This window comes from Cygnus olor, chromosome 2 (genome assembly GCF_009769625.2).
Source record: "Cygnus olor isolate bCygOlo1 chromosome 2, bCygOlo1.pri.v2, whole genome shotgun sequence".
NCBI classification, from domain to species: Eukaryota; Metazoa; Chordata; class Aves; order Anseriformes; family Anatidae; genus Cygnus; species Cygnus olor.
The window spans coordinates 125,147,209-125,408,741 of NC_049170.1; the positions used below are offsets into that span (position 1 = coordinate 125,147,209).

At 37.0% G+C, this 261,533-nt stretch overlaps 1 protein-coding gene across 5 annotated transcripts; it reads left to right on the top strand.

The window, feature by feature from the left end:
- Positions 1-25,771: 25,771 nt before the first annotated feature.
- Positions 25,772-197,683, top strand: C2H8orf34 (chromosome 2 C8orf34 homolog). 5 transcript variants are annotated; one of them, XM_040545856.1, is made up of 14 exons: positions 25,772-28,045; positions 64,962-65,109; positions 65,947-66,078; positions 73,521-73,649; positions 87,196-87,224; positions 93,769-93,938; positions 98,217-98,383; positions 141,911-142,046; positions 160,511-160,590; positions 165,723-165,796; positions 177,054-177,174; positions 180,125-180,627; positions 185,528-185,621; positions 193,569-197,683. In XM_040545856.1, the coding sequence occupies exons 1-14, from the start codon at positions 27,977-27,979 to the stop codon at positions 193,610-193,612; spliced, it is 1,896 nt and encodes a 631-aa protein (XP_040401790.1). In that variant the 5' UTR covers positions 25,772-27,976; the 3' UTR covers positions 193,613-197,683. The 5 variants fall into 5 exon arrangements, with proteins under 5 accessions (XP_040401790.1, XP_040401789.1, XP_040401791.1 ...); XM_040545855.1 differs by having other exon boundaries at positions 196,381-197,680; XM_040545857.1 differs by having other exon boundaries at positions 196,668-197,678.
- Positions 197,684-261,533: the final 63,850 nt, after the last annotated feature.

A 261,533-nucleotide genomic window follows, 5' to 3' on the forward strand; every position in this document is an offset into this window, starting at 1 on the left:
CAGTGCTCCTCATTTCCGTGGTCTTCACCTGCCACCATGCCTACATCAGAAATAAAATCCAACCATGAATTTTGTTCTTGATCAGTGCACAGAATGAGAATAACTGAGACAGATACCAGTTATGCCAGGGTAGCACTTGGGTATCCAGTAATTTTTCAGATTTCGTGTGAGAGTATAATTATCATGAGGTGAAAGGCTTTGAAAGTATCTGCAAAGGGACTTGCTACACTTCCATGTCAGAGGTCTGATGAGGCACAGTGTGAGTCCAGAATTCAAACAAAGATAATGCATCTTTGCATCACTTCAAAATATTTTTCAGCTAATCTTTGAAAGTTATTTCCTTTTAAATGTTACTCATAAACTCACTTTTACTATGTATTTAATTGTTATTGGAGTGGGAGTATTCTTGTGTCCCATTATGTCATGCACAAACAGGATAGATTATGCATGCACTTTGCTTATACTAATGAGGTGGAATTGCTAACAATTAGTTCATTCTTGCTTGTAGAAATCTTAATTCTCTAAAACTGCTTTCTCAGATACTATTTTTTTTTTTTTTTTTTTTTTTTTTTTTTTTTTTTTCCCCACACACATTTCTATATATAATTCCTTGGAGTATCCTTGAAACCTGCACTATGGGTAGCCTTAGCTCTAGTCTCGTCTTCTGCTGTTTCTGCCAGGACTTTCTGGAGGGACCCCACACCGGATTCAATATTTCACCTTGTCTGACAGGCCCTGGGCTCTAGTCAGAGCCTGTCATCACCCTGGCCCTGCCCAGGCTGGCTGTCACGCTGTGGTCACCCCCAGCTCCTGGCTCCTCCTTCCCTGGGGAGCAGCTCTGCTCTTGCTGCTCTCCGAGAAGAACATCCACTGCTTGTACAGGCTCTGCCACAGTTGGCATGCTGCTGCAGATTTATGGATTAGAGTGCTGCTGGGGGCCCATTCCAAAAGAATGCCCATTTCCAGTCACAAGACTGGTGGGAGGCCTCTTCCACTGATTTTAGTATTGGGCCTAAGAGTAGTAGCATCCAAAAATGATCTACAGCACAAATTTGGTGAAAAGATTTGAAAATGCCTCTCTAGAACCCGACAAAAGAAAAGATCAGTTGCTGAGAAGGAATGCAAGATCGATAAGTGCAGTGTCAATGATGTCAACACAGGAATGAAATCTGAATGTTCAACTTCAGTTTTTCCCAAGTATTTGGCACAGTTGATATGTTTTTAAACAACTACATCCTTTATAGAAAACTCAATGTGAATTCTTACGATTGTGACGTACAGCCAGAAATTTTTATAGAAAGATCTACATTAGCTAGTCACGTTTTGTTCCTGTTGTTTAGATTTCTTTATCGGAGAAGGAGGGGTTTTCCTTTTGTAATGTTTTTTCTTAACATCTGGGATAAATAATTGGTGTCTTTCCTTGTGAAGCATAACAGCCTCTAAAAGTAGGAGGAAATTGTGCTGTATATATTCTGGGAGCATAATCAAATATAAGGAACATGAATAGGTTTTGATTCTGCTTTCATTTAAATGAATAACCAAATTTTCATCGACTACAAAGAATGAATCCGTAATACTTGGACTATTATGCCAGAACCTGACTAGCTTGAATGCTTGTCAACATGTTTAGCTCACCTAATTAATGAAACTATTCATGTCTCAATACAGAAAGCTTGACTGGAAATGAGAAGCAGACCACATGTAATCAATGTTTTTTTGTCATCAACCAGCCTTATAGTAGGTCTGATTAAACCAATACAAATGAACATCAGTATTGTATTAACTAAAGTCATTGCATCATCACAAAAGTTAATGACAGTATCACCCAGATTGAGAGAGAACTTATGTCTGATTTTGATCAGTGCTGCTTCCTTGTACCGTAGTACTTTTCAGGATACACTGAGGGATAGTTGAATTCAATTTCAAGACTGATGCTTGAATGGATGTTTAGCACTATACTAGATGCTGTTCTGAAATAGGGGAATACATAAAGGTTTTATATGTTAAGAAATAAGGTAGGTGTTTGGAATTTTGACAGCACACCCTGGAAAACTGGTAGCTTGGGAAACACAGGGAAATAAGCATAATCGTGCCAATTTTAAAGTACATTTGTAGGCCCAACGCAGACAGAACAGACAGTAGGCTTTCATTTCTGGACTAGTTCCCATGACTGAGAAAAAGCATTAATATTTGAAACTGTAGTATGGGACTAAACGACATTGTCTGGTTGCTCATCACACAACAGTCATGACAAGAAAGAGACTCTCTTGTAGTCTTAACAATTATCTTTAAAGAACCACAAATTCCATATCTAATCATAGCTCCTATTTTCATTTTTAACATGGGAAATAACCAGTGTCTCTACTGTCAGCAACAAAACAATGTGTTGAACAGGAGTCTAAGACTTTTTCCTATTTTTTTTCCCTTTCATTTACTAAACTCATTTGTTCATGCCAGGTGAGGTGCCCATCAGAGGAACAGTGGAAGTCATGATTCCAGTCACATTGATGTTTTGGGCACCTTGTGCTTTCAGAATCTCTCTTGAAGTTACAGTTCACCTGGAGCTTCCTTTACATGCACTTGGCCTCCTGGTGACCAGTCACGCAGAGGACCCTTAAGATGCTGGAGTGACCAACATGCTTTTTGTGAAAATCCTGGTAAAAAATGCACACTGTTCCTGTTGGAATTTAGCTATGATCTAAATGATCATAGAAAGAAAAAACAAAAGTCAAAAAAAAGTCAGTTGTGGAAGTAGAATATCAGATTGCTGATAGTTATATATCTAATTGCTAGAAAAATAGAAACAGACCTTCTGTACCAGTTAAAGTGGAGCAACTGCTTATATCATATTTTAGGATGGTAATAATAAAGTTTATAAAGACAAAAAAAAAAAGAAAAAAAAGTGGAAATTCCTAGTTTGTCCCTAGATAGCCTTAATATTTAAATTTGCTTTAGGACATATTAGATCAAAAGAATGAGGATTTATCCCTGATTATAATCAGAATTTCAGTAAAGTTCAGAACAGTACAAAAAAATCTACAAAGAGAAAACTTGATCTAAGGAGGGGAACTCGTTCTACTGGTCTTCCACTCTCCAAGTCCTATTTCCCTATTTCCAAACACCAATAATCCCTGTGAATGTAACTCACAGCAGTCTCAGTAGGGAGGCCAGAGAATAAAACAGCATGGAAAATGGACTCTTCTCATGTTCAAAGGAAATAAAATCACAGGTGCCAAAGGCTTTTCAAATGCGCCGAGCCACAACCATTTTCTGTTTCATGCAGTATTGGTCTGATGTGTTTCACTGAGCAGGTCTGTTGGTGCAGTGCAGAAATTCAAGTTGTGCCAGATTGTTTCAAAGTTGTGATACACAGAAGCAGGTCTGCTCTGAATGAGGTGGGATGAAATGGAAGAAATGTGATTTCTCCATTTGTTAAACTTGCTGTTTGGATCGCATCCAGGACTATTCCAATATGCTGCACTGGGAAATAAGACTTTTTGTCAGTCTGAGTCTAAATGGTCAGTCTGCTGAAAAATATTCTGCTATCTGCATCCTGAAGTGATAGTGTGTAGTGTTTCAGCAACTGGATAGTAGCAGGAAGATGTGGGAGGACAGACCAGAGATGATACCAAGGCTCCTCTGGCTTGTACCCCTGTCAGCCCAGTGCATCGTGTGTAGCTTCAGCAGGAGGGATAGGGAACTGCTCCTCTTCTAGAGCACAGCCAGGCCACTGGGATGGCCTTGAGATAACCACATCCAACTGTTTACAGGCAGAGGAGAATCCAATGTTTAGTCTGAACTAAAAATTTTGGATTGCCAGGCCAAAAACTCTAAGAAGAGTTGATATCTCTTCAACATATGGCCCAGTCTTGTGTGTGTTAGATGTTATAAATCTGTTCACCTGAGACCAGGCATGCTTTGTTTGCAGATTCTGGAGGGACGTACTTGAGAGTTAGGCACCAAGCTATTTCCCTATCTCCTCTAGGCATACCACAGCACAGCTACAGTCACTTAAGGGGGGGTTTAGCCAGAAGGGAGGCATCTGGAGGGCTTAGGCAGACTCATGAGCCATTTTGTGTAACGTCTTTGGGCTTTACCATTGATGTACCTCTGATCTTCTCAATGATTTACCTCATTGATGTTACCTCTGATCTTCTTCCCCGAAGATGATCAGAGGGCTGGAGCACCTCTCCTATGAAGAAAGGCTAAGAGAGTTGGGGCTGTTCAGCCTGGAGAAGAGAAGGCTTTGGGGTGACCTCATTGCAGCTTTTCAATACTTAAAGGGGGCTTAAAAAACAGATGGAGAGCAACTTTTTGCTTGGGCAGATAGTGATAGGACAAGGGGGAATGGTTTTAAAGTAAAAGAGGGGAGATTTAGATTAGAGGTTATGAGGAAATTCTTCACTCAGAGGGTGGTGAGGCACTGGAACAGGTTGCCCAGAGAAGTTGTAGATCCCCCATCCCTGGAGGTGTTCAAGGCCAGGTTGGATGGGGCCCTGGGCATCCTGATCTAGTGGGTGGCATCCCTGCCCATGGCGCGGGGGAGGTGGAACTAGGTGATCTTTAATGTCTTTTCCAACCCAAGCCATTCTACGATTCTATGATTCTATGTCCTGGTATAGGTACTGAGTTCATCATTATCTAAGATAGTGAAATCGCAAACTCAGTCATATATTTCAAAAGTGACACAAGGTTGTTGGGTTTTCAGAATCCGTATATTTAACAGGGGTTAAGATCTGGATCAACAGAATTATCCCAGCTTTGGAGTTAAATTCTGATGTGCAACCTGGCTTCTGTTCGTTTAGTCACTGTTGGCAACAAATGCTAAATGTCTAGGTATATTGATCACTTCTGAAAATAGAACTAATGCTCCCATTCCCTTAGCCAGCTCTGTTAATTTTACAATGATTACCCAACTTCTTCTGACATAGCACGTCTGAAATCCTTTTTATGGGACACTTGTAAAAACAGATCTTTGTAAATCAATGTCACTGAAGGGTGAGAGACATTTGGATACCTAATCATGAAGACAACCACTTCTTAAGCTTTCTAAAGCCCAGTCCAAATTATTCCCATGACAGTTAGGCATCAAAATGCTTTAGTAAATCCCCCAAGTCTATCTGCACCATTTGTAATGAGGTAGCTTTAAAAGGCTCATCTAGCCACAGGTAAATATAAGATGAAGATAATTTTCACAGTGTGATAAACTTTCTTTAGAACCAAAATGAATTCTTATTAAAAAATCCAGATCTTCCTTTATGATTTTCCAGTCATACTCACATGAAGCTCCAGTATTTAATATTATCAAAGCAAGAGCCTTTTACTTGCAGTTCAATTCACTATTTGTCTAATTTCTCTTGAGTCACTGCTGTAGAGAGACCTTTCCCTGTAACTGCCAGTTCCAGTGCATGGCAAGTTATATTTAAATCCTTGCTGGCAAAATGATCAGTTATTCAGAAATCCTGGCTTTTATTCAGAGCTTCCTCTTCTCTAACCTTCTTTCCAAATGTCCTTACATATAAAAATGGCTCAGCTAAACACCTAATGACAGGCTCTCTGTCTGGCTCCCACCAACAGCTAACCTCACGACTCGTGTTTGTCCCACCAAGGACTCCCAGGTACCTCAGCTATCCAAAGATATATATGTATTTTGATGTGCATAATCTGGAAGGTCAGGACTTGAGTGTTGAAAGATAGGACTAATCTCCAACAAGTATTCCCTAAAGAAACCCTAATAACCTTAGGCACCATAATAACCTTAAAGTATCGCTATACAGTCATCATATTTGTGCTGTTGTTCAGTCCTTTAGATATTGCATTGTTCTAAGATCCATATGGAAATGTTATATATAGCTTGTCTGCTCTGCTGCAGGACTGTAACTAAGTAAGGAAAGAAGGATGTTTTGTGACCACGGTGAGGAATTAAGAACTCCACAAACGTGCACTTACTAAAGGTATTGAATAGAATCTTTTTTGTTTTTCTGTAAAATGTGAACAATACTATACCTTCATCCTTTAAGGTCCTTCTTTTTCTATTCTCTCTTTCTCAATATAAAAGGATGCAACTGCTGCTTACAAGTATCTGTATTATCCAAGTTTTTGATCCTCTTAATACCATCCAACCTCTATAGTCATGGTATTTGCGCCTGTAAAATTCCACAGTCAACTGTCTGCTTTTTTTGGCATCTCCAAAACTGAGCAAGTAGTTTTCTTAGAACGTCAGATCAGAGCTCACACAACCTTGGGAGTGAGGTGGTATAGCCAGCCAATGGTAGGTGGTCGACTACTTGTGTTTATTATGTGACTAGTAGTAAAGCACTACATAGAGTTAAGTGGAAGTGGAAGAGGAAGATCCATGTCTGGAATTTCTGGAGAGTGGATGCCTTTTCAGAAGCACCATCTGAGTGAGTTGGGTGCATTGAGTGATTCAGTTCTTCCAACAGAGGCTTCCGTGAACAGATGAACCCTAATTATTTCACCACATTGCTATAAATTATTCCTATAATAAGGGCTTACATAGACAAGACAAGCCCAGTCAGGCCCTTGTCAATACTGTTCAGGCTAACTATTAGGATGGTATTTATTCTAAACCTATCAAAAGAGAAGCTATGCAATTTGCTGAGTCTATAATTCTGCTGGTGATAATTAGCTCTGCTTTGCCCTAACCATTAAACAAATGGGTCATTTGCAACAAAATGTGTTCAGTGATATTTCTGTATTCTGTCTACATAGTGAGCAAGACAAGTGAAGTTTTACATCAGTGTATTCATTATTTAGCATGTCCTCATACTCTGGGCATACAAAACATTTTTTTTTTTTTCCAAGTGCCGCCAAATTGCCTAAATTAGTGAGAGAGGAGAGAGCAGCTAAGAAAACTGGGGAGATAAGTAAGCTGATGAGTAAGCTCTTTAGATAGAGGCAATACTTAAAACCAAGTAACATTAATGATAAAACCTCTTTTTCGCCTCAGGTGGCTTTGAAGGAGCCTTCATTTGAATGGGAAGATGCAGATGAAGCTCTCATACTTTTACAGATGAAACTAAAAGGATGATCAGAATGGTAATATAAAATTTTTCAAACTTGAGATCTCAGAGCAGGTGGTGGCTTGATGATGGAAAGGAACATAGAACATTGTATATTCAGGAAAAACAGACTCTAATACATGACATACATTACTGTTACATGGATGAAAAACAGTTATGGAAAAATTGGAACAACTGATTCCCTTTTCATATATCCATAGATTTGAAAATGTTTTGGATTGCATTCAGGGTGATTTTTTTTCCCTTTTCTTCATGAAATTTCCGCATGTAACTTCGATATAACTTTGTTGTCTTACTATGACTTGGGCTGAGTAAGCTGTATAAATTGAAATTTGTAATTCTCCAAAGAAGGATATTGAGGATTTGGCCATTTATATTGCTCAGAGGCTGTATTAAACTTACATAATTTCTGTAGTGTTGTCAATGCTGAAGGGGTTTCTGGGAACAGGCTTACCCATACAATCATAAAAGAAGAAAATGTGTGTGGGAATTATCTACCATTTTCTGTTGTTGGAGAATATTTTGTAGAGTTCTTGAGGATGATCAATATGCAGAAGCATCTTCCAGGCTCAGATGGCCAAGCTGATGGGGTGGTTGGCATTTAGATTTGACTGAACCTTAAAGTGCATAATAGCTTTAATTTGTTTAGAAAAAAAAAAGTCTCTATGATCTGTACATGTAACAAAATATTCTTTCTACTTTTTAGATATTTAGAGAGCTTTGGATACTGCTGCTTGTGTGTATGAAAGTTGTGAAATGGGTTTTTTAGAAAAAAAAAACTCATTAATGCATTAGTTACCTCTTAGTTATGTGCAGATTCTTTTTATTTTATTATTATTATTATTATTATTATTATTATTATTATTTAAATACGGAGACTCTAAATTTGATCTTCTTAGGACTGTTCATTTTCATTCCTTCTGAAATTTCCTTGATGTAGTTGTCTGGTATCCAAAAATTTGTTAAAATTAATTTTAAACAATTCTTCAGAATTTGCAATGAGAAAAGTGTGGTAGAAGAACGTGCACAAGGAAACAATATATCTGTAAAACTTAAACAAAAAAACAACCCAAACACTTAAGTAGAAAATTCTGCAGAGCACTGCTCTGCAACAATTAAAACATCAGTGTGTTATCAACACTCTTTTCATCCTAATCCAAAACATTGCACCCTACCAGCTACTAGGAGGAAAATTAACTCTATCCTAGCTGAAACCAGGACAGGTTTGACTGCAATAAGTAGAAGTAAACTGAGCACCATAGAAATGTGAAGAACAGGGAGCTACTACATACTGAACAAAACTTTAATTCCAGAAAGAGGGGGATTCTGCCTTACTGCAACATTTTCTTTTATCTTTTTCCTACTGGAATTTATGCAACACCAAATAGGTTTGTCTCCTGTGGAAAATATATATATATATATTTTTTCTGTGATAAAGAATACATTAAGAATCTCCTTATTAGAGAAGGACTTGACTACTGAAAGACTTGATTTGGTAAGTAGCTGGGACTGAAATCACTAAAATTGCATGTAGGGCTGTTGGTGATCATTTGGAGTGAATTCCTATATTTTCAATGAAGCATTTAAAGTTGCAGAGGTCACCCCTCTTAGGGAACTAAGAAAAAAAATTAAGATGCTTTATCATTTTCGCGGGCTGTTTTCAAAATTGTCAGACATTCTGGTTCCTACAAATTTTAGTCTCTGAAGGATGTTTCAGAGCTCAGTGCAACACAGAGAACTCAGGGGGCTAGAGCACATGGTGCATGAGGTGAAGGATCTGAGTTTACTTGGCCAGGAGTAAAGGAGGTTGCGTTAACAAAAAAAGAGTTCTCAGAAATGCAGAGCTGAATCACAAGATGTGATGATCATAAGTTAAAATAAGGGAAATGCAGCATGACCAGCATTGAGGGAAAGAACATTCTTTTTACCTCAGCCTTAAGCACTGGGACAATTTGCCCAGAGAGGCTGTGAAATCCACTCTAGTCCTTAAAGATTTTCAGTGATCATCAGGAGATCACCCTGAACAATCTGATCTACCTTTGAAGTTAGCATGGCTTTCAGGTCCCCTTTGACCTAAATTACTCTGATTGATGAATCAATCAGCTACCAGCTGAATGTCTCAACCACCAGCATGCTGACCCCAGGCTGGCTGCCAGCTGATCAGCACAAATAAGGGCTGTGGGCTCCATAGGCTTCCTGAAGGTGTTGGGAGCCACATCCTTGGATACAGTTGCCTGTCTCTGGACAGGCTGCCTGGTCATGCCAGGAGTACGGAGCCATGTGTCCTCACGAAATGGCATTGACCTTCTGGACAAAAACTTCCTCTTTATGAGGGAGCCTGGCTAGAACAGTCTAAGTCCAGTGGTCAGAGACTTGAGCTATTTGTTGAAATATTTTCTCTGTGCACTGCCAATTTCAGTCACCAGGTTTTGCACTGAATTGACTATATACTATCTATTGACTACTGGTGCTTCATGTTTTGTTCTGGAGGATAAGGAAAGCCAGATGCACTTCAACTGGTGTAGAATGCTATTGAGCAGGAGAAGCAAGAGGAGCAACAGCAGGTAGCAATTACTGCTGAACTCAAGCAGAAGTGGATACCTCTGGCTGTGTCTAGTGCATGATATTACAAAAGAGACCTCTGTGCAGGCACGAATAGATGCAAGGTAAGTGCAATCCTGCCATGCTACAGCTGCTCTGCAGTGCAGTGTGCTCAAGAAAACACTAGTCTAGAGCTTGACCTTGAATTAATAATGGCCAATAGTTCTTATGGCAACATCTTCTCTCTTTTAAGGATCTCAGAGATAATGGAGGCACTTATTTACTGTTCTTTACATTCGAAGAACATGATTACATACCACTTTCCTGATTATAACTGTTCATTTCAAATGTCTGGTGTATCAACAATTTCACTAGACTGTCGTCGGGTGAAAGGCAAAGAAATACAAATGCTTCATCACTTCTAGATAAAACTCTTCTAAGAAGCAAAATGGTAGAAGGGTGAACGCCATCTTGAAATTAATAACACATTTTCAGCCATTCTTAAATAAACCCGGACACCTGCATGAGAGTTGAAATTTCATTTCCTGTAGTTAAATGAGCTAGAAAAGCATCAGAAAGAGCAAAAGTAGGAGGAACGAGAAGTCCTAGACTGCTAACTACAGTCAATGCCAGCAAACAGTTACCTTATGGCAGTTACTGAAAGTAAACCATGAATACCACATGATTTTTTGACTAAGTCAGAACATCTATACTATAATTAAAAATAAATAAATAAATCCAAGAACATAAAGAAAAAGTTGTGACTTGATCTTTTATGTTTTAGGGCCTAGATGTGAGACGGAGAACAGAGTCCTAAAATAGAGCTTTAAAAAAGATAACGTATATAAATATAAAAAGGAGAAATATTTGAATATTTGGTTCTCTTTGCTGCCAATAAAAACAGTGAATGGGATCCCTCAAAGGAATTATAATGCAGAGATGGAAATCTGGCTGAAATATAGCCTCCCCATGAGGACTGGAAGACCCTGCTTCCTCCCTTTTTGGAATGGTCTTGGTTACCTATTGAAAAATTAATAACAGAATGCAGAGATAGTGATGATAAAGGATACATGCTTTCATCCTTGCAGTGTAGCAAGTGGTGACAGCACAATGATTCAATGCGATTCAGAGAGCCAAGAATCATTAGAGAAAGAAAAAGCAAAGAGTGGATTTGTGCTTTCCTACAATGAAACAGCATTTTTTTTTCTATTAGCCGTCTGGATTTTCTATAGAAAACTGGAACTTTTGGGGGAAATGTTGGTTTACTCTAAATACATTTTTATGTTAAATCTTTTTCACAGCTTTTTTTTTTTTTTTTTTTTTTCCCCTCAACTAGACCTGAGTTTCATATATATTGAAAGCTGCTGCAGAGAATATTTTTTTCCCCTTCATGTCTTTCATGTGAGAGATCTCAAATAGCAGGGAAAAAACAAGTGAAAATTAGGAAATGCTTTCTGTCATAATGTGAAGAGCTGGAATAGGAGAGGTGTGCAGTCTCTCACACTGAAGGTCTTTAGGAATATATTTGACAAATCTATGTCACAAGTGATATAGACGTAGTTGATTTTGCCTTTTGACTACAGGATAGCATAAAAGACTTCTTGAAATCCTTCCCGTCCCTATTTTTTCAGTGTTTCAATGACATTCTAGTATGAACCTGAGCTTGCCCTGACCCACAGGCTGATAATGAAACACAGCCAATATTCATTTTACATCACTTGTGGTTTTGCACATCTGCTGGCACCAAAAGAAAGTAGTTCTTTCTTTAGTTTGAATGTTCAAAGTCACATTTTGGAACTGATAGTATCTGGTCAATTAGAAGAAACATAAAACTACTTCAAAAGCAACCATTACCATAAAATTTATATTTTAGATTTGAGCTAAGTTGCTTTGTGATAATGTAAAGTTATGCAAAACAGAAATTAAGCATGAAGAAGCCCACTTTCAGCTGGTACAAATCAAAATTATTGAGATCACTGCTGTTTGCTCCAAAGGGTTATCTACTCATAAGCACTTAACTCTACATTTGGGTGTGCATTAGAGAAGTAAAAATTGTTGGCTGCCATGGATTTGGGGAAGATTCTTATTATCCCACCTACTTACCAGGACTTCGAATAAATTGGGTAGTATGAAATGTATAAATCTAAAATGTAGATTAAAACAGAAATATGGGAGGTCTACCTGTGGGAAAAAAAAATGGAATCAGGACCAAAAGGAACTGGAAAGGGTATTGGTATCCTGCACTCTATAGCAAGCATTAATGATTGTTACATCCGAGCCTAGCCTCTGGAATATCCACAGCTTCCAACAGTACTTTGTTGTTATTTTTTCAAGGCGCATATAACCAGGCATATAATCTTGTACTTCCTTTTTTATTTTCCTCCATTGCTTGAGCATTAATGTATATGTCTATGTGTATATACTACGTGTGTGCATGTATGTACATGTATACATCTGTTCTTTTTGCTTTTAGTTGCCCTTGCTTTCCAAATCATCTTCCTCTGTGAACTGATTTCATGTTTCCTGAGCAGCAGACCACTCAGGTCCTGTTGACTCTTGGCTCATGAAATTATTAAGTGAATAATAAAAAAGTAAAGTGAAGCAGATGTATAAGTACTTTCAGGAATATGGTCTCATCTGTCTCTAGCCACCTAAATTTAAATGTCTGACTATTGTTTCTAACTGATCTTATAGTTTCTATGACTTCTACTATAGCAAGGCTAACCTAATTGCCTATATGCTCCTACTGTTCCCGTATTAGATACCGGGAATACTTACACAGTACATTTTCAGTCTTTGCAGATTGTCAATGAATTGCAGTAAGCAATTTCTACCTGTGTGCCTTAATGATTTGTCCCTCTTTGTCTAGGAGTTTATAGCCATGCTGAATTCTTAAGTAAATCTCTATCTGACCAATAAAATTTGTTCCCATCTTAATCACAATTTGTAAATACTGACTTTTCCCTCTCATCTACGTGTATTTAGGATTTTATTATGTTCTGTGATTCTTGTTTTTATTTTTCTAAGCATTACTTGCCCTGAGGATGCAGCATTCATTTGGCTTAGCTATGTAGCAAACCCACCAAAACAAAATCTAACTGCCATTAAAAACATTAGTTCGGTTAAAACTTATCATATGTGTGCATTTATATTTTTTAATGCTTTGCTTGCATCGAGAACGCTTATCTAATAAGATTTTAAATAATTTTAGATTAACCTATATACACATTAAAAGAAAAGCATAAATGCTCATTGAAGTTAGGGAATATAAGTAGGTTTTTTTTTTTTTTTTTCATAATACAATGATTTTTGTGTTACCTGCTGAAATAATTTCACAAATGAGACAATGAATCAATTTAGTAGTTATTGTGCTAGTAGATTAGATTTCACTTGATTGAAAATCTTTTTTTTTTTTTTTAATTTGTCTTATGATTCACCTTCCCAGTTCTGAGGATTTCTGAATAATATTCTGTTCATCCAAGTTCATATTCTAGTCCTTGTTTTGCTTACAAGTTTATATCATATTCTCTGACATTATCCTGAAATTCCTAATAGCAATCACATTTTTTTTAGCCATTCCTCAACAACATTTACACAATCTGTAGAGCTGTACATCTTATAGATAGGCTGCAATTCCATTAAAAAATGTACTTGTTCCTTGTTGTGATATTATATTCATTCAATATATCAGTTATTATTTTGGACTGCTGCAGCTAGGGAGCAGATTTCACATTTGAGGACCTGTTTGCTACAGAAATAATAGACTTTTCTTCAGAAAACAAACACCCCTCCAAACAAACAAAGAAATAAACTCTATTTGTAAGGCCAGTTTTAGCTGGTGGAAGAAAAAAATCCTAAGTGAAAGAAAGGCAGCAAAAAGGTCCAGAGATTACAGCAGTTCAGAAAACTTCAGTGGAATAGAAAATTTAAGTCGTTACAGAAATGGATAGGAGAACTGAGGATTCTGGGGGAAAAGTGGCCTCCCTATTCTTTTCTTTCCTTGCTTTTTAGGTTCTGGAACTGACTTTCATGTGTACAGAGCAGACTTGAGGGGTTATTTCTCAGCATTTGAGCCTCACAGCCAGTGCTTCAGGCATGTGGTTAAAAGGGAGATCTTACTAAATCTTCGGAACAAATTCTGCTACCCTTACTCGTTTCAGATAGCGTCTTTCTCAACAGCTATTTTCAATCTCTGTGGGACTGGAAATACTTTTGGAAATACTGGACTTTTATTACATTTGTTATAGACAGTGATATAACTTGGAAAAAAAAAAAAACAAAACAACTTCCGAGGAAGGAAAATTTGGTCAGGAACTGGAATCCACTTTTTATCTCGCAAGTAATTTCTGCAACTATCTAGTGTCCTCTAGCTCATCTGGTGTTAAATCATACCAGATGAACCGTCAAGTTGCAAATCACTAATTTAACCTACAATAGCTCCTCTTTTTATTTTGGAATAGCAGCCAAACCTGGTGCAGCCTGACCTGAACTAGTTTGAATGAGCTGATGAGATTACAGAACAATGATTACTACTGTTCATTTCTGCCATCATTAAAAAAAAAAAAAAGCGAACAGAATGATCATATTATACAAAGGAGAGCCATAAGGACTTGCTAATTACATGCATTAATTAAATATTAAAATATGCATAATTATCTAACAAGGTAAAGGCTGTAAAATAAGGTACTCATTTGGAGTAGGAAAGTTTGATGAATTGTTGGTATAGCTGTTCACTGTGAAGATGGAAGTTCATACTAACTGCCAGCTGGAGAGAGAGAAGAGGAAAAACAAGGCAGAGAGTAGGTTTTTATCCAGTGATAATTACACCTGTGAAAGGCAAGCACTTTCCTCCATGCTGCTTAGTTTCTTCCACACTTTGTCTACCCATAAATGTCTTTATGGGTAGACAAAAAAGGTTATTGCCTTTTAATAAAGGTGTATTGCCTGAAAAGTCTTGGACTTTTAGGCTTTCTCTAACTGAAGCTTTAAAGTTTTTTGGTTTTGCTTTGTTTTGTTTTGCACATTTCTATTGCAAGTATTTGCTATATTAACTTATGTGATGGGCTAAAACTTTGAGGTATGTATAATGATTACATACCTCTTTGTAATGTACAAAGTTCTAACATTCTACCTTTTTTTTTCTTTTTCTTTCTTTTTCTTTTTATTTTTTTTTTTGTATAAGGAGCAACGAGTATATCAGAGATCTTTACTACCACCCAGTGCATCATAGCTTCATTGGAAGATTTCTAAAATGCTAGAAATTCTGAACTGGAATAGAGAATGCCTTCTCAACTGCTGGTAGAAATTTTTATGGAGAAGCTCTTCTTTTACCTCATAACTGAAAGATTAAAGGACTAGATGCCTGGCAGTCTTATGGCCTAGTCTAATGCAAAATAGGAAAGACGGCTTGGATTGGAAGGGACCTTAAAGATCACGCGGTTTCAACCCCCCTGCCATAGGCAGGGATGCCAACCACTCAGTTGGGTAGCCCAACACTTCCAGGAGCTGAGCATCCACAGCTTCTCTGGGCAACCTCTTTCTGTGCCTCACCATCCTCTGAGTGAAGAACTTCCTCCTAACATCTATTCTAAATCTCCCCTCTTTTACTTTAAAACCATTCCCCCTTGTCCTATCACTATCTGTTGATAGAGCAAAAAGTTGCTCTCCATCTTTTTTATAAGCCCCCTTTAAGTACTGAAAAGCTGCAATGAGATCTCCCTAGGCTGAACATGCCTGGCTCTCTCAGCCTTTCTTCGTAAGAGAGGTGCTCCAGCCCTCTGAGCAATTTTGAACAACTCTGACCCTCCTCTGGTCCTCCTGTAACACATCCACATTCTCCTTTGTGCTGGAGGCCCCAGACCTGGATGCAGTACTCCAAATGGGGCCACACAAGGACAGAGTAGATGGGGACAACCTCCCCAAACCCTAGTTGCAATTCACTTCTTAAAAGCACACTAACTCTTCTTGCAGCATGCGTTTTGTACAGACCTTATGTCTGATTTTACCACAATCACTCATCTCCTAATGTTCCGTCAGCTCATATCTTTTTTGCTCTGCTTGGCATGCTCCTTGGACTATATCCAGAATGGTCGCTTATCTTATTGTTCAGTAGGCCATGTGAGAAAACACATCTGATGTTACTCCACAGCCCATCACTACCACTGTATTCCACATAAATTTTCTTAGTCAAATTAAAATTTTTATTTCATTTACTCCACAAATCTAATTGAAATTCCGTAGGACTGGTGAACTAATCCAGGTGACTTTAATGTCCACGCAAATATACAGGCATAATTTTTCTTACTTTTGTGGATCAGTGCTAGTAGTATTCTGTTAATTCATGGTGGCAAATCTTGTTTTCTGCAATAGTTGAGGTCTAAAGAAACAACCTTATTTGTTTTTCCCCAAGCTCCACATGAACTAGGAGGTCTTTATGTGCCCGTTAGTAAGTTCATCCTCCAGTCCGGGCTGGACACTGATGGCTGTGTTTATCTTCAGTCTCGTTACTTGCATTCTGTGTGTGTGTGTAGGGGTGGGCTTATCAGAAGCCTGTTGAAAGAAAGGGTGTGTAGTGGGTCTGAAGTATTTCCCTTATTCCATTCTGTTGTGGTGTGTCATTTTGAAATGATGCTCTGATTCCTTCATCCCATCCCTGCGCCCTGAACTTTGTTGGCAATATTGTTTTCCCTGATGCTCTGTGGGGATCTTTACTCCATCACCACCCTTGCTTCCACTTTATCCTTTACCTTAGAGTTTGAGGGCAGAATTTCATATGCAGAACATAATGTCTTAATCCAGTAATTTTGATGTATATAAGCTTCTCTTTCAACAGCCTTGTAATTATATTATATTCTCATAAAATAAGCTACAATTATAGTCAATTTCCTGATTTAGCTACTGCTCAGACCAATTGCATTACATTTGTCTTTAAACATATTGTATACATTTGCATCTCTGATACGTTGTTTTTCAAACTTCTTAAATGTGTACTGAAACTAAATTACACTGTTCTGTACTTGTAAGAAAAATGTTTTCCTGCAGTATTTCCATTTCCTTCCTTTGTCCATGCAATGCTTTCTATGAACATCTAAAACTACTTAAAAAAAACACTTCAAGATACATTAAAAATATTTTAAAAATAATTCTCGGGTGGCGGTTTCTTTCCTGCTCTTCTGAGGTAACCTCCTCATGGGATGTAAGAGTGATTTTGATCTCCTTCAGAAACAAGAACCAGATAATTTTGAAATATTTTGGGTGTCTTAATTCAGTGAATGAAAATTTGAAGAGGATGTCCATATGCTTGCCAGTTTTGGACTGGAATGTAATGGTTTAAGGTGATGATTATAGTGGATTGGGGATTTGGATTTGAAACATCTCTTTAGCCATATGATGAGAAATGCTACCAGACTCAAAGGTTAGATTCTTATTGCTAACCTACTTTTAAAGTAAGAAGAAAACATAGAGCTCACTTTGTCACAAAAAGACATAATTTGTTAACTTCTTAAGTTAGACTGGTGTATATCCTAGTTGAATTTCTGTTGAAATGCAATGCAGTAGAAAACAGCTCGTCAGTTTGGACCACCCAGACATAACTCTATAAAGAAAATATATTTGTACATAGTATCATTGCTGTAGGGCATAATGACACAAACAGGTGGCAATTTGTAAACTAAAATGAAGTGAAAATTTTGTTATGATGCTAGCACACAAATGATTTGAAGAAATATTCCAAATAATAACATTTCCGTAAATGAGGCAGTGTATCAACTTTTCACCACTGCAGACTATGGATGAGATAAGAAAGGGCACCAACACTGCATAAGAGCAGTGACTGAGACAGAAAAAAATTTGTCAAGAATGGTGGGGGAAAGGAAGCTTGAAGAATGTTGAAAACCAGCGCAACTTCACACTCAGCGCTGATGTGAATGGAATTTGACGATGAAGAGAGAACTGCAGTGAAGTCTTTCTTTCTACAGAGCTGGTGTTGGACAACAACAATTTTTTCTCCTTCCTAAGGCACTTGAGTAGAAAGACTAAAATGGTGATTTCTTGAAGCAAGATCTTACCAATGGTGGAGACAGAAGACAAAATGCTGAGGTACCATTTTTTAATGTGATTCAAAGTTGTACTGAACTTGGTTACATTCTTTATAATTGAACTGAAATATCAGGTTTGCAGCCTTTAGCAAAAGTATCCTTACTTCATGTTTCAGCAAACACAGATGAGGGGTCCAAAACACACCCTAAAATAACAAAAACTGAGATTCCTATCCTTAGAACCCATGTTAGCACCTGACATGAGAGTAGTACGTGTAGATTGATGGATAAACAAAACAACTTCAGTGGGAGGAATGCTTCAGTTATGCTGAGGAAGGGGGTAGAAAGAGAAATGTGGCATTTCAGGGCCTTTTCAGTGCAAAGTAGGACAAGAGAGATGTTATTTGTTGTCAATGAACATCTGGATTGTTCTGTATGACGTACATAGAGAGAACAAAACCCAGTATCTTTGTTCTCTTTTTTTTCCCCCACTCATATTGGATTTGCAGAGCATCTTTACTAACAAACAGTGAAGGAGATAATGTACTTATCTACTTTGATAGATAATGTGCTCATCTATTTTGAATACCTTTTTTATTTTTTAAGGAATCATAAATGATAAATAAGAAGTGGAATAAGGGGAAAAGAAATGGGAAAAGCCCTTGAGGGAAAGGGGTATTGGGTTCCTGAATGGGCTTATGGATTAATTATTTGGGAGAATGTTCACAACTGACTTGATTCCCAATAATTCAAAGTGATTCTCGAAACCTTTCAAAATGTTTTAAAAAACAGTATATTTTATCTAAAGCTCAATAACAGCAACCTGTGTATATGCTCACAGTCTGTTGGAGATAACAGACAATGCTGTTATCTTTCTTGTATTTTCTCCATTTTGAACAGACTTTTCATTCAAGCATCTTTTCTCAAGTGCAGCATGTTGCTACTTAAGAAAAAGGCTGCACCAACAAATCTGGCAGTCAATTTATATCTGTTCTTTGAAATGTAACTTTTCAAAATTCTTTTGAAAGCTTTGGGCTTTCTGTTCTGTTTACCCTTTATAAGTAAATGGTATGTGAACCCGATACTGATCCCACTAAAGTTAAAGGCATAGGCTCGGTCTTACAGGTATGATTCAATAACTCTTGGAATTTTCTTGTCTCTTCTTAGGCATAAGTAGACAAATGTGTTGTTTACTTTGGTATTTTGACAAAGCTGACAGCACAGACTTGTATAGGGAGCTTGATAGTTATCATTTTCTAATGAACCCTCACACCTGGTCTATGATCCTTTCCAGATCCTCCAGAGAACTAATCTGTTGTACACTGCATGACCCTAGCATTTTGCTCACTCCTACTGTTCTTGTTAGTTTTGTAGATACTTGCATAATTTTCTCCTTTAATAGTTTTCCAGCCCCTTATTTCCTTATGCTTTTCTCGATGTTCTGTTTTTTTTGTTGTTGTTTGCTTCCATGCCATAATTCAGATGTCATCAAAAAGTCCTCATGTAAATGCACAATTGTGAGTATCCCCATTTCTTTTTTAAAACTCTCTCTCTCCTACAGCATTAGCCAAACAAGCCTTAAAAGCCAGACAAATGTAAAAAAAAAAAAATCTTATGCTTATCTTTGATAATGTATTAAAGTCTATAAATTACAGCTTTTAAGCCATGTATTAATGCTTACCTAACAATTAGAAAATAGTTCTGGTTGCAAAGAAAGCCACTATGCTGAATTTCTATACTGCATTATCCAAAATACTCTATAATTTTATATGCGTCATTTGGCACAGACAGTTCCCACAGAACAAACCATTCACGACTCAGTCCACAAATCCAACTGGAATAGAACAACTGGGGCCCGATTCATGCAAACACTCTACTAACAAGATTTAAAGGTCAGCCAACAATTACTAAAATATTAAAATCTCGACTCCTAGAACACTTGAAAATACAATTAATTTTTAACTGAAGTGTTGTTCATAAGCACTGAATTATTGTTTCTATAATATGCATGGCCTATATTTGCATGCTTTATTCTTTTGAGGGAAAGTGAGTACCCATCCATATATTATATTTTTAAACTTAGTTTGGAATTTACATTTCCTGATAAGACAATGACTGTACCTAATATATTTCTGTAAAATAGATAATACATTCCTCTATTTGTATGAAAAAAAGTTTCCAGCAAAATAACCAGCCACTTCTTTTCATAAAAAAGCTCAGGCACATAGGTAACCTAGTCTCCAAATAAGCCTTTCAATTTTGCTACAGAAGATAATCCTTTATTTCAAAATTGTTTAGGACAATGAAGCTTATGAAATGTAAATTGCTTTATCAAGTGCTGGAAAATTAATCCTACATTTTAAAATGTTATTAGGGATGTTATGTTGCTAATCACAAGCCAAGCTTTTCCCTCTGTTTTGGGATGGGAGACAAATTCAATTACCTTTTTGCTAATTGTCTGATGTATGTTCTTATTGTAATGCATATTCTTTTAAATGCTCAAAGTTCATAACTGTCAGGGGAGACAGCTGTATGGCTAAGATTTGGTGTATCAAGTGGAAAATGCAACTCATTAGCAAGGCAGTAGTGTATGAAGACCTGCACTCATGTTGCTTTAGGAAAATCAGTTAAAACTTTGTAAAATTAGACAGTTGCAGAATAGCAGAAATCTCAGTTTCTCCTTCCAATTAAGCAAATCAGCCATGATGATGTCACCTTGTGTCCAGCATTTTCCATGAGAAACAAACCCAAGGGGATGGATCCTCAGCCAAGAATTTTCCCCCTTTAGAAAGAATCAGCTGCGTGTGTGACGGCTGCAACACTGCCAAGGGCAAGCATTCAATGGCACATTCAGTCCAAGGTCCTTGTCCTCCTCTTCAAGGACTGTAATGGGCATTGGCATTAATATTTCAAGGACTTCCTCTAATTTCACATCCCTACAAGCATTAGCAGTAATCACCTAAGGATGAGATATTATTACAGAATGGTTGCTAAGCTTCCTACTACAGGAAATTAAGATGGAATCATTGCTAGCCTCCCTCTCACTAAAAAGCAAGTAATATCTCTTTGGATTTTTGCAGGAAGATAGCAATCTTTAGGTTAGTAAATTTTCAAGTTTTAAGCTCCTGTCCCTGGGTATTGTCTTCAAATCCAGCTCCATTAAGCCTAGAAAAGAAGATACAGCAGTGTTGCCAAATCATATATTCTTTCCCATTACTCCTTTTATGTGTAGTGCCTTTTTTTTTCTGCCCCTAGTTCCTGCAGTCAAGTGGCTACAACAGAATCTTTGCTTTCACTGCAGAAAAAAATGAGTTCCTAGAGATCACAGCTTTGTGTCAGGGAGTGGGAAACAGAACGAGGGGTGGCCCAAAGCCCTTGAAACTGTGAAATATAAAGGTTTAAAGTTTATTATAAGGTCTCCCTTCATGATTGTGGCTTAGTCTTTTTTTTTTTTTTTTTTTTTTTTTTTTTTTTTTTTAATTTTGGAAACTGGTATTACTGGTATGCTCACTGAGCATAATCCTGTTCGTTCTTAGCTATGTTCTGGTAACAAAAAGTAATACAGAAAACAATTGCCTGTGCTCTTTAGGGATTCCTGATGAATGAGGAGAATCCTTGACTAGCATAAACTTGTGTGGTAAAGAGCAGAGAAGTCCAAGTTGTGTACACAAAAGCTAATTCAAGCACTTGAAAACTAGTTGTCCTAAGCTTCCTCTGTCTAAATTAGCTTCTGCACTGGTACACCCTTTAACAGCTTTACTTATGAGCCTCACCTCCTTTCAACAGCTTGCTGGAGTGCTGTACCTCTGACAGGATGCTAAGGCTTAACAGCACTCCTTGCTGTGACCGTTCTCTGCCATTGCCCCTCTTCCCTACTACCTCCCCCGCCAACTACCATTGAAAAGGTCATCATCTGGCAAAGCACTTGAAGTGTGTCTATCTTTAAGCAAGACAACCTGATTTACATGCTTCAAGCTAAAAAAAATATGGTGAAATGCTTGTGGTTCAGAGCAAACACGATGTTACCACCGCAAGTAATTAAGATAGCTAGCAGTACAAGCATTTCTAATAATTACGCAGTGAGTATACAAATATACTCCAGGTTTATGGACCCTTAAGTAAGCCCTGCTGAGTACAACATGCATACACGAATGGAAGCTGACACGAAGCAGTGTGCTGCCGCAGGTACAGCACATGTTCGTGGACACGTCTGAGCGCCTGCCTGCACAGCAGTGAGCGGTGTAACCCACAGCAGCAGAGTGTGACTCTTTATTCCCCTCTAGTGGCTGGTTTCCACAATATGAGAGTTACCAGTCACCGGCCGAAGAAATAGATCAGACATTGGGGACAGCAGTACATGCCAAAAGATCTCGCTTCAGTCCTCGCTGTCATCCATCCACGCCACCGGAATGACAACAGTGCAGAGAGATGCTCCTGTGGCCTGCCTGATAGAGCCATGGAGCAGAAGGGAAAGGAACATAGTTTTAAGAACTGTATTTTACACTCTTAGTCACTAACATTTAATTAAATTATTCTTTGTATCCCTCTGGAAGGGAGAGGAATGTAACTGTCAGCTGGTGTTATAAATCTTTTAGTTAATTATTTGAGTCCCTGACTGTTAGTGTTGCTGAATACGGATCTGGCCTATCCATTTTGATGATGAGAGCTCTGCTTAGCAGGCTGCCTTGCAGTTGTAAACTGGCTTCCTTACAGTGCCTGCCCGTAGTCTTCTGCACTTAAACTGTGAGATCTTGGAGCAAATCTGTCCTTGGAACACATTTAACATTTTGGCATCCCTGCCCATGGCAGGGGGGGTGTAACAAGATGATCTCTAAGGTCCCTTCCAACCCAAACCATTCTATGCTTCACGTACACAATCGGGTCCTGCTCTATGATTTGTGTTCTTATATGCAGGGCTACTATTCCTTTTACTAATGTGTTATGATTATGTGTAGCCAACCAGAAGGAAAACAATTATAAATATGCTAAAAATGGATACAAGTGGCAATCATGACTTGAAACGATAGTGATTTCTATTAATGGTTGTATTAGTAATAGGATATTAACTGTGTTTTTTTTTTTTTTTGAAGTTTAGATGCATTTGTCTCTAAATAGAATGAGAGAAGAGTGTTCCTAAACAAGCTATTGGAAGCAGGAAGGTGAACATGAAGAATGAAAAGAAATTACACAATACATCTGCGACTAAGAGGAATCAAAGAGATAGTCACTCATCCTCCTAAAGCACAGTGTGGGCTTACGAATCCAGGATTTTCTAGTGGTTTGTTCTTATTGAGAGCTTGAGAATAATGCAAGCAAGTTCCCAAGGGTTCCAGTCCTGCAGGGAGTAGGAATGTTTTATTGCAGAGGCTGAGTGTTTGTTGCCAAGATCACAACATGTAATGGACAAAATATCCAACACTTAGAGAGGTTTAATGCTCTGGGAGAGTGATGAAGCAAAGGAAACCTTGTTTTTACAATGAGCCTGAGCCCAGCCCAGATTTTGAAGTTGTATGGCTCTTATCTTGCAGTGAATATAAAAACATTGGACGGACATTCAAGGTTGTATAAACTCAAGCTGATATGGATAGGGATAGCTCAGTAGGGATATTATCCTTTACTGAACAGGTATAAACAAATGCACCAAACAAGATTAGGTATACAAAATCATTAGCATGACCCTCCCAGTGACGTTATTCCCAGTTCTGTCTGCTAACTTGATGTGGGATAAAAGGCAAATTGGATATTTCAGTACAACAAACTAAGATGCTTCAATTTCTTTTGACAACATACTATCTAAGCAGATCCATTTTTAGGGGAATAACTAAATAAAAAGCTAGATGGCAGCTTTCTAGGTCAGGAACTGCTAGACCTCCATTATTTTAAACAGCTTGAAGCACTGCAATATTCAGCCAGTGTGCGTGTATGCTGTTTTAAATTTTTTTACAACAAGGGTAGGTAAAGTTCCAAGGCTGTGCTTTAGCAATAAAAAATAATGACTCGTGTATAAGGTGCGGGAACTGAGGGATTTTTATTTTCCTGAAGGTAATTTCAGCTTCATATTTTAAATACAAACATACTGTAAGAGCTATATTTAGTCAGCTGTTGACTAATGGCTCTCTTTCCCCTTCATGAAGTAGATAATGACTTTGCACAGAGTATCAAACTCAATAGAAGCAGAACACAGAAATTGAAGAACTCTTTGTTACAAAGTTATTACATTCAAAGAAAACTTTGACATATTGAAAGCTTTATCAAGAAAATATGACCAGGTTTTTGACGAGCACTGTATCTTTTAATGTGCCTGCTAGTTGTTTTCTTTTTTACCAATTGTTTTTGAAAGCTTTGTTAAGGAATTTCCAGTGACAATTTTGATAGTTGAAGCATAAAAAACACAGGGAACTACAAAGCCATGTAAAGGTCTGTAATAAATTCATATATTGCTACTATAACTTTCTCTTAGATATTAATGTATCTTGCACTTCAGATGCCATCTCAAAAAATATTCTTCCTACAGGGCACGCAGATCAAATTTTAGCCAGCAGAAAGAAAATTGTTGACTTGGCAATGGGTATTTGTGACCCACAGAGTACCTTTAGAGACAGCCAAGTCATCAGTTTCCTTTTGTTTTAAGCAGTGGCAGCTCTGACTCTCCTGAAAAACAACTTTATTTTAGGTAAAGCCTGGGCATTTTAACTGCAATTGGTACCGCAAGTGCACATAACTTTGAAAATTCATTGTTCAGTGTTTGAACTGCAGAAATCTTATTCCTGAAAAATGGATGACATGACTGGAATTACATAGAATACTATGGAATTACTTAATGGAACCCTCCTCAAACTAAACATATCAAAACAAAAAGAACCTACCAAAATATCAATGTTACTGCACTTTTCTTCCTTTAGTGAGCAAGGAGAATGATGAGAAAACAACCAAAATACAATAGTTAATATGTCTGGATCTCAGATATTATAGGTGCAGCCAAAGGATAAAAACTGAAGAGAGTCATCACAAGCATCTTAAAATTACACACATACCCGTTTTTTATATCTTATATTTTTAACTTTGTGTGGTGCATATGATTTGAAATTGAGACTTCTTTCACTTTTTGATGCCTGTGTGCAAATTTCTGCAGTCATTTTTGTTCCTACAGTTCAGTCCAGTTTTACACAGATGTGCATACTGTATACTGTTCTTTATACCCAAATACATTCCTATGAATAAATGTTGTTTGGCTTTAACAAATATCTACAAAATGAAACAAGGATCATAGGATAGCACAATACAGAGACTATATTCCACAACTGGGCTGTGAAGTAACTGAGTGTTCAGTTGCTCATGCAAAAAAGATTGCTGAGAGCTGATTGGGACATTATAAATTTATATTAATTTTAATCCAGGAGGTTTTTGTTTTTTAAAAAATCTGATGCTTCAATATTAAAATGAAAGTTCATATTTAGAAGACCTGTGTTAATATCTATTTTAAAATAAACTGAGAAGACAAAAGGGACATACCCTGACTCTTGTGTTTATTTGTGAATCATGGGTATTTATTGATAGCTGTCTTAGTGTGACATATCTTAAATCTACCAACAGTTTTAGTGCTCTCTTTGAAAAAGAGTAAAAAACGCTAACAGTGAAGCTTCTTTTCCTACTCTGTCATGTCACTGAGCCTGTGCTCTCTGCAGGAGATACCTGCACTCCCATACTTCAGCACTCAGAACTTTCCGTTAGGGAGCTGCAGGAGACCTTCCGCAAGAGAACAGTTACACGAAGTTCTTGGTAAGGAACTGCCTAACTGAAGTGCCTAATCCATATCAAAGGATAACATCTCAGTTAAGTGTTATGGGAAAATGTGGATTTATGGGGGTGTGTTTGCTTGGAAAGCTAATTCTGTATTTTGCTTTAGAAGATTTCCCACCACAGCAGGATTGTTAGGGTGTCTCCCAAGCCACATAGTCTAGATTATATGTTCAGGGGATGGTTTAGAGAGGAAAAATGTCTAGGGAAATAAAATTACAAAAAAATTACAAACAGTATCAGAAAGATCCACCATCTTTGGAGATGGTCAAAAGCCTTCTGGACGCAGGTATAAGCAATTAGCTCTGGATGGCCCTACTTGAGCACAGGGTGTGGACCAGAAAACCTCCAGAGGTCCCTTTCAGCCTCAGCCATTCTGTGATTCTATGAAAAAGAAACAAAACACTGAAATGAACAACAAGAAAAAAAAACTGAAGTTTTAACACTGAGATCTTGGGTTCTATCTAATTGCACAACATGCAACTGTAGACAGTTAAGCTGTCTTTAAAATCTCCTTTAGTAAGTCCTCTTTCCTACTTGTATTGCAGATAGTCTTGTTTCTTTATTTCTCTTATTGGCCTCTGTAGAGTTTGCAGGTCCTGGTGCGGTCAGGTCTCAGCAGGTCCAGAAGCACTGCTGCTTTGAAAAGTCAGGCTGTGTAGGGCTGTGGAAACATATGTTCTCATTTTTGGATCGTGGGAGGGAGGCATCATTTTGCAAAGTGGGAGACTTTTATCTATTGGAGCAGTCTGGGTTATGGAGAGACTTGTGAAATTTTACAAACATCCTCATCTGATGGGAATCATTAGAGCCATTATAGAGAACCTGCATCACTGGCAATTACCCTTATGATTGTATGATCCTCATTAGACTGATTAAACTCGCTTAGCACCAGCCAAGGTAGCTGTACTTCAGTGGAGACAATATACTAAAACTTTGAGCTGATATGAATTTTAGAAGACTTGCTAACAACAGATTAGAAATCCAAATACAAAAAGGGCAATTCTTCCTAGTGCCAAGGAAGACAAAAACTCTGCCTCACTGGGATGAATAGTGAAGCTGAGCATGTTCCAGCAAAGCCGTTAAAGGATTCTACAAGCTTTTGCTTATGTTACAGGGTATGCAGCAAACTGTCTATATAACAGGCTTACATCTGACCTCCTTCTAGGTAGAGGCACAAGTTTTAGGTCAGTTAAGAGGTCTTTGAAGTCAAACAACAGTCAGTGTAGGAGCAGAACTCATGATCTTTTGACTCCTGACAAAATTCATCCTTCTTTAACGGTTTCTGAATCAGGAGAAGCTTGTGCTCTTGTGTTCGCAGAGCACAGCTTGACTGGCAGCGGGCAGCCTGATACAGCAGATGTGCCGAATGCTCCCAATACCTCCAATACCTGGGCATTCTTCAAAGCTGCTTTGAGCTTTTAAAAAATTCTCATGAAAATGTAAACTATGCCTTTTTTTTTTTTTTTAAATGAAAAACAGGTGAATGCTGGTACAGCAGAAACAGTTACTGCAGGATGTGCCAAATCCTGAGAAGAATATTTATGTTTGTTCTTCTCTGAAGAGAAATAATAACACAAACAGCTGTTCAAGACCCTGCTTGTGGAAAAGGTGGGGGAACTAATTACTTCCAGTGGAGAAAGAATAAATCCTGATGTAGCCATTAACTCACTACTCTGTGAAGCCAGCTAGAAATTTCTCATTTACTCCACCAGCCCTTGGCTACTGGAGAGAACTCGACACGACCCGTGACCAGCAAGCATCTACCGAGGTACCTGAACTATTTTATTAAGATGCTCGCAGCCGCAAACTGGGAATTTCATCAGGATCACGAGAAAGGTAGCGTTTTATGGTTGAAACACAATAAAAAACGCAGGAAAAGCGCTGGCTGTCCCTCTGCAAGCCCACAGTCCGCTCTGAGGTAGCCCAAGTTTGAGCGCAGCGTTCAAGCCCCTCAGGGCTGAACTTTGAGCCAGGGGAGCGTGTAGGGAATGGCTGGGCTGGGCAGGGCATGGCTGGGTAGGGCAGGGCAGCCCCCGCCTCCCGCCTCCCGCCCCCCTTTTGTCGCCGGAGCCCGGCCGTTAACGGGCGCCCAACGGCCGCGGCGCTGCCCGGAGCCCCCGGCCGCTGGCTGAGGGAGCGGCGCTGTGGCGAGGGCGGCAGCTCCAGCCGCGGCTGTGCCCGTAACCAAGGCGCTGCCAGGCGGGCACACGCACACACACCACACGCCACACGCACACACACCACACGCACAGTTCGGGGGCCGCCTTTGCAGCTCGTCCCCTCCCTGCACCATGCTCCGCTCCAGGCAGCGCCTGCCCGCGGCTCCCTGAGGGGGGCTGAGCCCGCCGCCCGCCGCCGCCGCCTCCAGCCCAGCGGAGCGGGCGGCTGGCGCCCGGCTGCTTCCTCCCTGCTCCCGGTTAGCGGAGTTAGCCCCGGCCCCGGGACTTCGGGCAGCCCTTGGGCGGCGGGGGGAGAGAGCCGGGAGCAGCCGGAGGGACCGCAGCAGCCACCGCCGCCGGGGGAGAGGAGCTCCAGCTCCCGCCTCCGGAGCTCTTGATGGCGTCTCACCAGCAGACCAGGATCCAAGCCTACCTGGAGAAGAACAAGATCGGGCCCCTCTTCGAGGTGAGGCGGGCTCCCCGCGGCCCCCTGCCCTGCCCTGCCCTGCTCCGCGCCGTGCCCCCGCGCCCCTCCGCCGCGCCCCGCAGCCAGGCTCCCCGCCGTGTGCCGGCGGGGCCGGAGGGCAGGTGCCGCTCCCAGCCCAGCCCGGGGACGCGGCCGGGAGGGAGACAGCCGGAGGGCTGCTGGCCGGGGAGCCCGCCCTCGGGACTCGGCTGTCCTACAAAAAACTCTGTGGCCGGCGGCTCTCCGGGTGGTTTTATCCGCAGGCGTACGCTTGGGAACCTTCCCTCTGCTCCAGGTTTTGCGTGGTGTTACGGAGAGGCACCCGCTTGGATTTGGAGATGCACAGATGTGCATATTTTACTATTTCTGTGCATGAGCTGTGAATACTTGGAATTTAAAAGGGTACTAGAGCAGTCACGCCTATTACCATTTCATCGTCCTGTTTCTCATACGATTTTTAATCTAAATGCACATACATTATTCTACTCTGGCAGTGTTATCCCGAGACACGAGTCTCCCTTTCTTGCTATTGAACTTGCTCTCAGTCAAGCTCACTACATATGAGATCTCTTTTATTCTGCTTTATAGGTACTGAGAGTATAGTGTGGTGGCTATCTGGTCATCAGTACAAGCTTTGGGTAGCCTTTGTCAGCCTGAATAACAGAGGGTGAATTATTTTTTTTAACCGTTTGCTGATGGTCAGTTTTTATATTTTGCATGGACTGAGGCTGGTACGACACAATACGTTGCTTCAGTGTCAGAAGTGTTGGATGTTTTCATTTTGCAATGAATAAAATCCTATTTGATCAAACTCTAACTGGGTACTACGGAACAGTTGGTGCTTTTTCTAGCCTGAGAATTCACAGAAACTGAAACATTTGTGCAGTTTAATTTCTGAACAAAAGCCTGTTCCAGTCAAGGCAGTTGCTAGGTCTGTGTAGGTAACTGACTCCTGCTTCTTTTGGTGGGAGTTGAATGCCTCGCGGTTGTTGAGGAGTTCGGCCTTGACAGCTGTCACTTTCTTCTAAATTTTCATTAGCTACCACATCGTTTTACACATTAAAATTCAGACGACTTGACATCACTTTTTTTTATGTTTCAACCTAGTTTCTCAGTAGTGTATGATGCTAATTTCTATTGTGGTAATAGTACGATGCTTTAGCTATCAACGGCAGAGAAAAAAATGAAGAAGTTGTGTTTGTTATAGCATTTCATACATTGCAAAATACTTCACTCGTCGCTATGATATAGGGATTTCATTGTGGCTGAAAGAGTCTATGGAAAGCTGTTCACATCCCTTAAATCTTGCAGACCGTCCACAGGTTGTTAGTGTGCTCCTGGACACCAGGAAGCGATTTTGTGTGTGTGCAAAATCAACTTAGACCCGAATACAGGAGTGGATACAAGGCTGTAGCATTCATGTAGCTGTCGAAAGTTACTGTAGTCCATAATACTAGGAAGAAAAGGATCATAATTCTCATCTCTCCGACTTCCTTATTATCCATTTAAGATCTACTTGTCTTATTTCATTTTGGTGATGTGCTTTTTATTATCAATGGTTTTTTGAAGATCTACAACCTGTGCTTGATCTTGTCTTCTGCTTACTAAGGGCTATGTGTTTTTGAAGTTGACAGGAATTGATCAAAACTACACATAGGGTCAAGCTTATGCTCTATATTAGTATTTCTATTATATATGCATTGCGGTGTAGTAAGAATACCATGTGCTCACAGTCAGCACATCAGTTTTTCATGTCTGTAAAAGTTCTGATATGTTGAGAGACCTGTGTTAATCTTTCATTCAGAAGCAGCCGGCATTTTCTTACACCACTTGTGTTTTTGATGCTAATTAATCACCAGTTGTCATAGATGACAGCCATCTTTTTTTTTTTTTTTTCAGTGAGTACTAATTTTCTAATACCAAGTCAGAACAGAGTAGACATGGATTCAATTTTCTGCTGTGTTATTTGCTGAGCAGGTTGTGACTGTAATTGCTCAATATATGCTTCAAGCCAATGTTTTAGGGACTGCATACAATAACATTGTGAAATTGAGGGCAATCACAGGAAAGAAGAAAGTGCAGAGAGAACATGGAGGCTTTTGAGGCGAAGGCAGGGATGGCGGTGCGCAACCAGATCATATTGCATACCTGCAGAAATGAAGATGCAGGGATCAGGAGGACTTAACACTACAGATCTTAAGACAATTCTGCGGGCACAGTGAGCTGATGGCTGGAGTACTCGGTGGCTTTCTGATGACGAGGTGTAATTCCCCTGTATTATAGTCAAGGGTGGTGCGTGCAATTAGTTGCCCATCGGTCATTCTGTTCCAGTTGCTCGTGCTTCTTCTCATAGTGTATCTTCTCTCCTTTCTGGCCTGCCTTCTCTTGACATCGTTAGGTCTTTGTACTTCATTAACCAGCAGTACCTATCTAAGAACATCTGTTCTTTTGGACTTCATCTTTTTTCACCTTCAGCTCATGCTGTATATGCAGATGAGTACACTTTTATTTCTCCACCGAATTTTTTAATGATTTGACACTTGAATTATCTTGCTGTGAAGGTGTTCAAGAGAAGTACTGGCATGTGAGGTGCAAGAAGACTATAGGCCCTCCTTTTGTTTAAAAAAAAAGTTGTTTCTATCTCTATAAAGAAAGGTGGGAGTAACCTTCTGGAGAAAGAATTAATGAGCAGAGGCTGACTCAGCAGGCATCAGTCTCCTGCTGACTACCAGAACCTGTTAACAGATAGTAGGAAGTCCTATCCAGTCAGCTATGAATGGTAACACACACGTTCACTTGACTCCAAGCATTTTTACTAGTTAAATTCTTATTTATGGCTTAAAGGTGGGAAGGAATGTGGGTGGGAACTAGTGTGTACATCTGAGACTGTGTCAATTTTAGGACTTAAGACAGATTGCAAAATAACTTAGATACTTCAGCCCCATCTCCCTATGTTGAATGTAGGTCCCGAAATATTTTTTGTCAGAATTGCTACTTAGCTGCCATTTCATTTTACAGGTGCTGAAAGTTTTTTGCAGGTAAAATTCCATGTGAACCTATAGGTCAACTTCTAGATGACCCAGGCCATGCAGGTGTTATTAGTACCGACAGTAAGCTTTTATGCTAACCCTCTAAATTCTGTCAGATTCTGTCAGGTTTCAGGAACTGACTTATCTATCCTGTTGTGTGTGTATTTTTTTCTTTTTGTTGTTCTTTTTTTCCACTTTGAAAGTTTAGACATCTCCTGTAAGAGTTTATTGGCATCTGGGAACACTGTGGTCAGACACCTAGTTTAGATTTGAGGAATGCCCTTTAGAAACACCTCTCTTCTGTGATTTTTGTGGCAACGCTTAGCATAGCACTACCTGGTTTTATTTATTTATTTTCCATTTGAGTCTTGGAATGTAAAAAGAATTCTAAATCTGAATTGTTTCTGTGATGAAGCTTCACTGTTGTTTTTTTCCATCTTTCTAAAATGTGAACAGGAGGTATGTGCCTAAAATTGGCTGGGACAGAGTATTCAGAATCTGCACCCACTCATTTCTGCCTGAGTGAAGTATTGACCCACTTTGCATTTCAAGCATCCAATCCAACAAATTCTTTTCTTGTGCTAATAATCTCAATGAATAATTGTAATGCCTATGAGTATCTATACATTTAGACTTCTGTGCAACTGCATCTCTTCGGCATTCAGTTGTGTTCTCATTTGGGCAACCTGACAGTTAGTTTCTACGAATTTGAAAGCTGGATCAGCACTCTTAAGAACAGCTTGCAATAAATCTTCAAGAGCTCCGAGATAAATTTAGTGTTTGGGAGTTTTCTTATTTATAGAACTGCAGCTAAAAAGAATCAGTCAGGTACATTGTTGTTATGCAAACCAGGAAACTGTAATTTGAGTTATAAAACGCCAAAATAACTTCTCGAAGTAAACATACCTAAGGATTTTTCTCAAAGTAATGTGGGCTTAGAACTATAATTTTTATTCTGAACAACATAAAGATTGTATTCACATGATCACACTTACCTTGTTTTCTTTTAGCAGACAAAATTCCTGAATCAAATACAATAGGAAACTTTTTTTTCCCTAAATGGGTTGTTACTATTAATGTATATTGTCCACCAACTTCTATTACTTAATTTAAATAAAGTAGCTATGTTTCTAGCTTAAACTTAAGCCTTAACATACCCTAGTGCACCTGTTTGGTGAATTACACTACTTATAGTGCACCTTGTGACTGAATTAGTCAAAGTTGGGAGTGAATTTTGGAGTATAGGCCATCTTCTGCAGCAACGTTTGCCTTCAGTTCTTAAATGTACAAATGTAGGGACAGTCAACTTCGGTGTCTCAGTTACTGGTTTAAGATTCCTCACAGTACCAAATTATTTTTTAAGGTATAGTATCTGTGATGTGATTGATAGGGATGCTTTCACACAGTTGTTTTCTTTTGAGCTTGCTCAAATTTCTTTTGTTCTATGTTGATGTTACGCTTAATTGGTTAGATTCTGTCCCTAGCATGGAAGAGTCTGTGTTCTGGATGATGTGAATTTATCCAGAGAAGCATTCAGTTTGAGGAATTTAGATGAAGCTTTTGAAAGACCAAGTTTTTCAGTACCTAGACATGATGAGCATAATTTGAAGTACTACCTGGTTATCTAGTGGCATTGTTTCAGCCCAGCAGTCCCCCCGTCTTTCAGAGGAGCCACTATAAGCTGTTTTTCAAAGGACGTGTGGAAGCTAGCAGTGGTCTGGAAATGCCTCAGTGTTACCCACGTTGGGGCTGGGGGATCGTAGGTAAATTTTAATTACTTTTTTTTTTGTTGTCTGCTGCAGTAGGACTTCGTGGTAGCCTTGATGTGCACTGAAGTAAAAGAAAGGGGAATGAAAGTCAAATGGAAAAAATGATGCAGAGATGTCCTTTGTTTTTCAGAGCGTTCACTATGCCTTCAACTAGTTGTCTTGGTAAAGTTGTCTTTAAGGGAAAACAAGTCAAAAACCATAATGCAAATGATAAACAGACCCTTTTCCATTAACAAACAGTTCCATGACCAATAACTTTGGTTTTTTCTTGAATTTTGTGACCATTAAGCTGCAACAGATGTCAGAAATCTTCCTGTGGATGAGACATGCATAATTCTTCTCTCCTGTGGAACAGGGTTTAAGAAAAGAGGTCCTCCCTGCATGAGATGATACGTTTTGGTCCTTCTACTTGACTAGCTAATCTCATAACATTTGAAAGAACTTGCATTTTTGTGATGTCTGTTCCTTTGAGAATTACTGAAATTAGTCAAAGGTTTAAAAATATTGGAAATAGATAGTGAAAGAGGTCATAGGTACAGGTGTGGTCACAAACATACACAATAATCACATAAACCTTGTTTCCAAAAACATTACTTTACCAAAAGGAAAATAGGAGCTTTCTTATTTGCTTTTAAAAATTCTTTTGGACACAAGATACACGAAGAAATCATTATTAAATGATTTAATCTGATTTAAATCATTAAGTCAGAGTTAAATTCTTTGTCTAACAGTAATAATCAAATGTGAAGACTTGTATCTAAAATATGAAATTACAAAAAGAAGGATGCATAATAGTTTCATTTTATGTTAACTTTTAATGTTTTTAAACCCGTAACATGACAATTACTTTGTTTCTTTAGATGGGGTGTAGAAGGCATAACTATCTTGCCATAAAAAATAAAAAAATAGCTGGGAAACTGAGGAATAGTTCTCAATTGAGTTGCTCAACATCAAGTACCAGTGGAGCCTGACAGCTCAGTGCTAAGGTCTAGCGCTAGTAGATGTTCCTGTTTAAAATAAAATGAGTCTAATATCTGCGCTCTAGGACATACGAGGGAACAATGATGGGTTTGGATTTTTGTCTGGCAATCTCTATAGTAATGAGTCAGCCTGGATCAAAGTAAGCCTATTATAACTGCTCTTTTTTCTTTGCTTTTTATTACATTATGAAGTCTCTTCCAAGTTTTGGATGATATTTAGTGCATGGTGTTAATTAAACCTGAAGTAAGCTCTTCAACTGTTTTGATTCTTTTGATTAATCCAATCTTTTGGTACAAAGGACAAATGTAAATGTCAAATATTAAATAAAAAACTTTAATGGCCTTAACTCAGACTTTAATTTCTTTCTAATGTACTCTTTGTAGTTACTGACTTATACTTTTCCAAGTGTGCTAGATGCTATCCATACCAGCGAGTGAGCTCTGTCAGCCTTCTGGCTGCTTTGGAGCTTCTGAGGGGGAGTACAATTCTAAAAGGGTTGGGCAGCCAGTACCTGAGACTGAACTCCTACTACATGTGATGTGCCTCTTCACTTTACGGAGCAAATGGGTTTCTTAGTTAACTTCTTTATTATGATGTTGACTAAACAGACACACCTAGAAGGATGCCTGCTGTTAGTGCTTGCTTCTTTAAAAAAAAAAAAAAAAAGTGTTACTTGGTAAACTGGAGCATTAAAATAATTGAGTTAGGAACATAATATTCAAGAGCATTTTAACATTATGTTCTATTACAGCTTGGCTCTAATTTTGAAGGTCTAATCAGCACTCTGTCTTTTTTCAATGTCTTTTCTTCCCACTCTGTCCTTCTCATTTTCTGTCTTGTTTATATCCACATCCTTTCACTGAATGTCCAGTCCTCCAGCAGCCAAATGTTTGTTTTTATTTTTTTGTTCCATCATTATCTCCTCTCTTTGCTATTCTTCTGCAGTTTTGTCTTGTTATTATGTTCTAACATACTCTCCCGTTACCTGCATTTCCATTCTGAAATTCTCCCTGTACACCCTCAGTTTCCTTTTACCTTTTGGTTTTGCAGACACAAAAAAGGAATAATTAAAAAAAATGATAGAGACTGATAATTTGTTATTGTGATTTGTTTTGTGATTTGTTTTAAATTGTTTTTTTGAAAAGTATATGTTCATTTGTATGAGTAAGAGATGTACTTTATCTCTGGATAAAGGGATGCGACTTCATATGTTCACCAACTTATGGAACAAAGACTACACAAACCCCTTATTGTCTGTAATATTCAGATAACCTCATTTTTATCTACTGTTATTTTCTGTTCTCATCCTTGTACAGATGCACACTTTTCGTATTCTCCTAGCTGTGAAATGTGAGAGAGAGATGTCTTCTCTGCTAAGAGATGATGCTTTTCTACCTGAAACCACGAGAAATAGTTAAAACCTAGCTGGAAGCAAAATCAGTTTGAAATAGAACTGTGGTAGGAAAATGTTTTTCTGTCTTGATGAAGGCATTGTACTGCTTGAGTAATCAGTGAAGGTTGTGAAAAGCAGCTCTCATTTGACAGGAGGAACAAAAATTTAATTCTGGGATGTAGGTAAGTATGTGTTTCAGGTGATTGTGCTCTTTATGTCTTTACCAACGTCACACAAGCGTCCATATCTACTCTCAGTATAGAGGGTAATACCCTTTTAAGAAGCTTGCAACGGACATGTTTTTGATGGCCTTAACTTTTGTGTCAGGTACCCTATGCCATGCTGTGTTAATTTCTCTTCTGGCTACTCCTTTTCACTGAATAGCTATTTTTAGTTCCATCCGTAAGTGTTCAGGGAGAGTCCTTAGGCTGAAGTTACGATGTCCCTCTTGTTTTGTTCTTCTGTTATTTTGGGCACTTCTCTTTCCTTATTCACATACAATTCAAGTATCATTTATAAATTAAACATACAGTTTCCAGTGAAACACCTCAGTTTTAAAGGTAACTCCAAATAGCAATGTGAGAAAATGTGCTACACTTATAGGAAATGCCCATACAAAATGAAGAACATGTGAACTTGCTTTTCCTTAAGTAGAAGACTTTTATATCAGTCACCTCTTGCAAAATTTCTGTCCATACAGAGTGTGGAAATTGCTACGTTCTTGTGTACTTACACGAAGGATTCTTTCTCTCTCTGCTTTTTGCCAGCTCTCTGCAAAATTCAATGAGTAAAATCACTCTATTCACACACCAGATTTCTCTATAGTAGCTGGAACAATAAGCTTATCAAGCTCTTTTGTTGGCTTCTGGAGGAGCTGGTTTCTGGGACAAGAATCATAAGAGTTTAGGTCTTTTCAGCTGTGAGTCTTTTTAATTAAATCTTTCCTCCCATTCGTACTTGTTTTACTCTTGTAGTTTCACACTCAGAGCCACAGGTTCAGAGGCTGATCTAATTGCCAGCTGCTGCAGGTCCTGTGTCTTCAGCCCTGGTTGCCCAGTCCTGCTGCTCTCACCAGTATGAGCACTGGTGGTTTTCTGATACTACAGCTGTCCTGTTTGGGAAGTTGAAATGGAAGAAAAGGAAGTCTGCAAAGTGAAAAGGGTTCTGTTGGTTTAGCTTGGTGGCTCAGCCTGTGGGCTGTTGAGGAGTGCACTGATGGCTCAGGAGAGAAAATGTGCGTGGCCAGAGAGTGAGGGCAAAGAGGAGCGCAGCTGCCTTCCTCTGCAGCAGCAAGCTGTGATGAGCGTAAGTGATCTCTGTATCACTCCCTGAGTTTAAGTAACTGCTCAGTCCTGTGTACCACAAGCTTATGTGCTTAAGTTAGCTTCATATTGCTGTTGACTTTTAAAGGTGCAGTTCCTCATAGGTGAGGAGAATGTCACGGATCCCAGCCTAGTCCCGTCTGTGAAGGAGCAGCAGAGGGAATTGAATAATTAAGGAAGACGGCCTAATGAACGAGGAGGAAATGGACCATGTGAATAACGCTGAATGTGAAATGGAAGGGGATGGGATACAAAGATTAATGCTGCATTGCCAACACATTATTTTTCTTTTCTATTTGTTTCTAATAATATTGTTCTCTACAGTTATGTGGAATCTGTGCTTTTTTATTTTTTCCTTGTAAGAAAGGTACTGGTGCTTGTGGTTGCTGAGAGGCAAATAGAAGAACATATAACTTCTCATCTAAAGAAATGTGCATGTTTTGCAGTGTCTGACTCAGACTTTTAGTACTTGATCATAGCAATACTGCTTGGGTATAGATTTGCCGGGGAGTTAAAGGTGTCTTTAGCACTTATATTATCATGGGCTGCTGTACCACAAACTCCTTCATCAAGATTGCATTGCAGTACAATTTGGTGAGCATTGCATCTCTGACATTTGTATGAGTAGAAGAGTAAAGTGGTGATTGTGGAAGATTCTCTGGTCAGATATCTATCTCAAAGAAATTTGGAATGATCCTTTAAGATCCTTCCTAAGTGCAGAAAAAAAAAAAAATAAAGATTCTTTTCCTTACTGTTCTAATCAGAACAGAAGTGGAGATGCCCAGGAATACACAAGCTGAGGACAAGGACACAGTTTGCAGATGCAGAAATCCCTCTGGGTCTGCCATCATGAAGCATCATCCATAACTGCTCTGAGGATGAACTCTGTTCAGGACTAACCTTGTAGAGAATGCAGGCTGCAACTTACTGAGTGTCTTGTTAAGACATGTACTTCTGCATGATCTAGAGCCCCCAGAAAAAAAAAAAATTAGATTGCAGAGCTCCTCCTAAGTGTGCCTTAGTTCAGAATAATGCCTGTAGATAATAATGCCTGTAGTCTAAGATGTGTAAATATGTTGAAGCTATTGGGAGACGAAGGCGTAATGTAGACTTACCAATATGGAAAAAAGGAGAGATACACAAGGAGAAGACTAAATTACTGGAGCATCAGATTAAACCTAGATTGCTTATCCTGTGAGGCAAGAATACCTGAAAGAAAAAGATAGCAGGGATGAAAAAGGAACAAAGGTAAATAAGAAACTCAAGATATTTTCCTCTGTGTTTTCCTATGGTAATAGAGGAAAGATTAGAAGAATGAAGTTGTCAAAAATGAAGATCCACTTAACATTTGCTTAAACACCGAAGAACTCAAGAGTCAGGAGAGGAAATAAAAGCACCCAGTAGGTAGGGTATTGAAATGGTGTTCCATTATCTGGCTTCTGTTCCTGCTTGTGCAACTGTTGTCCTGCTGCATTGCTCACATGTATTATTCTGTGCTTGTGTTTCCCCTTCCTTTATCTGTCTTGTTTATCTGCACGAAGACTGCAGACTCCTTTGGTTCTTACAGGTCTCATTTGGTTTAGGAGCTCTCAGCAGGGCTTGGGCTCATATGGCCCTTTGGCTTCCTGCTCTTTCTTTGTACTGCCTCAGTGCCTGACAGTGCTATTAGTCCCATTAATTGGTTCCATGTGTTGTTGTTTGTTTTTTTTTTTTAATTGGACTTTTTTTCCTCCCTTCTCCCTTTCTCAGTGTGGCCCTTCAGAGTATTGAGAAGTCTCAAGGCTGCAGCACAGGCCATGTGAGCACACCCTGTTCCCACAGGGAGCTCTGCTGTAGCCACCGAGGCCCTGATTTACAAGAGTAAGGCCTTCACTCGTAACCAGGCAGAGCTAGTCTAACATTAAATTAGCAGCAATCAAATCATCAGGAAGCTTTAATTGGACAATCACTGTCAGGGGTGGGAAGTTACTTGCTGTGTCAGAAACAAACAAAAACATACATGAGTGATTTGCATGCATTGTTTTCTAAATAAAAAGCATTGGAGAATGAGATTAATAATGCTTTGGCTGTTATTAAAAATAGCTCTGCAACCCAAAAACTTAGCACGTCTTCTAAAATTACCCAGATCTCAGCTTCTAGAGATGAAGTGATTCTTACTTGCCTAAACCATTGCAGTTTTGACGATAGAAGTATCTGATGAGAAATGATGGACTAACTGCAGTTAAAGGTACAACTCAGTTATGTTCCCTTAAAAATTACCTTTTACTACCAGCTGAAAGTTCTCAGTCATAGTACAGTAATACTTACTTAAATATGCAGTAATAACATCTTGATTCTCTAGCTTTCTTGTAAAACATAGTCCTCTAGTCTTTTGTTTGAAAACCTAACCCAGAGGACAGCTCGTGGATGCACAGTGTAGGTTAGTGTCCTGTGTAGGTTAGCGAGGACACGCTGAGTAGATTGCCTGTGACAGTTTACAGGAAGGAGATATTTGAGGCGCAAATGACAATTTTTTGAAATACACTAGTTTTGTTTATATGCTGCAGTTACCTTGTTTGAACCAGATGGTTATTTTAATAAATTGATCCATATAATTTAATTATTAGAGCTCATGATTTCTGATGACTTCTTTTAATACTGTTATTTTTCCTTTTTACTTCCATCTTTTTCTTGTGAAAATATTTAGTCATTAACTTACATTTTTATTACACAGAGCCCTATATTCATAATTTTTCTTTTTTTCATGCTTATGCTTTGCATAATGTAAAAATGGCTTTATTTTTGTGTTCATATATGTAACATAGGTTAAATAACTGACTGAAAAGTACATCCTGATTATGTAAGCTGATATTTATTTAGCTGTCCCCATTATCTCAGGACTACTTTGTTTGTGGGCACGATATGTTAAGTGTCAGCTTTAAGCCTCTGCAGCCAATGCACTTGTTCTCCCAGAGGCCAAACAGAAGTATCTAACATCCCCTTATTTCAGGGACTCTTTTCAGTTCAGTATTGACGTAGTTTTCAGCTGCTCTTGAAAGCTAGTGTGAGGAAGATTTTTTACATTACGTACTTTGGTGAAGAGTCCATAAAGACTTGAGCATTCAAGCAACTTTTTGATGGAACAAATCAGGAGTAATCCATGAGACAAATCTTGAAGGTACAATGATATACGTATTTCAGCTTTTTTTTCCCAGTAGCATTGCATATGAATCTGGACTTGAATAATCTAATTTTCAGCCATAAGATCTGGTGTTACACTGAGAAGTACAAAAGAAAAAGATCCAATAATACGATTAACAGTAGTTGGGTCACTCATACTTTGGCTCATGTCTTCATATATGTTTCCATATGTGTCCTTAGAATGCAAGGTATGCTATGTTAAATTCCTTCCTAATGTTATGATGATGGGCAGATGTGGGTGAATCATAGAATATCCCGAGTTGGAAGGGACCCACAAGGATCATCGAGTCCAACTCCTGGCTCCACACAGGTCTACCCAAAAATTCAGACCATATGACTAAGTGCACAGTCCTAACACTTCTTAAACTCCGACAGGCTTGGTGCCATGATTACATCCCTGGGGAGTCTGTTCCGGTGCGTGACAACCCTCTGAGTGAAGAACTTCTTCCTAATATCCAACCTGAACCTCCCCTGTCGCAGCTTGACACCATTCCCGTGGGTCCTATCACTGGTTACTAAAGAGAAGAGATCGGTGCCTGCCCCTCTACTCCCCTTGTGAGGAAGCTGTAGACTGCGATGAGGTCCCCCCTCAGTCTTGTCTTTTCCAGGCTGAACAGGCCAAGTGACCTCAGGCACTCCTCACACGTCTCCCCCTCTAGGCCCTTCAACATCTTTGTAGCCCTTCTCTGGACACTCTCCAATAGTTTCACATCCTTTTTGTACTGTGGCATCCAGAACTGCACTCAGCACTCGAGGTGAGGCCACACCAGTGCAAAGCAGAGCGGGACAATCCCTTCCCCTGACCAGCTAGCAATGCCGTGCTTGATGCATCCCAGGATACGGTTGGCCCTCCTGGCTGCCAGGGCACACTGCTGGCTCATATTCAACTTGCTGTCAACCAAAACCCCCAGATCCCTCTCTGTGGGGCTGCTCTCCAGCGTCTCGTCGCCCAGTCTGTACGTATAGCCAGGGTTGCCCCTTCCCAGGGGCAGGACACAGCACTTGATCTGATAGCGTAAAATTTACAGCCATCGTTTTTGGAAGACAGCAACCTGCAAGTTAAAGCAGACTAGAAATCTGTTATTCTTTTGTTGTTGTTGAAAAGCACAGATCCTTTAAACCTTTAAGTTTAATAAATTGAAATGTTTTGCTAAAGCCGCCTGCAGTGTTTTTGTGATGAGTTGACTTTGAACTATACTTACTTGGCTGACCTGCTTGATGTTTTGGTTGTCTCTGTAAGCTCCTACAAGCTATCTCTGTGGCTTGACTGTAGAGAACAAACCGATAAATCATTTGTGGAAAACATAGGCCATCAAGATCAATGACACTTATTCTGTCCTCCCTCTTCATTGTTCTCTTTTGCATTGACCGGTAGTGGTTGCAAGCTCAAGACCATCCATGTAAAATTAAATCACTGCACAGGAATGCAAACGAAGTAGTAGTGCATTTTCAGAAGTAGTGTTAAAAATGTTTAATACTTCTGGTTATAAAAGTGGGTATTGCTGTCGGCTAAAGCTAGCTATTCTAAATTGCTTTAGAATTGAGTAAGTCCATGATAATAGTGTTACACCTGCATTACTACATTTTCCTGGAGATGAACTACTAAATTAGATGAACTATTAAAATAAATTTAAAAAAAAAAAAAAAGGCTATTCCTGGAACTTTCAGAAGAGTATTTGGCCAAAGTGTGGACTGGGAATAGATGGGCATTTAGTCACCACCAACAAATTCCTTTAACTTTGTTTATGTCATGTTACCATTTGTGTTCAACTGTAATTAAGTCCTAGGTATTTTGAGGCTTTTTCTGATTAAAAAAAAACAAACAAAACAAACAACAAAAAAGGAAGCATTTGAATTTAAGACATTATTAATGATAGGTATTTTCCTGTAAAAGTGCTTGAATGTTTTTTCCATAACTACTTTTACAGTGTTTTTGTTTAATATTTGAGCATATAAAAATTGCCATATTATTACAGAAAATGGGATCTGATAATAATAACGGGCCATTATAATAGTCAAAATGTCCTTTTAGCATCTTTTTGCTATATTTTTATTGGAACACTCAGTTTGTTTCTTTTAGTGTTCTGGAACATCAAAATAATTGTGTGACCCAGGCTCATTTAAAGTGTTTCCAAATTTCAGTAGTACTTCATTATAGTGCTTAAATCCAAATCTGGTAATAGTAACAGGCCTGTTGATTGATGCAACATTGAAGAACGTAGACTTTGTTTAGATGCCTGGTAAAATTCATCAGTTTCTTACAGAGAGCTCTGCAAGTTTTAGACAATCCATAATTCTTTTCTCAGTTGAATTCAGAATTGTTTATTGATGTATATCAATAGTATTTATATATATATATATATATATATATTTGTGGGAAAAAGGAACACTATATGTGCTTCCTACCAGATGGTTGATTTTTGCATTTAAGCCAGTATTTGAGCGTTATTTTTATATTTTATACAAAAGCTGTTCAAATAGTGATATTCAAGTTGAAAGGGAAGCTGTGTGAGTTTCATGGAATGTGTTTTATGAGTATGAGATTACTGTGATTTATATAAAATGAACCACAAGTTTCTGCAAGCAATTATAAACCTTTCAAGTATGGTGTTTTGTGTTTTTTTGTTTGTTTGTTGTTGGTTGCTTTTTTTTTTTTTTTTAAGCGTAGTCTTTTAACATAGGAAATGAGATTTGCGAAAGAAAAACAAACAAGACATTTATCTAAATAAGAAATGAAGAGGACAGAACCCAGTTATGTGCCACTACAGTTCAGGGACAGGTACAGCCCCTGCATTTAGCAGAGCCTGCATCAGCCCTGCAGCTGTGTAGGTGAATGTTTGGAAATGTGCAGTTGGCATTGGACCATCTCCTCCGTTAAATGTGTGCCTGGCTGTAATCCACTGTATCCAACATCTATTGTATATCGTCAACACAGTTAGATATTTTCCTGTGCAGAGTACAGGAAACACACTGTTCTTTCACTTCAGTTAATCAGTTCTCTTTTGCTGAAGAGAGTGGTTGTTTTCTGGGGCCATGTTCTCTGGGCACGATTGTAGGGCATCCAGCCTGAGAGGAGGAAGTGTCTGAGGCATGTCCTCCAGTGCCTCTTGCTATGCAGAAGCTGTGTGGGGATCTGTTCTTCTCATGTATGGTGCTTCAGAGGAAGAGACTTTGTAATACAAGGACTCTGGAAGGCATGGGAGTATGGTAAGACGCTTGTCTCTTCTGATAGTGATCAGATCTCTCTCTGATTTGTAACACCACCTCTGTAAATGCAATTGTGTGCTGGTTAGAGGTATTTTCTGGCACTGTGATTCCAGTAGCAAAACCTGGGTGGGGAAAAAAAAACAAAACAAAAAACAACAACAGCAACAACAACAACAAAAAAACAGTTAACAGTTTTATTACTGGTTACAAGGTGATGTAACAATGTCTTTGCATAGGGAATTGTTTGGGTGTAGAAATAACTTGATTAACGCACTGTCCTGATAAAAGAGCTCAAAAATGAATCTTTGACATCCTTCAGGATTAGAATAAAATACAGTATTTTTTAAATAAAGCTAAACGTTCTGTGGATAACAGGATTATTCTTAATATAACTGCTGAGTTATGTCTGCCAGTTTCTGTGTTTCTATGCCTTTAAGGAATTCAGTGGTATTTTTTTGCTGGGTATATTTCAAGATGTGCAAAAGGAAGGTAATAGGCTATCCTTCCTATATGTAGTTTAATCCATATCAGCTGAAAAATTCCATTATCTTTATATTGTATTTTCATCTGCTGGTTGCAACAAGGGAAAGGTGCTGTACAGTGCTAGAAATAGTCCAGACACGTTGCAAATGAGAACTCCTGGTAGATGAGGTAAGCAAATAAATGTGTAGAGGGGATCTGAGAAGAATGGTTGGAGCATGTTTTTTCAGAAGGTACTTCTTTGCAAGCATAGATTTTATTTCGCGTTGTAGATATTACTGAGCAGGCAGTTAGACAGCTCACTGTTTGTCTTCAGTAGGCTCCATATTCTCCAGGGTTTAATCCTCAGACATGCCAGGTGTATTTTTATTCAAACCTTTGACGCTAAAGGGTCCTGCTTCTCAGGGGAGACCCAGGCAGCAGTGTGAGGATTGTTCCATGAGCTTGGGCCACTTGCGCAGACAGAGGCAATGCCTGTACCTTCTCAGGGCTCAGGCAGAACAATGAATCTGGTAGTTCTAGCAGCAAACAGCTTGGGAACCCCAGAAGGTGGCTGGAGACATGGGGCCCATAGTAGCTCTGTGATAACCTTTCCTTCTCCTGGTTCTGCACTTCTCACATCTGATTCTTCATTGTTCATGTTGTACTTGAAACCGTAATACTTCTAGCCTGAACTGCTTAGGTCAAAATTGACACCTATGTCTTTTTTTCCTGTGTGTGCCTGATACTCAGTTTGTTTTTTAGTTTGACTATTGTGGGTTATTCGTTCTCAGAGGTTTCTCTGCTTTGAGCAGCAGAAGTGTCTATTTTAATTTAACTTGAAATGAAGAGATTATCTGTGAAGGCAAAGCATGTTAGAAATCTGTCTGAATTTTGAAAATAATATTAAGAAAAATAAATAAAAAAAATCATTAAGGCAGTTTCTCTGTCTTCTTCCTCACAAATGGGGGAAGTTATACAAGTAATTTTGACTTAACTGATGGATGTTCAAAATGCACATGGAAGCAATCACAGGCAGATTTTACTTCCAAGTGGACTAGAATCACTGATGTGTCTTTCCAGTTGGGCCTGAAGTCAAATATAGGTACACCAATATCATAACAGTTGCCAGTATCATATGCTAGCATGTAATAGATGTTAGTACATGAAATGGTAGAAGACACTCTAGAGTATAGGTTTTTTTTTTTTTTGTTTTTAAAAGGTAAATATTGATTTTTTTAGTTATCATAGTTATTTAGGTACTTATTGTTGTATTATAAATTCATGTATTTATTATCAAACTTTATTATTGTATCGGTGTGCTGATGGCTTCTGCATGGCAAAAGATTACTGTATTCTTGCATTTAATGAAACCAAATCTTTTCATTCTGATTTCATTGTGGGTTTTGCAATTTTTTTCACCGGAAAGTACAAATGTGTATTTAATTAAACAAAAACTTCAACTACACCAAACTGAATACATTTTAAATTACTACTAATGTAAAAGTGTTGCTTAGAAATTGTAGTAGCAAAGAAGGAGATTTTTATATTTGCGATGAGCACAGAGTATGGGCTGTGTAGAACCAAACCGAACAAGGTTGTGTGTTCCCAAAGGCATTTGTGAGCTATCCGGTATCCGCTTGCAAATAGTCTTCAGTGGCTTTGCTGATTACTCTGGTAAGATATTGTGTATCTTGTTTTACCTGAAGAAGGCAAATCAGGGTAGCCTTTCCTGTAGCAGGGAAAAAGGATACAAGTAGCTTTAAAACAATCAAGTAAATGTTTATATGTGAAATATCCTTTTGTATTTTAACATGCTGTATTAAAACTATTCTGATCACTACTCCTTAGTTTTATTTAAGGAGTTCTAGCCACACTTGCAGTATATAAATTCTACAGATATAAAAGAACCCTTTGTATTTTGCTGTGGTGAAAATGAATATCCCGATTTTTCTATGGCAACAAATTCTGACCTTTCTAGTTCAGAAATCTCTGTTGTATTGGTGCATAATAAACATTTAGTTCTATTTTAAAAGCTGATTACAAAATTGGTATGAAGTCTTATGAGACCAAGTCAGCCTCTCACAGGTAAATAATAGGAAATTAAGATGCATATCTGCATAGATATTAATCTTTTCAAAATGCATGAATAAAACTTGTGATTAGACTATTAGCAACAATTATTTAGCTGCTTTACTAGAGAAAAATCTGTAAATGAAATAATTTAAATTCTAAGCATCTGTTAACTTCATTACTTGAGTAAATATAGGGTTAACTTTGACAGCTAAACTCAGGATAATTAAATCTGTGTTAGAACTTCCCTACTTAGTCCTCTGGTAAGTCCTGTCCTCAATTTTGTATGACTGTAATTGCTGGATATTATTTGAACTTCCCTATGAATAGTTTAATTTATTTTTTTTTTTGGTCAAGATTAAAAAAAATCATTTTTTGTAATCATTTTAATACATAGAACAAATACAGAATATTTAATAACTTTGGCTACATAACTGGAAAGTAAAATTTATTTAAACATCATCTCATGTTTATCTTTCTATACAGCTTGAGTAAATGTGATGATGTTGTAACGCAATGTTCCTCGTATCCTTTTTCCATGGGAGAAGTAATATTGATTTGCCTTTTACAGATAAAGCAAGATATACTGTCTCTTGTTCCAAAAGCTATCAGAACAGTGTCTGCTAATGGACACCTGACAGCTGTGAATATTTATTTTTCTGCCATCATGGGCTCATCTGTCTGCTGCTTCATGATGTCCATTATCCAATGGTTTATATATTATGTGTTACTTGCATGGGCTGGTGAAAGTGTGGAAGACATTCAGGTGGCAGTTTGCAGAGGCAAACTTCATATTCTGGAATGATCAGGCCAAGGCTTCATTGAAAATATGGCTTTAATGTCTGAATGAGATTTTGTGTGTGTGACACTAACTTTGGCTTTACAGCATGTCTAAGGGATTAATGCTGGGCACACAGTAGGCATGGTCAGAGAACACCAACTCTATAAGACCTCTGAGGAGGTACGAATCTCCACAACTGTTTACATCTAAGGATTCTATTATATGGACAGAAGATCCCATAGTGGCCTTACAAAACCAATATTCTAAATCCTTTTTGAGTCATTACTCTTTAAGTGTGAGACTTTAAACATGTTAAATGTGTTTCATATGTCTTTAAAAATGATGAACTTTTATACTTGAAAGGTCTCTAACTTTGAGAAGCTCAAGCTAATCTATATGAATCCAATCCTATTCAGAAACCTGAAATCCAATGTCACTATCACCTCTCTCTTCCTGCAGCTGGGGCTGCTTGCCACAATTTTGTATGCAGCCAAGATACAAATTTTGTTCATAATAATCTAAAGCTCTTAGGTACTTTCATCCTGTAACTTCATGCAGTCTAACACTGTCTATTCCCAGCTGTTATTTTTATTATACTTCAGAGCATTCTGTCCCAGGTATCCTGTTGTATTTGTGTATGAAAGCACCATCCAAAGCCTTAACTGGGAAAGCAAAGAACCTGTTTACCCAGGGTTTGTGTTTTTATGTTGATTTTTAATTTTTATTATTACTATTTTTTATTTAATTTTAGAGCACTCCATCTTTTCTAGAAGATCAGAAACTGTCTTTCTTAAAAAAAAAAAAAAAAAAGCACAGATCAAAGCTTACTTCTTAAATTTAAGGTATGGTTAGAAGAAATAACAACAGAATCCTTCTGTTGTTCACTTGCTCAGAGACTGTGATATCCTGTGCTCAGTGTCCTGTTCAGCCTGCAGGGATTAGACATACCTCCCACCTCCTTGCAGAGCAATGTCAGCAAGCTGTAGTATGGTTATTTAGGCAGCTGCCTTAAAAAAGCAACCTTGCATTCTGGTCACTTCCCCATGATTGGCTTTGTTTGATTCTGAAGTGTTTGGATAAAAAAAGTGCATTCCTAAAGTGTATCAGATTACAGAGGTTCACTTACAGTTTCTGTACCTGGGGTACTGTCAGGTCAAACAGATGGTATGAATATTACGGAGACTGTCAAGAAGTGATTTTAGTTTGGGGTAACTAAATTTCCCTGAACTCTCAGTTAAGATACTGAAATCTTTTATTGGCCCATGGTGTCCCCAGTGCAGTCATGCATAAGCCTGCAAGCCTTAAAATTATTGTTTGAAATCTGGTAATAAAAACTTTAATTTTAAATGATTGAACTGAAAATTAAAAAGATTCACTCACTCTCTTTTGTAATAAGCCATGCTCAAAAAAAAAATCTATTAGATTAAAATCATCCATTTGATTGTGCTTATACTTCAGAATTAAATTTATTGTAAGGACCCTGATTAAATAAAGTAGGTATGTCAGTGGGTAGAAACATTATTTCTAATTCTAAATTTATGGCCAGTGTATGATTCTGGTATCTTAGTTTAATGAGTAATTTCAGAACAGTTCATGTAGTAAAGCCACTTCCTAAATACTGCTATGCAAGTGATTTGATTTCAAGTTCAGTCCAAACCATGAGTTGGGTCACAGCCTCAAAATGGTCCAAAAGGTCTGAAATTGTATGCTGAAATTTGTACTTGGGCATTTTAATAATACTAGGATTTCTTTTTTTTAGTCTTGCAAAATCACAGAACCCCAGAATGGCTGAAGTTGGAAGAGGCTTCTGGAGGCCATCTGGTCCAACCCCTCTGCTCATGCAGGACTACCCAAAACAGGTTGCCCAGGACCATGTCTGGGTGGCTTTTGAAGATCTCCAAGGAGGGAGACTCCACAATGTCTCTGGGCAATCTGGGCTGGTGCTTGGTCACTTGCACAGTAAGGAAGTGCTTCTTGATGTTTAGATGGAACCTCTTGCTTTCCAGATTGTAGCCATTGCCTCTTGTGCTGTCACTGGGCACCACTGAAAAGAGTCTGACTCTGTCTTCTTTACATTTCCCCTTCATGTATTTATAGACATTGATGAGATCATCTCTGAGCCTCCTTTTCTTCAGGCTGAACAGTCCCAGCTTCCTTAGCCTCTCACAGGGGATGTGCTCCAGTTTCTTGATCATTTTGATAGCCCTCTGCTGGCCCCTCTCCAGTAGCTCCACGTCTCTCTTGTATTTGGGGCCCAGAACTGGACACACCACTCCAGATGCTATCTCACCGGTGCTGAGTAGAGGGGAAGGATCACCTTTCGTGACCTGCTGGCAATACTTTGCCTGATGCAGCCAAGAATACTGTTAGCTTTCTTAGCAGCAAGGGTGCGTTACTGACTCACGTTCCTCTTGGTGTCTTCCGGGACTTTTTCTACAGAGCTGCTTTCCAGCTGGGCGGCCCCCAGCATGTGCTAGTGCCTGGAGTTGTTCCTTCCAAGCTGCAGGACTCTGCACTTCTCCTTGTTGAACTTCATGAGGTTCTTGTCAGCCCACCTCTGCAGCCTGTTGAGGTCCCTCTGGATGGCTGTGCAGCCCCCCTCGTGAGTTAGCTGCTCCCCCCAGTTTTTTTGTCATCTGCAAATTTACTGAGGGTGCACTCTGCGCCATTGTCCAGATAATTAATGAAGGTGTTAAACAAGACTGGACCCAGTATTGGCCCCTGGGGTACTCCACTTGTTACTGGCGTCTAAGTAGGCTTTGCACCACTGAAAACTTGCCCTCTGGGCCCAGCTATTCAGCCAGTTTTCAGTCTACCTCACTATCTTCTCATCCAGTCCATACTTCAACAGCTTCTCTGAGGATCTTATGGGTTTCAGTGCCAAAGACCTTAATGAAGTCCAGGAAGACAATATCCACTACTCCCCTCCTCATCCATCAGGCTGATGATTTCATTGTAGAATATTATCAGGTTGGTCAAGCATGACTTCCCTTTGGTGCATCCATGCTGACTGCTTCTGATGGTTTTCTTCTCCTTCATGTGCCTGGAAATGTTTTCCAGGATTAGCTACTCCATCACCTTCCAAGGGATTGAGGTGAGGCTGACTGGTCTGTAGTTCCCTGGATCCTTCTCCTTGCCCTTCTTGAGGATAGGAATGACATTTGCTTTCCTCGTGTCTTCAGGCACTTCTGCCAGTTGTTTTTTTTTTTGGTTTATTTGTTTTTTTCATCTCCTTCATTCATGTGTGACATCAGGCTTAGAAATCTTCCTCATGCCTGCTGGTAAATTATTTGGATAAACAAACATTTGATGGCTGCTTGTGTGTCTGCTATGCTAAGACAAATGGGTAGGCAAAGCTGGATGGCCAAGTTGAGTGCAGGATCTGGGATTCTGTTATGTGTGCCCAGAGCTCACCCCATAATTTTGAGTGTGCTTTCCTTCTCTTTTTCTGGATGGGTGACTGCAAAACAGTTTCCAGGGGGAAATTCCTCTAGTGGTATGCGACATTAATGTACTTGCAGTAATTTCCTCAGGAAACTGTTGTTTGGAAAAGAGTGGAAGAGCTCTGCTCACTATTGCTGGTGTTCTGCTTTGGGTGCTATGGTTTTGCATACGGTTAGTAGCTTTTAAAAAATGCAAATGTTTTTTTAAAAAAGGTAGGAGAATGATTTTAAGCAAAATTTCTAACGTTAACAGATGACTTGTAAATGTCATAAGTGTCCTGTTGTCACTTTTTCTTCACTCCAGTACTGCTATCTACAGAGGACATTGTCTGAGTAAAGTATCAGGCCTTTCTAATGTGACTAGTCATCACGTTTTTGTTTTTTTTTTTTACACAGCTAGCAAAATTTTGACAAGCTTTTAATGTGATGAAATATGAAGTGGAAAAAATTTAGCTTATTCATTTTGAATGTCAATATTTCATATATATGAAGAGCCATTTTGTTATGTGCAAATGTTTTTAACTTGACCTGTTTACATGGAAAATTCATGGACTATGCACATTTGTAACTCGAAGATACATCACAACCTGTAATATCAAATTTGTGTTAAAGTAATTTTACAGCAAATAAGTCTTCTACAAACAGAAGGAATTATGCTTTTATGTTTTAGGTGGAATTTGGATTTTGTATTATGAATACATTAATGAATATATGAATTACTATTTATCTCAATTGTCCAGTCATTACAATTCTAATGAATGCATTCACTTGAATAAATGCAAAACACTGGAATATCTATTTCACTTTTTTTCCACATATACCCATAATGATGATAATAAAAGAGTATATTCAGTATTTCCAGCTCTGCATGTTTTGCCCCGGTATGTATGTATTTTTTTCTGCATTAGAACAAGAAATCCTATTCCTCTAACAAATTTGTTATTGTGTTTAAGCCCTGTATTTGTTATCTATTTCAGATTGCTTTGAGATATTTCACTGATCGTTTTCTGAGTTAGCCTGACACTTTCTTTCTTAGGAAAATTACACACTGTGAAACTAAGCAATGCTGAAACTCTTGGTGTTAGAAAAGAGTCTTTACATAGGCTATGAATTTATTTCGGATGTGGCTGAGCTTTTCAGAAGTTGACTTTTCTCTTCCTTTTGCTTCTGTTGTTAACAGCATTTTCACTGTTGACCTAAATGAGAATTTGACTGGACCTCTAAAACAATGACTTGATCACAAGTATATTCAGTTTGTGTTGCCACTAAGCACTTAGTGATTTTCTACAAAACCATAATCTTATTATTCAGTTGTATATGCTGTATGTGTACAATAGACAAAAGTGTAGAAAGTAGCAGACAGCCATATGAAACGGGGGAGACTGGAGCACAGCAACAGTCTATCAAGCTTATAGCTCTTAGAAGTTCTGTCCAAATGGATTGGACATTACCTTCTGTGAGGCTGTGCTGCCTTTGAGGGAACAAACCCAGCACTCAACTTGCAGGTAATAGTGGAGTAAAGAAAGTAGGGGTACCTGGGTTGTTGCTTCTGCCCTATAGGTAGGCTTGTTCTTTGCTGGTTGTAACACAGCTTCAGGCTACGGATGGAATGGGTGTGTTCCTTGCAAGGAATTTTAGGTAGTACTTTCACTAGCTTTTAGACAAAACATCATGTTGCCCAACTTTGGATTTAGGTGCTTCTTCTGCTATAAAATTTAAGAGTAACTATGTTGAAAACTGGGACTTTAAGTAGTGTGAAATTGGGACTCTTAATTCCTAGACCAAGTTTATTACTGTCATATTTCTGATATTGTGCATAGGTATTATGAGACACTTACTGGAAAAAATACAAAATCTTGTCCTACATAGTAATTTTCTTTAAGCACTGATGTATTGATCAGTTTAGTTCCCCTAAATTGTGAAAATAAGAACCAGAAAAAAAAAAAAAAAAAAACAAACCACAACCCACAATACGAGAACTGATAAATGGCAACATGTATGTCTGATAAGTTTTTCTTCTTTTAATTTATCAGCAGCATATCTAATGTGTGATCTAATTTTGAAACATATACTTACATTTTTAAACTTTACTGGGATAAGTGATACAGCTTAAAACAAAAATCAAAACATCAAAAACATAAAAGCACGTGACGGGGTGGTTGGTTGCTGCATACATTATGAAAATATGTATCGTCCAAGTTATCCAGAAATAACTGTTAGCAATCTGCAAAATGTTTGTATAGATAAATTCTAAAAAAGACCTAAAGGTTTTTTTGGATAGGCTTCTGGAAGGAAAGAAATGCTTAATTTTTTTTCAGTCACACAACAGTGATCTGATTATCAAGGCATTTTAAGCAGACACATGGCTTTATAATTATTTACTTCTGATGCATCAAAACTACCTAAGCTTAAGTCCTTTTCTGAGTCATTTATTTATTTATTTTCTCCAATACAACCTTTTCCTTCTAATCTCCAACTATAAGCCCTTAATAACCATTACCGTAGTGGTACTATACTGGGTCTGGCTGGGATGGAGTCGATTTTCTTCACAGCAGTCCATATGGTGCTGTGTTTTAGATTTGTGACTAAAACTGTATCAGTAACACCCCACCAATGTTTTAGCTGTTGCTGAACAGTGCTTGCACAGTGTCAAGGTCTTCTCTGTTTCTTGCTCTGCCCCCTCAGTGAGCAAGCTGGGATGGGCAAGAGACTGAGAAATGACGCTGCCAGAACAACTGACCTGAGCTGACCAAGCAGATATTCTATATTGTGTAATGTCATGCTCAGCAGTAAAAAACGGGGGATTATTTTGTTTCAAACTAGTCATTGCTTGGGCATTGCCTGAGCATCAGTCTACTTGTGGGAGGTGGTGAGTGATTGCCTTTGCAGGTGCTCACCCAGGGAGGGGATGAGCCCAGCCATTTTCATAATATCTCAGTGGGATCAAAATACCTATTTGGGTTGTTTAGTCTGGAGAAGAGGAGTCTCAGGAGAGACCTTATTGCTCTCTACCACTACCCAAAAGGAAGTTGTGGGGAGCTGGGGGTCAACCTCACAGATAACCAGTCATAGGACTAGAGGGAACGGCCTCAAGTTGTGCCAGGGGAGGCTCAGGTTGGAAATTAGGAGAAATTTCTTCTCAGAAAGAGTAGTCAGGCATTGGAACTGGTTGCCCAGGAAGGTGGTGGAGTCCCCGTCCCTGGGGGTGTTTAAGGAAAGGTTGGACGTGGTACTTAGGGACATGGTGTAGTGGGTGGTATTGTTGGTAGGGGGACAGTTGGACCATCTGATCTTGAAGGTCTTTCCCAACCTTAATGATTCTATGATTCACTTATTATGTATTTATGTTTGTTTGATTTCTTTCTTCATTTACTAAGTTTTCTCCATCTTGACCCACAATTTTTTCCTGCTTTTGCTCTTCCTGTTCTCTCCCCCATTCTGCAGGGGGCAGGAGTGAGTGACCAGCTGATGGGTGCTTAGCAGCCATGAAAATACCTACCTTTAATTCCCAGTATAACCCTCCCTCAAAAAAAAAAAAAGTATATTCCAGGTATGTAGAAACTGTCAGTGAAACTTGAACTGGAAATATGATGCGATTTTTTTAACAGTTACAGTAATGAATCATTGAACACTGAGGAACGAATGGCTTCACCTTAGACCTCGAAAATGAAAAAAGATTATTTCAGCTGATCAGAAAAAGATCAGCTATAACTTGTTGAGCTAGGCTTTAGGAAAGACAGGAATGCACAGTCAGTGTTGTTTTAGGGCTGTAATTTAAGGAAATCAGTTTAGGTTGTAATACTCTTTCTTAGCCCTTGTCCTTTTGATTTACATCCTACAGACCTTTCAGAAGACCAGTAGTTTTCATTTTCTCTTGGTTGAACTGTGAAGTGCTTTGTCTTCAGGATAGAATTACACTTGAGGGAAACCTTAGTGTTTCTACTTCAATATGAACTACCCTTGCTTGATAAATCCTTGCTGAGTCCAGATAATGATATAGGAAGAATGGTTCCACAACTGTGAGATAGTTATGCAGAGATAGAGGACTGCTGAAAGAACTGGTAGCTATCACAGAAAATTGTTGTGATTTGAAAAGCAAGGGAGGAAAAGCGATACTGCTGACCTGCTTGGCATATGTGAGAGATAGCATGTCTTTACCTTTTGTTCTACTGCCATGAAGTAGTTAATGTTTTAGAGTAACTTAGTACTGATGACCTCCCTTTTGACAGCATTCTTGTCTGAAACGATTGAAAGGAAGAAAGGAAAACTTTCATCAATAAAACCAAAGAGCAAAGGTGTTTGAAGCTATGTTGTGAATTCAAAGTGATATAATGAATTAGGGACAAAGATATTTGAAATATCGAGAATAAGATGTGAGGAAGAAGCACTCAAAGGGAAAAATACAACAAGAGATTCAGGTAAATATTAGAAAAGAATAATTCAATTGGAAGGGGCCTTCAAAGCTAATGTAGTCCAACTGCCTGACCTCTTCAGGGTTAAGCAAAAGTTAAATCATTTTATTGAGGGCATTGTCCAAATGTCTCTTGAACACTGACAGGCATGAGGCATCAACCACCTCTCTAGGAAGCCTGTTCCAGTGTCTGACCATCCTTGTGGTAAAGAAATCTTTCATAAAGTCGAGTCTGAACCTCTCCTGATACAGCTTTGTGCTGTTCCTGTGTGTTCTGTCATCAGTTACCAAGGAGAATATGCCGGCACCTCCCTCTCCGCTTCCTCTCAGGAAGGTGCAGATAGCAGTGAGGTCGCCTCTCAGTCTCCTTTTCTCTAGACCAGACAACCCAAGTATCCTCAGCTTCTCCTCACAGGACATGCCTTCCAGCCCTTTTACCAGCTTTGTTTCTCTCCTCTGGATTCTTTCAAGTACCTGCATGAAATATTCAACGTGAGACTGAAGCAACGCTAAATATAACAGGAGAATCACTGCTCTTGACAATCTGTCTGTGCTGTGTTTAATGCACCCCAAAATGGAGTTTGCCCTCCTGGCTTCCAGGGCATGTTGCTGGCTTGTGTTGAGCCTGCTGTTGACCAGCACCCCCAGGTCGCTTTCTGCTGAGCTGCTCTCCAGCTACTCATCTCCCAGTCTTTAACTGTGTCCAGCATTGCTCCATCACAGGTGCAGAACCTGGAATTTTCCCTTGCTGAACTTCATGCTGTTGCTGATTGCCCAGTACTCCAGTATATTTACATCCCTTTGCAAGGCCTCTCATCGTCCCAGGGAGTCAACAGCACCTCCCAGTTTAGTATCATCAGCAAACTTGCTGAGGATGCACTTCAGTCCAGCATCCAGATCATTGATAAAAATGTTGAAAGGGACTGACCCTAGAATTGAGCCCTGGGGAACACCGTTGGTGACTGTCCGCCAGCCAGATGTGTCTGCATTTACTACAACATTTTGAGCTCTAACATCAAGCCAGTTCATCACTCAGTGCAGTGTAAACCTGTTAATCTCACAGTTGGACAATTTGTCCAGCAGGATGCCGTGAAGGACAGTATCAAAGGTCTTGCTGAAATCCACAAGGATTATGTCCACTGTGTTCCCTTTATCCACCAAGTGGGTGACCTTATGACAGAAGACGATCAAATTATGAAGGCAGGATGAGCCCACGTTGGCTATGTCTGCTGATAGCTTTGCTCTTTAAGTGCCTTTCAGTAGCACCCAGGACAATATTCTTCATAACTTTTCCAGGGACTGAGGTTAGACTAATAGGTCTGTAAGTTCCTGGGTCTTCTCTCATGCCCTTCTTGTAGGTGGGTATAATGTTGGCTAGCTTCCAGTCAGCAGGGACCTTCCCAGACTCCAGTGGTTTTCGGTAAACTGTTGAGAGGTGTCTATCTATGACATCCAGTAATTCCTTCAGCAGTCTGGAGTGAATACGCTTTGACCCCATGGACTTGTTGAATGTTGAGCTATACAGCTGTTCCCTTACAATTCCAGTGACCACAGATGGAAAGTCACTGCTCCCCTGGTTATGATCCTCAGACTCTGAAGTCCAGGAAGCCCAAAAACTGTCATTACTAATAAGTACTGAGGCAAAAAAAAAAAGGCATTAAATGCCTATGCCTTACTTCCTTCTTACTTGTTTGGTGACCATCTGCTCCAAGTATTAGCCCAGGTTTTCTTGTTAACCTGCCATTGCTGTTGATCTACTTGAAGAAGTCTTTTTTGTTGTTGTTGTTGTCCGACACCACAGCAGCCAGTGTCAACTCAAATTGGGCTTTGAATTTTCTTGTTTTCTCCCTGCATATGCAAACTGCAGCTCTGTATGCTCCCTGTCAAGTGAGACTTTGCTTCCAGAGCTCATATATTTTCTTCTGCCCTAGTTCTAGGCAGATTTCCCTGTTCAGCTTGGCCAGTCTTTTGCCTTCCTTTCTTGACATGCAGCACAGTGGGATTTCCTGCTCCCGAGCTTTTAAAAGGTGGATTTTGAAAAGTGGCTAGCTCTCATGGATCCATAAATCCTTTAGAGCTGGTCCGCAGGGGACACTGCTAACTAGCTCGCTGAGAAGCTTTAAGTTTGCTCACCTAAAGTCCAGGGTGGCAACCCTGCTGACCTTTTGTCTCCTTACACCAAAAATTTTGAACTCAGCTAATTCATGGTCACTGTGGTCAAGGCAGCCACCTACCGTTACCTCTCCCACAAGCCATTCCCTGTTCTCAAACAACAGATCCAGGAGGGCTCGTTCCTAGATGCCTCACTCAGTGCTTGTAATGGGAAGTTGCCTTAAGAATTTTCCAGCCTTACTTGCTGTGGCAGTATGGTATTCACAGTTTATGTCTGGGAAGTTGAAGTCTTCCAGAAGAACGAGTGTGACTAATCCTGATATTTCCCTTACTTGCCTATGGAATAGCTCATCTATGCCACTGTCCTGGTTGGGCGGTTGATAGTAGACACTCAATACAACGTCTACTTTGCAATCGATCCCCTTAATCCTCACCCAGAGGCTCTTTACTGCATCACCCTAATGGCAATGGCTGTACAGTCTAATCGCTCCCTTATGTACAGCACAACAGCTCCACCTCACCTGCCCTCCACTCCAGTTGTGGGTCTCGTCTCACCAGGTCTCGCTAATACCAATGATGTCGTAGCTCTGGGAAAGGATCAAAGCTTCCAGTTCATCCCATTTGTTCCTCATACTGTGTGCATCGGTATGCAAGCATTTCCGGTGCACTCCTGAACCCACAGTGCTCCCGGGAGTGGCATAGTTGCCCTTATCCTTTCCACCCGCAGGCAATGCTGCATCATCACTTGGCATATCCTCGGTGTTCTAAATGTTCCCTTCCAAATTTGCTCTTAGTTTAAAGCCGTCTCAATCAGTCTCACCAGGTTACGGACCAAGAAATATTCCCCCAGTGGATACAGGTGGGTCCTGTCAGGCCCCAGCAAATCTTCTGTCTCAAAGATTCTTCCATGATGAGAAAACCCAAAGTTCTGGTGGAGGCACCTGTCTTGAAGCCAGGCATTGATGACCTGGACTCACCTGTTTCTTTCCTGGTCTCTCCCCATTATTGGGGGTATTGAGGAAAACACTATCTGTGCTCCTGAGTCCTTTAGTTGTCTCCCCAGGGCCCCAAAATTTCTTTTGATAGGTCTCAGGCTTCCTGTAGCTATGTCATTGGCACTCATTTGAAAGAGGAGTGGATTATATTCTGAAGGCTGTATTATGCTCAGAAGCTTCCTGATCTGAGCCCCAGGGAGACAGCAAACTTCTCTGTGAAGAGGATCTGGCCTGCAGATGTAAGCCTCTGTTCCCTTGAGGAAGGAGTTACCACCTCTGACTACAACCCGCTGCTGTTTGTTCATGGCACTGGTCTTGATGCTACACTTGCTATGAGGCCTCTGTTGATCTGACCTTGGAGGGTGAACTTGCACAGATACTTCTTCCCTCTTTTCACATCCCTCACCTGCCCCACCCAGACCCTCATGCCTCCTTGGTAGTGGAAGCTGAGCAGGCAGACGGGGCTCCTCCTCCAGCTCCATGCAGTAGCTTGCTTCCACTCCTCAGTGTCCCTCAAGTTGCTGCCTTTATTCTGATGCTGATCAGATGCCAAGCCTGTTTCAGTGGTGGCTGTGCCAGGTTGGCATGTGCTTACCTGAGAAGGCTGCATTGACCTTTTCAGACTCCCAGATGCTCCTCAGTCTCCCCAGCTCTTCCTGATGTGTGGCCACCAGGCAGAGCAGTTCATCTACCTGGGCACGCCTCACACACGTGCTTGCTCTTGTCCTCCATCCCAGGGAGCAGCACCAGACACATCCCACAGCCTGAGAGCTGGGTGGTCGCGTGGACTGCCTGCAGCTCCGTCTGCGTGGCTGGACTCGTCCTACTTGGTGCCAGAGCAACAGAAGTGGAGAGCATGGCTTTCTGTCTAGCGCTCACCATGTCTGCACCTCTGTCAGTGCTGCAGCCCACACCTGCTGGAAAGCTGAGCACCCTTCCATGAGAACTGCGCCAACCGCCCTCCCCCTGGTCATGGCCCTGGGTGCTGGCACTCCCTGGGAGCAAGTGTCACGCGACCTCCTGCCCTTTGAACTGGCCGTGTGTTTTGATGGCTCTGCTGAACTCTTGCCCAGACCTCTCATGATACTGGTCACCTGCTGGCTGGTGCCTACACACCCACAGCACCGGGTCTCAGAAACACCATCAGCCTCCCCCTGGGAACTGACAGAATTATAGGGGTTGGAAGGGACCTCTGGACATCATCAAGTCCAACACCCCTGCTAAAAGCAGATTCCCTCTAGTAGGTTGAGCAGGAAAGTATCCAGACGGGTTTTGAATATCTCCAGAGGAGATTACACAACTCTCTGGACAGCCTGTTCCAGTGCTCTGTCATCCCCACTGTAAAGAAGTTCTTATGCATGTTTGTGTGGACCTTCCCGTGTTCCAGTTTTTGGTCATTGCCCCTTGTCTGATCGCTGCACACCGCTGAAAAGAGGCTGGCCCAGTCCATTCTCCAGCACTTTAGATATTTATAAGCATTGATCAGATCACCTCTCAGTCTTCTCCAGGCTGAACAGACCTGGGTCTCTCAACCTTCCCTCGTACCAGAGGTGGTCCAGGCCCTTAATCACCTTTGTGGCCTTCCTTGGATTCTCTCTAGAAGATCCCTATCTTTTTGAACTGGGAGTTCTGAACTGGACATAGTACTCCAGATGTGGCCTCACCAGGGCAGAGTAGAACAGGAATGCACCCCAGGATGCCATTTGGCCTTCTTGGCCACAAGGGCACACTGCTGGCTCTTCGCCAACCTGTTGTCCACCAGGACCCTTAGGTCCTCTGCGGAGCTCCTCTCTTCTCAACATTTGGCGACCGCTGCTGCTGTTACTACACATGCTATAACCTGCATGGTGGAGTTTGATAAACTATTATGAGATTACTCAGTGGAACTTTGAATTTGTCCACCAGACCTCATACATGCAAAAGGTTTTTGTTTCTGGATGATTAAGTAAGATCAGTGATGCATATTTTATCAACTGCTATGTGCATGAGTTGGATTTATGTTAGACAGGGCTAGTTCATCCAACTGAGGGAATTGATTATGTGGTTTGCAGAGTTTGTAGTGGATGGAATATGTTGCGTCCATTCTGTTCTCCAGAGACTCCCTAAATGTGTGGTTAGTAACATAGCACCAGGAACTGATCTTTTGTTATGGAACTGGTAAAGATAATTAATAGATGAACATTTAAGGAGGACTTTTACTTATTCAGTGATGTGTTGGTTTTTTTTTTTGGAATCTGTCATTGTACAAACCAAAAGTTTAACAATTTTGTATATTGGGACCTGATTTGAGCTATGAAAAAATCATCTTGAGACTTAGAATAATAGTATTCTAAGTCTGAAAATGTTACCATACTATGGGTTTCCTTAACAGTACCACCTGCAGGGGAATTTTGTTTGCATCAGTACTCTGAGGACTGTGATATCAGCTTTGCACTTTCTCTTTAGTTGTATTTCCAAACTAATTTCTGTGTGGAGTGTGTGCCATGATATGTAATGCCAATTCTGAATTCATCTGCACAGCTAGGGCTGAAATGGGTGGTGTTGAGGCTTTGAGTAAAGAAAGAGGTGTTTTTGTTGGTTGGAATTTTGTAGTCAATTCCAGGTAAATGTCTGAATATTTTTTGCAAACAGGCTGAATAGTACTACTAATCCTGGAGGGCTTTCCTCTCAACTGTTCTTCTGTCTCTATTAGTTTGAAACAAATATGGTGCAGGGACACGAACCATATTTATACAGGGATTTGCTTTGTGTTGAATAATTTATTTCATAGAGAGGTGATAATTTCATGAGTGCTTAAAATATGTTGAAGTCCATTTTGAATATATTCCATAAGTTTTTGTTTGTTTGGTTGGTTGGTTTTGTTTTTAATTCTGAATTGCTCAAGCAGGTTTAAGGTCTGGCTATTTTCTGAAAGAAGGAAGCTGGTATTTTTTCTTCATTTCCATAGAACATAATCTTTTGTGGTAGAAGCAGTGATGTTTAAATTTTGCAATTCTTAAATGAGAATGGAAAGGTAATTTTACCCCTTTGTTGTTTTTTAAAAATTTATTGGGTTATTACTGTACAAATCAGAAAGGGGTTCTAGAGAACAAATGTGTCAATCACTAGAACTGTCTATTAAAATTACCTTCCTTACACAGATTTTCACTTAGTTTTATATCTTCTTTGTTCACTTACAGCCTGCCATGAAGTGATTACCGAGGCTAAGTTTATATGTCTGCAGGTCTTCTAAGTGTCTAAGCTCCATTGTGGTCAATGGATAAATACTCAGTACAGTCAGTAGAACCTGGAGAGCAATTCTTCTTATCCTAATCAGGTATACGCTGGCTAGTCAACTGAGCAGCTTTCTAGGTTCCCTTGACTTCATTGACTAACATCTGTGTGAAGGCTACTGTATTTAATTGTTTTAATTTTGAACTGAATCTCACCCAAACCTTGAAGATCAAGCTAAGTCACCTAGTCTGTTTATTTGATCAGGAGAGGGACAGACGTCTTTCAAGGGCAATTCACTCTGAGTACTTTAAACATCCGATTTAAACCATGAAGTAAGAACACAGTACAGCCAAAATCTGTGCATGCTATACTGTAGGCTGTAAATGTCTATATAGTTAAAAGCAAAACCTGTGATTGTTGTGTAGTTACTGTTATCAATTACAGTGTAAGATAGAATGTCTCTTAATTAACTTAATAACCTGGTAGGTACATTTAGACATAGCTAATTAGAGCCTTCTTGTAATTGGGCCTATGATTAATAGGCTGTGAAGACTGTTTCGTTTGTATTAAATGCATGGACAGTCCAAGGGAAATTAAAATTTGAGCCTGCAGTGAATAACTAATAGAGGACCTCAGGACAGCACACTAGTGAACAATTATTCTCTTTATAAAGAATTAATATATTAAGTCACTACCTTGGACCCTCACCCCCCCCCAAGATCTTTTGCAGCCTTTTTTAATATGTGCCTGAATCTCTGTCTTGGAAATGTCCATAACTTTTAAAAACAGTCTAGCATATATAGTTTAGTAAAATTAGTGAATGCAAAAGTATATGAATGTAACATTACAGAAGAAAGTATACATAACTAATTTTATTTTTGTACAGTACAAGTTAACATTCTTGTAAAAATTGACTGCCAGTGTTTCTTCTATGGCCTTTCTGCCCATTGTTTTCATTCTGGTCAGGGCAGAACCTGATTTGGGGCAGTACAGTGGGGAAGCAGCAGAAATTAATGTCTTCTCCCTAGTGCTGTAGTGTGTAGTAATCTTGCAGTTCCCTTTCACTTCTTTTTTTTTTTTTTCTTTTTTTTTTCTGCAGCATCTCATGAGTACACGGGGGTTTAATATCTACTGACCTTTGAACAGTCTTCTTCACCTGTTATGCAGCTGGAAGGGAGATAGATGCTGAGGAGAGTCCCACTGATAGAGACGAGAAAAGGACATAGATTGAAATGAAGATGTAGCAGTGGAAAGAAGATAGGAGGAAAGAGATCATGTGTGATGGACAGTTCATCTGGCATCAGGGAGACCCAATCTGCCATTACTTTGTATTCATTGTCATAAGATATACTGTATACAGAAAAACATGTTCTAAAGGTAGACTTTTTTTTTTTTTTAATTAGGTGAAATTGGGAAAAAGTAAAAAATGTGGAAATTTGGGCTAGAAAGGCAAAAAATGTAGTTAATATTTTTAGACATGTAAAAACATCTTGTGTTGCTTTTTTTATGCATAGTTGAAACTTATCTGTTGAATTTTTCATAAGAAATGGATCCCAGCTTTAATTATCTTGTGCCATTTTTATTCTGCTGTTAATGCAGAGGCGGCTTCATTGAGAATGTTGGTCTGTTTTCTTTTTTTGTGTGTGTGTGAGAACTTATCTACTTAGCACATTGTGAGTCATATCAGACTGCTGCTAACCAGAAAGGAATTTTTTTTTTGTAACTTGTTGTACACTTTAGTTTTTCTATTTAATAACTTCACTTTTGTCATCTTTTTTGAAGTATTTTAAACTTGTAAGAGTATATTTAGAGTACCATGGAGTACATTTATCCTGCTGTCTATTAAGATGTCATCTAAGCAACAGATGAGAGCATCAAATGAACTTCAGATAATTTGAATGGAAGTTTAAGACAGTTTCTCTTTTAATAGGGAATGGTGGTAAAATGAGAATTCCCCTAATGTAGGCATTCCTAAACTATAATATACACTTCATTGGAGGTGAAATGAGGTTTTTACTTAAAATGTGAGCTGAGTGCTAAGTACAGTTATTGCCTGTGTGAAATTTTTCCTCCCTGCCGTGTCTTAGCCAAGCAACCAAACACAGGCAAATAACGTATTTCCTTGTAATTGCCTGCTTGCTAGGGATGACAAGAGTATTATCTTTCCACTTGTCAGAAGCTTGGAGAGCATAGGTTGAGGCCTGAGTGAATGGAGCTAGGTCCTTTGATGCCACATAAATAAGTGGTGGTTTTTTGAACTGTATACCGTTTTCATTTTATGAAGATTCTTTATAAAGAAGGAACATAATTTCTTTTTTTTCTCCATCTCCATAGTAAGACCATTTCTTACTATGACAAGTAAGTCAATAATAATAACAATCAAGTAATACTGGTTGTATATTGACATGTAGGCATCTCCATGTTATCTGTTTTAGAGCTACATTAATTTTGTAGTGTATTATTAACGTTACCACCCATGCATCTCTTAAAAAATTAATAGTATCAATGCATGTTTCTCAGTTCTTATCTTGTTTTTATTAATCTAAGACAGAAAAATTATGTTTTCAGACCGTGATTCAAAGAAATGATTTAAATTACAAGTCAGCTGTTACAGAATGACACTTTTCCTTTTGTAATAGAATCCTCTGCAGTGGAATTCCTGCTGCTATGGTGGCCCATTACAAGCACAAGATTACATCTTTCCACTTGTCGCTAATTTTGCATTTTGGCAGAGAAAAAAAAAAGGTTTGCTGTTAAGCGTTGCTAAGCAACCAAAAGATGAATTACTCCAACTTCTGGATTTTTCTTGTATGATATATATATCAGAGGGTTTCTCCTACCTTGGTGAGAGATAGTCTACATGAAGTTACACCTTTTTAGGTTCCCTGTAGATAGTTGTCAAAAATCAAATCATAGATGATCCTCATTTAATGTTTTTAAGATGAGATATTTTCTCCTTTTTGTTTTCTGAAATCTGATTTCTCTTTCTGAAATGGAAAGCTTGCCTCTGTTTCATTTTTCACTTATACCTAATTCTTTATACCACTACTTGAATAAAAAGAATAGAAAGTCTTGGTGTATAACTTAGTGCATCTTACAAGTACTGCATGCTGTTACTCTTCTTTTACTGTTTTTTAGAATAGAATAGAATAATTCAGTTGGAAGGGACCTGCAACAATCATCAAGTCCACCTGCCTGATCACTTCAGGGCTAACCAAAAGTTAAAGCATATTTTTGAGGTATTATCCAAATACCTCTTGAACACTGACAGACATTTTTGTTATGCTCACTCTTAACTGACTTCTTCCAACACAACTAACTGATGGTAATACAAAGTAATTACTAATATTTGAAAGATTGTTCATTAAGTGACAGTGCATGGAAATGATCAAGAGAGAAACTTAAGTCTATGGAAGTTCTGGTAAGATTTGTGCTTGCAGATAGGTTAGAGAATCATAAGCTCCTTTTAAGGGACCCTCAAAGATCATCTGTCCATGGGCAGGGACATCTTTTACTGGATCAGGTTGCTCATAGTCCCATCCAACCTCACTTTGAACTCTTCAAATGATGGGGTGTCCATAACTTCTCTGGACAAGCTGTTCCAGTATAGTAATGCTCTTAATAACTTGATTGTTTTGCTCTTAATAACTTGAGTGTTGTGTTTTTTTTTTTGTCTTTATTTTGTTGTACATTGCTGTAATTTATTGATTTCAGTGGAGCTTTTTTTTTTTTTTTTTTTTTCCCCTCCTATGGAAGTATGGGTATTTCAGGGTCACCTCCCACATTAGTCATTGATTTCCACTCAGAACACATGCTGAGCACAGAGCTGCATCTTCCTTTTAAATTCCTAATCTGTGTTTCATGTGTAGGGAGCCAGGAAGAATTTGAGCAACAAATAGAGACTGTTTCTCTTTATGCAACCCTGTGAGGCCAGCAGTAAGGAAGTATCAGCACATAGGGTGGCAATGGTTTCCTGCCTATGTTGGTTTTGTATCCATGTGTGCACCAATGTAATAAAGTATTTGATTGTGCCTATACAGTAAAGTTTTTGGAGGAGTTCTTTTAAAAGATAGCTGTCTCAGTTTGATCAGACCTTGAAGTTCACAGGTATGAATGTATATTCACTATTTCACGTCTGGGTGAAATAAAAAATGGATTAACCCTCCTGATATACCAACTTCCATGCAGAAGAAACTTGGCTATGTGGGTCAGAGAAGAGCTACTTACTGCTCTGAAAAGGTTCTTGTTCTGAATGGTTGATTGAACAGGTTGTTCTGGGTAAATTCTGGCAAGTAGCAGTGGTCAAGTTATTTCAATTAAATTTTTGTCTAAATTATACAAGGTAAATGTATGTACAAGCTAATATAATTTCAGATGTGATCACTTCATTGGGCAAAGCTAGCATTAGTTTGGGGAGATGAATGTTACCAGCTGTTTTCTTAAAACCTGCAAACAGGCTTTTCCTTTATTAATGGTCCTCTACTTTGGTAAGTATAAGGTTAGGTGCAATATTCCATTAATTTTTCATTTTGTCTAAATTTTCTAAAGGAGTTGATGACAAAGCTGATAACGGAGACACCTGACCAGCCAATCCCATTTCTAATTGATCATCTTCAGTCCAAACAAGGGAACCGCAGTCAGCTTCAGAGAACGTTATCTGGCTCTGCTGCCCTTTGGGCAGAGAGTGAAACATCAGGTATGTTCTGTATGCTGGAAAGGGATAGTCTCCACTATAGTTTTCCCACACTTTTCCTGGATTATTTCTTGGATGTACATGTTCATACAGAGCAGGTGTTACTCTGTGGTTTTGGGCATGTACAATAAATCCTGTTTGTCCAGTAGATATTGAATTAATTTGATGTGCTGAGCTGATAGTCATGAGTATACTTATAATGAATATGGGTGTGAAAGTTAGCTTCTATTGAGCTTTGCTCTTTTTTTTCCTTTTTTTTTTCTATTACCCACATTTTCAACAAGCTATCATTGCAGCACTTAAGATGCAATCACTATGTTGTGAACTCCACTGTGAATAATTTATGATTGCAGATCTTCAGAAGCATTAAAAAAAATGTGAAATAATATTCACTATGATTCTAAAGTAGAAATTTTAACTTTGATATTCTGGTACAAGCTCTTCTTAGAAGTTTGGGTTTGTATCTAAAAATTGACCAATGATCTGTTTCAGACTGTAATAGATCTCCAACAGTTGTTTATAGTCAATTGCTTGACAAATTAACTTTTTATTTATATACAATTTAAAGTTTTAAGCATAGGCAGTCAAATGTTACAGAACAAATAGAGGTTAAAGACTTCCTCCTAACAAAAAATAAGATGTGTTTTTAAGTGAAAAACATCAATGAATTTCTTAATTTTGGTGTTTAGGAAAATGAAGAAATATATGAAATTTATCGTGCAAAACAGCTGACTTCAATTTGCATTGATAAGACTAGAATTTTCTGGATTAATTGTTTATGAAGTATTTGAAAAATGACCCTAAGAATATTATAATTGCTCGATATTATTCTTTTAACAGAAAATAAAGGAACAAGGAGAGATTTCAGAAGTTATGATAAACCCTGGCAGGTAAATGCAAAGAAGCCTAAAAAGTCAAAGAGTGACCTTGCCGTGTCCAACATCTCTCCACCGTCACCAGAGTCCAAGTCATGTAAGCTTCACTACATTATTAATTTATGCATATTTCTAAACCCATAGTCTGTTTTTCTTTTTTTTCTGTTGAATTAGGCTTAAAATGTGAAGCGAACTGTGAGCAGTTGAAATGACTAGATACACACATTAGAAGAGTTTGAGCCTTGCTTTAATTTCATTTGCATTATGAATTTTTAATAATACCCTATGTTGTCATCTATAGATGGAATAGAACTCTAGATAGATAGATACAGAAGACAGAAAAATATCTGGGTGTCATGCAGAAGTTTGTTCAGATACCAGTTTTGATCTGTTGTGTTAATTTGCACTGCCATTTTGTATATGTAAAATATGTTCTGTTGATACTGATCCTAATAACAGCTTTTTTCAGTGGGTCAGGCAATGCAAAACCATGAATTACAAACAGATACCATTCAAGATAGGGGGACAGTGTCAGCAGAACAGGTATACTGCCCTGAGAGTTGCTAAATGTATGCTGAAAGAAAAGGCAGTTGAGAAATAGAATGACTGAAGGCAATATTGTCAATTACTTGTAAAATAAAAGCAGTAAAAGTAGAGGCAACAAGCCTTAATGAAATACAGTGGTTTCTGTATACTGGCTATTAAAGAAATGTAGTTTTTTAAGCTTGAGGATTTTTACACAAAATAAAATATATATTTTGTACATGTATGCATGCATATGTATACAGTGTTTGTATACAAACATGTAAGTATACAATATTTTTTATCCAAAATAAATTTAAGTTATATTTTATTGTTTAGTGTTCTAGCTTTTTGAAGTTTTTATTTGTAATAGCCACATCTTTTAAATAACTTTGAGTGTAATAAGGTGGACCAGGTGAGAACAGTACATTGCAATAGAAAGCTTTCTGTGTTTCTTATAAAAAACAAGATGGGGAAGTCCAGACTTCAGTGGAATCAATGGAAAATCTCAGCAGGTCAAAATCAGGTGTAAACAGGAATATTCATAGAAGTGGACAGTCACTCATAATCTATGGTGTTTTCTGGGTAACAGCGATTTACAGAAACAATGGCCAAGAGTGGTGTGAGTTACTCCTGTGATCATACTTTATGTTCTTCTCTTCCTTCCCAGTGCTTGTGCTTCAGACTCAGTGGTGTGAGTCAAGTAACTTCCAAGCCATTTCCCAAAGTCCAGTTGGAAGCCTATCACTAGTGGCATGCTTAGGGGACCAGTACTGAGACCAATACTATTTAATAGTCTTTATTAATACCCTGGACAATGAGATAGCATGTTCTCTTAGAACACTTGCAGATGAGACCAAATCATGGGAATCAGTTGGTATTCTGGGTGGCAGGGCTACTATTCAGAAAAGACCTCAGCAGGTTGAGAAGTAGGCTGAGAGGAGCATCATGATGTTTAATATAGGCAAATGCAAAATCGTGCATCTTGGATGGAAAAGCCTTGTGCAATAGTATAAACTGAGGTCTGAATGGCTAAAAATAGCTTTGCAGAAAAGGACCTTGGGTGCTGGTAAACAAGAACTTAAATACGAAACATCTGTGGCTGTGTGCTCTTGCAGCACTGAAGGTAAGCTGCATATTGGGCTGCATTAGCAAATGTAGCCGGCAGTGTTTGTTGCTTTTGAGATGGCATCTGGAGTATGTCACACTAGGCACTGGAGCAAGTCCAGCAGAGGTGCACCATGATGATGAGGGATCTAGAGCACATGAAGTACAAGGAAAAGCTGAAGGAAGTTGGTTTGTCCGTTCTGAAGAATGCTAAGGAGAAATGTCATTGTCATCTCCAACTATTACATAGGAGGGTGTACAGAAGACATACCAAATTCTTCTTGAAGGTGTGCAGTGAAAGAGGCAACAAAAATGACATGGTCTGATTTTCGGTTTGTCCTGTGCAGAGTGAGGAGCTGGCTCGATAATCTTTGTGGGTCCCTTCTAACTCAGGATATTCTATGATTTTAGAAATCCTTTCCAGCCTAACTATCCTCTGATTCCATGCTTTCCTGTTTATACCCTTTCCCTTTTTTAATCCATAGCACTGTTGTAAACCTTGTGTACTTGTGTTATTGTCACAAAATGTTCACCCTTGCAAATATCTCTATTCAACATTTTGAAAATACATTAAGTATATAATCAATTTTCTTGTGTATTTAAACTATATTTTTTTAAATTGCGATCACAGCAATGTGCCTTTTTGTCATATCTTGCTTCTCTTATTTTCTGCCAACAACCAAATTAATACTGACCTTTTTTGCTGGGTTTACACCATAATCAGTGGCCCTTTCAGCCACTCAGATCAGTGGAAAGTAATCATGTTCAGCAGCAATTCATTACTCTGTCCAGACTTTCACAACATATTCTATCTGGTTTGTGCCTTCAGCTTGTACCTCAAAACATTTTTGGGACTCAATGTAAGTTGTTCCCAAAACCTCTTCAAAGAGGTAGTAAGGACTCTACCTAAGACATGGAATATTTGGGGCCTGCTGAGATCTAAAGATTTATTCCCAGATTTGTGTAAAATAAACAAACAAACAAAAAAAAGAACAAACCTCTCCCAGCGTTTCCTACAAGCACATACCCGACAACCTAAAAAGCCCCCCAAAGCTGCCAAAACAAAACCAAAATTTAATGGAACCCATCAGTTGTAAGAGGTTCTGTTGCAGAACTTTGTCTAAGGACTGTCTTGTTCAAATGATCCTGAACTTGTAAGTTTATTCAGGGTTAAGAAGAACTGTCAGTTCATAGGAATCTTTGAAAACACCAGGAGAATTGATTTATTTAATTAGTAAATATTTTTACCTTCAGCAAGGCTGTTGTTGATTGCAGTGTGCATGTTATTCCTGCACAGATCTCTCTTTCTTATGCATTCATCTTTTTTAGTGCAAAGATTCCTCCAGTTTCTCCTGACTGTTATCTCAGTTGCACCTGAAACAAACAAACAGGAAAGCCTGGTGTCTTAGGGGTCTAAGTATCTGTTTGTAAAACCATGTTTAAGCTTCTACTGTTGTATGGCAAGGGAAGAGTCCTGAAGCTAGGGCGCAAAGTGTGTGTGTGTTTAATTAAATGTTTGGATGATGACATTCTGTATTTGAAGAATAATAAATTTTAAACTTTTAAGTAATTTGTGAAACAGACTTGCTTCCCAGCAAGCTACTCTTAGGTAAATTAGGTTGATTTCTTTACCACTTTCATATTAAATCAGATCACAGATCATTCTTTCACTCTGCTTCAGTTCACCATTCTCTTTCCAGGTTTCCATATCCCATTTACAGCATTGTATGTTTCTAATTGCCTGTGGTCTGTCTAGTACCGTAGTCTATCATTCACTTAGCCTTTTAGTATCCAGCTACTGTGTAAACCAGTTTTATCTGAATGCTCTTACAAGATTTAAATGCCTGGGTAATTTTATGATCAGTAACAACACTTACATTTTTGTTCTTTGGGATGTAAGTTGGCCATACAATGTATTAGTGAAATGTAGCACGTAGTCTAAGGACTTTTCTCCTGCAATGAGCAGGTATGTGCATGAGTAAGTGGCCTCTTGCCGTATCATAGGAATGACTTTTCCATGAACCTACTGCTGGAGGATTTAATGAGTAATTGGTCTGATTCTGTCTGCAAATTATGTTTTGAAAAGACAGGTATATGCAGATGAAAACAATACTGATCTTGTACTATTATCCAATAGAAAATAACGGTCAGGTGATTTATGACAGAATTCATAGCAAATCTGACATGATTTTGAGGAATGAGTGAGTATAGAAAAAAGGAAGAAGGTTGGAAATTAATGAACGGATTTTACTAAATGTGAAGAGAGATGCAGATGAAAATGGTATATGATGGACTTCATACAAAAGAAGGTCATGTATTGAGCGTGTCCAGAGAAGGACTGTGAACCTTCTGAATGACCTGGAACACAAGTCTTATGAGGAGTGGCTGAGGGAACTGGGGCTGTTTAGTCTGGAGAAGAGAAGGCTCGGGGAGACCTTATTGCTTTCTACAGCTACCTGAAAGGAAGTTGTGGGGAGATGGGGATCAGACTCTTCACAGATAGCTAGCAATAGGACAAGAGGGAATGGCCTCAAGTGGTACCACGGGAGGTTCAGGTTGGAAGTTAGGAGACATTTCTTCTCAGAAAGAGCAGTCAGGCATTGGAACGGTTGCCCAGGGAGGTGGTGGCATCACTGTCCCGGGGGGGGGATGTTTAAGGAAAGGTTGGACGTGGTGCTTGGGGACATGGTTTAGTGGGTGATATTGGTGGTTGGGGGACAGTTGGACCATCTGATCTTGGAGGTCTTTTCCAACCTTAATGATTCTATGATTTCAAAAGATATCAAGGAAGGGTCGTATAGTGTTTATACAGTTCTGCATGCTTCACATAAAGCCATTTACTTTAAATGACCAGAATTTAGTATCCATTCATTACTTGGATGACTAGGTAAGTAAAAAGAACTATGTCTTCTAGAAGTAATAAAAGTTTCAGTCAGATCTAATTCTGCATTTCTTCCCCCTCAGTTTTGGCTCAACAGAATAAGTTGTTGAAACAGAAGTGTTCCATGACAGCATATCTGTTCTGATACATTTTCACCGAAATACAAAATGGTTCATTGAAACAGACTGTACTGACCAACACACAGAGCAAATTTCTACTAGGCTTTTGAATGCTTTCCCACCATCCATCCCATCCCACCATCCCAGTGAGATGCAGGACAGTCCAACCTTCTGGTGTTTGTGGAACATTTCACTGTAAGTAGGGATCAGACCATCATCTCTTGGGCAAGTTTCCCTACTTTCCAAGGATAAAGTAATGAAACTCTCATGTTCCTGATGCAGGTTGGTTCGTATATCAAACAACTGCTAATCCTGGAAGCTCCACAGCTGTTGAGTGTAACTGAAGTTTGATTCATTCAGCATCTGTCATGGGTCCCATGACAAATTTTAGTCTGAAATTATATGATTTCTCAAGAAATCTATCCTTTGGTATTTTGAAAAATGTCATTTTTTTCAAATTGACATATCATATTCTAACTTGTTGAAATTTTCTGCAGCTTGGAAGCTCTAAACTTTGGCTATATTCGTACATGATTTTACTGTATGAAATTATTTTCTGCTTTTATTTTGGTGGTGCTGTGAAGTTTCTGTACTATGGTGAGTTCAGTAAAGTGTTGTACACAGAAAGAAAATTCTGTCAAACTGGTAGTAAGTAGGTTAGAGTGAGTGATGGTATAGAATATATTGTTTGTACAATGAAGGGAGAAGGTGAGATTGCTGAAAAAGTAGGCAGTAAAAGCATGTGATCTCAGTATGAAACTAAAGTGAGTAAAACTAGAATAAATATAGAATTTCTTTGCTAGTTTACTAAATATTTGTAATTAGAGTTAGAAGTTCGAAAAGTTTAGAAAAATACTAAAAGGAACGTTTTGTTTTCTGTAAATAAGAGAAAGGATGAGAAATACTGAAATTTTTCTGTTTAGTTGAAGTTACTTAGGAATGGAGGGAATTTTTGGTCACACAGAAATTTACATAACTTCTAATGAACGTTGTGCTTCCTAAAACAAGGAATCATAAGGTAAATGATTGGCTTTTAAAAGTAATAACAAAGATTCTAAAGCTGTCCATCTGAGTAGAGGCCAATCACCACCCTAATACGTTCAGGTCTCTTTCTATTCACTAGAAACTACCATCATTTGTTATTGCCAGTCCTCAGAAGGAAATACATGGCATCTTTTTTGAAGACAAAGCAGAACCAGGCTTACATTTTCACTCCAACTTCCCTTCTCCTTTCTGAGACTTCCTGTGTCTCTTTCATCCTACTCTTTTCAGTGTATGTCCTTTTTAAAACCTTCTTTGTCTTCTGTTTTTGAGAATGTCTGTAATTGCAGTCTAATATATTCACATTCCTAATACTTACTCAGGTTCCTGAGTAGGTGTTACAGAATAAACCCTGGGTTATCAGACTCTATATAGATGTCCAGTTTATAGATAATTTGGTGTATGTCTACAGTAAAGGGAATCACATTTTCCTACCCTACCCTACCCTACCCTATCCTTTGTGACAGAAGGACTTAAACATAATATTGTCCTTTTCCTTATCTGGCTATTGAATGAACTTCAACTTTCCGTTTTGGAGTTGATCCAAAGTGGAACAGATTCTGTATTTGCACATAGGGCAGTCAGGAATAAGGCAGATTTCTATAGCAGCACTTATTTAACGTATTTTGCAATAGCTACCAGAACTTGAAGTCTGAGAGTAATTTCCCCATGTCATCATAAAAGTACTTTGAAATTACAAATGATCATAAGATTCCACTTGTTGTTGTTGTTGCAGTCTTACAGGAGTCTGCAAGTTTCTTCTTAGTGTTTCATGAAAATGAAGTTTGTAAGCATAGATTAGTTGACAGCTGTCAAAATTGAAAATAAAAATTTCAAAGAAGATATTGGACATATCTTTGTAGGTTTTGTTTTTGAAGTTATTTTTAAATGAGTAGTGATCAACCACTGATAAATGCAGCTGTTTTTTTCTGTTGGGAATGTGGACAAAACATCATCATCTTCATGGCAGCATGTGCATTTCTCAGTGTGGTAATGCTGTGTTTAAAGACAACTCAACAATTTCATTTGGTTGAGAAGGCAGTAGTTCCAGACATAGCATTATTTTTGTTTTAATTTCTAAAAATTGTTAAAATACTCACATTGGTCAGTGCAACTCCGAGTACTGTGAGTCCGAAACACCTCATGGAAATCCTTCTCTTTTTCTCAGCTATTGTAGGTGAGGTTAGCTCAGCAGTTGAGAAACTTATTTTAAAATTGAGTCAAAGGTTTTGGTAATAGGTAACATGTAGAAGACTGAGCTCAGGACTGCACTTCCCAAAGACTGTGTTTATTTACTCTGTCAGAATAAAGACTATACAGCTTGAGTAATAGCGCTATGTTTTGTTTCACGGTTTTTATGGACTGTGCTAGCCACACTTTATGATTTTATTTATTTTTTAATTTTTTTATTTTCATGTTGGTTAGAAAGCTTTTTGTAAAATGTTTTTTCTTTTTGAAAAAATGACTAGCAAAGCCAAAAATACTGTTTATTTTTGTCATTTTTCCTTATTGACCCCTAAGACACATATTTTTATTTTGATGTAGTTGAAGCACCTTCATATACTACCTTCTTATCTCATTTTTATGTTTCTGCATTACTTTTATTATTTTTAATTGTTAGCATTAATTATTCCTGTTTGCTGATTAATTCAACCATAATAATCATCCTGAGTATGCATTTGTTCATGTTTTCATTTTTATTTCACATTGACCAAAGAAAATATTTCCAGCTGTTAAAATAGGATAATTAAGCAATTTCCACTCAAGATTCTTGAGCTTGTAAACACATTGTGCAGCTTTTTTTTTTTTCTGCTGTAGGAGTATGAACTACCAAATCTAAACTTCATGTATATATCTGTGTATATTTAGTGCCAAGGTCAATAGAGCATCCTAAATGGGATTGGAGGACAAAACCGGAGAACCATGATTTTGATGAGCTAAATCATATTCTTCAAGAGAGCAAAAAACTTGGAAAAGCCCTTGAGAATCTGTCTCGCAGTAAGTTGATTGATTTTAGTTTTTTTAATGTAACCGTGCAGCCTGAATTGTAATCTGGAAGTATATATCAAGAAGGTAGTCTTCCATTCAATTAAGAGTAAGTTCATTGACATCTGCAGTTAGATTCTGGTTGAGGAGGTTCACAGAATGTCTGAGGCAATTTAGCAGCTCGTGTGCTGACTGAAACTACTTCCCCTGCACCTCCTTTTTTCTTGCATTGGTTTTCTGCCAGCTTAGTGAGATGAATTAGCTCATAAAGAAATCAAGCACAAGAACCTGGTGTAAGGAAAATGGCGGGAACGTGCAGCAGTGAGACTGCTCCTTTGGGTGTTAACAATTAGGTAGGTTTAAACATTTGTCAAACCTTAACCTCATTGATGGAGATCAGACCTGCTACTGAAAAGCAATTAGGTATTTTATATCCTTGATCCCAGTTAATTCCTTACAGTTTTCAAAAGCAATTCAGATAATTTAAAGCATGTTAAATAAATACTCTGAAATTTGGTGACCAATTATAAAAAATAATCTCAAGGTTTATCCCTTAAGAGACATAGTGAAACAGGAGCAGTATTTAAAAATAGCATTCTCACGTAAGGAATAGCTCTGAGGTATGTTGTTAGTCTGAAGTACGTTGATGAGAGCAAACACTACTAACAACTATCAAAGTGTGAAAAGTACTCAGCCATGGAACATGAAAACTGAGTATGATGTGGTCTGTGAGCCAGGATATGGGAGACATTTGAATGACAAATATTTAATTTCTCCTCTCATTAAATTTTATCCCCGGCACTTCTTGATTCAATGAAGAAATTTCAGATGGTGATATCAGAAACAAAGCTGAATGAAGAATGGAAGATCTGTTTTGTTAAGTATTTTGAGATTTGATGTTTTTCTGAGTCGGGTCAAAAACCCCAAACTAGTTCGCCCAAATTCCCCCTCTCCCAAATGTTTTAGGTTGATCACATGAATTATGCTCTGAGAAATTTTTGTATTACTTATAGTAGTATAGTACAGGTCTCTTTTCAAATACATTTCTCATAAACTGGTCTATCTGCCTTTTCTCCTCTAAGGAGCTGAAACAACTCCTGACTGGATCTCTGGTTTGCAGCCCCAGCATTGCCTGACAGTATTACTGTGACATGTGTGAGTCTGTCATTTTCAAGCCTTTCTCCTTGTAACCAGGCTTAACACAGATTCAGAAGCAACTTTTTTTTTTCTTTTTTCTTTTTTTTTTTTCAGTTTCAGAGAGAGTTATTTATTCTCTGTCCGGAAATACAAAGCAGTCAGAGGTGAGAGTTCAGTAATAAAGGCCTAAAATCCACCCTTCAGTCCTACGTCTTTTCTGTCCTTGTGAATATTGTGTAGGTTCCACTGAGCTCCCACATTCTTATACTTAAAATACAGTTTGCAGCATTCTGTGCCTCTTTTTGCCAAAGAGTTTTCTAATTGGAGTGCAAAACCACTGCAGCTCTTCTGAGTCCTATGCTTGGACTGAACATGAATATACCTGGTCAATGTAGTTGGAGTCAGGTTTTTGTAGATTTATGTCACAAATGATACATTCTTTGCTATTTCTTGCTAATACTTGATGTTTTCTGGTGATTTGTCAAGATAATACAGAATTTTACTCCTATCCTCCAGAGTCTTTTAATTCACTTGCAACGTGATGTAACGTTCACTTTCATGAATGTGCTTTCTATTTCTTCATCCAGATCATTAATGGAAATATTGTCAGACCTCTTCATGATTCCATTTCAGATCTGACAACCAGCCCTTGAAAGCTACTCAGTAAGTGCATTTTTCCCACCAGATGTTTATCTACCTAGCAGTGATTTCACCTAGAATATATTTCTCTAATTTGACTATCACCTAGGACAGTAGACAAAGTCTTATAATAGCTTAAGTATTTTACATCTACTTCTTCCTCTTATCCACTAAGCAAGTTTCCAAGTTGAGAAAGCAATTAGACTGATATGATATGATTTGTTCTTGGTAACTTCGCGTCAGCTGGTTCTTATCACCTTTCCTATCCATTAGATATTTATAAACAATTTATTTAACAATTTTGTCAAATATTTTTGCTGCTGTCAGATTTAAGCTGGCTGGTTAGTAATTCCCCGTGTCTTCCCCTTTTCTTTTCTAAAGAAGGATGGGGTATTTGCCCTTTTCTGTCCTCCATTCATGGTAGACAGTTGCTAATGTTTCCAAGGTTTCTTCAACTAGTTTGTTAGGTGCTTTAGAGTGAATTTCACAAGATTCTGCCAACTTGAGTGTATCTAAATGATCAGAATATCTTTCAGCTTTCTCTCGTCTGGCTTGTAATTTTCCCATCTTAAAATCACTAGCATTAAGCATCTGGCCACAATTAATCTTTTTTCTTTTTTTCTTTTTTTTCTTTTATTTTTTTCTTTTTTTTTCTTCTCTCTCTCTTTTTTTTTTTTTTTTTTTTGGTAAAAACTGAAGCAGTGAAGCTATTGAACATTGAGATTTCCTTGTATCATCCATTGTTTGTATCCCTTCTCTATGATGTAGTAGTTCTGTATTTTACTTTATCCTCCTCTCCTAATGTGTTTATAGTATCTTTTCTTGTGACTTTATTTTTGTTCTTTGATAGTTGTTACTCATTTTCACTTTAGCCTTTTTGGTTGTATCATTTAAACATTTGTGTCAGATTAATTCTAAACTGTATGTCCCTGTTTCCAGTCTTTGTACTCCTTTTCAGATAATTTCAGGAAATAAATCTGTTCTCTGCTGTGATTTCTTCCATATTAGGATGATATAAAATAAAAATAAAATAAAAATTAAAACTGCAATATATGAAAAGTTTGGAAAAAAGAAGAGGTATAATTTTGAAAATAAAGCTAGTCTTATTATTCCAGAGGGAATAGAGTTTGCACATAGCAAATATTGTGGAGGGATTCAACAAAGGGACATGTCCAGGGCTTTGAAAGTCAGACATGAGAAATTCATTCTGTGCTAGATCCAATGATTCCTTATGGTGAATTTTACAAAAACCACGACAAGGTCCCACAGCTATCTTCAAGCCTGTGTTCCTGCTTGCTTTTGGCATATAAGTCATTGCTTTTGATTCTACAGGCATGTCAAGTCTGTAAGTCCAGTGCTACATTTGATACTAATCACGTTTCCAAGCAGCATGTGACAGGCAGTGGGCTCAGCAAATGGATCCCAACATACTATCCATGGCTCTTTACAACACATTTCATTTTTCAGTATTTTAACAGGGAAGAATGCCATATAAAGTTGGCCATTTAAAATTAAATGATATTTCCATTAAGTCCTGGAATTCATTTCCATTTTTAAAGATAAAGATATGCTTTGGATCTTGTACTGAGTTTCTAGGACTCCAGAGACTGCATTGCCTGCTATGCAGATGACACAGCCTTTGTTAATTAAACTCTAGTTTCTATTGCTTCATCTACTGCTAGATCTCAGCTTTGAAAGAAACCCATGCACCTCACACAAAATTAAAACTGTCTGAAAGCTTTGGAGGGTGAGACTCAGACAGTTGGATGTCTCATCTCTCCTATGTTCAGTATGTTTGTATTTGGAATCATACTATGTTTGTATTTGGAATCATCTTCCCAAGTACCATCAAGACAATATGTAAGCAATTCTGTACTCCGGTAGATCCAAGAAAACAACAGAGACTTCACACTCAATGCTAAAGATATCTTGAGTATTGAGAGACCTGAGAAGAATATTGCCATAATAACGGTCTAAGTGTATTGGAGCTTGGTGACTCAAGTATACCATTTTCTAGAGGTCAACCCGTGTCAAGAACATGGGTTTCATTTGCTTGTCCAATCACCTGTGTGTCATTGAAGTGTATTTTGAACTATCAAGTCAATTATTTTGGAGACACTTTGGTTTATGAAACGACAGGAATATGCTGCATTTTCCTTATGCATGTTTCATTTTCTTTGATTGAGAGGCCACTCTTCTTTATTGCCATACTTCTTCCTTTGCTGATCCTAAATAAGAAGTGTCATATGCTCTTCTATTTCCAACTCTGGCCTGTTTTCTTTTTAAAAAGAGTTAAAATCTCCTGCATAGCTGAGGTTCTTTCTCATAAATAGACCTGTCTTAATCCCCAGTCTAAGGTTGGAAAGATGCATAACGAGATGGAAAACAGTGAATTATGAATGTTATGAGTGGGGGGAAATAAGGACCAAATCAGCAAGAGTTTCCTTCAAAGTAGGCATGAAGTCTGACTGCTTTGTGAGCACCTTTGCATCTTTTATGTGAACAACGAAGGACTTGAGTGCATATTGGACGTTTCCATTTACACATGGTAACAGCATTTCATGACATTTAATGTATTCTACTGTGAGATGGGTATATTTTCATAATTACACATAGACTTTTAACAGAGTTAACCAATGGTTTGTTAGTAAAGTTTGGATTCTTGTTGAATCCAGGTGTATACCACAAATTAGGAGGGAAGAAACAAACTTATGCTTTGAATTCAATGGGTGTTCTAAGGTCAGAAGAAGGGTAGTAAGTTAACATTAACCAAAGCTATTTGGGAATCCATCCAACTCAGTCTGAGGGAACCCCAGAAATAATGGTATCTAGCTATAGCCAACACAAAAAAAGTGTTCTGTATTTCTTAGTTTGGAAGGGGAGTAATCAACAATGAATCAGTACACTAGAAAGCCCCCAACAATCTAGTAGGAAGTACTGTTGCAAGAGGACCATAAAGAATTGTAGAATCACTGAATGGTTGAGGTTGGAAGGGACCTCTGGAGGTCATCTGGTCCAACCCCCTGCTCAAGCAGGCCTGCCTAGAGCTAGTTTAGCAGGACCACGTCTAGATGCCTTTTGAATATCTCCAAGAATGAAAGAGCTCTGAATCCCTCCAGAGTATCTCAAACTGTTACTTCTTATAATGTTAGAGGATCAGCTGCTGTTTATATATAGCCTAAGAAAGACAAGTGTGATCTTATGGGGAGGAAGATAAGCAACAAGAGTAAAACTCTCATAATAACAGTACAACTAGTTCAAAAAAATGATCAGAATATGTTAGCAAGCTACTAAAATATGTTCTGTTTATGGATGAACCTGTGAGTACGTGGGATGTAAGAAGATGGATATACACCATGAACTATTTCAATGTGTTTAGCAGTCTCTGAAACACATTAGGATGGGTTTTCACTAGTAAGATTCTACACTATAGGAAGTTATTAATGATTTACAGACTGCTTATGGAAGATGTACTTTAATGGAATGCAACTAACATTTATCAGAGACCTCTAAAATTTCCCATTGAAACTAGATATTTCTGATGATGATACAACTATGAATGCAGCTTGCATGACATCTTACTAGACTTTTATCAGTCACATCTTACAGGTGGCATTGTTTTAAGACTTAATACCTTATTTATTTATTTATTTATTTTTAAGTCATGCATAGCTGTTGGTCTGAAATACACTTTAGTCTATAAAATGACTTACCCAGTCAGTTGAGAATCTAGCCATAAATATGTTCTCTTAATTGAACCACAAAGCTAGTCATCAGTATTCTGTAGAGGCTTTTTTCTTTCTTCTGTTCAGGCTGAACTTTAAAATCATGTTATCCTTGTGTGAGATCAATATTTGTGATTTATTTTGAGATCGACATTTTTAGATAAGCTCAATCAAACCTTTAAGGAAGATAATTTTATCTCAGTACTGCAGCTGTTATCCAATACTTCTTTTGCTTATAAAATCTGTTTGCTTTTAGTGTGATGTATGAGTAATAATACAAAATAATGATATTTTCTGAGATTGAAACGGGAAGAAAGTGAACATAATTATTGCTATTCAATTATAAAGTAGGGCTTATATGGCATGGAGATCACCATGACTTCAGTCATAAGTATCTTTTTTCCTACAGATGTTAAATTTTTAATTACCTTTGTTGAGGTATTTGCCATTCTGATCCAATGTGCTCTAAGCTTCAGGAATAGAGTCTCTTTCTGAGTTACAGTGCCTTTTCTGAAACAGTATTTGGCTTGGTAAAAAATTCCCTAATGCTATTGTGGAACTGGGACTTGTGTGACTGCCATTGCAGATGCGTTACTTTCTAATCCTTAGATAAAGGTGGTTGGCATTCATGGGGTAGTAGGAAGGTGGGCTATATTCTTGGCTACTGGCTGTTTTGGGCTACTCACATTAACTAACCTACTGCACTATACACCTTTCTCTGATTATTCTCTTCTGATGTGACCTCGGTTTAGAAAAGTGTCTGGGACATAATATTTGATACTTTATTTGTATTTTTTTTTCCTGATTCATTACTCTTTAAACCTAATCCTGAAATTTGTATTCTCCATTAGAGCCATTCAGAAATTTGGATATAACAATGCTGCATGCCTGAAGCACAAATTCTTTTTCTGGGGATTTAATTATTATTATTATATTTTAAGTTGCCATTGGAAAGAGAGTTTAAATCCATCTTTCCTAGATGATGACTGTACTAATGTATAGTGTGCTGCTTTGCTAGTATTTGGTGCCTTGTAGATGACACTGTTCTCCTTTTTCATGTATGGCTAGATGTTGAATGGCATATTGTCCTAACTCAATATGGATACACCTACAGAAATTTTATGCATAGTTGCTTAACAATATAGTGATATACGACATCTCTGGCAATAAAAAATCACTGAATTATTACTGGAGGAAATAGGGCTCATTTTGAAAGCTGTAAAAAGACTCAGTGTATGTAAATAATATAAGAATGTCAATTATGTCAGTCAATGGCAAATCTATATCTATTACATTGTTCCTACGTAGAAGTGTCTGAGCTGGTTTGGTTCCTGTGTACGTTTTCCAAATCAGGGGGAAATGTTTTGTTTGCTGCAACCAGAGCAACCATTTTCTGTCCTTTGTAATCCAAGGATGCTGTGAAACAGGAAATCTAAATTTACCTTGTGTTCACTACTTGATGCAAACAGGCACAGGAGCTAATAATTAGTAATTTGCTATCCTGCCAACAGCAGTATGGCAACTGTCTGGTGCATGAAGTTTTGCTGTGGGAAACAGAAGTACAGCTGAGATGACCTGACCCACCAGCAAGGGAACATATGCTTCTCCTGATTTGCTGTAAATGGGAGTCAACTGCTGGCCAGTTGATATACGATGATACGTATTCCTGTGTTTATGCTCAAAGCTGCAGTATTAACAATGGTAGAATAATAATGGAGTTTGTTACAGAACCTGTAATGCACTAGGAGTTTGGCAGTCCAGCCATCCACAAGTTCCCTGACCTAGACCAATCATAAGAACAAGTTTTCTAAAGTTAGTCAGGATTGCCTTAGGAGGTCTTAGTTCCAAACTCTGTATGTCAAAACCAGAATGCTTTGTTTGCTATGTAGGAAAACTGGCTGTTGGGAGCTCTGTGGCCATCTTCTGGATGTTTAGGAAAATGCATAAGCTATTTGTAACTCCCATTGGGCAGAATGATGGTATTCTAACATAAGTTAAAGTAGTAACATTTTATTTTCTTTTGACTAGGAATGCATTGTGCATTTGGAAAATATGCGTCTTTAAAAAAATCTCAGCTTATTTTTATTGTGTTATTTCTTCCTGTAGTTATTTAAGGAGCACAAATAGAAGTAAAAATGGTAGATGTCTCTGAAGTTTCACAAGCTTTTTTCTCATTGGAATACCTATTCTATAGTTTCAGGTATGTATAGAATATGAAGATATTGCAAGATTTTGAAATAGTATAAAGCTTCTCAGGAATAATGCAGCAGGCAGGTAATTTAAGACTTGCCATTTCAAAAAGACCTGAACTCATACAGTACCTGCTGTTTTGAAAATGAATTTTATGTTATTGAACTTTGAGCATCAAAGTCTGAAAATGACTTTCCAAAGAGGAATAATACCACAGAGTGGAGAGACATTATGTACTTCATTAGTTTTATTTGTTACACGGGAGCAGCAGCAAATGAAACTGTTCTGCTAAGAACTGCATATGAAAGAGCTAGGCATTTTTAAGGTTCATAGAATTATTAACAATGTGTTTTATGTTTTCTTTTGTTTTCTTTTGTTTTTGAAAGAAAGTTAATTCCTGATGAGCTAGAAATTAAGCAGGATGTCTCAGGCAGAAGGTCTTTATTGTGGAAGATACTCTTTATAAACTGAAAAAAAAAATATATTTTATTTCATTATTACATGGTGCAGATACGTTTTGGGAGGTGGCGTTTTCATCAAAGAAGGTGCTTTAATGGTCACTTTCATTTCTCCATTCTTACTGTTCTGCTGTTTCAAAATTGCCATATGGGTGGAAGATTGGGAACAGAAATCTAAGATATTTGTGAAAGAACAAATAAGAGTTTTGTACATGTATGGTCAATTTAATAAACCATGTTTGTTTTTATTGCTGTTTTTTGGTTTTATTAGTTTTTTGTTTGTTTGTTTTTTAAAGGCATGATAATCAACCAGTCTAATATTTTAGGTACAAAAAACAAACAAACAAAAAAAACATGTAAGTTGCAAGGTTAATATAATGCGACATGCTTTTGGGGAATCTGCTTAATGCAGGCGTGATAATACTAATTAAAGTATAAGTATAAAGTTGCATTATTATATTACATTGGCTTGCAGATGTGTTTCCTTTAATCCTATTGTGCCAGAACTTTCTTGCAATCAGAAGGTACCTTGTTCTTCAAATTCTTTTCAAAAACTGTGCTATTGACAAGATGAAAGTGTTTCAATTGAGACTGGCTGTGCCAGCATGAACAGCCCCACTCCAGATTTGCTACTGATTGGAGATGGCAGTAGTTGTGGCTGTGGAGCATTTCTGAAGGACTGTGAAAGCATGTTCAGACCAATTACTTTGTTGTTCCAGCACCCTCATAGCACAGAGAGTCATTACATTCAAAAGTAGAAACAAGTGCCGTGAATCTGTCTGTGTAATTCACTGGACAGCCAAGTGGGCTATGTCCTTGTGAAGCCTGATCAAAATTCAACACCCTTAATTAATTACCAAAGGGAGGATTTTTACAGACATAAAATTGGCAGACAGATAGCTAACTAATTCCCACTGTGAACCTAAGCTGATGGTGGCAAGCAAAGCTCTCACCCCTTTAATCAGAGTACTGCACTTTTTCTTTGCAAAAAGTAAGAATGGTGGGACTATTGTGTAGTTGTCAATCATAGTATGATATAAAACTATAGCAAACATTGTCTGTGAGAAACAGCTGCTCTGAGAGAAAGGGTAAAGTACGCTCCTTTATTTCTGAAGGATTTGCCTTTGACATCAGAAGACTTTCTCCAACAAAGGGAGAAGAACTTTTTCAACAGTCCCCTTCTTATCCACTGCTCAGTTAGTGGCTTGAGGCAGAGCAATGATGAAGCAGCCCTAAAACTTCCATTCTCTACATTCAGCATCACGTAGAGTCAGGCTTTAAATGCTTTAAACTGAAGGAAGTCAGAAACAATTGTTCCTAATAACTTATATTCTAACAAAGCTATTGGATTCAAGTTTGAACAAACTGGGTATGCCAGTTTCTCTGGTATTAGAGTTTTTTGTTGATTTGGATTAAGTTGTGATGAGAAATGGCCCCTTCTCATGGAATACACTGACCCTTTGTCTCTAGCATTCTGTGATATTTACAATAACATTTTCCTATTTAGAATATATAAAAAGCATTTTTCCTCTTTTCTATTGCATGAAAGCCACATAGAAACAATGGAAATAACTGTACAAGGTACAGAGAGCATAACCAATTATATGTTGTCAGATATACAAAATAAAGTGGAAAGAGTTTTGTTTGAAAAATTCTGATCTCAAGATATTAGTAATTATGGGAATCAGAGAGAGCAACCATTGTTACCATTATTTTGTAGGAATTAATGTTTTTTGAAGTTGTCACTGTACTGCTTGAAAATAGTGTAACTGACAGTAACCTATATGACTACCAAAAAGTCACAGAGTCATAGAATCACAGAATCATCTCTAGAGTGTGCTAAGAGTTAAGAGAATAATAGAAATCCTAAATACTCTTGTATGGTAATTATGAATATCAATTTCTCTAGTTGCTTTCTCAAGGATTCTGGATTAAACTGTTTCCCTTTTTAATGTTGTGGTAGTATATACAATGAGATTAATTCTGTGTTTAATCCTCAGGTTATATTCTTTTTTTACAGTCATTCCAGGTTTTTACTTGAAGAACCACAGTGTGAAAACTGGAGCCTGTATTATTCCACATGCACCCAAAAAATCACCTCACTCTTACGATTTTCTGTCTGCTGCACACAGGAGGAGTGCATCTCCTCAATTTCAGCAATGACATTTTGTTAGTTTGGCAACTACAAAAGAAAATTTATAAGAGTGGGCATACACTAATGCAGTAAAATCTTGGGGAAAAAAAAAAGAGCAGCAATTTTAAACCCACCTTTTATGGCTTAATTTATCTTGTTCTCTGCTAATTGAGTTGTTTTACCAGTAATTAATATAGTTTTGTTAATATTAATGGGGCTTAAACCATAACATAAAGATCTTTATGACTGGCAGTATGGTAAATCCTACCTCCAGAAAAAGCCCCATGCCAAGATTACTGCAACAAGCTCTTTATGAAATTTCTTCCTTAGAATCTTTTTTCTTTTCTCTTGATTCCACATCAAAGAGAGAGAGAAAAAGGGTTTTCAGGTTTGGTTCTGTGATTGCAAAGATAAGTTTTCTAAACTTTTAAGATCTTATTTTCGTAAGATGTCCTTGGATACTGCTTTACATCTACACATTTATCTGAGAAATATATTTAGTTTTGCTATCAAGCTACTGCTTGCAATTTAGAAGAGAGGAAACTTGAGGCATTCTGGTAAGTTGAATTACTGAGCTTACTCTCCTCTAAATTCAGAGTAAATTCTGGGGAAATGGTGGGACTTTTGCAGAAAAGCAGTGTAATAAAAGCACTCCTTGAAACTCTGGATGTTTCCCACTTTATGGGTTTACATGTAGCAGTCAGAGAAGCTAATAGATCTTTTTGGGTGGGGCATATAGTTGTGCATGCAGTTTTTCCAATTTGTCATTCAGTACTTCCAGTATTGATCTTTGATTAGCAAGATAGGCAGTTGAATAGTGAAAGCATTTGTCATTTTTTTGGAATGGAGTCTTGCAAATGACATGGTTACCTTTTGTAGTTTCCTTTGCCATACATGAAAATAAATATACGTAATCAGTCAGTCAGCACAGGGAAAAATTGCTCCTGTTTATTCATAGTTTAAATTCTAGCAGCCGTTCTGTTCTGTAATGAACCTGCTTCTTTTCTGGGTTTACTCCCAGGTTTCAAAGACCAATTCACAGAGCATCCTCTGTGAAAGCACATGAAAAGGGCACCAACCTCTAATTTGAGGAAATAAACTCAAATCAAAACAAAATGAACTGTCTTAAAATGACAGGAACTTATTGAGAAGTTTGTATGTTTGGAGAAAGCATTGTGGTTGTAAAATGAATTGACCATGGTTGGGCAAAATAAGCCAAATATGATGGAGAGCTTGTTGATGGAAATCAAGTTTTCAGGGCTGATATTAAGAGAATTTTGAATTACATTTTTTTGCTACCTCCAAGAAAATATTTATCTGCTCTCTAGTAAGTGCCCATACAGCTTTGGGGATTGAAGAAAATAGATTTCATAACTGTTGTGGTTTAGTCCGGCTGGCAGTCAAACACCACACAGCCGTTCGCTCACCCTCCCCCCTCCCTCTCCGGGATGGGGGAGAGAAACGGGAAAGTGAAGCCTGTGAGTTGAGATAAAGACAGTTTATTAAGACAGGGAAAAGAATAACAACAATAATAATAATAATAATAGTATTAATAGTAATAATGTGTACGAAATAAGTGATGCACAATGCAATTGCTCACCACCCGTTGACCGATGCCCAGCCTATCCCCGAGCAGCCGGCCACCCCTCCACCCCGGCTAGCCACCCCTATATATTGTTCAGCATGACGTCAGATGGTATGGAATACCCCTTTGGCCAGTTTGGGTCAGCTGTCCTGGGTCTGTCCCCTCCCAGCTTCTGCTGCATCCCTAGCCTGCTCGCTAGCAGGACAGAGAGAGGCTGAAAAGTCCTTGGCTTGGTGTAAGCACTGCTCTACAACAATTAAAACATCAGCATGTTATCAGCGCTCTTCTCATCCTAATCCAAAACATAGCACCCTGCCAGCTACTAGGAGGAAAATTAACTCTGTCCTAACTGAAACCAGGACAATAACACATTAAAGTTCTCTTGAATGATTCAGGTTGGTGCAACCTGCTGATTATACTGTATGGACATTAGTGTAGTGTCTAGCCTAAATAAAAAACTTGAGTTCTTAAAACATACAAATAGCTGTGAGGGATGGAATGGTTAGACAAAATGAATCTTGTCAGTGTAATCTACTTTATCACTGCTGAATGATTGAAAGTATTCTTCCGAACTAAGAATTAGTAACATAGAGTTAATGATGTAATACAGTAAAAAAAATCATATAGTTAAGGTATACCAAATAGTGAGAAATAAAAAAATGTTATGGAAATAAGCTTTTACTGTTGCAATCTTTAGTGTGATTTTAGGAAGAATAACTCTGTTCAGCTGAAACCACATATTTTGCAATATCATCAGTTGCATTCCTTAAAAGATGTCTTGATTACTCAATATGAATTAGAAAACTTTTAAGTACATATTCTTTTTATGCATGGGTACTTCCATTCTTTATTTTGACCACCTGGAGATGCTTTTCTTTGGTTTTTGAATGGAAGTTCTATGCTGGTAATCTTTCTTATCAAACCTCATGGGAACCTGGGAAATGCTTTGCTTTCAATAAATCAGAATTTTCAATATGATAGTATTAAATGTGTGATTAGTTGATCTCACCATGTGATGTGACTGAGACATGTAGATATGTCATAAATTCTGAGACCAGCTATGCATATCTAATGTGCTACAGGACAGCCATAGTTAAAAGAGTTTTGTGACATGATGAAAGCAAACACAGGAAAGACTCAGGCAGAAGGGCATGAGTCATGAAGGCAATACATAAGTTGTTGTTTAGAGGATTTAGAAAAACTGTTTTGCATTGGATTGTGAAATTTTATGAGATTTTACTCTCTTTAAGTTCCTTTGGTTTTCATAGAAACACTTTTATGTTGAACCATGGAAAAAGAGAGAAGGGTCATGCCCCTTTGCCCCTGTAATTGTATCATACTACTATGCATTCTGGTCAGGCTGAGATTTGCATAATGTGTCCATATTTAAATACTAAATTGATGTTTTAATTTTAGAAAGCAGGTAGAAGTATACTTAAGCTTTACTAGCACCTCTACTGTATCCATTTCCATAGTTTTTTGATAATTCATTTTGGTAACATTGCAGCTGAAGAAAGTTAAGAGCATATTGTTTCTAGGCAATTTCACTAATGCAGCAAAATATGATACATTGTGTGATAGAGAACAACATGGAAACTTCAGAGTAAACTTCTTTATTTACTGCAGTGAAATACATTTCTAGAAAGGATGTTTCTAATTTTTTACTTTTTTTAATTATTTTTTTTTTCAGGCATTGCTATTTCTGATGAACTTGATAAGGTAAGATTTACTGTATGCCTGATGAACAGGCAGCTGATTGTGATAATTTTAGGCAATGAGAACTACATATGCCTGTCCTGGTACACACTCTTCAGTTCTTTTGGGTTCAGAGGAAGTTTGGGTATGGAAAGCTATATGGGTAAGTACTGCATATGTTGATGCATTAAGAGCTTGTTCCAGGATGGGCTGTCAGTTATGGGAAGAAAAATCTCACTGAGATTTAAGGGACTCTTAATGAGGCCATGAAAATGCTTTTGATCTTAATGCCATCTTTGCTTAATATGTTGTGTTACTTTAATGGTGTTCTTTTGGAAATGTTAAGTTTTGAATATCTTTAATTCACGAAGTCATATCATTGGGTGGCTTTCTCATTGTCAGATATGATTTGAGAAAATATTTAGGAACATTTTCTGATCTGATCAGGAATTCACAGGCCATAAAGAGCAGTCTTCAATTTCTTGCTGAATGCTCCATACAATAATCTCTTCTGTTTTGACTATTTTGATATGCTACATAGTGTACCTGAATTTTAATTTTAACTGTAATGAACTGTACGCTGAAAGAGTAATCCAACTAATTTATCAATGTTCCAAAGGAAACAGAACACATTTTCCTTTCCTATTCTCACCACTGGACAGCAGTACATGTACAGTGCCGAGAATAATAGGTTGTGTTCTTGGTGTCAGAAACTATTACTGTCAGGGAGATAAGATCAAAAAGCATATAAGGCACAGGAATATTTCCTGATATAAGATACAATTTTTAAAATGTCTTCTCCTTCTCTTGGTAAGATGAAAGTACAATCCTATTTGACACAAATGCATATGAAATACCTCCACTGGATTTTGCAGGAAGGGCCAGTGAGACAACATTGATCACTGTTACCATGCAATCATGTGCATGTGAAGCTGCCATTTCAAAGCCATGGATTTTTATTTTTTTTTATCATTTTGGCCTTAATCTTACTCTATCTCATTGCTCATATTAAAAATATAAATGGAATCTAAGTCATCCTTCCTACCATTACCTAAACTGTGCTCAGAAGTGATGAAAAAAACATCTAGCAAAGCCTTTCTGTTACAACACTTTTATTTAAGAGTACTAACAAAGAAATCATATTAATTTAGCTTTGTTGAAAGAAATATGAAAAGCTGCTTTGAGAGAGTGGGGGATGGGGGAGGACATCTTAGACTAGAGCCTGCTATCACATACTTCTCCACTTATAAAGAGAAATTTCTGTTGGATTTGTTTTTTTCCAAGATGATAGATTATTTCTCAAAAAGGCGTGGAGGTTGAGGTGGGGAACATCATTCGTAAATTTCTTCAGGATGTACTCTGAGTGAAGAGTTAATTTTCCTTTCATCACCATATAATTTATTGTTTACAATTTAAAATTGGAAATATTTTTTGTATAAAATTTGATATAATGTTACATGCAGCGAACAGCATACACTGCCAGACCTTTACAACAACTTTACAATATTGCATCTGCTTTAACATCTGTTTCTGATGAGGACAGGTAATGTGAATGCTCTTGAAATCAAAAATTACTTGGAAAATAAAAAAATTTAAATACAAAACTCTTAACACACTTCCTGTGTACAGCCCTGCTCAACTGGCTTATAGGATAGATTTACTGAAAATACATACTTTCTGTCTCCATGGGCTTAAGTGAACTCTTGTTTTGTCCCTTAAGGATTTTTAATGGACATAAAGGCTACACCTGTATGAAGAAGTTAAGCACTGCAAGGACCATTCTGTGAAAGGAAGCAGCCCAGGTTCATGTTGTTAAGCCTTCTGTCCTACAACAGGGCAGCTACATGCAGCATGCCCCCTAGAAATGATCCCTTGCACATATTAATTCCCAAAAGTTTCGTGTGACCTGTTTGTAAGAGTGTTATTTGGCTTGGGCCAGAAACAACCAAGGACTGCCTGATAATGGTTTCACAGTATATACAATTTAGTTTGATCTCAACTGAGCATGTTCCCATGCAATGTTTATATTTTGGGTATAAATGTAGCCAAGTTCATTGTAATTCCCTTCCCAGGAATACATGCTGATACTACAGCTTCCTTATCTGGGCTGCAGCAGCAAGGAATCATTTTTAAAACCACATTCATATCTGGATTTTGGATTAATCATATAACCCTTCAGGTGCATGTGGTAGGTCCCAAACTTGGTATTGGATTCTTTTATACTGTTGGCATTAGTTAGATATCATGAGAGGCATAAAATTAAACATCATAATAAATTATTCTATATGCTTTTCCTTGCTTTATTTTTCTGAGAGTTGGGAGCATCCTTGCCAATTGGGACAGAGCCCATAATCCTGTTCTTTAATCTGTGGTTTAGATTATGAACCAAGATAAAACAGAGAAAGCTAGTATATATTTGTCTTTGTTAACATTTAAGCATATATTTTTTTAAAAAAATAATTTCATTCTGGCTGCAGTAAACTTTAGCCACTTTTGTCAGGTGAGTACTTGATCAATATCTCTGGATGATGTAACTCCTCCTCCAAATAATCCAGTTAATTTGTTTGTTGCTTAGTTACCCAAGCATTTGAAGTTGGAAAACTAGTTTGCTCTGAATTGCAATCACTGTTCTGGAAGGGCATTTCATTTAAATAGACTCTTATCAAATACCTGCTATTATTACCTTTGTGCCAGTACTCAGGGTTTTAGACTAAGATAAAGGTAGAGAAAACATGGGCAGATTTAGTCAGTCTTTCAGTTGCATTGGAAGCTTTCAGTTTGACAGAATCTAATAAAATTTCAGAATTTTATTGGCATAATTGCACAAAAAATCCCTAAGACTACTGCATTTAAACCAGATTTATGTATAGATTTCCTCCTTCATTTCATTTATTTCAGATTTGCAGTTTGGTTTCATTTCTCTTGATGATTCAGCCTACTTCTCAATCTAGGCTGGGGAAGCTGTATAAAATCAGCAACTGACACTGCAAGTACAGTGTGTAAGGAATGAAAATGAGAAGGGATGTCTTGTGACTCACAGATTTTAAGGCTGAAGTGCAGAGTTAATATGATACAAATTTCTGAATCAACTCACCTTCTTTACCGCTGAACAGAAACAACGCATGAAAGGGTGCATTTTTTAAAGATCCTCATAAATGTCAAGAATTTTCTGTAAACAGATAAAGAATTTGAGCTAGAATTTTACCCTTTCTGTGAAATTCTAATTTGGTTAAAAAAATTCTGGAGAAAGGCATTGAGTTCACTGTGAGTTTCAGGGTTTTCCCTAAGTCTGTGAGGACTCTAGAAGACCCTACTTGTCTGTACATCACATAGTAAATTATAGTATGTGTTGCATTGTAACATGTCTGCATTGTAAGGTACATTGAGGTAAAACATAGCCAGGATGCTACGGTGCATATTTCATGCTGTGTGTTTCAAATTTTTATATTTCAGCAATATTTCTGAGACAGACCATAGAAAATAAGGGCTCACACCCTTTACTTCTTGCCAATCAGAGACTGACTGAAATAATGACATTATAAAACTATTTAAAAAGGTATAGGGGAAGGTTTATTCATCTTCTGGCTTTTAATTCTCTAAAAACTTTGCAAATCTTTTCCAAGAGTTATTCATTTTATTTATTTATTTATTTATTTATTTTCTGTGCTGCATCTAGGGTATGCTTTCTTCTTATGAGTAGTATTACTACAAATAGTACAGCTTATATTTAACAACTACTCTACATCATCATCAAAAAAAAAAAAGTCTGCTCATGCCAAAGTTTTCCTCACTGTGGAGGTTTTCTCAAAATCCATATTAGCAATTAGGAATACAGAGCTTTTAAAGTTATGCTTAAGCAAACGGGTACACAGATATTGATATGCTCCCTCACAGGGGCTGCATATCGCAACCATGTCTCAAGTCAATGTGAGATGAGACTTAGCTGTCCTCCAGTGTTCCCCTTATCCTCGTTTCCACATAAAGTAAGCTTGTGGCTGTCAAGTTGGTAGCCACTGATAGGGATGCTAGGTGGACAGAACCATAAAACAATGGTGCACACTAAGGTCACTATCGATCTCTTTATTTATGGGGGAATAAAAATTGGAAATCAGTTAAGATTCTAAGGTTTATATTAAAAAAGATAAAAATAAAAACTTGACTGGGAACAGAAAGCTTCATCTAAATTGATTAAAGCTTTTGAAATAAGGTGCCAAACAAATGCCTTATATAGCTCTCAACAGAGCTGTCTCTGATTCCTCATTTTCTGTTTTCACTGTGGTTGCTTATGTAGTTGAAAGGAAGAAAATAAATTAGGTCATTGAAACTGTGGTGCACTAATTAACAAGATTCAAAAATGGAAGTAAGGTAATAAAGTGAGGCAAAGCATGACTATGTAATGTAAATTACATTTCTGTTAAGCAGAGTATGAAACTACTACTTTAATCCATGAAATGTCTAGAGAAGAAATCAGGATAACAAGGACAGACACCGCATTCACGGTTTACTTATTCACATGCTGGTGGTGCAGTGTACAGTGTCTGCAAAAAGTTGCAGTACCGAAAAAAGGCAAATTTTTAGCTGCTCTTCCTTTTTTGCTTAGGTAACTGACAGCTTTTAACAAGATTGACACTGCCAGTTGTTGCAAAGTTAAACTAGCACAGACCCTTTTTTTTTTTTTTTTTTTTTCTTTATTCATTATTAGAAATTATCCAAGGGAGAAAGGGAAGAGAGAAAATGGCTAGGGTAACAGAAAGAAACTTCAGAAGGGGCCAAATACTTCTTACTTACAGAAACTATTGTAGACACCTTGTGTAATGAAGGCATTGTGTGCAGTGAAGTAATTTGTCCTAGCTCATAGGCATATGATGATAGTCACACCTGTTACAGGTTATACCTGTCAATTGACCCGAGGCCACCATCTACATTAGCCGGCTATGACACAGCACCAGACAGATACATAAAATATATATTTATAAGAACATTAAAAAAAAAAAAAAAAGACATCAGTGTTTAGATATCTGAAAACCTCTGAAGTCATGGTGTTTTTCTCAGATTTCTGTATTGGCTGTGTTTAACTTTCAGTGGTCGTACCTTGCAGAAAATAGGCATAGTGTGAAAAGTAAATTCAATTGATGGAAAACTCTGGACAGATTAGTATAGAGAGTGGAATGTGTACTCCACACACACAATGCAAATTGCAGAAAGCAAAATAACAAGAGTGAGTGAGTCAAATCCAGGGGTTATTTTGTATTTGGTTCTGTCAGATGGAAGCTCTTGGAATTTGGCTGAGCAAAATTACAACATCTAGCCGGAGTGGGATAGGTATATTTGTATGAAAGCAGTTTGCACATTTTTTTTTTTTTTTACTTTCTTTAATTTCAGTAAAGACCTCTACTTCAAACTGGGCTTTTAACATATCTGTATCAATTAGTAGGAGACTTTAAAATGGTTTGTTTTTAGGAAGATAGGAAAATATGGTTGCTAAGCTAACTAATCACTGTGCTATCATTTTTCTAGATGCTTCTTGTTTGGAAAGTGTTGGTTTATGGTAGGAATATTTACTGAGATACTGATCTAAGTAACACACCAAAGGATTTGTTTTCCTATTTCTTTCTGTCTTTAGAAGATAGGAATAGATTATATTTCTCCTAATTAGGAACACTGTATTTGAAATGTCTTTGCTATACTAGAAGAGTTTATTAAAGCAAAATTAATATTTCTGCTCCATTGTTTCATTATGTCTATTTTTTTGTATCTATGCTCTATGCTTTTTTTTTGTTTGTTTGATTGCACTGTTGTACTTGACCCTTTCTCAACAACCTTTCTCAAAACACTGAAAAAAGAAATACCACTTCAAAACAGTTTTCACATACAATCTTTAGGGACAATTTTTTTTCCTTATTCTATATTCCTAATATAAATTCGAAGCAAATCACCACTATTGTTTTGAATATTTCAGTTGCATTTTGCTTGCGTCTAGTAATCCTCTTCAGCTATCTTCTTCCAGTAAGTGGTTAAAAATATGAGTACTAGTTTCAGAAATGCGTTTTATTAAAATGTTAATACCATTTTCAGAATTGAAGGATACATTATGTAAATCCCAGCAGGGTTATTTTTAAAATGCCAAATGCAGATGTATTTATCAGATTTGCATTTATACATCATGCAAATAAGAGAGATGCTATTAATCTACAACAGTCTTTTGGTTGGGATGTTCATTATGCAAGTGACCTCATCTGTTGCTTAGCATAACTAACACCATATGGGTTCTAAGAGTTGTGCATTTATTAAAAATATGTAATTTTTCAATATGAATTGATAAATACCGTATTTCTCCAGTTGGTATTGAAAAGCAAGGAGAGGTTTGAGGCACCAGGGTGGGCAAATTTTTCTTGGAATTTTTTTAACAGAAATCTTTTCATTAGTCTATGATTCTTTCTGGATGTTACTTTGTTACTTTTTTTTTTTTTTAATGAATAGTATTATTTTCTGTCTTCTTTTCCTCTTTACATGTCCAGTTGAAAACAAGTAGTACAGTGCTTTTTTATTATTATTTTTTTCTCTTCAGGACACAACAGGTTTTAATACCCCCCTTCTCAGACCTCGTGTGATTGGAGAATGGATTGGTCGTGAAGAGAATGATGCAGATCCACTAGCTGCTGAGATGCTGCAGCCACCAATACCAAGAAGTAAAAATGAGCAGTGGGACAGTGAGGATAGCAGCAGTCCTGGTGGAAGGTGGGAAATTTGTTCTGCCTAGAAATTTTATACTTTTTTCGTTTCTGAAGGAGAGCTTTTTTTTTTCCTTTTTCTTTTTTATTTGTTTATGAGAGCAGAATGCAGGACTTCTAAAGTCCCATGCTGTAGTGTGGCAGCATGCACAATAAATGGGAGACACTGTTATGTGACTAGTTTCTTTGGTGCTTTTGCATATGATTAATTTTATATGGATTAGCAATCCCATGGTTTTATTCAAAAGCTAAGTGCATGTTGACAAGGTTGGGACCCATTGTGTAATAATGTGATACATAGCTTCATTAAAGGTCCTTCAAACCCTTTTGTCTTTCAATGATTGGTAATAGATGTTAGTTAACCTTTGTGGCAGTTTAGTGATAAATCTGATTTTCTCTTTTTAAAGGAAAGCTACGCAAGGGAAACAATAGCTGTGTTGTTTCTAACAGGACTTCCAAAATTCATCTTCATTTCTTAAACTTCTTTCTTGAAGAGAAAATTGTATTCTCTGCAGTAAATACCTTCCAACGATTCAGTGTGCTTGACTGAGGTTGGGGGAGTGTGTTTTTTTGTTAATGTGCTTTAGCTACATAGAGGAGTTCATAATTTTTCCATGTTGTCCATTCTACATGATTTAAAGATACCTCTTTCTCACAGAAAGTTAAGTGTTTGCAGCCATTCCTCTGTCAATTACCTAAACACCTGCTGTTCTCCCTCAACCCTGTAGCTTTTCTCTTTGGTTATAACTAGTACACTGACTGCAGCAGACACGTTTTTCTTCCTCTTTTAAGGATGCAGAAACTCTCAGATTTCCCTTTGAAAAGGTGTAAAGTATGCCTTCACTATGTCCTCCGTTGTGTCCTCTGCACTGGAATTCTCTTCCCTGTCACATGGAAACTAGTCTGTCATTCGCTGGACTCTTAGAAGCTGTATTTATTAACTTTCCAAGAGTGTTGGGAGTGTTTGTTATCCACGAACACATCTTACTTCTTTTAATTAGTTTTCTTTGTTTGTTTGTTTGTTTTTTTGGGGGGGTGGGGGGGGAAGCTGCGAATACTACAATTTCAAAGTAGCAGCAGCATGTACTAATGATCCCTTACCCAGACTTCGGACTGGAACCAACAGAACTCAAAGACTGAGTCCTTCTACTGCAGTTCCTGGGAAAGTAATGGAGTCAGCAGCTACCATTGCAGCTTCATTGTGAGGGCCTGGGTTTCTATTTATCCTTATTCAGCATTCCAGTAAGGACATTGAGTAAAGATTTGTTCCAAGTTGCAGAGGATTTTGAGGATATTGTATCCCTTCTCTTAATAGGAAGAAGCAGAAATAGGCTGATCTCTAGATGGGAGCAAAGAGATTTAGTTCTGATAACAAAGATCATTTAGTACAGAGTATTTTTCTCCGTAGAAGGTGGTACAAGCTGTGAGAAACATTATAGATAATGATATAATGAAGAAAAATACTAATGGCTTTGAAAGTAGTATTTGAGAAGTCTTGTTGAGTATCATGAAAAAAAATCATATTGCCAGAAGTATGGAATAAGGAGAGTATGGGGTACTTGATGTAAGAAAAGAATCATGGGACACTGATATCTTTTTAGGTGTTTTAGGTGCAATGAGTGCTGAAGAGCTGTTGAAAAATATGTATCATTAAGTGGGAATACTGGTTTTCAGTGGAATTAATAACTACTAAATTACATGCTGCAGATGAATTTAAATTTGGATGACTGATTTTATGTCTGGGATAATTCTTTGCTTCATTAGCATTTCATCAGGTTTTGTAAAGCATTTAAATAAAGCATGTTTGCAGTCTTGCAAACTAACATAAAATTGCAGTACTTCAAGATAGTGATAATAATGAAATTGATGCTACCTATATGTGGAAGTTCAAAAGACCCATATTGATCAAGGTTAATCTGAATGTTCACTAATAATAGGAAATTTCTTCAAGGTCTGATTCAGTTATTGAGATTTAAAGTACTACTAGCAGACTTTGGAATTGGGTATACACCAATGCATGAGACAATAGGAAATAATAATTTGGTTTTAGTGTAACATTTATCTAGTACATTCAAAAGTAGATGGAATAGCATGTTTTTTATTAGACTAAATGAAACTCAAAGTTGCTATCGCTTGTTGATATAGGCTAAAATAATTCAGTTACATTTTTATCTGACAACTGAAAGAGGGAGTGATTTACAATTCATATTCAATGTTTACAATTATATTGTGTAAAATCTGATTTATTAACACTTTCAATTAGAAGTGATATTTTGTTCATCAGTAGCTATCAGGATTTATGTGGTAGACCAGCAAACTCTAAAAATTAATTCTAATCTTGATTTACAGCATAAGAACAAGAACATAATTGTCCCATTATTTCAAAGTAATGTTTCCTTACACCTATCACTAAACATAATGAAATATTACATAAATAAAATTTAACAATGTCTATATATATAGTCATATACACCCACCCCCATATATATATATAAAATTGTAGTGTGTATATATATATATATATATATATTCAGAAGATTAGTCGTTTTCATATTCATTTTTAGAGTAATTGCCATCAATTTCTTATATGACTGCCTCTTTTTCTGTATTGTTTTCACAGAGCTTAGCATATAAGTTTTTTTCTGTTGGGTGGAAGGGGAAGCCATGGCTCCTTACACATTCATAGCATTCTATAGGAAACTGAATATGCTGCAGAGAATGGCATATTCCTGTTGACCAGTGCTTTTTTGATAACCTGTCCATTTTCCATAGCATTTTCAGCATAAGGAAGATCATAGAGCATAGTACCTAAAGTTTGGGAATGTATGAGCTGTCTGCTTTTTCTATATTTGCAGCCATGATCCTCACTCATCAGTCCATTCATACTAGAAACCACTATTTCCTCTGTGAGAATTCCTGTGATCATGAGCAACAGAAGTTTCATACAGTTTTTATCTGAAAGCCAGACCTAGTTACTTAAAAAGAAAGGGAATTAATTTGGAGCAACTGAAAGGACAGATTTCACTATTACTTTGACTGGGAAAGGTAGGGTAGCCACACTACCGCAGCTGTTTTGATGATGTCTTGTCAAATTGATGAAGGGTCACCATTTTGCCCTTAATGTTCTGGGTTGCTGCAGAGGAAAGACTGTATGTGTCATTGGTTTTATACAGCTCTCTGTTGCTGCTAAGGGAGTAAGACAAGCTATTAACATTGGATAGGGGACCATATAAAAGTGCTAATAGCAATCCTGCTGCTACTGAGCTCATCTTTCAGAAATCCAGGAACCATGAAAACAGGATTAAACTCATTTCCATGCCATTGTCACTAGTTTTCTACATGAAAAAATTATTGTGGAAATTCTGAGAAGAAGCATGGTTCTTGGGAAACTTCCTTAAGGGACAGCATATGTACACAGTGTGGAATTTGGGTGGTTGTTCATTTGATGTTCTTGTATCTCAGAGCCTGAAATGAACTGGAGCTCACAGAGGCCCCATTTATAACCCCATGTCCTAAACCCCAAACCTGTTCTACACCCCCAAGAGCCACTTTATCTTATTAGTGTTTATTTTTGCAGGGGAAATGACCTATTGATTATACTGAATTTCATAATTTGCAAAATATTTATCTTCCTGCAACAGGCTATAAGACAGCCTGAGGTACTCCTGATACCCTCCTGATACCCTCCTACTTCTTTCTCGTTGTGTTTATTTTGAGATTAGAAGGAATTAGAAATTGTTAGGAATAGAAATTAGAATAAATAGGAATTAGAAATTGCAGGAATATAGCAATTCCTGCCTTAGACCCTTCTGCTAACTTCTGTGCAGTTCAGTTGTCTGTTACTTAGGTTAGGGGCACAAGTCAAGAAACTATAATGAAGATTGTTGTAACTATGTAAACCTTAATCCTATGCGATTGTGATAACATAACTACACAGTGGAGTAGTTTTTTGTTCTCAGCTTTGTTGTTGTGTGATCAGTGCCTTAACAACACTCACCAGTAATTGACATCCTGTTGTGTATGTAACTTATTTAGACTTGATAAATGCCCATAAAGTCAATGGGAATTTTCCCATCATTTTTTAGTCAAAATTGTAGATAAGAACTAAAAGCACAGACTGCCTTATAGCATCCAATGATCAGGGCATGAAAGGTTACCAGTAAGTTTCTGTGGTCTGATGGAGCTAACCTTCAGATCTGGGTGACATCATGGGCTACAGTGATTTGAGAAATGTGTGATGTATTTTATAGAGAGTATCAGAGAAAGTTGTTTTCCTCCCTCGCAGCTTAAAAATGGAGCCAAAGAGCAAAGGACTGAAACAGCAACAACAGCAACATAAGAAACTGCTGGCTGCCATGCTTTCTCAGGACTCCTTTGATTCTGCTCACAGCACAGCTCCATCTGTAACCGAAGAAGATATTGACAATGAAGATGATGCAATGGAACTGCTGGGTAACTGCAAAAAATTATATGTATTTTCTGATACTTGTCTTTTAATTAGAGATTAAGCTTAAAAGTGTAGTATCCAATCATGCATAGATTAGTTTGAATCTGCTTCCTGTTTTTGAAGTGTCCAGTAGCTGTGTGATGGTTCTTAGGGTTTAACTTACAACTTTCAGGAGTGAATGTCATGAAGACCATATATATTTGTGAAGAAACTGCCAGCTGCATCGAAATCCCATGCAAGTATCAAATATTTCAGGTGTTTAAAGTAATTAAGTTGATTTCCTACATAATGCACTTGCAGGTTCTTCTTGGAGAACGTACTTATGTACAAAGAGCAGAAGCAACTTTTACAAGCTTTTATCTGGTTCTTCTTTTACTTAGACATATCACAGTCCTAACTTCATTGAGTTTTATTTGAGACTTACTAACTACACAAAGCTTGCACAATATTAATTAATAACCTCTTCAGAGGATTTGATTGTAATGTTTCCAAAAGATTGTATTATATATTAAATCACACTCTAGAAACCTCTGTGTGCACTGCAACCTTCTTTTCCTGGAATCGCCATTCACGAAAGGAGGGAAATTTTTGTAGAAATTTAATTACTTTCTTTTCTGCCATTTTTAAAATCTTCAGCATAAGATGCTTGAAAAGTACTCCTAGACTTCAATTATTTATTTACTTGGTTTTAGTTTTTGCCATATAGAACTTTATGAGAATCAAGGCACATGAAATAATAGAGCCTCAGGATAGCTCAACATTCTTATATTTGGGAATTCTATCACAAACTATTTGTTCCAGATTGGATGCCAATCTAAAAATTAGAAAAATACATGGTGCTTTACTGTGATTCTGTTATTTTTCTGTTGCTTTCTTATTGCAGTTTTCATAGAATCACAGAATAATTGAGGTTGGAAGGGACTGCTGGAGTTATCTAGTCCAACCCATTGCTCAAAACAGTCAACTAGAGCAGATTGTTCTGGACATTGAACAGTTGGGTTTTGAATCTCTACAAAGATGGAGACTACAATGTGTCAGGGCAACAAGTTTCAGTGCTTGACTGTGCTGACAAATATATATATATATATGTATATATATAGTTCATATATTTTTTTTGCTCCAGTAATTTTAAGCTTGATGTATTTGTATGTGAGAGAAAGAAGACATAATAGGCTGGATCTCTTCTGTGCCACAATGGGCCAATCATTTCCTCTTATAGGAAGTCACACTGTTTGTGACTAAGGGCTTGCTATCTCCATAGAGTCAGTTGTTATTTCCAGAGTTAATCTATGGATTCCAGTGAATGCCGTAATTAGTCTGTAGCTGTCTTACCTCTTTATTTTTTTCCTGGAATTTACTAATCTTTCCGACTTTATCAGTGTAACATAAAAAGAAAGCTGAATGACTATCTTGTGCTGTTATAAACCACAAGACTTTTCTAAATTAGAATTAAGTAGAATTCTGTGGCATTTAGAAGGAACAGTAGGTAAAAGAGAGAGAGTGAAGTTATTAGCCTCATTACATGTGCCATAGAATAGAATCTTTTAACTTCTGTGGGGATAGTGAGGTCAAGGTACCCAGTACAAGTTTGCTTCTCCTGTGTGTAGGTTGTCCTCTAGCCACTTGAATCTCTCAAAGAATCTGTATTCTTTGAGAATACAAAGAAATGTATTTGAGAAAATGAGAAAGGCAGTATGAAGAAAATTATCTTTTTTTATTGGCTTGACCTTTGTGTGGAATATTATCGGTGTACAAACCAGCGTGTTTTTATTTCAGTATGTTTGCTTGTTTTGTTTGTTTTGTTTTGTTTTAAATAAGGACTCAATTGTAAGAGTTTGTCCTGGTATTTTTCCTGTTTTTAAGCCATCCAAAACTTAGTACCTTTTTCTACCATGCCTTTCACTGAAACTGGCTAAGTTTATGCAAAATCAACTTATATCCCCGAAAGGACACAAACAGGACCTCTGGTCTGAGTAGAGGTTGCATAAGCACTTCTGAGATTCTGAAGCAAAATCATATCATATCCAATAAATAACCATGCTTATTGTGATTATAATATAGCCACGTTATAGTAACTAACACTGATAGCAAGGTCAATATATACCTATTACTTTTGAAAATTCTGTGCTTCTGAAAGACTGTTTTTTATTTTCATTCTCATTTTCCTTTGGGCTTATAGTACATTTTATACTTGGTATAACGTTTAGGTTATACGCTGCAGAACTGCTCAAAAATTGAGGCTGTAACAAAACGTTACACAGGAAGGACATTTTATTTTCTTTTGAAGGTAACATAAAAAGCTTAAGTTTCTATCTGCAAACATAGGTATCTTTCATTGCTGTATTTTCCAGATCAGTAACTGTATGATACTGGGACTGATTTTTTTTTTAATGTATTTCATTAATCCATTAACTGCTCTGATGCTTTTTACAGATGTGGTATAACTACTTCCAAATCATGGCTTTCACTGAATTGCAGGGCGTTGTTGCATATAGCTACATGACTAGTCCCACTTAGAGTTCATTATTCATTGCATATACAGCCCTTTCTTTAAAAAAAAAAAAATGAAACCTCATCCTTCCATATCTGGTTTCTGGGAAAACAAATTCCAGTATTGATAATAGATGATTTTGATCTGTCCCCTACTTATAATGCAGGTTTCTGCAGAGCAAGGACTTCCATCTTTATGTGTATATCTTGATTCTCTTTAAGAGAATCTTTGTCAAAGTTTAGTTGATTGACTTAGGTATTAAAAGTATGAAACTGACTTCTGGTATATTTTCTTCTAAAAAACACATAGTAGTTATACTAGAATTGTCAATGAAGGTTTAGCTAGAATAGAACATTCAAAATAGAAGAATCAGCTAAGCTATTGCACTTCTAATGGGAAGGATGCATTTCAGAAGAAATATACTTGCAAAGATGAAAAAGAATATTATGGGGCTTCATTCTTATTTCAGTTATCACTGTTTATGTGTAATGTAGAATGCATAGCAGGGCTGATAACACTGGTAATTTTCTAAGTGTGTTCAGCTATGTGGGTGGCTGATACAGATTACTAGCAGATAACATCATAGTGGAAAGGATCTTCCTGACTTAAAAAAAACAAAACAGAACTGTAGCTATAAAATCACATGTATTTGTAAATGTAAAAAAGGCAATGGGATCGAGATCTGTGACCGAAAGTTATATCGGGAACTCATTTTATATATAGCCATGCTAAGTATTATGTTTTGTAATATAGTAAGCCAAAGTAGTTCTTTGTGAAAGTCCACAGTCCTTTTGGAATTCCATGACATTTTGGCCTAAGCTTTCCTTTGCATTTAGCTCAAGTCCACTGAGGCTTTGAAATCATGTTATTCTCTCAATTGACACCGATGTCCATTGCAGTGGATTGAACGCAGTCACCAAAGCGTGTCTCATTTGGTTTTAAAACAATCAATTCTTTGGCTTAGTGTAAGAATATCAAGTTGGTTTTTTGGACACTTAGACTTATAGACCTATATTTACATTCTTGAACTTTTAACAAGTAAGGAAGATGGAAAAGAAATTACATCTTGTTTTACAGAATATTAATATTTGGTCATAATGCTCATTTACATTTCTTGTTGTTGTCCAATCTTTAGGCATACTCACAGTGTTAAAAAATGTTAATCTATGCTATGCATTATACCATAGAATATAATAGGTAACTATGAAGCACCACTATAAAGATAAGCATACCAAGGAAGATCATGTTTGCATCGTATCCATGATCTCAATGCAAATAATCTTATTTTTGAGCTAAATTTAAGTGTTTGCAGTATCAGGGCTTGTAAAAATATCTATTTTCTTCTGAGCTGTTTTCATAGTAATGGTGTTTTTTTGCTCAATGTGTAAGTCTTAGGTGAAAGTTCAGCCTTTTACATTGTCTGCCTCATGTTTATTATGTGTAATTCTTGTTATGCAGTAAGAAACCAGAATGTTTAAAGTTAGAAATGCTATTTAAGTAATAATATTTTTTATTTATCACTTTGGGAGATACATGAAGTATTCTGTTTGCTTTAATAACTGTTCTAATCTTTGCAAGTTCTTTTTTTTTTTTCTTTCCTCAAGAGGTTCCTAAATGTCAAGTATTTCATCATTGTGAAACCCCTGAAAGATTGGCAGTTGATATATTTACATTTTGTAACAAGAGAGCATAAACAGAATTTAAGGGAGATTGCTTCTGTTCATAAGGTAAAACAACTCAGTGTCGCAGAATCGTCTAGGTTGGAAGAGACCTCCAAGATCATCTAGTCCAACCTCTGTCCTAACACTAACAAGACCTCCGCTAAACCATATCACTAAGGACTACATCTAAACGTCTTTTAAAGACCTCCAGGGATGGTGACTCAACCACTTCCCTGGGCAGCCCATTCCAATGCCTAACAACCCTTTCAGTAAAGAAGTTCTTCCTAATATCCAACCTAAACCTCCCTTGATGCAACTTTAGCCCATTCCTCCTCGTCCTGTCACCAGGCACGTGGGAGAATAGACCAACCCCCACCTCTCTACAGCCTCCTTTAAGGTACCTATAGAGAGCGATGAGGTCTCCCCTGAGCCTCCTCTTCTCCTTAGGTCTAGTAGTCTATTCCTTGTATAGTCTATATTGTTTTTACAGTAAGTCTCTGAGTGTCCGAATGTAAAAGGGTGCACAATCTGCAGTGCTTTCGGTACAGTTCTTCTCGTTCAACAGAAATTCCTGATTTCCCTGTTTCCTAGACTTCAGCAACATGCAGGAAACAGACTCTAAACTTGATAAATTATTCCAATATTAGCAGCAGGTTGCTCCTCTTTGTTGTCTCTCCCAAGTGGACAAAAGCTTGTTTTCCAGTATGTGACTGGAATATATCATTTGACAGAAGAGGGGCTGCAAGGCCCTGGGAAAGGTGATATACAAGTTATACTACATCTTCAGAACAGTTTTCTGGCCCACAGCCTGTTTTGTTTAAGTAGAACGATTGTGTGGGAGAAAGCTGCATGAATTGCTCATCATGGCCCCCTTTTGCTGACTTTTCTTATTTGGAAACTATTGAGAAATCGGCAACATTACCTGTTGAACATCTGCTGTGTAGTGCATGCACAGAGGCTGACAGTACTGGAAGACAGTAGGCCTCTGGCATGCAGAGACTAGCTGTACTATACATTGCAAAATCTGTAGTGATGGATGTAATGCACTGGTGCCAGTATTTGTTATAGACTCCATAAGGTGCTGATTTAAATATCCCCTTTTTCTGTCTCAAAAAGTGTAGGTAATCTTATATCCCTTCAGATGCTGGGAACCCTGTATTGCATAACGAGGGCTACACAGATCCTGCTGTGCTGAGATGAACCAGCACTATGGTCCTGAGAGCTCTTAAAATAAATAATTTAGTTTTTCTTATAAGTAAAGAATTCCATTTGGTATTTCTATTGTCAAGCAAAAAGAGGTTCACATGAGAACGTGGTCTTCACTTTTAAGATAGATGCCAAGTGGAAACTAACTACAATCTTCTCCCTTGTGATTAGCAGACTAACTTTACCCTGCAGCCAAGTGATATGTGCAGCATAGCACAGATCTGTTCATACTCAGGTTAGTTGTTATTTGGATCATGAACTCCTTGTTGTACAATAGTCCTTGGGTATGGATCACCAGCAAGCAGAAAAGTCAGTGTAGCACCGTATTTTCCTGCCACTGGAAGAAGGTAAATTTATCTCTGTCTAGTCAGAGATAGTGATCACCGCCTTAACCCAAATGAAGGGAAAGTGATGATGGCAGTGCTATTTATCTCATGTTCTTATCACCAAAAGCTAAATCTTTACATTCATTGCAATAATAAACATTGATGTTCTCAGATTTAAAATATATATATATATTTAGCAAGGTGTAATTCAGCATTATTATTCTGTTAAAAGAAGTGTGAAGAGGTTCATCTTACAGTACGTCTTCAAAAGTCAAGTGAAATGTGTGTATGCATGGTTCTACTATCCTGTGTTGCTACTGCCCTCCTACTGAAATTTCTGAAAAAGGTTACTGTGGAAATAAATACTTATATTCAGATTTTTTTGGAAACTGCTGTAGATCATGCTTTCAATTCTCCTGTCTTACAGAGTAGTGGCCAAATGATTATTCACATTTTATGGAGCTATTCTTATGAAGTTTTCTGTTTCCTTCTAATTTCAACAATTGGAAGAAAAAGCATGTTATGTATCTAAAAGAGAAAGAAAAAGGCACTTTTTTTTTCCGTTTTCATTACCTCCCGCAGCATGGAAAGCATTTATATGCTTTTGTGCTCCTTGATGGCTATTTCTGGTGCAGTAGAAAGATTGTATTATATGAACCAGCCTTATCATATCAACAGTCATGATGATGCTGTTCTATTAATGACCAGGTAATATGGCTAGTATGAATGAAATCTTAGGATTTTTTTATTATTATTATTATTATTTTTATGAAATGTAGTTGACTTCTGAAGTGATGGGTATTTGACATTCAGTGGCAACAAATAAACTTTTCTTTAGAGTCTGATATGGAAGATATAATTGTTCATATCCATTTGAATAATGCTACTTGATTCTAGGAAAAATATCAATAAATGCAATTTACTGTTACCACAATTTCTAAAAGGTCTGATCTTCAACCTTCCATTTGTCTTCAATCTTCTATCCCTATGGTAGACAATTTCTGATAATCTTAATTACCAGGTGCTTTGAAACCTGAAAGATTTGGAATTTGGATAGACAGCTAACAACTGAAGGCAAAAGTTCCAGAAGGTAATTCTTTCCCTTGTGGTGGATTGAGCCCAGACAGCAGCTAAGCACCATACAAGAACCTTGCTCGCTCACTACCCTGCAGAAGGATGGGGGAGAGAATAGGAAGATCGAAAGCAAGAAAACTTATGGGTGGAGATAAAAAGAGTTTACTAAGTGAAGGAAAGAAAGTAAAACAAAGAAAACCCCCAAACTAAACCAAATGATGCAAAGGCAATCACTCTCTACTTTCCACAAACAGACAAATATATAGCCAGTCTCTGAGCAACGGCTACTTTGGAAAAACAAACAAACAAACAAACAAACAAAAAAGAACAGTTTTTATTGCAGAGCATGACAATATATGATGTGGAATATTCCTTTGGTTAGTTTGGGTCAGCTGTCCTGGCTGCATCCCCTCTCAGACTCTTGCCCACCCAGCCTGCTCACCAGGGAAGCAGGGAGCAGGGAAGGGGTTTGTGGTGCAGATGGAGAAACAGAGAAGGTCTTGACGCTGTGCAAGCAACTGTTCAGCAATAGCTAAGATTGTGTTGCCAACACTGTTTTGGTCGTGGATCTTAAACACAGCACCATATGGATTACTAAGATCTACTTTAACTCCATCCTAGCCAGACTCAGGACATCCTTTAAAGGTATATTTTTTCCAAGTCACTGCTGTCTTTGTGAGGACTGAGAGATTCTATTGATATGATGAAAGGTGCTACTTGCTCTGGCATCTCCAGGGACATTGTCCTGATTCCTTTTAGATAAAGGTTCCTCTTCTCTTCCTGAGATAGGCTGATCATTGTGGTTAGGTCTCCTGAAACTGTTCTCCAGTTTTATGTCACTGTTCACTTATAGATGATTCTGTTCTTCCCAGGGTTCTTTTAGACCATAATTATAGATTCCAGAATGTCATTCATGCTTGCCCCATGACTCTTGTGTTCTTAGCTTAATTAGTCTTTGTTTTGCACAAAGGCCTTAGCCTACGCTAAGTCACTTCTGAGAAGTGACTATATTTGTCACAGAGGGTACAGTTTGTAAATGATGATATCCATCTGGGATTCTTATTCTATTTCTTAAGTGTGTTGTAAGTGGTAAAGATTGTAAGACCTGCAGAGTTCAACAGAGAGTACTTTGGTTACTATACAGATGACTATTGATCTTCTATGGACTTCCATAAAGAAACAGTCTTTCCTTCATGCAGTGGTATTTGCAGTAACTACTTACTTCTCACACTTTTCCTTTTTTAAAATGTATATTTAATTATTTCTTTACTGTAGTTGGTTATGTGCCATTTACATGGAGGGATCCATGCTCAAGATCTAATCTTGAGAATGCATAAGAAATATTGAAGACCAGTGGAAGGGGCAGGGGAAAGAGAGTAGCAAAAAATCAGCCAAGGTTGTGAAAAGGAATTTCTTTTTTAAAAATGGGCAGTTATGGATACTTATTTACTCATGTAGTTTGTCTTCAGGCTACAATGACTAGATTGTTAGTAAGTGTCAATAAATCCTTAGCTTTTTTGCTTTTAATAAAATACATGAATTGTTATTCTATGCCTCAAACAATTAATGATAAAGTAAATCCTGTTAATTTTTATGCAAACATAGTAAGCAAATAATGCCAAGATTGGTAAATCAGTTGGACTAATTATGTTTACAAAACAGCTAAAGTGAGAAGTAACCTCAAAAAGTGGTGTTTTTTTTTTTTTGAGAGCTTATGGCATTTCACTGAAATGTTAAAGTACAATGTTATTACAGAAACTGTCCAACAGCGTTTTTACTAGATTCCTTGATCTGCAAGGCTATTGTCTAGAGAGAAGTCATAAACTTGAAAACTACTAATTTTAAAACAATTTTTAATGCATTACACCTGTCACTGAATACCTGTGTAAAAATGTAACAAATGCCATATTTTTCTGTTTCTGCCAATATATGAAGTCACTGATGCAAGAGACACCTGCAGGTGTGTATAATGTCATTCACAGAGTCCATTGATTTCAGTTCATCTTGCGGTCCTATGGTGAAAGACAGCAATATCAGTGAGAATCTTTTAGTTGATATGAGCTTAAACATCAGTCTATCTGGTTATTCAAAGAATAAGGCTTTGATGTTAAATGCCTTAAAACAGTAGAATCCTGCTCTTCAATTTTACTGTTGGCAATATTACAATTCATGTTTGATGAATTAGACTTTTTAGACTGTCAGTAACTTCTTGTTATCTTAGTAAGTTCTATAGTTTAGTTAAGAGGCTCTTTGTAAGGTTAGAAGAAATTATGAAGTGAATTAGTCATTTATTGCAACACTTGTGTAGTTATTTCTGGTTTGATAAGCATAACATGGGTTGGTACTGAAGCTGATCGTGCTTCATATTGCTAAAGGGAGAGAGAAAATCAATTATAGAGTTACTAGGTTCTCTTCAGCTGAAATGAGTTATGTATGAGCCAATAAAATGTTTCAAAAGAATGATTCATTTTCAAGAGATAGATGTGTACTGAATCTCATGATGTGCAAGAGCCTGAAATATCATTTATGTAGAGTTCACATAGGGAACCAAGGCTTATTTTAAACCTACACCAAGAAAACAGAGCGGGGACAGTGTGCAATCCTAGTCCCTTGATTGTCTAGATCAGAGACCTAAATGTCTGTACTAACTTTTATGGTCCATATACCTGAGATTTCTTTTCCAGAAAGGCAGGGGGACACAGTGACATGGCATACATTAGGTCTCATTATGACATGGTACTGATCCCAATACCATGGGATCTGTCAGATAGTCTTCTACACTTGTTAAGTGCTCACAACTCTGATGTTTCATGGCTGTGGAGATACAGAGATTGCTTTAGATCAGGTATAAATAAGAAGCAGCTTCCTCCCACCCAAGCACCATTTATAAGAAGGAAAAGAAGGTGATTCTTCTTAGCCCACTCTCTCCAATCCCCAGTCTTACCTCTCTCCTCACCTCCAGATACGCCAAGAACATCTGGTGTCAGGGAAATAGTAAAGAGCTGTGATCAAGTCAGGTGGCATCTATTAGATAATGTTTTAAGCTATGAAGTTGCTGAGAAGTACGTTTTGATGAGTACAACAGTTTTGTGGAATGCATTGCCACAGAAAGTTGTGGAGATGACAAATGTAAATATACAAGACTAGATACATTCATGGAAGATCACAGAATAGTTAAGGTTGGAAGGAACCTCTGGAGGTCATCTGGTCCAACTCCACTGCTCAAGCAGGGATACATAGAGCAGTTTGCTTAGGACCATGTCCAGACAGCTTTTGAAAATCTCCAATGATGGAGACTCCACAACCTCTCTGGGCAACCTGTGCTAGTGCTCAATCACCTGTACAGTAAACATGTGCTTCCTGATATTTGACCTGCTGGCAATACTTTGCCTGATGCAGCCAAGAAAACTGTTGGCCTTCTTAGCAGCAAGGGCACATTGCTGACTGATGTTCTGCTTGGTGTCTACAAGGACTCCCAGGTCCTTTTCTACAGAGCTGCTTTCCAGCTGGGCGGCCCCCAGCATGTGCTAGTGCCTGGAGTTGTTCCTTCCAAGCTGCAGGACTCTGCACTTCTCCTTGTTGAACTTCATGAGGTTCTTGTCAGCCCACCTCTGCAGCCTGTTGAGGTCCCTCTGGATGGCTGTGCAGCCCCCTCGTGAGTTAGCTGCTCCCCCCAGTTTTTTTGTCATCTGCAAATTTACTGAGGGTGCACTCTGCGCCGTTGTCCAGATAATTAATGAAGGTGTTAAACAAGACTGGACCCAGTATTGGCCCCTGGGGTACTCCACTTGTTACTGGCGTCTAAGTAGGCTTTGCACCACTGAAAACTTGCCCTCTGGGCCCAGCTATTCAGCCAGTTTTCAGTGCACCTCAGTCTGCTCATCCAGCCCAGATTGGTATCTTGATCATTTGAAGAGAGATAATCTGAACCTATATATTTGAGGACTGCATCCTGTACAATTCTGATCCCTTCTAGTGATTTTAATGGATGAATTCTTGTCTTATGACTGTCACAACTACCTCATACTTTTCTACCATATCCTGTCAAGTCTGTTTAAAAACATTTTCTGACATATGCATACCTGATACTCTTTTTCTAGCATCTAGATGTGAAAGCCCTCTATAGTCATCTGTCAGTCTGTCCAGCAAGTGTAATTGCAGTCTTTGCAAAATGGCAACATTTTCTTTCCACATGCAGAATCATTTACATTATGTTGTTGTCATCCAGAAATGACATTACTGGACTTCTAAAAAAAAATCCACAAAAAGCTGTGATAATTTTGAATTTTTTAAAACAGTTTTTTCTCACTTGTTTTTTGGGTTTGTGATGAAACTCTGCCTGCTAGTTTATATACATTCTTGCTCAGCTGATACTCCTTCAACAGAAATCTTTGCAAGTGTGGTTGATGGTTGTGCTATTTGAAGTAAATTTCTGTAAAATTATTCATGACCTTGAGAAGAGAGACTATTGAAAATAAATTGTGCTGTAAACTAATAAGAAAAGTATGTTATTTCTTCTTTACGTCAAGCACCTTTTTGTGATGTTACTTAAACCTTATTAAAGTAGTCCCCGTTACATGCAGCTGGATCTGTTAGATAAATTTCACTGATTCATGGAAGCAGAATTTGGCACCAGTGACGTACAGATAAATGAAGAAAAAGTTTGTCCTTCTGGTGGCTTTGTGTCCAAATCTTTTAGGTTATTAATGTGTAGCAGTTAACTACAGTATTGGACCAACTAAATTCAATTTAAATAGGTCTTTTGAACATTCTGGCATTGTCTGCCTGTTGTTTGTTTGTTTTTTAAATTCAGTTTCTTCATAAAACCTTCTTTAGCATTTTTTGACAATTTCGGACTCCTTCCATATAAGACTGCTTCACTGTGAAAAATTTTTGATAATTCATTTTCACTCCAAAACAGACAAATTAACAAGAACAAGACAACTCTACTCAGCTTCTAATGCATGACAAGTTGGTCTTCTTTGAAGTTAGGGAAAGCCTTTTTGCCTTTTTTTTTTTTTTTTTTTTTAAGGTGAACTTTGTTCTGAATATAAGTGCCTAATTTTTTTTAGCAATACTCACTTGAGCTGCAAGTATATGTGTACCTTCAGGGCTTGAGGACTATTTAAATCTCTCATCTGGAAATAAGATTCTTGAAGTTCTGAGAAATACAAAACACCCGCTCAAGGAAGACCAACGTATATATATATATGCAAGAGAAAAAAATACTGCAAGAAAAACTCCTAGTTATTAGGACCCCACTTCAAGATCATGTTTATGCCTGACATGGTATGTGCTAGATAACAAGTTAGAATTGTAAGCAAAATGAACAAAGACAGGACTATAAATGAAATACTTCAAATTATGTTTTTCTGTCTTTCCTTTCTAAACTGGAGTCTGTTGGGAGAAAGGTTTTGGAGATGTCTCTAGAAACACTGACTCCATTTTCATCTACTGCACAAAATCACACAACTTCTTCCAAAGATTCATATTTTTTTTTCTGATGCTTTCATTACTTGGTGAAGCCTTTCAATTACTGAAACTGTAATTTAATGCTAGTCACGGAAAATAGTTTTTGATTTACATTTCATAATGCATAAGAAATTTTATGCTCTGGTACAGTTAGTGGAAAGCGTGTCAAATTTCTAAAGTGAAATATTTACTTCATCTGAAACACTCCAAGCCCAAGGAAGTAGTATTGTAAATTCAGAATCCTACAAACAACTTACCTGCTTATATAAGCATTATGATTAAAAAATTATTAGGTATTGTTTCCCAGTAGTTTATACTGTATTCAGTTAGTTTTCCTCTTTTATTGGGATTTGATAGTTTAGTTTGGCAATTTAAATGTATCTGAGCATTGGTTATTTGTTTAATTCCTAATTAATATAGTAAGATAAGTTTTAATTACTGCTTTTAATTGCAGTTGTTGTTCAGTAATATTAGTGTCTTTTATTAAGAGTTAGATTTAAAAGTTCTGTTTAGTCTGTTTTCCCAACAATGATAATATGTTATGTAAAATGGCCACCAAAATGCATTCATAATCATAGTATATTATTTTTTTGCGTTCATAGTCTTAGAAACTTCATTTTAAAATTCACTGAACATAGGGAAATTGTATGGGTACTTTTCAAGACTTGGGATTTTTTCCTTCTCATGTGGAGCACTGTGGTTCTTTCAGCAATGTTTTTTTGGGAGAAACTAGTAACAATTCTGTATTAGACAGTGCTGAAGCTACTCCTTCCTCTGCCTTCTCTCAGATAAGAAATTGTTTCTCTAAGAGCCTTGCAGCTCACGTAACAAATGCCAGAAATGTTGAAGAGAATTTTATAAAGATAAAATTCATACCATTAAAGAAAAGTAGAAATACGGGGGAGAAGGCGAATTCATGTTATAGGTTAATATCACTTATGTGAGAACTTAAGTTATGACATATGAATAACTTCTGGAAGTGAATAAAGGGTATTTTAATAAATCATATCCTCAGATTATCACCTTATGAAAATTCACGAAACTGTGACCTAGTCTCAAAGACAGAGTCATCTTTTAGGTGAGTAGCTGCAAAAAGGCTCATTCTTGTTCATTTTTTTTCATAAAAAGTCCAATGAAAGCTGAACGTGGGTGATTGAAATACCTCGCTGTACTCAAGTTAGCTAAGGCAAAAGCAGGTAAGAAGACACAGTATCAGAAGAAATAGTCACTTTTTCATACTTTGCTTTAGCTATTTTCTCCATCTTTCTCTTGCTGTTTCTCAGCAGATAAGGTACATTTCTTTCTGCTTCAGAACAGTATTTAACAGAGTTGAGCTCAAGTCTGATAATGCTAGAATGGGGCTTTGGACTAGGATTTTATGCCTGCCATCACGGTCTTGAGAAGCCAGGTATCTAATACATCACTGTCCTCTCACTCTCCTTCACACAACCACTAGATGTGGAATGCAATATTTACTCACTAAGTATGATGTGCAATATTGGGGTCTTCTTAAGGAGTATTCACATGTAGTTTGTCTTGAAACTATAAGCATTTGTTATTGTTTGAAATTAGGTAATGCCTTTATTTACTGTTTGTGTGATACTGTTAAAGTTCTGTTTGCCCCCAAAATACTCATGAGTTCATCCTTGTGTTAGTTATTCCTACTCCTCCAATAGGATGGGAAAATGATGCATGGTTAACTTCAAATTTATTGCTTGGGGGCTGATTCCATCTCTTCCTTAAGAAAAGGCCCTGTGAATGTTTTCAGCTTTCACCTACACAGGAAAGGGATTTCATCTTGCTCATTCCAGTAGTCTGTACATTTTGATTCCACAGTTTCGCACATCATCTACCCCCCACTACTTTTAGTTAAAGGTAAGGTGATCTAAAAGTTGTGTGTATATTAATCCATTATCCTTTCAGTGTTTCAGTGTTGTTATTTTTTTTTTTCGTTGTTAAAAAGGAATGCTTTCCACCATTCAAATGAACTTGGCCTCTGTTTGCAGGGAAGTTGTTTGTCATCTGGCACTATGACACAGGACATGACATTACATCTCCCAAGATTTATAGTTAGGAAATAATTTGACTTATTAATATAACTACAATTAAAAGTACAAAATACCAAAAAGCAGTGCACAATAAGTCAGCACCATCTGGTTCAGCAATTAGTATAATTTCATTAGCAATTGTCACTAGGGTTTATTAACACAGAAGCCATACAAGGAACATTTGAAACATATAGGTAAACTCTGACAATTTTCTGAAAGGCAGAAGATGAGTAGGGAATGCTGAATATCAGTTCATTAATTTGGAAAACAGGATGAAATTTACATGCCATACCGCACACTACTGATGTTAACTCCAGAAGACTGATCACTTGCGTGTTAATATGTTATAAATTATTTGACTTAAAACACACAGAGTTGCAATATGAATTTGCAAGTATGGGAAAGAGACTGAGAATTATATGGATAATTTTAATGAGAGGAAGTAGCTAGATCATAAGATCTTTGCTCAGACTGTAAAACTCATTTCTCTGTCATTTTTTAGTACGAGTCCTAGAAAAATGAAATTGAAGCTGGCATGTACTGTAACGACACAAGGGACTAATGTTATAGCTTCAATAATTTATTTATTTATTTATTTATTTATTACTATAAAAGTGTGGATATTTCAGAATAACTAGTATTCCCAGTAGAAACTGCGATGAACTGGTACTTAAAAGATTTGAAATCTCATGTAAGCATAGTATTGTCTACTAAGGCTAAAATAATGAAATTAGAGAAAGTATCCATGATTTAGAGAATAAGTTATAGTGCAGTTAAGAGAATGAAGAGAAAAATAGAGTCTTACTTTGCTTCTTTCTCTAGGCTATCAAAAAAAAAAAAGCAATTTAGCAAAACCTCATGAACAGAAATGTGGGTTGAATGAGAAGTTCAGCCTTCCTGATGGTCCACCTGCTGCAGTAGGTCTGTCTACTTTGATATGATGGGATACAGCAGTTTTGAAATAAGGGTATGGTAAAGAAGCAGACACTTTGCCATTTTAATGGGGAGATACTAACACTGTTGTCATAGCTTATGTTTTCTGTAGCCCTTCTTAAAAAAGAGTTGAATGCACAGAGTATGTATGGGTGTACAGTAGGGGATATAGCTTGTGTTAGCAAAGAGATTGTGGAAGTTGTGCTACAGGAAGTCTAACAGTTAAGAGCAGATGACATGGCTCTTACGGTGGTCCGTTATTCATAAAGGCCCTACTCCCCTGCTCAGTATGAGTCTCAGGGAATTGAATTGAAGGCCTTGTGGGGACCTAATAGCAGCCTCCTTGTACTTAAGTGGAGCTTCCTGAGAAGAGAGCCAAACACTTGGCTGAGGTGCACAGTAGGAGGGTAAGTGACACAGGGCGTAAATTGAAGCAGGCGAAGTTTTGATTAAGGAAGAATAAAATCATCATGCGGATATTTCACTGCTGGAACAGGTTGCCCAGGTAGGTTGTGGAGTCAGTGACCTTGAACATTTTCAAGACTGATTTGGATAAAGCACCAAGCAACCCGATTGACCCTGTTTTGAGCAGGAAATTGAGCCAGAGACCTGAGGTCCTTCTGAGCCGTAATGATTCTATGCATTGCAAGCCCATGAAGGGCCATGGGCCCTTGAAATGTAATTTTGCTGTGCTCTACTTATAAAATACTGAAAATGAAACTATTAGAAAGTAAATTTTGGTCTATATCTGATTAAACTACTGTGCAGATAAATGTTTTGCCAACCAGATCATATAGGCTGTGACAAAGATATTAGACCTGGACTTCAGGAGGATGAAAGAGAGAAATTTGTAATGGAATAGGAAACTTTCTGTGTGATTAGAAGACATAAAGAAGGGTTTAAAATATTAGGTGGTTTGGACAACCTGTGTAGGAAGTCTATTTGCCATACAATCATAGACATAAGATTGGCATTTTGTATTGAGTAATATAGCTATGTTATAAGATGAATAAGGGAAGAGAGCAGTCTCAAATCTGGTAACAAGAATTGCAGGTGCAAGCTGACCTTTTAACTAACCAGTAGCTGATTACAAGTTCAGTCATCCAGAATGGAGATTCATTTACTGATGAAAATAGCTCTTTAGTACTGCCAAATTGCTGTCAAACCTCATGATTATCTCGGTAATGTGAGGGGAAAAAGGAGCTGCAAGTGGATTCAAAACGAAAATGTTTTGTGCTTACAAAAAGAGAAAAACAGGTGAAAGAAAGAGAGAAGAACACGTTGAAGAGTAGTGTCAAGATAAAGTAAGCACTCCGAAGAAAATATACTTTTATGCCACATTTTAGAAGTTGATATGCCAAAGTAAGTAATGTAAAAACTATACAGGTAGAAAGGTAATATAGCACTACCTAGACCAGTAGTTACAGCCCGTTACAATTGTTACCCTCTTCTGAGCCAGTAATGTGGAATGAAATAATCTAAAGTGGTTGGGAATGTGTTCCAAGTTTTCCTTTCTGTTCAGAACCAGTAACTTTAAAAAAAAATGCTGACAGATTTTAAAGGTTAACATGTAGCTTAGTAGCCCTGAGGGCAAAAGCAGGAAGCTAAAATGAGAAGATGAAGTGCTATGAGTAAAAGTTAGCAGAACTAACAACTTTGACGCATTTAGCTCTCAAAACACACCTGAAATATTTGAGGGGTACAGGAGATACCTATAGATACCTATACCAAGATAGAAAAGTTAGCCCTCTGAGCACAGTTACAGGCATCCAAGACTGTGTGACAGAAACCCATGTTGTTTAGCTAGAAGCAAACACTTCTTAGAGGTTAGGTGATGGCGTAGTATTAACACCTGGGTTCCAGATAGAATAATCCTAATGGATGATTCAAAAACAAAACCAAAACAAAAAAAAAAAACGTGAATAGCTAATATTGAGCACATGGATTTATATAGGATTAACTGGAAACTTTGGTAGGATACAAGGTAGTAAAAGATGTGTGTAAAATCTTTTAGTTTTAAAAGAAGTGTAAATAGCATGTTTGGATCATGGTTTTGTAAATGTAGGGGTTTTTGTGTGTATTTTGTTTGTTTGTTTCTTACCAGATCAGTATTGTTTAAGAAAAGAAATAATCAAAGGCAAACAAACAAATGACAACAACAACAAAAACACCCTCTGTTGGATAAGCAATGTCTTCCCTTAATGAAGAACAAGGTACACGAACAGAGCACAATAATGAAATCTTCTACTTCTGTATTTACCAAATCTAAAGATGTTGACTTGTTTTGTACTGATCCCTTATAAAGACGGGATCCCATTAATTTACACAATGCAGTGACTTCAGTGGCAGCTTTTTTAAAGGTTTGTTTATGAATGCAAAGTTATAACTTGAGTATTATATTAGCACAAGTGTTTGGACGTACACAAAATTCATTGCTCATAAGGAGTTAAGATTTTCTGTGAAAACAATTGGTATAGGCATAAGCTTCTGCAGTACTCTTCAGTATTGTCTCAGGAGAATACCATTGCCTCCTGAGACTCCCTTGGAAAGTTTCCATCTGGTTCCAGAAGGGAGTTTCCTGTAATATGCTGAAAATAACAGGTAGAATGATTTGGTGTAGTTTGTCACTGACAGCCCTGGGATGTGATCTTAGATACTTTCTGTACTCAGAGACAAATACAATTCCAGAATGGACTGATAGGTTTCTAAGTTCGGAGTAGCAGCTTTTGGCATACTGGTTGCAGGTGTTTCTGTATATTTGCTGCTCTTGTTGGTACTACAATCATATCTTTATCCTGCACCAAAAGATTTATACTGTAAAGACATTATAATTGGGATACTGTGACTCCTGCTTACCCCAATGTTCCAATGATTTTGATGGTAATTATGTTAAGGTGAGACTTCTGTGGGGTAACCCCAAGCCTTATATGATTCTGCAGTATTAAAAGCCTTGCAAAACCATTTACTGTGAATAGTGCTGTGAACAAATTTAGGCTTTGACCCCATTAATACTATTAATACAGAGGGACTGTTAGTGCAGTGATGCTCTTATACACTTCAGGGACTATTATGCCCCTTCACAAAATGTGTGGACTATTACATCCATTTGCAGTAGGATTGGGCTCTATGGGTTTAGTCTCTCATTCTTTTGTTTTCTGAGTTTGTGACAGTTTTCAGCTTATTTTAGAATAACCAGCCTATACAATAAATGTGAATTACTAGTTCTAATTAATTTACCAAGAGATTGTCTATAAAAAGCAGCTAAAATAAAGAGCTAAATTAATTGCAGGTAATTTTCCATAAACCTCTCTCATGTATTTGATAGTAAAAATGAATACAAACGTGAGTGTTTGGTGTAAATGAGAATTATCCTGAAGTTTACAGATATATGTCTGTAGAGTATCGGATGAGTAGAAAACACGAATGTCTAGTAAGGGATTTAAATATGACTATTAATGAACTGGAATTTTATAATGGCTACAACGAAATAATCCCTGGATACTGAAGACTGTAATGTCAAAAGGAAGCTGTGTCCACCGGGGGGCGCTGATGTTTTTCCTTTATGGGGTGATTAATCTAAATGTAGATTAATCTGTTGAAAAGACGAACAAAGTGCTTAACGTTGCAGTAAAAAATTACCAGGGGTACAAGAAAACAAAAGAAAAAATGGTATACTGTAAACCTGTTCTTTTTTCTTCTCAAAAGTTGTTAGTGTAGAATAGGTGCTTTTTTACAGTAAGAGATACATGGAAATTCATACTGAGGGCTGCATGTGACTGCAAGAGCTACTAAGAGATTTTAAACCGATGCTCTGTAGCTCACTTTTTAGTTCATTGTAACAATGAATGTGAATTTTAAACCTGTGATTGTAAATGCATGCACATCATTTAAAAGAAACATGCAGAGGAAATGAGAAACAGATCTATTTTTTTTTTTCTCCTTGAAATAAAAAAGTAACATTCTCATTTAAGGAAGCAAACATCTTCCTTTACACAGTGAAGGAGTACTGTAATATGCAGAAAAAAAAGAAAAGGCTGTACAAACCTCCCATTGTAGCCTGTGATATAGTAGCTGTCTTTGAAACTGCTCAGATTTGTCCATTTTAACAAAATATGCTTCTTTTTGCCAAATCTTCTGAGTCTAGGTTAGTGATCCCATAAGGCTGTCGCATGACTCATCTAATCATACAAATTGGGAATATCTGGCTTATGTCATCTTGATTAATATAAAAGCAAGTGAACTTGAAGAGCAACACTTGTCAAAATGTGGCAGAATCATAACAACTGTTGCTCATAAAGACTGCTGCCACCCACTTACATACAGTAATTTATCCCAAATTTTGTAAACCTGCTGGCAAAGCAGTTATTGAAGCATAGATAGGGGAATAAATATGTACAGAAAAAAAGAAGCACTGATATTCAGCAACTGATGGTGAATTTCAGTTTTTGCAAGAATGAACTTCATTGTTGTGATGCATTTGCACTTAATTTGATTTTCTAGTATTTATAAGTAACATAGCATGTAGTTAATGTTAGACTTCTCACTTATGACATTTAGGTAGTGCTGGAAAATTGATTTACAGACCAAAATCCTGACATAGTGTATGAAGTAAAATGTGCTTGGTCTAATATATAACAGTATGTAGTACAAAAATAAAGTGACTTGTACCAGAGTAAATAAAATAATTTGGGTGGGACAAAGGAGACACAAAGTGCTCATCAAAATAATCACCTTTAATTCATCTTTCAACCTCAACAGTTACTGAATTCGTCCCTGCTTAGCAATAGTGATTGTGGTATCTTTCTCCTGGGTGTGAAATTGATAATATTTCTGTAGTGTTTATCACAGAGCAAGGTTTGAAAATGATCTCCGTGGAAAGGCCAGAAAAATAAACTCCTAGAAAGAAAACCAAAATGCATAGAACTGAAAAGAATTATTCAGTATTTTCAGATTCAGCTGTTTGAGTTTTAACCAATTTGGTACTTGCCCATGGAATAAAAGTGGGTTTTGTTGGTAATGGAACTTATGCTTACTTTGTGTGTTTGAAAGACATACTACGTTGGAGTAGTAAAAGCAGTTTTATTTTTAGATGTGACTAAAAGTAGTGAAGCATGTGCAGTATTTCTTTGTGATCAACTTGTGAAGTGTAGATTTATCCCTGTAAAAACTAAGTAGAAGTCATTGCTGCTGTCAAATCTCTCCTACTGAACATTTGATGATGTAATTTATTTTTTTTCTAAGATGCTGTAGGTCCAAGGGGTTTAAAGGGCTTCCTTTTCTTTAGCAATTTTTTCTTTGTATATGTATTGCTTTCTTTTTTCAGACTTTAGTTCATACTTACAGTTGTAGCACACCTGGTCCTTTGTTAGCGTCATGTGGAAAAATTGAATTTTAAATGGTTCTAATCCTGCTACTATTTATTTCTGGTGAGTTGTTTAAGGTGTGACTATTTTAGCTTCTGGATTTTTTTATTGTTGTTGCTTGATTTGCGTATACAAAAGCCTGTCTTAAATAATTGCTTGTGTTGGTTAAGCCTGTTGAAAAAAGGTGGTGTTCTGAGAAATCTGGGTTTAAACAAACGACGATAAAATCTAATGTTTCCCTTTATCTTATGCTAAGATGGATAAGATAAGAATGGCGTTTATCGTAAGGCAAATGAAAAAATAATTTGTTTTGCACATTATTTTGTAAAAGGAAATACAGCTTTGAGATATAATCACCTATGTTTTAAAAGGGTATTTCTACGAAGTATTAATAAAAGCTTTTGATTTATGAACATGAAAGGCTCACCCGTCTATAATATGGAAGCCACTGCTGATATAGTAGAGATATGCTGATATGGTGATTTTATCATGATCACTTCCTCATAGAAGCTTAGAGGAAAGAACAAGCTAGTATTATTCAAAATACGCTTTTAAATAATACCTATTACTAGGGCATGGACATTGCCCATCTTCCCTTAAGTGAAATCTTAAATAAAAAACTAAAGTGATCATTATAAACAGATGAAAGCATGCATAGAAAATTTTACTGTAAACCATCAGTAGCTTGACTTAAAACTGTGCTACAGAGACTAAAGTGTTTACCTGAATGTGCTGGTACAATTCAACTCTAATTCCTCAGGAGCAGACTGCAGAATGGGAAATAGTGTGAATTATTTTGTCTAGGCATGCTGTATATTAACTGAAGTGAGTTGGAACAAGCAGAAGAAGAACGTAATAGATAAGAAAGGCGTAATTATAGCATAACAGGCAAAAAATAACGTACATTTATATAGAATTTCATTTGTGACAAAACTACATCTGCAGGAGTACCTCAAGGAGCAATAACTATGTGAGCTTTACCATTAGTAAGTAGGTTATCAAACATATAGCCGATCAAAAAAAGTATGTATACATGTAGAAAGGCAGAACAATTAATCAGAAATAGAGATTCTAGAGTTAGGGTTCTGTTGCATATGCCATTTGAACTCCCAGTGAACTCCTTCACTTTTCTGTCCATTTGAGTTACATTTCATCTTTTCTCTTTTCTTTGCCAGCAGGCATGGTATCAGTTCTGGTGCCTGGTAGAAAAATATCAAGCAGCCAGAAGAAAGAAAATGTATGTATTGATTGTGCAATACTGGAAACCTTGGGAAGATAATGCTATGTAGAGAGGGAATGTTCACCAGATAGGTTACACCTGTCCATACCCCCATATCGTAGACTGAATAAGCTGCTAACCTTAAGACCTTTACTAACTGTGGATGTGTTTGAAGTTTTGAGACACTTAATAATGAGGCCAAATTGGCTGGCTTTTCCATAGAAGTAGCAGTAAGATGCCTGATAGCAATAACGTTCTCATGACTTGCCACAAAACTTTAGATTCCTGCCTCAGTGCATGAGATCTAAGAACTCCTTAGTGAAATAGCTCCTTATTTTCTTGACATGGGCAAACATACTTTCACATTCATAACCCTTAGAAATGGATGAAACAACATAATTCAACAAGAAAGTAAAAAGTAAAATAAAATAAAATAAAAAGCCTTTTGAGAGGTACAGGATGTATAGAAACAATGAGCTGAAATTGCAGATGTTTATTAATATAAGAAACCAAAAGTAGTAGTACACTGGAGGTTTTTCAACAGCTGCAGCTATGCTTGTCACAAACGTCTCCATCTTGAATGCCTTTTTCAGGAAGATGCCTGGAGTGATCTGGAAATCAGTCCTTTTCTGCAGCATCATAATCTCTATCATTGGGATAATACACGTTACTTTTTCCAACTGAAGTTCATTGCATTTATATGAATGGCCTCAAGTACACATCTCCATCAGAGTAAACTGTAATGGACATACATGTATATTACACATATGTAAGAAATGTATACGTATACACACATATTTCATATAAATAATCTTTCCTGTGACCAAGATTTTGCTGTTCTTTATTACTAGCAGTTCCTGAGACACTGACATGAAGGGGAGGATTGTTCTAAGGTTATAAATTTGAAGTCAACTATTACAGTTTAAGAACAAGTGTCATAGCGCTCTTGTAGTTTGTTGTTAATAAAAGCATAGACTGTTCCCCTGACAATTAGTTACATCTTTCTAATCTGTTTTGTGTTTCCTGTACCCTAGGGATCATTCTGAGGGGCAGTTTAGTTGTTTTTGTTTTTTACTTTGCATTTCAACTTAGTTTTGAAATTGTATTATTTATAGTTCGCATGGCATTTCTTAAAGAAAAAGAGTGAGTATTGCAGTGTGCTAGCAGAGACCATTTTTTTTTTTAATTGTCCAAATAAGACTGAAACAGGAATTTTGAAATTTGCTCTTTGTCTGAAAAGTCCCTGCTGCAGTCTGATGAAATTGACATTCTTGTCAGTTTCCCTCCTAATAGTAGCTGTGAAATCGACAAGAATGTCAATTTCACGGCAGAGCCATATGGGACTGACAAGATCTGTGGCTCTGGGCAGCTCCTGTGTGGATTGTGCAATTACTGACCTGGACCACCTATCTCAGAGTTCACAAGCATGATGCGTGTCTGAACTCTGCAGTTAGGAGCCAGGTTATAATGGTGTTTTGGTTTCAGCGTGCCGCCTATGAATCTGACCTTTGGTTAGAGCTAGAGCTTCTTTAACCTTCTGGCTTCCAGCTTCCAGGAAACTACAATGCCTTATGCTCTGTATGTGAAGTAGGTACTGAGTCCGGTATGTTCTCTGTGTGATACCCACAGGCAGATTCCTTTCAGTGAGAAGCCAGTGCTTCCAGGATCAGTCTCTGAGACAGATGTTCCAAATGCATGCTGTTTTGTAGGTAAGCTGGAGTAAATCTGTTCTGGATTGGGTAGAAGCATAGGAAACTTGGTATTTTGGGGATGAAGTATATTTGAATTTAACTGAAAGGATTAACATGGACTTCTGAATATCAGTCATACACTGTTTGCCACTGTGATACTCTTGATGACCTTCAACTAGAAAAAAAATATTAACATGAAACATGTTTAAAGTACAGAGCAAGTAACACTGAAGTTATCTTTTCATTATCAGCTCAGAATTAATTTTTCTGAAAGAAGGGATGGGAATCTGGACTTTTCTTGGTGATTGATCATCAGACTTCTCTTTCCAATAGTCCAGAACAGTTGCTTAGTTCTGAAAAACTTGTGATCTTTTCTTCTCTAGAGAGACATTTCTTAACTAATAGTGTAGCCAATACCTCTGTCTGTGGTTTTGCATATGGTAACAGGATGGGTGAGTACCCATAAAGCTATAGTCCTTTTGTGTGTTCAGTTAACAAAATGAGCTGAAATTTAGAGAATAAATACTGCATGTACCCCTTAGATATTGTATCATTCCTTAAATGCAGGCTGCCCAATACGAAATAAATGGATCTTGGCTGTGAAATTGATCATGTTTTCTTGGTGGAATCAGGCTGCATCAAAGGGGAAGCTGCCAGGATTTACTAAATCATTTAATATAAGGAAGGGTTCTGCTGACAAAATTGTGAATGCAAAATACACATTTTTAACTTGTATCTTTGCCACAGAATGCAGTTTCCAAAATTTGTAAATTAGACTTTCACTCTTAGCGGTGTGGCATCACATCTAAGCAATATTTCAAGTCACTTATATATGAAGATTAGTTATGACTGGTATAGCAGTATTCAAGTGTTTGCATGTTCAGTATCTCACTGGGAATAAATGAATAGTCAGTTAAGTTCTGTTTTGTTTCCTTTTAACCTCCCCAGACCAGTCAGTATACATCAGAACACTTCTATTGCACCCTGCCATTGCTAGACTTGTCAAGAATTATACATGTATAAGTGTTTCCATGTATGTTACCAGCATCACTTCTGGGATGTGGAAATTTACAGGTTTGTCAACTGGTATGTAATATCACGCTGTCATTAACTCCCAGTTAATATCTTTCTATATACTACAGAGCCCAGGATTTATGTATTAACCAACATCTTGTGTAGTAAAAGTAGAAATACCCTTTTTAAAAGTAAATTCTTATTTTAAATTAAAACTAACAAAAGTTGAATTGATGAGAAAACTTGTTTCCATTGGTATGACTCATTTGAAATTTGATATTTAAAATTTTCAATGAGTTTACCTATGCAATTGGGTTAAATTCTAGTTACCTAGTCATTAGATGCAGTTTTGAGAAAGAGGACATCAACGGACTTTTTGTATAAATTTCTGTATAAATATTTCACAGCTTCTGATATCAAGTAGATGCGAGCTATGCTATTGCTTCTGAGGTTAATATTGGGCTGAAACACTAAATACTTGATTATTGCTTTCTCTTTTCTCTCAATATTTAATAACTCTACCATTTTAGTGGTGGCAATTTTCCCCTTTTTAAAAGGTGGACGTGAATAGTGATGTCAAGTTTATTCTTCTCTATAGAAAGCCACTAAAAGTTTTAGTCACTAGGCTTGAGTGCAGCTGTCTTTTCCGTTTTTGTGTTTATAATTATGATTCTATGAAAGTGTCAGCAAAATATTGGTATGCCAGTAGGTATGACTTATTTGGAATTTCATAAAAGACCTTTGTCAAAACTTGTCACAAAAGAATACTACAGAAGAATAGGAATACTAAGCAATCAACTAACAGGGGAGTATCTATTTTAAAATATTGTTGTTTGATATATTAATACTCTCCACTGGGAGGTGGTAAGTTAAACATTTGCAACATTACACAAAACTATCCAAGATGGTCAAGACCAAAAACTAGTGAAGAATTTTCTAAAAGTCAACAGAATGACAGTCAATGAATTTTGTTGTTGTGAAATGTCAGGGAACACATGAAAAAGAATGATTTGAACTACTGCTACAGTTTTCAGACTATTAATGTAAACAGTTGTGGTGCTTGCAGGCCTGTAACAGCTGTGAACATAAAAGGAGCCAGGTACCTCTGAGCTACACTATTAATTCAGAATGTAAGATTGTCTGCACTGCATATCCTGTTTAACTTCTTGCATATGTCTTTCAGTTGTCCGTGTGTATCCAGTGAGATACCCCAGTTTGGTATAAAGGCTGTCATTCTAGTCACCCTAATCTCATAGCAGACACAGCAGAAGGGAAGAAAGTTTGGAAATGTGAGAGGTAAATGACTGGAGACACAAAAAAACTGAAGAGTTTTATGCACATCAGTTTAGTGAAGGAATGAAAAAAAGCAAACAAAATCATTAGTGAGAATAAACTAGTTCCTTTTCAGGCTCTGACAAACTGGCCAACTGGTTGTTGCCACCCTCAGCCATCTGCCTTGCCCTGCACCTTTAATAGATATGGAAGCCCTCAGGGCAAAGACATCTGATCCCCTTGTAAATCAGCTTCTGAACCACTATAGTGTTCAGCCCGGTGCATTAGGGAAGTCTGGTTCTGCCTAGGAGGGCAGCAGTGCCTGTCAGAGGAGGGGAAGATGGTTTTGGTTGGTAGCAATGTCAGCCAGGGCAAGTCTGCCTGAGACCTCGCAAGTGTGATATTTCAAGAGCAAAAGCTAATAAAACGGCACTGTCACTGCTGAAATGTGGTAAAAAGAGAGATGCTTGTTTTATCCAGAGTGTGTTTAGCAGGTGGAACAGTTCACAGTCATATAGTTGCAAAGCCATGAGTTTAGTATGATGTAAACCAGTAGTGATATTCCCTGCATCCCTCTGCCCCGTTTTCAGCCTGTGGTTTGCTGTTTTTTTTGAGCTTGTGCGTGATTTTATAAGGTGCCCATCTGCCTTTGAGTTCTCATTCTAGAAACTTTTAATGCTACTGACCAATTTCAACAGAATTTGAAAGGCCTCATATATGAAATTTCTTCCAATTTACTGCAAATTTGTAACTGGACATAAGAGAGTCTCATCAGCAGTACCCCTGAAGCTTCAGTAATAACTGAAGAAGTACTATTGCAGATTGATCAGTATTATGGCTTTGAATTAACCAAAGCAGCTGCTGTCTTGCCTAACAATTTGGGACAAGCCGTTTGAGAGGAACAGAGGGAAGATGGGCAGAATGCAATGGAAATGATAATATTGGAATTATGGAGGGATACAGCTGAAAGTAATGTGAAGGAATTATTGGGAAGTAACACAAAGCCGTAGGAATTCAAGATTCATTATTTTCAGTGATTACAAAATAAATACCTGTACATTTTTTTGTTTGTGATTTCTTCCCTTACCAGACAGAATTATAATGTTATTTTTTTGTTGCAAAGTGTGGACTCCTATTGTTTAATACAATATCAAGTGCAGCATTAAATTTACAAAACCACAAGATAAATGCAATTTTAAATGCTGGACGCAAAAAGTAGTATGAGAAACAGTGAACAGCATGACAAAATCCAATCTATTATCACCTGTTCTTAATTGAAGACAGTTGATTCAGCATATATTAAAAGACTTGCTTGCCCAGCCATTCTTTCTAATAGTGTTTTGCACTATTCTATCACTAGATTCTGAGTGTTCTGTGTTGTAAAACTAAGTTTAAGTGTATTTTTTTTTCCAAATGGTTGTAATTGCTGAAAAGACAAGAAGGAATGGGGAAAGAATAAACATGGAGAAGAAATGATAGAGTGAGGTAAAAGATCATTTATAGCAAAGTGGAAAGGAGACATGCTTTTTCAGAAAGGTAAGTCAAAATTAGATTCAGTAAGCCTCGATAAAATAGAGATTGAAAACAGAAATAAAAGCACCTCTAAACAACTCCAGTGCATCTACAATTTTAAGTATTCCATCTGTCTACTTTGATTGCTGTCTTAACAAATTATATAACAAAACTTTCACCACGTAGAATTATTTATACAGCAGTAACTGCCATGACTACCCTGCAGACAAAGTATAGCTCCAAGCAGTCCAAGTCAGATAGTGCTAGCAAGTCCAGCCATCCTTTTCTTTCCTTCCTCTCTTCTTTCCCTCCTTCCTCCCTTCCTTCTTTATTTCCCCCCAACACCAACACCCCCATCATATATGCAGCAATTCTGAGAAAACCAGAGAGCTCTTTAGCCTTTGCTGTGATTCACAGGGTTAGTGTGGCACAGAGTACCTTGAGTTTGCAAGTTCTATGCTATCTTAGACTCATTGCTGCAGTAACAGCAGTGCAACAACTGTAGTGCTGCTGGCTTCTCTTCTTGCATTTTGTTTAATGACCCTTCATTCATGAGGACATAGTTCTTTGTATGTGAATATACTGCCTGTAAATACTATTATCTGTAGGACATTTTGACAGCTAATGTAGCAAAGATGAGAATGGCAAAATGTAGCAAAGGCAATGGAGAGAAAATCTATAGATGAGAGAAACAAATACATAAGAGAATTTGGGATATGAGAAAATCAAAACCCATGAGAATTCGTAAGATAAATAAGAGGAAATCAGTGTATAGCATCCCGCAATAAGAATGCTGGAAAACAAAAAGAAATTAAAGGAGCATTTCAGATGAAGGATGTCTGTTTACTGCCATAAATAGCTACAAGGAAGCTTCATATAATTAGTGAGGACTGGGAGGGTGAGGGAGAGGTGAGTACTGTAAGACCACATCCAAACACCAACTCTAAGTAAGGAAAGTGGGCCAATGGACATGTAATGGGGCAAGAAAGAGGAAAGATGATAGATTTAAATATAAATATCTGAATTATCTTTAATATTACATTGTTTGTAGTCTCTGGGGCTGTAATAAGTATGAGTTGACACTGTAAGCTCTTCTATGTAATTCTGTATTCTGAATCCTTTTATTACGCTTACTGTTTTTTGGTTGGTTGGTTTTGTTTGGTTTGGTTTGGTTTCCTGCAGACAGGAGTATTGGTTTAAGCTTAATGTCTTTTTGGAACACCTTTATCTTCTAAGCATTTGCCTTAGAGCTATGAAAATTTTGGCAATTTCTGTTAACTTGCTGCTTAACTTCTACTGCAGTGATGATAATGACAATATTTTTTTGCATAAACTACATCCAAAGGAAAAGGTGTTAAAATGACTCCTAAAACTCATTTCTGATATCTACTGAATATATCCTCAAATTGTAGCCTGAAGGATTTTGGCTGCACATTCCAAAGAATATAAAAAGGATATTTTATGGTGACAAAGCTATATAGTTATTTTCTATGAAGTTCCTTTCTGTTGGTATCCTTTATTTTTTTCTTCAATAAATTAGTCTGTCTCTGATTCCCTGTACAGGGACAGGGAGGAAAAGACAGTTCCATGCAGAATTTCATCACAGAGTTACAGAATTGTATTACTTTATTTACCAAAACCCTAATAAAATGCTCCTAAAACTGTCCCATCTCACCATATCTGTTCAGCATGCAGCTCGAGGCTCCTGGAGGAGGCTCCCGCAGGAGCAGTAGCCTTGTGGCCAGTAGGACGTCATGGTGGCCAAGGTTGCGGAGAGTGGTGGCCTCCAGGCAGACGGCTCCGGAGGACCACATCCATCCATGGGGAGAGACAGGGGTGTGAGCACGGCCATCCACAGGGCACGCAGAGCTCTCCTACTCCACCCCTTTAATTTAAGTTAAAATCTTCTAGATTCAGCTATGCATGAGCATCCGCACTTGGACATGTGGTTGACCTCAGAAAGCAGCCCAAGCACCCATGTCCAGCTTGGACGTGCCTGGTCCAGAAGCCCATGGGTGCAGGAGGAAGAAGCAACCAGTGGGGATGGAGGCCAGGGGGAGGCTCTACCAGGAGCAACCAGCCACTGCCTTTGTCCCTTTGCTGCTGCCGGAGCCAACTGAGAGCTCTGTGCAGCCCTGAACTCCTTTACCCCTTCCACTGCCTGTGCTGGGGTCAAAAGGGTGTTTGCACGCACTTCATTAGCACCTGGCTAATTAGGCACCTGCAGCCAGACAGCAGCTTCCAGCAGAAAGCAGAACTGGAGGGCAGCCCCGTAGGGCTAAGAGCAAATGGGCCCAAACTCAGCAAAACACAAAAAAGGGCACATTTTGGGGGTCTTCCCCAGTCATCTCCAGGTGCTGCCCCAGCTCCAGCCCAGCTGCAGCCCATGGGGCCCCAGGGGTTATGGGGCTGGGGCTGAGGACAAGGATGGGAACAGGGATGGGGCTGAGGACATCTGGATGGTTCCCCATTAATGTGTCATGTTGGGGAGGATGAAATTGAGAACAAAGTGTGCAACTGTGGAAGAAACAAAATGTACGGGGCTTGGGGCGAATGTGTGCCAGAGGCAGCCCATACGTAAGAAACTGCTGCTGCCATGGGATCAGCAGAGCACGCTTCCCTCTTGCCCCAAACCAGACTCTCCAGAAAATTTTTGGTAAGTCACTTGGTTCACCTCATGCTTCAGGTCTTTATTTGTAATAGAAGGACTCTCTGTTTCTAAAGCAGGGGGCTTATGAGGAGAAGAGGGTGGCGAAGCAGGAGGGGAGCGGGGGGTGGCGGCCCCCACCCTCCGTTGTGAGGGAGCTGAGGGTAAAAGCAAGGGGAAATGGAAACGTCAGGGTGTGGTTGGACCTCAGGATGCGAGACCTACACCTCCTGCCAGGAATAAAAGTCCCAGGAGAGGAAAGGTTGCTGTTGTGAGGTGTTCGGACTAGAGGGAATGGCCTCAAGTTGCACCAGGGGAGGTTTAGGTTGGAAAATTGGAGACATTTCTTCTCAGAAAGAGCAGTCAGGCATTGGAACGGGTTGCCCAGGGAGGTGGTGGAGTCCCCGTCCCTGGGGGTGTTCAAGGAAAGGTTGGACGTGGTGCTTGAGGACATGGGTTAGTGGGTGACATTGGTGGTAATTTTTCTATGATTCTAGGATTCTGTGATTTTAAACCAGGGTCATGTATGGTTAACTGGTTTTGTATCACTGGACATTGAATTGAAAACATGCTCAGCTATATTTTCAAATCAGCTATTTTCTTTGCCTGTTTGAACCAGTCTATGTCTGAGCAAGGAACCGGAGAAAAGATATTGAAGAATGAGTCTAGGCTGGGCCAATAATCAATGTAGAAAAACAGACAGAACTTTAAAACAGATGAGCTCCCTCACCCAGCTAATTGTGAGCTACACAGGAACTATAGCCAGCACAAGAATGGTAAGTGTTGGTCAGCTGAAATGGGAGAAAGGCAGGCGTGACTCTTTCAGTGCCAGTGCAGACTTAGTTTAGCTTAAACTGATTGTGAAACTGCTTCTTAAATCCTCACTGTCTTGGAACAATAAGCTGAACAGGAAGCACACTTAAAAGAGTTAAATCCTGCCTGCACTGCAGTGAAATAAGTTTGGCCACTGATGGGTGTAAAGCCAAGATTTCACTGGGAGGGAATGTGAAGAGAGATGGTGAGTCACTTTTGGAAGAACACAGAAAAATAAGGATGGAAATGCTTAGCGAAATATTGAGATATCGAGCAGCTGAAGAAGAAATGGAAATTTAATAGGATATGTATGTATATATATGACGGTAGATGCATGAAGTTTATACATTCCTGGACCGAACAGTTGAGGTTCCAATATGCATTTGTGACAGAAAGCAGAGTTCTGAACACAAACAGAAGGGTACATTTATTAGTTTACTCTTTTCTAGGCAACGCTGGCGTAGCCCAAGTTTCTGCTCTTAAAGAAATATTGTATCTTTGAAGTATCTAATAATGAAGGAATAAAATAGAAATGAAGAGAATTACAGTCACTCCGTGCCTTTAATTCTCTTCAGAGAAAGTTAACAGACCTGGGAATTATTAAATATAAATAAATATGCAAATAATAGGATTTTTCAGTTTTGATTTTTAACCAGATGCAAAGAGAGACAAATCCAATTGTGGCTTCAAAAAGGTTTCTCCCCTTATTTTATTAAAAACAGAAGTTATAAAAAGACTTTTTTCTTTTCAGTTCAATGGGAATTAAAACTTGAAAAGATGTTGGAAATGAAACAATAAGAATACAAAATTGTTCTTAAAGGCGTAGTTCTTAATAAAAAAGTGATAGCTACATATTTATTCCGTCCAAGAAAGATAAAGAATATACTTTCCGTTTTTGTCTGCCTTGTTGCAGAATTTTTAAATGTTATTGACTTTTGAATTTTCCTATTTTTGAAACTATAAATGGTACCATTGAAGTACCAAACTAATGTTGCGTGTAATCTTTTCTTGAGTTGTGTCTCTTCTGATGTAAAATTTCATCTTCAAGATTCTTCAGAGAATTAATATATTCTCCAGTAGGCTGTAAAAAGTAACATTCGTATTATATAAAATGTTTATTTATCACTATCATTTATAAGTCATTATTATAAATCAGGATTTATGGCTTATATAAAATGCAAATGTATGACTACTATTTTTATTCTTATATGTAATCTGTTGCCAAGTTGAACTCAACTGAAAACAAGAAACTTTGAGACTGGGAAGATGAGCCGTAGTTACCATGTGCAGGTTTTACAGTTTTTATGTGGTAATGTTCCTCTCATTGCTTGTAGATTTCTGAGCACCTGAAGACAAAACAGCTAGTTTCATCTGCAAAAAGCTGTACAGATGGGTACATGTCCTACACATGGCTTACTGAGCAGCTACCACTCACTGTGGTAGTCCCAATGTATAGCATAAAGAGTAACTGAACATATATTCCCTTTTGTGAGAGTCCTCATTTCTCTCCTACACATGGCAAATACAGTCACTTCTAATTTACTCACAGAATTGTTTCTTCTTGTTCACCTGTTATCCCTCTAAAAGATTACTCCAGCACATCACAGTCAAAAGCTTTTTCTTGATATAGATTACTGTATGTGTTATATATGATACTCATAAGCTGACTGAATGGTTACCATTTTTATATATAAAAAAGGAACTTTATGTATCATTTTATTTATATTTGTGACTCTCAGTGTATATATGACTATAGGCAAATGTGAATTAATGGCTGTGGTGAGGCTATTCCTCTGAATGTCAAGATTTAATTATTCAATCACGGTCACTTGAAAGCAGAAGTACTATAAGTAATGTTTGGGACAAAGGAGACTTGGCAGGGTGTCTTACAACAGTTTGCAGATCTTTTTCTCCATTTGGCTGTACAGAAAGATGCATCTTTTCAGGGGATGTTATCAAATGTGATTCACGCATATTTGGATGTCCTTGGAGAAAAAAGTCTTTTGACATTTTTGAACATTTCTGACAGGAACTCATTTTCCTGCTGTTTTTCAGGAAATGAATAGCAACTGGATTATGTCAGTCACAAGTAATAAGGCTAAATATGTCTTTTTTTTTTTTTTAAATGAATACTCACATACTGTTTTTATGGATACTCATGTTATTCATTAAAAAAAATTGTACTTGGTTTGTTAACTGTTCTAAACGTACATGTACTTACTGGAGACAAAATATTGTTAAGGTCTAGCTGCTGACCACTAGTTATTTTTTTTTCTTTGCGTATCAGTTGTCTATTGATGTGTTTAGAAGTCTTGGTGAGGACGCTCAAATAATGGGTTTGCGTAGGGAGTCAAAGCTCTTTTGTTAGAATGAACTTCAAATTCTATAAACATAGTAATTATACCATGATTGCATTGGCAATCCTGTTTTTGATAGCTTGTTCTTTAGAATTTGTTTTATAGTTTTGGTTTGTTCATATTGGACATAATTTCTAGCTTGTAAATGAGCAATAATAATTTGGCAATATTTCACATTATATTGAATCTTCACATAGATAAATATTTCACAAGCAGATGATACCTGAAACAACATTAAGAATTAGAATAGGAGACTTTCACTGGTGTGTTGAGAAATTGTTAGCTGCTATGGGTGTTTACTCAGGGTGCTTGCTGGAATTGTTATGAGAAGGTCTACGAACTAAGCAGAGCTGCTGCTCAGGTGATAGGGAATAGTAGAAGGTTTTGACAGCTGGGAAAGCTTTTGGCTCTGGACAGTTTTGGAGTAAAGTTATAATAGGCTCACGCTTCTGAAAGGGAACTTTGAGTGTACGTAGTTAATTAAAAATGTCATTTGGGACACACTCAAACAGACAAAGAAAAGGTGACAAGAAGGTAAGACATGGTTTTGATAGCAAGAGATCTTAACCTGCTTCTCACATTCAAGCCTATTTATAAGTTTAATCATAACATATTATATCAGCTTGGTATTACTCAGTTTACTAAGAGAAAACAGACAATGATTACTCAGGAAATGTAATACATGTAATTAAAAAAAGGAAAAATCCAAAACCGTATCTTTAATACAGTAACATACTATTAAGAATCATATATTGAAAATGCATTCCTGAATACATATCTGCATATTCTGATAAAATACCATTTTTGAAAAACATTCGTCTTGAGAGAATCAAAATTGCCCTAAGTTTTCAGGTCCTTAAGATGTCCCGGTGAGTTGCAGATGGGGTATAATTCCATCAGTATTAAAATGATGTCCTCCTTACTTTTATTTCTCATACTTTGAGAAACATATATATATTATATATTTTTTATTATTTTATATATATATATTTGTTCCAGTGCTTTAGTCCTGGAGCAACACGTTGGTATTCTGAATTGTTAGTATAGTTTAAATACCTAATGCTTTTACACTTTAGGGTACAGCTCTAAGAGATGGGCTGAACCTAACAGTGTGGTAGGTTTCTCTCTTTCATTAAAGATGGTGGTTCCAGTTCCTCCACTGTTCCTCCACTCTTGGCTGTATGCTCCTGTCATTTGATTTATATTGACTTGAATGTTTGGATGACCCCTCAGTGTGGCAATGCAGCTCACTGAACCAGGCACAAAAGATTCCAGCAAATAATGGAATATTTTTGCCCTGAATGAGCTTGGAGTGGGGTCAAACAAGAATCAAAGATAGGGAGCAACCATATCAGTGGGAATTGTGGAAAGGGAGGGGAGGATGGAACTGGGACTTTCCCTGTTTCTGGGAGCAAGCTACTGGATTACAGAACTGTACTGTCAGTGACTGCTGGTTAGCACCTTGGAGCTTGACCTCATTTGCCTACCACCTGAGCTAATAGTATTTCAGGGCCAGAGAGCTGTGTTAGTGTGCTTGAAACACATGAATCACCTGGCCCTGTGTGTTGTCCTAAATCTCCTCTTGATGCAATCCTACCTGATTTATTTTTTTGCTTAAGTAGGTCTCTTCCACTCTATATTGTCAAGATGCTTTCAGTTTATACTACTTTATTTATCTATCTATTTATTTATTTTCTGTGTTCCTTCTCTTGGTACAGTTTGCACTGAAAGGTTAACTTCATTTGATTTTTAGGTTATCTATCAGTCAAACTAATGGTAGTTTAGGAATTTAGTATATCTGGTTCTTTCTGAGAAGGAAACGTATTGAGTTAGTCAGTTATCTTCTGTGATATGATATATTCTCTTCTGCTGCCCCCTTTCAGTGTATGGAGATTGTGCTTCCAAAGGTTTTGTTTCCTTCATCCTTGTTTATTTTGTTTTGTTGACTATTTATTTATTTATTTATTTATTTATTTATACATGAGAAATGTTGAGAAATATTTGCTATCTGATGTTGAACAGGCTTTGCATTCTGGAATCTCTGTCTCCCTCTCAGTTGAAAGAATTGCTTTGTATGGTTAACCTGCAGTTTTTATACTCTGCAGGGGATGGCATGCAGTGGCCACCAGGGGATGTGGCTCATAATCTGTTCTACTGCTGTGGACTCCAGAGTTAAACATATCTCAAGATCTACTGGAGTTTCACAGCTCTTACATTAAGCAGCTAAAACCCAAAAGAGAGAATCTTGCAATGTTTTAGATAAATTTCCAGAGTTGGAGTCAATGGCAAATTTCACTTGAGTTCAGTGGAGTCATGATTTAACATTGTATATCTTGAGAAGCAGAATAGTCAGCTGACACTATATGATTCACTTACAAGATGGTTTTATAGTTCTGAAATGAAATTATCTGCAGAAATGTTTGGTTCTAATTCAAATCCAGAAGATAACAGTACTGAGTAAAAGCAAATGTATCTCTATGCTCTGTACTATGATAGTAGGCACAAGCTAACATTACATGAACTAACATGTTGCAGTGATTGATTTATTATTTATGCAGTAATCTTGCATTGCAGTATTCAGTGAAAGTGTAGCAACCACATGTATTATATGTACCACATTTATAGATTATTTTCCACTTCAGCCAGCTTTCTTTCTCGTGTTTCAGTACGGCTGTGCAAGCATTGTAGGAAATCCAAAAGCCTTCTAATTTTCTTTTATCCAAACCAAAAGCATGAGCAAGCATAACCCAACAGTGCACTGAATGGGTAGGTTACACAAAACAGATTTTCAACAGAGTAAGCAGCACTTATACAGCACTCCCAGCCACACAGGTTTTCAGGTAAATAAGTGTTTATTTTTTTATTTTTTTATTTTTTTATTTTTTTAAAGCATACATTCCTCTTCAATAAAACAATTATTAGAAAACCGTGGAGTTTATTTGGAACTATATTACCTGGCTGATCTGTAGGCTCTGGGGGATAGTTTAGACATACCTGCTAGTTTGGCTGCTTGACCCAGCTGAGAAGATAAAATCATATTTAAAATTTTTATTTTACCCTTTCTCAAAAGACAACAGTGGTATGAATCTTAATCAATGAGTGAGGAAGAGCATGCACTGTCAGCTGTGATGCCATTGGTATGTTGATGGTATCCAGCTCAGTGTCTGTTTCTCTGAGCATAGACAGTGCAGTCTTCCAGATGTCCCAGTGTCTGGCCAAAACACAGATAGTGATAGAAAACAGATGGTCTTGTCTCAGGACAAAGCACAGTTGATGCAAGCTGATAGAGGGATGAAGCTGGAAGAAATGGAGCTTCAGTTGTTGGATGCCATCTTATAGTCATTCTTATCTTTGATTCCCAGTTAGCAGAGGTAACAAGAAGGGCATTTATTCATTTGCAGCTAAGCAGAAGTTTGAAGAGCAATAACAAAGATTCACGGTTTGTTTGTTCTAACTTGTTTTCTAACTTATCTAACTTTTTGGTGATCATCTTTGAATTATTGATATGTCTGTCTCAGTTAAGACTATAATGTCTTCCTTAGTGTGTTTCTATATTCATGAACATACTCTGAAAGACAAATATGGTGTATGACTACATTGGAAGTGTGATCATTTTAATTATATATATATATAAGTTGGGGAAAGAAAGATATTTCCACTGTAGTAATCCTTGTGCTAGATAGGCTTATGAAAGAAAGCATACAGATGATGGAGGACTGGCACAGAAATGCTTGTACTAGGGATTTTTTTAAAAAGAAAGCAGTTGGAAGGTCCAGCATAACTAGAAACGTTTGACATAAGTTTATTTGTAGTTTTTATCCTTTGCCTCAACTTTCATTTCAATAAAAAGTGTATGAATTTCCACTGGCCTCTTAACAAGCCAGCTAAACTTAATCCTGCCAAGGGGCTGGTAGAGTAAACTACATGGATGCAAAGAAATATGAATATAGCCCTCAGTGCAAAAATTGGTTCGTACAAAACTAAGTTGTTTTTTAGCATCTTCTCTGGCAGAAAAATCACTATTGTTGGTTTAGCTTTATTGATCTGTACTGTTGAATTAATTAATTATTATTTATCTTAGATAATTGTTTGTTGTTTGTATGATTTTTTACAAAAATGATCAGTTTCATTCAAAATAGATTTAATGAAGGAACACGTAAGCAACAATGTCATGTGAAATTCAGTATTTTGGCTATACGTTAGGGAACATCTGTAGTATATTAACCAAGCCTGCTTGAAAAATATTATGGCTGGCTACTCTGTTAGAAAATAAAAAACAAACTGGAATTAAAAACAAAATGAGACCTTTTAAATATGCATTCCTTTCTTATGTCCTGATATTTTAAATTGATTTTTAAAAAACTTTGATCAAAGAAAATCAACAACAAAAAAAAAGCTGTGCCACAGTAATAGAATAAATCATGTTGATTTTCCTTAAGAATGTAGATTTGGAATGAGGTCTGAATTGCATATTAAAATAAATGTAGTGAGTGCATAAATAAATGACATCAGAAGGGGAACTGATTAGAAGTATTGAAGATTTGCTTTTAATTAAAAAAGTGTTTTTTACTCAAAGCTAAAGTACAAAAAAGAAAAAGTTTGCCGAGGACTAACATTGATAGATTTTCCTTTTGGTACCTTCTGAATTCCAAAATTTCTGGTTATTTTGTGGATTTTTCTAATTGTGACTTTTTGCTGTTGTATTAGGCCAAAGGTGCTTTGCTATTATACCAAAGGTACTATTGTATAATTATTACAATTGAAGTAATATATTATGGAATGTGATATAACAAGTGAAATATTCAAATTTTTATTTTATTGGAAATCTAGAAATAATGACCATGCTCCAATTAATATTAGATTCCCTTTATTGTAGAAATAAAGCACAGTATAGAAACTACCTGATGGTTTGGGCCAGCGTACTTCAAATTGCTATTGGGTGGAGTAACTGTGTTATATGGTCAGTTACTGTTGCTAAGTAGGGGGTAGTTGTTTACAGGGATTATTTGGTGCTGCTAGATCCTTTGTCCTTGGATGCCCAGTAGGGAATGGTAAGTGAGCACAATGCCAATCCTTTTCAACTGTGGACTTTCCCATTTAAATAAAATGATTCTATAATGTTGCATCCAGTGAGTGGTTTGGGCAGCTGGGAGACACAAGACGTTTTCTAAACTTAATTTGCCTGATTTGGAGCAAGGGTCTGAAGTTCAGACACGCTACATCTTAGAAACTCTCTCATCCCCTAAAGCAGTGCTCTGACAGTCTTGCCTGCAAATAATTTGTTTTCTGTAATAAACAAATGTTCCTCCTAGTGAAAAAAGGGAAGATAACTAGGAGATTGAGTCTGTGGGCCAGTTCTTTTTGTATGTGTCTAAGATATTGAAGTGTGCTCTAATGAAAATAGGATAACTTCATCAGAAAAGGCTACCTCATATATTAATTCTAGTCCCAGCTTAAAATAGGAAGATGGAGAAACTGAAGAGAGTTCTCTCTCTCTTGCTGATTAAAAGTGAGAACCCTAACCACTGATCCATTTTCTCTTTCAGGATATATGAAAACAATGTTGCTATCTACAGTACCCATTTTGTTGTTGGTTGGTTGATTTTGACTGTGGGGTAGATTTCTGGTAAATTGGCAAATGATACAGGTTGAGGTGGACGTGCAAATTCAGGGTCTTAGCAGAATCAGATTTTAATTGATTTTGCATGCATTCAACAGTGGAAGCACAAATATTTAGGGAATTTATTGTCAACTTCAGATACTTATAAAGTAAGATGTCTTCAGAAAATTGTGTTCAGGAACCTAAAATTGCTTGTAGGAGTGAAAGTCTTTTGACAGATCTATTTGGGACGATGTTTGCATCAACTGTGGCAAAGGTCTGACTGAGTGAAATTCTGATGTTTTGAAGGTGTTAATGGGAAGACATTAGAAGAAACACCATTGTCTGCTTCATAACCTCAAAGGAATAGATTAGTAAGAGGAAACAAAGTGAAATGTCCTGTAGCTAGTGTATTGCAGAAGATAACTCCATTATTCCTTTGGTTGAAGTAAATGATTAAACATAGCTTTCAGGAGTGGCACATCACACCTTCTAGATTAATGGTTCTCCTCTGTCTTGAAGCTTAAATCCTGCATGTTCCAATAATTCTTTTGGAATTAAGGTGGGATTTTTACTGGGCTCTGTTGCTATTGGTAAGAAAAATTATCCAAAGCAGAGATGATTGGTTATCATAATACAAAACATACAAGTGTGATATGCAAAGCAGCAGAAGTTCCTTGAACACGTGTAGAACTACTACATGAAGTAGATTTTATGTTTACTTATTTATTTTTATGAGAGTACCAGAGCATATTAAGAGTCTGTCCTTTAGCCAACAATTTGTGACAAATCAATGCCATCTATGGGCAATACATCAGTGTCTGTCGTGAAGTAAGAACACTGCCTTGAGAAATTCATTGCTATAGAGAAAAAGCCATTATTTTAGCAGTGCATCAGAATTGACTGGTGGCCTGCAGGAACATAAATCAGGATTCATTATCATATTGCCTCTCACATGAAAACATTTATTGCCTTTCTAAGCATTAGACTGAACAGAAAAACCTTTGGCAGTCGTTATCTCTCTAAAGATGAATCAGGACTTTTTCCAGCTTTGCACCTTATACTTCTTAAATTACTCTTGGGAAATTATGGCATTTAATGATGGAGGAAAGGGGCAAAAATGGCTGAATCATATCAAACAGTGTAGCACAGAACTGTACTATGTGAGCCTTCTGTGCAACTGAACTTATACCAAGGGTTTTGCGCAAGAGCAGCTCTGGCCCTAACATGAAAGGTGTGAGAATCTTGTAGAAACTTGTAAGAGGATTGCACAGCCCCTTATCTCAAGACATTAAACAATCTAGAATGGATTCTAGAATACTTGGCATCACTGCCTCTTTCTTCTCCCCAGCTCCTCCTCCCCAAAATGAAAGGAAATAAATAATTACGAACATCATCCTATTTAAAAATAGTTAACTGATTACTGGGATATGTTCTTGTTTAGCTGAAATAGATACCCTTTTCCCCTTCCCTTTGTTGATGAAACTTGTCTATAAAAAAATCACAAAGAATTTAGCTTAGTGCAGCATTATTATTAATATAGAAAACATCTGGTTCAGTGCTATGCTTTATTATACTTGCAATCTTTATCTCACTTTTAAGCATTTTTGTGTATTGTTATGGCAATGCATGAAGATTGCAGCTCTGTAAATTTATTTTGTTGAATCACTGATTTGAGGGAAAAAATAAAAAGTATTTTTTGTTTGTTTTGTAGTTTTTTGTTTTGTTTTTTTTACGATATAGGACATATTTAATGAAATGCTATAGGACCAATGTTGGGCCTTCGTATGCCGTATTCATACAGAGAATTGCATAGAAATAACATTAAATGGAAGAAATACAGTGCACAGTCTTGCATTGAAATAATACATTTTTATTAGCACAACTGAGACTTAGTCTTATTCTATTTTTCATTTACTCAAACTTCCAGCCTATCACTGTACAATGGTAGGAAAGAATTTCCTAAGGATTTGAGAGTTTTCACAGTATTCCTGTCCTCTGTCACAGAAGCAATCATCAACTTGGCTTTTTTTTTTTATCTCTTTTTCTCAGTGAATTACCTCACTGCTGCTCAATAAAATCACTGAACCGCTCAGCTATATCATCACTAGTTGGTCTAGCAAAGAATACAAAGAGAAAAGATTCAGTGTTCCAGGCGCTGTAACTGAATTGACTTCTCAATGGAATCCTTTTTTTGCTAAGATTGATGCTTTCCATCATTACAGAGAAACATTTGAACCTTTTTTTTTTATTATTCTTAAAATACATTATTGTATTCAGTGTTAGGATTCATTTTAAAACATTCCTATTTAGGAATTCCTCTGCAAAACATGCACCAATTGTTTAACCAAATTGCTTAATTTGTTCTTTATATATGTATAAATATAATATATATATATACTGTTTAATACTAAAATTATTGCATTTTTATTTTATTTTATTTTATTTTATTTTATTTTATTTTATTTTAATTTTCATTAAGGGACTATAATGGATATGGTCAGTCAGGAAGATTGCCAGATGGCATGTAAACTAGCCCACAGCTCAAAAATTCCCATCAAATTTATGGCTGTTGGGAAACAGGCAGCTTCTTGAAGCTCAGTTACTCTAGTGAGAAAGAGCAATATCTACCCTGTAAATCAGAGGCATCCAGAAGAATCTGAAAACATTCAATATTGAGGCAGAAGTGCAGTAATCAAAGTTAAATCAAAGAATGCAGATTTTATTTGGATTTGGAGGATGGAATTATACTTCTTTGATAGGAATATTAATAGGTTTTTGGTGCTTTTTATTTTTTTTAATCTGCACTTTAGCATACAGATTACGTCTATCGGGCTAACAGCATGTGACAATATATCAGTCCTACATAATCATCTGCCAACTTGTCTGTTAGCTACAGCTGTAGGTACATCTGAAATTGAAGTTACTTGCATGAAGTTTCACTTACTTTTCTCTTGAGATAAAAATGTTAAGAATTGCCTAAAAATGTAAAAATGAAATGGTTTTGATATACAGAGTCAAATATAAAAGGTATGATAGAGGGCAGCCTATGTCATTGCTCAATTGAAACAGTCTTAGTCGTCAGAAAGCCAAAAGTTAATCAAGCAGAGAACAGTTGAAAACCTTGTTTAAGGAAATCACATCTGTTCAGGGGGGAAAAAAAATGAGGCAAATGCTTCAATTTCATTTAAACTGTAATCCGTACAGTGGTTTACATCTGTTAAAATATATGGAACTTTTCACACATCTTTAAAACACAATTAAACATTATTTATGTTAATACATAATATGTTCCAAATATGTAATGCCTTCTCTGAAATGACTCGTAGATGATTGATTTTATAATTCTGTATCATATAGCTTTCCAAGTCCTTTGAATGGGTTTATATATAAAATTTTAGATAAAATTTAAAGGAAAAGTTGTGGAAATGGATGCCAGAAAATTCAGTTGGACTGTCAATTTATATCTCCAAGACAAGGAATTTTGGGAGGGGAAGAGCTTTCTTAAGCAGTGGAAGCATCACAGATAAGAACATCTAGTTCAAGCACTTCAGTGAAAAGAAATTAAGTTTAGTCTTGATGTTCTTTCTTTTTATCACCGTGATCAATGGATATTGTTTACTGAAATGGATGTATCCCCAAAAGAGTATGGTTAACATGACATTATCCTGCCAATCTGACCATACCGGTACCACATTATGTATCTATAATGACTATTTGTGTATTTTAAATTCCAATTGAATATAGCTTCTGATTTTAAAATTCTCCATGACATTTCCCCATCTGATTCCAGGATCTAAAGTCTGCCTTTGCACACTTTCTGCTTCACTTGGATCCTTTAACATCTGGTTTCTTTTGTAGACATAAATATATGAAAATGTATATGTATACATTATCTGAAAGATTTTAATTAGATGATAGCACATTAGTCAGTACATGAAATGGTTGGTGCTCATTCAATAGCAGCTAGTCAGTGCTTTGTTTGTTTACTTTTCAGCTAGAACCTAACTGAATTATAAACAATTTTAAATGGTGCTTTACGGATACAGTAGGTATACATAATATGCCTATTTTATATGTTAGTAAAAAATAAACAGATTATGTTAAGAATGTCCTGACTGTAAACCAAGAGACTTCATTTACATTCTAACTCAGCTACACAATTCCAGAATGATCTGGGGCAAACAGTTCTCCAAGAGCCTCAGCTGTCTTCCTGCAAAGCAGGAGTGATTTTACAATAGTATAAAATCTAGTTATTATTATTCGTTGCTGATATATTACAGCAATATGGTAGGTATAAGTACGTGCGTTGTGGTCTCTTTTGGTGTGATATATGTATCTATTTTCCATTTTGGGGAGTTTAGTACTTTTATCTTAGTAATACTGTTTCATTGCCAAGTGAATAGATAACAATAATAATAATAAAAAATCAGAAGAGAATCATACACTCAAAAAAACGAAGTTTTCTCTTGGATGTGGATCCCCATTTCAAATGAAGGTATTGGACAGCATCTCTTGACAAAGCAACTGACAAGTGTGTTTGTTGTCTGTTTTATAAATGAATTTGAAAAATAAAGATTAAAAAATAGGCAGTCTGAAGTGGAAATGCTAGTATTTTTGAACGAACCCCTGTCAATACAACAAGATGCTAATACATATATAAATAAAAATACTCTGAAGTGTTTTTTCCTAGTATTATTCAAATAACTGTGTGTGATTTCTTCCTGATTTTTGAGTAGTTCTATTGTTTAGTGATCCTGCCAAAAACATTCTGCAGGTGCAGAATAAATAACTTTATTGCTACAAAATTTAAGCATATTCTGTTTTGTTGCAGAGGATCTTGATGATCTAAGAATGGAAGGAGTAACAAGTCTGATGTCTTCTGGGAGCAAATTCAATCAAACTAGAAGTGCTCATCCTGCTGAGCCTCAAGCAAAGGTCACGTTGAATATCTGTGCAAGATGTGCCAGGTAAAAAGCAAAAACATATCATGCTACCAATAAATTATTTTCCTCAGGTTTTCAGATATGTATTGTGATGGTGATGACCTCTCCTGTGCTAAGGGGAATAAAAAGAGAAAAAAAAGAAAAAGAAAAAAGAAAAATTACTTAGCTACTGGCTACCCTATAACCTCTGGCATCTGGGTTGGGCAACTTATATTTATGCTTGATATGTCGTATCAACAATGAATCAAAGAACATAGTCTGAGGCCTTACTTCACAGCTTGAAACTATTTTAAGCCTTTCTGTCTCTGAATTTCATTAGTTATTTGAGCTTCTGTGGTTTTTCAAGGGATGAATCAGGGAATTTAAAGGTTCAAATCCAATTTGAAAGCACCTGTATAAATGGAGATTTAGTTGCACAGGTGCAGTCCAGGATTTCAAATAGCTGCTTCTTAGCACTTTATAATCTCATCCTGTTTCACCTCTGAGAAATGATTTAATCAGGCTGAACCCCTTTTGATTTTGACAGCTGGAAATAATTCTCCCATTTACAGTATGGGGGCCAAATAAACAGGTTGGTATTCCTGTAGCCAAGTCAACTTGAGAATGCAACACTAACAGAACCCCTTAAATTTCCAAGATACATTCTTCTATGTAGACAAAAGCTCATTTGGTGAAAGGATTTAAGCCTGTTTAAATGACAAAACTAGCCTTCTCACCCTTCTGTTAATGGTTCAGATTAGCAAGAACAATACAGAGGCATGCCAATTTTATCTGCCTGCCTTTGCCAATGGCTGCTCCATTGTGTAGTTTGAGAGGGGATTAGCTGCTTGTAAATAAAAAGCAACCTGTGGTGAAATTAAGTCAAAAGTTTGGCCATATGCCACCCTACGTTTCTACTTTTTTTTTTTCCACTGTTTTGCTTGTAAATTACTACTTTTAAAAGGCACTTATGTAGAAAGAGGGGCTCCAAAACCTTTTCTGATGGTCTGGGAGCACAACTACAGGCATGCTGAATCACCGGAGCAGTAGCATCTCTTTAGCACTGTCATGGAGCCTTAGAGGAGTTCATTTCCCAGTTTGCCAGAGCAGCAGTGGCAAGATGGCCTTGTAATACCAGGGAGTTTTGCTGTTAGTGGTGTGGCCTTATGCTTTAAGAAAAGAGCAAACACGCTAGTAGTGGGATTCTTCCCAATTCACTAGAAACAAACTGCTTATGTTATAAAATGTTTCCAAACAACTAGATACATGAAAGTATGGCACCTTTTTCCGCTGGCATCAGTTGTCCATGGATTAACGTGTAGAAAGGTAAGGAAAACAGAAATGTTAAGTTTTCGACGTGGTCTTTTGGAACTTATACAAAGTCTTGTATGGATTACTATGAAGGTTAATTAAATTTTAAATTCCCTAAAGTAGCCCCTAACAGCAGGTGTCAAAAATACTATATATCCTCTCAATCCTGCACACCAGGGAACAAAGGGTTGAGCTCTTGAGCCAAACCTAGCAACCTGGCTATTGCTATTGTCCTTTAACTGGCTGTACTATATGACTCTGCAGTCTGAAATATGAGTTGCAAGAAAAAGATCTCATAAAAGTCCCTTTTCTTACTTCAGTTTCATTATGAGAGAATGCAAAGCAGTGCTTTATGTCATCTGTAGAGCTTTATGTCGCTCCCTACCCTGTTTAATGAAGTTAGGGAGGAACTAGATGATACCTACTTGTCTCTGGTTCTTTCCACTCTTGTTGCAGTTCAGCAGATTCTTTAAACTTCTGAAGTATCAAAATATAGACCATCGGATCATTAACATTGGATATTTAAAGAGAGAATTAGGTATTGCTGTTGTATTCAGTTGTGAGGAAACTAGCATTTATTCTTCAAGATGAAGAAATCTATTGATTCTTTTGGAACATTCCATACTACTTACTCATTTTGAGAACACCTTTCCCATCTTCAAGACAGAGCTGTCAGTACAGTTAGCTCTGTCCTGTTGGTACCTCCGTAGTGCATTTGTCCAGTGCTTTCTCACAACAGATGTAGTAGTGCACAGAGAGAACTGCTTGAAGCAAATGGCTTCAGGAACATAAAGATATATTTTTTTTCTGTTTATTCCATGAGAAATTCAGTTTGCTGTTACACTGTGATATAGCCATTGAAAATATCATGTTATAAAACCAGAGCCTGAGCACTTGGGTCACCTCTGTAGAGGTCCCTCAGTGTTGGCATTTATCTCCACTGTTATGTAAAAGCCTAGTATTTATTTTAAGGTCATAATACAGAACATGTTAGTATATTTGTTTTGGAAATGATGTTTTCATTTTCTCATGTCCTCTAAGCAGACTTATGTGCTGTACTATACGTATATTAAAATGTTTGGATTTGATTTTAGGCACATTTTAATACAATTGTAAAACAAGTCAGTATAAGTTGTTGCTATGCATACTTCTAGCTACAATTAAACAGATGTCTTTCCTCTTAATTTTACCCCCTTTTTTCATTGTGTAAACTGATTTGAGATGAATGGACCTATTAATGCCGGCGGGGATTCTGTAGATAATAGGACTTGTCAAATCAGACTACCAAATCATGTTTACTGCAGGTATTTTGGCTGTCTGTAGGAAGAATATGACTTTTTACCTCAAATTTGATTGTCAGAGTTCCAGATGTTAGGAAACATTCTTCTTGGCTCAGACAAAAGTTTAATTTTATTTTTGCATTTGCATAATGCTAGCTCTGTCACCTTGCTGTTGTTTCCTTTCCCTTTTCCCTTTTCCCTTTTCCCTTCTTGTTTCTTGTTTTCTTTTTCTTTTTCTTTTTTCTTTTTCTCTTTCTTTTCTTTTTCTTTTTTAATGCTCCACCCTGATTTTATTGTGCAGGCAAATTACCTTCTATTATACATCCTCCAGAAGTTTCCTCACTTCTTTGGACACTGTGGGTCTCTTCTGAGAGGGATCTAGACAGATGATTGAAGGAGTTCCCTGGTACTTAAATAGATTACGTTAGTAGATTACGCCTGGGAGGAGTGCTTGGCTAATTCTTCATGTCTACTGAAGGCACCTGCAGTAAAGTACAGTGCAGCAATATGTCTTAACATTTTCATGGCATCTATAGCTTCCTACAAATGGGCTAAACAAGGGAGTGCAGTGACTTGTGAGAAGTGTAGTAGACTGAACCAGCTGTTTCCCTCAAGCTGAGATATTTCTCATCAGACTTCATTTAGCTCCAGTGTAACTCTCTTCTCTTTGTACTGCTCAAATATACATGAAAATCAGGATCCAAATCGTGGAATGTAATAAAAGGAGGAAAATATTAGCAGCTTCTGGTTTCCTGTTTCTTTGTCACTACAGCCTTATTCCCTGAGTCACAACTAGCATTTAGTTCAAGCTAGCATTAAATGTCCTGCATAGCTGGTTTTCTATGACTTTCGCTAGGCTGTTATTCTGCACAGTAACAGTTCTTCCCTTTGAACTCACCTACACTTTTTCTGATGCAGTGTTTAACACAGTATCAGAGGAAGATCTTCAAAAAGAATGCCAAATGGGAGTGGCTATAGGCAGAGTTATAAATCTGATTTGTTACAAAGCAAATTAAACACATTTTACATTGTGGGGAAAACTTGCAATGCAGCTGAGGCTCTGTGTTTGACAAAACATCCTCCCTAGCTTTAAGTCTCTCAGAAAAAAAAGTAAAAACTTTTTCAAGAATCGTAAGAAATGAGACTGAGAGTGGACAGAAATAGAAATAGATTTTTTTTAAAATCAAGTTTTTTAGAAACTAATATCTAAACTTGAATACTGATAATTTCAGATCATCTTCAAATAATAGATAGAGTTGTCACAGTCCACATTAGTAATTTTAGCAAAAGCTAAAGTTCTCCACCCAGATATATGGGAGATAAAGATGTAAGCTTCTTTCAAGCTATCACACCAAGGTTTTGTTATGTTTTTTTTCAGCTTATGATTAAAGCAAACAATCAAAAAAAAAAAAAACTCTGAGAAAAGGAAAAATAAAAGGAGGGGTTAATTCTCCTGGAGTATAAATAGGTTTGTAGGCTGGAATATAGCTGTAAGAAACAGAGAGCGTACTGTTTTCTCTATAGATGTTTCACACACGGTGAGCAAAATGCAGATGGATAACAGCTTTAAGAGGTTTTTCAAATGGGAAAGTAGCTGCAGAACAATGTTATTCCCATAGCTGCTCTTGGACTACAGAGAACGTTAAGCAGCATATTAAGTCATCTAAGTAAAAGGGTGACATCATTCACAAGGTAGAACAAAACAAGGTTCGTAGATACAGAAAAAAGGGGCTACAAAAATAACTGTGTGTGGAATGTTTGCTTCCTGCTATTTAGTTGGGAAAATTAGCAGACAATTTTAGTACAACTAATCTGGATTTAGATCATTTGAGCAAAGTGTTTATAATAAAAATTCCATCTTCATCTAGGAGCACAACTAGTTGGACTGACGTGGAGAATAGACTGACCTATTCTGTAACATGATTTTGTGAATCCTTTCTCACATACAGGCAAAAGAAATGAATTCCAGGTTTGTCTGATGAGTCATAGGATACCCTCAAACATAAGCAAAACTCTTATGTGTTAAACAAAGATGTAAATGACAATTTGTAAAATCAGACAGCACTTCCCTATTTTCTCACATCTTATGGTGCGCACATTGAGAGTTTTGCAAGACTTTGATCAGGCATAAGATGATATTAATTTACTATGGCCAATTGAATGAAGTTTAAGGGCTTTTTTTTTTTTTTTTTTTCTTTCTTGGAGGACCACCCATTAGTCTTGTATGCCCACTGCCATGCTCAAAAGTTAAATCTTGTTCTTGTGGAGCCTTGCCAATGCATTCCTGGAAGTAAGAAGCTTTTTGTTTTTAATAGCGCAAGGGCTGCATTCATTCTTCTTAACATCAATAGAATACAAAAAAGGGGTTGCATGTGATTAAAAAAGAAATGGGATTATAGAAAACATACTGTGCCACAAGCTTGAAGGCTTCTGAACAAGAATGTTGGGAAGGAGCACTAGTTGCATACAAATGTAGGTTTGAGATGCAATACATTTAGTTAATATATATTTAAGATTAACTAGAGTGAAAGCACAATGTCCTAAGGCCTTTTAACATATTAGAGAAATCGTATATATTGGTACAAACAAAATAAATCTATACATTAAAAATGTAGCATGGCTTTTCTACCAGTCACCGTTGGGATGTGGAGTACAGTTCAAGTTTAGTAACTTGTGTTGATAATGTAGGATAAATGAGATGCTCTATGCATGCTACCATTTACAGATCCTCTCTGAAAACGTAGTTTGGAAAAAGTATTCAAGAAGTCTCATGTCAGTTTGCCTTGTCTGTAACACATTTACTGTTGCCCTACTCATCAGCTGTATCTCTAACTCCTTTTATTTAGTTTCCTCTCCCAACAAATCTTCAAGTTAGTTTGCTTATTTACAAAAGCCAGTCAACTTTTCTTTAATCAGTAGGATTTTTGGAATATTTTTTTTTAAGTTTGTTTTTCTACAGTGTGGTCTCCACAACTTCCATGTGTACTTGGGATGTCATCAAATAAACTACATAGTACTATGTAAAATTAAAAGAATCACATGTGGGTGCTCTGAAATACCGAGTTGGACTTTAAGCACATCTTCATGACATACTGCCATGAGAACCATGAAAGCAGGGAGGAAAAGAGAAGAGAAATGAAGGAACCAGCTAGGGAAAAAAATGAATCTGCCAAAGCCATTTAAGTTCCATAAATTTGTCATAAATTGCAGAATAAAATTGGAGAATACAACAATTGTCTGACCTGCTCATGATATATCTCTCTAGCAAATAACAGAAATAAATTGTTTGGTCAAGGATTTGTCTGGTGTTAATGTTAGACATTTTAGATTGCTACACGGTAAGTGTGTATGGAGATGCTTTATAGAATCATAGAATCATTAAGTTTGGAAAAGATGTCCAAGATCATCTGGTCCAACTGTCCCCCAACCACCAATATTACCCACTAAACCATGTTCCTGTGTATCATATCCAACCTTTCCTTAAACACCCCCAGGAACGGTGACTCCACCACCTCCCTGGGCAACCTGGTCTAATGCCTAACCACTCTTTCTGAGAAGAAATTTCTCCTAATATCCAACCTCAACCTTCCCTGGTGCAACTTGAGGACATTACCTCTTGTCCTAAAGATCATCAGAGTTATCTGAGTATAACAAAGCTATAACAATACTAATCAGACCTGAGGTCTTTAAGAAGCATTTGGTGGAAAATTTGATAATGAGCTGTGCAGAAAATAATGTCTGGAACTTGACAAGTGGATCTTATTTAACTAGCAAAAGCAGAAAAACTGATGACTGTAATTAGAGAAGAAACTGCTGTTAAACAAGCCATGTTACTGTATGTACTGTCTACAGACAACACTACTGAAACTTCAGACAACAAAGAGAGAAATTAATGAAAGCAGATGCCTCTGTGAGGAAGATCATAACTACTAACAAACGGCTGCATTTAGAAAGATGGGCTCTTGGAAGGCTTCCTCAAGGGAAGGGAGGAAGCCTACTGAGCTTCTTCAACTTCAGCTGTGCATTAGATCTCCTTTTTATTGTTTATGGTTAGTCTGCTCTCATTGTCACTGTATTCCCTGCACAGAAACCATTGGGGTGGCTGACTTGTCTTTTGAAATGGGATGAGTTCTCTTATCTTGTCTGGGTATGTAACCACAGACTAATTCCATGGCTGAGGATGGGAAACTACCACGGAACGGGTACTGCACCATGCAGCATTGGGATAGAGTCTGATGAAGTGAGATAAAGAAGAGGGGCAACCTCTGACACCCCATACAGATGTAATAGATCCTGGAAAAAGGGAGGATGCAGAGTTTGCTGCTGGTGTGTTTTTTACCAGGTGATCCAGGTTTATATTCTGCCAAATTAGACCAATCAATCCACAGAATCACAGAACAGCCAAGGTTGGAAGGGACATCTGAAGATCATCTAGTCCAACCCCCCTGCCAAGCAGGATCTCCTAGAGCATGTTGCACAGGATGGCATTTAGGCGGGTTTTGAATATTTTCAGAGAAGGAGACTCCACAACCTCTCTGGGCAGCTCTCTATCTGTGTAGATACTTCTCCTGCCCTTTCAGTGAACTGCTGTTCAAGTGTGAGTGTCTTCTCACAGTGTCTGGAAGGTCTTCTCTTCCAGGCTGAGCCATTTTGGTGTGTTACACTCCAAAAAAAAAAAAAAAAAAAAGAAATACTGGAAAATGCATGCAGTACTAAAAGACATTAAAACTCCATGGACTGCTCTCCCCTTATCCTGAGAATATGTAACGTTACCTGGTGTCTTGGTGAGATGATAAAAGCCATACCTACACTGAAAGGAAGATTTCTGCTCATGCAAAAATTCCTTAGCTGCTATGTGTCGTGTCAAAACTATACAGTTGACAACATATGCAGATGCTGTTTTAAAGGTGATTCAGATACATTTACATAACTAGACTCATCCCTTTAACTGCAGTGTTAACATAAACCAAGAGGTGATGGAATTAGATAGAATAGGACTTGATTACTGGAAGTATGAAATATCTACTTCTAACAGAATTGGGAGTAAAGCCCTGTGTGTGTGACTTTAAAGGATGTCTTTAAATCCCCCCTTTTCTTTATAGACTTTACTTCCTAATTTAATGTTTTATGGAGAATAACCTAGAAAAGGTGGATCCCATAACTAGACATTGGGATTTGAGGAGAATAAATTGTAATTTCTGATATCAAAATCATGACGTAATATGATAATGTGTATTTGGAAAACCTAAACATTTCATTTTCTCTTTAGACCTGGCACAGTTTTGATTCCTTCTTTTTTCGTAGCTTTCTTTGCTGCTTCCCAAAGGTCTATGTAAATATATGAAGAATACTTTTTCAGAACAGAAGGTACAGAGCGTCCAAACGATTTGCAACTGAATATTCTATTATGTTTCCCACTAGGTTCCATTTTACAAGCTTCATTTTTTTATTGACTTCTTGATTTTGGATCATTATGACCCCTTTTTCCCTGCTAGCATTATTCTCCATGCTGAATTTTAGGGGGTTAATTTGTCTAGAGTGCAGGCTTTTACATAGAAATATAACAACCCCCTAGAATTTGAATTTTGCTTGGGAATTTTATAAAAGTTTTTATTCTTCTTCTATGTGCAAACACGTTTGAAAAATAAACCTTTAAAGGAAACAGCTAATTTTTGTATAGTCATGAAACAAAAACATAGGAAACATGAAGATATCTTGTCATACAATTTGTATTTATATTTAATCAACAATATACAAATGTGACAGAAAGAGTAACCTCTCATATCCTCCTTATAACCCATTGCATAGCTCTGTATACCTTAATGTAATACAGGTATAAGTGTGGTTTTGTACACGTATGTGCATAAAAAGTGGTTTTTGTATGCCTGCTTAAGAGGTAAAGCCAGCTGAGTGACTCAGTCTTTCTGGCAGAAACATTCTCCTTTGTTAACATTCTTAAAATTTGAGAACAAATGACTTCAAAGTTTTTAGTGGAAAAAAAGTGTTTCCAAATTAAAGTGTTTGGTACAGATGTCATTTTGTGGGGAAAATTCTCTGATTGGAATTCATGCATGGACTGCTAAGAAGTTTGTCTTCAAATGTTACCAAAACTTTTGATTATGTATACATAATTTTTTCTTTCCTGTCTTGCATTTCATGTTGGCTTTCTGTCTGTGTACTGTTTCTAAGTGGCAATTCTTAAAGAAGAGGAAGTGCAAAACATTCCAGATGACTTGTGTTACCATTTTTCAATCGTTTCCCCTTTATTTTCTTTTTTGTAACCTTAATTTTATTGGACCTCCTGTTTGAAAGAGATGAATTTCCTCATGATTGTTTGTGCTAGCTTCAAAGACCTTGTCCTATGTTTTCCAAACAGTTTAAGTGTTTTATTTGCATCTTTTTCCTTTTAAGGGTCAAAAATCAGACTGGATATCAGGAAAAGGTTCTTCACTAAGAGGGTGGTCAGGCACTGGAACAGGCTCCCCAGGGCAGTGGTCATGGCACTAAGCCTGCCAAAGTTCAAGAAGCTTTTGGAAAATGCTCTCAGACACATGGTCTAATTTTTTTTTTTTTTTTTCTGGGCAGTCCTTTGAGGACCCATGAGTTGGACTCGATGATCCTTGTAGGTCCCTTCCAACTAGGATATTCTATGATTCTAAAATAAATGAATGAAACTATGTCTAATAGTGCTTTATAACTTTTCAAAATTTCCTTTGATTTTGGAGAATTATGGAGAAAAACATATATTTCCTTTTGCTACTTAGAAAAAAAATAGAAAAACTAAAAAGATTGTGAAAAATGAAAAAAAATATGCTGAAAAAATAGTCAAAAAAAATTAGTCACAAGAGTTTATCTTTTTTGCTGAGTTGAATCTGGGCAGTGATCAGTTTCCTCAGGCTTGATGTGTAAAAAAAAAACAAACAAAAAACACAATCATCTCCTCTTTATCTCTGCTTGATTTTGAAAGCGTTAAATACAGCTAAAATAAGCCACTTCATCTTTCCTTTTCTGGAATGGTATACCAATATATATTGGTATATATACCACATGGTATACCATCTTATTTGTTCTTCTGCCAAAATAGAAAAACACTAAAGAGCAAAAGAACCTAGGAGAAGTTTTTACTGGTCCTGGTGGTTAATCAGAGACAAACAGCAAAAATGGAATTTTAAGAGTTAGTGGGTCAATGTGCTAAATTTTCAGGGTAACACACTCATTTGTCTTCTATGTAAGCATTGCCTATTCTTTCACTGGCTGGTGTCTCTTTTGAACATCTTACCATATGCAAAATTGAGAATTTCCGTTTCATTTCAAATGATTATGTGTGGTTTTTTTTGAGTTCTTAGATCTAAGATTTACCTCTAAAATGCACAAGATATTATCACTTTTAATCACAAATCTTAATTAGTTTCATGGCAAACTCTGAATGAATTTGTGTTTTAAAAGAATGACCAAGGTCTCACTATTTTCAAAATCCTTACTGTGACAAAGGAACAAGACAGGAGATTTATATAAAGTGCTCAGACAGAAATCCTGGGTGAAACAGACTTTTTTTCCTCCCTCTTTTTTTTTCCCCACTGGGCAAATCCACCAGGCAATAATTTCGAACCTACCTGAAGTTCTCAAATACTGTGATAATTAAAATACCGTCTGTTATCAAGAATTATGTAAGCTGTGAAGAAACTACTATTTTCAGATGAAGCATATATCTCTTTAAAAGGAACAGTGGATATCAGTGTCCTTGCATGACATAGTGTTTTCAGAGATGACTGATTTAACAGCTGATTTTTATTTAACAGCTCTTTTATTTCCTTAAAGGCTGCATGTGTAGGGTAGACTTGTTTTTGACATACATAACTGTCAGTCTGTACAAGGGAAATGGAAGAATTCTGTCTGAAGAAAGATAAGTGTTTGCACGTTTGTGAAAACAGATTGGTATACTTGAAACTCATATAGTAAGTGCATAAAATTTACATGGAAATTACATCTTGTACATACATACTAATGCATTGTTCCTATGATAGAACTGCTTTTGTCAATGTGGCATTTAGTGCAAGGGGTTAACCCGAAGATAGCCCTAGTGTAACTGTAACTTCACTGACAGGGAATAGTATCTGGTTTTGGTTCTGTAGGCAAAATACAGTGTAAGATTCTGTGAATTAATGATGCGTCACATCTTTTCTAAGAACTATTGATCAGCTGTAGTTATATTGACTTTTTTTTTTCTTAACATCAGGCTGCTTGTGAAAGATAGAACTGGAATGACAGGATTGGTAAACTTGTAAACATTTTTAAAAATGCTGTTAAATAATCCTAAGGAAAGTAAACTTAGAGGACTTTTTAGTTCTTTTGAATGTACTAGTCTTGATCTGCAGTAGTGTAAGCAGTAGGAGCATATTTGAAAATGAAATTAAGATTACTTTCTGTTTGTCTAGTCCTGAAAATTGTTGTACTGTCTGTTAATAGAGGGTGACATCCATATCGTCCTGTCCTTCATTTGTAGAACTCTTTTTCTTTTCACTGACAAAACACACTTAGCCCTGCTGCAATAACTTAAAAAGCCCAAGGTTTTCCCTCCTTTTCCCTCACCCTCTTTGATGTGTGCCTTGCAAGCTAATTCTTTATTGTGATGGTTATAGATTCTTTCTGTTTGGTTCTACACTGTGATGTATATCAGCGATAGCAGTTGCTTCTGGATGAGAACAATATAGGGAGGAAACCAGCAGCTCATGAGCTTAGGGAAGCTTGTTGGTCATAATTTGAGGCTCTGGATAACAGTTTAATATAGCTCTTAAAGACACACATGCACACACACACACACATACAACTCTTTCACAAGTCCTGGAAAAAATGGTTCACAGGGGAAGAAAGAGTGTTAAGTCTGAAAGAACTGACAAAAACTGTAATTTTTCTCCTGTGAGATAATGGTTTGAAGCCAGCAGCAGATAAAAGATTACTGTAAGAATGGCTTAATTCCCCATCTTGTAAAAGGATTAGATAATTCAGTCTCTTTATGGATTCCTTACTCTGGGAAATATATTTCCACTTTGGGTTCTCTTCAGAAATAGCTGCAGAGTGTACTTATTTAAATGCACAAAGACCTGCATTCAGGCATTTTGAAAAGGCAAACAGCACACAGAAAAGATTATTTTGCAGGCTGTATCAATGTATAAATTTGCTCAGCAAGTGAATATTCTAGTTTTACCAGCTGAAAATATTATGGATATGAATTATGTATTGATATGGCAACTTTCCACAGAAATCTTTGAAGAGTGACTGGAAAATAATGCTTTTAATTTGCAGAAAGAGAATGGACTACAACCAGAATCCATTTTTAACTGCAGCTTCTACAAATTTGAAAATCATTTGCTGTGTTTCAGTGTGCAACCACTAAGAAATAGTGTCCTTGAGTGCAAAAGTAAGAAACAGATTTTGATCCTTTTAGTATCAATGGAAATTGAGTTATTTTATGTAAGGCTAAAGGCTTTAGGTACCTTAGATCAAAAAATCTGAATGCTATATAACTGACAAAAAACAGAACTGGTGGTAGTAACAGCAGACTCCTGCCTGTGAGCTTTACGCCATCCATTTAAAATGCATTTAAAGGAATTACAAATCTCAGTTGGAGAACATGCTGAATTTGTTACTAAGTTTATTTTCCTACATTTTATTCAGAAATTTTGCTAAATACCTGTATTTATTCATGTGCTCTTAGAGCTTAATTTTGGAAATGTCTGCTTTCCTGGATAATGTTCTGCAGGATAATCCAATAGTCCTCATGATTCATTTCTCTTCAAGGCTGATGCTTCCCGTATTTTGCTCTATGCTGAAAACAGAAGCTATGACACTGATTTTTTAATACAACAAGGTGACATGTTGCAGAGCTTTCCCATTATTATTTGAAGCTTGAGAAGTGCCAGCCACTCTCATTACTCACAGAATTCACAATCCTCTGTTATTTCCCCCATAGATCTAGGACATTTTTCTTCCATAGTCTCTTGACTTGAAATTTGTATTAACTTCTTTCAAAACTTAATCTTCATTAGGAAGCTAGAGTATGTAGTTAAAACTAATGGAGAGTTTTACTAGCAGAAGAGTACTTTGCCTGTATATTGGTTAATAATATTTATTTAATAGAATATTGTCATTATATTAACTGGTACAGTCTATACTGGAGAACTGGCATTTATTATTATTTTTTTAATCATTACCTGTTGATAAAATAAGAATTTTGCTGGCACAGTTTTAACATTTTTATTTTTGTAAAATACATTAGTAGAACAAATGGAATTGGTCAGAAATTCCTGGCATTATATTTAGGTACTGGTGAAGCATTGGATTTTACACCAGTATAACTGAGTGCGGAACTTGTAGAGACAGTAAGTCAGGGTACATGAGATCAGAATTTGGATCAGTATGTTTGGGAACAAAAAATGAAAAAAGCCAACTATATTATAGGCAAGTCAGGACAGATGATTATGAAGTATTGTTACTGGTATGGTGTTGAGGTTGCTAGGGAAAGGTGCAAGAAAACATTTGATGTAACCTAAAAGCATGCAGGGGCTTTCAAGACTTTGCTTGTCTGATCACTGTTGCTATTAATGTCCCTGAAGTTATGAATATATATTTGCTTTATGGAAATTATAATTCAGTATTATGGTGTTATCAAAGAGAGATGTCAGATGAAAATGTGGTGTTTAAAATTACAGGAAGGAAGTAGATGATTTGAAGAAAATAAAAACCAAAAAGTCCTCAGCTTGACTGAGATTTGCTTTGGTTACCAAAAAAAAACCCATCATCATTCTTCTGTGAATAAGTTTGGGATATTCTTTAATCTTACAAAATGTGTATTTATTTATTTATTTATTGAACCAAATTAATAACTACTTCCTGAAAAAAAATAACTTAAAACACTGAAGTATTAGGATTATTATTTTTTCAACAAGATAGTTATCCTGCTTTGAAGTAATTTAAGGAAAATTAGTGATTCAAAAAACAAAATCTCCTTAGTTCAGAGTCCAATGCAAATGTGACACTACATCTGTTTTTTTCAGAACTGAAAACTTTTCTTTGTGATTGTAGCCTTAAAAATGTACACTGATCTTGGGTGAATGTGAAAACAACTTTGCTGTTCTTTTTGCTGTAAGATTTTTTTGCTGAACTTTCCCCTACTTCTCACAATGTTTTTCTAAACATTGTCAGCTGAGACCTCAGCAAAACAGATCAGGAATTTTCCAATGAAATGTGTGTTCGTTAGGAAATAATGATTCATAGAAACCAGAATATTTTACAGAAATTATTCAGGTTCAACAAAATTTAGCTGACACAGAGCAGAACAGAGAGAACGGCTAGAGCTGCAGTTCTTAGGCATGTACTTTCTCACTTCCTTCTTGGAGAGTGCCCTTTACCGTCTTAGAACCCCTCAAGGAACTTTTCTTTATTACTAAAAAAGCCAGAAGAAACATTTGTATTGTCTAGAAATAGCAGGTTTTCAGGATTTCTTCTGAAGTGGAATTTCAAAGTTTCTGTTGTTCGCCTCTAGGGAACATCAGAATTGGAGCCGATTAGTTCATCTCTAGTTTGGTATTTTAAAACAGAAAAAGTCCTATAATCATTTACCAGAATCTGAAGGCCAGCATGTACAGCGTGATTTCAAAATGCTTGCCTGTAGTTGTTTGTTTGGGTATTATATAAGAGCTTGTCCAAAAATGCTCACCCTGCTTTTGTTTCATTTTCTTTTCTTGTTCTTGTTCCTCTTTTTCTTCTTCTTCTTCTTCTTCTTCTTCTTCTTCTTCTTCTTCTTCTTCTTCTTCTTCTTCTTCTTCTTCTTCTTTCTCTCTCTTTTTGGCACCTCAGTTTGTCAGAATAGTATTAATATAAATATAACCCCAATTCTTCTGACTGTGATCAAGCCACCACCCTCCTTTGAGGGTGAATACTGTTTAGTATTCAGTTTAACACAGGAAAGTTCCCAGAGGACAACCTCTACCATAAACTAGCACAAGGCAATTTATAATGTACATATTTTTAATTGGTAGTTTACACAAAACAGCAAATATTAAAGAGCATATATCTCAATATTCATGTATCAGAAACATTTCTATTTTGTGTTCAGGATTTTTTATTCCTTCTTATTATACCCTGATGTCAGAAAGTACCTATGCTTGTTGTTAAGTGGTTTCAATTATTTCTATGAATCTGATCTTGGAAGTAATTTTCTTTTTTTCTCATCCATTAATATTGCAAGAATGGTGATTACTGGTGAATATTTTTGTGTTGTAGCATCCTGCCAAAACAAGAAGTTTACTTCAATTTCTTTTACTACTAATTTTAAGAATATCACATGACAAGTGTCGATATAGAGGACAATCATAGTATATGCTGACATTAGCAATTTAGTGCACTAGAGGAATTCATCTTGCATCTATCTGTATGTGCACACTCAAATATAGACATACCTATAGCTGCTGTTCAAGAGAGACTGTTTTACCTGTTAAAAGGCAGTTTTCTTAGGCATAAATGCACAAACTTCAAATTTGAAAATGCACGCCAACTTTAAGTCATAGAGTAAAAAAAAATTCAGCTTCCTTTACTGTTTTCTCTTAGTTTTCTCGCCAAATTATAGTTTAATTCCAATGCCCTATTGTCTGGAAACTGCAGCTGATTGAGGACTACTGCATAGTTTTAGGGAAGGTACAAGCGGAGAAATCACAGCTTCTCTAGTATTATCCTCTCCTTCCATCTCCACTAATCCCATACTTAATTAGTTACCCATTATAATTAGTAATTTTAGAATGCTGTTAGATAGATTTTGGATTCAAATAAGGAATTGTTTTGTTGTGTCATCTTGTCTCTTTCTTTTCAGCTTCTAAGTTGGATCATCAATCTAACTAGTCATCTCACATCTTTCTAAAGCAGCAATTACCATAATGTCAAGAAGCTGTACTTTTAATGTCTCATGTACATTGGATATTGATGGGTATCTGAGAGATATGAAAACAAGACCACAAATTCTGTCACATAAAAAGAATGGGGAAGTATAATGACATGCCGTGCAGCTGATTACAATAAGGAAGAACAATAAACTCATCCGGACTTTGGATACTGTCAGCTTTTATTTCTTGTCAAATACAAGTTCTGGGAAGGACTAGCTTTCAGATAGTAGTGACATGTTTCACCATATATTCTGCTTAAGTGAAATCAGTTGGATTAGAAGACAAGATCACTAGGAAATATGTCTGAGTGAACATATTAGTGTGAATAGTGAACTGTGTTAGAAAAAGTAGATGTCATTTCAAAGATTTGCATATTGCAGAGATCAAATCTTCCTCCCACAGGGACCCTTTCCAGTGTCTACTTCTTTATAGCCAGAATTCAAATTATGTAGGTAGCTCCATGTGTAATGCTTTTGGCATAACTAAGTAGCATGTATTACACTATTAAAAGAACTTACTGGTGGATTTTGGAAAGTAAAAGGAAGGTGATCTGAGTTTTTCAAAGTTGTCATGAGGCAAAGGATCCACTTAATTGTATGTAATTTCATGAATAAAATGAGAATCATTTAAATCGTTCATGTCTGATTTATTGGGGGGGGTGGATTTATGAAATCTCATAATGGGAATGAGTTACAAAATCTGTAGAATTCTAAAGGGATAAAAGAAGCAGCTCCTACCTACTTCTAGAGATATTTTTTTAGGAGTGCAATATAAGCAGAGAAGGTTGGATTAATTTTCCTTTTAATTTAGCACAGATAAATTATCAGAATTGTTGCAGACAAGTGTGCATTGCTTCTGTTTGCTATGATTCCATATATATCCTTATACACTTGAATATATGCTTGCACTATATATGTGTCTGTATGTAATGCAGGAGGACAGGTCAGTTTTAATGCAAATGCAAATGATGTGATTTTTGAGGTCTTCCTCCCTTACATGGTTATTTCATTTGGAGTTTTTCTCCCTGTTTGAATATCTTTATGGTAATAGTGCAAACCTACTTTTTTCTGTTTTACTGTTGTCTTTAGAAGAGCCTGCTTTATAAGTTAGGTTTTTAAAGAATTGGCAAGTAGAGCATTACAAACCAGCTATAAGGGATTCATAGAATTCATTTTCAAAATTGGGTTTACAACTTCTAAGTTTTACCTTTTTGTTGCCTTAAGGAGTTTTGAGTTCTATGGTAAGAGTCATTATGAATTTATACTGAGCTTTCTGTCCTAAAAGGAAATAAATTAATTATTGGGGAGAAAAAAAAATTAGAAGATATGTTAGGTAAATGTGCAAGTCATAAAATGTGAAATTCAGATAGGGCAAATATGGAGATTCTGCTTGGTTTCAAAGGTTAATTCAAAGACTCATGTAAAGCAGATGCAGAGAGTGAGAATACAGAATGAAAGGAACTTCTTTTAAGAGATGAGTTATTTCTTTCCCCAAGGTTTTACTTCAGTGCATTCTTATAATTCCTGGGCTCTGCAAAATTGGCTTGCATTTTTCTTATTCTTTTCATGTCTGAATAAATTCAACTTAAAATAAATTTTATGTAAATGGCAGTTGGCAGTTATATTGTGTTAAGCGCTACAGACCATCTCTTCAGAGTAAAATCTGTATTCAGGATTCATAGAAACCTGAAGAAGGATGGTGGGACTCTTGGGATACTCATTTGAAAAACAACAGATACAAGGCCTATTTTTGTAAATTACTGCCAAGGCACTGCAGTCAGCCAATGCAGGAGGAAAGCATGAAGATGATACCTTCAATAAAGACTGGATTTTTCTTTTAAAAGGGAGGAAATACTCATGTGTATTTACTTGTAGTGGGTTAACTTTGGCTAAGAGCCAAAATCCCACTCAGCTGCTTGTTCACTCATTGCCTTCAGCAGGAAAGAGGCAGACATTCTGGTGAAAAAGCTTGTGAGTTGAGATTAAGACAGGGAGATTGCTTACCAGTTACTGTCATGGGCAAAACAAACTTAACCTGGGGAAAATCAATTGAATTTATTGCCAACTGAAATGGACTCAGCTAAAGAGAAACAAGAATACTAATATTACAATCACCCCTTTCCTCCCCCTTTTCCCAGGTTCAACTTGACTTCTTCATTCCAGACTCCTCTACTCCCATCCACCAGCAGTGCAGGGGAAATGGGGGTTGTGGTCAATCTGTAACAGTTCCTCTGTGCTGCTTCACTGTGGCTCTCCATGGTCCATGATTCCTTCAGGAAATATCCACCTGCTCCCATGTAGGTCCTCCAAGGTCTGCAATGGATGCTGGCTCTGGCATGGTCTTCTCACCAAGCTGTGGGGAAATATCTGCTCCAGTGTATGGAGCGCCTCCTTCTCTAACTGTGATGTTCCTGCTGCTCTTTCCCACTCCTTCCCTCCTCCTCTACCTGTCTTGCATATCTTCCTCTTTCTTAAATGCATTTTCTCAGAGGTGCCACTGTCTTGGCTTTCAGGCTTAGCTTTGTCCTGTGGTGGGTCCACTGGAGCCAGCTAGAACCATCTGTGTCCTGCATGGAGCAGTCCCTGGCGTCTTCTCACTGAGGCCAACCCTGCAGCCACCCTGCTGCCAACTCATCGACACAGACACTCAGTACAATCCTGTCCAGTTAAAATATTTTTGAACGTAGTGAAGGATGCTTGCAGAGTTTCATATACATGTGATACCACTGAAAATCCACTGTTGTTAAAATGAGTCTTGTATAAATACACAAGGTAGGATTTAGTTGACTGTTTTGTAGAGGCCAGTTTTGGTTATTAAACAATCTGGAATGATATGATTGGACCGTGGATGCTGACTTCTCAGCAAAGCCACTCTTTTAATTAGGTCAGTGGTATTTAGAGGTATGTAGTCAGTTAACATTCTTATGTGTCTTATCTATGGAATGTGATTGCATATGTTTTTGTTCTGTTTTTCCACAATTTAGATTGCAAGGAGATAATATGGCAGAAAGGCCAGAAGATGTCTCCATGGTATCCCATGAGCCAACAATGTCAGACTCTGATGGTAAGTTATATAAATATTTGGTGCCCATCAAAAAAAACCACCCCACTATCTTGAATTTAAGAGCAAATTTTATGTCTCTAAAAGAAGATTAAACATTTCCAGAGGGTGTTCCTGGGCACATGAACTCAATCATTTACATTTAAATCTGTTAGAAGAGTCCATGACATGTTCTTGGCTGTGGCCAATTAGCACCACAAAACAAGGCATATTTGGGGTCAGTATTCATCCTGAGCAGACAGTTTGTATGTTAGCACAGTATTTTGGATGTAACATAGCTTAATAACATAAACATGGGCTGTTCCTTGCCATCTGGCCTCTATGATGAAGAATGGTCTTTGGAATATTTAATTTAATAGTACAAATGCAGCCACAGGATTCAAATAATATAAAGGAAAAATAAATAATTTCTCCTCTGCTTTTAAACTAAGTATCAGAAATGCTTCTCTGGTCTCTCTGAGCACCACTGACAATTAAAAATTCAATATAAAGGAGTTTATACAAAAACTCTGAAGAACAATTTTTCTCCTTATATCAACATAAGTACATGTTGTGGTAATTTGCAGTCAGGACACAGCCCTGTTTCAGTTTCTGCTCTGGTTGTTGAACAGAACACCTGAAATCTAATGGAAAAAGCACTTCCTAAGGGCTATCTTGCCAGAGAATGCCCTGCTTTCTTATAAAAGATTAAGTTGATGAAGATTAACTTTATCTTGTCACTGGAAATGGAGACAGAAAGGAATAGATGTTTGGACAGAGATTCTGCAAAGATAAATCTTTCAGTCAATTCCCGTACTTCTGGGCAGAACCAGCTGAGTCCATTAACTGGAAGATTTGATTTATAGTTTAGTCTTCAGTAGCTGCAGACATGTTAGCCATGTTGATTAATTAATGCAAAACAAATCATAACTAAGTTTTTTTTTTATTTTTTTAATTGTCCTACTAAATGTCTGCTATTTAATGCTATTAGGTAAGACATCAACCTGACCTTTTGTTCATTTACCACATTTCTAAAGCAACATATGTCAACATTAGTAACTAGTGTGTCTTTAAAGATTAAAGGCTTAATGCAGTTATGCCATTTGTTTTTCCTGTCCTCTGTCATTGATCACTTTATGTATATATATATAAGGGGACTAAAAATCTCAAGATATGATGTTCTTACAAGTTTGATGAATATTACCAGCAAGAAAGAGTCAGATTGGTGACTGCACTGAAGCCCTTTGAGAGGAAAGCAAAATTCTTATGTTATGAGAGTAATCCCAAGAAAGGGAAATGGTGCTGGCTTGTTTGGGATAGATTAAGGGATATGCAGAATTGAATATGAAACAATTAGTTTTGAACAGGTCTCTGCCATCCTTTTCTCTTCCTGTGTACCCTTGTTCTTGTAGCAGAAATATACCTAATCTGCCATCACTCCCTGAAACTGTAGGCTTATTTGTGTTTACTGGGAGCAGAAAGTCAGTAAAATAGTAGCCTGTTGGTAGGTGGCGAAGGCACCAGGATGAAGGAAGGTGAAACTGTCAGAAGATGCTGGATGCTATCTAACAATGAAAATGAATATTTCATGGTTGCATAGTGTGGACCACGGTAGTGCTATAGCCATCTAACTTGGGCCACTTAATATGTCTCTGGATACTCTGTAGTCAGTATGGCAATAGTAAAGAGGGAGAACATTTTCCCTAAAAAAAAGGTAGATGAAGCAACAAGATTCGTGTTGTTATAACCACGTCTGTTTCACGCCTGTGAATATACATGAACCCATTAGCTATATAGCCAGAAAATAGCACAGCTTCTAGGGCAGAAGGACTGAGGTCAACGGTAAGGTACTATCAAATTTCTGTCAAAAGGCTCTCTCAGAAATGTTCAGCCTTTCAAAGAATATTTTTTCCAAAGATGTTGGCTAGTAATAATTTTTGATTAAAACAAACAAAAACACATCTGTGTTTTACAAGTAGGCACAGAATACAAACAGGTGCAAAACTCAGGCAGCTGCCCATTCTATCCATCTTTCCTATAAATGCAGCACACTACTTGTTTTCTGTGTATTTAATATTTATTTCCAATAAATATTATGTATGTGAAGAAGATGATAAAAGAGACTTTTAAAGATACTGTTAGAAAACCCTAAATAACCAAAGCATCAAGTTGCACTTTAAATTTTAGTTATGTCCTCTTAAGAATGTATTATATCATAAAAAAAATAATTAACAGGTTTTGGTTCCCAGGTTTATTAGAGTTTATTTTCTACTCTTGCTTATCAATACCAATGACCTCACTGAGAGTAAACTATAAATTGCAAAGTGCTGATGTAAACCATTCTTTCAGGATTATGCAAGCAAGGTGCTAATGCACAGCAAAGTTGAGGCAGTTTTCTTTAATGATCTCTTTCTGGGTTAGTGAGAAATTGTTAAGTTGTTCGATCTGGAGCATCTCTCTTGTGGATTTCAGATGAACCAGGTTCAGAAGTAATTGGCTGCACATCTGATCTAACAGCCCTTATAAATAAGCCTTACTAAAGCAATTCCACCTAATAAAGTCAATGCAATAGACTATGTAAGAAGATCATCTGCAGCACCAGGCACAATACTGACTCAACAGACAATCTGGACCTGACTCTAATTAACCACTGCACTGATTTCCCTCTAGTGCAATCCTGCTGAATTGAACAGAGTTGTGTCTGATCTAAGCAGTAAAAATGAGAGACAGGAATCAGGTCTTGAGATCGGACAGCACAAGACGCTCTAACACTGCTGTTTCTTCTTACTGTGTAATGATACCCATCAAAACTGTTTCTCTTTCCCATTGGACCATTTCACAGGAAATAACTGAGGGAAGAATTTAATAGCTAGGTTCCTGATTTTGATTAGTAGAAGCAACTTCTGTGACTGCACTGTAAACTTCCCGTGTAGATAACAGTATCAGTCCAGTCTCATGGATCAGTCCTCCAGCAAGTCCTCCTCTTGTTCTGTACAGATGGGGCTGAGGTTTCAAAAGACAGACACTGCAACAGGACTGATCCAGTAAAAGTTTGTGTCTGTCAGCCTCTATATTCTTCTCAGTGTGGGGGGAGTGTACAGGTCATATACAAATGTGTATTTTTTTGAACTTAGATATAAAGAGATGGTATCAGTAAAAGCATGTGTTCATTTAACCCCAGTTGCCTATAAGTACTGTAGGATCTTGTTTCACTTGTTTCAGTCTCTTTTGCTGGCAAGTACAATGCCCTTTGAGTGAGAGCCATGATGTGAGGCAGGAAAGAAATTGCTAATAAGATCTTTGCAGTCAGTGCATTCTTGTAGAAGGTTTAAAATACAATACCTCATTAGGGAGTAAACTCTGAATGTTGGGTGAATGTAAAGCATAGACCTTTAAACTTTTAAAACTGCCCAGCATATCTGAAAAAAGCTGTTTGCAACCTGAGCTACTTTTCAGTGCAGTATGCAACACTACATATTTCTGAGGTGTGGGCAAAGACTTGTTTGTTTTGTAGCTCTTCCTGGAACAATATATTTGGACTGAAACTGGTGGGTTATATTGTGCTATGCCATGGTATGCATGTGATATTTCCTATTCTGTTCTGTTATTAGATCTACAGATTATGCTGTGATACATAATATTTAGTTTGCTAGATAAATTTTGCTAAGCAAATTTCACATCATACTTAATTCCCTATCAAACAAGAGTCACTGGTTTATATTGTTTGTAGTTAACCAGCTCCCATTTCTACCTGATACATGTAAAAATGCTAGGATATGTAGCTTCAAAGTTCGTCTTTCCTTTAAAGTGACAATAAAGTTTAAAGTTCAAAACAGACATTTGGATGTGGGGGAAAAGTTTGAAATTGGGGATGTTCAATAGAAATAGGATTGTAATTAACACGTACAGTTCTATTCCAGAATGAACTGCATGACTAGGGTAAAAAATTAAAAAGGATGAAAGTATTTGGGAATTAGAGTTGTGAACCACACACAGCAGTGGCAAAAATGTAGCATCATCTCTAAAATCCTGAACAGTTCTCTGACCACTTGTCAACACTGCATCATTATCACCTCTTCTTCCTCCACTTCCATTTGCATTTGCAATGAATGTGGTAATGACAGTTGCTGTATTTCAGTACAGTTCAGTTTTTATAATAAGTATAATCTGAGATGTTTGACAAATTAGGGCACTTTGGAAACAGAAGAACATCCTTACTAAGTGTCCTCTGAATAACAGCAGAACTTAGGGAAGATCAGGGCATCTTGGTTTTTAGATGGTTTATGAACAGCATCAAATTGCCTAGTGGACTGACAGGCAAACAGTGAAACTGCATAGCATGTTACTTCGAAATTGCTTTCTCTGACATAGGTAGGGGAGGTTCAGGCTGGGTATTAGGAAAAGGTTCTTTACCAAGAAGGAGCTGGGCCACCGGAACAGGCTCCCTGGGGCAGTGGTTATGGCGCCGAGCCTGCCAAAATTCAAGAAGCGTTTGGACAATGCTCTCAGACACATGGTCTGATTTTTGTGTGGTCCTGTGTGGAGCCAGAGTTGGACTCGATGACCCTTGTGGGTTCCTTCCGACTCAGGATATTCTATGATTCTAGCTAAATAAACTGTCTTTTAAGTCATTACATATGTGACAAAGAAACATTCTAGATTGCTCAGCAAATTTTGTTGTTTAACAAATGTGACAGTATGGGTAAAAATTATAGCCTGAATGGCTTTTAAACATTGCCTAAAATGACTGAAACTTCTTATTTCAAACATTTTAACTATATCCTAACTTGTTTAACTGAATTAATTACATTTGCTTTAATAGATTTTATTAAAACTGAAGATCCGCTACTCCATTGTGCAAAGGACAAACAGTTTTTAGTTTTAATAGAAAAATAATAACCTACAAAGCATTTGGCAGTGGAAGGATGCTTGCTTGTCACTCTGTTCATGTTAGAGATACTGTTTCTCATTTTATTAAGCTTATAAATTAAAATTAGCCATAAATTAAAATTCAATGAAGTGTTAACTGAAAAGTAGTACTTGTATGGTAGCTACATGTGCCTTCCCAGCAGTTAATTTATACGTATTTTATTTTCAAAGTGACTAACACTTAATTATTTAGTGTGATTTATGTTTCTTCTACCTCTTTGGAACAGCTCAAGTACCTGGGGTTGAAACACTTATGGAAGATATTGACGAATTCAAGAGTGCCTCTCAAGTGGCAGGATCTGTAAGTATCTTCCCATATGGGAAATCCTGTGAGTTTTAAAAATAGTTTGATAATAATTAGACTGTACGTAAAGATAAAAGTTGTGCTTGCCAGCAATGTCATCCTAAACAAGGAAAACTTAATTTGTCTATCCCTTCTGAATATTCAGTTCTATGGCAGTTTTAATTTTTTTCATTCCAGGAAGGGTGATATTTAGAAATCTATTATTATCATCTCATGTGAACACATACGTTATTGGCCTTACATGTATAGCTTCCATTGAAAGCTCAGTCATTATATACTATGTCTGTACATCCTTAAATATTTCTTTAATGGTTAAATATCCATTTTAAGAGTTTTATAATATGCAGTATTACAAAATGAACAGAACAAAATAATTTAAATTTTAAATTTTCTTATGAAATTTGACATAATATCTTAACTGTAATTCAGCTTTTTGGTAATGTTTACTTGGAAACTGATAAGCAAGATATGTCTATTTAAAGTATGGCTTTTTAAAAATAATGCAATATTATGTGTGGTGATATTTTCATCAGTTCTCTTATTTTAAAATTTAACAATTTTTGAAAATTTATATAATAAGAACTTCAGAGCTAGTTGTATTGCATCAGAAATTTGAATACAAGTTAAAGAAGGACTTGCTTTTTTTTTTTTTTTTTTTCCCTCAGGCAAATTAGTTGAAAAGACAGTACTTATTTGTTTTTACAAACTTTCAGACAGATATAAGAGGAAACATTAATTTCTGTTCACTCATAGCAATTCTGTTTTTCACACACTTTAATATTGGTAAGATAAGTGAGACTAAAGTCTGAGTATTTGTTGGCTAAGTTTTTTTAAGTATTTGTTGGGCAGTATTAAAGAAAAAAGGAAAATGACAATGCAGACTGATCCTGTAGTCTTTCAGGCAGCTAACTGCTAGTAAAGCTAAAAATACTAAACAATCAAAAATCTATAAAACACTTAATATATTTCAAATCAGAGTTATCAAAGCAGTTGGCAGACAGGGAGTTCCTGTTTAATTCCTAAAGATCTTTGAGAACATGGACTGCCAGAAGCTCACAGAGCATTTGTGGATATTGGGTAAAGGGAATGAGGAGCAGAACTTCAGTAGCCCTTGCTTTCAGCTTCTCACTCAAGCCTCCTTTCTGCTTCTTTTCACAGTAGTGAACAGAGAAGTATAATAAATTTTGCAGCACTTTCTTATGTTTTTACACATGATTTTCTTATTGGTTTGGACCCATGGCTACCAGCTTTGATTTTTCAGTTCCACAGACATGTAGCATAGGAAAAAAGGAACAGATAAATTGAATTACATGGAAAAATAAAAATAATAAGAAAAATAAAAGATCATTATATTTCTTAGCAAAATCTTGCTGCAGAAATATACACCCTTCAGCTGAGTATTTTTAGACATATGCTGTGTGTACACATGCTTATAAACAGACATATAATGTGTACATCTATCATTTAATGCTAGTTCTAGGTGTAGATACTTGTGCTGGGCTCCCCAGTAGAAGAGGGACGTAGAACTACCAGAGCAAGACCAGAGGAGGGCTACTAAAATGATTAGAGGACTGAGCACCTGTCATATGAGGACAGGCTGAGAGATCTGGGCCTGTTTATCCTTGAAAAGAGAAGGCTGAGGGGAGGCCTCATCAGTGTGTATAAATATCTGAGGGGAGGGTGTCAAGAGGATGGAGCTGGTCTCTTCTTTTCAGTTGTGCCCAGCAACAGAACGAGAGGCAACGGGCACAAACTGAAGCACAGGAGGTTCCGGATGAATACGAGGGAGCATTTCTGTACTGTGAGGGCGACAGAGCACTGAAACAGGTTGCCCAGAGAGGCTGTGGAGCCTCCCTTCTCTGGTGATATTCAAAACCTGCCTGGATGCCATCCTGTGCAATTTGCTGTAGGTGATTCTGCTCAGCCGGGGGGTTGGACTAGGTGATCTTCAGAGGTCCCTTCCAACCTCGGCCATTCTGTGATAAAGTTTCCTAAAGCAGTAGACTGCCAGAGGCAGTGAAGTTGACTGGACTGAATCCCTGAAAGCCACACAAGTGACTGCTGTTACTGCCTGTGCTGCAAAAAGAAGTCAAGACCAGAAGTTGCAGCTATTGCTCTGCCTACCCAACCTCTTCCTGAGGGCAAGGGCAACTAGCTTCCCTTTCTTGAGCTCTTGGAAAAATTCCTTTGTCTCAGTTATTAAGGACCCATAAGCCAGTAACTCTTAGTTCATCTGCTTTTGGCTTTTGTGTTTTGGATCTTTAAGCTATTGTGATTAGCTTAAATCATACTGATTATCAGTGTGATTAGCTGATTATGTACTTTTCTCTCTTTAAAATGACTGTTATGCAAAATAAGATTAAGCTGTCAAACACTGTATGTTTGCCTGTACCTATATCTCCTAAAAAAAAAAAAAAAAAAAATCCAACCTGCATTTTAGGGCTCTGAAGGAATAAAATTTTGTTCCGTGGTCCCCTAATAACTTCCAGTGAGACTTATTCTGTGACAATCTTCACGTACAAAATATAGAGATTGAACTGAGGTTCCCCTTAGGGAAGCTATGAAGATTATATTCATGCAATGAATTCTCACAAATTCTTTAAAAGAATAAGAATTATGCCTGAAGAGGGCCTCAGAATTAATACCAAAATACATTTTCATGAGTATACATGATTTTCAGATATTATATGAGATATGAGTTACAAGGTAAGGCAGAAGTAGAATAAATATGGTGTTGATCAGACACTTCTCATAAATTGAACAAATTGGTTCATGACATTCACTCAAATGTGCATATTACCTCTAAAAATTCCTGATCTAGGTGAGATATTCCATATTTAATACTGGTACTGTGTCCCACTAGGGTAATATGAGTCTGTTGCTAGTTAAACTGGTCATTATCATAAATTTCTCTCTACTCATGTATACTTGACTAATCTTGAAACGTGCCTTGACCTTCAGAGAAGTGTTTTGAGAAAAATTGTGGGATAAAGCCACAAGAATTATGGAAGAGTATTTTTAGAAAGTCTTCAGAAAAGAGCTATACGGGTTATATTTTTCATGTTCAGTATACAAGTCCACACATAAGATCATGTGAAGGCTAATGCAGCCTAGATGCCAATAATAAGAAGAGATATGCAATATCTATGCCTATAACATTGCTCAGTGTAATTTATACTATGATTACATTATGATTTTCTTGTAACATTGTATATTTTTGGTATTACATGTCTGGAGACTGGAAATTTTTGTAATTAGACCTTTTCCCTTTAGTCTTTTTAACAGAATCTTTTGCTAAGCTTTGTTTTTCTCAAAGAGAGTTGATATTTGAAAATCAGTTTGAAGTATTTACAGGAATCAGCACTCTTCCCAAGGGTTTTGCAAGGACACAAAGTGGAAGCAAGCATTCAGAATGTCCTTAGAGATTGTGGTTTACTGAAGGACTCTCTCTTTTTTTTTTTTTTTTTTTTGACAAATATTTAGTTTAACAAAAAGTGTTAGGCAAGATGCAAAGGTTTTTTTTGAGATTCTTTGCGGTGGGTTTTTTGAGTCTTATTCTACTTCACATTTGTGTAAACAAGTTTTATAAATATTTGGCTAGAAATCTTCAAGAAAACACTGAACGGAAACACTAGGGAAAACTTAGGTCATCTGGAATTCTGACAGTAATGGAAAAGTAAGGTATCTGGGGAAGCAACTAAATTTACAGTAACTAACAGAAAGAAGCAGGACAGATGCAGTGGGCAATTCACACCAAGTAGCCTTTGCCTTCACTCTGAGCTGCTTCTTTTGCCAGCTGAATGTAACAGGACTCATACTTACTGTTTTTATTCATGTGAATCTTTGCATTCACTCATCTTGCCTGTCATATACACATGAAAAGGTGTATTTTTCTTTGCAAATTGTCCATGTAAGGCAAACCAACCCAAGTACAACAGAAACAGGGGTGGGGGGGTGGGGAGAAGAAAAGTTGTTCAACTGCAAAAGGCATTTTTGCATGAGAATGCGTTGGGTTTTTGCTCTTTATTACTGTGGGAAAAACACTCTAATAAATTGTTTTATAGAGGTGTTCTGATTTAAATATATTCTGTCTTGTTTTCTCTACTCCTTTGGAACTTCTCTATTGCTTTCCCAGATGGAATATACACAGGATTTTCTTTGATAAATACAGAAATTCCTTAATGGGAATTCAGTTTGTGAAATGATTTGAGGCTTCATGCACAAGGAAAAAATAAACTTTTAATTCATGGTATTGATACATGTTGAATACAGCTATATTCCAGCTATGTGTAATTTTAATTGTAATTGATAGAAACTTTCTTAGGCTTTCCCTCATTTTCTCTGGGAACAATACTGGGAAGTAACAATATTTGTAGAAGTTTGACTATAACCAACAATTTTAGATCACCTAAGCTTCTGTATTTAACTAAATATTATTTGCTGGATTGGGGTCACTGTTTAGCAATTAGAAGGTTAGCCATTAAAATAAGTATTTTAAGGTTCCCATGACTTCTGGCACAACAGCAGTGTGATTCTGAGGTAGCATGAATTGTAAAGGTCATATTTATATACTATACATCCAGAATTAGTATATTTGCGTACTTTTTTTTTTTTCTCCAAATCTAAGTTCACTTTTGTAAGTATGTGGAAATTCAACGTATTTTAAATTAAATGCCTTGAAATTCTTTGGTCTAGAAGTAATCTATATGAAACAAATTTCATAAAATGGATATGGCATTTTGAATGTACAGTTGCAAAGCAATAATTTCTTACTTAAATACTCTCTTTTGCTTTGGAGAGCACCTGAAGTACTCAAAAATTCTTTCTCACTTCTCACCTGCTCATATTCTATTTGCAGACATCATTTTGGTTATTGCAAAACCTAGCTCCCCAGGTGCTGGCCCAAGCCCTGTGACACATGGCATGGCTGCCCAGCGTCCCTGTGGAGACTTCAGCCCTTGGCTGTAAGGACAGCTGGCGGAAAGCCCTGGCCCCTCACAGGTTCAGTTCCATTAGCCCCACTGGCAGGCATTGCATGGGGGTCGTGGTTGGCACTTCAATGAGATCTTTCTTGGTGTAGACAGAATGGCAAATGTGTTCTGGACTGAAAATGCTCATAATTTAAAATATTTAATCTTCTAACATGTAATTTTAAAATGAAAGAGTTTTCTGAACTTAAAAAAATACATTAAAAATCTACGAATGCCCTGTTTTTACCTGTCTAAAACTTTGGTATCTTTGGTGTGACAAATTCAAAATTATTAGTCCAAATAACAGTAAGTAAAACAGGACTGAAACTTAGAAAATAATTATTGTAGTTATATTTCAAAAACTGAAACAAATGTTATTACCAGGTGCCTATGTATTTCCTCCTTCTCTCTTGCCTGTAAACAGAAAACCTATGTGTAAGTTAACCCAAACTACCATTTTTCTAGTGTAAAGTTTAGTGTAAAATATTCTGGCTGGCTGCCATGGGAAGCAGAAAGCTTATAATTTCAATTACACGGCATTTCAAGTAGAACAGGCCCTAATGTGGGAGATGGGGATTAGAGGTGGCTGCCAATATTGCATCTGAGCTCTAAGGAGGTTTATTATTTTTACAGTACCTAAAAAAACATGTTGACAAGCTCACCTTAAGTGCTCGAACAGACTGTAGTAGCTGAAAGATTTAAAATTTGGTGAACTCTTACAAAATTATGAATGCTGTGTGATTAACCTTCAAACAAAATATTGCATAAAAGTTCAGCTGCTTGAATAACAATTGTCCTTGCCAGCTTCTTGGTCAGATGGAAAGGACACTTGCAAACAAATTGTTGAATAAGTGGATTTTTTTGCACTGGGAGGAATCTCTGTCAAATATTTCTGTTTAAGCCATTCAAGCCATTCAGCAAAGAAATAGTGGATTGTACAAGAAAACTAAGTGTGGTGGTCTTTCTTACAATATTATCTCCTGAAGTTACCAATAAAATTTTCACTTGATTAGCAAAACTGTGTAGAATATATAGTTTTATATAGAATAAAAGTTCAATCAAAATATGTAAGATATATATACAACTTGTGAGGAGCTCAGGATTGAATTAGATTTCATCTCCTTTTTATTGTGATTAACTATATTTTTGGTGTGAATATGCAATTCAACATTAAAAGGTAATCTTTAAAAATGAAGAAGCACTGTCTCTTCTGAGGTGGGGACTCTCCCTGCACCTGAAAAGAGAATGTATGTTTGTACATGGTCGTGCCTGTTGAGTACCCGGGTGTTTTAATTTGAAGTAGGCCCAAATGACATAGAAAAGTAGCATTGCACTGTTTCATAATACTTTTATGGTCAGCAGGAAGGGGTAGTTTGTTTTCTAACAGGCATTTAATTTCCAGATGATGTTGTAGGTAGTTTGGAGGCCTTCCTCTTGGCCTCAGATATTCTGAAATGTTGCACCTCTGCAGAACTCCCGGGGCGTCTGTGGGTATTACAGGCCAGCCCATGTCATTTCAGCTCAAGGGTAAGATCAAGACATTCATATTTGCACTGTTTTTTTTTCCAGGGATAAAAGCTATATGATGTATGCCATCAAAATGACATTGGGCTGCAGATTGAAGTACTTATAATGATCTTGAAAAACTTTCTTATTCTTGACATCCTTAATAGTATTTGTGTACCACCATGACTTTCCCAGTAAGCTACAGTGTTTTCCAGAAGTTCAGGGAACCAGTGATAAGAGACATTGCCTTCGGCTTTATCTTTTGTAATTTATGTTTTAGGAATAATTTGGCTAAGTAATCTAAGTAAAGAATGCACTAATGAATATATTGTTTTTGAAGAAATAATGATGTTATGTAAAGAAAACCAATTAAGAAATTGATGCACAGTTGACCTTAAAAGTTGACAAATGTATCCCAAGGGTTTTGAACATATTTCTGGTGCAAAGAGACATTGTCTTACCTTCAGAGTTTGAAGGTGACATGAACAGGGCCCAGAGCTGTTTCTACAAGTTAAAAAGGCAAGGATGTCTTTCAGGAACATCCTCGTATTTAGATTTAAAATCTTGTTAATATGAATAGGCCATTTATAAATTTTGTGCTAATATTTATAAAGCTTAATGAACAATCAAGGTCAATTGCAGTTTGGAAGATACTGAAGGCATTGAAAAGGACTTCTTGTATACGTATACTTTATGCATACATACTAAATTTTTCAACCACTTTCAGTCTACTGTCATTATCATTAAAGTCTGAGGTAGCCCACATGATTGTTTTATCTCTGCTGTACCTGGCCAGTAGACAAAGGACACTTTTCAGTAAAGTGGAATAAGAAGGTTTAAATAAATGGCTTGCAAGTCTGAATCTCTCTTAAATGAGATATCTGAACTGCTGCCATTCATCCAGTGGAGAGAAACAGTGACACTGAATTCTGCTCTAGCTGTGTGAATTCATTTCTTCTTGCTAAAGCATTTGAACTGACATGCTTTCCGAACTTTCTTATTAACATCCCTTGCTTTCAGCTTGTACTTATCCTTTAGGAATAAGGCTGTTGCATAAATTGCTGGAGAAACAGAGGAATCTTGTCTGCGTTTATGTATTATGCACTTAAATGAACTCATAGTCTCAAAAGATATTTTTTATGTTAAGTATATATATATATATAAAACACATTACTTGAGCCTGCCTACAAAAAGAATGAAATATTGTTACTTATAGCCCTGAAATATCTAGCATCAGTGAAGGAGCAAAAAACTCATTACACTGCAGTTTTTACTGTCATAATAAACTCTAATTGGTTTTGTTCGTTTTTCAGATTTTCCAAATCATTGTTATTTTCTATTGAGTGTTTAATTGTAAGGCAGTATTATAAGTACATCATTTACCATTAAATTAAATTGCTACTATTAAATATCTCATGTTCTATAACTAGCATTAGAATATTATTCTGGTCTTTTGAAATGCTATTCTGTGACAAAATGCTGTCAGCTTATGATAGTACATACTACAAAAAAAAAATATGCACAGTTTACCTAGTTATAAGAAGATATACAACTATATCTAGTTATAACAAAAATTGTTATAACTAGATACAGTATTTGGGGGAAAATAATTGTCCAAAAATTACTTCACAGGGTGTTGAAACTCTTTATCTGAAAGGGAGTTTGAACATATAACAATATGCAATGGTAGAAATTGAAAATATGTGAATGTACTACTTTTAAATCATACACAATATTAATACTTATTCTCAGAAAGAATGTATACATCTGTGTTACATCCAGAACTGAACACAAATTCTGTTTGTTCTTGTAGTTGTGTGTGAACATGATGAAGGCAGACAAAAGCATTATTAGAATATATGCATGTACTGACTTGGTGTGCCTGTATGTGCTTATACATAGGCATATCTTTGTGTCTTAAATGAACTTATACAAGATTTCAAAATCTGAATAGAAGCATACAAAGATATTGCTGATGTTTGATGATGGTTTAGTGGGTGATATTGGTGGTAAGGGGATGGTTGGACTAGATGATCTTGGAGGTCTTTTTCAACCTTAATGATTCTGTGACTGTGATTCTGTCTTTGTGATTTGGAGTTTCCAAACTGAAAATGATTTAATTTAAATATTATTCTTTTTTATTTTTTGAATGTGATTAATTACAATTAAAAATCATTTTTCTCCATTTATTTTAGTTTCTATTATGGGCAGTAGGCTGAGATGCTTTCACTCAGATAGTCACCTTAGATGGTATGTCTTACATTATTGCTGTACATAAAGGAAATAAGTATGATAGAGGAAAAGGTGGAACGTAAGAAGAAGCAATAGACATTTGTTGAAGTGAAAGATTTCTCCATTTTATATACAGAAAATAGAAGATGGAGGGTGAAACCCTCTCAGCAGGCTAACATTTGTAAGTCTATGTGTTTGGATGTTAGAGAGTTAGAGAAAATCCATAATTATTTGTTTATGATAAACTTCAATAGAGTTGAGAATAATAGACAAACAATTTGGTCTTCAAGTATTACCATAGCCCACAGACTAGTTTTTATTCTTTATTTCATCAGAGTTATGTCTTTGAATGAAACTGTATAGAAAGAGTTCATCCTTATAACCTTGGGGATTTTTACCCTATAGTCATTGATGCCCTGATGTTTTTTTCCCCATTAAGAAAAGATACACTGTTGAATTTGTATAAAAATGGCCTCTTTCCCCCATAAAAATCTGAGGATCAGAGGATGGAAAAAATAGGTTAAAAATCAGAATATTAAATTTTTGTTAGAGGGCCTATTACTCATTCCCATCTCTTTTTTTTTTTTCTTTCATTTCAAGGGAATCACTCATACAATAAGTTACTATTCTATCTAGAGGTAGATACAGAGTAACTAATATCTGTTAGAAACAAAGAGATGTGAGTAAGTTAATACAGGTGACATCAGCAAGCCAGGTTATGATTTGCATGGAGAATTCACAGTTTGGACTGAAGTGGAAAATTCTCAAAATCTCTTGGGGAAATGGGTGAATAAAGTATAACGATATGTCTGAAATAAATGTGTTTGCAGGATTACTTCCACTTCTGAGTGATTTATGTTTTATTCAGCTGTATATTTACCTGAGATTAAATATGGGTAAATTTAACCAGAGTAGAACTTCTGTAAAAAAAAAAAAAAAAAAAACAATTGGCAAATCAAAAAATGTCAATTGTGTTTTAAGAATGTTGTGAATTACCAAGGGTAGGATTACCTGCAGTATGACCTATTTCATATGCAAGAAAATATGAATAGTGGTTTTTTTTAAGTATGGATGTGGAACTTCACAGTATAGCTGTTGCTTTATGAATATAAGTCTGTGTTAACAAATTAACAAAAGACATTCTTCACAGTCATCAGTGGAATACAATACACTGTTTATTGGAAAATATTTTAAAAGATTATATTTATAAATTATATGCCATATAATAGTTTACTTCTGTTGAATTATGCTTAATTAAAAAAAAAAAAAAACCATCATCAACAACAAAAAACAAAACACAAGGCAGCTACAATGTTTGCAGTTAAAGCAAATTGTTTGTGGGCAAAGAGGATAGCAAACTTTTGATTTTGTGTTCATCCTTTGAACCACAGTATACCCCTTGTATGCTGTCAGAGCCCAGCCAGGAGAGCACCGCCACGTGCTGCAGCTCTTTGCAGGATCCCACTTGTCTGCTGGTGACTTTGGTACAGCCTGGCGGACTGCAGCAGCAGACCTCTGTGTGCCTTCCCTAAATGGGGTCACCAGTTTGGGTCTCCCTCCTCTGCTTAATCATTCTCCCTGTGATTACATTAGCTTAATGCCTTTGAAACCCTGGCCCCTCTCTAAATTTGTTTGACATTTACTGGAAGATTAAGAAATTAGTAAGTGGTAAATGATGATGAGACCACTGCATAAGCTTTATTTCTTTGGGAAACCAGAGAAAGCAAGAACCCCCCTACACTGCAGATGAAATGTTTTGCTGAAATAATAAAGTAAAATTTATTTCAGATAGGCTGTTAAGAATGCTTTAATTAATGTTTTTGTTCGCTGTTTTTATAACCAAGTCTTAAGCATTCCATCATATACTTCTAGCGTATTTCAAGGAAGCATATAAAAACTTACTGAGTTTACCTCATAGCATTATATTTTAAAACCATTTCTTGAAATTACTGAATGGGTTCCAGAAAATGCAGGTAACTTTTGAGTTCCACAGCATTCAATAGCGAAATGATTGGGTAGGCAGTATGTTTGCCAGCATCTGTTCCAAATGGCTATGTTGCCTTAATGATTTATTTGCTGTTCCTGAAAGGAGTACTTCTTGCAGTGATAAAATAGCACTGGCAATTTTGATTAGGAAATTCTGTGATGTTCCCAGAAGTGCTGCTTTGCAGAGATACTGTGCCAAATGTTATGGTAATTTAAAGTAAGTGCAACCTCCAGTGAGTAACTGGAATTGCACAGAATGTAAATCATTGAAGAATTTGCCTTGTTAAGTTGTCTCAGTGTGGAACAAGAGCTTGCGTGCGTGTATATTTTTGAATTACTTTAGAACTGTTGATTTTATGCAATGCCTACTATTTATGTTATTTAAGGTAAGAAATTATATTTTGTACTTTTTGCATATGAACATTATATATTAATTCTGCACAGTGTACCCCACCAGATTCACTATTCTAAATGAGGTCTCATCCCGTTTTTTAAAATTGTTTTGCATATAAATATGAAAGTACATTAAAAATATTCCAATGTATTTTTATCTATGTAAGTCTCAGCCAGTTTGGACCCTGGATGCCATGGGTGTGAGACCTGGAGGTTCTCCAAGACAGAAACTCTTAAAGGACTCCTTAGCAGCAAAAGAACTTCAGACCATGGAAAAACATCTAGCTGGTATGTATGGTAGTAAAAGATAATAAAATATCCTCACTTTTTTCAGATGCTGATAGAAAAGCTTTATTATTGCCATCAATGAAGAATCAGCTCAGAGGACCTCAGATAATAATGCTGTGTTTTTGCTTAGCCTTATTTTTCTCATACATTTGCAAAAGGTGAAGTGTCTGTGGTATCAGCAAGTCTCCCTCTTTCAGTTCTTTCACTAAGTACAATGTAATCAATTAGTCCTATCCAGTACTAGGATGTCATTTAGATGCCTGACTTGTGACTTGGACTATCTGTGCAATGATGAAAAATAGTCCTCTGTCTCACATACACCTTCTTAAGGAGCTTGCCTTTCTCTTATGAACATGCTGTGTAAAACTGACTTTTTAACATTGGCACAAGTGGGTGCCTACAGCTAAATTAGTGAGTAACATCAACTGTCAGCATGTACCTAAGTACCTTGGTATTTGAAAACAACATTTTCACAAAATCAGATTTTGAAGTAATCAATTTTCCTTTCCTTCCTTACATATGGCTCAGTAATACTTTTGTCTAAGATCCAGGCTCTTGCATTACTGTATCTGCTTTATATCACATGCAAGTGGAGTTGTGCTTTTTTGTTTTGTTTTGTTCTGTTTTGTTTTGTTTTGTTTTGTTTCTTCCCTTTGGTCGTTAATTCCAGTAACTTGCCCATTTTGTTTGTTATACTCATTCTGTAGTCATTGCACACTTCTGGAATATATTTTACCACAAGTAGAACTGTAAGATGCATAAACAGTTTGTAAGTACATTATGAATGATATCCTTATTCTGACATTTCTGATATGCAAGTAAAATGCCTTTGTGTTGCTCTGTTGTCTGCATTTTAATTTCCTTTAAATGACATTGACAAGGGATTTAAAAAATCCTAAATCATAATTCAGTTCTGGTATTTACTGTGTATCAGATAATACCACATGGCTGGAGATTTGCGATTTTTTTTTTCCTTACTGTTTAAAAAGCTGTTATTGAAGGAAAACATGTGCTAAATAAAACTGAACAATTACATTATGAAAACATGTTAATTATATGTGGAAAAATGATTAACATAATTGGTTTATCTGCAGGCTTGTTTACTATATGAAATGAAGGAAACATGAGCCACAAAAATGTTTATTTAGCTGTTATTAAATCATTTAATATTCAGATAATTTCTTTGCATACTGAATCACCATGGGAAAGTTAGAGGTCTGAATTTTGCAAAGACAGAAAGTAAACTGAATCTTCAAAAGAGCATATTTCTTAATCAGTTTAAACCAGGTAACCCACATTGTCATTTATTGGTCCCTGGATTAGAGCCAGGCATCTTACAAATTCCAAAGTGATATGTATTGATTTTTTTAAAGCATAATGGAAGAGTACTTCAAGACATAATTATTTCAAAATGGAAACAATTAATTTTAGAGGCCAGTTTTTAGTAACGTTATTGTAAGGTTGAGGTGACAATTAGAAATATTCTTAATTGTGCGCTAGAAAGAAAAACTACATTTTAAAATTTGCTAGCAGCAAAACATTTAATTTTTAAAGAGTTGAAAGACACTTTTATGTGAGGCTTTCACAACTATTTCATTTTTATCACCTTTATTTTTTTTTAGTAATAGTATTTTCAATGTGAGGAATATCTTGTGTTGAAGTAGTAACATGAACCTGATGTACCTTATTTTCCTGTTTTCAAAGTGCTACTTCAAACTATATGAATGTTGAAGGTGGCACATATTTAACTATTTTACATAAAACATTAGTTTTATACATATAATATACCTATAATATTTTATATTATTTTTATTCTGTTTACCTGGTAAGAAGACTTGCAAGAAAATCTGATTTTCTGATATGCAGTTTAGAAAGTGTTTATTTTAGGACTTTAAGGAGCAAATAAAAATGAAATCCACATTTTATATATGTTCACTTAGTAGGTGATTAAGTCAGTGCGGCCATGCTGATTTACAGCTTCTGGCTTGTACAGTTTGAAGGAAAATAGCATTTCTTTTCTAAAGGTAAGCAACTGTCACCATCAGAATCAAATTACAGTAGAGTACGTGTCAGTGAGAGTGAAAATTCAGAACAATTGTGTAAGATTAAATGAACTGCTCCTTAAGCTTCTTGACATTTTTACTTGCAAAGAATTTTCACTTTAGTAGCTATTCTAACCTAAATTCTAACTTACCCTCACCTAACTTTGTTGGATTTAAATCATTAGGAGCATTTGTATGAATTACGTGAATTCAGAAGATACTTTCTTCACTACACCTGAACTGTTCCATTTTTAAATAGGATCTTGTTCCTTATAGTCCTCCTGTGCAGGGTAGGGACTGGAACACCAAATGGGAGTCAGCTTTCTCTCTTGAATTCTAGACCTTGGGGACCCCTTCACCTGCTGTGGCAATGAAGACAGACCACAGTACAAAATTCAGATCCAGGCAGGATCACAGATCTAGATGTACTCGAGGTGAAGAGCCCCAGAGTTTTGTTTGGGCAATAGACAGTGAGACCAGAATCAAAAGTCTCATCTTGAACCAGTTTTGGATTGCCCTACAGTGCGGCTAAGGACTGTGAGTTTAGTTCATAGCTCCATTTTAGCTTGATACTGATGAGAAACTGTGCAAAAGCCACAGAGAGAGAACTTTGATGAGATGAGAGAGGTTTTTGTAGGTTGTAGTGACATTTATAGCTAGATGATTCAATGAAGTGGCAATATTGTATTTCTGTGGGATAGACGTGTGTGCAGTAAATCAACTGTAAATAACTTCTGAGGACATGATCGTCAAACTGTTAATTCTGATGCCTTATATCTTATGGGTGAATAGATTTTCTCTGCACAACTTAAAGTTGTCACTTATAGTGGAGAAAATCAATAAGAATTTTAAACCTGAGAGAAACAGAAGTGAGGATTTTTTGTGTGTTTGTTTGTATGTGTGCACAGATATTGAAAAGGACCTAGCACTATGGGAAGAAGCAAGGCTCTCAAGAAGCCCTAGTATCCAACATCACAGTTTAGTTACATCTGACCATCAAGGCAATCTTCAAGCTACACAAGGCCAAAATCCAAGGCCTCAGGTTCCGCCTCAAATGGGGAAAAACGTGCAACTCCAAGGAAACAAATCACCACCGCTGCCCACTAACAGCCGAGCACAGGTCTCGAGTCTTGCAAACAGCAGGCCTCCAACACCTGGTGCACAAACCAACAGGCCATCGACTCCATCAACACCAGGAAGCAGACCTGTGACTCCAAACAGCTTGCTGTCACGGCCTCTTACCCCTAGCAATCAAGGAAATAAAGAAGGTGTCATCAATATGCACAGAAGCCGATCTTTGACGTCTAAGAGCCAAATGGGGAGGACCCTCAGCGCTGCTTCAGGGCTCTCTGTGCAAATGAGTGGAGATGTTGTTGGAACTGTCACAACTCAGAGAAGCAGTTTATCAGAAGTAAGATTTTCAATTTAATGTTTTTGCTATGGTTAAGAGCTACTATAACATGAAGACAAGATTGTGTTTTATGTTGAAGTAATATCAATATACTTAATGTAACTTACTGCTTTGAAAAAAAACTTGAAACATAATGATGAGAAAAGCAGCAAGGAAATACTGCTCAGCTTTGAGAAGTACTGATGAGAGAATGTCAGGATTATTGCGGAAATCTTACTAAAACACTCATGCCCCCAGATTTTCCATGAGATCTGTAGGGTCTTGCCTGCTTAATGCACAGCAGTTTTATTAGCCTTACAGTTTCTGAGGTGCATATGTCTGGACCATTAAACACAACTTTATCTTTTTATCTTATCTTTATGATTCCAAGGTATTTTATCCTCCTAGCCTCCTGCTGCACTGACAATGCATAATATTTCCTTGGTCTGCTTTTTTTTTGTTTGTTTGTTTGTTTCTTTTTTTACACACTGGAATGATTAGTTAGGCATCTCTGAATGGACAGATTTTCTGAAACATAAAGCTGAACTTCAATGAGAAAATGTCCAACATTGCTGAATCACTATCACTATTGTGCTTGTTAGCTAGACTAATTCAGAGCATAAGAACTTTCTGTCTTATTTTAATGGCTTTTACATGATTAGTCTTTGTATAAAAAAAAAAAAAAAGAAAAAAGAAGTTAAAGTACCTTGTAAATTTTGAGTGGGTTCTCCTCTGCTAACCTTAGCTGCCTTAAAGATAACTTTACTGTGTAGGCAGTGGAAATAAACACACCTGTGAAAGAATAACCTTGCTGTCTATCTCAGATACATGCCTCACTAAGGTGATTTTTTCCTCAGGAAATGCCAATCCTTCTACATTGACCTATATATTTAGCGGTGGAAAAAAAAAAAAATCCTCATTTTTGTTTTTGAATGGCAGTGCATTAATCTCATCACTTGAGCTAGGTCTTCATCCAGAATTGGATATCCAACTTAAAAATGACCAAAGGTGACTACAGTCAATATATTTTCAAACCAGAAATTTTCCATGAAAAAAATATGTAATTGTAACAGAAATCTTTTCTGACAAAATCATTCATCCACTGTTTGGAGGGATGGGTGTGTTTGTGTGTTGAAATTTTCTCACATACCAGAAAATGAGTATTGAAGTTCACTTTTTTAACTAAGAATGTTCAGAAGAAATGAAGGGTTTCATTGTTTCCCACTAAACACATCAGTTTTTTGGACTTCACTGACATATAGTGATGTGATGCCAACTTGGATTATTGTTGTACAGGATCCTGCAAGTGCTATGTGATGAGCACTGTATCTCTACCAAGGGACAGCAACTCTCTCAGTCCCTTCTGATACTTCCTGTAACAAGACAAGCAATTAAAAATGCTTACTTCCACAACCTTTTTGTGGTTTAGTAATAATAATCTTGAAAACCCATTTCATTTGCTGTGATTTTTTACTTCTGTTTCTGAAATCCCAAACTTTGCTGATACCTCTTATAATAATAGTCTTGTTATACATTATTTTAATGTGTATATATGTTTGTCTCAAGTACTTTAAGAAAAGAGCAATATCATTACCCTGTTCTAGAGATAGAATAGCATGTCCAATCTCATCCAGTAAGCCCACTGTAAAGCTGGCATTAAATCTCAGCATTCCTGTGCAGAATCGTATCCACTGTTATGATCCCTGCTAGAAGCGACAAACTTTTTTCTTTCTTCTTTATCACTGGGCACAGTAGTATTGGCTGCTAGTCCCCCAGCTCAAACCATATTAGTCCCTTCCTGACATGCACAAGACCTTTGACTTAATGGAAACTTCTCTTGGGACCAGCTCTGATTCCAAGGGGGAAAATGGCTAGTATGACGTGTTCATACTGGTGAGCTTCATCTGTCAAGCTGTAGAGCCCTCAGGTCTCAGAAACTGACTGGTGGAGATCTGGCCAATCTACTGCTGCCAACCTCATATTTGGAATGTTACACTGGAAACTTTGGGAGCTCTTTTAGCTGTCTTTGTCCATTCAAGTTCCTGCTCACTTAGGAAAAGACAAGTGGGTAAGGACAGATCATACCCAGAAAGTATCTCTGTTCAGTAATGTCTTTTGCCATGTTAGAGGTGTCCCTCTATTTCTGCCCATGTGATTTCTCTTTGACCATGGAGACAAATTTGGAAAGTCAATGGAAGCTATGTGAAGAACAAGAAAGTTCTTTCTTTGTACTTTTGCAGATTAAAAATGTATAAAACTAAAAGCTGAGACTGTAAATTATTTTGCAACTTTCATTGTAGGTTGTGTGTCCCCTTCCTGTATAAAAACAGTAAAATAAAAGAAGAGAAATTGCCTTTATTTTTCTTACACTAATGGTGTTAACAGGAAATTTCCATTAGATGTGAATGCACTGTGGCTATATTACCAACCCTATACAAGATGCTGTGGTAATATTTTGAAAAAAAATCTGCTTCCTTACTCTCATGTGGTATTAATGGAATTAACCAGTACAAAACTGATACATATTTGATGAGAATATGTCAGTTGAAAAGGAAGCAGTTACTGAGTACCAGCAACGTGTTTTATTATAAGGAGCTTGAATTAAAAAATACAGGCTGAGTGGACTTACAAGGTGCATGCTGTCACTTTTTCGGTTATCAGGACTTCTAACATATCTCTCAATGCCTTATCTATGCTTCCTAGTCTGTAATGTGTTTCAAAGATAAGAAGTCTAAAATACAAAAGCATTCAAAGTACAATTCAGAGTTCTTTATAAGTTTTGATAAAGTTCATGCTATAGCTCAGGATGATTTAATCTTGTTATAATGCAAATCTTAAATAATTTGGCAAGTACTTAACATATCAGCTGTGAAGAATTTTAATTTAATGCTCAAGACTTAAAATGTTGAGATTTTGTGGACAAGTTTCTGCCTCTTGGCACACATAATATTACAACATTTTAACAGGTGTGTTCCATTATCAGCTCTGTTCAAGGCTGAATTGAATTATAGCAAAAAATGCTACCTAGAGAAATAGTTTTATTATCTCTATAAAACTAATAAATCAGGGCTTCAAATCCTTTTGTAGAGATACTTTTATGCATTTACTGTATCCTTTGGTGTTTTGTATAAATTGACAAAGGAATGTTGAATCCTGCTTATCTCCTTAGGATGGATTCCATTAAAGTGACACAATGCTGTGATAGTTATCAATAGTTGTAGAGATGAAAATACTACTGCCTCCCTTGTTTGCCATCTCGTTTTCTCAGCACTTGGAATTTTACAATCACTTTTTTCATCCAGACAGTTTAAAGTGGTGTTCAGTAATATTTATTGGTCTGTCATTGTTAATACTGGGAAATTTCAGCTGATTTGAATACAGCACTGGTTAACACAAGGCCTCCTCCTAGTCACTGGAGTATAGAGCACAATTCAATGTCATAAGGACTCTCTTTTTGGTCAGGTACTTCCATTCTCTTCTGCTGCCTGGCTCAGTTCTTCAGTCTATTTTTGGAAGATTAAAAAGCATGCTGAATAGTGCGAGAGCCACTTGCTCCTTCTGCAAGAATCCTACTACATGAACCAAAACCTTTCCCCATTTCAGTGCTGCAGTCAGCAAACTTCTACTTTTCTTGAATAGAGAACAGTTAAAAATGACAATACATGTGTAAGGCCTGGGTCTGCTGCCTGAGCTTCCTGTTGGGTCATTGCGGCTGTTTTTTAGAAATTTTTAACAGATTACTAACAGAGTTAACAATTTGCTTACACCAAGATAGGTCTCGATTGAACAGTCTTCAGTTTCCAAGAACTGAGTAAAACAAGCCTAGTTTATATTTTTAAACCAGATGACCTAGCAATAAAAGTAATGCTGGGCACTGTGCAATACTATGAATACATAGATTCTTGAATACTTTGAATATGTAGGTTCTGATTTTCAGCTGATGTGAGACGGGACGGTAGCCCCCTTTTCCGTCTTAAGGTGCTTATGAGAATCTGGCCAGTAATTTTATGATATCTGGCTGATGTTTGAGTTAACTTTTGGAGACTCAACTTGCATGTTTGAACTACTGTTGAAATGAAACAATGCATTCCACTCTCATCTCTTACCTTCAATATTGCAAAGGAATCTATCATAGTATTTTACATGTGTGTACATGCTTACATGAATATGTGTCTATGGAAAAAAAAATTTTATATACATACATATATACATCATGTAAAAAGGAGGTGATTGTAAAACACTTTTAAAAAGCATGTATTCAGCTGGATATGGATTATTAACCATGTATAACATTTATATTTTGATGCTTAGAGTTTTATGGTATCTTGGAGACAAAAGTTTCCATAGCATTTTTCCTTCCTAGGCTTTCTCCAATAAAACTATAGGTTCTATATCAGGTTGCAGGTCCTCGTTCTTATGGGATTGAAAACAGGGAAAGTTCTGACAAATCGAAGTCTTGCTTAAGCAAATGATTCATGACATGTCTAAGCACGGTCCAAAAACTGCAGGGCCAGATAGAATATCTGCATTAAGATTTTGTTCTGTGTCACTATATTTCTAAGATGACCATTTTTATATATATATATATATATATATATATATATATATATCTGTGGCCATAATAGATTCATAAAGATTTTTTTTTTTCCAGAATAAACAGACAAGTAAACAGGAATTCAATTAAAAATAAAAAAAATAATAATAAATCTAGGGAGCTTGTATAATCTCTGCATTCTGCTTTTATTTCACAGAAAGAATCTTTTTTTCTTTCTTTTTTCTTTTCTTTTCTTTCTTTCCTTTTTTTTTTTTTGTTGAAGGCCTTTTCCTCTCCAGTTAATTCAAACTAGAGTGTTTGCTACAATCTTCATTTACGTAGTACCATTCTGTGTCACTTTATCTAAAATAGATCTGTTTGTGGCAGGATGAATTCTTACAACAGCTTCAGCTTACTCATCAGCCTTGGATATTGCCGAGTGACACAGAAAGTGAAGGAGTAGAAGCTGACCAAGACAAATGTAAGTATACTTGTTAGGTGATGATAATATGTCCAAAAAAAAAAAAATCAAACTTCTAACTTCACTTTTACATATCACCAAGTCCTGCAAAGAAGTCATGCTTGTTCAGAGATTTTCTCATAAGTAGCATTACTCATTTGTTTAACGGCTGAGCTTTATATGATTGATTTCCATAAGCTTTCCTACAGTCACTGGGCATTGACAAAATGATCACAGACCAGTTTACCTAGCTAAGTGAAACAATTTGTACTGATGTGTTAAAGTAGTTGTTCCAGAGAAATAGCATGAAGTTGAAATAGATGCTTTGTGTAGTAAATCTGTATTGACCAGGAAAAAAAAAAAAAGCAAAAAACAAAACAAAACAACAACAAAAAAAGAAACAGCAGCTCTAAAAGGTAGAACCTTCTTCCTCATTATTTCTAGTTTGCCTTCATTCTTCTGAATTCCTCTGTATGAAAAAAATGTTAATCACACAAGTAATCCTTAATTTCCTACACTCTTTGAAGCAGTTGTCTAATCATGAAAGTAAAGGTCAGCAGGATCGTAACCTAACTGACAGAACAGGTAACAACAAGTAGCACACTATAAATCACAATACTTTCAAACTGTAGCAACTTGTATCTGGCTACAAGGTACCTGTAAATAATCTTGCTGGAAATATTAAATGTTTTTCACATTTTCTTTTTACTTTGCAGTTGTTTTCTGATCTGCAAGGGTGAATATACAAACTATTTCCATGCATATTTAAGATGATATACTTAAAAAGAACAGGTGATTTAATCAGCATATTTAGAAAACTTAATACATGTGACTAAAAATTCCTTAAACATGCATAGTTAAAATAAGAAAAAGCCAGTCTCATCATGGAATCAAACAGTTGTGTATGGGATTCATAGTTAATGATAATCAGGCCAGATAAACAGGACATATTTTTAAATGATGCCACTTTAAAAAGATTTTTCAATTCATATGGCAGTTTCACAAATCCATAAATAGCCCAAGGTTTGACTATGAAGTTTCAATTTACATACTGAGATACTGAAGAACATGAGCTATTTTTTTTAACACTAGTGTTAAAATGAAGTTTTATATATTCAGCTGATTTTAGTCCAAAGCTGATTACTCTGGTTTTGCTTAAATCTGAACCTACCACTAGGGCTGAAGCTCAATATAAGTGGCCAAAGGGAGATCCTGTCTGGTACCTGCCCTATCTTTGGACATGAATTTTCCTCTGTATTTTTCTCTAATGAATTTACAATCCCACCAACATTTACAGGACTGGCTGCACACACATGGACTGGTTCTAAGTATGTGACAGGGAGACTGATGCTTCAGGACACATCAGATGTGCAGCAAGTGTTTATTTGAAGCTGCTCTACCTGAATTGTGTGGGTGGGGAGATTTCTGAGCATCCAAGATCCTATGCTATAAGATTCCAAGAATTCTGGGAGATTGTTTGTTACCATTGCCCAGTGTGAGAGAATAGCAAATTATAGGTTATAGTATTAGAAAGTATCAGTCCTGTCTCCAGATAGTAGAGATTATACTTGCCTGAGTAATAACGTTTGTTTTTTTCTGGATCTGAGGGCACCAAGAACAAAGAAGGGAAATAAGCTAACTGTAAACTATAGTTTCTTTAGCAAAGAGAGATCTGCAGTGGTAATCTACTCCTTTGAGACTGTATGTCTGCATAGTTAACTGCTGCATCATTTCTAGTTGGTCGGTCTTTCTACTAACATAACTAAAGTAGTAGAACAAGCATGTTTATCAGAGAAATAATTTATGTATCTGAAATCTAATATGATTGATGTTATTGAAAATAACAATACTGCCTTGCCTATCTGAGGGTGTATGCTAGTGACATAGGCAAGCAGAAAGTGCAGAACTGCCAATGCTGGCAAAGAGAACCTGGCAGTTCCCAGTTGTAAAGTGGGGTGTCACGGAGAGGCTTGGCATACTTGCTGATGCCAGTGCTTGCAGGCAGAGCAGCTGGCAAGATTGTGTATCATTTTTTCACTCTCAAGTTAATAAATCTGTGTGGATGTTGGGTGCGTGTGATTTAGTGTTGAGGGGCCCAGGAGTTCATAATTTATGAGTCTTAGCAGAAGAGCTACAAAATTAATCTTTACAATAGCAACACCTGTTCTTTGACTCAGCTTTTAATAAATTACATGTGGATAATATTTACCACATTCTTTGACTACTTTGAGATAATAGCAGCCAGGTGTAAAGCTAGTTTTTGGTAGTGGAAAAACAATGCAAAAAGAGAAGATATGTGAGTCACCTTGGGTTCTTTTAAATTAATACCTTGTGGTTAGTGTTCTACAAGGAAAAGAATGAAAAACTTGGGGGGGGGGGGGGTTGAAGAGTACCACTTTCAAATGAACTCATATTCAGGTGTTTAAAGAGGCTACTTTCAAAGCCAATGAATGATAATTGAAAATATTTGGGTCAGTTTGGCATCTCAAAATCTCCTGATAAGCATCATTTGCAAAACAGATACAGCAGCACACACCTTGTCTTATGGAAATGAGTTCTAGGGTCTCAATTCCTAAAAATCAGACTTTACTTTCTAAATTCTTTAGGCTCTCTGACAGCATCTTAAAAATTATCCTTGTCAGTAAGATCCAAAGATAACTGGAAGTCAATCATTCTTAAAGTTTCCTATGAATTATAAGAAAATTTGAAATCAAATAGGTACTCATATAAAAGAATATGAATGATTACAGCTAAAAAGATTTATGTTAAAGAAGGAATGAAAAACATTGTAAGAAATATTGCCTTTTTTTTATCATACCCTCTCCTTCTTCATCTTTATGTGCTTAATTATGTTTGCAGACATATCTCAGAAAGAGAGAGAGAGTATATTTTTTGTCCTTGTAATATAAATGTTGTGATTAAAAAATAGGAACCAACACACACTTTAAGTACTTCTGTTATTTAATAAGTAAATCTCTTCTGCTTGCTAGATGTGTTATTCTTTGATATTCTGTACACACTGAGCAAAGAGGAGTCAAAAATATCAAGGCAATACAATCCAAAATCAAGGATTTGTGGCTGTTCTGTGATTTTAGTATGATTAAAAAAACCTGTAGAAAGGGACTCATGTTTTCTTCCTTAGATGTTGCTCTGGACACTTCCCCATTGTTACCTTTAGTAGTTTGCTTGTGTGCTGATTCTCTGCAGAGAGTTTTCAGAGGATGCATAAAGATCATTCTTGGAAAGAGAAGGGATCTGGAGAAAATATTTACCACTTTCACAATGCTTCAGTTTACGTTTGCCAAAGAACTCTCATCAGTTTTCTTCTTTACGGGGTACTGATGCAAGGAAACAGAAGAGCTGCATCTACAATCACCAGAGCATTTCTCAGACAGCTTTTATGTGAAGTTTCAAGGGACTGGCAAGAGTCAGCTTGAATTTTCCCTTGGGAACAGGCCCTAGAAATATTGCTGGTTGAGAAATTCTAATGCATCACCAGCTTCCAAGAACCTTGAAAGGACAAAGGCAGTCTTTTGCTGTAATTTGACCTACCATCTGTAGTCCTGGAAAGGACTTGCTGCCCAAGGGCCTGAGTCTGCTTTCTTGAGTGCCTAAGTCAAGAAGTAACCCTCAAAGCAGATTTTCCCAGGCCCAAGAGCCCTGGACACAGAGGATCCCTACACCGACAGTCAGTTCATTTGGCAGATGTGCACAATAGGTAAATAAATTAGGCTCTTAGGTAACTTGCTACTGGGTCAATCCATATTAAATATATACATATTTTTTTGTGTGTGTGCATGTGTGTATACACACATTTCTTGACCTGGTGTTGTTAAGGCATGTCAGTTGTGTAGTCATTGGCATGGTAAGTGGTTTGGCTACTATCAATTCACTCTAATTTCTACTTTCCAACAGGGGCACTAGATACTCATTTCTAGCTCAGCTGACTGGATACAAGTCTTGTAATCTCACCTACTAATCTGTGGCAAGAAATTAAACATTTAGCAATACATCTGCAAACTGTTTACTAAGGTTTTGCAGCGGAAAGTCAACTGCTAACAAGTAAAAGCTGATTGTTGGGAAAAAAACTGTTATTTCCACCCCATTCATTCTCATACTAGTCTTGAAACACTGAAGTCAAAGACATTCTACTGATGACTTCAACAGGTATTGAGTAAAACATTCATTTTCCCATTCTGCACAAACGTCTGCCTAAGAAAAAGGCCCAAAAATAAAAGTTTTCTTGTAGAATCAAGAAATTCAGACCATGTTCCAGTAAAAAATTACAACCTTTACAATTACTGACTCTGGGTAAAATTCCTTATGCTGAGCAAATTCACACAGCTGAATGGTTATTTTTCTTAATAAGTTATGAAAATAGGTGGTCCCAAGACTTGGAAAACTGCTTGATCAGAGTTGATAAAAAGGAGAAGTTTGCTGCTGGAATCTGACTGATGTGAAAGTTTCCTCTTACTAGAGCCAGGTACCACTCAGTATGAGTAAGAGTGACACCTTTATGATATTAACACAAACACATTCCTGTCAGTCAAATCCAGCTGTTTGTGTTTTTATTCTGCTCTGAAGCAGTATTGAAGCACTGGAAATTTTCAGTGGATAGGGCGAGGCTAGGACTTTTTCTCAAACAAATAGACTAGATATATGACCTAACAAATGTATTAGTTAATTACATGCCTGGTTAATAAGAACATAATATATATAGTTGGAGACATTTCCCAGTGGTCAGTAAATTCACCGCAAAGAACCTTTTTCTTGTCCCGGAAGTGAACCTGTGTTCAACTTCTGGGAAACTTTAATTTGAGATTCCACATTCTTTTGAAGAAGCTTACTGGTATATTTCTTTCACCAAATATCTCAAAGGTGATAATATAAACTAGAATTTAAGAATGTCAGCATGTTTTATCTCCCCATCCCATATAGCCTTCCTATGGAGTGCCATGAAGCTTTTATGTGCTTGGTGTATGAGTCATTTTCCAATTTTTTTCTAGACAGTTCCAGGTCTGCTTCGGAAGCGGAATAGCAGTCAGGATTGATTTCCTTTAAATAGAATTTCTCCAGGCCTGTTGGATGGCTGGATGTCTTGCAACACCCATAGCTGAAGCTTAACCATTTCATGTAACAGCTTTTGGAATCTGAAAATGAGAGAAAAAACAATTTTCTAGCCTGGAACTTTTTCTACTTGTATTCAGTTATTTATAGATAGTGAAACAAAGTAAAGATTGACATTATTTCAACCAGTAGTTACATCACTCTTGAAAAGTTAGGGGAGAGTTCAAATGCAGCTTGGGACAGTTGGAATCAGACTCAAGGTTCCTAATTCAATTGAATGTGCTGTTATGGCCTTAGTTCATGTCACTTTGTTTCTACTATCTAATATTTGGTTTAATCTTGAAAAAGTTCCCATTGAACTAAACATTTGAGGGGAAGGAGAAAGTTTCCATTTTAGTGAGAAAAAAAAAAAATCTTTTATTTCAGTGCAAAAAGCTGTTTTTTCAGAACAGCTTCCAAACTTAACTATATATTTTTATGCAACTTGCATTATTATGGTAAACTTAGATTCCCAAATACATTTAATGTTATAAAAAATGACACTGTAATTTTTAAAAATGACATAGAGAATTATCAGGACACACATTAGGTAAATTAAAAGCTGGCTTACCGAGGAATCAAAAAATAGAGTTTCTAATGGGAAGACATAGATGAATGGGGCTCATTAGTGCCTGATAGGTTTAAATAACCAGTGGGAAGGAGAAGTTTAAGTTATTAAATGATATGAATCCCCTGATATAATGGCCACATTCCAGTAAAATGCACTTTATTATAACCAGATGAAATATATTTGAACCAAATGAAATATATCTGGCACCAGAGAAATATATCTGTCTCTGCTGCAGAATAATGAAGCTTTGTCCTGGAAAGCAGTGACCTAATGGATTTAGGATGATCACAGATGATCATCTGAGTGTGTGCTCTCAGCATAATGCTGTAGCAAAAAAGGGTAGACCATTCCTTGAATGTCTAAAAAGTAACAAAGCAATTATTCAAAATAGTATCACCTAAAATCTGCAGTTTGGATTGCATTAAAGATTGGAATTACTTGAGAGATTACAGAAGGTGATAAAAAATGACTCAGGGTTTGGGAAAACCTATTAGGAGTTTGCCTCACCTAAAGGCATTCAGCTAGGAACCTAGGAGATAATATCTGTAAATAGATATTTAAATAAGAAAGATTCAACTCTTGAAACTGTGATGGAGGAAATTAATACTGTGCCTTAGCAGCCAGAAGCCCTAAGCATTGTAACCAAAAGTTAAGGGAGGCGATGAAGTTGGAGTCATCAACATGTGGCGATGGGGCTTTCTAAATGATAAACGTTAGTCTAGCTGGAAATTCTGTAGACAGTATGCAGGTATGTGAGTGATCAAACTAGATGATCACAGCAGGATTTTTTTTCTTAGTGCCTGTGAATAGACTTATTAATTCTCATGGAGAACAGTCTGGATGTGCAATTTTGGTTACCTTCCTGGACACTGCATGTTAGGCATTGATAAAGGTGAGCAGGAGTTAATGATCATGCATGTACATTTGTGCTGCTTTAATTTCTTCAAAAGCTGCCTTATATTTGAGTTTTCACACACTCAAGGTATTTCTCAGTCCTCCCAACAGTAGCTGGTGAACATCACACTATTACAAACAAACAAAAAAAACCATATTCTCTTTACAGATTAAAAATATGTTTTCTTACAAACACTTGAAAATGTGCATAGCTGCATTTACATGTACACACATTTTTGTGATTTTATTCTTTTTTTTTTTTTTTCTAATGTTTTTAAACAACAAAGATTCCCTGAGTTGTTTTTATTATCATCATTTAGCCTTTGAAGTAAGGGCTGAATGAAGTAAGGGCTGTCCTTAGTGATTCAAAAATATGAAACCAGGAAATGTAAGAGTTTGGATTAATATGGACCATAATAATTAATTAATAAAATGCTTATTAAATGATTATTAAATAAATAATTAATGAAATGCTATTAAGACTTTATTTTGCTCTACACAGTCATACAAGTATGTAAATACCATGAACATAATTTGTACTTTGAAAATTTTAATTATATGCATGTTCAGTATTAAATGAAAATGTATATCATATAGTGCTATAAATACTTTGCTTTTTATTTTTGTTTTGTTTTATTTTAGTTTTAATTCAAAAACATTGGCAAGTGGTATTCTGAGCTTTTAGGAAATAAATTGTCCAAATTTTTGCATTCCACAGAGTTCTATGTCTTGTATAAACAACTTTGGATAGATGTATTGGTAAATTTAATAGATAATTATTCCTGCTCATCACTCCAAATCTGTACTGAACCTTATTAAAATTGTGTTCCAAAATATGAATACAGACAAATATTAATTTACATACATTTCAATAAAAATACTTCTTTAGCTGTGTATTGATATAGCAGCTACATATATTGACATAAGAACTTGTATTTGAATCATAAAGTAGTGTATGTCTTGAAACACAGGCTGTTTAATATCATCCTGTTAGAAGATTAGTCTAAAAGGTCAAAATCAAAATAATAATTTCTAGGAAAGTAAAGCTGTTCTCTAACATTAGTGAAACATTTATTTTGGAGAATAAAATAAATTGTTGGTTTTGCTGAGTAATCACTGGCAGACAGTTAATAAAGCTAGCCGTTATTGCAAAGAAATGTAACCTTTTAATGGGAGTGCAGTCTAATTTGCTGCATGTTGATGAAGGAACTTTAATTAAGTCACTTTATTTCGTTTTGACTATATCAGGTTGATAGACTTTTAGACTTTGCTTTTCCAAAACACCTGTTTTGTTGAGTGAAGGTAACTTAAATGTAGCTCTTAGTGAAGGAATGTGATGAACAAAGAACTGATCTGGTTGAAATATCAATTAGCAAAAATAGAATATCTTTACTCAGATAATTCAGTCCTGTGTTGTGGCTCAGCCCTGTGGCTGCCCTGACATATGAGCTGCGTGAATCTGGAGGAGCTATGGAGAATATCTGAGAGTCTGACAGTGGTGAGCTGAAACTGCTTCAGCTGACATTTCAACCAAAAAAATGCTCACAAAAATACCCCCAGGGTTCTAGTGAAGACTCAAATGATTATAACCCTATGAAAACTGTGAGGTACAAAGTCATCCTATGGAACTGCATCTGGCCTAGAAGGGCGTATCAGTGAACTGTTCGACTTGAGGACTACTCTGCAGACTTTCCAGCTAGAAGGAACTGGCCATTTGTTGTCCTTCAAATACTGGAGTATTGGAAAGAGCTAGGAATTGTGCTGATGATCTCATTTTTTTATGCCTTTCTGGATTCCTTTATTTGCCTTACTGGCTGAGTGCTTTCACTACAAGCCAAGAAGATCTTGCTGCAAACCAGTGTGTACTTTTTATTCCGCTTAATTGTCACAGCTATTGTTCAGAGATGTAGACCCCATTCCTCTTTCACCAGTGCCTTGTGTAGTCATTTACAGCAGTAAAGAAAGAGCACAAAGTAGCCCTGAAGTATTACCAAAACATATTGGACATGTTCTACACCTACTTTTCACTCAATTTTCTTGAATGAAAATGACCCCATGAAGTGCAACACCCAGGGAACAGCAAGCAGGGAGTACATCCTTTTGCATTAAATAAGGCCTTGAAAGGCTCTTGTCTCCACAGCTGACTGATGGATTCAGCAGATGGGGTCAGATTGCTGCAGAAAACAGAAAAAAAGTAGGATGATTGACTGTAATCCCAGGGTGCAAAAATGACCAGGGGGTGAAAGATCTATGAAAGTGTGTTTTTTGTGTTTGTTTTTTTTTTTTCTATCCAAGTATTCTTCTGCTCTAAAAAATATTAACACTCCTTATTATCTTATTGCTGTAAATGTGTTTTACAAGGCTGAGATTCATTCTAAGCCAAAACTGTATAATTTGCTCTTTTATCATGAAGAGGAAGGATTTCGAATTCAAGTAGGAAAAACTCTGTGATGGAAAAGGTTAAGATTTTGTAATGAACTCATAATAACTGACTGTTCTTGAGCTGTCAGAGAGCAAGTCCATGAATGTAGAGACTGGGGGAAAGAAGAGAGGAAGGCTGATCCTTGATGTGTGACTTCTGTTCATTTTGGTTAAATCTTGTTTGGCAATGTGTAATACCAGCCTAAGTGTTACAGCAGGATCTGGGGAATGCTTATGTTCTCTGTGTCTCATTTCCCTGATCTTTGAAGTGCGATGATGAAATGTGATAACTGACAGCAAAGCTATGAGAAATCACCAGTTAATGTTTCTAAAATGTGTCACAAGTGTAGGCCCCAATTCTAATGTCTGTCTGCATTTCTTTCTGCTGTGATTTCATTAACTTTAAGATGGCTGTAGTGTTTTCAGTTATTTTACTCAAGTAAATCAGTGGCTTGCTGCTTATATCAACCACTTCTAAATCATTGTCATTCTTTTTTATATGTCAGGGTGTGACCCATCTCACCTAACTCCAGCTATATAAAAGTGAGGAAGTATAGTCTAAGCTATTTGCACTCTGAAGCAAATAGGAAAAACAAAGGGACTTCAGAGGGTAGATAGAGATCTATCTTTCTGGGGGACTGAGCAATCCCATCTCACCCTCAGGGTGCCCATCTCTTGCATCTCCAGCCTGACTCCTCTATCTCATGTCAGCCAAATAAATTTAATTTCTCATCAGTCAAGAATTCTACAATGGATATGGGGTAGCATGGAATATATTTTCTGGCTAGCATGCCATTTCCTTCTGTAGCTAAAAAGACCACAGTCTCTGGAGTTTTTGCGGATAACAGTCATGAGAAGAATTTGCAAGTGAAACAGGCTTACATACATTTGCTTTTCTTTTTCCACCCTTAAGACAAATTTGTTACTTAAAGATCAAACTGTGACAATGCTTGTATCTCTGCTAAATGAAGTGTCTCCAAGGAAAACAGTTGTTAAACATTAAACATAAGTAATGAAAAAATATATATAAGGTTAATAAAGGGTAAGAAATGTTGCTAAGATTTCCCAGACTTCATTTCTTCTGTTTTGTTGCTGTTTTTTGCTTGTTTTGTTTTTGTTTTGTGTGTTTGTTTGCTTTTGATGCAGAGGTTTTCATGGTATGTGCCTTGCTATGTTGAATATCAGTACAGTATCCAATATAAAATCCAAGCTTATCACCTGGCAAAATGAAACTTAAAGATCTTGTTCCAATTGTACTTAATTGATTACCTGGAGATAATGGGAATGCTTTGTTCCTGCAAAATGTTTTTAATCTCCCAAAGGAAAGTTGCATATTTATATATTCAAAAAAAGTGAATAAATGTGAAGTTGCTATGCCTGATTTCCTTCAGTGTTTAAAGATGACAAGTCGAAGGCTTCTAAGGTAACTTACTCTACGCATTCAGCTGTGTAATTAAATGTGGTTGGGGTATTTATTTCCAATTTACAACCCTAGTTTTCTAAGTGGATCCATGTAATAGGTACAGTTGCGTCATTACTCTATTTTTACAAACATTTGGGGAGAGGGGTGCTTTACAGTCAGCAACATTTGCCAAACAGTCTATTTCCATCTGCGTGCGTAAATATTTGTAAAAGCTAAATTTCCATTTTGCTTTGGGGAAGGTTTTAAACCTGAATACAATCATAAATGTAAACATTACCATCTCAGCTTATCTGATTCATTATATTTACTTATTACAGTCACCTATTCTGTTTAACGCATTTTACAACATTATTCACTTTTTGCAGTGAGTATTATTTCTACAAAGAAGTGGCAGCAAAATCCTCCAAATCACTGAATAATTGGAACAAATAATGTAACTTAAGAAGCTCTGGTTCACTTCTGAATATTTTAGTAATGAAAAAGAATCAAGATTCATCAAAATATTGATCCACATTGTTCATTTAACTGTGAATTCAGCATTATGGAAAACTTTTACAAAATGCAAACACAGGGATTAGATTTCCCTGTTATCATATTTTGGTGTACATTAAATTTTAGCCCTAATTTCTGTGTTTTCTTTTTGATTTCACAGGTTTGTGAAATCAGTGGGATTGTTGAAGAACAATTTAATTAAAACAAAATTACGGTGATCAAAACTACACCTGAAAAAATGCTTTAGCTTATACATAATTTTAAATAAAGTTATTTTTCTAGTATCAGCAGTACATAAGTGGAACCACTCTGATATGTGGATGCTGTAATGCACTGAATCAGAGTATTTACGGTGGTACAGTGGCCTTAGGAAAGAAGGGTAACTGTTGCCTTTTAGTATAAAGTTACTATAATGTTTTTGTTTAGTTTCTACCCCTGTTATTTTGGATTGACATTTGATAAACTAAACTCTGCCTGACCAAAATAAACTTTACGTAGAGATTTTATGTATTTTAACTTGTCTAAGGTTTTCTACTCCTTATATTTTTGTAAGCTTTACTCTTTTTTAGATTAACAAACATTAAAGTATTCACCCACATCTGCCAATATGTATGTCCCATTCAGGTCTCACAGAGAACTAGCTGTTCGCTCATAGTCACCTGCAGAGAGAGGTCAGAAGAGGGGGAGAGTGAAAGAGTGTGTGTGCGGGGAGCAGAAACAGGTGTTGCCTGTGTCACATAGCTTTGTATGGAGTGTATCTACTTTGATCTTTAAAACAAATAAAGACTCTGTTAAAAAAGGGAACATATCAATAACGAGTGGAGCATGCATGCAAAAATAAAGCACTTAAAGGACTTTCATATATGTGATAAAATATTATTTACCCATATGGCTTACTGAAACAAATTTGCTGTTTAAAATAAGCTAACTGGTGTATGCTGTGTGCTAGGAAATTTAGATGCTTTTGCACAGACATCAAATTAAGGGATGTGGCAGTTGCATTTACTGATTTCATTTATCTGTTAATTCTGTCCAGTATGTTTTCAGTTTCCTTTGTCTTCAATTATGTATGCTTGGTTCCTGTATCTTAGACATAATGATATAATGAAATTGCTTGCAACTATGAAAAAAATAGAAAAAAACAAACCACCTCTTTGTTTAACAAATAAAAATGAATTCTCTGTCATGAATGTTCCATAGCGTGAACTTTTTTCCTCTCTCACATACAGTCAGTGCTAGCACATAGAGTGTATGGTCTGGCCTAGTCATAAAAAAGTAAAATGGAAGATACCGCTGGGCTGCACGGGCACTTGCTATATGTATCATCATAGTATAGACTTCCTTTGTGTAAAATTTTTAACATACTGGAACCACATGGGAATATTCCCTTGAAGTTCATTGAAGGATGGGGTTTCATTAATTTGTCATCAGTAATGAAAATCTATTATGCTGTTTTTATTTCCAATATACCTGAAGAATCATTTGCATGTGGGAGAGTATGGTATCACTGATAAGTTATATTTTGTCAGTTTTCTGTAGTAAAGCATTCTTGCAGAAATAGTATCTCCTTTTCATGGGTTATATTCTTCCTTAGTGGCCTGCATGTAATATTTTACCTTGACACTAATGAAAAGTATAAAGTAGGTTTGCCCCCTTTTCTTTCTTTCTTTCTTTCTTTCTTTCTTTCTTTCTTTCTTTCTTTCTTTCTTTCTTTCTTTCTTTCTTCCACTTGCTTCCATTATTAGCTTAAATTATGAAAATATTTAATCCCTGGGAAAAAAATCTCATTGAGTTCAGTGGAACTGAGATTGCCCACAACATTTTGAGAAAGAAATTAGGATTTAGCAGCATCTTAACTCTAGAATTTCTTGCTATTAAGTGCTTATGACCACATAAGGCAGAGGGGCAGAGGGGCTTCATTAGGAATATGTCTTTTGTTTTGTGTTTGTGGTTTTTTTTGTTGTTTTGTTTTTTGTTTTGTTTTGTTTTTTTTGTAACGTCCTGAAACTTAAGACAAGCTTTATGCTTGAAGACAATATAAATCCTGCGTCTGGTCTTCTGAGCACAAAAAACTTTTCAATTACAGATACAGTGTATACCATCAGCACTCAGAATAATTAATAACTGAGCAAGTGTGAAATGTGTGCAAGTGTCACAAAGCACAACAGGATGGGTGACATTGATAGTAGGGTGATGGCTGGACCAGATGATCCTGGAGGTCTTTTCCAACCTTAATGATTCTATGATTCTATGATTCTGTGACTTTTGAGTGGTCCAGTTGTAAACGATGTGAAGTCTTGAGCTCCTGAAATTTGGCTTTTCTTGGGACTCATTGTTTTTCTGGGACACTTTCTAAGCTGAAAGGTGGACAATAAAGGTGGACATGAAGATTATATCTTTTTTTTTTTCCTCATACTAAAGCATACAGAAAGCCCCACGTCTTTTTTTTTTTTTTTTTTTTTCCCTCACGATTTTGACATGATCTCATGATTTTTATTTAAACACTTGTGGTTGGCACTACTCCCTGTAAAGTGTATGGAAAGCAGTCTTGGCTGATAATAGCACTCAGCCCAGCAACCACTGCTGACATTGTAGAGGAGAAGCAGCCACCTGGTACCCTGATGGCAAACAAGCTGGCAACAAAGCGTAACAGGGCAGCAGAACTCCAAGGAGGAACTGAGATGTGCTTAATAGGAAACAAGCAGCTGGTCTTAGGGGCTGGGGAAAATAAACAGCAGCTGGGAAGGCCATGCAAAAGGCAAGTGTGATAAACTTGTTTTCAGCTTTGAGCTGTGGGAAGCCTTACTCATTTTCAGTTTGACCTTTTTGGCTTCAGGAAGCAGTTTCCATTTGTCAGTTGCTTATGGAATAAACTTTGCCTCCATGGTGCCTAATTGAATTGAGAGTCAGCTGTGTGAGTTCTTCTAGTTAATTCTTCTCTAGTTGTTTGGCAGGAGTATCAAGGTGGTGTTTTTGTTTTGTTTTGTTTTTAACTCTGCACCAGGCACTTCAAAGTCTTCACAAAAAGTTCAGTATAAGCTGTGTAGAAAAATGCTTCTCTCTAGCTGTATGAAACAGAGTAGGTACAATGCTCTTCAGAAAGATACTTCATGGGTCATTGCTGATGTTATTTAATTACAGCTTTTTGATGGAAAATGAGCCATGATAAATAGATTTTTTTTTTCCTAGCCATATGTTTACATCTTAGTTTTTAAAAGCATTTGCTAATTCAATGATGTAAGGAAATTGTACTCTCAATAGTACTTGTTAATGAAAAAAATACAAACATTATATCTCAGTTTATGAAAATGCATGTAGCTTGTCTAATAAACAGCCGTCTTTCTTTCAGAAGCCAATTTATATGAAAAAAAAAAAAAAATGTTGTTATAGCCATATGAGTTTCTGTTGCTTCTTTTTAAGAGCTTCACACCCTTGATACATTACCTGGATCATTAAAGCAACCTTACTGTATCTCTATTCATTCCAATAACACAATAATATTAATAGATTCCCTTCTCTACTGCTCATATCAAGTAACTTTATCATTTGGCATTCTTGACGGAATGACTTCTTGCTAGCCCAGTGTTTAGCTCTGAGATTTGTAGGTTTAGCTGAGGGAGAAATGGGGAAGAAATTTTCTTTTCAGAAGTTATTAAAATACAAACAATTTATCTGGAATATTATGCAGTGGAAGATTTCTCTGAGGAAATCCTTATCTTGAAAACTTAAGCAAAAATTTAAAGCCATTTACATAGCAAGCAGCTGTACTGTTCACATACAGTATTAGCAAAAGCTTTTGGCCCTGTGGGAGTACGCTTCCTAAAAATGTGGCTTTATTTGCAGCTTAGGTCTCTTTCTCCTGAGTCAGCAATCACAAAAGAGAGAGGGAGATTTGTTTCCTGCTCCCTGGAGTATTGCTTCAGGTATGCCTACATTTCAGCTCCAGAGATAACTAGCTGAAAGAAGGGGAAATCCTATACTGCAACATTTAAACTCAGATATATATGAACAAAATGAAAGCTAACGCGTTTATGTGACAATACTATTTCATTGCTCTGGCTGTATATGGGCATACTTTACATTTAACCAAATGATCTATTAATGTAAAATACAGAAAAGCTAACCATGAAATTATCATGCTTTGAGTAACTTTCTATGCCTAGCTCCAGACTACTTCCCACCAAAAACAAGATGCCCAAAAATAGACATTTGGAGGCAGGTAGCCCTTCGTATGCTTACAGAAGTTTGGTTCCCCTTTGCTTGTGGCCCTTGGCTCTGTTTGGATTAGGCAGTAGCTAGTTAGACAATGAAGGTGCATTGCTTTGTAGATATTTTTGTCCTTCACACTTTTAGCTGAAAGCACAAAAGCTTGGGGTCAATCTAGAAAAGTTAAAACAAACCACTGCTCTGACATTAGCTAACTTAATGGGATATTGCTGAAATGTTAGCCAGATTAATTTTAGTTATTTTTGTTACCAAATTTCTGGTTAAAAAAAGTCACATTGTAAGTTAGAATTCTCAAACACGTTTGTTCTTTATAACTTTTGGTTGCACTTTTGTTTCCTAAGATAAAACTAAAACATAACCAAATAGAATCTAGTTCTAACGCATCATCAAGTGAAAACACTGTAGTGGATGTTAAGTTCAGTTCAATTAGCAAAGAATTCTAGTGGTGTTTTTACTTACACAAACAGAAGAAATGTATAAATTTGACCTTATTGAGAACTGTTATTTAATCTACAAAGTTCCATAAATATCTCTGTTCTTGGAAAATGGCAGTAATTTAATGACTAATTTATGATTAAGTCTTCTATTGTAGAATTTGACACAATCTCCAACTAATGTATCTTTTATTGTATGAACAGAATCTGTGTATTCAAGCTTCACGAGTTACTTGTGATTAATTATTGGCCAATTCTTGACAATGCTTCTCGTTTTGAAACAAGTGGGTAGAATTACCGAACAAATGTTTTCTGTAGATTCATGGACCATTTTCATGGATTCATTTGGGAGCATGGTAGGGATGGAATGTTGTTCTGAGTTGTGAGACAGAAGAAACCTTCTTTTTGCCCACCAAAGACAACTGTATCACAACACTAAGGAGACACCACAGGAGAGCAAACATAAGTCGTTCCTCTTGTGACTTGACTGCTGAGCTACTGATCTAACCAGGGTCCTCCTCTTCCAGAAATGTGCATGTATGTTTGACTACAGAGAGAGTGTAATAGGAAATGGATTTGGAAAGAGCCTCAAGATATCATTTAGTTGCTAATCTTGAGGCAGCATAACTCCAGCTAAACCATTTCTGACAAATGTTTGTCTACTCTGTTCTGAGAATGTCTGGAGATGGAGAATTCACATTCAGGCAACACATGATGCTTCCTTATTCTTAACTTTAGAAAATCATGTATCCAAGAGCTTGTGCTTTTGTTTCACAGGACATGGTCTTCCCCCTTGAATATATTCTTCACATCCTAATTGCTTTCGTCATGTTTCATCTTTGATAACATTGAGTTCAGATGCCAGCCAAAACAATGTAGTGAAATACTGGCCCTGTAAAATCTTTTTTTTTTTTTTTTTTTTTTTTTTTTTAATGATTTAAAATGTGGCCCAAATTTCACACAAGTGACATGGATACAGTTACTGAAGAAGCATTGCCACAGACCATGAGGTTTGTCAAACACTGACAACAGGACTTGTGCTCTGCAGGGTGCTTATGTTGCTGCTCTGAGAAGCCCTGCTTTTGCACTGGAAATCACACATGATGAAACAGCAAAGGGTCATTGAAACCTCCATGCTTCAGTCATTGTAGTTGTCTCCAAGAATTGCATGAGGAATTCATGAGTGAATTTCAAAAACTTGCCAAAATGCTCCCTGGGGCCTGATAAGTACCGTAATTCAAAATCTTTCCATAAGTGCCTCCAGAAATCATTCTGTTCCTATTGATGTGTGTAATCCAACACCTACACACCCACAACTCCAGGTTTAATAAAGTGTGGGGCCCTTTAGCTGAGATTCCAAAGCAACTATACTTCCTATCCCCCCAGGTGATGCTATGTTTCTGTGTCCAGAACACATTATCTGTTATTGACTTTTCATCTGGACACATCTTGCAGAATTTAAAATATTTTCCTATGAGTATGTGTTGAAAACATCTGATGGGCTTGCCTAGGGTATTGTGATACATAGGCCTTTTGGGAGAGACTGTAGCATCAGCCTCATCCATAATTCTCTGTCTGCTCTACCCAAAAACAGTAAGCTATTTAAAAGACAGAGCTAAAGCTTTTGAGGTGAAAACATAGTCAAAACTCCAGATAGAGACATATGCTCACTGTTTCCCTGTAAAAGCAATTAATTCACAATATGACAAATTAAACTTTATCTTCTGGCTCTTGTTCTATATGCTAAATATTTGTAGAGAATAATACAATGTTCAAATTCTGGGGCACTGATTTTTTCAGCTTTCAGAACAAGTTTAACTCATTTAAGAAAAATAAATTTTATAGCCTGTAGATTTTAAAGTATGAGATGATAAATTCAGGAATGTGGAAATTTTAATTCTTGTATCCACACAAATTAACTGTGGTCAGAATGGTTTATATGGGACATGATCTAACTCAACGTAAAAAAAAATATATATATATACAGTATCTTTCTTTTCTCTGTTCCGCTGACAGGATAAGCTACCCTTCAACGACCCTTCATAATATTTTTAACATTAATTATGTCCTTGATCATGATTCAGAAATCTGAAATCCATGACAAGTGTCATGCAATGTGGGCCTTATCTGTCGTGTATCTGACAGCCTTATCTCTTGTAGAAGATACAATAGAGATTAGAAATAAGGAATAAGCTGTATAGAGGATATGGGATAGTGACATGAATTTTTGCTTGATTTCAACTTCTGATGAGGTCATGTGAAATATCCTTTTGGCTAAACTGCTTACCTGCCCCCTGATATTTTTCTGCTCTATGGTAAGTGTAGTTATAAAATGGTATATAAAATGCATTGGTCTATTAGAATAGAGACGTCAAGATAAAATTTTATCCTCTACCTACTGATACAAAGAAAATGCTTCTATAAACCTTTGTGTAGATGTTATTCACTTCCATGACATAGTTTTTGCTATATCCATTTGAATGGTCTTCCATTAATTGTAACATTAATACATTCTAAGTTCAAAAAGCCAACTCCTTTTTGTTATGTGAAAAGCATCACCTCCAAACTGCCTTTCTGTCTTCTTTAGAATGGGTGTTGGATTCTCTGCCGGGCAAACTTGTCCTAGCAGAGTGTGGTCTGCCAGCTGTTCCATCCTCCTGGCATACTGAAGGATTATCCACATCCTTGTCATTGTTTACAGCAGATTCTGCACTGTATAGTGAAGTTCCAGCTCTTGCTGTCCTTATGTTTTATGAGCTTGGAAGTCATCCAGTTTTCTTCTTGGACATTTATTAAATATCATATGAAAATTTTAATCATTCTTTCTGAAATATGTCTTCGGGGGATAGGAGAACTTTGACATAGATTAATTACAGGGCTACAATTTTTTCATTAGGAATATCTATTCTCCTTCTTCCCACTGCCCCCTTGTTAAATATTGTTTGAAGTACTTAATTGAGGTGGCAACTCTAAACCAAATTTAGTATTTTTGAGTATTTATGGGAGGCAACTCTAGTTTTTCCTCCTAGTAATTACAATGTACCACTACCATGGGATTTTGGGGTGAATTAGAGTGATAACTGAGACAGAACTGAAACTTAAGTTGGCTCAGTTTACAAAAGGTGCTTAGGAGCAAGGGGCATGTTCAGGTCATCCCCCTGCCACCTCCTGCTCCCAACTCTTTTAATATATTGCTTACTGAAGTGGAACACAGCTGTTTGTTTCTTTCAGCACGAGGGACAAGACTGCATGGATATATGTTTCACTGGTACCTTGGCAAGTGAGGAAATACTCTCCCTCTCCTCCTTGGGACATTTATTTCCAAGGGGAAGCTGAGATCCATTTTTCCAATTTTGCTTTTTGGTCTGAATGCAACTGTGACAGACTGTTTATAAGAATGTTAAGAGACTTCACATGTTTTAAGATTTGAACTACCACGCTCCTAATGCAGTGCAGACAGGAATAGTATGCTATTATTTTCCCTATTTGTTTCATGTTTAAGAATTTTGGGGAAAATATGGATCAAACCCACATGATGTCAAAATAATTTTGTGCATCAGATGGTACTGATATGGAGATGCCTGAGTTCAGCTTGTTGATCAGGCTTGACTGACTGCCATACCTCCCACCCTTAAGAATGCCACAGGCAGGTTGCTGATCATGCAATAGGTCTATGATTGCCTAAAAATGTATATATCATGGTAGAGTCCTATATTTTTCCTTCCATACATTTCCTCTCTTATAGAGCCTAATTGCTGATTTTGGTATGGTCATTGCCATAACATTGAGTCTCTTGTCTCTTAAACAAAAAAGGGGATACCAGGCAATGCTGTTCTATGTTCTGAAGTGTGGATACTGGGAAGGGACCTATGTGAACAATGTCTGTATAATGGCACAGTCTGAACTGGCTTTATGTTTAAATAAAAGTAGGTGAAGTAAAACACAGCTTTCCTTTTGAGTAAGAAAAACTTATTTCCATTAAATTGTTTTCCATTAGGATTGTGGGGATTTTATGAACAAACTACCGTTTACAAAACATGTTTTGACCTTTTCAAATGTCTTTTTTTTTTTTTTTTTACACAATCAGATAAAGTTATGGATTTGTTGAATTTTATTTACAGTGTTGTATTTCTTTAATTTTAACAAAAATATTTCAAAGAAATGTGAGTCTTTTTAGGAAAAATTTGCCTAGTTGGTAGCATTCATCTTATGTTTGTTACTGTAGGTTTTCTATCTATCTGTCTGTCTGTCTATCTATCCATCTATCTATCTACCCATGTCTTTACCATAGCACTGAATGAATGGAGCACATGTGAAACAAACTTCCTCTTTCAGCATATTGGACTTTATAGCATCTTTGCAATTTAATACTTTGATGATGATGTATTGTTTTTAGAGAAGCTGAATTTTATTATATGAAACATATTCATAAGATCTGTCAATAAAAAATCCCTCATTTATGGTTTTTGTGCCAACAATTGGCCTACATTTTAATTTCATACCCAATGATGTCATACAAATACTGCAGTGTTTTGTTTTATGGCCTTCATGTTTTTTCACTATTGGAGAAGTTTGATCACAGTTCAGTTAACTGTCAAATTTATTTTTTTCCTTAGCTAACTAACATTTAACACTCTCACAGGCTGGTGTGAAGTTTTACAGAGACTGTTCTTCAATACATTCTTCTTCAATGAAAAATAAGTAGTCTTGGTTTATATTTTAGTTTATGTTAGATTTAGTTTAGATTGTTTTAGTAGGAAATCACATGCTTCTAGATAAGAGGAATTTTCTAGGCTTTCCTTGTTTGTTTGCTTCTTTTAATTACTCAGATGAATAGCATGTCATTTAGCCACACAGAATATGTAGCTGAGTGTCAGCTAACATTATGACAGCCTTTAAGGTAGTAACAGTTTTTGAAAGGTCCAGAGTGCCTTTAGGTACAGGCAACTGTGGGCATTTGCCAAGTGTACAAGACTGAAGGGCAGTGAAACCTGTCCCGAGCTCCACAGGGTTGTGTATTTTCCTTCCTTTCAGTGCTACAGATTCTTCAAGTTCCTCTCATCTAAAGCCGTTGTAATTGCTTTTATGCTATGCCCTTTTTTTTTTTTTTTTTTTTTCTTTTTCCAAGTCTGTCTTCAGGGGGTGACTTGTCACACCGAGCATTTCCTTTTGTGTGTTCACAGAGAAAGATTTGTGCATGTGTTGAGAAGTGAAGGGAGTTTGTCCATGCATGTTTCTCTGTGTACATATGGATATTTCTGTACATCTGTGTATTGTTGTCTTTTAGAACAAGCGGAACTAGGTGGGCATCTCTGTACACCAGGATGGGAGGTCTCCACATTGCTCAAAGTGAACATCCAGGCTTGCCCAAGTTCGTGGTCATACATTTCTGAAGGGCCCATGCCACTACCCCTAGGCTACCCCATGACTGTGAAATGAAGCCCTTCTTGAGTAAGCAGATATCCTGGTTTTGTCTGAGATACAGTTAATTTTCTTTACAGTGGCTGGTGTTTTGGATTTAGGGGAAAAATACTGTTGATAACACACCAATGTTTAGTGCCAGAGCAGTGCTTACACTGAGTTAAGGACTCTTCTGCTTCTCACACCACCCTGCCAGCGGGGAGGCTGGGGGTGCACTAGGAGCTGTGAGGGGACACAGCCAGGACAGCTGGTCCAGTGACCAAAGGGATGTCCCATACTATATGGTGTCATGAGGAACAATAAGAGCTGGGGGGAACTGGCCAGGACAGGGGGAGCAGCTGCTGCTTGGGGACTGCCTGGGCAGTGGTGGGTGTTGAACAATTGCATTATGCGTAACTTGTTTTGTGTATTTGTATTCATAATTAATTATTAATATTTTTCCCCTTTTTTTGTCTTATTAAACTGTCTTTATACCTAGCCATGAGTTTTACCTTCCTCCTCCACTCAAATTTTCTCCCCCCTCCCACTGTGGAGGTGCTTAGTTGCCTGCTGGATTAAACTACAACAGCAGCTTACTAGATAGTTTGGGAAAAAACAGATCCTCAGTGAAATCCTTTGATGCCCCCCAAACTACTTTTGTCATAGTTCCCTTGCCCTGTTGACAGCACTTCTGTGTCCATCTGACACTGGTGTCCCAGGAGGGTGCCCTGTTACTGTCCAAAGCTGAATGTTTCTGTTTTAGGTTTGAGAATAGGCTTAAATCCACAAGTGAGAGGCATTGTTCACACCCTTAAAATGATACCATTTAATGTTTTCTATGCTGCTGCGAGGCAACTCTCTAGTTCTGGACAGGACTGTGAGAGGGCATTTAAAAATGCTTTCTGAAAACCATCTATCTGTGGGTGGTTAGATGCTGATGTGCTGAAATGCTATAGAAACTGCGTCACCCAGTCCCACAACTTGACTTGAAGACAATATTTGCCGTAATACAGTCTTGACCTGCAGAGCTTTCAAACCTGCCCTTTACTTTGTGCCTTCTGTACAAAGAGACATCAATTTTTTCTTTTGTGAGGGAGGGAGTAGTTATTCATATGGTGAGAGATCCTCTAACTTTACAGAATGAAGAAATCGTTTTGTCAATCGCAGTGGAAAGCAATATGTATGTCACAGAGAGGACAAATACTCACCAGTATATTATACAGGATTCTAAATTTATTACATACTTTAAAATTTTTGTATTCTAAAAACTCATTTTTGATATGATTTAAGATTCCTATAGTGAAATATTTGGAAATTAAAGCTTTTCTTATTACTTACATTGCCTTGAAGTTGAAATTGTTGATTTAATAAAATATTCCCTTTCTTTATAGGTTGTTTTGAAGTTTTCTATTCCACAGAATAACTTTGAGTGACTGGCATATGGGTATATTTCAGAAGAATGAGATTTAGATAGAGCTAATGTACAAGAAAAAATGTATAGATATGGTGATTAATCTACCACTGTAAATTTAGTACTTTCTTTGTGTGTGTGAGGATTGGAAAATTAGTTTCTGAGCTGTAGCCCAGTGTAAAATCAAAACAAGTAGTGTCCTTTGACCCTTTTGGAAAGTGATTGTGTATTTCCAGTGATGACAGCCAACACCATTCTTTGATTTATAGCAGAGCAACTTTCATTTAATATTGACCATATGGCAATTTTCACCACCTACATTGTTCAAGACCTATGTCAGTAGCACACAAAACAGTGAACCTTATTCCCAGGCAACTCCTCTAAGACAGAGGATGCTGCATTGTGGCATATTGATTGATAGCGCAAAGCAGTGATAATTAGATCTCTCTGAATTCTTTATAAGTGGGATCTAGACTTTTGAAGCTTATTGCATTATTTTGACACTATTGAATTATCAAATCTAGCAGCTTTTTTTCAAACTGTGTGTTTGAAATACCTGATGACAAAAAGGTGTCATGAAACAAGTTTACATAACATAACCCACGGTCTTATCTTAATTTATATTAATAGTTTTAATTTATACAAGAAATGGGTGGGGAGACTGGGGGAATGTTATTAGTGGGGATCCTTGACTCTGTACCTCTCAGATGGGAACGTCCCAGATCTTTTACAATAAAAAATTTCCTCCTTCTAATTTATCATTTTACAGCTGTAATTGCTGTGCTGCATGTTGGAACAAAACTGAAGGTAGGAACACTTAACCTAGAATTTGAAGAGGAAAGGTTTTGTTTTGATTTGTAGAAATACGATTGTTGTAATTCACTGAGGTCAGTAACTTTCCTGACATGTAGTATGTAGGGGGGTGTTGTTTTACAGGCTAACGGAGGTCAGTTTGGTATTTGACTGTACTGAAGTTATTTATACACTGGTTCCATGTGGCCCATTGAAAAGGAAAATTCTTTTTTCCATCTAATGATGTTCCTTCTAGACATGCCAGACATCTTGATGTAGGCACATGCTGCTCATGTATTTGTCCCTTTTATTGCAACTTTTTTTGCTCTGCCCTTCAGTTGACTCACTCAGGATTTTATTGAATACATAAAGCTCTGTGAGGCTTTATAGTGTCTGGCTCTGAGAACTTCTCCAGTTTGACTACTTAATGGCCAGTATGCTCATCATCAGGCCATCAGGGCCTGTTCTGTTGATAGTGGATCTATGCCAGCTACTGCTGTGAACCTACCCCTTCACTTGTGCCAGACCTAATGTTTCCATGGCTGTGTGCTGACCAAGGCCATGACCTGAAAACTAACCATTGGCTTTTGTCAATCCTCTTCAGACAGATCCTGATCCAGTGCTATTTGTATTTGAACCAGCTCCAGGTTTCCATAAACCTCAGTCCCGTCTTGGATCCAAGATCTAAAAGTCATGAATGCATTGTAGGTAATGAAATTGAAGTGGAAGGGTGACAGGGAGAAAAGCCAATGTAAACAAATAGTACATATAAATAAACAGTAAAACCAAATGTGGACAAAATGGTCAGTACACATTCTTTAAGATTGCAAGTTGTCATCTGGTCACAGCTCCTTTTGAAATCCATTATGAACTCCCATTAACTGTACTGGGAGTTCTGTCAGGTGATTTCTGATCTCATAATTGCTTCCATAATGGAAAATAGAATTAAGTGATAAAAGAGAGAGCTCAAAACACATTTACTGTATCTGCGGTGATAATGGATTGCAGTCATGATAGAATTGGAGGAAAAATAAGTTCTGGGAAGGACATGAGTAGTAATTTTTGTAGTCAAGGAGAAGGAAAATAAACCAACCTGATGGAAAAAAATTATGCATGTTCAACTCCTTCTACCTCAAGAATGCTAGTAACGATTGTCTGTGTACTTCTTTGGTCTCAGTAAGACTCAGTTTCCTTTTCAGACATTCAGTTGCTCACAGGTCCTGTACACTGAACTGTCTATTGATGTAAACAAAAAGGGCTGGCATTTGGTTTTGAGTAAGTATCCTTTACAATGGGTCTTATCAAAATTTACTGAATGTCTCTACCAGATGTCACAGAAGGAATTCACTAATGACTGCTAGGTCAACTGAGCAGCACCTCCCTGGACTCCTGCTCCTCATCTCTCCAGAACATTTATGTGTTTAGCTTCCATGAATTAATCCATTTGGTGATTTATTTGTTTATTTATTTCCCTCTTTTTTTCCTTTTTTTTTTTTTTTTTTTTTTTAGCTCAGTTAGGTACTTTTTTTAGACACATCCCATTGGTTGTATATTCATTTCGGCCACATACAATCATAATGGTTTGCTCTAATATTATCTGTAATTGTATACCTTTATTAATTTTATAAGGATGAAGCACCTTCATTAAAAAAATCTCAGTCCTGTCAGAGAGTTGTCAATAACTTTATGCTCCCAAATATATGGCTTGTAAAAGTGTACTTTTTAAAGTGTTATTTATGTTTTGTTTCATATTAATGTAGGTGTAAAAAATTTTTAAGGCATTCTGCCTACATTTTCAAATAAGCAATAATTTCTTCTTGGAAAAAGAATCTTAAACTCTATACAACTAAATAGGAAATTTTTTATTAGGCCAAATTATGCCCGTATAAATGTAACATATACTGACTTCTGTGCTGAACACCAGTGTTTACTGGCTGCAGAAAGACACAATACCGTGATGAAAATTAACTTTTTATTTATTTATTTATTTATTTATTTATTTATATTTTTTATTCCTAGATCTTTGCAATCATCTATCCTCTACAATCAGATAGGGCCACTTTTTACTGCCCTTGGTGGAATTGACTGATTAGAGAAATACGATTCTTAGATTGAAGTGATGAGAAAGAAAACTATGGGCTGTAAACCAACATCACTAAAACTTTAGGAGTTTCGATATTGATTTTCCAGCAGTGGGGTTTCATATCTTTTGTTTTCAGATTTCATTAGTGATCTGGGACTAAATAAAAAGAGAGTGACTTCTCTTATATGTCAAGAATGTTTATCACAAAATCACCTCACAAAAGGGAGAAGAAACTACTAAAACCATTATTAACAATCATTATACACTTTTTATTGCATATACTCCTTAAAATTTAATAATTGTCTTTGGGCAATTAAAGTGATACCTAGAGCATGCTGTTATCTCTATTTAAAAGATTAGGAAGTCTAGATCTTGTTTACTTAAAAAAATCTTTATGTTGAACACATGAAGTTGGAAATAATGTTTGTTTCACTGAAGTTATAGAGACTTTCCAAAATTGTTTGACCCTTTATCCAGAAAGGAAGAGAGGTTACTTTACCTAGTTGCCAATCAGCTGAATAATTTAGTTTGCTTAGCTGTAAAACCACTCAGTGCATTGAAAGATTAGCTAAAAACATCTGGAAGTTCTCCAGGCCTTTTTTAAAAAAAAAACAATTTCACCTATTTTTAATAAATTTTAGCATGGCACTGTCTTCTTTACAATTAATGAGCAGGAAAAGCAGCTATTTCTGTTTGCACTTCTCTGATATGAAAGAGTCCGTGAACTACTACTGCCATCAGTTTGCTTTTACCAGTGGAAGTTGTAAATAAGAAATTTTCCAAGTGACTTAGTAGAGGGCTGGGTAGTGTTAAATGAAGTGGACTTCTCCATAGTCTATCAGTTCTCCAGATGGTAGAACAGGAAATAACTGTTGCCAGAATTAATCCCTAATATATTGTCTGTCTGTGGTGGAAAGGATGTAAAAAATATATGAGAAGGTGTAAAAAAGGTCAGTTTTTGAGTCATTTCTGACTCAAAAAGGATCAGAAACTCTCCTTGTGTTTTGCAGCATCATTTTCAAACTGATGCATCTGTGAGCATCTGGACAGAGCACAAGTGTAAATAAATCGTGGTAGAGTTGTTGTCTCACAGAGCTGATTACAACTGGTCAGAGCACAAGTAACAATGAGTCTCTAACTTAGACCTGGTATCTCTTACCACTTCTCTTTTGAAGATGTAAAAGGTTGGTGGAATGGAGCATTGTGAGATATGGTGAAGTGAGGAGTGCTTGTATGTGAAGGTGAAAATATTTTTTTAAACTGTCCTGAAATTGCCATGATACCTTCTTCTCTCCTGTTATGATACCTCTCTTAGTATCTTGTGATAGCCACGCTTCATCAGTCTCTTTCCTGTTGCAGGAAGTCCCAACCACAGTGAAGGCTTTAGGAAAAGCTCTGATTTATTTTATTCTGGTTTCTGCTCATCATACTTTGCACACAGATGATGATGTTTCACAGTTTGGTACTTTTAAAATGATGCATATTAAAACACAATACTTAAGTGCATAGTGCATTCTTAAATTATCACAGAATCACAGAATTGTAGGGGTTGGAAGGGATCTCAAGAGATCATTGGGTCCAACTTCCCTGCCAAAGCAGGTTCCCAAGAGCAGGTGTTTGCTACCAAAACAGAAGCCAAATTCAGAAGTACAATTACAGTGCAAGAAAAAGAAAATTGGCACAATTTCATCCAGCCTTCTTCTAAAGTGAAGGTACTTTATTTTTGTGAAGTGTGCATCATGATTGCATACATTGCCATGCCTTTCTTCTCTTCCTGTGGTCTGAAATTATATGGTTGATGTTGTGTTTTTGTTGTTGTTGTTGTTTGTTTGTTTTTTGTCTTTTTTTTTTTTTTTTCCCCCACCTCTTTCACCTCATTAGTTTTTCAGGTGCTATTTAATGTCCCCATTCATATTTTCCTTGCTCTTGTTTATAGCCAGACTGGATTAAAAAAAATATCAGTAGCTGGCATGATAGCTGTGTCCTGGTTTCAGCTGGGATAGAGCTAATTTTCTTCAGAGTAGCTGGTAAGGTGCTGAGTTTTAGTTTTAGAAAGAAAACAACATTGGTAATACACCGATGTTTTAGTTTTTGCCTAACGGTACTTACACTGAGTCAGGGTCTTTTCTGTTTCGCATGCTGTCCTGCCAGCAAGGGGGCTGAGGGTGCACAAGGAGCTGGGAGGGGACACACCCAGGATATCTGACCCCAGTGACCAAAGAGATGTTCCATACCTTATGACCTCATGCTCACCAATAAAAGTGGGGGAGAGTTGGCCAGGAGGAGCCACTGTTTCTTGGGACCTGGCTGCACATCAGGGGCCACATGGTGAGCAATTGCATTGTGCATGACTTGTTTTGTGCATTCTTTTCTTTATTTGCTGCTTTTCATTTTAGTTTCTTCTTCTTTTCTTCTTCTTTTTTTTTTTTTTTCCAAATTTTCTCAATCCATTAGTTTTAGCTCCCCACCCCCACCCCCCCAGTTTTCTCCACCATCCTTACAGAGTGGAGGAGTGAGCAAACAGTTGTGTGGTACTTAGCTGCCTGCCACGTTAAACCACAACAGGCTCTGCCCCAGTGTCAACAAATACACTCAAAACATACTTTTCTTGTATGTAAAAGCACTGAGAGCACTGTGTGCCTTGTGGGAAATGTTTTGAAGTAATCCTTGAGGAGCTGTAAACTCATTTCCCAGAATGATGCTTAAAAATAGATGCGTTGGATGAGTAAGAGGTGTCTTGACTCACATGAAAGCCACAGATTAACCCTTTTCCTCATTCTCCACTCATGTTGACATTCCTGCCTCTCAGATGTGTTGTTTCACAAGTCTGTCAGATGAACATGCTGAGCACTTCTGATTTACAGGACACACCATAGCTACAGGATCTCAGCCCAAGGTCCAAGGTTCTTAAATCTAAGTGGCACTGTTTATGCGCTTGGGAAGAACAGAGCTGGAAATTAGTGAAAAAATTGCAGTTTGGTTAGTCTTTTCCTGTTAGTGTATCTTCCCTGCATCTAAGCGCCTTCATCTGAAGTAACTTGGCAATCAGGAAGACTGGACCCTTGCTTTATCTACCAGTGGGCTGTGCCTCAATATGAAGCCCACGTGCAAGAGGCTGGGGATACTGCTGACAGACCCATGCTGAGGTCTGTGATTCTCACTCAATCATAAAAAGTATTCGATGCAGTCAGTGTATTGTCTTTTTAGTCACTTACTGCTTATAGTTAATATCTGTTTATTATCCAGTTATCTGAGTAAGTGACTGGCAGTATATTTTTGAAAGATGTACATATTTTGCATAGCTGTGTAATCAGCTCTTGGTTTTGTAACAAATGGTATGAAGGAAGTGAGGGAGCAGGAAAAGACGCATGGAACAAGGACTCCTGTCATACAAATAAAATATGGGCCTGGTATAGTTTCAGCCACAAGCTTTCTGTAGGATTCTCCTGCTATTACAAGAATCAAATGTGACATTTCTTGACAGTCACTTTGGGTTGAGATTAAAAATTCTTGCAGCAGTACTCACTGAAGTATTGCAGCCCACTCACAATAGGTTTGCTGTTGTTAATGTATTTCCAGTTTTTTACAATTTTGTTGCAATTTGTAGTGGTTGCAGGGTGAGCTGGATTGGAAGTGAAGATTTATTTATTTTTTTCCAGGTTGGAGGAAAAAATAGTAAATAGTGGTTTTGTTAGCTTTGTTAGCTTTTTTTTTTTTTTTTTTTTTTTTTTCTTCACACTGATCCGATTCGTGGTACAGTTCTGGAAGTAGCCATGCTAATGCAGTGCAAGGACTGAAGAGTATATATCCAGCCTCCACATCAGACTGCTCAAATGATGGGCTTAGTAGTAATGATTGTTCCATAGAAAAGGAGCAAACTGAAGGGATAACAAATTGTGACACGAAGAGAAGAGTGATTATTCATCCTGGGAAACTGCCAAGGCTGGTTTGTCTTTGGTTACCAGTACCATTGTACATGATCATGCTGGTAACCAGGCACACCATGATACTGCAGTGAGATATCTTGAATAAAGCAACAGGGTTTTCTTGTCAGAGGTGTGTTTGAAGAATGACTCTTGATCAAATTTCACTTAAATTTTTCTCACAGTAACTGAGAATTTAACTGTACTTAAAGACATAGCCTTTTTGCTGCCCATTAGTACAGCACCTAACTCTGGTTTTAACTGGTGCACAACATTAGAAAATCATTTCATATTGAAGTCTATCTGTGTTTTTTATATCCCTCACAGTATATTCCACATATTTATATTTTTATTAGAAAATGTTTGGCTTTTGATGGCTGATAATAAAAGCAGAATCAAATGAAATATGGAATGTGTTTTGGCTGCAATAATAATTCAGGTGGAAGCCCAGCTGGTTTTAGAGTTGTAACCCATTCTAGTCTCATCCAATGGTATCCTTCTCTACCAATGGAAAAAAATCTCTTTTGGATTTGTGCATTTGTAGATAGCATATACAAATGATTTTATTTTATTTATTTTTTATAAACATGACAGATTTGAACATTGCAATACTAAGAGCAATAACAGAGTGATAACAAATAACAAAGTTTTATCTTAATCTTCTACTTGAGTTAAAAGGGAATGTTAAAATGCTAAATTAAGTTCCACCATAGTTAGATTTTAATCTTTTTTTTTTTTTGTATACATTTAAAAAAATCTGACAGGTCAAATCAGCTGATACCATATGTGCTGCTGGCTCAGCCAGTGCTATCTTATTCCAAGAGGATAACCGTTAGATGAATGTCATGAGATTTAAAGAATGCAGAAGAGTTCCTGTTTTCAGCATTTTTGACTGCCTGATTTTGAGGGCTCCCTCCCTTTGGTTACCAAGGTCTTTAGAGCATAAAACAGGATAATCCCAAACTAAACTTAAACCATATTTTTGTAAGGTAACTGAAGGATGAGCCTTGCAATCTTTTTGCAGTATACCTCCAGTTACATTAAATCTGCTTCAGCAGTGAGAAATCAGTCCATTCAAATGTCAAAATTTGAAAGTATTTGTAATCTAAATCAGATCTATTTTCAAATGTACCTTTCCATTCACAGTCTAAATATATAATATACTGACAGTGACAACCACCTTCACAGCAAGGCACTTGTACTTTCTCATTTGATTTTCATAGAATCACAGAATCATAGAATGGTTTGGGTTGGAAAAGACCTTAAAGATCATCCAGTTCCACCTCTCCTGCCATTGGCAGGGACACCTCCTGCTAGATCAGGTTGCCCAGGGCCCCATTCCACCTGGCCTTGAACATCTCCAGGGTTGGGGCATCCACAGCTTCTCTGGGCAACCTGTCCCAGTGCCTCACCACTCTCTGAGTGAAAAATTTCTTCCTAACATCTAATCTAGTTTAGTTTAAAACCATCTAAACTAACCTTTTAGTTTAAAACCATTACCCCTTGTCCTATCACTATCTGCCCATGTGAAAATCATTATCCATCTTTATTGTAAGCCCACTTTAAGTACTGAAAGGCCACAATGAGGTCTCTCTGGATCCTTCTCTTCTCCTGGTTGAACATTCCCAGCTCTCACAGCCTTTCTTCATAGGAGAGGTGCTCCAGATCTCTGATCATCTTTGTGGCTACTCTAACAGGCTCACATACTTCTTGTGCTGGGGGCTCCAGACCTGGATACAGCACTCCAAGTGGGGCTTCACAAGGGCTGTGTAGAGGGGCACAATCCCCTCCCTCACCCTGCTGGCCACTCCTCTGTTGATGCACCCCAGGACGCAGTTGGCCTTCTGGGCTGCAAGCACACGCTGTTGGCTCATGTCAAGTTTTTTTTCCACGAGAACCCCCAAGTCATTCTCCACAGGGCTGCTCTCAGTGAATTTTTCTCCCAGTCTGTACTCATGTCCGGGATTGCCCCAACACAGGTGCAACACCTTGCACTTGGACTTGTTGAACCTCATTAGGTTCATATGGGCCCACTTCTCAAGCTTGCCCGGGTCCCTTTGGATGGCATCCCTTCCTTCTGTTGTGTTGACTGTGCCACTCAGCTTGGTGTCATCTGCCATCTGCTGACAGTGCACTCAATCTCACTGTCTATGTCATTGTTAAAGATTTTAAACAGCACTGGTCCTAAGATGGACCCCTGAGAGACACTACTCATCACCGACCCCCACCTGGACATAGAGCTGTTGACTGCAGCTCTCTGGGTGCTGCTGTCTAGCCAATTCTTCGTCCACTGAATACTCCACTATTCAAACCTATATCTGTCCCATTTAGAGATCAGGATGTTATGTGGGACCATGTCTGAATAGTACAATAATACAGTAGATAAGAAAATTATTCTTAAACTGAGCCAACATAGTTGTTTTGAATTTGTGGCCTCCCTGATATTGTTTATATAGAAGCTATAGAAAATAACTATATTATGAATCACTGTTTAAAGTATTTTTTTGAATACCATGTTATTGAATTCCCCATGGAACCTGTCTGGATTATAACAACAGTTTGTTTCCTACCCATTATCAACAAAATCCAACAGAGATCATGGTAGACTTCTAGTGACCTTTTCTTATAACAACATCAAAACTATATCTATCCTAATTTACAGCTAATTAAAAAAGGTTTATCTCAAATTTGATGTGGATTTTGGTTAAATATCCTCTTTAAAAAGCTTCATTTATACTTAAACTGTATAATGAAGCAACAAAGTTTAGTAGTTCAGACACTTCTCCTGCACAGAACACAGACCTTTTATCAAAACTAGAGCATTAGAAATACAAACCAGCATTGAAACTGCTATTTCTCAATTTTGACATGAACACTAGCATTTGCCAAGAGAAACTGTAGTGATCACAGTGAAACTATTGCCTGTATTTCAGCTATGCTAAGGTTCTGTCTTTTATCTTTGAATCTCTGCAATAAGTATTCTTAATTCCAATGACAGCAATGAGAAATTTGGGTATGGGATCAAACCTCATCCAAAAAGATTTTCATGTACTTCTTCTCACAGCCTCACAAAAGCACACTATTCCTTTAATAGATGTCACTAAATGCATACATAGATTATCTCAAAACTAATAGAATCTCATTTTCATGTCCCAAACATACTTTGTTAATTACGCAGACACCACTTTAATGAATATGCACATAAATCTTGAATTTTAACAGCTCGAAGTTAACAGCTAAAACTAAACGTCCTGAATCTTTTTAGACAGAAAACTGAGAGATTTTAGCACAGATAGGTACTAAATCCAGCGAGGCCCTCAGCAACAACTAACTTGTCTTTTGAAAGACTGCAAATTCAGAAAATGCCCTAGTCTCCACTGAGCTTGAATCAAGGTCTTTCAAAAAGTGAAAGAGAAATGGTTGATTTCGATCTCTAGCTCACTCTGCTGTTTAAGATGCTTCCTACAGAATGGCAGCTGCACTTTTTTGCTCTTTCTGATCTGGAACAACATTTTGAATATGATTTTCCAACATCTTGAGTGCTTCAGGCAGCAGAATACAAAACCATTTTAATTGATTTTTCTCTTGTCTTGTGAATACTGAATTTTTATGAATTTTTCTATTGCTGTACCATGCAAAAGAGCTATGTCAGCACAGTTAGTGCTCTAATTATGAGGATGCACACTTGGATGGGTTCATGGCCACTCACATTTGCATCCAACCTTTTTGAAAGGGCTGTGTGTGTTCCTACAGGAAGATTCTGTAATTTACATTTTTTCCAGCAATTAAATATCTCACCAGAACTTCTTTGCCCTTCTCTATTTCTGAGTGCCTCAGTAAATAAGTTGGCAAGGTCTTTAATTTATTTTGAGGAGCTGAAATATCAGAGTTTGCTCTGGCAGACAAAACAGATGTATGAATGGTCATCTTCCTGTTTTATTTTGTGCCACTGGCCTTCTGCCATGTGTTTTCACTGAGCCATCACAGCTCTGGTCATGCCAAAGCAATGCAAAATTTAGAAATTATTGATGTTCTCATGTTGTCATTTCTAAATGACATTTCTAGATCACACCATTGTTCTGATCAATTCAGATTACTGATATTCAGTTGTTAACCATTTAGATTTCTAGATCTTATTTTTATTTGGGAAAATGTCACACTGACACATTTAGTCAACTGTAAACACCAATCACTCTGGTAAGGATATAAATATTTGTGAACTGTTCTTAGGAAAAGCAATTCAGCTCTTCTGGTGAATGCTTCAGAGCTATTATTGACTCCAGTGCATTATTGCACAACCTGTACCCTTTATCACGTAGCATTGCTGTATACCTGTGCGTGTGCAGTCTTACTTGGGAGCAAATCCAGTATGGATTTGAAGGCCCTTGTAATTAGTGGGTACAATGCCAGCTTTGGGGTGCTTGCTTCTGGAAGGGTATTGAGAATGTGATGTAAGCTGCCCACAGTCTCCAGAGAGGGCACAGGGACAGTTAGATGACACATGGTAAGATCTAGCTTATTGAGAAAACGAAGCAAAAAGCTACCAAGAGTTTAGACAGCTATGAAAAATGCAATGCAGGGATGGGTTTTAAGCCTGCCTCTGTACTTACTGATCATCGTTGCAAGGAGCTCTCTCCAACCATCTGGATCTTCAGCTTGAAAGAGGCTTCTGATGAGAATCTCTTATGCACTCTGAAAACATTGACCAGGCATCTTTTTTTGTTTTATTTAAATTAAATGAACTTGTTTGTGCCTGGTGGTCCTGCTGTATTTATTCATTTAGATAAACAGTGTTTATTATACAACCAGTAAGTTACATGCTTGTCTCTTAAGTCAGCCATCAAACCTATGGCAGAGTTTCAGACATAGCACAAATAAAATGTCTCTTTTTGTATTGTACTTTGATGACAAGCTACTTGTTTTGTAGACATGCAGACCTCTGTCTGGTGAGCAGGCTAAGTAGTTGCCAGTTGTCTTGTGAAGGATGAATTATGTAGAAAACATCCTTCAGGTTATTGCACATGGATAGGTCTGAGGTTCAGTTATCTGGATGAAGATTGCCTGGATTCAATGCCCTGATATTTCTTCATATGGCCAGATCACCTACATGTAATTGTATATTTGCTGCAATAATTGTTATTGTGGTCCCAATCCCTGAAGTCTGAAGGGGAAATTTTCTTCTTCTACCCCCTCTTCTCTCTCCCTCCTCCCCTGCAACAAAGAAATACTGAAGAAATATCCCATCATGACTTCGCTTCAGAAGTCATTGCTGAGATTGTATATTTCAAAAAGGGAAAAGAAGTGGAGTTATTTTAATTTATTTTTCTAAGTGAAAAATAGACAGTGCGTTTATAAACAGGAAGAAGTAAGCATCATTAGGAAGCACATTTTGACTACGTACATTTTCTGAAAATATTTATGTTCTGCTCTTTGGGCTTGTGATAGTACCAATGTTCAGCCTAAGTAGTTTGGAGGAAAGTTGGCTTGTGTCATTTGCTTCATTGTGGGGAGCAGGCTGGTCTGTTCCAAAACCAAAAATATTTGTCCCTGAGGTTTCTGGGTAAAAGTAATCTCCAGCTGTATTACATTTGATTCCCTTATTCGTTATGTACATATAAGACATCTGTTCATTCTCAGGTGGAGTTCACACTATGCAACAATTTAAATGACTTTTGTTTATTACTTATCGTATGTAGCACAGTATGTATGGGAAGCCTATCACAAATCACATCAGTCAGAAAGGACGGATTAATGGAGATAATTGCCTTCATCAGTTTGCACTTAAACAGGGTATAATTGAGCTAATAAGATTAGCCCTTTATAAAAATTAGACATCTCAAATCTCATTTACTACCTTTAGAGCAATGTCCCTTGATTTAGTAATGTGCTAGAAAGGGCTGTAATTGTAGTAGCTCTATGAAAGATCTGCAGTAGCTGGTAGTGACACTAAGAATATAAACCTCTAAAATATGTGATTAATTTAATATCGAAGACATAAATGTAAAAGCAGTTTTGCTAAAAAAAAAAATCTCTGTTCAGGTATAAATGGCGTTCAACTGTTGTATTTTAAAATTCTTTTCACTTGACATCTTCAGAAATACATGCCAGTTATGATGGCCTTCTGTATAAATTGTAAAGTTTAATGTACTCTGGACACTGTAGTTTTTAAAGGACTGCTGGGATCAGTCTCTGTTCTGTGCAAGTCTCTATGCTGTACCCATCATGTTGGTAAGCCTCCTTCAAACACTTGCATTTATGGCTATAACTTACATCGATGTCTTTGTAAACTGTTCTCTTTATATAGTTTTGTAAGTAGTGAGCAATGTAGTTTTGCTTGGTTTATTCTAAGATTTGTCTTTTCCTCTCTAGCCTATACCCTGCCTTCCTTGACATGCTTTCTAAATGTTTTCTTGCAGTTTTTCTGTAGGGTCTTGAAAATCTCACCTGAATTAGTCTATCATTAGCAACAGGAAGACTTATGTGAGTGATGAAGGCTGTAGGTTGACTTCAGAGAAACTAAAACACAAAGAAATCTGGGTTGAGCAAAACTTCAGGGCTTTGTAAAATACCTGGCCATCAAGGCAAAGAATCCTTTCTCTCCTTCTCATTTACCTTCTTTCTCTTCCTTCCTCCTCAATTCTTTTATTATGAAAACAACTGCTCTTTTTCTGAAAACCTGAAGATGCCAAATCTTGCTCTCCTTGGCCCTGCTCCTGCCAGTTACTCTGCAATGTGCAGGCCAGCAGAGCATCTCTCATTCAGATTCAGCAGCCAGAATGTCAGGGGGAGGCCAGAGAGCAGTTGCAAAGTCTCCTTATTTCTTGATGGAATCACAACAGTGCATCAACTGGGAAGTGTGCACTCAAAGAGGAGAGTAAAATACAGTAAACCTGGTGCTCTGACAATAGTAATTTAGGCTACTGTTACTATGGAGACTTTGCAGCTACCAAATGGGACTTGGCCTTAATCTGTCACCATATAAAATTGTCAATAGTTACATTCAGAAGTACTCAAATGTCTCCAAACAAAATGAATTAAACAACATCTCATCACTTGTTAATTGTTTTACAAATTTAGTTTAAGAGGGTAGTAGTTATTGCATGCCTGGTAGAGTCTGTTGGTAATGATAATGCTGGTCTTGCAGCAATAATTTCTTGGGCTGCAAGAAGCTTTTGAAAATCTTTTTTCCATGCCTGTGTACTTTGAATAGGTAAGTGGAGGTTAGCACACTGGTGGGAGATATTTGTTAAACCTTTGTGAATGCTCAGTTTTCACATAATTGAAGATCAGATGGTTAGTCCCAACTCCCATTAACTCTGAAATCAGCAAAGCTGTGTTATTTTGAGCCACTTTAGTTCCTATTGTTTGCAATCTAGCCCTCATGCTGTCCTTAAAGAAACTGGCCATTAAAGACAGAGATTAATTGGCTAATGTTATCCTGTTTACAGAGTTCAGATATTATTAAAATTGATTATGTATCTCGTATAAACTCTACAGTACCAGCAGTCCTAAGACAATACTACATTTCAACACCCCCATCTGAATGCCCTGTGGACAAAGATATAGCCACTTGTGGTCTGCAAAAAAATCTCTGCCAAAATGTCAGCTCTGAAGCAATTAAAATTTGCTGTAGCTTTGCTGGAGTTTTGTAGCCTATGTTTTTGTGGACTGTGGGACGAAAATCTGAAGACTGGTTTGTTTGGTATTTTCTGAGTTTCCTCACAATGTAATTTGAATCAATCACCTCTTTCCTTTCCTTTTTTTTTTTTTTTTTTTAAGTGTATATAATTTAATTCCAAAACTCTATTTTTCCATTATGTTGCAGAGCTAGAGTTTCACTTTCACTAACCAGGATTGGAATAATCTCATTTTGTCTCCCTGAATGTGATAGTTGACATCCTGAATTTATACATTTATACATTTTATACCACAATTAAAATACATTATGTTGCATAGTACATGAAAGCACTTTAAAAGCTGATCTCATCATCTTCTCTTAAGCTCTTTTTTCCCTTCCTTCACCCATGACCCCATTCCAATGGTGGATTGAAACCAGGCTTTCTGGCTGCAGCCTTTTGAGATCTGAATTTGATCAGTGATAGAGCACTGGAATGTCTGATTTGAAGTAGAAAAGATTTATTGCAATCAGTGTTTGTGCATGCAAAGTCACGCCATCCTGTTTTGGAAGTTACCTGCTGGTTCTCTCTTCTCTCCCGCTACTCCACCCTAGTTACAGCTTACTTTAGAACAAACTACTTGCAAACCCATCTTAAAAGAGACTGCTGGTTGGCTTTTTTTTTTTTTTTAATGATTCAGTTGAATATGTAATAATTATGATTAAAGCATATTTCACAAATTGAAATTAACTACATTTTTAGTGTTGGCCCAGGAGCAATAAGCTTCTTGAAGGGAGCCCTATTAGAGATAAGTGAAAGTTCAGAACTTAATTTCTCTTTGGTACATTTTTGGGGGGTAGTAAATGATTTGGTTCAGACTTTCTGGCTCTATGTGAGCTTTCCTTTTGGCACAAGTTTACTTAAAAATAAAAATGCAGAACAGACAGTAGCTGCATTTCATAAGATGTTCTATTATTTCAAGTTGATTTTTATTATTATATCTAAACTGCCAGAAAGAAAAAACTTGGCAACTTTGTAAGATAAATGATCTGTGATGCTTTTAATTTATAAGGAAGATTGTGATTCATTTATAAGCATGAAATCATATTGGCAACTTAAAAACACATTTTCACTCCTGTTGACTTCCCTATAAACCATACATGGAGTAAACAAAATGTGGAAAAATCAGTCTGTAAGAAAGCTTGTGTGTTTTTTCTTTTTCTTTCTGTAACATTATATATGTACATGTAAAATATAGCCCAGCGAGGATAGTTTGTTTATGACAGAAATCTGTTTCAAAGTGCTTTTAAACACAGAGTTTATCTCACACAGAGTGAGTCCGTCTGGTTCTGCTGTCACTGTGAGCCGCTCATGGTGTAAAGATGAAATGAAACCCCTTTCCTGAAATATGGGAAAGATTCCACAAAATGTCTGTTGCTCAAAATCAATAGTGATCAATTTACTGAGTGATAGACCAGTTCAAAAAGTGCCAAAAAGATGAATTAATTATTTGAGGCATATGGCCTTGCTGTCCTTTTATTGTCCCACAGAATGAGGAAAGTAGAGATAGTTAATTTTGTGTATGTCCCTCATGCTATTATTTATCATCAGCACTGGTATCATCTTAAAAATTAAAAAAAAAAAAAAAAAGCAAGCTTACAGCACACCATAACCTGCAAGATGAGTTGCTAGTGTTGTCGAAACTTATTCCAGGTTAGTTGCAACAAAAGGGGAAAGCTTTAACAAGTCTGAGAAAGAACATCTATGACAGAACATGATAGCTACTTTACAAGGTAAGCACACAACATGATGGAGCAAAATATGAAGCACACCTAAAGTACAAGCTTTTTTGAGCTTTCTTTTTAAATGTCTCTTTAGAAGTGGTCTATGAGAATGAAAATCAACGAGAAGAGCTCAGCACAACTCTTGGTGTGGCTGGATTTACTGTTTAGTGAGGCTGTTGGTACAGTGACATCCCAGAAATTCCAAATGTTTTCAGGATAGTTTCACAAGCCAACTAGAAATGTGGCTATAGGTCGTGTGGGTTACACAGGATCCTCAGGGTTATTGTTATTAAGCTTTGACAAAACTTTTCACAGAGTATACAGAAAGCTAGATTAAAGACAGTATGTACCTCTTCAGGAGTCTGCATTAGGGTTTCTAATTTTCTACTGGTGGTGTAGACCCACATTTAGAGCTGTTTTAAACAGGCCTTTGCCAGTGAATTCTTCTGTCTGGAGAAAAAAAAAGGAAAAAAAAAAGATAAAATTTCCTTTATCACAAAAGAAGTCCTATTTACTGGAGGAGGAGTGAGAGACATATTTCAATGGAAATCTTCCAAACAATGACAGTTTTCAGCTATGAAACTGGCTAGTGTTTGTTTACATTTAAAGGTGTTATGTGTTTTAACAGAATCTGGATGTGAGTGGAGGGGGTAGGCATCAGTACTCTTTATAGGTGGTGAAATCATAGAATCATAGAATATCCTGAGTTGGAAGAGACCCACAAGGATCATCAAGTCCAACTCCTGGCTCTGCAAAGAACCACCCCAAAATCAGACCATGTGTCTGAGAGCATTGTCCAAATGCTTCTTCAGCTCTGACAAGCTTGTAACCAATGACCACTTCCCTGAACACTCTCCTGGAAAAGGGGAGCCTGTCCCAGCGTCCGACCACCCTCTGGGTGAAGAACCTTTCCCTAACACCCAGCCTGACCCTCCCCTGTCACAGCTCCATGCCGTTCCCTCGGGTCCTGTCACTGTGCCCAGAGAGCAGAGCTCAGCACCTGCTCCTCCACTCCCCTCGTGAGGAAGCTGCAGGCTGCCATGAGGCCTCCCCTCAGCCTGCTCTGCTCTGGGCTGAGCAAACCAAGTGATCTCTGCTGCTCCTTGTTTGTCTTACCCTTTAGACCTCTCACAATCTTTGTAGCCCTCCTTTGGACACTCTAAAAGGCCTTGTGATTTGAGTATGTTCAGTGTAATCTCCACTGTGGCCTGAAAGAGAATCAGAACCATCAAATAATTGTTGGAAAGGCCCTATGGCAGTTTCCTGGTTACGTTTTGCACAATTGGCTCCTGTGGGCCCTGCTTGGGTCTTCTCAGTCACTCTGTTACAGCTCCCAGGAGGCTTTGCTCCAAAATCTTCCCTGGGGCATTCAGCTAGCTGAACCACCTGTAGTTCCTCAGATCCTTCTGGAGGACAGGTGTGATGTTTGCCTTTTCCCAGTCATCAGGTATCCATAGGGATTTCCATGATCTTCCCAAGGTGATAGGGAGCAACCTCACAGTGAAGCTGATGGGCTCCATGGGCACCCTTTGAGGGGCCCCTTGGATCCTATTTACTTAGGCCTGTTCAGATTGCTGAGGCAATCCCTAAGGCAGCTGTGGGCAGTACTTCACTTCACCAGAAGCTGGGGGCTCTTTGAGGCCTGAGGGCAGTCCCTGCCAGGAAACCACATCCTGCTACCTCAGCCATCACTATGTCCTTTCATCTTGCTTTTGCAGATGCTGTATCTCTGGATGCCTTTCTTATTGACTTCACTCACCTGAAATGTGGCCTTCCCAGCTCCTCCTCTCACTGCAATGCTTGCCATCCTCCTACATAGCCCATCCCTGCTTCCTCCTCCTATGTTTCAGCTCAGTCAGAAGCTCCCTTTTCAGCCGTGCTGACCTGCCACCTCCAGCCCACTGCAATGGACAGTTCCTGTGTTTGGAGGAGCTCTTCCTTGAATATCAACTTGTTCTCCTGAGCACTTAAGGGCAACCTTCCTCTTTCCCAAGCCATGAATAAGCAAAAGTAACGTTTTGTGAAGGCCAGGTCCTTTTTCTGTTACTTATCTTCCTTGTTTCCCTCAGGAATTTTAGGTTAAAGGACAAAGAAGAAAGTAATCAGCTAATGCAAATGTAATAGGGAATAACTGCATTTATTTATTTATTTATTTATTTATTGACTAACCCATTGAAGCTGAGCTGTAGAGGTACAAACTGGTTGCGATCTAAATCCAGCTTCAACGGCACATACAGAGAAGGAATTATTACTTTTCTTCTTCTATTTGACAATGTCCAGTGCTGATTTTAAATTGGCTACTTATTTCCATGTATATTCCTGTTATTTGGGAGGGGAACACAAGAAACACCACCTTTAAATATAGTTGAATTAAATATTCTAAGGAAGGTTCACTGTTTTTTTTTTTTTTTGTATGCAGAATTTGCTTGGCTCTTTCTGAAGCAGATATTCTATTACATGTTGTTACATATACAAACAAAATTGATTTATCTGTCTGAGAGCTGTGATGCAGCTCATCTGTTAAGTGCTATGCACTTCATGTTTAAATGCAGCATCTCTTGCTTCAGGGATAGTTGCTTGTTGTCATCCAGACAATTTACTTCTGATAATTCATTGGTTTTGTTCTTAATTTATCATCGTCAAAAACTGTGATGACTTAGTATCTGCCTGAGACTGTGAGAAGTTTGGAAGCTAGTTTCCTCTATGTCTTTCTATATTTAATGGAGGGAGAAAAGTTCCTTTTTATGATGATTCAGAACATCAAAGTTACATGAAAGCTTTAAGACTTTTTCAATGGTCTTTACGACAAGATATGCAATGCAATTTTAAATACAAGTGATGTGAGAGATGGGATTGTAACCCAATGACACAGCATGAATTATCTAACTTTCCTTTGCATTCCCAAGTGAAGTTGTTTAGGCCAGATTTCTAAAGGGTTTCAAAACCTTAAAGACTCTTCAGACAGAATATCCAGGAACACCAAGCATGAAGAAAAGTAAAATAATTTTCAGTAGATGTCAAAGCGCTCCACTTGCATTGAAATACTTAGGCAAACCTCAATGCTTTAATCTTGCTATCTGTGTTCTGTTTTTTCATAGAATAATAGAATTATAGAATGGCTCGGGTTGGAAGGGACTTTAAAGATCACCTAGTTTCAACCCCCCCTGCAATAGGCAGGGATGGCACCCACTAGTTTCTCAGCTTTGGTATGTAGATACAATTTCACCTACGGTCTTAACATACATAGCAGAGCATAGGAAAATTGTCACCGTGATCAGCAGAAGAGAACTTTTGTTGTTTGCAGCTCTACTGAATACCTAGATCCTCTTTCCTGTTCCATGTGCAAAGGTGGTAGTCCTTTCACTTGTCCCAGAGACTCTGTAAAACAAAAGTCTGAAGCCTTGGGTTTATAGTGGGGGACCTTTAAAGTGGGACAGTATATACCCTGCAGTTTCTATCCAGAACAGTGAGACATAAAAGTTAGAAGAAGATTATTTAACTGGCAATTTGGTACTTTGAATATGTGCAGAACTGAAACCAAGCTGAGCTTGAGGGCTGAGTCTAATCAGCTGCTATCGGTTTGCAAATCGTATGTTTAATTTACATTTAATACAGTTTTCCCACTGCTTGATACTGGAGGAAATTTGCATGTGCTGACAGCATTGAGCCATTGAGATTGTATTTGATTCTAAGATTTATGAGTGAACTTTCCAGACCCTTCTCTGAGCAGTTTGCACTTCAGTGCATGTATGAGACCTGCCATGGCAAGTCTGCAGAATTAAAGGGGAAGAGAATTTTGATAAGTTTTTTAATTGTGTTCAGAAATTAATTGTTAGAGGTGATTATTTTTGTGAAATAAAAACGTGTCCTTTTTGTGAAGACCTTATTGTAACAGTTTTGTTAATTTTCACTTAATAATTGCAGTGAAATACTTGAGGGTAGAATCATTAGTTACTCAGATTTAATTGTTCTACCTGAAAGTTAACTGTGCATCAGCAGAGCCAGGGTGCTCTTGCTGTAAAAGCTAATGCCACTTCTATTTCACAAAATGAAGTTACTTCTGTTTATTTTCCTTCTAATTTATTTGAATGATGTCATCTATGCAGTTGCCTCTTGGTCTGTGCCTAGTAACCTCCGTGCAGCTCCTTCTGATGTTTTAAATCACAGTGACTTTAGTACTATGTGTAATTAAAGCCATGTCTGCATGCATTTTAGCTGGTTTACCTATTGTAGGTGTAAATTATACTTGCTTAGGTCACAGAAGAAAGTTTGTTTAATCTGTTTCAGGTGGATAATTAGCACAGAAAGTCACAACCTCAGCTGCCTTAATCTCAAAACACCATCTCTGTGATCTTATTTCTAGCTTGTCAATCTCCTTTCCTTCCACTTTATTTTTGTATGTCTACTGACTCCTGTGGCAAATACAGCTGCCTTACTGCACCACTTAGCTTCTGCTAGGTTGTCCTATGTCTGACCTCTGTCTTGGCTAAACCATCCTTGCCAGCCTCAGCAGTCATCATCTACTGCCTTTTTCATGGACTTATGTGTTCACAGAAAAACTCCAACCAGATATCCATCTACTCTGTTTAAAACCCTGCTGTGCTCTTTACTAAGCAAGACATTGACTCTTCTAAACTAATCAGCTAGACATGTCATGTTTATGGTCCATCTTGGTTTATTCCGGCTAAAAAGCTGCCTTACCTTATTTCATTAGCTGAGTTGCCCATTGTGCTCCTAACCCTTTTGATACTTATTTGGACAGCAAACGGGACGCTTTTGGATGGTGCTTGCATAGCCTGAGTCACTTAAAGGTCCTGTGTCTGGGACCTAAGGAAGATTTATGTGTCTCTCCAGCGCAAAGTCTGGGGCTGTTGCAGATCTTACTACATAAAAGGCCCTTATCCTTGTTTGAAAGTTGTTCGTACATCTGTAATAGAGAAGTAAATACAAATAATAACACCTTCATCTGAAATCTTATACTCTTCTGAGCTTTGTGTTTGTAACATAGTGATATAGACAAACTTTGGCAAGTACTTTTTTCCATAAGTGTTTTCCACTGTGAAAATTAATCTGCAAAGGTTAATAAATGAATATTATGCATTTCTGAAGTACTTTATAGCTAAGTAACACAAATTATTAATTACTTATGCAGTGACCAACTAGAAAAGGGGGAGCAAAGACTGTCACTGAGGTATTTGTGCATATCAGATACAAAGTGTGTTTGGATCAATTTCATGTAGACAAAGACATACATAGCTGAGCTCACCTACCTTTGATACACAAGCCCAGATGGATTTATTCTCCCAGTATGTATGCCTCTTATTAATACTATTAAAAATTATTGCTCCAAACAAGATGAAAATACATCCTTAAGCTAAGTGTTTATTTCCAATCTTATTATTATTTTTATGAAACATAGAAGAGAAATATCGCTCTTTCCCCAGGTGGACTAAAGGGGAACAATATAAACTTTGTATTTTAGTGTTAAAAATGTAAACACAGATGAAATGTACTTCAGGGCTCATTTTGCCAAAGCTTTTCTTGGATGATTTCCATCAACATACTTACTGTAATTATTTTCAAAATGTTACCCATGTGATTCTCATTTGCTGCATGTTTAATTCCCTACCTTAAATTAAGGCACTCAGATATTACTAAAGATGGCAGACACTCGAAGATTTGTAGGTTAAACTTGCATAATGGCCCCACAGTGGTCACACAGAGCTCATGTGATATTATATAAACTACAATAAGAACTGGTTGAAATTCTGTGTGTGGATTCAGTCTTGTGCTGTTTGAAGCTAAAAAGCAGATGTTATCCATGGCATGATACTTTACGTATAAAATTAATGTTTAAAATTTACAATTTTTAATTTATTTCTGGTATTCCACATGAAAGAGCCTAAGGGTTTCCATTAAAAGAAGCTAAAACAAGTCCTTAAAGATCAAAGCAATTGCAGTATAATTAGGGCTAAAATTGAATTGCGTTATCCTCATCATTTACTTCTCTTATTGCTCCTGCCCTAGACACCAGGCACAAATAAACGTTGTCTCTCAGGTTAAAAGCCAAAACTTGTCAGCTTAAACACTGTCTTTTCAACCATAAAGGTGCAGCCTATACTAACAATAAAAAATGTGGAGATAATGCTCTTTTCACTTACATTTTTTTCTGCAGCTACATCACTTCATTGAATTTAATAATGTCTGCCAATGGTAAGAAACCATATAGTCTATCCACTAAAATGCCTTTGTCCTAAGTGTATGCCACGTTTCACCTTGTGTTTCACTTCCTTTCATATTTTAGGAACATCTGGTAGGATCACAGCGGCATTGACAGGATATTTAGCAGTCGGGGACCCTGTAATGCTGACACCAAGGTAACTTTCTTGCAGTCCCAAAAGAACACAAAATAGTCCTAGAAAAGGTCCAGCATCACCCAAAACATTAAATGCAAATCAAGTCTATCAGTTCTAGTCTGGATCTCAAGACAAAGTATGATTTCTTCTTGCAGGGTTTGAACATCATTTCATACCTACGGAGGTCCTGTAATTCCATGAAAAATGTTCCAAGCAACAGTTTTGTTGTTTAATAAATCTTTCATTCATGTGAGAAAATATTTTTATTTTTAAGTTACTACAATATACTTCATTACTAAGGAAGAAGGTAGAAAACAGAAAAGCTTATGGAGCGCATCTGTCAAAAAGCAACCTTTTCCGTCACCATCACTTACATTCCTTTCAGTGTAAGAGGCAGAGGGCAGCCTTGCGTTTCTTTATTTTTTATCCTTCTTGGCTTTACTTTATGGTTTAGTTCCAGATGTTATGAGACACAAGGTGGGTTATTCAAAACTATTTATTAGCTTGTTAAATTGAAATGCCTTTGCTCCTTGGCCAAGTTTTATAGGAACCCACAAAACATTGAAGTACCTCACAGGTAGTGCCCCACCTTTGTAGATGACATCATTGCAACAGGACTTGATTTTTCAATATATCTTGAAACATATTTTCCTAACAAGTACACATTCTTACGTGTATTTTCTTTTACTTAGATCAGCCAAGTTGTATGCAGTCATGATTTATGTCTCCCAAAGGATCTTAAGAATTTAGAATCTATAAGCCTGATCCTAAAGTCTTTACTCAGGCAAAATGCCTGAAATAAACCAGAGGATATATAAGGCTTCATATAACATTTGGCCTTGAAGAAAAAACACCATTAACAGAAGCAATTACAGATATCAAAGTTGAACTTTGCCTTGTAGGCATACGTATCTAAAAGCAGAGTAGTAATAATTGAGATACACTATTCCACACATACAACTTTCACCAGTTTCCTTGATGGACTCTGTCTTTCTGCTTCATCACAGTGGACATTTGTATGCATGTATGGGCATATCTTTATTAGCATTTTAGCTTGGACCAGGAGAGCACTCCTGAGGAGAATCAGCCCCACTCATCGTGAGTTCTCATTGCAGAGCACTCTCCAAATACACAGCCTGGCTGCCTTTTGGACTAAGCCAAGCCAGAAAATGTGCTCCAGGAGCTGAACTAATGCACCCCCACTGCTTGCTGGCAGTTGTTCCACGCGGCCAGAATACAGCTCATCTGAACCAGCCTCTGATTCCCCTGCCACGCAGATAGTTTGGAAGTCAGGTCCTCGGCACCAATCATTTCAATTTCCAATCTGCTCATATTGGGCTGTACGAATTGTCAGTGTAGATACAGCCACATATCATGTTCCTCATGATCCTACTACAAAGCAGACTGTAACTGCAGCCTCAGCAACTAACCCACATGTCTGTTGCACATCTGTGCAGTGAAGAAATCTGTGATATGTTTTTGTTTTGTGTATTTGTGGGTTTTGTTTTGTTCTTTTTTTTTTTTTTTTTAATTTCTATCAGAGAATCATGAAGCTGGAGTTATGGTTTTCTGTTATAAAATGTAAAATTGTTGAAAAGGTATGTTCTATCTGTCTTGCTCAGTCAGTGTCTCAGCCTAGAAAATTGCCCTATTCTGATGGTGGCAAAGTTCATTTTACAGAAAACCAACACAATTTAGGATTGTCACCTGATAAGTTTCAGTGACAAATGTTTGTGGTGGAGTTACTTTTAGCAAGTTAGTTACCTGTGCCATCTCTCAGCCACGCTGCTACATCAAAGATGATGGTGGGTCAGTGACAGGAGTGGAGATGAAGCTGGACCACAATAATTTGCCTTAAATTGGTTGATACTACAGCGGAACTGCAGGCTAGTGAAAATGGAGTGACATCGATTTATAGCCATTAAGAAAAGTCTGTAAAATTTAAGTAAAAATATCCATCTGGTACCTATTTCAGAAACCTTTCACTCTATATTCAAAGAGCGAACCACTACAGAATTGGGATTGTCAAAGTTAATAGTATGAATTGTGACACAGTTCCTCAAAAAACACCTTCTTATAAAATCTTTTCACAGCTTCATTGCTTTATTATCTCTTTTCCTATGAGTGGAAAACTCAAATAATAAAATGACAAGAGAGAACTAGCAAAAGGCAAGTAAAAGCCCACTTCACACACTGTTTTGGAAATTCCTGAAAGTGAAAAACAATATTGTTGAGAAAGAAGTTTCCACAATGCCTAAGGTATACTACATTCTCTAAAAATGATGCTTAACCATCTTTTTTTTACTATCTATAATACTTTCAGCATAGTAAGATTACAGACACACTAGTAAGGATTTGCTGGGAGCTATAACAGACAAATCTTTCCATAAATTATCAGCACAAAAAAGCAGCCTTTCACTATAAATTGATTTAACACTAACAAAATTGTGCTTATCTTAATGAGTTAATTTGGTGTTCAAGTGGATATCATATACATTTCCCTAAGGCTTTAAACAGAATCTAAAAATACTTGTAATGAATATTTAAAGTAAATTGTCTCTCTCACATAGTATGGAAACATTAGGTCTATGTCTGAATTAATGCAATGGATATTTGAACAGATGAAATGGAAATTTCAATGGAAATACAGAATGGGCTTTTCAGTATGAGACTGTGTTAATTACATTCCAGGACTTGATTTATGGGTTCTTTTATTAATGTGTTTCAAATGAAAGGCTATAAAACTGGAAGGTCATGAAGAATTGCTGAAATCGCTTATTATGATTATTTGCCGTCTTGGACACTTTTATTGATGCCTTAATGCGCAGTAGCTTAAAACTATCTACCATGCTGAAAACAAAGACAATTGCTCTAAATATTTTCAATGGCTACATTTCCATTAACTATAGAGTAGTGGTAAAAAAATTTCCATTTTTTTTTACAGCAGAAATGGGTCTTCCTTAAAGCTATGTGCTATTTGTAATGACTTAAGATTTTAAAAGTAATTGAATATTTTATGAAGAATTAAACTAATTTTGAAGTCTTAAAATTAATTAAAAAGTCGCTTGGAGAAGGTCAAGCAGACCTTTTTTTTAGGGGGGAGATTGATCTCTCAAAATGAAGTCTACTCAGGTGATGATGGCAATACCCGAGTAGTCAAAGTCAGCAATAAACCAGCACTTAAATCATGAAGAAAGAAAAGTTCATTTTTTGAAGGTATAACATTCAGATGCATACTGAAACTGTCCCATGACTCAATGCAAATCTGGTGCATGTTTAGCAATAATATTTTCCCCACTATGCCAAACAAACTCTGTTTACTGATTACATTTACAATCTGATTTGTATTTACTGTCTGATTATAGATTACATTTAATTCTTATCATTCTTCTCAACAGAGCTGTCACCAGTTCCTCTAGATAGGTTAACTTTATTGTAACCAAATCTATCAACTACAAACTGCACTATTGTAAGCAAATGCACACTGATGTCAATAAACACATTATTGCAGAGAATTCACAACAAAATAATAATACTGTGTTAGGGCAGCTTTTCTCCTAGAAATGAAGAGATGCTTCACGTGCTAACATCTATAGTATGCACAGGGAATGTAGAGCCACTGCTGAAGAACAGCGTTGGAATCCTTTTAATCCACTGTTTTGAAGCAAAATCAAAATCATTTGACTTCTTAACGTTATTACCTATCTTCAGACAAATGTTTTAGTACACACAGCCAAATCTTGTTAATCCATATTACTGGTGTCTCTTAGGACACTCAAACTGACTTGTAGTTTGCACTGCTGTTTTATTTTCTGACGCATATAATGAATACAAAACTGTAAAGCCAATTAAGAAGAGTCCTGCTCAAAGCAAAATAGGACCAAACCCCAAATAACATTTAAGTTGTAACACAGAAGAGTATATAGGAAAAAAATTCACCTTAAGCTGTCAAGATAAAAACGGAGTGGAAAACTTTAGTAGCCTTATATATAATGCTTTGCCTACATATATCTAATCTCCCTTACAGTCATTTGAACAATATATTCTAGCATATTTCAATACTGGTTAGACATTTAAAAAAAAAAAAAGATAGAGAGAGAAAAAAAAAAAAAGAAATGATTAGGAAATGACACAGTTTAGCCAATGGCAAATAAGTTAAATTAAAACTTGGCCTTTTGCCACTGAAAACAGAGACATACTCCTAACGTGTTGACTCAAAACTCATAACATTTCTGGCAAATGAAGCATGAAACATATTGTCAGATGTGTAGAGACTGTTACATCCAGAAAACTACATTATAGGAATGTTAAGATAGTAAGTCAAGCACACAAAAATTAAAAAATGCTGTGGTTAAGGCTGCTTAAGTAATATTAATTCAACCTACTTATACATGTTATGGTGTTCTTTAATTACATGATAATTGCAATAATTATTAAGTGTGCAGAACGTAGTGTACTTATGAAGGCAATACCCCACTGTTAGTCCAGCTCTGGCTGGAATATTTCCATCCACTCAATTGCTTTTCTTCCATATGGCCAGATGCTTAGACCTTGCGGGGTTGCCTCAATGATATCCTTCTGAAAGGGGCAGGTGGGAGGCACACGTCTCTCTGCATGGCCAGGCTCAGAGCCAGAAGCCATGGTGCCAACATAACCTGAAAAAAGAAATCCCATGAGCAGGAGCTAGCCCTGTGTCTACAGAGCTTTGGTCATCTGATTTATTGCATGAGTCTGCTTGTGAGAACACTTGATATGTTTTTCCAGAAGCTGAAAGGTGTCAGTGAATAAAACAGAGGCTTTCAGGAAGAGAAAGGCCAATATTAATGCTACAGGAAGCCTGAAAACACTCCAATAATGAACTGGCTCTTATCTCTGTTTCTGACACAGAGTTCTTCATAGGATGATGATCAAATGCCTTTAACTTTCTCACTGCTGCTTAATCCCAGTCCCAGCACCACCTGGGAGTGAGAGGTTCTTCAGGAAAAAAATACATATTTGTGAAGCATTGTGATAGTACTGACTTTAGGACTGAACTCAAAGACCAGAAGGAAATTGTCATCCTGTATGTAACAAATTTAATGTTTAGATCTGAGAAGAAATATATTCATTCGGGTAGCAGCCATAGTTTTTTCCATAATCACATGAAGGAGGTGGAAAAAATGGGCAATAGTGTCATTAGAGACAGACATAATGAACATGTGAGAGGTGCTGATTTGTAACAACCTTAATTCTTACATTTTTCACTTTTGAGGGGGTTTATTATTATTATTTTTTTCCCAGGTTCAACTTTGCATGTTTGTTTGACAAGGCAGACCAAGGGAAGGAGTAGGGGGAAGCAACACCTGTCAAAATGTGATGTGGGCCAACAGGAAGATTGAAAACTTCAAAACTCAGCAAGGATCTCAAATATTTGCATTGTCCATGGTTGCAGTAGTAGGTTATTAATGAGCATGCAGACCAGCCACACATTTTAGGACTGGTTTTCATAGCAATGGGCTTCACTGCACTACACAAGGAATGTGGAATGTGGGACTCAGGATTGCTGTGTTTCTTTCCAAATTTCTGAAGGGATCATTTTCACTGCTGGCTATAGGCACTTCCATTTCTGATTCCCAGCACTCTCCTGCTCCTTCTACTTCAATCCAGTCTCACAGGTTCTGCTTCTGATAAGTATCAACACAAACTTTCTGTTCCTCATCTTTCTTTCCCTTTGGATCAGATTGTCTCTTTACTGCTAGGGCACCAATGTGAATGGCATGCCTGCTGGATAGAAAATGGTTTTCTCTCTTTGGTTTTGGACTAAAAGCACAACAACTCTACCCCAGCCCTTGCAGCACCTCTTCCAGGGAAGTACATGCATATTTCCAGTATTCTCAGCCACAAGAATCTAAGAAATCAGGAGGCAGACCACAACAAATCATGAAGCTGCCTTTACAGTCAGAGTGTGTTAAAGAAATAACACTTCTACTCTTTATTAGACTTATTTTTTTTTATTTTTTTTTTTGAGACTTAACGTACACTCACACCATGTTTTCAGGCTTTTGGCTTTAATGGTGAGTGCTAGAAACCTTCTTTTAAAAATATTGACAACTGAGATTTTCTTAATCTCAGCAGGACTTCAGAAGCTAGTATTTTAAGAAAAACTTAATATGGTGCAAGAGATGTGCTGGAACCAGGAGCATTGTCAACTCTGCCCCTTAGCCAGCACACTGGAGCTGTGTGGGGATGCTTATGGCCCAGAGGATCCTTGGAGATTTTAGCTGCCAGGCTCCAGCTGCCTTTGCTGAGCACGTAGCAATGTGCTTGCCAGAGCTGTCTGCATCAACTTTAATTGCCACAGATTTTTATAGGGAGAAACCTACTTGGCAGTTTCATGCCCTTGCTTCAAGTGGTGAAGATATTAGGCTTCCTTCTTGAAGCAGCTGGAAGCATTTTTATGTGGACAGCACCATTTTAGTCTTATCACTGTTTCTGGAAATGGGCGAGCCATTTAAGATGACATTCCCTAAAAGAACTCAGCCTGAAGCAGGAAAACAGCATGACATACTTCAGGAAGAACAATTGAAACATGGCAAAGTTTTGAGCTGCTCAAAATAAAACCTTACTAGGGAAAAAAAATGGGCAATTAAGCATTGCTACCACTCATGTTTAACATGAGGTAAACTTGGGGACTCCAGTGAATTTATTCTATATTTAATATCTATTTGAACATTCAACTATTTATTGATACTATGTGACAATGTTGATCTACTTCTGTTATATTATTGGATGAAAATATCTATTTTTAATTAAATTACATACCTACAAGGATCTGTTCTTTCATCTTAATGGACTATTTCTTGATGTTAAAAACTATCTTCAAATATTATTGCAGGAAATTATCCTACTCTAAAATTCTGGATTATGTAAAGATACTTCTCTGAATAAAGATACAGTTTAAAATTTCATTTTCTCATATAACATTTAGAATTAAAGAAAAATCATATTAAGAATAGGGATTATTTTGTCTTTGTCATGGTTTTGGGGCCAAATTCTGCCCTTTCATTTTGGAAATTTTGCTTTATTTAACATGAGTTGGCAGCTTCTATAATGGAGAAAAGGAGGCAAGATTTGCACATGTTGACTGTTTTCTACTAATTTGTTTACAAATCTGAATTCAGTTGGTAAATAGAGTTCTTCACAAATTACGGTGATCACAGGTTTACTTACAACCCCATGTTTGAAAACACTGACATCTTTTAAACAGTGTGTGATGGGCCAAAACCTACCCTATTTCACAGGAATAAATCCAAAATAATTCAGTGAAGAAATGAACATTCAACCTGGAACTCAGTCTTACCCAATAAATTCACTCCAGATTCATGTTAAAGAAAGGCTGACAGCTCAGCAGAGTATCTAGCTGTGAATGCAATTTAATGAATACAACGGTGATTCAAACTAGTCAGAAGGAGGACTTAAGAGATGACTGTTGTGGTACTTGTGTCATACTTGTATTATATTCCAAACATGACTTTCTTTTTTTTGCTTCACCTCTGAATCTGTCCCAGATATACTTAAACCTTTGTATCCTATAAACCTACAGTTGGAGTTCTCATAAACTGCTAAAAAATTACATCAGTCTTCTACATACAACTCTAAAAGCTATTAAATGCCTACAGTATGCTGCACACAAGTGATAAAAGTATGTATGTGTGACACTATGTCTGGTAGGTAGTGGAAAAGGGGAGAGAGAGATGTTGAAATAACCAATTCTACTATTAAATAATGACTTGCTTATGAGACTCCCTGACCTATTAAATACAAACATCTGGTTTAGGTGTTCAGGATCCAAATGAATTACCCACCAAAGACTAACCAGGCATATCAGACCTCAGCCCACTCCCAACAACAAAATCACCCAATATTTCACTTGTGGAAAAAGTTATTTTATTTTTTTTCTTAAAGGTGTGGCTAGTCAGACAAAAGGTGATTTTTCCAGTAGTGACAATAAGGCTTTATGATTTGTGTTGCTGTATTCTTCAGCTCTGTTTTGTTGCTATTCTATTAAATCTACCAAACAAATGTTCTCGGTCATGCTGTGATCCCATCCTCGCTGATAATTTATGATCAGGGCTTGCTGCAACCTGGAAAGAACAAACCTCAGAACTGTGAAGTAGTGTGTGCGTTATTGCTTGGATACACACAAAAGCCACACTTTTGTGTGAGTCAGTATGAGACAAGAACTTGTGCATGGTCTTGAAAGAGCTGTGATAAGTGGTAGTGCCAAAGATTTTAGTTATCTGGGTCCTGATTACACATAATTATTCTGCTTTCATTACCTTGATGGACACGGGTCAGTATTTTTTCACCATGTGTATGGCTTGTTGTGTCCATGCCACATAAATGTTGTTCTGACAAGGAAGTGCTCAAATTTTCATGCCTGCTGACGGCTGCAGAGGAAGAAGTATCAGTGTGCCTCCCTTTGCTCTTACCTTGTCTGACACCTTTTCTCAACACATTGATGCTGCTGTATAGATTCACTGAGAGACAATTAGCCATGCCTCTGGAAAGGGAGAAATCAGTTTATTGGCTTTGCATCACAGAGAACAAAGAAGGAAGTGTGCCACTGCTGGGTGTTTGGCAGTTTATGAAATGATGTTTTCTCAGAAGTGTGCATTGAGACTGCCTCCCTGGCAGGAGAAAAGCTGTGTCTGTGTGCAAACCAGGTGGCTGCAGTTCCTGTCTAGCCATGCTTAGGTCTCAATTATCCAGTAAGGCATCTGCATCTCCTGTGGTCCTGGGTCCTTTAACCCAGTGGGAGGGATTGGATTGTTCTAGTTAGAATAAATGATCTGGCTGCAGAAATAGTCAGAGCAAAGCTCCTATCTCCAGTACGTGTGCTGCATTGTTTTTCCTAACAGGAGCAGCAGTTGGACACTGGCATTACCTGCAGAATAACATCTGCTAGGAGGCTGACAGAGTGGTAGAAAGAGTTGACTCTGTGGGCTATAAACCTTGGATACCTTCTTCCCCAGTTTTGTCAGTCTCCCGTTAGCAAGCCAAGTGTTGCTGAAAGAGAGAAGAATATGTTGTCTCACAGAAAAATGAGCATTGCTGGGAAATTCCCAACCCTGATGTTAACACAGCTAAGTTCTCTTTTTGTCTCGGTAAAGGAATGTCAAACTGTGTTGAGGATGCGAGGATGAGGAATAGAGAACAGGTGCAAATATACTTCAGCAAATGTATGACATCTGCCTCTTACATATTCTCTAAATGAGAGATACCTTGCTAATGGCTGTACATGATCTTCTTTCCTTCTTTTCCCCCTGATCTTTTCTACTCCTTATTTTTATCTGCTAGCAATGCTTTGTGAAGACAATCTATGCATTCATTAATCTGTAGACTAGCTACATGCAGAAGTCTACATGCAAAAGAACTGTGTATAAAGTTAACTGTTTGTTAACTCAGTAAGAACTAGACTCATCTTCTCTTTTCATGTTGTATCCAGCATATTTCTGATAGATTGTTGATGTGCTGGAGCAGGAACTACATTTTACTGTGGCTTTTTAAAACTACATTGCCAGTAAAATAATTTGCATAGAGCAGCATCCGCAAAAATAAAATTATTACACAAAGAGATCTCACTGTGTTTCTTTCAGGTCCTTAAGTAACTCTTATGTACTAAATTCACCAAATTTAGGCAGTACTGCAAAATTTAGCATAAACATACCGTTACTTGTGTTAAGTGGAGCCACAGTTATGAAAGCTTTAAACTCATCATAGTCAATCGTCATCAGCAGCAATGCAAAAATAATTGCATTTATGGACAGGAAAACATTTCAGATAAACACATTAATAACTGTTTAAAATTTCCTGTTGATGTTGTTCCTGTTTATTAGTCACTCTTCAAACAGGTTAATTTCAAAATGCTAATAGATGGCTTAGGGCTGTGCTGGCACATACTATACAAAGTCCCCAAATATAGATTAATAAGGATAAGCTAGCTTAGTAAACCAATTTAATAACATTATATTTAAATGTATGTAAGAACAATGCAATAAACCTAAACAATTAACATACTAGAGCTGTTTATCCTCTATGAATCTGTTTTCAATAGCTGACTGTTGTTTAACCAACATAAACAACTCTCTTAATCATGTGTAAATTTGGAACTTTGGTTAAAGCATTCCCACAATATTTGGTGCAGATGTTATAAAGCTGAAAAAAAAAATCTTCAAAATACCCTATTTTAAAGCTGGGTATTTTAGGATTAGGAACAAGATGGGTAAACTGAATGAATGTTGAACACACTATAAATTGTGAAAATAATGGGCAACTGCATTTTCCTGTTTGCTTTTATGGTGAGGGTAATATATGTACTGGAACAACTGGGAATTTGTTTGATCACAGAACACAGCCTGCCGCCGAATTTTGAAATATTGTGTTCTAAGACCCAATGCTGAACTGGGTCCACCATTCACATTTGTATTACAAAATCATTGTTCTACAGGTGCCACTCTTCATTAGGTATCATCCTGTTGTACGTTGGTGTTTCTCCCTGTGTCCTAGAGGTTCTTCAGTGTTCACATACACAGAACTGCCCTGATCCCAGCAACCAAATCTTCTCTTTCTTGACTGGGTTTAAGGGCCTAGGCTTAAAAAGCAAGCCAGTACCTTGTGTGCTTTGGCTGTGTCTCTGTGTACAAAGCCAGTGGAAACAGTTGTTGCTCTCCCTTTCTTCAGCTGGCTGTTCTCACCCTGCCCTCTCAACTCCCTTTTTTTTCTCTTATATTTTCCATGTGGTGAAGGAAAGGTGGTTAATTAATGCACCGAAGTTTTAAGAAGGGATCTACTGTCCCCTGTGATGATGGTCAACTAACCTCACATTAGCGAGGGCAGAGAACTTCTTTCTTAATTTCAGCCTGGCTGATCCTTGTCCACTTGCTCACAAGACTATCAGGTAAATACTCTAGCCCTTTGGGCCACATTCACATTCTGTGAAAGCCTGAACAGGACAAAAAGAAGAGCCACAAACCCAATGCCACCGAGTAAGGTTTGAGGATTGCAATGTGATGTTAAAGTGGAGACAGCAGTCTCACGTTTCATATCTTGTTCCTGTAGCTGGGCACTCTAGGTGCCAAGCAATTCATCAGCAATATGAGGATACATCCAAGAAATATAGGGTGGTTTAAATTATGTTTGAAATATATTTTCTTGTAAAACTACCTTTGAAAATATTGACTGAGAGTAAACAGTGAAATCTTGTTTATGAGCTGTGGGTGTCACGGAGCACTAGCTCTGAGAGGTGTGAATCCTGATCACCTCGACATCAAGCTAGCTTTGAAACCTGATGATTACCTGCAAAGTGTCCTTTGGGGGTAAAGAAACATTTCAGTGCCCAAACAAAAACTTCCTTAGAAGCTTACAAGTTAGAAGCTAACACCATGAGGTGTTACAATTGTATAGCCTATGTACCAAGGGAGGAACTTAGAGAATTTAAGAAGTGTTTTGAGCGTATGAAAAAAGACGCGAGGAACTATAATAACACCTCAAAACAAGTGTTTTTTGTTTGTTTGTTTGTTTTTGTTTTGTGTTTTTTTTTTTTTTTTGTTTGTTTGTTTTGGATTAAACACTCCACAATTTTGATAAATCACTAAGAAAGTAAAACAAGGAAACCACATTTGGATTAACGTATGAAGTAGAAACCCTTTGAGTGACATAGAACAATATACCTTCTGAACATTGAAATTTATCCTTACAAATGCCAAGTTACAGAAAGGCAAGAATTAGAACACGCAGTTCATCCAAATTTTGTCCTTCATGTAACATGGAGTAACAGGACGGTTACAGTTATGGAATTTCAGTGTCTGGCTGTTTGGGACAGCTTGGGACATCTGTGTAAACCACTGGTGAGGGCACATCTGTGCTGTGATGCTATCAGTGAGTTTGAGCAGCTGAAGCAAGGGTGCACGCCCCTGCTACACAACTGGGGCTTGGATTTCTCTCTGGTGACAGAAATGTCTGAAACTATCAGAATGTTTCGTTCACATGCAAATTTTGCTAACTCTTGCCTTTAGCAGCTACCCACTCTCCCTATGTATTCTACTACGATCTTCCAAAGATACCCCAGATAAAATTGAGTGGGAGTAGGTGCTCACACTTAAGTGACATCCATTTTTCCTCCCCTCTCCAATCTGCCAGCCTTTGCCCCGTCTCTCTCAACTCTCCATTCCATGACACACATTCTTAAATTTTCCCTTCTGTCACTCAGGCACGCACTTGAAACAAGCTTCTTGCTCTTTCCTGCCTGCTCTATTAAGTGTATCTAGCCTGCATGAAGACTTTGCAGAAGTATTTTATATGCGTGGTCACATTTACTCCTGCTGGCTGTGACTGGAAGTTATGAAATTACACCACTGTTTCCTCAAATCTCGTACTTCAGAGAAATCCACTGAGAATTGCATGAAAGGTGGCTATTCCCATTGTGCTCCATGACAGTAAAGCCAAATGCCCTTAGGGAAAACATGACCTCCTATGTGGCTGGGAGATAGAGACAAGAGAATCCCATTAAGAACAAAGGGATAGAAATACCATTGGTAAAATCACAGCCTGCTGAGGTCAGTGAGGGAAGAATAAGGGAGACGGCAGCCATTTTGCAAGGGGACTTCACAAGGCTTTGTGAGGTTTCTCTGTTGGTGAACTTTATTATGCAGCCTGTTCAGTGATGAAAATTAACAGAAAAATGTCAGGAACTCACCAAAGTTTCCTTTCTTTTTTCCCAATAATCAACAATAATTCAGCGTCTTTTTTTTTTTTTTTTTAGCCCTTTTTCTTTTCTTTTTAATTTAATAAAAATGTTGACTCTGATGAGTCTCTGCCTGTGAGTGAAATTATGCAGGGTCCCCAAATGGCTTTGAGAGCTTTTCTTGAGAATGGTACGCACTGTACATCTAAACCTAAAAAGTGTGTTTTATTCCAAGTGGTGCATCTGTCTCAAATAAAACAAAGCAAAACAAAAGACTGAGTCTGAAAGACAGTGAATAAATTAATTTGTAAAAAAAAAAAAAAAAAAGATACAAAACACAGACGTATGCTTTCATTTTTCATGCTTTAACTCTAAAGAACAAATAAAAAATAAAAATCAACAATTTTATTTTATTTTACTTTTTGCTTTTATGGTGGAAATTATGCTATATTTATAAGCCTGCCACTAACTGTTGCTAGAACCTAGTGTTCCATCTCAAAATTAATACCTATAAATAACAGACACTGGAAAGAATAAAATCCAGACTCTTGCACACATGTTGTATTTGTACATCTTCTTTACTTATTTATCTTTATGTTTTGACCTATGTGATTTTTCTCTAGATGTCTAGACAAATTTAACTTTAGCAAATTAAAACTTGAAATTACATTTATTTCTGTTAAACAAATATGTAGCTTTGAGAACATAACTAAATATGTTATGAATTATAACTGCAGTGATCTAAGTCACATACTTGTTTGACAGAAATAAATGTTGGATAGAATCAAATTGTGGAACTCAAAATGTACTGCTTTAAAAATAACCAATTAAAAGTCTTAGAATATTTCTTTGGGATGTACTGAACCAGGATAAAAGGAAGTGTATGCTTAAAGTCATTCTATTAGATTTCACACACTCAATTGCAATTTTCAAACAGCAAGGAAGAAATCAGGAATACTGCTAAAAAGCATCTGCTATGCAGATACTTGTGTAAGACTATGAATCATTACTGTGTACAGTACATAGCTTTAAAGGAAGATTTTTGATGCATTAAATGTTGATCCGTGTAATCCTAGTTATCCTTTCGTGTCTTGGCTGTTTACTTCTTGTTACAGAGTCATTCAGCTTTTTTCTGTAACTCACACTGAATTTTACATTACAGCCAAGAAACATTCATATCCTTTTATTTCAGTAGCAAGATTTAAAAAGACCAGAACAAAACAAAACAAAATGAAACGCCTTTAGTGTACAGATGCAAAATATTTTGAACTTTAACAAAAATCTTACTAATTTTGGAATAATTTCTTTATCATTTTCTTGTTTGAGATATTGCTTCCCATGATACAGATTATGACTTAGCTTTCAGGACTGTACTCATTTAATTGTGTTGATTTAAATCAAATATTGAGATAAAATTGGATCTTTTCGCACTTACTTTGCTAAGATGTAATCAGATCCTCATTGAAATAATTTTTTGCCCTCAACATTCTAACTTTCTTATGTGAGAAATTCAAAATAAATTCATAATATCATGCTAAATGATCTAATTGGTAACAAATCTGCACTCTTACTCAAGCAGTGAGCTAGTACAGCACTCAACATTTCCATTTCTTCTTGAAAAGCAAAGTTATTTCAATATTGAAGGGGGTATGGTATTTTCCAATTACTTTTAGCTCTCCAGAAATTTAGTCCTTAATCCTGAAAGCTGCATGTGCCCTACATCTATTTGATGCAGTTACCTTCACTGGGACCACTCACTTCTTTATCTAAACAGCTTCCTAAGAGTGTTTGCAATGTTGGAGTCTTGGAATATTTTCATTTTAAACAATGAGATAGCAACAGTACATGATAGTGACTCGATGCTATTGATCATTCAGAAAAATGGAATATAATTGTTTCAGCTAGGACTAATCTTTCTCCTCAGTGAAAACTTTCTTTTTTGACTTTTTGCCTTGCACTGTGTCACAAGAAAGGCCATTGTATTAGAAGAGCGCTTGGTAACTTATGAAAAGGATTATATGCCATATTGCCTGTGATAGCAGTGGGCTCAGTTTGATGGTTCTGGAAATCCCTTCCAGTTTTATACTTTTACATGAACCCAGTCAGTATTGTTGTTGCTGTTTGGATAGGGATTTTTTGTTTTATATCCAAAATTTTGGCTGAAATATTGCCCTCTGCAGCAGAACATGTTATATTTAAAAAGTAGGCTGACAGGAATTCTACAAAAGCAACCTGCTATAAAAGTGTTTGGTTACAAATTTAGTGGTATGTTTCAGCAATGGCTAATAGAGAACACTTGCGTATCCATTGATTTTTCTCCTTCACGGTTATCCTCTTTTAAAAACGTCCCCTGTAGGTGTTCATGTTAGCTGGTATTTCCTTTCAGCGTCTCCAGTAAGTTACCCTTTCATTGTGGGTAAGTAAGAGTTTGCAAAACTTTGCACCCTTATTCTTAAATTAAATACTGACAAGGAATGGAAGTGTAAAGCATGCTAATAAGCAAGACCTCCCTGTGGGAACCTGTGATAGAAGACTGTTTCACATTGAGAGGCAGACAGCGCTGTTGACACAGGCTGTCAAAAAGGCTTCATGTCTTTGAAAGAAAATCTTAATCTTCTTTATTCATGTGTGAACAGGTCCAGGCCTTCATCCCGTAGCTCATATGCATTGACTGTTTAAACTGTGGGTTGCTAGGCTTTGGGTAGGGTTTGTTTGCTTGTGTCTACATTGTACGAATAGATGAGGACTGAAAATTAAAATCTGTCTGACACAGAGCACTGCTTTTCTGTCTCTGTTTGAAAAGACATGGCAACCCAGGGTGAAATGAAAAGGAATTTTATTGAGCGCAAAAACTGCTCAGTGTTTAAATGTTGGATGCAGGAACTGAATGGTCAATTTGGGAGGCTTGTAGGTTGTTTATAGACATTGGGATGGCTGTCAATCACAGCACAATGGTGAAATTTGTGTCGGAAAAAAAGTGCTTTTTAGTGGCTGAACTCCTGTTTCCTGTTAAAATGCTCACATCAACAAACAAAAAGAGGTTTTGTCTGAAGTTTACAAGCAAGAAAATTTCAGAATAACAGAGATGCTGCTACTGTTGTGGCATCTTTTGATCATTGCGGCACTGACTATTTAACATTTAAAACCAAATTTTGCAGAGAAAGATCCTATTGCTCTGTGGATCTGATTCTTCTCTACTTCTGTTGCTTATAAATCAGGAATAGGTCAATTAAATGAATGGAATCATGCTACTGAAAAGCAGTGTGATAGAGGACTCTTGGATTTACCCTCCATGTCTGTGTTGTTATATACTTCACTTAGGTATCTTTTATATGCTATTTATATATTTATAAATCAATGGCAAGGAGAAGCAGAAGATAACTAACACCTATAAAAAAAGTAATCTCTTTCAGCACTTATTAATAACAAATGGGGAAAAGGGACTCTTATTTCAGAAGCAATATTCCCCTTTCCCGTTATTGTTAAAGCTAATTGGCAGCATTTTGCTACTTCAATTTACAGAAGTTTATACTATCTCAACCATAAAAATTCACACTTAAACTTGGCAAAAAGTCAAACTTGCCACTCTATACTTTGGAACAATCAGGAAAAAAAAATAAAAAAAGAACTGAGTGGGAAATAGAAATAAGCCTATTCTAACAGAATAGAATTTAACATGTTGAAGCTGTTGGATTTTCTGTTTTTATAACATGAAAAGGCATGTTTTACAGAACACTGGCTGAGAACTCAGCCCTCAAAATCTGATATAAAATGTGGTTTCTAGGACCTTGTGGGACTCATAGAAGGGCAGAAAAAGAAAACAGCCTGGTTTCTCCCATTGTTTTCCTTTTACCTCAGACCATTGCAGCCCCCAGCCCAGCTGGGGCTCTTCAGATCTTTCTGCTCCAACGGTGGGGGAAGCAAAGAGGTTCAAATGGATCAGGGCATGACAGACCTGTCATCCGAGTATTATCTTCCCCATAGTCACATTATGTTCCTTCAAACCTTGTAAGCATGCAGTCCTTACACTTTCTGCAAGTACTGGGGGCTTGTAGAGTGTGGCAGGAGATGTCATGCAGTTCTCATGTTCTGAGCTGCAGGGTTGTTCCTTCATGTTCACCTTCCTATTTTTACTCATTTCCTCAATGCACATATACTTATTTACATTATTTTCATGTCTGTCTGAGCAGGTTTTTCATTGGCACGTGCAACAAATGATTTGACATTTTATGTGGCAGAGGTGTGTAATCCCAGAGTAACTATTACTGTCAGTGCTACCAAATATGGTGGCTATTTCCCAGATCACCCCCTTCTCCCTCCTCCATGTTAAATCTATAGCCTTAAAAGATGTGCAATATGGATAATGCTTGAAGTATGGATAATGCCTCAAGTGTTTCTGATGAGGAACTCTCCTATGTAATTTTTAAATGAGAAGGCTCATGTGAAGTAAGGGAAAAATAAAAGTTCTTATCATTCTGCAGATCTCTGGCTATTTATCTTCTGTAAACCTTGTTTGATTCCCTTCATGGCTTAAGTTACAGACCTTATAGAGAGGTAATTATATCAATGCTTTCTAAATGGGAGTTGGTCTTTTTTTAAAAAAATTCATCTTCTTTCAATTTAAATTAACATAGTAAAACAGTTTCAGTTCTAAATAGTGATTTAGTAATTTGTTATTTACTGCGACTCCCTCAATTTCAGGTGTCTAGTACTGTGTTTCACTACTACTTCACATATAACTTTCTTGTGCCATCATGAGAAAAGACGGCACTTTTCTAGAATGTTAAAATCAACGGTAAGTAATTTCTCCCTTTTCTGTATTTGCATTCTGATTTAGAATGTTAAAAACCTTGTTTTCTTTTGTTTTGTTAGGTTATTTGCTTACTCATTATCAGCTGTAAAAACAAATATCATCACTTTGCAGAAAAGGACTCTGAATATGTTTTTGTAATCTTTACAGGTCTGAGATAAACCAACAGGAGTAACTGAATAGCTAAAGAATACTCTAATTTATGTTTGGAGAGAACAGATTTTTGTAGACCTTGCATGCAGCACTCGTATCTGCTCAATGGAGAGGAGTTAAAGGAAGGCCTCACCTGGAGGTCCGTTTTCACTCCTCATTCACCTCACATTGCTCATCGCAAAAGTGTATTCTCTCTACATTCCTTTGAGCCATGGTTGCATTTGGCTTCAGCAGGAACGCAGCTTCATGGGCAAAATGTTGTGTGATGCTCCAGAAACCATGCTTCGGTCCTTGCCCCTGCACTGCCACCCTCAGCAGCTTTTGTTTATTATTATTCATAACTCTCATCTGAGGAAAGTCTTTTGATTTCTTTATAGTTCCCTTCACCATGCTGAGAACAGCCTAAGTTGCTTCTGCCCTCCATGACTAAGAGAGAAATATTCTTTTTCTCTCAGAATACTAGGACAGATACTTGTGCTTTCAATCATCGTCTTCCACATTACCTCTTGGAATCTGCTATTACTCATTATTCTTCTTGTTCTAATCTCCCTAGAGTGTAACAAGGTGGCAATATATGCTATTCTTGCATAATCAATACATTTTTATTTTTTATTACTAAGTCACTTCTCCTTAAGATGCTTGAGAGATACAGCTGCCCCTGGAGATAGCTTCCTATAGCCTCCCAGCTTTATCTTGTTCTGTCCAAGGTTTGCTCCCTTTATCTTCAGTAATGCCAAATGGATTTTTAACATGCTTTTTAATATGCTTACCCTGTTCACATCCTAATGATTTCTTCCTCTTTGCCATGAGCTGCTTTCACAATTTTGACTTGCCATAGCTTTCCCATTTTAAAATGCCTCCTAAAGACTGACTGTAAGCTTATATACTGTAATCATTGTAAAAGGAAACAAATTTGCTTTCTCTTCTTTCTTGGTGTGCTGTCTTTCCTCTGCATTGTAGAGTCCTTGAGGGCAGGGACTGGATTGGATTCTCTGGATGTGGACAAGTACTTTGTTTTTTAACAGTCTATAGCTGGCGTAGAGGGGCTGCTACAAGTTCCCCAGATAGCTGGGAACTGTATGCTATATAAGGTGGTCAAACAACAAACTACATCTTTCAGGCAGCAAGTGTTCCTCCCCCTCCCCCCTTCCTCCAGGCTTTATTCTAGAGGTCTAAGTTTATAACAAAAGAAACAAAAAGGTTTTTATATAAATGGAAAAGCAAATGGAGCCCAGCTCATGTTACAACTCAGCCTTCTGACAGCCAGGAATGGAGATCTGCCCTACTTAGAGGCCTCTCTTTGCTCTGAACTGCAAGGGAGCTTTTAATATTCCCTCACTTGCTCTGAGTGCTCTCTGATTAGACCTTCAGCTCCAGCTCTGTATTAGCCCAAACTGTATGGTTGGCAAAGGTTACTGCAAAAGTTTTGTCTGTACAGTAACTGTAACAGTGGAGCCATTATCCATCGCCTCAGTGCTATCAGGATATAAATAAGAGGCAGGGTATATATGAACAGTGTTGTGATTGCTGAGAAACCTTCCCTCTGTTGCAAATCCTTTAAAATAATACACCGAAAAAGTATTTTGATTTTCCATTAGTCATAAAAGCCAACATTTTTAATATGCATGATTAAATTTAGTCAGGGCGATAAATGTGTGGGTTTTTTTGTTGTTGTTGTTGTTTTTGTTCTTTTCCTTTTCTTCAGAGATTAATGGAAACTGCTCAACACTTTTGGTGCTGGTGTTTAAATATGTTTAAATTTAAGAGGGTGCTTTCAGTTAATAAAGCAGGTGCCAGAATGACTTGGATAGGTGAAGACTAAAGCCAAACTTCTTACCCAGTTGCCTAATTTTAGGCATGGCAGTGTATGTAGGATTATGTATCTTTTATTAGATTAACAATTTAGAAAAAACAGACATGGGAACACAAATCATTCACTTGTTATGCATTTCAAATTTTGGAGAAATAATTCTCACTTTAAGATACGCTCTGTGCTGAAAATAAACCCCACTTTATATTTGATTTCTTGCTGTGTCGACTTTCGGCAAGCCATTTAACAAACGTGGAACACAATTTTAAAAGGCAAATGCCTGGAGAATCTAGAGAGCATAGTGAAGTCTGTGTTGAAAGCCACAAAAATGCTGCCAGGCTTTGAGGCTGATTGATTGTAGTTTCATGTTAAGCTGATTTATAGGTGACAAAATGTTTTCCTATTTTTTAATTATTTTCTTCCTTTAAAAGAGAGCTTCCCCAAGTTTATGGTCCATAAAATAATAAAGTTTTTGGAGGGTGAGGGAAAAGAAAAAGATTATGCTGTGGCTCCAAAGCAAAATGGAAAGTGTGGTCACTGGCAGGAACAATTTGATTCGGATACATTTTATGGAATAAATCACAATCTGGCTTCTTGCAGGATTATCTCAGTACAAAAAAATGACCAAGGAGAATGAGAAACTTGGGCAGGACTATTCAAAGTAATGCAAACATGGCATACAGAGCATCCCACAACTCCCTCCCTTGCAAGGCTCATCCAATGTCATCATCTCTTTTCTTAACTTTCTTTGCCCTTTGTTATTCTTTCTGCCTTTGCGGGAGAGGGAAGCATGAGGAGATTTCAGTGATATTATTTTCTCTAGTTTTTTAAAGGGACCAGATAACAAAACAGAACGCAGATGACCTTTGGAGTTGTGGGTGACCCTCTTTGATGAATGCTGGGCAGTCGTATTGTGACGTCCTTTTCACTTAGGTCCCATAATATCTAAATTCTCAAAGTGCATAGCAGCAAAACCATGCTGGTAAAGAAACAGATGGACATAAATAATTGATATTTGGAGCCAACCATTTTCATGATGCCAACTTTCATGCATTGTAAAAATGGCTAATTGCTTTTCTTTCCTAACTGCCTTTGACTCACTGAGATGCCATTAGCCTTCAGTTCTTTGTTTTTATATACCCTACTATTTTGTTAGTGCTCTGCACTCTATACCCTGCTTCTGTTTCTCAGGATGTTAAACAGTGAATTATCTATTCACTTCAGAGACATCCCTCCCAAATTCAAGAATGAGTGCAAAAGGGAAGTTGGATAAATACTTTGTTTCTTTCCTTACTTAAAATCTCCTCCTCCCCCCCCCCCCCCAAAAAAAAAAATATATATATCTGTGTATCGGTGTATGTGTGGGGGAAGATATAGCAGCTTCTGTTAACAGTAGAAAGATTTGTAAGTAGAAAGTGCTCTTTAGATCACTCCTGCTCTCTCATGAGAAATGCTATATGCAGATTTACGGATCTAACTAATTTTTATGCCTGTGCACTCCTCCTTAAAAGGATTGCCAGCTTTGTCAGTGAGGTTCTGGTACAGTTAGCTTTTCCTTCTCCTGGAAAGAATACATCGCCTTTGACTGGCTAGCCCTTTGTCAGCCTGGTCGTTAGGACTCCGAATCTCATCCTAAAGTCTACTCTGTAGAAGGCAAAGTAGAAAATGACTGTTCATTGCCTAAGCACTGCATTGCTATAGCTAAAAGTGAGAAGACTTCATTCTATATTGTAATAGGTCTGGTAAAGAGAAGCCAAGAGCCTCACAGGGGGCCAGCAGGTTTTTGGTTCTCGGTCTGAATTTGCTTCTAAGCTTTTTCTTAATATCACAATAGGCTCTTGCTGTGTACTTCTAATGCCTCAGCAATGAAGTCAGGGTATATTATACCATCTGTCCAGGAGTCAACACTGCAGGTCAAGCTAATTTAAACTGGCACTTTTAATCTCCCTATGCCTGTATGCATTACATTTAGTAGTTTAAGTGAGTGATTGTATCTCCTGACCCTGTTACAAAGGACAAGGCTCATGTTTGTATTTTTTCGTTATCTTTAGTTGTCAGGGATATGAACATTTGATCCTTCCACGTAAAATATAAGTAAAGCAGTGACTGATACTCTATTTTTTTCTTATTTTTTATTTTTAGCAGAGCTATAGAATTTGTTTGTTTGTTTGTTAGTTATCCCCTCCCCCACCCCTCAGTTTTTTGGTTTTTTTTTGAAAGGTAAGTGTGGAGTCAAAAATATACCTAATGAAATTTTGTAAATTTAATTCTTGATTGAAAAGTTTAAATGTAAGAAGTCAAAACTCTTATTTATTCCTGACATTGACAGTTAAAAATTTTTGGGAAGAACTGTTTGCCCTATGGCAAACAGAGGAGCTAGGTAATGATCATGGAGGAAAAATTAGGCCCCTAAGTACTTTGGATGTTATGAAAAGAGCAACCTTTAGATCATTATTTCTCATGTGAGCTCTAAAACGATCTTGGAGGAGTTAAATGTACAGACATGATAGCTGAATGGTCTAAATGGAGGTTTGATAAATGAAAAATGTGCATAATAGTGTAAAAGATGATGTAATATCCTGGGAAAACCGTGTGAAGTTTAGTATTCAGTTTGATTTGTCTTTCATGTGTTTTCTCCCTTGTTCTGTTATTTCTCTGACTTGCTGTTTTTTCCAGCCCATCACATTTCCAGTATTTTTCTTTTTCTGTTCCTGAAGAAATAGAGACATTGTTCAGTGGGGAAGAGGAAGGAGGACCACACACAAATAGTTATTTCTTAAGCAAATCTGAAGTTTGGAAGAGGAATACTGTTCATATGATTAAGTTGTCATTAAGCTATTTTCCCTCATTTACAAAAATGTTATACAACTATGGCAACATAAATCCATCTCCTCCAGATGTAGTAGCCCAGGTCACCAAAGTTATGATTGTTGATCTGAAATTAATTTCAGTACCAATCAAGGTATACCTATGCAAATTATCTGTGTAGACAGATATATTGGTTGTAATTTTTTTGTCATAATAAAAATCTTTATCTTGAAGAAAACTTAGTCCTGTCTGACGGCCATGTTCAGCTATCCACCTAATGCATGGGGGATGTGAGCCCTTTTTCATTATTCAAAACTGTGGAACCATTCAACACACACACAGACACAGACAGACACACACACACACACACACACCTGTTCAAATGTTAAGAAATGCAAATAAATATTTTGGACCTCAAATGGTACACTGTGGGAGAAAGAAAAGTCATCTGGCCCTCTTTGTCATCCAAGAGACTTTGAAACTGAGAGAAAGTAAACGGGAAAATATGACTGAGAATAGAGCAAGAACAGATGTAAAGGTACAGCCTGCCTAAGGTACAGATTGTAGCTGAAAATGCTTGAACTGCCAAAATTAATGTTTTCACAGAAAGTATTAATTTCATGCCTACTCTGTATACTAGAGATTTTAGACTTAGCATGGTAAGCACAAACATATTGAGTCATTCATTAACAAGGAGAGAAGGAACAGAAAACACAATATGCAATATATATATTTCATATAATACTGAATGTAATTTCATATGCACATTCTTAAATTTCTGGGCTTCGGTTAGGTACAAATGACAAAAAACAAGGTTTTGAACTAGGATTGAATAAATAGAAAAAAACTATAATTCTTGTGGAAACATTGACAACATTTTCAATATTAACCCTTATACTTTAATGCTGCTTCTTATATCTGCATCTGAAATATATTGAAATTTGGTAATACTGGTTTGTAGCTTATTAATCAAAATGTCACTTTAAAGTAATTCTTACCATTATTGTGAGTTAAATATTATATTCTAGGTAAAGGTTACCTCCCTAGAAGCTAGATTCATAATTGAGAAAAAGGACTAATGGCATATTAGACCAGTGGTGAAAAAGGAAAATTATGAGATGCTATAATGGTGACTTCATGGGATGTTATAAATCTGGCAGTGTAATGATGTCACGCAAAGCTGTGCCTTTAAAATGACATTAAATTAATCCACTAAGGCAAGACAAAAGTGGCTTACAATTACATGTTAATATTAATCCTGAGCACACTGTAATATAAACTCACAGTCAATTGCCAAAGAAGAGCCTTGGCAAATGTAATAGATAAGTACAGAAATTCCCATTACCAGTAATAAAACTATTTAAAAAAATGAAGAATGAACATTTATTAGTTCAAATGTGTTGTACTTACATAACATGATAGAAAAATGAGGTACTTATTCATGCTTGCAATTCTAATATATCTAAATCATGGGAAAGACCATTATGAAAGGGCATTTAGAGAGGAGAGGGAACGGGCTGGTGGTCATTAGTAGCAAAACTAAGTGAGAAGGTTTTGTGACAGAGGGGGTGCTGGAAATTAATTTAGCCTCCTTTGCTTTCAGCAGAATAAATGATGTTATTCTGTATTTTCCTTAACTTAACATAATTCCTGCCTGTTGTTGTGTTCAGCCCTTGCCGCCATGGCAGCACATTTCCACCAATGAAGTATCAGAGTAATTGATAATGAATACTGTTGATAGTGCATATTGTGACTATGCCCTATGTTTCATAGAATCATAGAATCATAGAACAGCTTGGGTTGGAAGGGACCTTAAAATTCATCTAGTTTCAACCCCCCTGCCACAGTCAGGGATGGCACCCTCCAGATCAGGTTGCCCAGGAATGTTTCTTGGATGTATTGTTGATGCATTATTGATGTTTCTTAGAGTATTGTTCCCAATAGAAGACATACTCTGGGTTTTGCCTGAACTAGCATGATGTAATGGATCCTACAAAGGACTGAGGAATTCTCAGATCCTTTCTGGCTCCATCTTTCTATGGATGAACCTTTTCTTTTATAGCTCCACCTGAACTTAGGGGAAAACTTGCTCTTTTGCATTTCCTGAGAGAGGAATTCTGTTAAGGGAGTCAGTGGCCCGAATAGTGTCCCACTGTCCCAAGGTTCAGGGATCCTGGCCTCTAGAAGGTATTTTAACCAAAAAATTAACCAAAACGACCATAGCAGGAGCCAAGCCCATGGCTGTCACTGTACTTCTCTTTGTGTCATTTCACCTACTTACCTACCTACCTACCTGTTTTTCTCAGACAGATTTGGATTTCTGAAATTTTGTCTAGTGTATATATCAAAGAACTGCAAACCTGTGTATGTGTCATTTACCATTTGTTTTCCTTCCCAAAATGCCTCATTTGAAACATGGCAAACAGCAACAGCCTCATACTTTATTGCATTGCATTCTGAAGAAATTCTGTGAACTAATATTTAGTAATATAGCTTTTTTTTTTTTTTTTCCAGCAGATTAAAAAGGTGTCAGACCAGAAAATTCAGGGGATATGGAACCTGAAAATCCCTTTTGTTTGCAAAAGCATATTTTGCTTTTGCTGTACATCTGACTTTACATAAAGTTTTCTTTTTAGAAAGAAAAGACATTCTGTGTGTTGGTCTGCAGTTTGCTAAATGGATGATCCTCCCTGTGGGCTTTATAAACCAGGCTTTTGGCTTGGTTGGGAATACCTTCTTAGGAGATTGTAGGAGATTGATTCCTTTTTTTTTTTTTTTTTTTTTTTTTTCCTCTGTTGTGCATGGTACTCTGCTGATCTAGCTTTGGAACAAGTTATGTGCCAGTTGCTTGAGAAAGGAGATCTATTGGTAACTAACATTACAAAGAGTCCACTGAAGATTAAAAGAATATCATTCTTCTGCTCTTCTTTTATCTTTCTCTCTTCTCTCAGAGCTTTTGTAATTTTACTTAGTAGGCAAAGATATTGTATGTAATAAATAAGGATATTTTAGAACAAGCTTCTGGCAAAAAATATACTGCTCTTACTCGTTCTTGATGGAATATGAAAGAAATAATGTGACAAATGTACAGTTATATTTGGCTAGGTATAGATATTAAGACATTATTTTTTTTAATTGCTTCTCAGAATCACAGAATGATTAGAAATGATTAGAAATCATTCAAAATGATGCTGTTACAATGTGAATATATTGTCTATCCATTCAAAATGATAAAATTATGCTAAGTCATTCTCTCAATTCTGCAGAAACTGTGGAAATGCAAATCTCAAAATCTCATTTGCTGTGCACAACCAAGAGGCAAATTAGCCAAAGACAACCTTCAGTCTTATGCCATTTCCCTGAAGAAATTTAAAATAATAGGATGCTTTTAATATGATGTTAAAAAAAAAAAAAAAAAAAAAAAAAAAAAGCTATCATATGAATTTGGGGTAGGATAACTCTAGCATTTTGCCCCAGTAGTTATAGACTGCCATGCAATGCACCTTATCTGTAAAACTACTCATTTGCTTTAACAAATGTTTAGTATTTATTTTTTTTCTTCAGTCAATCATACCTAGTAAGTAGACATTACTTTAAAATATACCTCAAAAATATAAATGGGGTGCTAGAGGCAGAGGCTCAGAAGACTATCCTGCTTTCAGAAACTGGAAAGCCCATTTCTGTTTTGGTGGAATGCACAGGTCAATCACCTTGTGTTACCATCCTTCTATACTCAATTGGAGTTCAGAGTTGGAGACAAGTTGTTTTATTCTCTTCCTGGAATATCTTTATGCTGGTGTTGTAGGGCTTTTTCTGTTCTCCCAGCTTCTGTCTGTTGCAGCACAAGTGCTCAGATGATGGGTTAATGCCGTGGTATACTGCATAAGGATTGTAAGGGTAGCAAAGCCCATTTCTGTCTTCAAGACATTTGTCAAGAACCATTTGTGCTGTAGTGTGTTAATACACAGGCATTTTACTCAGGAAGACCTTCTGAGTCTTCTAAGTCTTTCAGTTTTCCTTCTAAAAATGACTGCCTGCTTAGCTGGAAGTTTTTTCACATGCGTATTCACTTTGAATTTTTTCCCATGTTTATTTTCTTACAAAGGTACAGCTGACCTCACATATTTACTAGCAATAGATAAAAATACTTGGATAATAATTAAGGACGTCATTTCTGTTCTATAAACTAGCGTGGTTTAATTTTAATAAGTGCTGAACTCAATCCATCTGGAAGTAAGGATCTAATTCCTTCAAATAGATAAACATACTACAGACTTTGTACAGCTAAGATGTTTGCAACTTTTTATTAGCTAAGAAAGAGGAAGAGAGGGAGGTTTTTTTTATTTATTATTATTATTTTTTATTATTATTTTTTTTTAGCTTATTTAGCATTGAAAATATGATTTGATTCTAAGCTTAAAGGAGAAGTGTAAATTCTAACCCACAAGCTTTGTTAAGCCTTTCTAATTCCATTCGAAGTATTATGGAAGTCTGATGCTTGAATAAGGCCAAGCCATCTTTTAATTCCTAAACTGGCTCCTGTAAAAGGCTAGAAAGTCTTTGATCTGTGTAAAAGAGAAGATCACCAGGGAGAAGCCTCCGCTTCTGTTTGTCCAAATGTTGCAAGCAGAGTCTCTAGGCTATAGCTAACAACTCAAATTATATTTGTTTGTGTCTTAAACAGACTTGTTGATTTGCATATAAAAGGGAATTCAATGGCAATATCAGCTCTTTCATGGGGTTTGCAATGGAGGAAAAAGGCTAGTTAAATTTTGATCTAATAAACTGGCCTGCAATGATGTCATGTAATTAGTGCCTAGTGGTGTAGACACTGCCTGATTTCATGTTTCAAAAGTAATCTGGTATGTGCATACCAAGGCCCATAAAGAACAAGAGTACAAAACTGGGGGATAGAACAGAACAGAACAGAACAGAACAGAACGTGTGTTTTCCTGGAAGGAAGAAAATCTGCAGAGGAATAATGGAAATTCAGCCCTGATACGTGTGTGAAGTTTGTAGAATTCAGTTTTTAGCAGTCTTCTGATTTTTTTCACATTTGTCATTGCAGAGGTTAATAGAAAGTACAGAACCGGACTGAAGAGTAGGTCTGATTATTTGCTGGGGAACAATGTGAAGGAAATGTGAGATTTGTAAAGAAAGTTACAGGCATCAGCTTATATTGATGGCACCTAGCTTTGTTTTGTGTGCAACAGCACTGTATGACTGAAATTGTTATGCTTCTTGTAAGCAGTGGTCATATATAATCACCTGTAAAAATGGCCTACAACTAATTATTCTGCATAGCACTTTCTTGTAGTAATCTATTCCCAGAGAAGGCTAAACATATCTTCGTGAATAAACCTTCCCAGTCTTTGCTTTCTCCTTTTCACTGATGTCATTAGGTGGGAGCTGGGATGGGAAGCAAGAATTGGTCTTGCAACTTTTTTGTTCTCTTCTAGAGGGATGTACAGGGAGAGGAAATTTGTCACAAAGAAGTGCACATTTGAGAGGTTGTGCTACAGAAGCAATATGATCAGACTTGACTAGTACTTATCTCTTTGTGTCCTACTTGATCACATGCTAAGGATGATACATGGGCTCTTCATTATCCTCATTTCACCATTACATTATCTTGCTTTTAATGAGAGGAAAAAGCTAGTAATTCAATGCACATAAGCAAACTTTATCCTATGGAGTGTTACATCTTCTATCTCAGTGTGAAATGAACAGGAACAACAGTGAAGATAAATGTACATTTTTAATTGGAGCAGAGAAGATGCTTAGTAAACAACAATTTATTTCTGGTGTTAAGTACGATGCTTCAATAAGTTAACTTTTGCTGTTTTTGTATGAATAATGTAATATCGTTATTAAAATTATCTAATCATATTAAAATACAGTGTAGAGTACACCTGTTCTTCTCCAACTAGCAATTCAGTCCCCTTGAACAATGGGAATGTGTTGCTTTTTTGTCTACTATACTCACATGTGCCCCAAATACTATCTTTTTAGATTGATGTAGTTGGAAAAAATAAAGGTTGTCATCTCTCCTGCAAATTTTGCCCTGATTATCTTATAATGAGCAATTATAGAATAAAGGGTTTGGATAATCTTAATGACACCTGAAGAACTCAAAGGAAAATCTGTAAAGTTTGTCATCACCGCTTAAGTTGTCAAATAATAGAGACTAGCTTTGCAAAAGACCTCAACAGGTCACGAAGTCCATAAACTAAGATCAGTTATACCTATATTTTTTTTCCCAAAACTTGTTTGTCTAACCTTTTCCAGTGATGGAAATTCTGTGACTTTCCTAGAAAATCTATTCCAACGCTCTTTCTTAATGTTTAACCTTTGATGCTGTCACTGCTTGTTCTTTCCACCATGAACAAGTAGAACAGATGATTTTTTTCTTCCTGACAAGAGCTTTTCGTGTAATTGAAGGATGCTATGATCTTTCCCTTCTGCCAGCAAACTATTTTTCTCTTCGTAATTTCTAATCTCTAACAATTTTCTTTGCTCTTTTCTGGAGAGGTGATGAAGCAAAAAGATTTGGTACCCTCCTTCTATCCCTGCTACCCTCCTTTCAACCTTCCTGCTAGTCTGGAAAGGAGGAACAGAGATAAAACTGTTTGGATTATCATGATCTCTCCTAGGCTACCTGATGGAGTTGCTCTGTTATTGTTGATTACTTTTACTTTTGCTTAGTTAAGTCCTTCCTTTTCCTACTGCTTTTTAAATGTTTCTAAGTTGAATTTTAAATCGTTGATGTGACTTTAAAAAAATATTCTTCCGAAATATTTTATCACTTCTTGCCTTACTGAACACACTTTTGTATGCCTGAGTAGAACAAAAAAGGATTATGTCATTAAGGGCTTCACATCCGTTTAGTTCCTGCAGCCATTTTTTTCTAAGACATTTTGCCTTGTTCAGAGCTTCAGAATCACCTTTGAATGAAATCTTCACAGTTACTTAGCAGCAGGGTTTTCTGTTCATTTTGCATCTGTGCTTTGTCTATTGACTGAACTCCACCTGTTTCCACTATGAAGGATAGGTCACTGCTTTTTTCTTTTTCCCTAAGCAGCTGTCCTCCTGGCAGTCCTTGTGGTGAACTTCTTCCAGGTTTGTTTCAGTCCTTGAACTCTACACAGGACTGAGCCAAGAACGTTGTCATATAGTCCCATTAATAATCATCTGTTTCTCAGGCTAATGGGATCAGTCTTCTGTTATGTGCTCTGACTGGAAACTCCCAAAGTGATGCCTGAAGGGTGATCTCCTTGTAACATCTGTTCTGGGACTGTGGTGGTGCGTCAATATCAATTGACGCGTTGTTAGAATAAAATATGGTTGCCTTGCTAATGCAACCCATGGACAAAAGATTAGCTGGAACTGGTAAATGTAAAGCTGAACATTTAGTGTTTAGGCTCTGGTAAGGTTGGGGGGAGGGGGGGGGGGAAGGGGGAGTGGATACCTACCTAAATTATACATTGAAATAAGTGTGTGTCATGTTGTGTGTGTCTGCCCCACCGCCCACCCCCACCCCTGGTAAAGTTAAGTAACACTCAGTACTTGCATGACTTTGTGATGGAGGAAAGTTATTTCTTTTAAGCTTATTCTGTGGTCACATTTACTCTGCATTTGTGCTGTGTGGTTCTAGCTGAAAACTGAGGGCATATCACAGCATATTTACCTGTTCAGTTAGGCACCAGACTGTGTGCCCATGGACAGATTTGCTCACATTCAACAAGCCAGTGACTGCCTACCTGTATAGGCTTGCACTGTGCTCTGAATCAGTGCCCTGGAAAAAATCTTAAATCCTAGAAAAGTGCTCTGGCATGAACTGAAGATCATTTCTGAACAGTCTGAACGAACTGTTGATAAGGACCAAGCCAGCTGCTGCCAGTCTGCAGTGGCAGTTTTAAAAAACAGAGCTCTGTGTGCTTGTGACCTTGTTGCTAGCTGTGTGCATGGTGGCCGTGTTACTCCTTTGTCTGTTACTCCTTTATCAGTAACATATACTCTCTATATATTTTACATTTGTATTTTAAAAGCAGTTTGTGGACTTCCAAGGTAGGCAGAACACCCAGGAGCATTTTGTTGCTCTGAATCCTGAGATGCTTGTGACAGCTATTGGAATGCATTACTCCTGGGCAGGCATGTTGGGCTACCTTCCATTCATAAATGAGGGTACATGACTTAAAATAGCTTTGTGGATAAAAGAACAGAAAAATAAAATTTTAAAGGGCTTAATTCAGGTAAAACTCTGAGTGTCTGAAAGTGATGTAGTCTGGAAAATTAGTTTCAGGTCTTGAGACATCCTTTAACGTGGCTGTCAATATTAGCTGCTGGTCCTTAAGGATGTCTGTGTGATCCGTGTGAGGACCTCTTCTGATTTTCCAAGAGCCTTGTCTGGAAGTAAAGGCAATAAGTCCTTTCTCTTTCTCCTTCCCAATGCCTTTTGAGATGCAAGCATGCATATATGAGTCACCACAGTACTGACGTCCAAGAAAGCAAAGCCTTGAGACCAGGGGCTTTAAGAAATGTCAGTAAAGCCATATATACATCTTGCTTTTATAGGTGGAAAAAATAATGGTTTCCTCTCATATTTGAATTTGAGGGGAAAAGAGAACTTTCAAAGGCATGAAAAAGTTCAGTGTTCTGAGTATGAATATCTAAGCAAGATGTGATTTTAAAATGA

Excerpts from the sequence above, each read along its gene's own strand:
- C2H8orf34 (XM_040545855.1), top strand. The coding sequence starts at position 27,977 with ATGGCGTCTCACCAGCAGACCAGGATCCAAGCCTACCTGGAGAAGAAC. Across the intron at positions 28,046-64,961 it reads AGATCGGGCCCCTCTTCGAG|GAGTTGATGACAAAGCTGAT; the intron begins GTGAGGCGGGCT and ends AATTTTCTAAAG. Across the intron at positions 180,628-185,527 it reads AGAGAAGCAGTTTATCAGAA|GATGAATTCTTACAACAGCT; the intron begins GTAAGATTTTCA and ends TGTTTGTGGCAG.